At 41.5% G+C, this 288,358-nt stretch overlaps 2 protein-coding genes across 2 annotated transcripts; one reads left to right on the top strand and one right to left on the bottom strand.

The window, feature by feature from the left end:
• The first annotated feature begins 48,356 nt into the window (after window positions 1–48,356).
• Veph1 (ventricular zone expressed PH domain containing 1) lies at window positions 48,357–270,873 on the top strand. The gene is given in 15 exon segments (XM_037206642.1): window positions 48,357–48,641; window positions 61,337–61,622; window positions 72,025–72,240; window positions 82,743–82,917; window positions 105,943–106,109; window positions 114,284–114,493; window positions 147,656–147,876; window positions 163,677–163,892; window positions 164,733–164,902; window positions 164,905–165,132; window positions 201,292–201,431; window positions 206,217–206,351; window positions 238,764–238,881; window positions 265,566–265,702; window positions 270,016–270,873. Coding segments are annotated over 14 exon segments (2,508 nt in total). The 5' UTR covers window positions 48,357–48,641; window positions 61,337–61,484; the 3' UTR covers window positions 270,253–270,873.
• Window positions 95,117–101,238, bottom strand: Ptx3 (pentraxin 3). Its single transcript, XM_028888663.2, has 3 exons — window positions 100,798–101,238; window positions 99,945–100,346; window positions 95,117–96,331 (listed from the first exon to the last, which is right to left on the bottom strand). The coding sequence occupies exons 1-3, from the start codon at window positions 100,925–100,927 to the stop codon at window positions 95,718–95,720; spliced, it is 1,146 nt and encodes a 381-aa protein (XP_028744496.1). The 5' UTR covers window positions 100,928–101,238; the 3' UTR covers window positions 95,117–95,717.
• Window positions 270,874–288,358: the final 17,485 nt, after the last annotated feature.

Genomic DNA, 288,358 nt, shown 5'->3' with positions numbered 1-288,358 from the left:
CATTTATGTAGGGCTCTTATACGCTGGGTATTACCAACTCCAAGTGACATGATGCCTCCCCACAGTGAAGAGCATCTTGTGTTCCTCAGCAACACTCGGTATTTGGATGCTCTTTAGACTTCTGTCTTTGATGGGCTCGAAATTATGACTTTTGCATTTTACTGGTCTCTAGTACAGGTCAACATCATCGACACTTCCTCTTCTACAAACTTCTTATATCCATTTTTCTAAACTGAGTTCACTTTGTTTTCTTTGTGATTCCTTATATAACCCACAGGATAATCTTTTATGTTGAAGATATTCTTGCTCCAGCTGGAGTTGGATTTTTGTGCTACCTTTGGGTTAGCAGAAGTTTAAATTTCTACTATAATTAAGTTTGATTAATGCATTTAAAGTTTAGTTTTTTTGTCTTAAGAAATACTTTTCTATCCCCAATTCAGAAAGAGTCTCTATAGGGGATGAAGAGATGGATCTGAGCTAGGAGCACTGGAGGTTCCAGAGGACCTTGGGTTCAATCCCAGCACCTTAAAACCATCTGTAACTCCAGTCCCAGAGATCTGACGCCCCCTTCTGGCCTCAGTGGCCACCAGTCATGTGGTTGGTGCAGACATCTATGCAAGCAAAACACCCATACACATAAAAGAAACTAATTTAAAAATTTTAAAGTTGACTTTTGACCTTTAAACAGTTAATTTATCTGTACTTACACTTCATTTACTATGTGAGATAAAGTTACAGTTTTGCACCTTTTGGGGATTTGACTAATCATTTATCCCAGCACCAAATGGTGTTTTATTCCCAATGTTCTAAAGTGTCAGTTATTAAACATAGTTTCCAGATGTGAATTGGGCTTTTCTGCTGGCCTGCTCACTGTTTGCTTGTTTTATTCTTTCTCCTGTTTCTGTCCATGCTACGCTGTCCTGGTCACGGCACTTTTGCAGTGGTGAGTCTTGGAATAAGTGCGGCCTGAACCAGGTAATAATCCAGGAATCCAGGAATCCGTGAAGTGAAACAGATGAGCCGCTGCTTCCCTGCCTTCCCGTGTGCCTGATCTTTACATTGTGTACCCCATATATTTTGAATTTTACCATTTATGGGACAGCATTTTTATTCTCCTACACACATTCTTGAGCTTTGTTGGGGCAGGCGGTTCAGTTACCTGTGGTGGTTAGGAGCAGAGTGAATGATGCTCATGCCAGAGATGCTATTTCCTCACTCCCAGGTCAAGCCCCTGCTGTACGTTCTGGCACGTGAATCCTGGGGCTTCTGTAGTCGAACTACACAACCCCATAAAGGGGAAGAACACATCTTCCAACATTTTACCATTCAAGGTATGTTCAAGGGTGTTAAATTACAAAAATACAAATTAATTTAAGAATAACAAATGGCTAGGTTAAAGTGCATGTGTCCTACTATGTTGTCAATATGGCAACTTTGACACAGAGCACGGTCTAGTATAGCTACAATAAGACACAAGTTTTCTCAAGAAATGATTCTGGACATCCCTCCGCTGACACCAAATGTCTATGTTACCAAACTTTGAACCTGAGATGTGCCAGAAGTGATGCTATGAGACTTCAGGGGCTGAAACACAAAAGATGACACAACTTCCATCTGCCTCTGTTGGGTTTCTCACTCTCAGAACCTACCCACTATGCTGAGGGGGGGGGCAGGTAGATGGTCCTACCCTGAGACCCAGACAAGAGATCACTGACTCTCAGCACTGATTTACCAGACATCCGAGCTGACAGCCTTCAGAGGATGGAGCCCCAGCTGCTGGGTCACTCCAAAGGGGATGATGCTTCAGACATCATGAAATAGAAGTCAAGAATGCCCACAGTGCCCTTTCTGCATTTCTGGTCCATAGAATCCATAATATAATGTTGGCCATTGTTAAAAATGTTTCATTGTACAGCAGTAGGCAAGTGGAAGAGAAGCTTTGTTGCTTTATAAAATATCATAACATAATATAACCCGATAACAGCTAACATTTACTGGGTCTTGCGACAGGTAAGTAATTTATAGGACTCTTTCAGTTAATAATGACCTCGAAATGACCCCTAGGTAGATATTGTTCAATACAATTTTATGGAATGAACTGCAGTATAAGGGTTCAGATGCTGCTTCACGGAGTACAAGTATGTTTTATATTTTTATAATTAGTGCCAAATAACATGTGTTTGTGGAGATGCCATGAGGAAACCCACACTTGTGTGCTAATGTAAAAAAGTAATTTAGGAAAAAGACAGAAATAATTAGTGCCACAATCTTTTCTCTTCAAGTATCATAGCTTTTATCTATACACCAACGAAAAGGGGTCATTTGGTGCAGAATTGCTGGTCTTCTTTTGGAAGAATCTAAGTTCTTACCAAAATTTAAATGCTTATTTATTGCATTATGTTGTAAGGGAGGCTACAAGACAATTCAGTGGAGAAAACTTGGCAAGTATTTTGAGGAATCTTGGCAAATATTTTGCTTACAGAAACGGCATTATAATAAACTGACTTACATAAAGAATATTAATCCTCTCACTTTTGCATTTTGCTATAGGGAATTCAAAGAACTCTGCTAAGTGGTTATTATCACCTATAAAGACCTGGCCATAGTTGTGGGTCCTTGTCAAAGACTCAGACTGGGGTAATAAGGTGAACTTGGGCAGATCAAATAGGAGGATAATGAATGGCATTCATCACTTCTAGTTTGTGATCTAGTATGTTTATCTACCTAACTGTAGATTTCTGACACATTAACCATGTATTCATTCAATCAGTCAGTTTTTTCTGAAGCAAGAATTCACTATGTGGTCCCAGCTTGCCTTGAACTCAGTCCTACCTCAGCCTCCTGAGATTACAAGTATGCACCATTAGAGCATGCTCAGTTTCCAAGTTTCTATTGCAAGTATCTTAAGCATTGTGTTATTATGTATTAGTTTTATTATCTCATTTTTCTATATATTTTTCATAGATCTCCCTTTGTAGCCTTGGCTGCCTCAGAGCTTGCTGTAGAGACCAGGCTGACCATAAACACACAAAGATCTGCCAGCCTCTGCCTCCTATACACTGGGATTAAAAGCATACACCACCCCACTGTACCTAGCTTCTCCTACCTCCTTGTGAAGCTCTCTCCCCTGTTCAGCCATCAAGTTCCATGATTCAGAACGTGGTGTGAGAACAGAAAGCAGGGGAGCACTTCATTGTCTTCTGAGTTTCAACTGCTTAGGCCAATAGAAGAACACCTGGCTGACTATAGACCAGATCTCTGGGGAAGCAACTCCCAAAGGTAAGGGGAGCTCCAACCTATGCTCATGCAGGAAAAGGTCCTGACCTAGGCCAGGGAGGCTGAAGAGGTGGCAACAGGAATCCAGATGTTGATGTGTCCTGACCAAGGACCCCAGTTACAGTCAGTGACAGTGGGCTTCACAGGCCAGCCGATCTGGGTGGGGAGCTAGTGGCTGGAAGGAGAATGCCTCTTGGGGCCTTTGTGAGCCACTGACGGAGAACTGAAGGACAGCAAGTGTTTCGGTGAGTTCTGGTGTCCACAGGAGGCATGAGAGCCTTCTGATACTAACCAGGTAAGTGCCGCACATCGGGTGTAGGGAAGTGGATAGAGAACCACCTGGAAATCCATCTTTTTTTTTTATTTTAAAAGAATTGAGATTTGCAAACAAATTCTCTTATTCACTTAGATGTGGTTTTGTTTTTGTTTTGTTGATGTTGTTGTTGTTTTACATCTCTGTTACGGACAGTGAGTTTTACTGAGCTAGGTTTAAGGGTTACATTGTTGGAGAAAAAGATTAGAAGGGGAGAATAAGGTAATAAAAATAGCAGGCTGAGCAAACGTGATGAAGGAGGTCGTTGGGGTGATAGGTTATAGTCACCGCCCCTCTAGCAAGGTGTTTAGAGACAACTTGAAGACACAGCAGGGCATGCTGTATAAAAACTCCGCCCACTGTGCACCCCACTAAGCACCTTACTGTGGCAATGAGTCGGGAGATACTGGCCGGCCAGAAACAAACCAGAATTTATAGGACCTTGTGGGCCTGATTACGGGTTTGCATTTGGATTTTATTCTGTGTGCTGTGAGCTATGGAAGGGTTTTAAGCAGGAGGAATTACAATCAAATCTACATTTTGAGACTGATTTCTGTGTGGGGCTGACTTGTTAGGGGAGGAAACAAACACAGAGATGGGCCCCAGTGACAGACAGGCTGCTGCTGCAGGAGGAGTCAGGCCAGAGGCAAAGAGATTCTGTAGTAAACTGAACCATGGAATGGGAGGAAACAGAAAAATGCAAGCTGTGTTCTTAGATATGGAATCAAGAAGACCAAGTCACTGACGTTTTGGAAGAGCTGAAGCTGCTTGTTGAGATGATTCTCAGGTGCCTGGTCCTAGTAACGAGGTACCCAGAAGGACCACTCTCCCAGGATAAGGCAAGCAGTGGGGAGGGAGGGTACTGGCATTTTCTCAGAGCTGGTGGTGATGTTCAGTTTGCTCCACTGTGAGTTCACATGGTTTGATGTGGCCAAGAGTCACCTCCATGAAGGTTCAGAGATGAGTTTAGAGTTGGGGGCTGTGTGTCAGAGGAGAGGTCTGAGGAGATCATGAGACTCAAAGTCCTTCAAAGTCATGAAAAGAGCATGACCTCTTGACATAGATATAGCCTGGGACTCAGGAGAGGCCCCACCTTCGGAAATCTGGCAAGTGGGAAGACAAGGCCGACTGGTCTTTAAAGCAAGGCTTACGTTTGCATTTTGTGTGTGTGTTTCGTCGCCATTTTATCCTATAGGAAACCAAGCCTAGGCCCTCCTGGCCCTCAGAGGTGACTCACTCTTGAAGGCTCATGTGCTGGTTTCTTCTGCAGCACAAAAAGACCACTGTGGTAGGCGCCACCACCTTCCTTACAAGGTTTGGTGAGAAGTGTCAAGATGGAATTAAGCTCAGGCACAAAGATTTACTTTCAAATGCCAGCCATTTTCCCAGTCTCTGTGAATAACGCAGACGTTGTGTTTTGGGCCTTTAGACACAGTAATAATGCAAACGGAATCAAAATCATCATTCATATTATTAACGAGCGTTTTTCAGTAATGTTTTGAGTAAGTGCCTAATAAAGTCTAAGAAATAAAGATACTCATGTTATTAAAGAGGAATTACTAGGTTTTCCATTCATAAGCTTCAATATCCTGCTTAATGGATTCCATACAGCCTAACAGAAACCCAGTGAATGAATTATGGTAAAGCAGTCCACGAACATTATATGGTTTCCTTTTTTGCTTTTGTTTCCTCTCCGTGAAATAACAATGAGGCATGTAGCTTGAATAAGGTCATTTCTTATAACAGAATGAAAGCATTAGGGTGACGCGGGCTGTATTTTAGCCTGCAGGCAAGAACCTCCACGGCTTTACGGTCAGACAGTGCCCCCTTGTGGAACGGTGAGGCCGTCGAGCGGAAACTGCATTGTGCGCGGGAATCACTGACGTCTGAAGGTGGCCAAGGCCGAAAGAGGCACGAAACAATGAATAAACCCTGTTGACCACACTGTGAAGAACCGCGTGATGGAGGGTGGCACGTCAGGAGCATAGGCAGAAGGGAAGGAGAACTTGGACCAGCCAAGCTGGCAGTCTCGGGTTCCAGAAAACTTGATCAGCTGATGATGACTTAGACATGAGGCCCAGCAGAGCAGAGGGATGCTCCTGAGCTCAGCCTGCCTGGGTGAAGATCTCAGCTCTGATTAACCATGTGAATTCGAGGCACTCCTTTACTCTCTAAGCTTCAGTCATCCTGCCTGCAAAAAAAATCATGGTGTCTTATTAGATGTTCCTCGGTATAGATCAGAAGTATTGTGAGGAGCAAATGACGCATGGAAAATTCTTTTAGTGTAATGTCTCCTAAGATGCCCGTTTCTGTTACCAGAGTGTGTATGCACTTAAAATCAGTGAAGAACGCTCGGCTGTTTTTTTTTTGAAATGGCTTTCACATACAGGCATTCACCAGCCACACAAGAATGCCTGTGAACACGGTGGGTGGGGCTGTCTTTCTGTAGGGCTGTTCCAGAGACCAGGTTGAGTCTGCTCAGGTCATGTGAATGTGAGCGCTCAAGTGTTTCCCAAGGATACATTTGTATACACGGAGAGACTGGTTTGCGGGTAGGTGGCCAATTCACTGTGAGTGACAAGTAAAGGCAGAAATAAAAAAAAAAAAAAAATCAGACAAGGGCCTCATTAAGGGTTCAGGGGCCGTACTCCAGGAGAACAGGAAAGAGTGTTCTCAAGCAGCAAGCATGTCCACTCCAGCAGTGACACCATGCCAGTGGGCAAACAGAAGAGAAACAGGAAGATTGCGGGAAGTTTCTGAAATTTCTGAAAGATGCTTTTAAAACAGTGTTTATCTTTTAACTCCCTTAAATGTGCCGCCGGTTATTCAAGGGTTTAAGAATGTCAAAATGCCCTAAGAGTCTCGAGGTCGGGAGAGAGGCTCTTGTGGGAGGAAGTCAGGTGGCGTGTGCCTGTGGGCTGTGGGCCTCGTCCAGTCCTGCCTGCTCTTCGGACGGACGCCTGCAGGTGGCATGCGGACAGACGACTGTAAAACATCTCGTTCCAAGCCGAACTTCAAGTGCTGCTTTCCTAAAATAGTCATCTATGGGGACTTTCAGTGCAAGGGACTAGTACCTGGAAGTCACCCACACAGGTGGCAGGGGGAAGGTTCCTTAGATTTCCCACATTAATAAAAGGCAGCTCTGTGAAACTATCTGTGAAAATCAGCCCATCCTAGCGAATCTCGTGCTGATTTTTCACCATTGGTCTTGGGCTCCCAAGACTCTGTGTGTCTGTTCTGGTCTCTGGCTTTCCTTGGCTGGCCCCTTGGCCTGAGCCAAGTATACTACAGTCCCTGTCTTCTCTCTGGTTTCTTGCAGCTCTCACCTAGCCAGCTCCCACCTCAAGGTCAGTGACATTTTCTGATTGTTTTCCCGTCTCTGGCTTGATAATCATTTCTGATTGTTTTCCCGTCTCTGGCTTGATAATCATTAGTTGACAGGGTCTCAAATACAGGCTCCTGAGCGTTCATCTGGGGCGTCGAGGCCTCCAGGGGTCTGCTCCTTTATCCCCATTGTGCTGGTGTGTTCGCCCTTTCTGTCTGAGCCATACCTCCGCCCTGTCTCAAGCCACCTCTTTCTACTCTCAGTAAACCATACGCACATTCTGCTTTAAGAGACCTAGGTATTTTTGTCTTCATAGAATGACTTTTGCTCTTCTTTTATACCTCTGCTTCTTCCTTTCTGCAAGGCTGGTCCTACCTTCTACTGAAATCCAAACACTTGGCACCCTTCGTCAGCGTCCTGCTCCAGGAAGGAGCCCCTCTGTAAGCTTCCCGTATGTGATTTTCTTTTCTCTGTGTGATACTTGCTGTTATGACGTGAATGTCAAATGCCCCCCATAGGCTCATGTGTCTGAATGCTTCCTCCTCAGCTGGTGGTCCCATTTGGGAAGGCTGTGGAACCTTTAGGAGGGAAGAGCCTCACTGGACGGAGTAGGTCCTGGAGGCTAGCCTGAAGGCTTTACATCTCAGCCCACTTTCTGCTCCTGAGTGAGAATGCAGTGTGCCAGCCAGCTTTCTGCTCCGGCCACCATGTTACCCCTGCCTACTGTCCTGCCTCTCCCATTGTGATGAACTAACTGGGTCCCTCTGGAACTGTGAACAAAAACAAACCCTTGCCCCCTAAGCTGCTTTCTCAGTGTAGTGGATTTATCCCAGCGGTGAGACAGTACCCAAGAAATCTGAGATCCAATTCCTACTCCTCCTGCAAATTCCATGACATAGATGTCGACATGCATCTCCACTGACCACTGCCCTCAGAGCATTCAATGGACCTGCCTCTCCCAAGCACTTCCTTGGGAACTCGTGTTAGCCTTTCTTCAGTACTGACTTTTTTTAACTCTTCTGGAAAGTTTCACGTGGTCTACTAGTCTCTTTCTTCACACTCATTGCTGGTGTTGTTTCTTTTTACTCTTTTGTCTTTTGGGGACCCACCACTCAGCTCCCAAATAAATCACAGAGACTTATTATTACCTATAAATGCCTGGCCTTAGCTTGGCTTATTTCTAGCCAGCTTTTCTTAAGTTAAATCTTATCCCATCTATCTTTTGCCTCTGGGCTTTTTCCTTTTCTTACTTCTGTAATCTTACTGTCGCTCTTACTCTGTAGCTGGCTATGTAACTGGGTGGCTGGCTCCTGGCATCCTCCTCTCCTTGTTCTTGCTCCTCCTTCCTCCCAGATTTCTCCTTCTATTAATTCCCTCTGCCTGCCAGCCCTGCCTATTCCTTCTCCTGCCTTGCTATTGGCCATTCAGCTCTTTATTAGACCATCAGGTGTTTTAGACAGGCAAAGTAACACAGCTTCACAGAGTTAAACAAATGCAACATTAAAAAATGCAACACATCTTTGCATCATTAAAACAAATGTTCCACAGCATAAACATTAGTAACACACCTTAAAATAATATTCTGCAACACATTGCCCTCTATCCATGTTTTCTTTCTGCTCTTTCTGCTCTCATCACTTCTCATCTACACAATAATCCAGTTACCCACAGCTGTTCTTATGCTTTATCTGACTAAACCTTACCTTCCTCATAATGCCATCCATCCTCCATTGTCCTCTTGGCTGGCTAAGTCCCACTGGCTTTCCATACTTAAGTTTAGCAATTGTTTCTTCCTAAAATTGTCATCTGATCTCCCATGCTGGGCTTGAACCTCTGTGCCTTGGGCTGCTCCTTCTGTCAAAGTTACACATCCTCTATGACACATACATATTTATATTTTTATATATATATATATATATATATATATATATATATATATATGTGTGTGTGTGTGTGTGTGTGGGTGTGTGGGTGTGTGGGTGTGGGTGTGTGTATACACACACACCCACACACACACATACATATATCCCTCCATGTCTGTGGGTTCCACATTCACTGATTTCAACAAACTGGCTCAAACATATTTTAAAAAAAACATTTCAGTGATGCATTTGCACCACTTTAGGTATTATACATCATCCAGAGATCATTTAAGGTTTATAGGAGAATTATATAGCATCAATTATATGCAAATATTGATAATATGATACCACTTCTTGTAAGTGGAGCATCTGAGAAGTTGGGTATTTTTGGTGTATCCCAGCTGTACACCATAATAGGGTCATCTCTTATCTCATCTCTGACCACCACAGTTCTGTATGCTCCTGGCAGAAAAAGGCCCTGATGGATTAGGTCACAAAGAACGTTCTAGAACCTAGTAATGACACATACTGTGGCTTTCCTGAGTGTTGTTCAGATAATCAGGATGCTGAAGTAATAGTATTAAAGTAATCCAAACTTAGATATACTGTCCTGATGTTTGCTGTATCTAAGTCACAGTTCTAAGGATTTGAAAACCACACACTCTCCTTCCTCGTCTCACTCTCCCAGCATGCCCATAAGGTATTTACTATTTTCATCTTGACAGAAAGGTTGACTGAAGGATTATGGGAAGTGCTCTGTACTAAAGATAAACAAATAGCTGTTTCTGGGTCAAATGTAGCAGCTGTCTGACTTTAACAAACTTAGATGGGCATGTAGCAGCCCACACTAATTCACTTTGTGGTAACTTCTCCACTGGAATAGGAAGAGCTCAGGACTTGTGACAGAAAGCATGTGAGCCACATAGACCACAGTTTTACTGTATCACCCTTCCATGGGTTCATAGTGAGCAACAGCCCAAAAACTCTAGCCCTGCCCAAATGTATTGCTTAAACAGGCAACTCCACTACTCTCAAACCCATTTTTAACTTTAATTTTCCATTTTTTATTAGTATTATGCTTTGGTAGCATATAAAACACTGTCTATCATGTAAAGTAATTTTCCTTGGTTGTGATTATTTTTTTATTGAAAAATGGATTTTTTTCATACAATATATTCTGATCAGTTTCTCCTCCCAGATCCTCCCTGCCTCCCCACCCACCCAATCCACAGCATTTCTTCTGCTCTCTCATTAGAAAACAGACATGCATCTATAAAAAAGAGAGAGGAAAAGAGAAAAGTAACAATAAAATAAAAACAAACAACTGAACAGAAAAAGAGCCAAAAGGAAAACACAAGAAACACATGACACGGAGGGATACACATCCACAGACACAAGAATCCCATTACACAAGAAACACATGACACAGAGGCACACACACCCACAGACACAAAAATCCCATTACACAAGAAACACATGACACAGAGGCACACACATCGACAGACACAAGAATCCCACAAAAACACAAAACCAGAAACCATAGCATACAAGCAAAATACCTGTAAGGTAAAAGAAAAAAAATCCAGACAAAGCATTTTGATTCTAAAACCCTCCAAAAATACCATTGAGTTTGTTTAGTGCTGACCATCAACTGCTGGGCGTGGAACATGCCCGTAACTGTAGTATGTATACCCAGTGAGACTCTATGGGAGAAAACTAATGCTTCCTTTGAGAACAGTTATCAACTGGAGACAGTTTCTGGCTTAGGGATAGGGGGCTTGTGTCCACTTCCCCTCTCATTGCTGGGACCTTCTATGGCTTAGACGTGTGTATCCCTGTGTCTGTGGCCACAGTCTCTGTGTTCATACGTGTGTCAGTCTTGCTGTGTTGGGGCCTTGTTTCCTTGGTGTCCTCCATCCCCACTGGCGCCTCCTTCTTCTCTTCTGAAAAGTTCCCTGAGCTCTGAGGTGAAGGGTTTGATGAGGACACCCCATTTAGGACTAAGTGTTCCAAGCTCTCCCACTCTCTGCACATCATCCAGTTGTGGCTCTCTGTATGTGCTTGGTTGGGATTATTTTTTAAACTCATGACCTGGATATTCCTGCTTGAGAGGATTCAAAAGCTGACGGTTCCTATGATCTTGACAGGTTTATGTTTTTTTTGTTTTGTTTTGTTTTGTTTTTTAAACAGATTTAGCAAATGAGGTCTGAAGACTGCTTTATTTGCTAGGAGGCATAAGCAGTCGTCACATGTGGTTTCTAGACAAAAGCTCAACAATCTTGGCCTTCTGAGGAAGGCCTGGAATTTTCTGACTCTTCATTCACAGGGGCTTTGCACACCTCCACCTGTCAGTGTTTTGGGGCCAGAGACAGCAGCTTATATAGAGTTTCTTTTCCAAATGCACAAAGCCAATGCCTAAACCCTCTGCAGCAGTAAGATCTAGAAAAAACAGCTAAGTATTGCAGTTGTCTTTCTGCTCGGCCTTCTCCGGATTCACTCCTTGGCTTCTTTGTCTGTTTCCATCATACATCGTGTGTGTGTGTGTGTGTGTGTGTGTGTGTGTGTGTGTGTGTGTGTGTCCCTATCTCTTCCTAACTTCAAGGAAATGAGAAAGAAAGGCCTAAAGGTTTGACTAGGATGACTGTTACTCAAATAAATATTGGTTTTGATATCATCCGAGCCCTGAGATACGGAATATGAAATTTCCAAATGGTTATTATTCAGATCAATCAGTAAAAAATGTCAACGCCTCCGTGGAGCTGCACAGCTCAATTAGCACACACGGTATCTACTCAGCGATTCCTGGATGCAGCTCACATCAACCAGGACCCTGCACAAGCAACTCTGTAGTTAAGGCTATGTCACAGCGAATCAACAAAATATGCAGTTTGATCAGCACATTCTGAGAGCAGATCATTAAAATATGCAACCAGATCCCCCAAGTGCATGAAAAATTAACTAACAAGTTTTGTATCTTGATCAGTTTAATGAGCGGGAAGTCGCTGAACAAGAGTGTCAAACCGCACAGTCTGGCAAGGGGGCAGACGAGTGTCTTAGAACACGGGCAGGGCCAGAGCTAACATTTATGGGTTTCAAAATAGAAATCCTTAAAATTCAATGTTGGCTCAAGCTGATTGGCATTAAGATGCTGTCCAGCCTGTGTCCAGCAGGATGTGATGCTATGTGGAGCCTTCTGATGCAAATGAAACATTGATTCTCCCTTTCAGGCTTCGCTGGCTCTTAATAGACTCAGCCATGGAAGTGGAAGGGCCTGCCAGTGGCATCATAGACACATGTGGCACTAAAAGGCGGTGGCAGCCTTCTGGAAATAGCCAAGCCATCTGACCTTGAAAAGAATGAAGGAAAGAAAGGATGGGGGGGGGAGGAAAGAGGCTTCTTGAATCAAAGACTTTAAGAAATGCCCCGTGCCATTGAGAAGGAATCAGGACTTAATAAACCAAGAATGCTCAAGCCAGAGAGTTGGCTAAAAATATAAATCAATTAAGCCCGAGTGGCAGATGATCACAGAAGAGATGTGCAAATTGGATTGTCACAGAAGTCTGCTGTCCCCCTGCTATTGACAAGATGCTGATGGGGAGGTTGACAGCCCACTCTGAATACAGCCACATATGCCCCAGTGACTTGGCCCATGTACAAATGGGGACCGAGTACCAGTCGGTAAAGTCTGCTCAGCGGCTTTATCTGAGCTGCCCGGCTGGCATTGCAGCTGCGGGAAGGCTGCGTTCCCAGGGCATAAATTTACCCACCTTTCAGAGGGAGCCCGGCAACAGCACGGTGGCAGTCCCAAACAAAGGGCAGCGAGCAGATCCAAAAGGGAACGCTCTGCAGACAAAGGGGAAGATTGGCAGGCTGGTGAGTGCCTAGGCTGGAGCTGCCTGCCTGCCGGCTGCCTTGGCATTCAGTAGACGCTATTGGAGGACAGGGGAACAGGGGTTTTTTGTTTTTTGTTTTTGTTTTTACTTTTATGTACTTATTTATTTATTTTTGTCATTCTAATTTTGATCAGATTCTCTCAAGTGAAATGAGTATGGCTTTGGGTCGGACACGGCACATGAAGAGATTTGACTTTTACAGATATTCACAGCACAATTCTATTTTCAGGAGTATCTGATGAACCAGGAATAATGCAGCATGCTCACAACTTCATGAGTATTTCTTTAAGGTTAAGACAGTAAAAGTGAATCAAAGGAAAACTGAAGAAAAGGCACTCTATATCTAGCAACACATATAGTGAACACATTTGTTGAAATTTATAAAAGAGCTCTCAAATAGCCACAGTTAAAAAATGGAAATTGGGACTGGAATATTTGGGTCAGAAAAATCTCCTACAGTTCCGTCTATGAACCAATCCTGTGTGTGCACATTGAGATAGAAAATTTTAAGCAGAACATGGAGGAATAAAGTAATGGAGGAAGAATGGCGATAAAAGAAAGGCCTCAAAATATGTCTCACAGTCCACTAGCCATTCATTCGTCCCATGAGCTGAGGAAAGTTGGCCAGCATAAGGTCAGGCAGTGAAGACTTCCAGGGTTAATAGATATTATCGCCATACTGTGTTTGTAATGGCATAGACTGTCACTCAATGCTGCCATCACTACCAGACCTAGATTTCTGTGGCACCCTGCAAGACTCCACCAATCCCCTTCTAACGTCAAGAAGAAAGTGTTCATGTTCAAAGTCACACTATAAAAGCAAAGGGCCTGTCACTGGGGTTATTTCCTCAGCAAACACTAAGATAGGAAATGAGAAACCTGGACTAGCAAATGCCCTGGATGTGAACACACATCAAGGAACCATCATGAAGCCATCAACACGTTTGGATTACCAAAGCTAGTGTTCAATTAGGGAAAACTTGATTATATTTGTAGTAAGATTTCATTACAAAGGATACATATTGAACACATGCAACTATGCATATGTGTATCACACATACACATATATTTACTGTTGTTTTTAAATCTTCTTAGCTGCCACATCTGAAGCTACTGATATTTTAACTACCATCTATGCCCTGTGGCCGGCAGTCAGCACCCAGCCCGCCCAGACAGAGGCATGGCAGGATTTCTGGCCCACTGGCACCAGCATGGCTCGGCTATGGCTGTGTCCACCAAAGGTTGTTCATATCTAAGTTGTTCTATTTATTTTGGGGTGAAAACCTGCTAGATCAGAGAAGTTAAGAAGCAACCAGCTGACCTTCCTTCTCAACCAGAGACCCAGCAAGAGAGAGAGCCTCTCCATGGCATCCCAACCCAAAAGGACCTCAAATCTCAAAGTCCTTCCCCCGCTCCTTTCTGTGTCTATCTATTCAGAGTGCTGGGTCATCTGTACTTGCTATGGCTAATTCTTGTCAACTAGTCGCTGGCTCCACCCCCTAATCCAAGATTAATTTTATTTACACAGTTTAGGAGTTTCATGGTTAGATCAAATATCCTGCCACAATGTATATAAGTCCAATTTTTAAAAGCAAAACAAACGTCCCCTCCAACTAATTAAGAAATGAAAGTGGCTCATGTTTATTGTAGCTTTAGTTTTTCTGCCTTGCCCCCATTCAGGACAAATCTCTGCCACCCGCCAGTCCCACAGCCGCTCAGACCCAACCAAGTAAACACAGAGACTTTATATTGCATATAAACCGTATGGCCGTGGCAGGCTTCTTGTTAACTATTCTTATATCTTAAAGTAACGCATTTCTACAAATCTATACCTCGCCACATGGCTGGTGGCTTATCGGCGTCTTCACATGCTGCTGGTCATTGCGGCGGCTGCAGCGTCTCCTTCTGCCTTCCTGTCCTTTTATTTCTCCTCTCTGCTAGTCCCGCCTATCTTTCCTGCCTAGCCACGGCCGATCAGGTTTTATTTATCAATCAGAACAACTTGACATACAGACCATCCCCCAGCACAGCCAAGTGCAGACCATCTCAAACACCTGCACTCAGGCCCATGGTCCTAATCATCCTTTATGCGGACCTGCTGGGTAAAGCCACGAGGAACCCAAGAAGGGCTCCCACAGGACATACAGAACATCCCACAGCAGTTTATGAAGCTTCAAGTGGTTCCAAAATATTTTCTGTGATCTGATCTATGGTTTGTTCGTGTACAATGACCAGAGGTCAACCGTCAGTGTTCCCATTTAGGAATCAGCTCCTTTGGTGGGGATTTGGGGTGGGAGTGGAGCTTGTTTTTTGTTTTATTTTATTTGCTTTTGTTTTTGAAAACAGGGTCTCTGTATGTAGCCCTGGCTGTCCTGGAACTGGCTAGGTAGCCTAGGCTAGGCTGAAGCCCACAGTGCCTCTGCTTCCAAGTGCTGGGATGAAAGGTGTGCTCCACCTGCCCTGGTCCAGTTTGTTTTTAGAGACCAGATTTCTCATAAACCTGGAACCCACCTGGTAGGCTAGGCAGGCTAGCCAGTGAACGACTGCCTCGGCATCCCCAGCCCTGGATTGCAAGCATATGCCACCGTGCCCAGCTTTGCTGCATGGGTTCTGGGTTTTGAACTCAGGACCTTATGCTTGCCTGGCAAACATTCTACACACTGAGCTATCTCCCCACCCCATCTATGATTTGCAGTTTTCATTGAACATTATGATTTTAATATTAACAAAAGTTAATACATAGAGATTCAGTCATTTTTCACGTGTGCACCATTACAGTGTATATACCCCAATAGTTTGACCGCTGTATTTCCACTGGCGTCATGGAAAGCACTTCCCAGGGGCACAGGCTGGGAATTGCCATTGATGTCCTAGGATTTGCTTCTGCTCCCCAAATGACAGCGCTGCCCTGCTTTCAAAACACTCTGATCAATATTCATTCTCTTGATTGCCGTTAAATGAAGTAACTAGTAAAAGAAAATGCAAGCCATATATGAAAACATAGTGTATCAGAGAGCTTTAAAGGAAACCAAAGTAATTTGGAGATTAGGACATGATCAAGTGCCGCACCTGCATGGCACTTGAGCCCGAAATCTGGCGAGGGAAGTCGGGATGAACACAGCACACACCAGTCAAGTTGCAAGCATCAGGACTACCTTTATTCTTTCTTCCCCATCTTATATACCCTTTCAGGAGGACCAAACAAAATTGTTTATGAAGCACCCAGGGTCAAGGAATGGTCAGCATGCCCCCAGGAAGCCTCAGCTGCCAAACCACGAGATGTACAGATCAGCAAAACATCCGCAGAACAGCCTAACCTCAGCGCACTCAGAACAAGGGAGGTGGGGGCAATCTTAGAGGGGTCAGAGCCATTCTGATCCCAACAATCAAGGATAGAAAGTTCCAACGCTATAGGGATTTATTTCTTCCAAAATTATCTGCTAGTTTTATGCCATCCCAACAAAAAATTAGAGAAGAATTTTACTCTGACTCTGGAGTTTATAAGGAAATGCTCAGGGTTGAGAGTAATTAGAATAGTATTAAAGAAAAGGATCCAGAGGTTGGCCTGTGGAGTATGTAAAGAAGATGGATGGCATGGGCGCAAGAGGAGGTGTGAATCCAAAGGAGCCAGACGCAGACCATTGCCAGGAAGAGACGGGCAGGGACAACAATGACACTACAGGTCACTGCGGAAGAGAGAAGCCCTGAAGCAGATGGTTTTCTGACCAGTGTAGAGAGTCTAAAGAAAAATAAGACAGATCCCTACATCATACCACACATTAATTCCTTATAAATTGAGGACTTAACAGAAAATGCAAAGCTTTAACCATGTTTAGGAGTCAGCAAAAAGAATGCATTTCTGATTTCTGCGTAGGGAAGGATTTCTTGAGAAAAAGAAAACACAACCAATAAAGAAAAAGATTTAGAGTTTTGTCTACATTAAATCAATGCATGAAAATCCATTGAAAAATATCATGAAAAGGGTATGACTCAAGGCACAAAGTTGAATCACATATTTGAATTCAGCGCACTTACACCAGAATGTATTTATTTGGGAAAGAATTCATAAAAATATTTGTATAAAGAACTTTTTGAGGGCTGGGGATGTCTCGCAGTTGGTGAAGTGTGCCAATGCAAAACAGTTCTCCTGAAAGGGGATGGGATACAGATTATTCTGACGTCTGTGAGTGACCATGGCTGGGAATACAGGTTGAGGTTAATCCAGTGTCTTAGGTTTGTTTTGTTTTGTTTTGTTTTCCTGTAGTATGAAATACTCTGACCAAAGCAACTTAAGAGAGAATAGGTTTATTTTGGCTCAGAGTTCAAAGATAAAGTCTATCATGGCAACCAAGTCACAGCAGCAACCACTGAGGAAGCTGGTCTCCTTGCATGAGCAGTCAAGAAACAGAGATGAATGCTAATGCTCAGCTCACTTTCTCCATTCTATACAGTCCCAGGTCCCCACTGAGGGAGCGAGACTACTCCTAGTAGGCAGATCTTCCTACTTCAATAACTCAGTCAAGATGATCCTCTACAGGGTGCCCAGAGGCCCATCTTCCAGGTGATTCTATGTCTCATAAAACTAATGGTTGAGATTAACCGTCACACCCAAGTTCCCTGTTCCAATGTGGCAGTCCTTTCATGGAGCATTTTATGGTGATAGGACAAAGGCACAAATCAACATACTTTTCCAAAGCACAGTTGGCCATGTCTCAGATGCTAGCTGACCACATTCTTAGCTTTGGGGTTGATGGAGACTTGTTCACAGATTCCAAAGGGTTTATCTAACAGTGACTTAACAAGGATGTTAAGTCACATACTGAAGTGGACAGTAAATGGCCATTTAAGGAAACTAGCTCAAGAGAATTTGGAATTAAGCTGTGAACCAGCAACATTCTAACCTCCCGGCAAATCATGGCAGTGGTGATCAGGCAATCTGCCTTTGTAGATGCAGCTGCTTTCTGGGAACTTTGGTTCACCTACCATGTAACTGTATCTCCTCACTCCGTATCAGAAGTCCTTGGGTACACATTGACTTGTCCTTCACATACCAGCCTGGGCTGCATGAGACCCTGGTTCATTGTTGCTATTGTTTTTAAGAACTCTTTTTGATTCAATATGAGAAAGGTAAGCAAGCAAATGAAAAGGTAAGAAAAATGCTGAATTTTCACTTTGCAGAACAAAATTTTAAGTGACAAATAAATACTAAAAGATGCTTATTTTTGTTGTTTTATTATTGTTGTGACAAAATAACTTATGAAAGCAGCTTAAGTGTTTTGTCTCACAGTCTGAAGGTACAGTCCACCATAGCAAGGAAGCCCTGGTGGCTGGCATGTGGAGCAGCTGGTGAGACATTGTTCCTGGTCAGGAAGCAGATGGAGATGGAAGCTGCCGCTTTCTTCTTTTTATTCAGTCTAGAATCTCAGCCTGTAGATGGTGCTGCCCATGTTCAGCATGGGTCTTCCTTGCTCAGTTAAGCCTTCCTGAACATTCTCATGAAGACAGAGTTGTGTTCCTATGGGGGTTCTAAATCCAGTTGTATTGACCATGAAGAGTAAGTATTACAACGATCACTTTTGATGCAATGAATTGACATTTCCAAATAGGGAGAGGAAGTTCAGCGGGAAAAGCACTTACTGTGTGCATGAGGATCTGAGTTTGATCCTCAGCACCTACAGTTAAAAACCAGGCTCAGCAGCACGTGTCTGTAACTCCAACACTGAGAGAAGACAGGTGGGTCCGGGGACCCTAACTGGCCAGCCAGCCCAGTTGAAATAGTGAGTTCCAGGTTCAGTTAAAGACCTTGTCTTGCACTGGGCGGGCGGTGGCGCATGCTTTTAATCCCAGCACACAGCAGGCAGAGGCAGGCTGATCTCTGTGAGTTAGAGGCCAGCCTGGGCTACAGAGTGAGTTTCAGGAAAGGCTCCAAAGCTACACAGAGAAACCCTGTCTCGAAAACAACAACATGACCTTGTCTCAAAAAACAAGATGGAGAACAACAGAGAAAGACACCCAATGTTAATTTCTACCCCTGCCCGCCCCCCCACACACACACACAGGAAGGAGAAACGAGGAGAGGGAAATGGAAAGCGATCAGAGGAGAAAGAGTGAATTTCACACTCAGTTGACTGCCAAAAACTAAAATGTCAAATAATATTGGCTGCTGTTGATGAAGTCAGGTAATTTACGGCTACCCATTGCAAGGGAAAATATAAACCACGCCAATTACTTTGGAAGATAAGTACCTTTTACTAATGTGTGGCACCCACATCTCTCATGAACATAACACTCCCAGTGCCAAGTCAAACTGTGCACATGTGGCCCAGGAGGCAGTGGCTGAGGATGCCCAAAGCAGCCTCTCTGTAACAGAATGATGGCAGCAAGTCGGGTTGTTACTGACGGACGAGTAACTAAAGCAGAGCAGAACAGTAACAGACACTGCACAGCTGCAGCGAGAAAATCAGCTAAGGGTCTCTGAATGAACCCCAAAAATAAAATGCTGAGCAAAGTCAAGGAGTCACAGGATATACCGTCTTATCACATGAATATTAACATTTGAAAACACATGAAGTAATGATGAGTAAATTACAGAGGTTAGAGAAACATGAAAGGAATAAACAGAATAAATATATGCAATTCACATAGTGCACTATTTTCCCACAGGAGAGGCAAATATCCCAACTGTGGCTAATGTCTGTTTCCTGGGCTGAGTGGTAACCAATATGAAGATTATTTTACATGTACCCACATACGAATAAATCTGTGTAATATAGAACTCACAACTAAAAAAAAAAATCTACAAGAAAAAATGGTAAACGTTTTTAAAAGGTCATTTGATTGACCAAAGTAAGGATCATGTGTGTACCAGAACAAAAAAGAAGCTTCGAGTGTAGTGCTGCCAGTCACAATCATTGTTTTGGAACACAGTGCATAGGTGAAGAATTGACATCTGGAACATAATACATATTTAATAAATCTGGTGTGATGTGTAACAGGGTTTTAAATCATCATTTTGTACTTATAATATGCAAGTGTAAACAATTAATGAAAAAACTTGCCACAAAATTGAAAGAGAGAAAGGAGGGGGTTTCTAGGAGGGTTTGAAGGTCAGAAAAGGAGGGGAAAGTGATGTAATTATGTCATAATCTCAAAAAAAAACAGAAGTCTAGTATATTCCTAGAAGCTCCTTCTAAAAATTCCCTTTCATTCCGTGTGTGTGTGTGTGTGTGTGTGTGTGTGTGTGTGTCTGTGCAAGCGTGCATACATGTGCGTGCATGGATGTGTGTGCGTGTGTTCATATATGTGTGTTCATGTGTGTGTAATTGCATATACATGGGGGAGGCCAGAAAATAATTTTGGGTGTTTTTCCTCGGGTACTAGCTCCTCTTTTGGAGACAAAATTTCTCATCTAACTGGAACTCACTAAGTAGTCTGGGCTGTCTGGGTTAGGCAGCCCCAGGGATCCATTTGTCTCCACCTCCCCAGCATTAATATTAAAAATGTGTGCCACGGTGCCTGGCAATTTTTCTTTTCCGGTATGGGTTCTGAAGATTGACCATAGGTCATGCTGCTTGCAAGGCAAGTACTTTACTGACTGAGCTCTGTCCTAAGTCCTCATCTCCACTTTCTGTGTTCAGGGAGGAGCAATTTCATCTATATCATCCTATTGTTCTGGTTTTCTCAGGTCTCTATTTGTATATATTTTTAAACACTAAACACTTGGGAGCACACCGTTAGTTCATATAAATAAAACCATTCTGCCTCATCCCGTTATCACTTGGTTTCCCTTTTTATTCAGCTATCTTTTGAGATAGAACCCCGTTGTGGATAAAGTGGCCTTCCATCGTTCATGTTCATTGAGTAGTTCTTATTACAACATTGAGTTTTGGTGTGTGTGTGTGTGTGTGTGTGTGTGTGTGTGTGTGTGTGTGTGTGTGCTCCTTTCCATGTACAGCCTCCTCCAGGGCTTTAATCAGGCATGGAGTTGTTGGTTTACCTGACAGCTGCAACTGGCCATTCTGAATTATTTGCTGACTCATCCCATTCATTTCCACTCCACCAGCATTGACTGCAAGTCCCCTTACTGCATACCTTCCCCCTTCCCTTTGCCCCTCTAATGGGTTAGCAGGCATCACACCCTTTGATGTGTCTGATGTAAATCATACTTTCAAGTAACTGCAACTATAATTTTGTCCTTCTAAACCCATGTACTTAGAACTAACTACATCCACAATTAGAGGTTAGTGGCCATGTTGAGTTGGGGCACGGTCTTACTTACCAAAGAGCAGGGCTTACAAAGGCAGATGTCTGCTCCCCAATAAGCTGATGATGGATGACTATGAGGGGAAAATCATGATGTTAGTAGTAGAGGTGAAATATTACATTTGGCACTATTGGGAAATCACCCAAGTTTTGTGGGTTTCTGACTTTATAACTACAAGATATTTGGATAAAAGCACACTTACTTAAGGTGATATACGAATTCACAATCCAAGGGGAAAGCCTCATAAAAGTAGCGTAACATTAAATACATCTTACAAGAGAAGCATTTAACTTGGCAAGATTAACAAAATAAAACACATGGGTTAGATTTCCCTTAAAATACACAGCGGAATAAAACGTGCTCAGCCAAATATTCTTCAGCATTTGCCAAACTAGAAACATCTGAAAATAACCTAAGAGCTTTCCTTAAACCACAGTCTGTTTCTGGCTCCGTCTGCCACTTAATAAGTGTTGTTTTAATAATGAAGTGCATCAAGGATGGGCGACATCCAGCCTACAAACCATTCATTTTGAGTTAGTTAGGATAAAGATAATAGTATTGACATGAAAAAAAAAATAAGCTTGATTTCATGGTCTTACCTTCTCAGCATCCATTTCCTATCAGCCTTACTAGCTGTACTTTAATATGCAATTATAAACAATTAATGAAAAAAACTTGCCACAAATTTGAAAGAAAGGAGGGGTTTCTGGGAGGGTTTGAAGGTCAGAAAAGGAGGGGGAAATGATGTAATTATGTCATAACCTCAAAAAAAAAAGAAGTCATAAAAAAAACTAACCTTTTAAAGCTGATACAAAAATATTTACAAATGCTACTTAAGCACATACAGAATAAAATTCAGTATATTTCTAGAATATATGTACTTTTTAAATCATATTAAAATGAACTTTTTGAAATAAAAACTTAAAATTCCATTTCCAATAGATGTGGTCTAGGTAAATCTGATTGTTTTGCCAAGGATTAATAAAATACAGAAAAATAAGTTTTAACTGTTTCAAGACTTTGAAGATTATATGGATAGAAAGTAAGCATAAGAAAAGATATTCACTATGATAAGCCATGAGGCTAAAAACAGAACAACAAACCAAGAAAATAAATCCAAAAAGCAAAACTGAAATTAGCTGCTACTGTGCATACACATTAAAGCATCTAACGTTAATGATACAAGGAGCAAGCAGAGCTGGCCATACCAACTATTGGTGAAAATGTAGAAAGTAGAACTTTTCATTGATAGTAGGGAAGTCTAATAAAACAAGTCCTTTGGACAAACCACTGGCAATTTCTTAAAGAAATATAGACCCGGCCTTCTACATCTATGTTTTTATACAAGAGAAATGAAAATACACATATACACTAATGTATGTGAATACTGTAGCAGCTCTATTTGTAATATTCTAAGTTAGACTCAGATCCAAATGGGTAAATTGCAATTTATCCATATAATGATATACTATTTAGTCAGATAAAGATTCAATCACCTAGACGAATCTCAGAATAATTATACACTGTGAAAGTTCCTGTGAATATCTTTCTGTATGCTGTGAATAAATGTTGTTCCCATTGGTTAATAAATAAGCTGCTTTGGCCTATGGCAAGGCAGCTTAGAGGCAGGCAGGAAATCCAAGGAGAGAAACAGGAAAGAGAAAGACAGAATCTGGAGAGATGCCCGCCTGCTGCCCAAGGAACAACATGCCAGCAGACAGGTAAGCCACAGAACACGTGGCAAAACATAGATTAATAGAAATGGGTTAATTTAAGATATAAGAGCTAGCTCGCAAGAGGCCTGCCATTGACCATACAGTTTGTAAACAACATTAAGCCTCTGAGCAATTACTTTTTATAAGCTGCTGCAAGACCTCAGGGCAGGGCAGGACCAGAGAAACCGTTGGACTACAGAAAGTTGCTACTAAAATAGTTCTACTGCCTGGTTCCATTTAAATAAATCCAAAAAATTCAACCAGCCTTCGGTTACAGAGAGATCTGTGGTGGGTTAGCTCTGACAGGGAGGGTGTCAGACACATGAAGGAATTACAGAACCAGGAGGAAACTGGCAAATGGTAAGCTACTGTCTTCATTGAGATGACTTCCCAAATGTAAACTGCATCAAAACTTATCAAAGAGAACACTTAAAATACACAGAACTGTCTTGGTTATACACCAAGAAACGTGTTTAAAAATTACACTTAGTGCTGTCACAAATGGAGAAAAGACACATGCCTATGCTGTTGACGTACATGTAAGCCCTAGATCCTCCGAAGGACATAGTTAATTTGTCAAATCTTCAGAGGTGTACTCTTGGATCCAGATATTTAACGGATAGGGCTTGGTTGTAAGGATATTAGTTAAAGTGCTGTGAGTCTCACGGTACTGATACAGAAAAAGAGGAAAGCCTGAGCATCCATCTGTGTTTGCCACGACTTGAGGTAGCACGCTGTGAGGGTTTATTCGCCCCACCTCTGGTTCCCATGCTTTCTGCATGAGATTGGAGATGTGACCATTCAGCTTCCTGCTCTAGCTGCCTGCTGCCATGCCCCCACCACCATTATGAACTCTTCCTCTGGAACCATAGCCAAAGTAAACTCACTTTTCCATACATTGCTTTTGGTCATGGTGTTTTATCATAGCAACAACAACAAAAAAATAACTAATAACCTGAGGTGCAGCGTGGAGCTGGGTGAGAAGGGCAGACTCTGTCTGGGCTGTCTGGGTTCATGGCCTAATATATACTAGCCATGTAACTTTGGGCAGTGTTCTTAGTTTTGTTTTTAAGTATTTGATTTTTTTTTAACAGGGTGAAGATTTTAATGGTGCCCACTCCATAAAGTAATTATGAGAATCCTATGGGGTAATATTTATATGATTCTTGGAATTATGACTGGAATGTAGTAAGTGCTACATGAATGTTTGTTAAACACACATCAAAAAGAGTACTTTGTAAGTGTTTCCTTGTGCACAGTAGCAGGAACTTGTGTAATGCCCATACCCAAAAAGATAATTCTAGGTAGTCAGATATGAAAAACTTTAATTTTGCAAAATACTGGGAAATTTCACAAGTTAGTATAATATACAAGAAGAACATTTTCCCTTTTTGTCTCACATCTGACTATATTTTTTAAATGCCTTGATTTCATTTATTGGTAGATTAACGTGGTACCTTCTTAATGAGCCTTTAGTGGTAAGTGATAAGATTAAATGTATTTTAAATTCTGAATGTATTTATAAATTATCTTAAATGTCGACTCAAATTTGCAGTCTTGGGGGCTTAGAGAGATGGCTCAGCAGTTAAGAACACTTGTTGCTCTCACAGAGGACCAGGGTTTGATTCCCAGCACCCACAGGTGGCTCAAAACTATCTTGATTACAGTTCCAGGGGATCTAAGTGTGGTGATATTCTATCTGTGTCCCCAGTAAAGTTTATTTGAAGATCAGAGGAAAAAGTCAGCCAGTATATTAAACATAGACATCAGGCAATGGTAGCACATGCCTCAATCCTATCCCTGGGGAGACAGGGATCTGTCTGGATCTCTGTGAGTTCAAGGCCACACTGAGAACAGAGCCAGGTGTGGTGGCATACTCTTTAAATCCCAGCACTGACCATAAAGGTTTGGAGGTCTGTACAGATAGACAGGAAATGACAGAGCTGGGCTGAAAGAGGAAGTGATGTAGCTGGGCAGAGAGGAAATGAGTTGGCAGAACAGAAAGGCATATAGACATGGGTATACAGAAAGTAGTTTTTTTTTGTTTTTTGTTTTTTGTTTTTGGAAGCTGCAGAGTTGGTGAGGTGAGGTGAGCTGTGTCTTTTCCTAGTCCTCTGATCTCTCAGGTTTTAATCCCAATAGCTGGCTCTGGGTATTTTATTTAATAAGAACTTTTAAGACTCGTGTTACATCTAAGTTCAGACATACATACAGGCAAAGCACTCATACACATAAAATAAAATAGTTTTTTAAAACTTGCAGTGTTTTCACACACACACACACACACACACACACTATTCTTATTTCTTACTGATTTGAGATAGTATTTTTATACATTTTAGATCCTAACGTTCTCTCAGTATAACCTATGCTTTAATAATATTTAGATTATATGGTGGTCTTAGCTAATCAAAAATTACTTTCTATTTTAAAAAACTTGAGGAACATATTCACATAGTTTAAAAAAATTAAATATATATGTTAGGAGGTACAAAAAGTGTTACCTAGTCATGACCATACCCATCTCCATCTACTTTGTTTCTGCTTGGCCCTCAGTCTTAAGAAACATATACCCCTTAAAAAACTTCTTAACTCAGACATAAGCAAATATAAACAAGCATATTTTATTTCTCCTGTTTATACTTACGTACATGTGGAGGAATGTATCTATGTCTCAACGAGCTCTTTCAGCAAGGATATTGAGATGTGGGTAGGGGTGACTTCCTCTTATTGATTCTGCTTAGGATTCTGTAGCAGTTAGGTGTCCATTGCTGTAACAAATACACAAAAGAAAAGATTCGAAAGGAGGAAGGGTCCCTTGTGGCTCATCCTTTCAGGGCTTTCAGCCCATGGTCACTTGTCCCCACCTATGTGAACCAGAACAGCGCGAGATGGACAAAGGAGAGGGTTAGGGGAGCATTGGGCAGGGACACTCCGCCAGGGCCCTGTGTCCAACAGCGACTCGCCTCCTACTTTTCCATCATCCAGCTTCAGGTTCCCTTGGAATCACCTCCCACTACCTGCTTCACTTCCCAGGGCACCTGTGTTCTTCCACGTCTTTACCTCCTGACGCTTCACTCTCTCTGGTGTGTCTTCCAAACCTTTAAAAGCATTTCTGGTGAAATTTATTTATGTTAAGTTTTTATAAATCACGTTTCTGGTACTAATTGTAAGAAAACTTGTCTTCATGTTTCTCCTAAAAAATTTTAGTTTTAGCCTTCACTCTTAGGTCTAGGATAGATTTTTGAACTGGTTCATCATTCAAATTGTTTAATCAATTGTTACATTGAATTGTAAATCAACAGGTCTTTTCAAAGGTTGTTCCAGTGTCGTTTGTGGAAGGAACCATTCTCCCCCAACACGCTGCTACACAAAAACCACCTGTGTGTGTGTGGGATGCGGTGCTGGGCTGAGTGTCAGCTCTTTGTTTTGACCAGGGGTAGCCTTAGAGAGAGAGCACGAAAGGAAGGGATTTCTGACGGAGTCTGCATGAGCAAAGTACTATTTCTCCTCCTGATTACTGTAAAATTTGCGGACGGAGATAGGTGGGCCTCAAGTTTTTTTTGTTTTGTTTTGTTTTGTTTTTATCACAAAATGTTTTAAATGACAATTCACATTTTTAAATAAATAAATATAGGATCATTCTGGTTATTCAGTTTTCTGGAGTTTGGGGGAGAGTTCTTTTTTTCTTTTTTGGAGTGAGGTTTTTTTAAATTAATTAAAACATAATTCTATCATTTCTTATACCTTTCCTCCTGTCCCTCCCATCTCCACTCTTCCTCTCCCCCTCTCAAATTCACGGCCTCCTCTATTGAACCGTGTCACATATACATACAAATGAGTAAATATACAAGCTGCTGCGTCCTCTCTGTGTGGCCTGTGTGTGTGTATGCTTCGGGCTGACCGTGGGTAGTAGATAACCACCCTTCATCCTTGGGGAAGAGTAATTCTCCCCCTCCCAGGAGTTGCTAATCGCTGGTGGCTCTTCCTCTAGGCGTGGGTACACGAGATCTTCCCCATCTATTTAGGATGTCGGTTGTTGTTGGAATTGTTCGGGTTTTGTTAAGGCACCTATTGTTGAGCAGTGTTGAAATCTTTCTGGGCATGGCTTCCCTGTTGTAGCTAGAAGGCACAAATCTCACAGCAGACTTTCTGCTTGCTCCTCTACCTCTTACGATCTTCCCACTCCCTCTTCCACGCGCTTCCCTGAGCCTTGGGTGCACACGTGCTTCTGTCCGAGATGCTCCCGCTGGGGCTGGGCACACCATGGTTAGCCTCTGCCTTCTCACGAGTTGTGTTTTTCTGTAATGGTCTCCTTGTGCTACAAAAAGAAGCTCCTCTGAGGAGAGGTGAGAACCGCACATGTCGATGGGCGTAAGGATAAGTATTTCAGAATGTAGTTAGGGGTCATACTGGCTTAGGAAACCGACAATAGTAGGTTCTCTTCTCGTCCATGACCTCACTAGCCACATGCAGTTCGTGAGGTTTTCAGTAGCAGGCATGGTTTCCTTCCTGCTCCTTAGCCTTGAGTCCAATTAGACAGCTGTTGTTCACTGCTAAAACACTGATGCTGCTCATTGACAATTTTCGTCCTTGTGGGAATTTGTCCGTTTCATCTAAGTTGTCAAATTTATTAATATAAATTTTCTAATATTTTCTGACATTTTGTTTGTAAGCCTAATCTTTAACAGCAGAGCTGTCTCTCCAATCCCTCGGATATTTCTTTATTTCTCTTTTCTCTTCAACTAATACCTATGTCTTGCACATAATAGTGTTAGTGTAGCTTGATCCCCTGGCAGTAGAATCAGGATCCATCCCTGGTGCATGAGCTGGTTTTTTGGAACCCATTACCTATGATGGGACACCTTGCACAGCCTTGACGCAAGAGGAGTTGTTTGGACCTGCCTCAACTGAATAAAGATATCAGGCTTTGCTGACTCCCCATGGGAGGACTTATCTTTTCCAAGGAAATGGGGAGATGGCTTGGGGAGAGGCTTGGGGAGAGGCAGAGGTGGGAAGAGATGGAGATCTGTGGTTGGTATGTAAAATGAATAAAAAATTTCTTTAATAAAGAAAAAATGATACTAAATAAATAAATATACATAAGGCATTGGCTATATAGATTCACCTTTTTGCTACCCTATTACCACCGTTCTCATGGTGGCACTCTTCCTAAATTGCTATTGTTTCAACAACTGAATTTTCAGGGTTTTTTTTTTTTTAATCCATATAAGAGAAAAAAACTTGTATATTTATGTCTGACTTCTTTTACCTATATAATATCCTACAGCTGCACCTACTTTGTAGACTAAAACAGGGTTTTATTTCTCTTTGTGACTGACTAATACTTCACCATATACATAAACCACATTTTCTTTAGCCATTCCTCTGTTTATGGGCACCCAGGATGACTCTATAGCTCAGCTATGGATTTCAGTAGTACAGATGTTTTAACCATATTAACTCTTCCAACCACAGTCATGTGTCCAACCCTTCAAAGGTATGCTAGGGATATGAACTGAGGTCCTCATGCTTGTGTGGCAAACACTTTATAAACTGAACTACCTCTCAGCTGCAGACCTTTTTGTTCATGAAGATAATGAATTTTATCAAATGCTTTATCTGCACCTATTGCAATGATCACACGATTTCTACCTTTCATTGTATTTACTCGACGTGCTATGTTTCTTGTTGTACCAGCTTTGCATCTTGGGATGAAAACAACTTGATCATGGTGTGCTTTTTGGGTTAGTTGTATTTTGTTAAAGAATTTTGCATCTTTTAATTTATGCAGGTAAATGATATTGATCTATAGTTTTGTTGTTGTGGTGGTGGTGGGGGTGGTTGTGTACTTGCCAAGTTCACTAACAGTAATGGTATCCTCATAAATGAGTTTGAAAAAGTCTCCTTCGTTTCAAGTCTGTATAGTAGTTGAGTATTAATATTAGTTCTTTAGGAATTTGGTAAAATTCTTCAGCTAAGGCAACTGGGTCTAGGTTCTTTGTTGGAAGGCTGTTTATGGCTGGTTGAATTGCATTAGTTATTCACATGTTTATGTTTTTAATTTTTTATTAATTTTGGAAGGCCAGATATGGCCAGAATTTTGTCCACTTAATCTAGATTATTTTTAATTTGTTAAGATACATTTTTAAAAATAATCATTGATGGTCTTTTGGAAGATTTTTGTAGTAGTTGTAATGCATCCTTTTTCTTTTTTTCAAATGTCTCCTTTTTCAGGGCTAAGTTTGAGGTTCTCTAACTTACAAATGCTCACCCTCAGTCTCTCCTTCCCTTCTTGCATTTTTCTCCATCCTCCTTTTTATTAGATGATGATTTTATCTCTTCAAAGGACCAACTCTGCTCTATTGATCTATAGCGTTAATCTTTCAGACTATGGCATTCATTTATGTACTGACCTTCATTAGTCAGTTTCTTCTATTAATTTGAGATTGGATTCTTTCTTGCCTTTGAAACTGATTTAAACAGCTCATGAGGGTGTTTAAACTAATTCCGTTTTTATGTAAGCATTCATTGCTTAAAGCTTTCATCTTTATTCTGCTTTTGCTGTGTCCAACAGGATTCAGTGTACTGTAGTAAGATTTTTCTTTATTCTGCCAGTTCCCAAATAATGACACTGAGACTTATTATTAATTATGAAAGCTCAACCTATAGCTTAGGCTTGTTCCTAACTAGCTCTTATAACTTAAATTAACCCATTTATATTAATCTACATTCTATCACGTGGTGTTACCTCTCTTCCATCTTATATTTCCTGTTTCCTCTCCATGTCTCCTGGTGTCTCCCCCTTTCTTTTCCCAGAGTCTTCTATGTATCCAGAAATCCCATCTAATCTTCCTGTCTAGCTATTGGCCATTCAGCTCTTTATTAAACCAATCAGAAGATGCCTTGGCAAAGACACATCTTCACAGTGGAAACAGATATTCTACAGTGAAAGGATTCACACACAAAGAAGGTGAATGGTTTCTGAGTTGCTGAGATGCCATTGTAAAACACAAGGCACTGGGGAACACATTTCCACTGGAGAAGGGAACTGAGGTTGAGGAACAGAGCTAACAGGGCTTATGGGGCTCTGCCCTGCACTGTCAGCTCGTTTTCTACATCTTTTGTACCGTGTCTATGCCTTGGCTTTTAAATTAATGAAATTAATTTAATTAATGGCTCAGTGGTTAAGAGCACTCATTGTTCTTCCAGAGGACTGAGGTTTGGATTCCAGCCCCGATGTGGCAGATCATAACCATCTATAACTCCAGTCCTAGGGGATCTGATACCTTCTCTGTCCTCTTCAGGTACTCGTGTGTTACACGGATGTTCATGCATGCAGAACACTCATACACATAAAATAGAAATAAAACTTTTGAGAGATTTAAATCTAAAAATTTAAACAGTGTAAGTTTCTAATTTTAGAAGAAAAAATGTAGGTGGATTTTTCTGTCCCAGACAGCTCCCAAATCATGACACAGAGACTTATTATAAATTATGAAGTTCAACCCATAGCTTAGGCTGTTTCTAACTAGCTCTTAGAACTTAAATTAACTCATTTTTATTAATTTATGTCCTGCCATGTGGCTCGTGGCTGTTAGCTCTCCTCCTGTATGTCCTGCTTTCTCTGCATCTTGCTTGCAGCCCAGCCTTCTCCTTCCCAGCATTCTCTCTGCCCCAAAAATCTGGCCTAACTATTGACCATTCAGCTTTTTATTAAACCAACCAGAGTGACACATCTTCACAGTATGCAAAAAGGTTATTTTTTCTAAAAAAAAAAGGAAGAGTTTAACTCTAAAACAGTAAAACTATATATAATAAGAACAATTCTTATCAGGTAAAAATTACATTTACAATGTCCAGTCCATTTGTATTTGGCAATTTTGGAAAAAGTACTCTATTATCTATCCTATCTTTGTGAATCCAAAGCTTTATGAATAAACCACTTTTTATCATAACTTGTATCACCAACTTAAAAGTATCTTTTTAGACCTTAAAACATATTCTTAGAGAAACAACTTAAGCCTTTATTTTTCTCAATCTTATAAACTTTACGTCTCTATGTAAGTTTCTTTTCTGAATTTGGTAACCAAAAAAACTGTGAAACTATAATTATCTAATCTTCAATCCCCAGCAGAGACCCAAGAAGGATAAAATATTACCTGAGTAAACAGGAAATACAGAGCAAGCAACTTCCAAAACTATAGACATGACAGAAACAGCTGGCTGCCTGGACAGTCACCCAAGATTCCTCTGTGGCATTGGGGCATCCATCTTTGGCCTACAGGACTATATCATCTGATAGACTTTTCTGTGAAGCAGGAAATTTGAAGGACTGCCCTACCTTTTCTTGGTAAAGTTTGGCAGCCACTTCCTTTTTCTTTCTTTCTTTCTTTCTTTCTTTCTTTCTTTCTTTCTTTCTTTTTTTTTTTTTTGTTTTTTAAAGACAGGGTTTCTCTGTGTAGCTTTGATGCCTTTCCTGGAACTCACTCTGTAGCCCAGGCTGACCTTGAACTCACAGAGATCAGCCTGCCTCTGCCTCCAGAGTGCTAGGATTAAAAGTGTGTGCCACCACCTCCTGACTGGCAGTCACTTGGTTTTGTGACCTGCTTGTCCAATTAGGACAGCATACTATCAGCAGTCAAGGCAAGGGCAGTTTCTTTGCCCAGTGGCTAACTTTGCCACAAATGAAAACAAACTACATATAGAGAGTCTTCGATGCCCATTACCATCATCCCCTTTTGAAGTAGATTGGTGCTGCCAGGAGCAGACATGTCTCACTGTCATAAAAAGCCTTATGTTATTAAAACATTTTAAATGCTGTATTCTGTAGATCTTTGAAGTGTTTGGAGACCATCTCTCTATTTAAAATATATTTCTATTTGACCTTGAAAATATACCTAACATTACTATAAGTTTGATTGTTATACATGACTAGTCACTAATCTATCTTTCTTTATTATCCTAAATAGCTTTCAAGGACTAAAGCTTTACATTACATTTTTAAATGAGCTGCATAGGTATAATACCTTAAACAAGAGTAGAGACATATATACAGTATAAAAAATACTTAAATTTGTATCAATGTACAAAAATCCATACCAATGTAAAATATTTGAGACTAGTGGTCATTCAAAAGTAGACTCAACAATCCACCCTTTTATTTTACCATTTCTGTACTATATCCCCCCCTTTTTCATTCAGAAAGAGATCTCTGAATCTAATCTTTGTTCAGTGTTTTTCTTGACCATGAACAACAACTTGTAACCTCTCTCCCCTAAACTATGACAAACATCCATAACCCATAGAATGAACAAAAACCACCCACCCTACCTCTTGGAAATGTGGGCATCGTGTTCTCTAGAATGCTTTCTGTTACCTTGGAGCAACAGCATCTTTAGGGGCCCTGAGAAAATTGGGATAATGGTCAAATACTGGGAGAGCTAACTGTATGATTTTTGTATTGTTTGGTCTCTGTGTGATGGGAGAATGTAGAGCTTATCTGAAGTCTTGACTGGATAACTGTGAGGCTGGACCATCTCAGCTAGCAGCTTTGAAGTTGTTCTGGACACAATATTTTGAGGAAACTGCAACACAGGCATTTTGAGAGGCTGGATCACCTGGGCTATTTGTCTTGTCTTAATTGGTGTCTGGTCTTTTTTTTTCCCTGAAAACACACAAACTTTTAAAGGTAACATATATATCTGCATTAACACAGGTATGGAATGTGTAGTGTGTACACGTCAGCTAAAGATGATTTTTTGTTTTATGTTTGAGCAGGTAAAATGCATCTGTCAACTTTATCAGTCTATTTGGACTATATTACCAAACCTCTATCCATGTCATATGAAAGAATGGCACGTAATAATAAAGCATGAGGATTCTGTAACCAACACGATTTATCTTATTTCATCCCATCTCAGAGCTGTTCCCATATGGAGGCATCAGCATATGTGTCATTTGTCCTGTAGTCTGTCTTGGCTTTTTCTCTCATGTCTATAGCCAAGATCCTCAGGAGATCTCCCCTGGTCAAATCTGATCTCCATTAATTTTGAAGAGAACCATAACTTTTTGCTTCCTGTGGAAACAAAGGCAAAACCTCTCCTCCAACACAGCACATTGTCTGATTTCCATTTGAAGCCAAGACATTTCCCAAGTATATAGGCTGGTTTAATTCAGCAGTCCCTTTCATAATCCAGTGTCTCTCAGCAGCTATTTTTTTTTTTTTGTACATCAGCATTTAAAAAATTCAAAGTCAACAAAGCACCATACAGGATCCAGTATTTCCCATCTTTACATGGCTTATTTTTTTTTTTTATAAATTACTTTACTCTCTCTTTAAAGGCTTCATTATTTTTAAACTATTTTTTTCTATGACTGTCTATACCCATTTTCTTTCTTTTTTATTTTTTTCTTCAGCAACTAAACACATTTTTTTAAACCTACTATACCTTTTTAGAGGTTTTCTGTGTCTGGAACTGGCTTTCCTACAAGTCTGCAACATTCTTTAACCACGTGAGACAAATCTTAAACATGGCTCTGGCAGCTGGCCCCAACCTCTCTGTTCCCTGAGAGCCTAGCCTTATCCTGGCACTTTTACTGCCCCAGCTCTGGGAAGCTGTTATGTCCACGATCCTGCAGGCATTTTTACCTAGCACACTAGCTGCTCAAGTGCTCTGCTGTACAGCAGGGCCTCTTAAAAAAGCCACACCTCTCTATGCTGAGCCTACCCAAAAGACGACTTCCTCAGGCCCTATGTGGATATTCGAGTCACCACATTGATTGCCGTATGTAATGAGTTTTCTCTGTCCTGCCGGCAGCTCCAGAATAATGACATATAGACTTATTAATTATGAAAGCTGGGTCTATAGCTTAGGTTTGTTCCTAACTAGCTCTTATAACTTAAATTAACCCATTTATATTAATCTATGTTCTATCACGTGGTATTACCTCTCTTCCATCATACACCTCCTGTTTCCTCTCTGTCTCTCTTGATATCTCCCCCTTTCTACTTCCCAGGGTTCTCTTTTGTCTCCAGAAGTCCTGCCTTACTTCTTCCTGCCTAGCTATTGGTCACTCAGCTCTTTATTAAACCAATCAGAAGGCACCTTAGCAAGGACACATCTTAAGAGTATAAACAAATATTCTGCAACAGTGTACTACATCCTGTTTTCATCAGTTCAAGGAATTCCTAACGTTCTGACTTCTTCAGTGATCCACTATCTGTTCAAAACTATGTTGTTCCATCTCTATGTGTCTATATATGTGCAACTTCTGAAGCTTTTCCTGTTGGTTTTTAGTTTCAGTGCATCGTCATCATATAATATACAGGATATGATTTTAGGCTTTTTAATTTGCTTGCTTGATATGTTACTCAATATATGGTTTGTTTTAGAGAAAGCTTCACGTGCTGATGAATGAGTATATGTTCTGTGGGTGTTAAATGGGGTATTATATAAATTTCTAAGTCCATTTGATATGAATGTATATAAAATGTATAAGTATCCATTTACATAATACATAAATAGTTTAACATGTTTCTTTGTTGATGCCTTTTTAAACTAAATGATCTGTCTTTTATGAAAGTGGGAACATTAAAATTCCTCAATATAGCCGCGTGGCGCACCCTTAATCCAGCACTCGGAGCAAGCCAGCGGATCTCTGTGATTCGAGCCAGCCCTACAAGTGAGCTCAGAAAGGCGCAAAGCTACACAGAGAAACCCTGTCTCGAAAAACCAAAAAAAAAAAAATTCCTCAATATTTATTAGAACTCATCTCTCCTTTTAGTAGTGTTTGTTTTATAATATTGAGTGCTCCAAATTGTCTATAGATTAGCAATTGTTATGTCTTCTTGATTAATTAATCCCAAGATTATGATATAGTTATCTTATTTAGTTCTTACTGGTTTTGGCTAAAAGTACAATTTGTTGAATATAAGTATGAATATTCCTGTTTGGGGATTCCATTTGCTTGGAATATCATCTTTCCATCCTTGCACTGACAATGGTGGGATTGTTGTTTGTTGTTGTGGTAGTGGTGGTTTTGTTGTTGTTGTTTGTTTTTTAGTTGTATTGTTTTTGTTTTTGTTTTACCAGTAATATGAATTTCTTATAGACATCATAATGTTGGGTCTTCTTTTTTCTTTAAAACTACTCAACTATTCTCTGTTGTTGCTTTTTCCTCTTTTGGGGGCCCACCACCCAGCTCCCAAATAAACCACACACAAAGGCTTATTAACTATAAATGCATGGCTTTAGCTTGGTTTGTTTCTTGTCAACTTTTTTATTTAAAACTTATCGCATCTATCTTTCACCTCTGGGCCTTTACCTTTCTCTATTTCTGTATACCTTTTCTTTGCTTCTTACTCCACATCTGGCTATGTAGCTGGGTGGCTGGCCCTTGAGTCCTCCTCTCCTTGTTCTCTTGCTCTTTCTCCTTTCCTTCCAGATTTCCCTTTTATTTATTATCTCTGCCTGCCAGCCCTTCCTATCCTTTCTTCTGCCTTGCTATTGGCTGTTTTGCTCTTTATTAGACCATCAAGTGTAACACAGCTTCACAGAGTTAAACAAATGCAACATAAAAGAATGCAACACATCTTTGCATCATTAAACAAATGTTCCACAGCATAAACAAATGTAACATATCTTAAAATAATATTCCACAACAGTTCTCTGCTTTTAATTGAATAGCTAAGTTACTGTTGAAAGTTACAAACTTTTTCTTGTCATTTTGTTGATTTTTTTTTTCTGGTTATTTTGAGTGACTTTTGTCCAGTTCTTCTTTTTTGTTCATCTTTATAGCTTGATAATATTTTATTCATTTCTATTTCTCATCTGTGTATCTACTCTTCTAGTGGAATTTATACTTCTGCATGCTACCATGATGGGAATTGTCTTTCTTCCTCTTCTGGATAGAGGACTCCCTTAATCATCCTTTAAAAGGCTTGTCTAGTGATTATGAATTCCCTTGGTTTTTGTTTGTTTAGGGGGTATTTATTTCTTCTTTCTTTATAAATTAGAACCTTTCTGGTACAGTTATTTTCAAGACTTGAGATTGTATCATTCCAAGTCTTCCTGGTCTAGTAGCTGAGAAATCACTGCTAGTCTAATGTAGTTACCCCAGACTGTGATTTATTGATTTTCTCTTGGGGTTTTTAATTCTTCTTCAGATGTGACTGCTGAGAATTATTTGAGACTTGATTCTCTTGGGTTCTATAAATTTCTTGTCTATTGACCTCATGTCTTTCCCAAAATTATGGACGTTTTCTTCTGTTGTTTCATTTAGTATGTTTTCAATGTCCTTAGCCTTTATTTCACCCTTTTTGGATGTACTAATGATAAAAATTGCTTGTTGATTTAATGGTATCCTGAAGATCTAAAGTCTGTCTGAATGTGATATTTTTGGAAGTTCTGTCTTCAAGCCCATATAGTCTTTTTTTTCCTGCTTGATCAAGTCTATTGTCTTGTGCTTTCAACTTTTATTTCACTTATTACCCTTTTTATTTCCAAGTTTCCTGTTTTGCTCTATTTCAAAGTCTCTTTGCTGGACTTCTACTCATACCTGTTGTCAGACTTTCCTTTGGGCTGTTGGCTCACAAATAATGAGATGGAGACTTATTATCAGTTGTGAAAGCTCAGCCTTAGCTTAGGTTTGTCCCACTAGCTCTTATAACTTAAATAAACCTGCTATTATTAATCTATATTTTACAGTGTGGCTTTTACCTTTCTTTTATTCTGTATGTCTGACTCTCTTCATGTCTTGGTGGCAACTCCACTGCTCCTCAGTTATCTCCTCCTACTTCCCCTTTCTGCCCAGAAGTCCCACCTATACATCCTGCCTAGCTATTGGCCATTCAGCTTATTATTACACCAATCACAGTGATACATTATCACACAGTGAACAAATACCCAACAACACATACACTCTGGTTTCTTAATTAAATTTAGCTATTTATTTGTATTCTCCTAGATTCCATTGAGCTTTTAAAAAGACAATTCTTTTGAATCATTTATCATACATTTCATCTGTTTTAACATCTTTGAAATTAGTTATTAGAAAGTTGTGATCATTAAAAGCAGTCACATTACCCTACTTATTTTTTCTGTACTCCTCCAGTGAGCTTTGTGCATCTGGTAGAATGGCTATATCTAACAGTTTCATGGGATAGATTTCTCAGTGAGCAGCTTCCACTTGAAAATGTACCGTCAGATATCAGTCTATTATACACTAAGTTGGTTTCAGTTGGACTCCATGATGTTTGCTTTTTTATTGTGATTAGTAAGTTTTAGCCCAGTTTATATGGAGATATCCATGTTTTGTTTCTGCAGGTCTCACAGGAGTGGAAACACTCCAGCAGTTGAGGCAGGCATGGTATAGACAGGCATGTTTGAGGTGCACCCTGTGTGGTTACCTCTACAATGGAAATGGTGGCTCCTATTGGGTGATGGACTCCTCAGTCGCCACTGATGTTGATGTTGCTTGGAAGGCTTTCTAGCACTGGCCCTGATGTTGATGTTGCTTGGAAGGCTTTCTAGCACTGGCCCTGCTGACAGCCGTGAAAGACTTGAAGCCCCTGTCTCTGACTAGATCCAGGAAAGATCAAGGTGATTCCCAAGGAAAAGCACATTAACCACAGAAATTGCAGCTCCTTCTCTGTAACTTCTGCTTATTTTGAGAGCATTTTATCCTATTCTTATTCATCTATGCCATCCGATAGTTTACTGTATTGATAAGAGCTTACTGTACTGATATGCTTTCTTCACATCCAGTCTTATCGACAGCCTATGACCAAAAGTGTATGCAGACAACAGGTGGTGTAGACTCTCATGAGAGTGGCGGCTGCAGAAGTTTTGTTGGTCCTCCCTGCTGTTATCGTGAGCATCTCCACACAAGCACAGCACCTCAGGCCTCCTCAGCCATGTGCCTCACTTGATGCACTTAGGACTCGTCTCCTCTCCAATTATTTCAGCCATAGTGTCCACCGCAGCATTGAGCAGGAGTGAGTTGTAACTAGGAGGAATGATCCTTCTCAGTGGGAGTGGTCCTGAGAGTGAGCCAGAGTGGAACGTGTCAGGCACAGGGCAAAGTTTCCCTCCAGATCTTCTTAGATTTTGTGCCCCAGGAACAGGGAAGAACCCAGAGACCTATGTTACATGGCTGACTAAGTACTGGCACTTACATGAAACCACACACGATGTGTTATGCCCCTGGTCTCAAAGGCAGGGTTGTAAGGCTATCTTGAATTTAATTCTGAATATTATGTTGCCTCTTTAAAAGTAATTTTACTACATGTGGGGGTTTCCTCAGGATAATGTTGTCTAATATATTCTAATGACCTTTGCATATATTAAAGGAGTTGATCTAAATGGATTTTCCATGGCTTGCTCTTTTCACTCAATATTACGATTTTACTATTAACATAAGTTAATGTGTATTCTTAGCTAGTTTGTGTCAGAGTCATTGTACCCAGCCACATCTGGTTCCTAAGACATCCAACTGCTAAGTCATGGAATGTGGTGGGCACTCCCAGAGATGGGATTCCAAATTCAGACAGTAGGTTCTTTACTCAAGATGGCTCCTGGCTACAGCACCATGGGTGCTGGCTGAAAAATGTAAATTCCACTTCAAAAACTCAGTTCCATGAATATTTTAGGTTACTTCTATAACAGGCTGCAGTGCTGGAAGAGCTGCAGAACTCTCCATCACCTTGATTGCCAGTATCCACGCTGACACGGTGCCCTCTTCCATCTTACTCGTCCATTGGGTGCAGAGCCAGGGTGGCAGGTGGTAGGATATTTCGTTTCCCTCACTACTGTTGTCTCCATCTCTGGATCTTGCAAGGTTTTCACTTTTCTCCTATTGATTTCCAGAATTCTCCAGGATCACACATCTTAATACTCAGCTGTAGAACTGTTGCTGTGTGTCTTTGTGCAGGAACAGATGAGTGTGGCTGCCTCTATTCCCAATCTTGAAGAGCTCTTTATTACAGTTTTCTTTTCATATTGACACAGTGAAAGAGATGCCCACTCTTTTATCCCTGGTATTGGTGATTTGTGGCTTATCTCTGTTTTTACAATTGTCTGGCTAGCAACTTTTTCCCCACAAAAGTAAATTCTGTCCTTTTGACTCTGCTGCTACCAAGAAAACTAGAAATTTATATTGTTTTACAAATTGAATTGAAAAATCACTACATCTCACTCCAGGGATTTCTTTGCTGTTTGTATATTCCTTTCTGCATAAGAATTGTTTTTAGCATCATTATTATTTTATTGGTGCATTTATGCAGAAATCCCTTATGAGCTTTTTTAATTGAATTCTTCCTTTGTTCTAATAGTAAACCAGAGCTAGAGATACACAAATGAATTAAATCCAGGCCCTTCTCCTTGAGGACTGGTCAGCTACTGGGAGAGAATGAGATTGTTCAGATGAGCAGAGGTCCTGTAGAGACAAAGGAAACATGATCAAATGGTACCTGACATGGATTTTTCTCCAGAAGGGAGAAGGCAGGGTTTCTGGCTATGGAGTGGTGGCACAGAGTGTTTCTTGTTGAGAGGACAGCAAGAAAAAGGCAGAGGCTGAAGACAAGATGATGGCCACATCACCAGCACGTGTCTCTTAGTTACAAGCTACAGAAGCATCTCTTGTCTAACTAAACTGCAATGACTCTTATTAAAAGGACAATAGGAGTTTGCATAATTGTTAGGAGGACTAGACATCAACATTTGATAAGAGCAGGCTCGTGAGGAAGCTGCTGCTCCAGGTTCTGAGGAACACCACCACCACTGCCTTGGCCCGGTGAGTGCCAGTGCAGAGCCTGGGACTTGACTCAGGAACCATGCCTGACCATAAACCTTGGGGTTTCTCTCCCAGTCAGTGACAGCCCAGTGTCTGCACAGTTGCTCATTTTCAGACTGTTTGCTTCTATTCACAGTCTTGCCTGGAGAGCCATCCTGAGCTTAAGTTGACTTCTGCTTCGTCCAAGTTGATTCAACAACTTAGATTCACACTGTGTGTCAGACACCATTCAAAACTCCTCGGAACAACTGAAAGATATAATCTCTGCCTTCTAAAATTTGTGTTTGTGTGTGTGTGTGTGTGTGTGTGTGTGTGTGTGTGTGTGTAGGTCAGAGGTCAATCTCAAGTGTTGTCTAATTTTTGAGACACTGTCTCTTATTTGTCCTGGGACTCACTGTTTATGCCAGGCTGCCTGGCCAGTCAGCCAGGGTGGGGTTCTACCAATCTGGACAACCCTAGGTCTGTGATTACAACTGTGCACCATCTCACTCGGCTCTTTTCCACAGGTTGTAGGAAACAACCTCACAGCAAGCACCAATATTAACCACAGTGTACATTTCAGAAGGAGCTGTGAAGGGGAAGGGAGAAAAACAGAGGTGGAGAGGGAGAGGGGGGAGGCGGAGAAGGGGGAAAGGGAGAGAGAGAGTATGAGAGTGATGTGTATGGTAACTATTCACATGACATAGACCAGGAGGCAGAGAAACCAGGCTGAAAACCTGAGCAGAGTAGGCATAACCTTCAAAGACCCTCCGCTAGAGGCCCACTCACTACCTCCTACAGGCTCCACAGCCTTCCAAACAGTGCCGCAAGCTGGGAGCCAGGCTGTCAAAACATGAGGTTGTGTTCATGGCTCATGTGTCCAGGTTCAAGGCCCAAGCAGGAGTAAACCAATGGACCTCTAGGGAGAGCCTCCTGAGACGGAGGCAGCAGCAAGGGCAGAGGCATCTTGGAAACAGCAAAGACATTTATACAACTTTAGTGTAGCTACCAAAAGCAAAAGGGATAAGGGATGCTGATGGTGTGGAGGAAGAGGAAGCCACAGCAGACATGGGTTTTCACATCACTGAATGGAACCTTGGGCATGTGGGCATTCGTGTGTGGAGGATGGAGGTCAACCTGAGGTGTTGTCCACTTTGTTTTTGAGATGGAAAGACATTCCAAGGCAAAGGGGGTCAGTTATGACTTCTAGTTTAATAGGATCATTCAGAAGCACCCAGACATGTTAACACTTTGATATTGCAACACAACTTTTCACCTAAAATTCATGCTTGAGGGTCACGTACTAGAGTTACAAAAAAATGAAAATTTTTGCGATTGAAGAAATGGCTCAGCAGTTAAGAACACTTGCTGTTCTTGCAGAGGACCCAAGTTTGGTTCCCAGACCCCACAATGGGCAGCTTACAAAGACCTGTAACTCCAGCTCCTAGGAATCCAACACCCTCTTATGGCCTCCTCAGGTATGTACATTTACACATACAGAAATATATACATATTTACAACTTCTTAATTCAAAATAAACCTTTTTTTTAAAAAAAAAAGTCACAAAACAAAATGCTTTGGGTAAGTTTACTATTGTGAATTGGGCTGCATTTATAAATATCCTTGGCACCATGTGGCTGCTAAGGATCTTGCAAGAGAATAATCAAGTGTGTTGGTTGAGCTGAGTTCATACCTAGAAGCATTGCTTGGGAATTCTTTCCAGGTTCCCTGCAGTTTCGGAAGAGTTCTTTTCTTTGTGTCTATAGGAATGAGGGCCCTGATTTCTTGTTAGCTTTTGATGAAACTACCCTTAGCTCCTAGAGGCCACCCCTAGCTCCTAGTACCATGTGTTTTTCCACATGGACAATTAATTCTCTGAACCAGAAAGGAGAACATTTAGGCTCAGTCTGGTAGCATGATGGTGTCTTAGATAAGAAGGGAGCCACAGGAATAACGTTCTAGCCTCCTGATAATGCTCTATGTGTTAGAAGCAAGTCACAGACCCTGCCGTACTCAAGGAGGGAAAAACCACACTACTGCTCTAGAGCACACAGACTAGCCAACATCACTGAGGGTCACTTTAGGAGCTATCAGTCCCAGATCATAAGAAATAGTAAGCATCTAAAATAGAGAGACCTTGTGAAAAACCCTGTCTCAAAATGCCGACGGGGCAAGGACAGAGAGGAATGTAGGATGGTCCTCTACTTTCCCATCTGATTGCCTGGTAAGTAGAACAGGCTTTTCACACAGAGAAAAACTATGTGGAGTGAATAATGAGACTTCTCCAATTGGGTGGTAAACAGTATTACTTTTGCCATCATATATTTATTAATTTTTTCATTTATTTTACATACTGACCACAGTTTCCCCTCCCTCCTCCTGCCTCCTATCTACCCGCCACCATCCACTTCTCTGTCTCCGTTCAGAAAGGGGTAGGCCTCCCATGGGCATCAATAAAGCATTAGCCATCATATATTTATGAAAATACTCATTATAGTGAAACAAACTAAATAATCCTTAGCCACACAGCCTTATTCCCCAATTCTTAAAAAGCTTGGTGGCCACAGTTTGATCCCCATGCAATTTTGCTGAGCTAAAAATGGAGTATTGGGGGGCTGGAGAGGTGGCTCAGTGGTTAAGAGCACTGACTGCTCTTCCAGAGGTCCTGAGTTCAATCCCAGCAACCACATGGTGGCTCACAACCATCTGTAATGCGATCTGGTGCTCTCTTCTGGCCTGCAGATATAAATGCAGACAGAATACTGCATACATAATAATAAATAAATCTTTTTAAAAAAATGGAGTCTTGGAATATTTTTGCACTTCCATGACTACAATGTACTCTACTTGGGCTGGGAGATTGAACACAGAAATGGTGCACTTGGCAAAATGTAAAAACAAACAAAAATCAAGCTTATTTAGCCTAGGCAAGGTGGCACATGCCTGTAATCCTATTTACTTGTCCTACTGAGGTTAGAGGATCTTCACGAGTTCAAGGCCAAGCTGAGCTATATAGAGTTATCGATGCTTATATGTACTTCACCAGTTTAAGGTTGCCTTAGCATTTACCTGGTTTTGTTTATTAGTTTTGTTGGGTTTGGGTTGGTTTTGGTTTTGGGTGTTTTGTTTTGTTCTGTTGGGGCGGGGAACATTGTAAAGGAAGTATCTTCTTCTTGCTTTATGGTTTAGAGATAATGTTTTTGGGTTTTTTGTTTTTGTTTATTTTCAAGTTATACAAGAGTAGAGGAAAAAGTAGAGACAGAGCAAACTCTGTAAAACCAAACAAATTGATAAAAAACTGCATGCATGGAAGACTCACGATTAGATCTATTTGGGTTCACATCAGGCATTGTCATTTTAGTCTGGGAGGTTGAGTGGAACTACCAGAGAAGTGGGATATTCAGAAAAACTAATTTTAAAACCCGATGTAAGGTACACCGAGTAACTGCATTCCTTTCAAAGCCTTTCCTCTCCAACAGATTGTCAGTGAAGGGCCATGGCTGTCTACTAACGCTTAAGGTGTGCTCTCTCAAGAGTCTACCTGCAAACCTAGGTCAGGCTGACTCTGTCGGGCAGAATTTTTCCCCCAATGGAAACAGCAGAAAAGCTAAGCCAAAATCACTATATGACAAGAGCAGTATGACTTGGTATCTTCTTATCATCAAAACCAGGAACAAAGATAATTCCCGCTGAGATCACACGTTTACCTTTGTTTTCTGATTGACTCAGAAGAGTCTATAAGCCTTCCTGAAATCAGTCACTGTAATCAGGGCAATGCAGTCGCCAAGATCAAAGGACCCATCTTGTGTATGTATGGGCATCAACTCTACCCAAAGAATACGGCATCCCACGGGAAGACTGAGTGCAATTCTGATTAGAATGAAGGGATGTTGGGTAGCAAACAGGAGAAAGAGACCCACACTGAGTGTGGCTTTTGTATTCATGGCAGGATAATTGCCAAAGACATACAATATTTTTCGTTGTGTACCTCACACCTCCCTTTCCTCCTCTGCTTTGCTCCCATGCATTCACGGAAAGCTCCAGAAAGACTCAGAAATAGTCTATGTAGGCCCAAACCTTGGATCAATGCAGGAAGGAAGCCCTTTTCATACCTGTTAGGGGAGAGAAGATTCTCCGCATGTATCAGTCCTCTGGGTACCACCAATTAATTTATGCAGTAGAGCTTTTGAAGAGCATTCTCCTTAAAAGAGGGAGATCTATGGAGACATGAGGCAGCTTGTAAGGAATCCCCTACACATGAGGCCTGAGAAAGTTCCATATTTAGAAGGTAAAGAAAATGAGCTAGCACTTTCAATGGACACAAGGAGAAACCCTGTTGCCTTGGAGAAATCCCTGGGACTGCTAGGGATGCTCCAGCCAATTAATCAGTGTTTCACTAGCAATGCTGATAGTTGTGTAGCTGGACGGCTGCACTTTCAGACACATTTTCTTTGCTATATAGTGTTTTTCTCCTATCATATTTGGCTTAAATACCATCTCATTCCATGACCCCGTCTCCCCCCACCCCTTTTCCCTCATGTCCATTATAAAGGCCCCACATCTGATATTAACCTAAAACTTCCTTGATTCTTTAAAGTGAGTTACTCATTGACAGAACCTAAATTACTGGTTGGTAGCAAATCCAATCCTTTCAAACTACCAATTGGCTCGGAGGAGCTGCTGTAAATCTACCAAGGAAATAAGCGGAGCTTTGTGCCAATTGTTAGATCTACACAGAAGTTCGGAAAAACGGAGGAAAGTTACTCATTCGCCTGATCCCGCTCGGTGAGTCCACAGGAGGGACTCTCGTGCAGAGCCAGCTTGACAAACACACAGGGAGGTGCCAACAGCCACGGACAGGGCAGGCAGGCGCTGCGCGGGGCTGCCTCTGAGCACGGCCCTGGGTCCCCGCGGAAGCGCTCTAAGGATCAAGCATTTGCCTTCTGTTGCCTGCACCTGCCAGGGTCCTGTGTTAGGAGGTATGCCTGTCTTCTTTCCTGTCCTTTTGTTCGGCAGAAACAAAAGCCAAGCAGAGTAAAGGCCAGAAACTGCAGGGAGGCGAGAATGGAGGGGGCCCTGGGAAGTAGAGCAGAGAAACTTCCGAGGGCTGGCTGATTATGCAGATGAAATGCAGTTAGGAGCTGTGTGTGTGTGTGTGTGTGTGTGTGTGTGTGTGTGTGAGAGACGGCATATGTGTACAGTTTAGCTTTTAGGGTATGGACGTCCGTTTTTCTGTGGGTTACTAAAACACGTCTCTAAACTACTAGGGCCAGGTAATCGTGCTGGACTCCTAGTGTGTACTTTATTGTTTTTCTCCATAACTGTGGTCTCCTTTTCACACATTCGTTCACCTTAGGAAGCTCTTGCCATGAGCAGAGGAACTGTCTCTGTTATTACCTTCGCAGAAAGCTAAGTAGCATCACTCCGAAGTCAATGGGTTGAACACTCACCGGTGCTGTTCATCATTGCTGCTGGGTGTATCTTATAAATCATGATCTAATCTAACCACTTCTTTGTTCTCTCAAATGCAAATTCAAATCAGCAGAATGATCAACAGTCGGGTTCCACGGAATCCATTTTTTAAAGATTGTAAAGGTAGGAAATCATTTGAATTGTTCGTCAGCAGTAATATTGGGAATTTAAATGAAACAATCATATGCTCAACACTGTGTGCTCCTCACGTTTTGAGAATGTGGGCATGTTTCCTGAAAAAAATTAGCTAAACAGAATTTGAATTCAGACTTTGAAAACCAAGATACATGTTGTTCTAGAGAAAATATGACCTGCCAAGTCAAAAGTGGCAGGTGAAAAAGCTTATGTAGGCAAACTATGAAATCGTCCTGAAAGACCACTGAATTCTCAGCTTATAAAGTTTGTTAGATGTGATATGCTGCCTCTCATTGCCCATAAAGGGAAACACTTCTCCATCTTTGTTCAAAACTTGCAATTTGTGTTTAAAATGACATGTTTTGAGCTTTTGACTAAAGAGATGACCAAACTTACATTTGTATGTTCTTATAAGAAGCTTGCTACAAATTTGGAGTTAGGAGTTCTGACAAAATCCCTGAGGTCTGAGTCTCTTAGAATTGTTTGGGCTAATCTAGCATTGGCAGTTTCTGGTACAAGTGAAATGTAGCAACATGCCAAGCCAAGGGACCCAGAGCTGCCCGGGGAAGAATAGCCATCTGTGGGGAGAGCTGAAATATATTCCGGTGATTCCCATGGGAACGCCTGTAGTCTTTTCACACACTGTGAAAAAGATGTTCCTTCAAAAGAATCTTTAATCCCTCTTTCAAGAGAAAACTCTATCTGGGAAATTTATTCAGTTTCTTAGCATCCAAATGGCCCTAAGTTAGTCAGTAGGCATTTTAAATTCAGGTAAATTAAATGAAAATGTTTTGAGGCAGAGTCATGTTGCTCAAAATGTAAACCTTGCTATTCTAGAATTTTCTGACATAGGAAATCAGGCCTATTCTAATCTGTAAGGTAGAGGCTTGAATTCCTCAGAAGAAATTGGTTTCTTGAGCTAATTATGCTTATCAAAATCATCCCATAAAGAGCTTTCTATGTTCTACAGGCACTCTCTCAACATTAGAGAGACTGAGCCCTGTGGTAACTTTTATACGGCAGAATCTACAGACCCGTGATAGAGTAAATTATTAATGTATTTATAAGTGAACAATGAGTATAGGTCACCTTGAAAAGTTACCAAGAATGTACCTGGTTCTCTGGAACGGCATTCCCTTCTGCCTGGTAAACAGCAGAGTAAATATTATACTAATATGGAAAACACAGGTATTTGGGTTACCCAGCCATGAAAAGTCTAAAATACATTTCATCCTAGTCTGTCTATGATCTGTAAACAAAACCACTGTTATTATTAAGTCATGGTGGAGGTAAGAAAGATCACAGTAAGGCTACTTCTCCAAGAAATAAGAGTTGCCCCCAAATCTACAGGGACCCAGTCAAGTTAGTGAAATTTGTATGATACAAATGAACTATATCCAGACCTACAATTGAGGAAAAATACAACCAAAATGTATAAATGGCACAAATAGAAAACAACAACAAAAACCAGAAGTATCTTATGCTAAGAATTGAACTTAGTTAATAGTACCATAGAGTTTCGACATTTAAACGATATGATGTAATGATGTGTTAACAGGAAATTATCTGTAAGAACAAAAATGCCCAGGATCTGGAGGCATAAAGTTTTAATCCACCTACTCAGGTGCTGAGGCAGGAAGATCGCAAGTTCAAGACCAGCCTGGTTACAGAGTGAATTCAAGGCCAAGGTAGGCAATTTAGGGAGATCTTGTCCCCAAATAAAAAGCAAAAAGAAGACTGGGGATGTAGATCAATGGTAGAGTGCTGGCCTGACCTGCATGAGGCTTTGGGTTTCATGTCCAGTACCAGAGAAGCAGAAGACTACATGAAAGGCCAGGATTGATGCCACTTGTGTTAGATACAGCCTCAAAGAGGCTAATTCACCACCCACGTCCCCACTGCTGAGTGGCGCAGCTGAGACTGAAGACCGGGTGTCTCCAGGTCCCCACACCCTCACTACTGCTCCTCTTGACGGTGTCTATGGAACGTCAAGTTCCAAACCCTACCTGTTTAAGACATTTAAGAGCGCGGAACAAAATTTAAGGATTTCAAAGCCATCAGTCAGAAAAGTAAAGTTGAAAGGACCCTATCTAATCCATCAAAGTGGGAGACCTCAGTAGTTATTTTGTAAGCTGGAAAATTACTAAGAAAGAATACACTTTGGGGGCAATGATGGGTGTCTCCATTTTATCAAGGAACTCTTCACGTGGACAGTTCTGCCCGTGAGGACAGTGAGAAAATCTGATGGAATGCCAAGTGTCCGGGATGATTCATGGCATTATTCTGTCAGAATAATGTTGTTTGTAGCCCTTGGCCTACCTTTGTGAGGAGCACTCCAGGCCAGACAGTGTCTACATCTTTGTCATGCTGAAGATGTCGTGCTAAAGACTTAACCTGCAGGAGAACTGCCTTCATGATCCGACAGCAGGTGGATTAAAAGAAAACAGTGCATTGTTTAAAACATGGTTTTACATGTGCACCCAGCTGTTTAAACAATTCAGAGGATGGGTGTAGTGCTCACACATGTAATCCCAGCACTCAGGAGGCAAAGGCAGACTCCGTGAGTACAAGGCCAAGCTGGTGTACATAAGAAGTCTGTTCTAGGCCAGCCAAGGATACATAGTGAGACCCTGTTTAATAGATAAACAAACAAACAAACAAAAAAACAAATGGGCTCAGATGCCCCCTCCCGCCCCCACACACTCTTTGGGGTATCAATAGATTAAGCAAGATAAACTTTTTTCTGACTCTTGTAGCAATACTTAAAAATACAAGTCAAGCATGTAGATCAATGGTTCTCAACATGTGGGTCTCAACTCCTGGGCAGGTCAAATGACCCTTTCATAGGGATCACATATCAGATATATACATTACGACTCATAACTGTAGAAAAACTACGGTTATGAAATAGCAACGAGAATAACTTTATGGGTGGTGGTGGGGGGTCACCACAGCAGGAGGAACTGTATTAAAGGGTCGCAGCATTAGGAAAGTTGAGAACCCCTGATGTAGACGATCACGAAGGACCTCCCTGCAAACAGTGGAAAATTAAGTGTGTGGTTCCACGGAGTGAGTTTGTGCCATCCTCTAGCAGCTCCCCACATCCTTAAATTTGCAGTGACATTAATCTAGAGGCAGGGAGGAAAGATCATTTCTTCCAGGCGGTGACTCTACCCAGACAAGGCTCCCTGTTTTGAACTTCTGTATCTCACTCTGAGTTTCCTGCTCCCGCTGGGGCGCGGCCATGCCATCACCTGCTCCAACCTGGCCCTACCTACCAGACCGGCTTCCTGCGTGGCTTCCCCACCCCCACCCAATCTCGGAAGGGAAAGTGTAGATTTCCACGAACACAGGGCGCTCTATCTTCTCGGGCTGCAGCGGCTCTCCCTTACTGGAGCTGCCTTTGTGCTTGGAGGTAGCTCGCCCAGCAAGGGCGAGCAGCCGGTCACCTGACCCGCCCCGGGAGCAGCCGGTGGCTTCCGCCGCATTCCTGGAATTCTTCCTCGCGGCAGCGGCGGGTGGACAGCTGCGGGTTCTCTGTCCGCCTCCCGCCCCAGCCGGCTAGCAGCTTTCGGCCAGTGACAGCTAGTGAGCCTTGGAGGAGGAGCTAGCAGGTAAACTGAGTTTGCGGGGACAGCTGCGGACTCCCTGAAATGGGCCGCTCCACGCAGAATCATTCCTCTTTTGTCGAGCCTGGTTTTTTTAGGAAAGTTAACTTGCCAATGGGTACCTCCTTAAAAAGAAACAAACAAACAAATTTAAAACTAAGAAAAGAGAGTAGGTCTCAAGGTAGGTTCTCTTACACATGGGGTGGAGCAAATTATGAGATTAATGAAAAGCGCAGAGTAGTAAGACAATTTATAAAACAGATTTCTTCTTGGTTTTGTGTAACCTCAGTAAAGGCATTTAAAGTAATGAATGACTGCTCTTCTATATCCACCCACTACGTTAGTGGGTTTATTGAAAAGTGACTAACCAAGAGCTTAGTGCCCAGAAAGGATTTGAGTATGCACACATGTATATGCATGTTTTCATGTGTGCACATATGTGCCAACCATGCGTGCACATATATACATATATCTGGTCCACAGTACTACAATACAGATGAGACCAGGGAAAGTATGCACCAGTACTAGAAAGATAAGTAGTGCAGATTAGGCAGATTTGACCAGGCTCGGGCCATGTCTTCAGCTTCAGTTACAAAATAAACAAGCAGGAGAAACCAGACATCTAAGCAAAACATTGACCAGAAAATAAATAACTGCTTTGCCAATCCTAATTCTGAAAGGAAAAAAAAAAAAAAAAAGAGGCAGTTTGGTGCAGCCAGAGCGGAGCATTCCTTCAGTGAGGGCATGGGGAGGCAGCTCTGTCATAATCATGCATGTTAGTGTCTGGCTACAAAAAGTCCTGGGAGGGCTTTGTACCTGGAGACCTACAGCTTTCTGTCCTAACTCTGCAACTGTTCTTTGGGCATTTGGACAGCTGTTTATTCTTTTCTCTTAGCTTCAGGTTTCCATTGCATGTCTTGTCATAATCACATGACTCAAAACTTGGGAAGTACTGAGAATAATGCTCGAAGGTGGCAAACACCAGCTCTTGGTTGGGTTGGGGGAAAGACGGGGGTTATATTTCTTGCCTATCATGTCTGACACCATTTATCAAAAGACAGGCCAAGAAGGGAGTGTTAGATCACAGTTCTATGCGATACAAGAGTTTTCAAACTGAAGACCCATAAACTCAGAGTAAACTGTTCCTTTTTTAAGCTTGGGTTCACTGATACATAAACAACCATATAGAAATCTGACTGCTTAGAAAGAGTCTGATATAATGTTAGTAAAACTGAGTGGGGAGACCCAGCAAGGCCTCTCTCTTCAGATCTTTCTTTGCCTCTCTGTGTAGCATTCCTTCTTGGTTATAGGACACAGAAAGTCTTACTGTCAGAAAAGCTATGATAGAGAATGTCATAGCTAGCGCCAACACATAGGCAAGAGATTAGAGTGCAGATCCTCGCCTTTGTGGTTGTTTGCTTTGCTCTAGCTTCTGTGACCTGCCTTACAGAAGAGATATTCTAGTTGCTGTGGCTTGCTTTCTGCAGGGAGGGGAAGAGAAAGGGAATCAGGAGACAGGAGGACACAAGGTCATATTGAAACTTTACTCCGAGGCAGCTTCTAGCACCTTCACTTTAGGGTATTGTTTTCTTAATTCCAATAGTCTCATTTTACACGTCATCAACTTTGATCTTTAGTATATTGTGGTAGAATAGTCCTGCATTAGACCCGTTTTGCAGATGAGACAAGGAAAATTATGCACCAATGATCCTTCAGGCCTAGAATCCCAACCTCACCTTAAAAAGCATCCCTTGCTCTGAGTTTAGCACATGTGTGATGAGTGAAATCTGTAAATTCCTTGGTATCTGAAAAGATGTTGCTCAAATGCCGTTTCCTCTACTGAGCCTTTAGTATCCTCTTCTTCTAACGGTGGACTGCCTCTGACTCCCTCACCCGCTTTTGTAATACCCAGGAGACTGTTCTCTAGATCATATCCACATGGCAGACTATTTAGTTGAATTGCCATTTTAAGGAAGAAGGACCTCTTTTGGTTTACAGTTCCACGGGATACAGTCGATCATGGTTGAGAAAGTATGGCATACATCCAAAGTCAGGAAGCAGAAAGCAATGAATGTAGATGCCCAGCTCACTTTCTCCATTTTATTCAGTCTGGAACCCCAGCTCAAGGAACAGGGCCACCCAGATTTAAAATGGGTCGTCTCACCTTGATTGACCTAATCTGCATAATTCCTCAAAGACATGCCCAGAGATTAGTTTCCATGGTGAGTTTAAATTCCATCAAGTTGGTAATCAATATGAACATCATGGTGCCTAAAGAAATGTTTTCACATGAAGGGAACAGTAGATCAAGCTGGAAGCATGCCTGAGATGCTTCACAGCAGGCATCATGTAGAGTGGGAAGGAGCCCAGGGACCAACTGCCTGTGGGGTTCCTCTCCATAGGATGCACTTCTGCCTCCTTTCAGATTCCATCTCTGATTTGTCTGGGGCAGCTCAGTTGCTCCATGAAGTGCAGACATTGTCCAATGACCAAAGCAAAAACTCATTTCTATCCCTTATCTATGCTTCTGGCTATTATTTTATGGAGGTTATCCCTTGCAACTGGAGAAAGGACGTGTTAAAAAGAGAACTAACCTAACATCCTTTTAAGATATTGTAGTTCATCATTCCTCATTTTTCCAGGGAGCATACTATTTTGGGATGCACTCGCTCTGCCCCTCCACCCCCCAGGTCTCCCCACCACCCCTCCTTTTAAATTCCAGAACTCCTCTTTCTTCTGCTTGTCCTGCTCTTTGGTTCTTCTAAACCCTAGGGTTTAAATGGGCAAGGGTTCAGGGGAGAAGATGCAGTCATGTTCCCACTTCCTCATTCTCCTTACACCTTCCTTCTTAAATGTTAGTATTACTCTAGAGCAGTGGTTCTCCACCCTCCTAAGCTGCAACCCTTTAATACAGTTCCTCATGCCGTAGCGACCTCCAACTGTTGCTGGAGAGCTTCTCTCCAGGTTTCATTAAGCCCCGCAGTCCCACAATCCACATATAAAATAATCACTCAGACATTTATATTATTTATAAACTGTATGGCCGTGGCAGGCTTCTTGCTAACTGTTCTTATATCTTAAATTAGCCCATTTCTATAAATCTATACCTTGCCACATGGCTGGTGGCTTACTGGTGTCTTTACATGCTGCTTGTCCTGGCGGTGGCTGCAGTGTCTCTTCCTCCTTCTTCCTGTTTCCCCAATTCTCTTCTCTCTCTGTCCCGCCTATACTTCCTGCCTGGTCACTGGCCATCAGTGTTTTATTTATATAGAGTGATGTCCACAGCATCCAACCATAAAGCTATTCTCATTGCTACTTCATAACTGTAATTTTGCTACTGTTATGAATCATAATGTAAATATTTGTGTTTTCTGATGGTCTTAGGCAACCCCTATAACAGGGTCATTCATCCCCAAAGGGGTCACGACCTACAGGTTGATAACCACTGCTTTAAGAGATTTGTTTCTAACAGTGGCCTCACCAGCTCAACTTCTCCATGTAGCTGGAAGGTTTCTCTGGTCCTGCCCAGCCCTGCGGTCCCAAAGACGCTTATAAAATAATCACTCAGATGCTTAATATTATTTGCAAACTGTATGGCCTATGGCAGGCTTCTTGCTAGGTAGCTCTTTCATCTTAAATTAACCCATTTCTATTAATCTATGCTTTGCCACGTAGCCATGGCGTTACCAATCTGCTGGCATCTTGCTTCTCCTTGGGCAGCGGCTGGCATCTCTCCTGCCTCTGCCTTTCTTCTTCCTATCTCTCTCTCTTGGAGTTTCCTGCCTGGCTCTATCCTTCCCTGCCATAGGCCAGTGCAGCTCTATTTATCAACCATTCAGAGAAACACATATTCAGTGTACAGAAAGACATCCCATAGCATCTCCATGTTCAGTTAGTTGTATAAATGTTGCCTTCAGTAACGGGGCCCAGTTGTCAGTCTGTGAAGAGCAACCTATTGTTCCAGCAGCAGCCTGGGTTGTTTGGGGATTCCCATGGGACCTCTTTGGCCAACAACTGGATTATATGTAACCCAGTCTTGGTACTGTGTAGCACGAATTCTAATTGTTGTTGATAAAAATCCAGGGCCAGATATCAGGGTAAACGCTGAAAGATCAGAGAGACAAAGGAACAAGCCACAGCCACCTCTCACTTCACCAACTCCTCAGCCTGAGGAGACTGAGCTCCTGTCTCCTCCCACCTTATATTCCTTTCTCCACGTAGCCATATCACTTCCTGTCTCCACCTCCCAGTGCTAGGATTAAAGGCGTGTGTGCCTCCCAAGTACTGGGAGCAAAGGCATGAGATCCAAGTACTGGGATTAAAGGTATGTGCTACCACTGCCTGGCCTCTATGGCTAACTAGTGGCTGGCTTTATGTGTTAGAGCACACACAAAAATATCACCCCAGGACTAGAAGCCTCTGGTGACAAGACAGAGGTGGGACTCTGTCTCCCTCATTATTTGGTAATGTCATTTATGCAGCCTTCATATTTGTACACATGTTAGAAAGATTCTACTGTATTAGGTTTCCATACTGCCCCTCAATGCCCCTTAACTTTAACTGTCTCTCCCTGTATTCTCTCCTTCAGCCCCCTCTCCTCTCCTCTTCCCCACTGGATCCTCCTATTCAGTCCCCATAATTATCTATTTTATTTCCCATTCCTAACAAGTTCTATCTGTACCCTCTAGTCCCTTACTCTGTACCTAGACTCTACAGTACTATGGACTGTAGCTTTGTTATCATTGATTAAACAGCTCATATCTACATGTATGTAAGCAAATATATACCATATTTGCCTTTCTGATTCTGGGCTACATCACCCAGAATGAATTTTTCTAGCTCCATCATTTGCCATTAAAATTTCACAATGTCATTTTTTAAATGCTATTTTTTAAATACTCCATTGTGTAACAGTGTATTTTCTTTATCCATTCTTCTGTTGAGGGACACCTAGGTTGTTTCCAGTTTCTGGCTATTATGAATAGAGCAACAATGAACATGGTTGAGCAAATGTGTCTGTGGTAGGATGAAGTGTCCTTTAGGTATACTCCCAAGAGTGGAATAGCTGGATCTTCAGGTAGATCAGTTCACATCTTCCTGGGGAACCACCACGCTGCTTTTCATAGTGGCTGTACAAGTTTGCACACCCACCAGCAATGGATGAGTGTTCCCCTTGTTCTATATTCTCCCCAGCATGAGCTGTCACTTATTTTGTTGACTTTAGTCATTATGACAGGTGTAAGATGAAATCTCAAAGTAGTTTTGCTTTGTAATTCCCTGATGCTAAGAATGTTAACTTTATTTAAGCGTTTCTCAGCCATTTGAGTTTCCTATACTGAGAATTTTCTGTTTGGATCTGTACCCCATTTTTAATTTCTTAAGTTCTTTATATATTTTGGGTATTAGCTCTCTGTCTTAGTTAGGGTTTCTATTGCTGTGAAGAGACAACGTGACCGTGGCAACTCTTATAAGGAAAACATTAATTGAGATGATGGCTTACAGTTTCAGAAGTTCAGTCAGTTATCATCATGGCAGGAGCATGGTGGCATGCTGGCAGACATGGTGCTGTCTACATCTTGCTGGCAACAAGAAATGGTCTGTCTCATTGGGGATAGCTTGAGTATAGGAAACCTCAAAACCCACTCCCATAATGACACACTTCCTCTGACAAAACTGCACCTACTCCAACGAAGCCACATTTTCTATTAGTGCCACTCCCTTTGGGGACCATTTTCTTTCAAACTACCATACCCTCTATCATGTGTGCAGTGGTTAAAAACAACAACAACAAAAACCCAAAACAACAACAACAACAACAACAAAAAAACCTTTTCCCATTCTGTAGGCTACTGCTTTGTCTGAATGATGGTGTCTTTTCCCATGTAGAGGCTTCTTGATTTCATGAAGTCCCATTAATTAATTGTTGATTTCAGTGCCTGAACTAATGGTGTTCTGTTCAGAAAATATTCTCCTTTGCCAATGAATGGGCTAGCCTCCACTTACTCTTCTATCAGGTTCTGTGTATTTTTTTATGTTAAGGTATTTGATCCATTTGAAGTTTTGTGCACTGTGAAAAGTATGGTTGTATTTGGATTCTTCTACATGCAGTCATCCAACTTGACCAGCACCATTTATTGAAGATGCTATCTTTTTTCCAGTGTGTTTCTGTCTTCTTTATCAAAACTCAGGTGTTCATAGGTGTGTGGATTTATGTCTAGATCTTCAATTCTATTCCATTGATCAATATGTCAGTTTTATGCCCATACCATGCTGTTTTCATTATTATGGCTTTGTAGCACAACTTAAAATTGATAATAGTGATACCTCTAGCAGTTCTTTTTTTTTTATTAAGAAATTGTTTATTCATTTTTACATACCAACCACAGATCCCCATCTCTTCTCTCCTCCCCTTCTCCCCACAGCCTCCCCCCCCCCAAAAACCATCCCCTTCCCTCCTCTGAAAAGGTAAGGCCTCTCATGGGGAGTAGCAAAGCCTGGTACATTCAGTTAACACAGGACCAACACCCGCCCCCGCAGCACCAAGGCTGTGCATAGTGTCCCACCATAGGTAATGGGCTCCAAAAAACCAGCTCATGCACCGGGGATGGATCCTGATCCTACTGCCAGGGGCCTCTTAAGCAGACAAAGCTGCACATCTGTCTCAACTACCAGCAGTTCTTTTATTATTCAGGATTGTTTTAGCTATTCTGTTTGTTGTTGTTGTTGTTGTTTGTTTGTTTTGTGTGTGTGTGTGTGTGTGTGTGTGTGTGTGTGTGTGTGTGTTTCCATATGAAGCTGAAAATTATCTTTCCAAGATCCGTGAAGAATTGTGTTGGAACTTTGATGGGGATTTCACCGAATGTGTCGATTCCCTTTGGTAGGATGTGTTGTTTTTACTATGTTAATCCTACCGATCCATGAGCCTGGGAGATCTTTCCATCTTCTGATATCTTCTTCAATTTCTTTCATCAAAGACTTGAAGTTTTTATACAGGTCTTTCACTTTCTTGGTTAGACTTACCCAGAAATATTTTATATTATTTGAGGCCATTGTGAAAGATGTTTTCCTTATTTCTTTCTCAGTACATTTGTCATTAGTATATGGGAGGGCTACTGATTTTTATGAGTTTACTTTGTATCCAACTACTGTGCTGAAAGTACTTGTCAGCAGTAGGAGTTGCCTGGTGGAATTTTTAGGGTCACTTATATATACTATCATATAATCCACAAGTAAAGACACTTTGATGTCTTCCTTTCCAACTTGTGGCTCCTTGATCTCCTTCAGTTGTCTTATTGTTATAGCTAAGACTTCAAGGGCTACATTAAATAGATATACAGAGAGTGGAAAAACACATCTTGTTCCTGATTTTAGTGGAATTGCTTTTTCTCTCCATGTAAATCAGTGCTGGCTATGAACTTGCTGTAAACTGCCTTATTATGTTGAGTTATATCCTTTGTATCCCTAATCTCTCCAGGACTTCTTTCATGAAGGGGTATTGGATTTTTGTCAAAGGCGTTTTCTGCTTCTGTTGAGATGATCAAGTGTTGTTTTTGTTTTTTCAGTTTGTTTATATGGAAAATTACATTTATTGATTTACATATATTGAACCATCCCTGCATCTCTTGGATGAAACCTACTTGATCATGGTGGGTGATCTTTTTGATGTGTTCTTGGATTAGGTTTGCAAGTATTTTATTGAGTATTTTTGCATCTATGATTAATAAGGGAAATAGGTCTATAATTTTCTTTCGTTTTTAGGTCTTTATGTGGTTTGGATATCAGGGTAACTGTGGCCTCATAAAATGAACTGGGCAATGTTCCTTCCGTTTTTATTTTGTGAAATGAATTGAGGAGTATTGACATTAACTCTTCTTTGAAACTCTGGTAGAATTCTGCACTAAAACCATCTGGTTGTGGGCTCTTTTGTTTTGTTTTGGTTGGGAGACTTTTAATGATTGCTTTTAATTCACTAGGGGTTGTGGTCTGTTTAAATTTTCTTATCTGATCTTGATTTAGCTTTGGTGAGTGGTATGTATTGAAAAAAAATTATCCATTTCTTTTAGGTTTTCCAGTTTGGTAGAGTATAGCTTTTTTAAAGTATGTCCTTATGATTCCCTGGATTTCCTCAATGTCTGTTGTTATGGGCCCTTTTTGTTTCTGGTTTTGTTAGTTTGGAGAATGTTTCTCTACATTATAGTTAATTTGAATAAGGATTTGTCATTCTTACTGATTTTTCTCAAGAACCACCTCTTTATTTCATTGATTCTTTGTGGTGTTTTGTTGCTGTTTTGTATGTTTTATTAATTTCAGCCCTGAGTTTAATTATTTATTTGCATCTACTCCTCTTAGATATGATTTTTTTCTAGAGTTTTCAGGTGTGCTGTTCAGTTGCTAGAATGAAATCTTTCCATTTTTTTTTAATGTAGGCGTTTAGTGCTGTGATCTTTCCTCTTAGCACAACTTTCATTGTGTCCTGTAAGTTTGAGTATGGTCTGTGTTCATTTTCATTCAATTCTAGAGAGTCTTTGATTTCTTTTTTTAATTTCTGTCCTGACCCATTTTTTGTTCAGTAGAGAGTTGTTCAGTTTCCATGAGTTTGTAAGTTTTCTCTTGTTTCTGCTGTTGATATCCAGCTTTGGTCCTTCATAGTCTAATAGGATGCAGGGAGGTATTCCAGTTTTCTTGTATCTGTTGAGACTTGGTTTGTGTCTGAGTATGTGGTCAGTTTTGGAGAAAGTTCCATGAGGTGCTGAGAAGAAGATATATTCTTTTGTGTTTGGATGAAATGTTCTGTAAATGTCTGTTAGGTCCATTTCATTTATAACATCAGTTAGCTCTAGCATTTTTGTCTTTAGTTCTTGTCTGGATGACCTGTCTGTTGGCAAGAGTGGGGTATTGAAGTCTCCCACTATCAATTTGTGAGGATCAATAAATTATTTAAGCTATACTAGGGTTTCTTTTACAAACTTTGGTGTCCTTGTGTTTGGGGTATAGATGTTTATATTAGTCAGGGTTCCCCACAATAAACAGACCTTACCTTGTAGAATGAATCTATACATACCATACATGCATATACACACATATCTATATCTATGTAGATAGATAGATAGATAGATAGATAGATAGATAGATAGATAGATGGATGGATATAGGATTTGTTAGAATGACTTACAGGCTGTGGTCCAGCTAATACAGTAATGACTTCCTATGAACAGCAAGTCCAAGAATTCAGTAGTTCTTCATCCCACTGGATGTCTTCAGAGTATATAAGCTGGTCTACAGTATCTTGAATCCCAGAGAAGTGGGCTGTAGTGCCAGTGACAGAATGGACTTGCTAGTGAGAGCAAGAGCAAGTGAGTTAAGAGCAAGGCTTCTTTCTTCCATGTCTTTATATTGGCTTCCAGCAGATTAGAGGTGAGTCTTCCCACCTCAAAATATCTGGGTTAAAGATATGTCTTCCCACCTCAAAGATTCAGATTAGAAGTGGATTCAAATGATTTAATTAAGCAAAAAACCCTCACATGTGTGCCCAGTCATTTTGGGGGGTTTAGTTAATTATAGATTTAGTCAAGTTGACAACAAAAAAGTCATCACAATGTTACTTGGTCTTTTTCTCTTGATGTTATTAATATTCTTTCTTATTTTTTTGTATGTTTAGTGTTTGGATTACCTTTCCTGGTCCAGTCTATTTGGTGTTCTGTAAGCTTCTTGTATATTGATAGGCCTCTCCTTCTTTAAGTTAGGAAAATTTTTTCCATGATTTTGCTGAATATATTTTCTGTGCCTTTGCCCTGGGTTTCTTTTCCTTCTTCTAGTCCTGTTATTCTTAGATTTGGTCTTTTCATAGTGTCCCGGATTTCATGGGTGTTTTGTGCCAGGAGCTTTTTTATATTTAACATTTTCTTTGGCCAAGGTATCCATTTATTCTATTATGTCTTCAATGCCTAATATTCTCTCTTCTACATCTCTTGTATTCTGCTGGTAAAGCTTGCCTCTGTGGTTTCTGTTCGAGTTCCTAAATTTTTCCTTTTCAGATGTTCCTCAGTTTGGGTTTTCTTTATTGATTCAGTTTCACTTTCAGGTCTTGAGTTGTTTTATTCATTTTCTTTCAAATGTTTGTGTTTTCATATATTTCTTTAAGGGACCTATTCATTTTCTCTTTAAATATCTCTATAATATTCATAAAGCCTGTTTTAAGGTATTTTTCCTGTGTTTCAGCTATGTTGGATACTCAGAACCTGCTCTGACAGGATTGCTGCGCTCTAGTGGAGACATATTGTCCTGACTATTATTGATTGTGTTTTTACACTGGAGTCTGGACATCATGGATTGGGAAGATTGTAATTTCTAGGTATCGTCTTTGTTGAGTGGGTGTTTTGTTCCTTAGTTTTTGTTACCCTCTTTGATTCTTAGGAGAGTATAGTGGCTGTGTATTGCCTGGTAGGAAATTTATTATTATTATTATTATTATTATTATTATTATTATTATTATTGGTGCAGGAACTGGGGGTTCTAGGTAAAATGTGTTTCTGGGTATTGGGAGCTGACATTGCAGAATAGGGATGGGTTGGGGTGGGTTGAGGGTTCACAGGAGGGAAGAAACCAGAGATCTGTTTAGTTTGTCTCCTGGGAATGGGGCCAGACAGTGAGGAAAGGTCACAGCAGAAGGTCTACTATTGAGCTGGGTGTGAGACCAAGGGATTGGACTTGGAGAAATGGAGGGAAGGAAGAGGATCTGCAGTAAGCATACTTGCTTGCCTAGTCAAAGTGTCCTGTGGCTTCCCAGGGTCCTGCTGGAGTTGGGGGTTGGGACAAAGCAAATAGTTTGGGGAGGGAGGTTAGGAGGGGAAGATCTATGGGATTTACTGGAGATGAGGGTAAAGGGGGAAGGGAGGCTGAAGCAGATGTTCTGTGGCAGGGCTGGAGACAAGGCTGGGGGACTGGATTTGAAGGAACAGACGGAGAGGTGCAGATCTACAGCTAGCCTACCTGCTTCCCTGGCTGGAGTAGTTGGGGGTGGGAAAAAGCCAAGAGTTGGTGGGGGGAGGTTAGGAGGGGCACATCTATGTAGGCTACTGGAGATGAAGGCTTGAGGCAGGGGTGGGGGTGGGGTTGGCAGGTAGGTGGTCTGCTGTAGAGCTAGGAGCTAGGCATGAGACTGACACAAGGGCATTGGATTTGCAGTAGCTGATGGAGAGGTGAAGATCTGATGTGTTAGCCTGCCTGTTTCTCTGGCCAGAGTGAACCTTATTTTTCTAACGCTGGAAGATAGTATAAAAATTGTACATCAACAGATAAGAATGCCCTTGAAATCCCTAAAAAGGGCCAATGAATAATTGAAATACTGTAGATAGATTGGCTTGAATATTCCACGAGAGATTTGGCTTGTGTCTAGATACACAGTAAACAGAGGATAAGCATCTTGAACGCTAAGACTGCATACATCATAGAGGTGCTCCCACAGCAGTAGCTCCCAGGGGAGATCTGAGAGTGCCCAAGGGACCACAGAGTCATCTTTCTTCTCCCTCTCATTCTGGGGAACTCATTCACACTGAAATGATGGTCAGAATCATCTACTGCTCTTAAGTGCCTCACTCTGGACTCTTATTCTCTGAGAAAATGGCTACCCTTATCAATTGCTTTCATGAAGGAAGAGTTTCCACTTCACTGTAAACTGTGGTGGAAAGTCTGCTCACCCCAAAGCAGGAGATTAGTCCCACAACTAAGGGACCTTGAGGAAATCATCAAACATCACTGGCCACCGAATGACTGCTAAAATCTCTACTAATGCAAACAATCTATAATTCCATTAGCTTCGGAAGGGAACTGAAGAGAATAACCAGGTATCCAACTTGTCGCCTTGCTCTATTCTCTGTGAACTCTGTTACATAGTGGAGAAGTGAAGTGAAATTATCTTATTCCAACTGAATAACAGAGGGAGGATACCTGATCCCAAAGGCCTTCCTGTTTTAGCCTGCCCTGCAATACTATCATGTTCTACGTCAGCACTCAAGTTCAATTTCAGGAGAGATCTCCCGAACCCACACACCGAGATGAAGCCCTTTATCTCATGGCTATTTGATTAGAGTGCACAGGGTTGAAGTGAGGAGATAACTCTGTAGACTGAAGGAAGGAGGGATTTCTTTTGCCATATAGCTGGGACGTGCAGCCAAGAGAGTAAGCTAGTCTCTCTGTCAGGTTCTGGTGGGCTGAGCCCCAAACAGTGGCTCTAAAGGATGCTTCCTATGCTCTCTATTTCCCTCAGCCTCCACTGTGCTGAATTCCCGTGGGCTCTGCCTGCAGGGGATCCAGCAAGCACTGGACTTATTCCCTGCTCTTTCTCTTCTTTACCTGCCTCACGGAGAAAAGCAGGGCGGGGGCGTAGAAAAGACAGTTCAGGAAAAATGTGTGTGAGTCTTGTGTTGCTCTTTCAAAGCTTCAAATTTACTTCTGGAGAAATCTGACGTTTTCTGAAAGAAAAAATTTTCTGAGATTAAAAAAAAAAATAAGAAAGGGCTCATTCAGATACCACCAAACAAGAGTTAATTACTCTACGCATGGCTTTCCAGTTCTTCTCCCCGCTTTCTCTCTCCCTCTCCTTTGCCCTCTCCTCCCTGCCCCTGCTATCAAGGTCACATTCTGAGCTCATGCCATCTGCCACACTGCCACTGTCCACACTGTGTCATTTGTTCCTGTTACAGAGACTGCCAGAGGAGACCCCAAAGTCTGGAGAACAATGGCCCTTTGTGGAATATGAAGTGTACCTATGGCTGCATGGTTTTCTCTCTCTGACGGCGGAGAGCTGAGCATGGCCCTGGGTCCTCAGAAAGCCAACTGATCCAACTCACCATGCATCAACTTTTCAGATTGGTTTTGGGACAAAAAGATCTTTCAAGAGCTGGGGACCTCTTCTCTTTAGATGACGCCGAGATTGAGGACAGCCTGACAGAAGCTTTGGAACAGATAAAAGTCATTAGCTCATCTTCGGTAAGTAAACTGGTTTGTAGACTAGATCTCTAAAGTAGCCAGTCTTGGAGCCAAAGATTATATACCTCCCAGCAAAGGGAACGAGGAAAGGCCAGTGATATCGGTAATGTGTGGTTTAATTGGTATCTTAGAAAAATAAAACTGAACAAGCCCTTATCTTAGGCCAGCTTTCGCCCCCTCACGGAAACCTGAATGTTGGAAATCTCACAAATGGATTCTTTGGGGACTATTTTTACATCCTTGAAATGTCATAGAGAAGAGGGGTGTAACAACTTTGAGAAAAGCAGACCTGCCAAGCCGCACAGCTACATCAGCAAACAAGGCAGGCAGGGTGTGTGGCGGCTGAATAATGAAGGGCGGCAGGTGACGCCTCTGGCACACTGGTAATACGAGACACGGACTGCCAGAGCGCGGCTGCCAGAAATGACAGTTGCCCAGGGCTTGATGATGCTGATTCTGTTTACTTATGCATTGCCTCGCTCTCTGTAAAAAAAAAAAAAAACCTTTCCTTTGCTTCATTTTCTACCCGTCAGTCTCCAGTTAATTCAACTCCGTGATTAGTCCCAAATATGAGCACAAACCTTTAAGATCCAAATCAATCCTCCCCTTCCTTTGTTTTGTCTCCGTGTTAAAATTATATAGTCTGGAAATGCATCCCAAAGCAGAGACATGTGCAGCCAGTGTGGTTTGACGTTGACCTTCCTGGCTGGGCTTGGACCTTCCTGCAGATTAGTCCCGCTTCAAAGACCTCAAGCGCTAAGCACCTGTCACATCCACATCCTCACGACTCAATAGTGTTTGCCCACACTTAGCACAGACACCCACTGGGAGGGGGGAGTTGTGGGACTTGAGACACTGACCTGTGTGCAGATTGTAAGACTCATAAAAAGGAGCTCCGGCAAGTGCTGAGGCTTTCTCCACATGCCTGGCGTCATGTTCGCTTGCTCCTCACTCTCTCTCTCTCTTTCTTAAAGATTTAGTTATGTGTTTCATGAGTGCTCTGTCTTCATGCACACCAGAAGAAGGATTAGATCCCATTACAGATGGTTGTGAGCCACCACGTGGTTGCTGGGAATTGAACTCAGAGCCTCAGGAAGAGCAGGCAAGTGCTCTTAACCATTGAGCCATCTCTCCAGCACCCTGCTCTTCACTCTTAATGCACCAACTCTTCCACTGGCCAACAAGGTCATTGCCCTAACATCCTTCTTTGACAGCCGTTTACTTGTTCCTATTTTTTGCCAGACCAGTAATCAGCGTGTTCTGACTCAAAACATGGAGCATTGCTAGTGCATTTTCACGCTCTGGGTAGTGTTCCTGTGCTGTTTCCAGCAGCTCTCTCCCTCCTCCACTCCTCTAGAAGTAAACCGCCTGCCCCAACAGGTCATTGCTATTCATCTTCCTTGGAAAAACAAGCCTACTCAGGCCAAGTTCCCGAAAGCCTGTGCTGTTTCCACCAGAGGTCACTAGTGGCCTGTGCTTTCTTTTGTTTCTTTCAGCCTGCCTCACAGATGTCAGGACTTTAGGACTGGGCCTGTTCCGTGTCCCCCACTGGTTCAGTGAAGGTGCCGTTTACGTCTAGCAGCAAACATATCGTTGGGAGGGCAGCTGGGACTAAGTCCTCTAACCAGCACCTCACCTAGCCAACAGTTCCAGACTCTTCTTCGCTAACTGCGGTCTCACTGCTCTTCCTCCAGCTAGCCCCAGGGAGCAGTGGAAGCCAGCCACTCCTTTTCCTTCTCTGATTGGTCCGCTGTGCTGACCTGCCTATTAGCTGTGTTAATTCTATTCCTTAGGATGTGGCCCAGGTCTCCCTTGTAGTCTGGCTGTTTCCTGATGACCCTGGATCATAGTAATTAATTCTTACTCTCAGTTCTTCTTCACGAACAGAGCTAGCAGTTTCCTTTTCAACTGCCTTTTCCAACCTCTCTCCAGCACCCATCTCTTCCTCGGGACTCCTGACAAATGGCCTCTTCTGCTTGCTGAATCGTGAGGCTGGGAAAGTTGTTGTTTTGTTTTTCTCCCTCTTAAATTTCTCTTTGTTAACTATTGACTCTGTAGTATCACAAGGTACTTTGATGGGGCCTTGAGCAAGGCTCCTACTGTGGATTGCTCCAACTCTGCTACTAACAGAAGGATGGGAAAGAGTGAGATCCTTCCTCTAAGATTAGCAAGTAGAGTTTAGTTTCCTAGCAATTCCAAGAAAGAAATCAGCAGGGAGTGATTTATCACGTTAGTAGCCGGGAGAGATAGTCCTTCGTTTCTATGTTCTCTAAAACTGTGTCGGTGTTGCCCACTCTTTCTGCTGAGATCAGGTACTTCAGCGCTGCCTCAATTCTGTGCACTGTCTATTACCACTGCCAGCACCACCACCACCACCACCACCACCAGCACCGTCATCATCATCATTTTATGCTTGTCTGGACTTCTACTGTTGCTTACGATTCAAGAATCTTCCTGGGTGGTGGTGGCCCACGCCTTTGATCTCAGCACTGGGCAGTGGGTCGGGGGCAGAGGCAGGTGGATCTCTGAGTTCAAGGCCAGCCTGGTCTACAGAGTGAGTTCCAGGATAGCCAGGGCTACACAGAGAAATCCTGTCTTGAAGAAAAAGAAAAAAAAAAGAGAATCTTGACAAAGACACAGCTCTTCCAACAACTGTTGGAAGTTAAAAGTTACTGTGTGTGATGGCTAGTTGGCTAGTGTTGATTATCGTCTTGACAGGATCTTAAATCACCTAGGAGACAACTCTCCAAGCACACATGTGAATCATTTAGATTGGGTTTGTCTTTGAGCGTGTCTGTGAGGAATTGCCCAATGATGGTTGCCGCCACTCCCTGGGCTTGGGTTCTGGACTTCTAAAAAGGAGAAAGCTCGCAGAGCACAAACGTTCATTGTTTTCTACTTCCTAACTTTGGATACAACTAGACCAAGCTGCCTCAAGTTCCTTCCACCAGAACTTCTCAGCCATGATAAATAGTAGCCTGGAATTGTAGACCCATATTGTAAACCCTCTCTCAGCAACAGGAAAAGAAACTAAGACATACCACATTCCTCCTTTTACCCAGAAGAAATCTTGCTACTCAAACATTTTACTCATTTTTTTGTTCTAGTCTCTGTTTTTAGCCATTAAGGTCCAGCCTCAGTTCCTAAGAGAAAAACTTCAAACCTTTGAAAAACAATTGTCAGGTCTCACCTACGGCTTCTCTTTCCAGCTGAATATTTTTAATGTCTGTGGGTTTTCCATGATAAGGAAGGTGTCTATGTCAGGGAAAGATTGTACCTCGTGCCATCCTGCATAAAACCCTTAAATTAGTGGTCAGCAAAATGCAGTTTGTCAGCAGGTGGGTAAAGCTATACAAATTGTGCTATATAAGTACAATTTTGATATAAGTTACAACAATAACTTATTTATAATAAAAATGATAACTCATGTGGATCAGAATTTTTATGTCTCCTGTTGTTCTGACCAAAGTCTGCTCTGACTTTTGGAGAGGGAATATTGTTATTGATTGTATTCCATCTTCCCTATTGCTGTCATAGTCAAGCCTCAGTTCCAACTCACCTGTGCAGTCTCTTACAGACTGTTTCTGTTGAGGCCCCTGAGCTGGCTAATCCCATTCATACAAGTAGACAACATTGATTTCATTCTCTATAGTTAGGGGTTTGTTGTTGTTGTTGTTGTTGTTTCTGTTTTTGTTTTGAACTCTCTGGGGGTCTGACACCCAGCTCCCAAATAAATACATGGAGACTTACTCTTACTTATAAATGCCGGGCCTTAACTTGGCTTGTTTTTAGCCAGCTTTTCAACTTACATTATCTCATTTCTCTTTAACTACATTTTTGCCTCTGGGCTTTTTACCTTTCTTTATTCTATATATCTTCCTTTTTACTCCATGGCTGACTGTATGGCTGGGTGGCTGGGCCCTGGCATCCTCCTCTCCTGCTCCTTTTCTCGATCCTCGATCCTCTTGCTCTTCTTCCTAGATTTCTCCTCCTATTTATCCTCTCTGCCTGGCAGCCCCACCTATCCTCTCTGCTGCTAGCTGTTGGCCATTCAGCTCTTTATTGGACCAATCCAGTGTTTTCAGCAGGCAAAGTAACACAGCTTCACAGAGATAAACAAATGCAAACATAAAAGAATGCAACACATCTTTACATCATTAAACAAATATTCCACAACATAAATGAATGTAACACATCTTAAACTAATATTCTACAATTCTCAAAGAGAAATCTTATATCCAAGTTCTCAGAGAGTACTTCATTGTAGCTCCAAGCACTACCTACATTGTCAACACTCTGGATCCCTGCTTGGGATCATCTTAATTTATTATTGCAATTTATCATTGTTTTTGTACTTGGGCCAGTTGCCCAGAGCCATTGCTGATGTTCATCAGATAAAGTGCTCAGCTTCTAAACTACCATTTTAATGGCAAAAACACACATTTTCCACATTTATCCTGGGACATTCTAAGACTTTTAGGGTGGATCAAATCTTACAGCCATGTCATTTTTTAAATGACTTATATTACATTTAAACCACTGCAAGCACATTCTTGTGTTTAGATCCTTGTGCTGAGAAATCCTGTCCCTTAGACATCATGATTTTGTCAAGTACATTTAGTCATCATTCTAAGCTTTGTAGAATCAGAACATTTGTCAGGCAAGCCTCGAGTCCTTCTCCCAGAGTTACTCGCAAAATAATCCGTCCTTACTGGATTCCAGTCCCCATTTCGTGGCTGCTTTCCCTACCTATCAGCACATTGGTGTTAAACATTTTGCTTCCTGCTTTGCTTTGAACTCCTCATTGGAATTCTCACTAAGTTCCCAAACAAGCGTTTAATTTTGTCTTTTTATTCCAAATCCTTTCTGGACTATCAATAGTTTTCTTTCTTATTAACTTAGCTTTCTTCTGGATAACTTCAAGTTAGATCATCTCTTTATCTAATCATCTACTTTTCAGTACACTCTTACTCTATGCCCAACCCACCTTCCAGTTCTCTTGGATATTTTAAAACAGTGAAACAAATTGGGCAAACAGTGTTACTTCATCTAAAATATTAGACACCTACAAAATGGTACCTCTGTATCATCCCACCCCATACTCTATAGAACTCAGGAAGAGAAGAGGGATGACTGTAAGACCCAAAGGTCAGGAAGATTGAGAGCAAAACAGTGTCTTGTGGACATGACAGGTTCCTAAACTCATGAATTCACAGCTGCTGTGGTTGCTGCCCAAGACCTGTGCAAGATCAAGCCAGTCAACATTCCAGCATGAAGGAGGGTGGAGTTTATAAGCTCCTGCCCCTAGTTGTGGAGCCATTGGCAGTTATTGGCTTCGGGGAGAGGGGAAGTCAGTTTTTCTTTAAGAGTGTGACCCTTGGTAGGTCAACCATGTGTGCTCCAGTGGATGTCCCCATACCTTGGCACAATAGAAGTGCTTGCATATTTCTTTCCAGTACAATTGCCCTCCCTTAGACCCTTAAGTTAACCTGTAGCTGGACTATGGCATTCAGTCATGGGTTGCTTAACTTCTGTATTAGAAATGCATGACTTAAAAATTATTAGTAGAAAATAACTTTTATGTAAGTTATTATATTACACTTTTATATAATGTTTAAAAACTAGAAAAATTTTCAATTTATTTGGTGTGTATTATAATATCTGAAATGCATAGATCTCTGAAACCAGTTGTTTTTCTTCATACTGAGAACCTTAGAAGTATATAAAAAGTATATAAAAACTAGAAAAGCTTTTAAACTTCATATAAATGCTATCATAGCTTTGATGCTATTTTAAATTTATCTAGCTTGGTACATGTAGTTTCATTCATTTAGTGGATGTAACATTCCATTATATGAACATACCACTATTTATTTATCCATTCTCATTTTTGATCGACTTTCACTACTTAAATAGTGCTACAGGAAACATTCTTGTCATTGATTATTTTGGCAAATATGCGCTTCACAGGTTCTCAGTATAAAGTAAAACGACTGGATTTAGAGATCCTCGAACTTCCGGTATTATAATATGCACCCAATCGCTTTCTAATGTGAAGGGTGTGTGAAGGTTCCGGCTGCTCTCTTCATCAGTTCCTGCACCTGTCAGATGTTAAAACTTATGTGATCTAAATAAGTGTAGTGAAGCAGTGTGCAAATGCTAACTAGACCAGTAGCTCATTACTAGTGAGGGCAACTATTGTTCATGTGTTCATGTGGTATTTACCACTCGGGTTTGCTGAAAGTGCTGTTTCTAGTTATCTGCTTTCTCTTTCTCCTTTGTTGTAGGGACGGGTATTGAGACAGGGTCCTACTCTACAGAGTAAGGCTGGCCGAGCACTGTCTGTGGGAGTCCAAGTAGACTGGAACTAGATTCTGTTGTCCCAGCCTCTCAGGTTCTAGGATTACAGCTGTGCAGCACCACAGCTGCTTGTTCTCTTTCAAAGGGCTTTAATGTTCTTTTCGGTTCTTACACTGATTCTTTATCACTTATGCATGCTGTACATCTAGCATTCCAGAATGCAGCTTGTCCCTTACTGTGTAGCCTGGTAAGACAAGCGTACCCCAAATCTGCTCTAGGTTGGTCTTACTCTCTAAGAGTTTTATGTTTAGATACTCATGTTTCGTAAGGATTCTGAGAAAATGCTGATTGGAAATTCTTTGTACCTATAAACTAACCTGAAAAAAAAACAAAAAAACAAAAGAGCACCACAATGACAGTGCTTTCATTTCTGGAGATACGACATTACCATCCACTGACTTCAGGCTTCTTTAATACCTTTTGTACAAAACTGTGTGGTTTTATTCTCCTAATGTTTTCTCTCCTGCATGTATGTCTGTGCAACACCTTCATGCCTGGTGCTCATGGAGGTGAAGGAGGGCACTGGAGTCTCTGGACCTGGAGCTATGAATGGTTGTGGGCTGCCACATAGGTGCTGGGAACAGAGCCTCCTAGAGCACTATTACAATAATGTGCATCTTTCTCTAAATGTGGAGGCATTAGATATTCTTAGGTAGGGCTAAAGATGACATTTTTTTTAAAAAGTCTTTTCTACTTTTTTCAGGTGAATGTAACACAATTACTTTATTTGTTCGCGTTGTATGTATGACAGATGTGGTAGGAGTGAGTATATGTGTGAAAGTCAGAGGACAACTTTTTATAATCCTTCCACTTGCCATGAGTCCAGGGCTGAACTCAGATCATTAGGTCAGTAAGTGCTTTCCCGCTTAGCCGTCTCACTGACCCTTAATACAATTTTTTTTAGTGATTTTTATATACACCAAACTTAATCCACTATCCTATAATCTGACAGTCTATGTACATTTTGTCATTTGTGGGGGATGGAGCCAAGTTGAGAGCACTGGCTGCCTTTTGTGAAGACCCAGGTTCAGTTCCCAGCACCCACGGGGTAGCCCACAACCACGCATGAGTCTAGTTCCGGAGAACCCGTGCAGCGCCCTCCTGTCGCCTCCGTGAGCACCAGGCACAGAAGTGCTGTGCAGACATGCATGCGGGCAAACATTCACACACACGAAATTGAAATTAAAATTTACGTTTGAGATGCAGTGAAAGGATTCACACACAAAGAAGGTGAACGGTTTCTGAGTTGCTGAGATGCCATTGTGAAACACAAGGCACTGGGGAACATGTCTCCACTGGGGAGGGGAACTAGGGTTGAGGAACAGAGCTAACAGAGCTTATGGGGCTCTGCCCTGCACCATCAGCTCGTTTTCTACATCTTTTGTACTGTGTCTATGCCTTGACTTTTAAATGAATGGAAATCAATTTAATTAATGGCTCAGTGGTTAAGAGCACTCATTGTTCTTCCAGAGGACTGAGGTTTGGATTCCAGCCACGATGTGGCAGATCATAACCATCTATAACTCCAGTCCTAGGGGATCTGATACCTTCTCTGTCCTCTTCAGGCACTTATGTGTTGCATGGATGTACACGCATGTGGGACACCCATACACATAAAATAGAAATAAAACTTTTAAAAGATTTAAATCTAAAAGTTTAAATGGTTTAAGCTTCTAATTTTAGAAGGAAAATTGTAGGTGAATTTTTCTGTCCCACTGGCCAGCTCCCAAATCACAACACAAAGACTTATTATAAATTATGAAATTGGCCAATAGCTTAGGCTGTTTCTAACTAGTTCTTATAACTTAAATTAACCCATATTTATTAGTTTACATCCTGCCATGTGGCTGGTGGCTGTTAGCTCTCCTCCTGTACATCTGCTTTCTCTGCATCTGGCTGGCAACTCCACATTCTTCTTCCCATGTTCTCTCTGCCACAAAAATCCTACCTAGTTATTGGCTGTTCAGCTTTTTATTAAACCAACCAGAGTGATACATCTTCACTGTTTGCAAAATGATTATTCCACAACATTTCCCCCTTTTGTCTAAATAAAAAGGAAAGGTTTTAACTCTAACACAGTAAAACTATATACAATAAGAACAATTATCAGATAAGAATTACATTTACAATGTCCAGTCCATTTGTATTTGGCAAATTTGGAGAAAGTACTATATTATTTATCCTATCGTAGTCCAAAGTTTTATACCTAAAACACTTTTTGTCAAAATTTGTATTACCATTCTAAAAATTGGCTGTCCAGCTTTTTATTAAACCAACCAGAGTAACACATCTTCACAGTGTTCAAAAGATTATTCCAGAACAGGAAAAAAAATACAAAACTGTAGCATGAATCTTCAAAGTTCTTATTAATAAAATCAAACCTGAGGCCAGTTATTAGGGTGAATACTGGAAGGTCAGAGAGACAGAACAAGCCACAGCTAACCTCACCTGGCCAACTTCTCAGCTAGTCTTGTTTCCTCAGGCTCGCTTTCTGTGATTAAAGGCGTGTGTCACCATGCCTGGCCGTTTCCAATGTGGCCTTGAACTCACAGAGATCCAGAGGGATTTCTGTCTCTGAAATGCTAGGATTAAAGGTGTGAGTGCCACCATTTTCTAGCCTCTGTATCTAGTGGCTGCCTGTTCTCTGACCCCAGATAAGTTTATTAGGGTACACAATATTTTGGGGAACACAATACCACCACACAAAACTCAAAAGCTTGATTGATTTAACTGTCTAAAACTCTTAGTCTGTTAATAAATAGCAATTTTGAAAAGGAATGATGAAACATGAGCAGATTTATAACTCAAATGTTGCCTTAATATCCTTAGTAGGAGAAAATAGTCTTCCAAAAGAGGAAAACAAAGAAAATGAAGTCAGCTTAGGAAAAATGACTTAACACTCATTGCCCTGTTCCCAATGGAGGAAACGCAAATGGCCAATAAACACATGAAGAGGCATTCTCACTTTTATTTAAGAACGTACCTATGCCAACCAGTAATGAGATACTGTTTTCCACTGATCAAATTAGCAAAGATTAAAGATGCTTTGGTTCCTGCAAAAGCACGATGAAGAGATTATATTTTCACCCAGACAATGGGAGTTTAAATTAGTAAGATCTTTCTGGAAGGTTGTTTAGTGGTATGTAGTAGGAGCCTCAAAATTATTCCTGTCCTTTGCCTCAGAAAATTACTCTTGTGGAGAAAGAAATCTGGGCTACAGGTAATCACAGTGTAGATACAGGTTCGAGCTGTTTATTGCCCCCATTATAACACTAGTAAAACATAATGTTAGGAGTGAGAACTCCTAGTCGGCCAACTGAACGCTTGTCTACTTAGAGTCTCCTGTTCTGTGAGACCCCCGGTGCGGGCATCTGAATGCTTGTTTACTTAGAGTCTCCCGTTCTGTGAGACCCCCGGTGTGGTGTTCAGTCAGACCCACTTTCCAACTCAAAGCAATAAGCATTTTTATTGTATATGTTGGTTTTTTTTTCACATTTAAAAATTGTAAGGAATATTTTTTTTCTTAGTAAAGATGATGACGTATTTGGAAGGTAATTAAGACAGGGAGATGGAAGGAAATTTGGGTGGGAAAAGCTAACCTGGGCTTGTTACTTATTTGAGTTGAAAAGGAAGCAATGAAACACTGTTCTACTGGATTCTGAAAAAGAGCTAATAAGGGAGAATTATAAAGCAATGTGAATTTTTTCCATACACGTGACTAAAACTTCACTGTAAAAGAAAGTAACTTCTAATCTTGTATGGACTTGAAACTGAAATGGCCTGAAGAGTCACCTGCTTGCACACTAATGATCCCGCTCCTCTGGCCAGCTGTCCACCTTCCCTTTTGTTAGTGACAGCAGGTGCTTGGGTGTATGTCCTGCCTCTTCCACAAGAGGAAGGCCAACTGTAAAGGGCTTTACAGCCTGGCTCCTCAGCACACAGTGACCTGACACCCGGCATTTTCAAAATGACTCATTACTGCTTCCTTTGAAGGACAACTTCCTAGGCTGCTTATTAACTCGGAGGTTTTCTTTCCAAATAGGATTACCAAACTAATAATAATGACCAGGCAGTGGTTGAAATCTGTATCACAAGGATCACAACAGCCATCAGAGAGACGGAATCTATTGAAAAGCATGCCAGGGCCCTGGTGGGACTGTGGGATTCCTGCTTGGAACACAACCTGAGACCTGCAGGGAAAGACGAAGATACTCCACATGCAAAAATCGCGTCTGACATCATGAGCTGCATCTTGCAGGTATGTCGCTAGGTGATGGCAGGCGATTTGATACTGCCTTGGCAGCTTGGGTGAACACGATGCCTCTGAACTCAGAGGCAATTTTGTGTGCCTCTTAGATAATGTAAAAAGACACCATACACCACTGATAGATTAAACCAGCGGGTTGCTAAGTAATAAACTGAGGAAATCCTACTCAGTCCCTGCTGTGTGTGAGCTATACGATAAAGAATTTACAGTAATACCTGAGCAGGCATGAAAGCGTGCTTGGGGAGAGGGTGTCGAGCGCCCTTCTCTATCACTTCCCACTTTCTCTTGAGACAGGGTCTCTCCTGAACCTGAAGATCAGCATTGCAGGCACATTCAGCCGTGCTCAGCTTTAAAAGAGGATGCTAGAGGCTTGAACCTGGGCCCTCATGTTTGTACAGTAAACGATTCTGTCTACTGAGCCACCTCCCCAGCCTGACTAACTCATTTTAAGTCTATTTCCCTATGTATTGTGAATACCCATCTGTTCTACACATAAGACATTGGCAAACCCATGTCTTTAAGTCTCCTCTTTGCCCTTTGTTAATCAAAGGTAACAACGCCCACCATTTGGAACTATGAGACATCATGGTGACATGACATGTGAAGTGCTTTACCTATAATAATTTCAATTCAGTCAGTGATCAGTAAACATGGTGATCTCTGTAGCTAGCAAACAAATCCACAGCCTTGTAAGCCACTAGAAAGAAGTTCCTAGCTAACTCCAACTAGGATACAAAAAGGTTAAAATCTTACACTACTGACTGATGATTGTGGATCAACATGAAGAAGGACTTTCATTACAAAGCTTTCTATATGTGGTGTTGACATGATGTGGACCACCTAATTCAAACCACAACTTACCCAAGGCTAGGAGCTTCCTCTGACCAAGACACTGTATGGATTCAGTCATTGCCCATCTCCTAGAGAAAGCCTGAGATGAAAGATACACAAGACATTCTGCTTTCTAAAATAGATACAAACTTGGAGAGGGCAGTGAGGATGAAAATGTAGTACAGGGGTATTATAACTATCGGCATAGTCGATGTACTAAAATGAAACTCAAGAGAACTGACAGAAGTTTCAGAGCCAGTACCTGTGATGGTATTGTGTTCCCCAAAATATTGTGTACCCTAGTAAACTTATCTGGGGTCAGAGAACAGAACAGCCACAATATTAAACATAGAGGTTAAGCAGTAGTAGCACATGCTTTTAATCCTAGCATTCCAGAGGCAGAGATACATCTGGATCTCTATGAGTTCAAAACCACACTGGAAACAGCTAGGCATGGTAACGTAACAAGAGCCTTTAATCCCAGGAAGTGATGGCAGAAAGCAGAAAGGTATACAAGGCATGAAAACGGTGAACTAGAGGCTGGTTAAGGTTTCAGGCTGTGAGTAGCAGTTCAGCTGAGATCCATTTGGATGAGGACTCAGTCTGAGGAAATAGGTTCAGCTGAGGAATTGGTGAGGCGAGGTGGCTGTGGCTTGTTCTGCTTCTCTGGTCTTCTTTGTTTTTATTAATAAAACTGTTTAAGATTCATGCTACAAATACCTGATTTTAACCTCATCATATGAGTCACATTTCTTCAACTACCTTGCTTAGGAGACCCGATGTCATATGTTAATCAGCTTTGTGTTATCTACTGTCTCACCGCAGTTACCGCTGTGGGAGAGCCTATGAAGAGGGAAGTAACCAAGATGGCTGACAAGGATCCAAAAGGGACTTGAAGTAATCCATGAATCAGGAAGCATATGTTTTTCTGCATTGTAAAAGGACCTAATGTCTAGCCTCCTTGATTGCACACACACTGCTTGTGTAGGCTTCCCCAGCCAACACTGTGTGAAAGCTTTGAGTAAAAGGACCTCAGATAGCTCGACGTATTTCCTTCAGAATTCTTATGGGTGAAACTGGTTGTATAATGTTAGAAGTTTACTCAACAAGCGATCCCCTCTCTATTATTTACCTGTAGGGTGATCTTGGACAAATTCACACTTTTGTGTCTTTATTGCTTCATCTATAAAGTACAGATTAGAGGAGTAATTGCCTTGTGGTTTTGTTGTGATGAAAAAATTGACCAGATAGTAAATAAAATTAAAAAAAAAAAATCGAGATATAGGCAATACCATGTGATCATTAACTCCAGCTGATACTATCATCTGCAGGGCATCATTCTTTTTTTTATTGTTATTTTGCCTATGTATGTTTGGTGTGCATGTGAAGGCTAGTGGTTGACTTTGGGTATCTTCCTTCATTGTGGTTGACTTTGGGTATCTTCCTTCATTGTGGTTGACTTTGAGAATCTTCCTTCATTGTGGTTAACTTTGGGTATCTTCCTTCGTTGCGGTTGATTTTGGGTATCTTCCTTCACTGTGGTTGACATTGGTATCTTCCTTCACTGTGGTTGACATTGGGTATCTTCCTTCATTGCACTTCACTTTATTGAGTCAGGATCTCTTGATGAAACCAGGGCTAACCAGCTTGCCCCTGTCTACACCTCCAAGTGCTAGGGTAATAGGCAAGCCACCACTCCTACCCAGCTTTCCTGTGGGTTTGGGGGGCCCTAACTAGGATCCTCATATTTATGTGACAAGCGCTTTATCCACTAGGCCATCACCCAACCCAGCATTCGACTCTTTACAACAAACTGTAATTCAGTAATTACAGTCATTGGTGATTGTTTGCCTGTCTCTACTCTCCCCAAATTATGTTTACTTTTTTTCATGGAGGTAGTCCCGCACCTAAAATAGCACTTGGCAAACAGTAGGTACTCAGTAGCATTTACTGAATGAAGTAATGAAGTATGGGCTCAGGAACAGAAACGATCCTGTGGTCTCCTTAGCAACTAGACTTCTCTCCAGTGGGCTTCTGGACGTGGCCCTTGAACAAGAAGATGCAATGTGAAGCATGGGGACAAATCAACAGACAGACCTGCTCCCTTCTCACCTTTCAAGAACCCACTGGGAAAACCAGATGACTGTGTCAATTAGATTTCTAGATAGCTATACTGGTAAGAATCAAGCATTCTGTCTGTCTGTTTGATGAAGCTGGATGACTATCCAAGGAGCCCTATTTTAATAAGTGAAGCCGAACATCTCTTGAGATTGTTGCTTTTCTATGGCTCCAGTTGAATTCAATCCCTGGGGACAGAAGGGCCTCTCTGTTGCTGTCACCCGAGATCTGTATCTCTTCTCCTTTGCTTTATTCTTTCCAGTTTTAAAACACTCAGAAAGGTTCCCAGAGTGCATTTTCAAAAGGAAAATCTCTACCAAGAGCTCAAATGGTGCTAATCAAGTTGAGAAATGGAATCCTTGGCATCGTGGAACAAGGCCCTCTTGTTTCAAGTCTCCAGTGAGGTGTAGCAGTCCTCAGGGGTAGGTTAATTTCCATACTGCAGTGCCCTCCGTTTGTTCCCTGAGCTCTGAACTTGGAAGATAATATTCACACCAGCCCGCTCACATCTGTGCTGAGGGCCAAACTCCGTCATAGTCTGTGGCATTATCAGCCGCTGTTGTTAAAGTGGTTTATTTGTTGTAGAATGGTGACCACAGGACTTTTCTCTGCCTGCATCCCATTAGCAGCCCTGTGATCCAAATAACTGGAGAGATAAAAATGACTTGCAGGGTCCAGATCTACTGCATTAGAATGCCTTTGAAATGAAGCTCAGCCACTGGGGCGAAGTTGTTTGTTATCTGTTAGGTGCCTGGGATTCTTCTTTGTCCATGTCATCCTGGCCTCCAGCCCCTTACTCACATCCTGTTGTCCTCAGCAGGGCTTGTGGCTTTTGATATGGTAGGGGCTGTCTAGACACTGTTTTGAGATGGAGTGCCTTTGGTGGTGACCGCTCAGAATTTAGATGAACTCTTTGCTCTTTGCTTAATGTTTTACTTTTTGTTTCATTTGAGAGATTTCCAAATGATACATGTAGGGAGAAGAAAGAAAAATCCAGTGTGTCGGAGTTCATTTTGCTTTTGCTTTTTAGTGATGACATTATACACTTGCAGGGAGGATTTTGTGTTGGACCCACATGTCAGAGGCATCCAGAACCGTTCTAAAAAGAATACGATCTGATTGGTTCAGAAGGCTTATTCTTTCAGTGCTGTTGCCAAGGGCTTGCTCACTCCAGAGATGAAAACAGAAAAGAATGATTTCCGTTCATCTGATCCCTCCTTGTGTTTGTCTTGTGCTCACAGTTAGCAAGGGCCCCTCCTGCTGCCACCCCCTTTGGTTTTTTTACATTACACATAAATATGCTTGAGACCACAGTGCACACCTTTAATCCCAGCACTAGGGAGGCAGAGGCAGGCAAATCTATGTGAGTTTGAGGTCAGCCTGGTCTATGTAGTGAATTCAAGGCCAGCCAGAGGTACATAGTGAGACTCCGTCTAAAAATAAATGAATGACAAAAAAATTAAAAGTGCCTGAAGATCTATTTCTCTAATAGCAGACATGCACCTTCCTACTTTCAAGTTATTCTTGGCAAAAGACTCTGTGTGGCAAAAGTTCCTTTGACATGAAGTTCTTTTTTGGGAAGTTCCCAATGTTAGGGCTTTGACCAGTTGCTGTAGAGACAAGTTTAACTGTCAGAAGCCTCCATGTAATAGAGAGATTGGATGGCTATGAACACAGCCCAGGACCAGGCTGGGGGCTAGGGTAGCATCTGGTTCTATGACAGAAGTAATGTGAATGTGAATCCAAAGAAGCAACAATATAGCATCATTGGGAAAAGTGAAAACCTTGCTGAACACCACAGCCTGAAGAGTGTATTAGCAAAAGGAAGATGGATCACTATTTTGACCTGCATACTCAAGTGTTAATCAGAGCAGGTATTAGAGACTGAATATGATGGATGAAATGTTCTGGTCATCACAGATGATTGTAGAATAAGTGTGCTATGTAGCATGAATCTTAAAAGTTCTTATTAATAAAATCAAACCTGAGTCAGGTATTGGGGTGAACACTGAAAGATCAGAGAGACAGAACAAGCCACAGCTAACCTCACCTGGCCAATTTCTGAGCTGATCTTGTCTCCTCACACTGGAAGCTTCTGTGTCCTCATATCTGAATGGCTCTTAGATGAACTGCTGCTAGAAGCCTGAAAGCTTAACCAGCCAAATGCTTCTAGTTTCTGGTCTTTATGCCTTATATATCTTTCTGCTTTCTACCATCACTGGGATTAAAGGCTCACTTTCTGGGATTAAAGGCGTGAGTCACCATGCTTGGCTGTATCCTTGAACAGATGGATTTCTGCCTCTAGAATGCTAGGATTAAAGATGTGTGGTACCACTGCCTATCCTAAGTATCTAATGGCTTTTCTGTTCTCTGACCCCAAATAAGTTTATTAGAGTACACAATATTTTGGGGAACATAATACCACTGCAGTGCTATTTTAACCAGGTTCTACTGTGGTCTTGATGGAATACATTTCAGTATCTCTTTGAGCTCACCTGATCTTGGGAACTCTGGTTTCTGGCCTGGCCTCTTAGTACCTTGATAATATGAGAGGGACATTTTGATCTTACCAAAAAAAGACTCCTGCTGTAGATGAGTCCCTTGGCTTCACTATTATGTGTCAACCTTCTAGAAATCCCTTGGTGTGAGTTGGCCTCAGTAGATCCAAGCAATTCTATGTGGATGAGTGCTGGGCCTGGGAGGAAGGAGGAGCCTGTCTCCCAGAGAGGCTTCATGAATTACTACAACAGCAATGGCCAGTCCAATCAGGCCCATATATACTTGCTAGAAGATGGGGAAGGCAGAGCAAGATAATCAGATAAGCCATCAGAGAATTCTCAAGGCAGGCCATGGTCTTGACTCTGTATCTGGAAAATTGATGGAATACAGGAATGAGTTAAAACATATTTTGTTTGTGTGTTTGTTTGTTTGTTTGTTCCTAGTGACTAGGAAAATAGGAATACTTAAGCAAAATATATTTAATTGGCTTGTTTTGAAAAATTTAGGAATGGAGATGGACTAGGCACATGGAACTCAAATGTTAACAGGACCTGATCTCTCCCAGCTTGCTTCTCTGACCCTGTATTTCCTTAAGTTTCATTCAAGTTCTCTCCTGCCTACTGAGGTCACATGATAGTGATACCTATAAACTATTAGTACCTTGAATCCAGCAGGAAAATCACAATCATAGAGTCTCTGAAGATTCCTTAATTAAATTTGGTCACGGCTTATTCTTGAGCTGTCATTTGAACCAGGGAAACGTGGCTCTCTGCTAGGCTGAGTCACTTAATCACTCTTGAGACCAAGGGTAGAAATGCCATCAGGAGAAGAACTGGAAAGCTCCTCAAGGAGGAGTTAATGTGAAATGTCCAAAAGAAGGAAAGCAGGGTTTGGTGAGGCTGAGGTCTGGAGGTGGAAAGGAAACCATCACAATACCATTTTCTGTCACTTTAGGAAGTACTATGGACTCGGAGTGTTCCAAAGTTATTGCTCCCGCTCCCTGAGTGTCTCAGCTATCCCATACCATTTCCTTTACTTGACTCACATACTCAGTGTGAACAGCTGCCTCATCTGGCACTGGCACTGGCACTGTGTACTGTTGACTGTCTTGGACCCACCACTGCATGTCATGGTCATTCACAAAATCCTGAAACAGGTGGAGTCTGGATATGCATAGAATGTTCAGACCTGTACTTACACCAGGTTTTAATCCACTTGAAAACTAACTGAAAACTGAATGTGAGAGCTTTGCCTCTTTCAGAAAAGAGTTCATATCTTGATGATGCCTTGTAATTTAGCCCCAGACTGAAATGAATTGTAATGGAAGTGAGTCAATTTTCATGTGTTCAGTCAGCTTCTATATTCTTACTGGTGAGGCATCTGTTCAAAGTTTCTTACTGATTCCAAGTTTGTTTGTATGTATATATTCTAGTAATGGTTAGCCCTTTGTTGAATAAATGGATCACAAATACGTGTCCTTTGGATTATCTTTCATTCTCCTAGAATATCACTGAGTTAGAAGTCCTTATCCACTTTGCATTCTCTTTTTTATGGTAATGTTTTAGTTAGATTTGAGGAACTTCTCACTAATCCAAATGTCACTGGGGACATTGAATATGTTCTTTTTCCACCTTTTCTTTATTTTTTACTATTAGATAGGCAATTTATTTTTGTTTTGGTTGGCATAATGGTAATGGTCAAGACACTGTTTTCTCCCATTAAGTGTCCTTTTTGACTTAACCACCCTGTATCTAAGATACTGTGATGTTGCTCAGAGATGCTGTTTATCAGTGGCAATCTTGGCCTCATTGGTCTTTATTATAGGGTTTGTTATATTCCACACCATCTAAGGATATAACATTCCCTTTAAGCTGCTAAGAATGCTTCAAGAATGAAAGTGGCCCAGGCTTAGCACTTTTCTGGTCAGAATGCAAACTCAGCTGCCATAACAAAGGCCCCCACAGAACAGTCAGTTAAACTACACAGGGCATTTTTATCTCTCATGGACAATTCAGAAGTGTCAGGCCAGGGCTGATATGGAGGCTCCTCTTTTCTCTGTACTACACACAGTTTCTAACTCATAGTCCTAGACAACGGCTTCAGTCCTTGTTACCAGGTCCTTGTTCCAACTAGATTTAAAGGGAAAAATGAATTAAAAAGCCAAGTCACATCATGCTAATAGTATCCTAAAGGTTGAACACATTAAGCCTTCCTTGTCTCATTGTCTAAAGCTTTGCATGTGGCCACATCTGATTGCAAAGAAAGTGGAAAATGCTGTCTGCAATCATGTGGCTATCCCCAGCAGAAACCCAGAAACCAACTACTAAAGAAAAAGGAAATACCCATTTACTGTTGGAAAGGTAGAAGTTTCTATCCCATCACCCTTGCCCACTGCTCCAGGCTTCCCTTCAATGACCATAATCTGATCATTGTAGTAACTTAGACATTGTAGTAACCTAGACAGTTACTCAGTATATGCCCTATTCAGGAGTGTGTCGTCATTACTTGACCTTCTCTCCAAGGTCATTGGTCCTTCAGCAGCCTGGAGAGTCTTCTTGTGCCAGTCAGTTGATATTGTGTCTACCCTGAGACCTACTTATCAGAGACTGCTCACTGGGAAAATGTGATGACAGTCACTGTTACAAATGATCTGGAGAGTTGGGTAACATCTCAGCCAGCAGGAGGGTGACAAAGACCCGAGTGGACTCCAGAGTCTGTTTTCTGTCACATGCCCTTCCCAACACACTGGGTTTGCAGTGACAGCCATCACCATGCAGCCACATTATCTTTTTTCTTCCTACCTACTCCTTGCCTGGGTATGTGTGCTAGAAGCATGTGCGCATGTTTGTGTGTGTCTGTGGGTCTGTGTGTGTGTCTGCATGTGGAGGCCAGAGGTTGATGCTGGGTGTCTTCCTCTGTTCCTCTGTTGATGTGCTCCCCCCTTTTTTTGAGACAGGGACTCTCACTGACCACGAAACTCAACCAATTTGACAAGACTTGCAGGTAGCAAGCCCTGGGAATCCTCCTGTGTCTGCCTTCCCAGTGCTGGGATTACAGGCACCTGACACCACGTTCAGCTTTTTACGTGGATGATAGGCAAAGACCATATCTCAGCCTAATTACATTTATCCATTTGTTATTCAGTCTACTATGTTTACTGAGGATCTACCATAAGTGTGGAATTGTTGGAAGTAGTAGAAAGCACCACCCATGGATGGAATAACTAGTACCTTTCACACAGAGAAAAGCAATCCCTTTTATTTATAATATAACGATATAGCACTATGAAGTCAGCTCCCAAACACATTGCATGTAAACAGTTCTGCAATCTATGTGGTAGGTATGGTGGTTGTGAATATATACAATTTATCTATAATTATCTCTAATTAGCTAAGTGCTGATGGTAGCATTTAGGAGACCCTTAAGGTGAGTCACAGAATAAACGAGAATTATTTTAGAATCTAGAATGCCTTCAGGTTTTAGCCTTATATTTATTTTTTCTTTTAAATATCATTAACTAAAATGTTAGCGTTTTTAATTGACACACAGAGTGTATTGTGTTTCAGTCATTACTTGCAATGTGCAATGATGTCAAGGCCACTAGTATTTCCTGCCCCTTGAACTTGTGTCATTTGTCCTGACAAGCTTTAAATATTAGCGCTTGTCCTATACAAATGTTTTTGGCGCTGGTTATCTGATCTCCTTCAATCCTCTTCCAGCCAGAGGGTGTCAAGAAAGACTTCTAGAGGAAGTCCCTTAGCTGGGACTAAAGTGATGAGTTTATCTATCTATGTGAACTCACCTTTTTAACTACACTGTGAGAACATGTAATATTTCTATTTCCACATCTAGCTAACTATACCTTAGAGTGCTCTCCACTTCTATTCATGTTGTTGAAAATGATACGATTTCATTCTTTCTTATGAGTAAATAGTATTCATGTATGTACGTATCACATTTTCTGCACCTGTCCATCCTTGATTGACTCTAAAAGACCAACTGTTGTAGGTTGTTGTTTGGCTCTTTTTGAGGGGCCCAACACCCATCTCTCAAATGAATCACACACGGAGGCTTATTCTTAGTTATGAATGCCCAGCCTTAGCTTGGCTTAGTTTCTAGCCAGCTTTCCTTAAATTAACCTGTCTATCTTGTGCCTCTGGGTTTTTCGGTTCTCTAACTTCTATAAATCTTACTCTTACTCCATGGCTTGCTGTATAGCTAGGTGGCTGGCCCCTGGAGTCCCCCTCCTACTCTGGCTCCTAGATCTTAGATCCCTTTCCTCCCAGATTTCTCCCTCTATATATTCTCTCTGCCTGCCAGCCCCACCTATCCTTTCTCCCATCTTGCTATTGGCCATTCAGTTCTTTTATTAGACCACCAGGTGTTTTAGACAGGCACAGTAACACAGCCTCATAGAGTTAAACAAATGCAACATAAACAAAAGTAACACACCTTAAAATAATATTCTACTCCAACAAACATCAAGCTTGTCGACATTCCTTCGGTTGTTTTTCTCAAATATAAATCTGATGCCCTGTCCCTCCCCTTGACCCCTGTTCGCCCTCGGGTTAGTTCCAAACTCTTCAGCCTCCTTGTGTATACCCAGGTCCATTGGCCTTCCCAGTTCCTGCTGATTTTCCTACGTAGAACACTACAGCCACACTGAGTTACCCACAGCTCCCTAGGAGACCACGTTCTCCCTCACCTCTGCACCTCCACAGTGGCTTTTCCTTCTCCAGTCTTTACCTCACCATCACCCAGCTACCCTAACCCATCCCTTCAGTCCCAGCTAAGGCACTCATTCCTCTAGAAGTCTTTCTTGACACCTCCAGGCTGAATGGGTGCTCCTTAGCAACCTGCACCTCACAGGTCGTACCTCCGGCGAATGCTATCAACTGCCCCTAATCTTCCTATGAGACCAAGGGGGCCGCAGGCTGTGTAAACAGGGCAGGGCCTGTGTTTCCACAGCTGCAGTCGAGGAGCCCAGCAAATAGTTTTGAGATGAATGAATAACGAATGTTTGTTGCCTTCTCATATTTCCTCAGAATTACAACCGGACCCCTGTGATGGTCTTAGCCGTCCCCATCGCAGTGAAATTCCTCCACAGAGGTAACAAGGAGCTGTGTAGGAACATGTCCAACTACCTATCCCTGGCTGCCATCACCAAGGCCGATCTCCTGGCTGATCACATCGAAGGGATAATAAAGAGCATACTCCAAGGTACAGTGCAAGAACTGAGCTGGGGTGTGTTTAAAAGAAACTCAGTGAATTGCTCATGGCCCCTGTGAGTGAGGCCTAGTACACAAAAAAAGGGGTGAGTTAGTTTGTTTTTTTTTTTTGGCCTCTGCTGATAGTTGACTTGCGATCATGCCATGTCTCCTGGGCGAGCTCAGTATGTTTCTTTACCTGGAAAATGAAGTACTTAGAGTCAATAAGAAAGTATGAGCTTCCTGACAGTCCTATGATTCTCAGTCCAGAAAGCTGTGTAGCCTGTGGTTCCTGTCAAGGTGTCCAATTCCTGGCTGTGGAGAGCTCATTCTGCAACAGGTCTCTCAGTGGTTGATGAAAAAGCACTCTTTCCTTTCATTTCTGAAATTAAGATGTATCCTTGATTGCATAAAATACACAGAGCCAGGCTTGGTGGCACATGCCTTTAATCCTAGAACCTGAGAGGCAGAGGCAGGGGCATCTCTGTGAGTTCAAGGACCACCTCCTCTACATAGTGAGTTCCAGGACAGCTGAAGCTACATAGTGAAATCTTGTCTAAAAAAAAAAAAAAAAAAATCAAAACAAAAGATAAAATACACAGGAAGACATATGATGACTTTTCTAAATCAAATATGACTTGAAACTATTTACAAGTGCATTAAGTACTACCAAAATAAATTTAAGGACATCTTTGTTATTACATTATTTGAATCAAAGAGTTCAAACTAATACATGCATAATATGTCCTTTGTTATGGGGGGGTCTTATCTATCTGAAACCTTGTTTTCTTTCTTTCTTTCTTTTTCTATTTTTAAGGTATTTCAGGTCAGAGAACAATATATCAAATGACTTGGTATGCATCCAGATATTCCCAGTCCTCACTGATAAAAATGCATGAGGTCCACAGGCATTGCTGCCCATAGATTTATTCAGACCCCACAGGCTCAACTTCTTGGAAAGTGCTCCTGAGCTCCTAGTCCGAGAGTTTCTTGGCGTCTCCAAGAACATCCTGAATGTGCTCTGTGCCCAGTGTACCCAGGCCAGCCCACAATCTAGGTCCTTTTGACCAGGCTTCTTAGTTTAATACATTGTGGTAGCATTCTCCTCATGACTGTTCCCAACAGGGGCCATATGGAGGCTCCATGCTGTCCTGCCAGAATGCTGGCCTCTGCCCTCATGTGATTCCTCGCCTGAAGCTTCAGGAGCCATGACTCCTCGGACCTGGAGTTCCACGTGGCAGCCTCTGGCGGCAGAATAGCAATCATTCTACCTGGTGTTACACCTTGGTTACACCTTGCTAGACAGTTGCTCATTTCGGGTACTGGGCTGCTTTTACTGTGTTTGCAATAAGATAGGGAGTATACTCTTTCCAGATGTGTGGCTCAGTGGTAGACCTCTCACCCAGATGAACAAGGCAAGAGGTTCAATCCCCATTGCTGGGGGGCGGGGGGGGGCCGCGAACCAAAGTACTCCCTTTCCTTTCCTGAAATCTGAAATTAACTGTCCATCTGTGCATAGCCCCTATCCTACCCTATCTTCTCACACACCCCACTTCACCCCACCCCTTCTAGCATTCTTGGAATGCCTACTGCCTGCCAAGGGGGAAGGTTTTGTCCTCACCTCAAGCTCAAGTAAGGAGGCTCCTCTGTGTCACCACAGACTCCTGACCAGGCTAGCCCACTGTCTGCCAGATGCCCAGATCTGTCTGACCACCAGGGACAGTGAAGTGTGTCACTCAGCCCGTGCTTCTCTGTAAAGATTTGCCATTAGTGATATTAGTCAGTGGTTTTGTTCCTAAGTTTCTTTGGCTTCAGGATCAAATTGCTAGTTTTACTTCACATGTAATTGAACTTGATGCAAGTCCAGAAAAGCAATTATGCTTTTATTTTTACCACCTTGAAAACATTTTTTTGAAAAAAAATTATAAAAACTACAAACACACCAGGCATTTTAAAACTATGGGAAGTAACTTTCGAGTAATAGATTTATATAAAAATGAATTCTCTCTCTTTCAGGCTGCCAGGAGCTTAGCTCATACTTTTGAGGCTTTTTAAATGTTATTTCAATGACAAAGAGATCTTTGAAACACAAAATCAACTATAAGTGCACTGTAAGCATTTGAAATAAACAAATAATTTGGTTTATGTGATCTGGCACTCTGAAAATTGCCGGAGAATCAATAGTAACTTGACCTATGAATGGCTGAGGCTGCGTATTCCAGGGTTTTGATTTTGAGGGCTGACAGGACTATAAAGCTCCATCCACCACTCATGTGAGTTGCAAAGCAAAAGGGATTTTGAGTAGTGAGTTCTTTGCTCTGCAAGTCTCCATTTGATGCTCCCTGTGAGCAGCTTTAGTAAGCTCCTTGGGGGTCTTTCTTCATTCTGTGTAGCCACCGTTCGACTCTTGTCTTTGATCAGTGCCTGTCTTCTTTGAACTGAAGTATCCTAATCTTTAGGCTCTTGTCTTTGATCTGTGACTGTCTTCTTTGATCTCTAGTATCCTAATCTTCATTCTCCTGGACGTCTACTCTTACAAAAAGGTTAGCGGTCATCTGTTCAATGACGATACTTACATCCGTACAAAGACTTTATAATAATAAAGTCAGGCAATTTTCATGTCAAACGTTGTGTTAATTCATTTGAACAAACTAGATCAGCATTATTGTGAGAACTGCAAAACAGAAATCCTATTATCCCATTTTCCTGGGCAGTAACACTTTAAGTAACAAATAAACCTTGGTATAAATGACTTGATGGAGAGGATAAAGAAAAGGAGGAGGAGAAAGAAGAAGAAGAAGAAGAAGAAGAAGAAGAAGAAGAAGAAGAAGAAGAAGAAGAAGAAGAAGAAGAAGAAGAAGAAGAAGAAGAAGGAAATAGAGGAGGAGAAAGGAAAGGAGAAGAGGGGAGGAGAAACAAAGAGGGAGGAAAAAGAGATGGAGGAAGAGGAGGATGAAAAGAGGAGAAGGAGGAAGAAGAGGAGAGAAAGGAAAAGGAGGAAGAGGAAGAAGGGAATGAAAGAGAAAGAGGGAAGGAAAGAAGAGGAGGGTGAAGAAGAGAAGCCACTCTTTGTTGGCACATGAAAGTCCATGGGTGGATCAGACTTTCCCCTTGACTCAGCGTGGGCCTCAGTGGTGGCCCTGAAAGCTGTGGCTAAGCATCTTCTGCTGTATTGCTTTGCTTTTACGTCCCACAGCGTGTCCAGCTCACATCACTGTGAATACCGACTGCATAGAGTCCATATCCAATCTGATTTTCTGTGTTCGATCCAACTCTGGCAACCTGACTGTTTCTGAACTGACACATCATCACTGCAGGTAGATACTGTCTATCAGTTGTCTGCTGAGATCATGGGTGACCTCAGAAAAGGAGCTGGCAATGGACTGCAGTAAACCCACATGAGTGAGGAGTTAGGAAGGAGTGGATCCCAGAAAATGGGGCAGGATGCTGTGTGGATGAACAGGGGCTGTGTGGAAGCCCCAAATGCCCACCATGTCATTTTATACACAGGCAGCTGACTAGAATTAAACCCTGGCCATTTCACCTCAAAGCTACCTCTGCTGTTGAATCCCAGCTCCACTGAATATTGGTTGTGCTTGTATTTTTCTGAGCACTGGTTTCTTCTTGTGTAAATCGAGATGTTCGGACAATGGCATAACACCACAGCTTAGTTTGCTCTCGATGGATATTAGCTAAGATGGTGATGGTAACAATTATGACAGCCTGCCTATATTTGAATATTTTAGTGCCAGGAGACCCACTGTTTCTTGTGTAAACCTACATCTTTCTGGAGTGTTTGGTTCTTACGATGAATTAGATATTCTTTCCCTGTGGCCTTTCATTTTTGGCTAAAGCCTTCCTCTTGGGTCTCTTGGTGTGATAAGCTTTCAAAGACGGAGCATCACTTCTCATGGCTCCTCATGTCTGTACCATTGTTTTCTTCTCCAGTCATAACAAGCAGGTTCCCTGCTAGTTCACTGACTCAGCCAAAAATGACTTCATTCTGAGTCACTTTGCAAGATGCCCTCTGGTCCCTTCCATGTGGCCTGCCCTCTTGAATTCTCTCTGGTTTTCTTGTCAGCACTGGGCAGTGTATAGCTCATGGCTGATCATAATCATAATGGTCTAAGCTGTCTCCATAAGGACTAAATGGGTGTCTCTCTGTTTAGAAGCTTAATGCAACCTTAAAATGAAGTTGTTTCTTTTAGTCGGCCAGCCACATAGTCACATCTTTATTTCTACTGATCCCCTCCACTACATATTCAAAGGTTTTCTTTGTTAAACACACACACACACACACACACACACACACACACACACACACGCACACACACGCACGCACACACGCTAGTTATTTTAGTATATTCAGCAATTTCTTCTGTGTTCTTGGTTTTAAATCAATCTTTTAAGCTTCACATAGTACTTACATTTTAAACTATTTACTGTTTCTCCCCCACCACCCATGGGATTCAGCTCAATGCTTTTCCAGGGCAAGGCTTATAAAATATGCTTCTTGAATTTCAATGTGTTTGCATTTCTTCCAAGGTCTTTGTCAACTATAAATTCCTTAGTCAGTGCCACTCTTTCTTCAAAACACCAATTCAAAGGTTGACCCTGTGAGGTCCAGGGCCTTGGTGTGCCAGTACTGTTTACCTTTAGACTTGGCTCATCATAGTCCACTGATTATAGCTTTCAAAATTGTACCATATATTACAAATCAAATTCCTCATATATGTTTATAATTCAACTAAGAGGAACTATATGAAATGGGATTGTATATTTACCCCTAAAGGAAAATGTTTGAATAATTCTAAGCCAAGTTTTACAATTTTTTCTTATTACTGAGTAGGTATGTACAACTTAATTAAATCTAAGTACAAAATTTATTTTGTTCAGGTTGTTTAGATTGCAGTTACCTATTTTGTATCCTATGGCTTCTTGAAATGAGAGGAAAAATTATAAAAGATTCTCTTTTTGGAAGAATTAAAAGTACAGAGTGTACCAGGCCTTGCTGCCTCCCGTGGGAGGCCTTACCTTTTTGGAGAAGGGGATGGGTGGGTTGCAGGGGGGAAGGCTGAGGGGGAGCAGGAGGAGGGATGAGAGGGGGATCTGTTGTGGTATGTAAAATGAATAAAAAATTTATTAATAAAAAAATAAACACACACACAAACGTACAGAGTGATTGCAAACTTGAATGCTGACAAGTTAGTTATACTAGTGTCTTTAAGTCAGCCATCAGAAAAACCCTGCCCCATTTAGCTTTGTTGGAAAATTTTAACAAATAATGCAATGAATAAATCATTAAAATCTTATCTGAATTTTCCAGAAAATTGAAAAACAAGTATATGTTCCATCTAATTCTACAAGTCTGATATATCCACAAACCAACACCAGACAAAGGAATTATCAGAAGGAAAACACACATTCATCTTAGTCATGGACATAGATGTAGACATCCCGACTCTAGCAATGTGTAAGGGAAACTATATAACATTTATTGAGTGCAGACTTGATCTCGAGTACTTACCTGTTGACTCTCATTGTTCCTCCTTGTGTTTTATGAGGGAGGAACTGTTGCCATCCATTTTATGAAGTGCATAATGACCTGGTTGGATTTATTCCAGGAATACAAAATAGTTTCCTATTTGAATTACCCCATAGTAAAAACTGAGCAGGGAGAGTATCATGCTGTCAGCATAAATGTCTTATAAGATTAAAAGCAATCAAACTAGAAGACTTTGAGAAGTCCCTTAACTTGATTAGGAGGACATTTATGTATTTGATGGTGAATGAGTACAAGCCTGCCTCTAAGCCCAGGAAAGAGACAAAGACACTTCTATGTCATTTCTGTTTACCATGGCACTGGAAAGCACAGCCTAGACCCCAAATAAATTATAATATTCATTATAGTCAGAAGTGAATGAAAAATATTGTATTTAACATGATTCGTACACAACATCTAGGAAATTATATGTATACATTTTGAGAATAAAATTACAAATCACTTTGAAAGTAGTCAAATAAAGCATGGACATGTGGGGCACTATACCATCTTCATGGATGGGAGACATTGGTGTAGCAAAGACATAATCTTCAATAAATTTAGTGAAACTTTAATAAAATACCAGTGGAAAGTTTGATGAAAGATGACATCTGATTTTAAAATGTACAAGTCAGATAAAGTGTGTCAGGAAGCTCCAGCAGTTCTTCAGAAGGAGAACATGACTATGAAGTCATAGTAATTACTGCAGCATATCAGTGCTGCAAAAAGAGAAAAAAAAAAAATGGTCCTGCAGTTGAGTAGAGGGGCATCGTGGGAATCGGGGACCTGGTGGGAAGTCTTTGCAGTGGAGAAGGGTAGACTATTTAGTGCATGTTGCCGAAATAATTGTCCATATCAAAACATACGTAAATTAATTTCAGACAGAATAAAGACCTAAATGTAAAATATGAAACTCTAGTTCTTTCCTTTAGTAAAAGTCTCTCTCTCTGTCTCTCTCTCTTTATCTCTCTCTCTTTATCTCTCTCTGTGTGTCTCTCTCTCTCTGTGTCTCTCTCTCTCTGTGTCTCTCTCGATAGTGTCTAATCAGTAATGCTCTTATTCTAACAAAGAATATCTACAAAAATGAACCTAGACTAAATTACATTAAAGAAAAAATAATTAATACAAGGCCCTTGGATTAAAATCCAAGGCAAGTATGTCATAGGATGATGAATTTATTTTCTGCCTCAGTTACACCATGTGCAATTTTATATTATGCAACGTCAGAATCTAGTCCCAAATAATTCTCCAGACTTTTTCTCTGCCATGTGAAGGCAGACCATGCTGCCTGTCCAGTATCAGAAAGCAGAAGCACATCCATTGCTCAATACGGTGTGAGTTACCATATCTTTCACCCATGCAGCTGACAATGTATTACAGAAGGCCTACAAGAGTGTCTTCAACTTCATGTGGTTATTTGTGGGTCCCTGGGGAACCCTGTGCAAATGTTGACTTGTAACTGTGACGCAGTGACTGTCCCTGCAATTAAGTCTGCGTGTGATGCTGTCCTTTCCTCTCCCTCTCTGAACCAGAGGTAAGGACGGAAATATCCATCCACAGACCTTTCATACAGTCCTCTTGCACAAGTCACAAGATGACCTCAAATGATTTGAAACTTAAGTAGAAAATCTTTGAGAAAGTAAAATGTTGTCTCAGCAAGAGTCCAGATTCCTTTCTGACTTGCTGGCAACGGCCTGGAAAAGACTGTCCAGTTAATTATGATAAATTTACCTCATTTCTTTCTCTATGTGAGACAAAAATCCAAACCACTAAATGGTGAGCTGTCTCAGAAAAACAGAGAGAGAAAGTTGACTCCCCACATGATATGGCACTGGTTTTATGTGCAACACATTGCCAGTGAAGCTTGACCAGATAAAATGCCTATACTCCACGCAGCACTCAGCACACTGGTCGCTGTGATTCTTCTTCCTGTCACCAGTGTGACTCCCATCATCTCTAATTGAGTATCTGTAATAGACCAGGCTCATATTAAAATGCTGGAGGCAGAGCCATATCCATTCGCGGAGGTTCATAATCCCTAGAGAGATGCCCAGCCATTAAAAGTGCATGACAGGAGCCAGAGAGATGGCTCAGTGGGTAAGAGTGCTCGCTGAGAGGGGGCAAGATCATGATGGGAAAAACCAGAGACAGTTGACCCAAGCTAGTGGGAGCCCACAGACTCTGGACTGACAGCCAGGGAGCCTGCATACGACCGCACTAGGCCCCTTGAACGAGGGTGACAGATGTGTGGCTTGATCTGTTTGTGGGTCCCCTGGCAATGGAACCAGGACTCATCCCGAGTACATGAACTGGCTTTTTTAGAACCCATTCCCTATGGTGCCATGCCTTACTCAGCCTTGATGCAGGGGGGAGGGGCTTGGGCCTGCCCCAACTTGATAGACCAGCCTATGTTGACTACCCAAGGGACGCCTTACCCCCTATGAGGAGTGGGTGGGGGTGGCATGGGAGGAGGTGGGGGGAGAGTGGGAGAAGAGGAGGGAGAGAGAACAGTGTATGGTATGTAAAATAAAATAAAATAAACTTTAAATAAACAAGTAAACCTTAAAAAAAAAAAAAAAAAAAGAGTGCTTGCTGTAGCTGGGTGGTGGTGGCGGCGGCGGCGCACGCACGTCTTTAATCCCAACACTTGGGAAGCAGAGGCAGCCAGATCTCTGTGAGTTTGAGGCCAGCCTGGGCTACACAGTGAGTTTCAGGACAGCCAAGGCTACACAAAGAAACCCTGTCTTGGAGAGAAGAGAGAGAGAGAGAGAGAGAGAGAGAGAGAGAGAGAGAGAGAGAGAGAGAGAGGAGGGAGGGGGGGGGGGGGGGGGGGGGGGGGGGAGGGAGGGAGGAGAGAGAGGGAGGGAGGGAGGGAGAAGATTGCTGTATAGGATCCCAGCACCCATATAACAAGCCAACCATGGTCTTTACACTCCTGTGACCTCAGCAGTGTGTGAAGCAGGGGTGGGAGAGAATCTCTGAGGCTTGATGGCTGCCGGCCTAGCAGGATACATTATTAAATGTAAGCTTCAGGATCACAGAGAGACAACCCTTATCAAGGGAGAAAGGCAGAGAATGATAAAAAGAGAATACCCAATGCCTTCTTCTATCTTCTATACACCTGCACACACACACACACACACACACACACACACCACTCACACATACAAAAACCTTGACATAATTATTGCTAAAGAAACAGTTCTAAGTTTATTATCTCACACACTGTTCGGGGAAAATTGCTAGCCCCACTTCTCACAAGTAGTAACATTAACCGTGTAATACATACATATATATATGTACATATACATATATATATGTATGTATATGTTTGTTGCACACACATTTTCACCCTAGTGGCCCAAGTCATCTTGTACAATTATTCTTGTCTTAGTTTTTAATTCAAGGGAGGGTATTCGGTGTTTCTTTATTGTTAATATTTGTAGATTTCCTTTATCTGAATAAGATATTACGAATTTTACATGATCACAAGCAGGCTGGTTTTCACTGTGGAAAGAGTAAAATTTCATCCTTTAAATTGAAGTCCTATTCCAAATATCCAACCCGAACGCTGACAGGAGCAGGAAAAGATTAAATATAACGTGGTAAAAAGTCGATCCCATCATGGTTTGAGAAGCAGAGACACACCCCGGAGAGAAGACTTGTGGGTGGCTGTCTCAGAGCTGGTGCCAGGCAGTTTGCACCTTCACTGCTTCACCAGCAGGTGTCGCTGTGAGGTAATGAAGGAGCCTGGATGTCTGTTCTGATCTTAAAACGCCAACCACAGTGCGGGGAAAGTCCGGAGGCTCATCTCTTTGTTATAGTTTAGTTCTATTGCTTAGTTATGTTTTTGCACATGGGACTACCATGGGGAAATATTTGAGGGCAGATCTTATTTCAAAAGTGATTTGATGAGCCAGAAAACACTTTTAAGTATGATAGCTGCTTAGGGATTTTGTTTTGTTATGTAATTTAAGATGTGTGAAGATTAGTTGAGTGTGTCTGCTAATTAGGAAGCTGGTACTTGGTGGTGCCAGGATTTAAACACTGGGTTTCTGACCTGAAGACCTTGCAAACTTTCTTCTGCACTTCAGGTTGACCAAGTTGCAAGGATCAATAATCTGATACCTTCATATTCATACATAATATGAATGTAAATCATAATGTAAATCAATATGCACAGTTGCTTTAACTAAGGCTTTTACCCTTAGGAATGTTGCTTCTTAACTAGCTAAAAGACAATTCTGGAGATACTTGGTCCTGGTATTTTTTCAAATAAAGAGCTTCCTAATATATGAATAGAGAAGAAATGAAATAAAAATCAATTATAATATCTTATTATTTGTCAGTCTAGTTCCCATTAATGTGAAGTCATTTAAGCACCAAATTCTAAACCCAAGCTCTGACATCCTATGATACATACTTAAAAATCAAATGTTCTAAATATAAAGTAATTAATGCTTAGAGGTCAGTTGTTATCGTCATAGGCAAGGAAAACATGAACTGTGCTTCGTTCATGTACACAAAATGTCGCCCTACTAATCATACATAAATACACACTAGGGTGACCAACTGTCGCAGTTTGCCCCCGGGACATGGCAACTTTGATAAAGCTAGAACAGGCCCAGGAAACGTAGTCACCCTACTTTATATCAGTAATAATACTAACTGTATAGAAGGTATTATATATTAGTGACACATACGTTTTCATCCTAATGACCCGTCATCTTGTACAATTATTATGCTATGCCGTCACTTGACAGCATTCTCAATAACAGCATGGTGAATAAAACCATGTGCCACGGTGCTAAACCAAGCCAGCGAGTGGGTATTTCTTCAGGGATATTTTGTCTCAGTTCCACAAGTTGCTTATTTTTTCTTCTTGGTGATACCCTGGCATTCTAAAACTCCTTAAGTGTGATTAGTTTTTTAGTTAGCTTCCTGAGAATTTGTAAAAAAAAAAAAAAAAAAAATCATCTGCACACTGAGCACTTTGAAGAAAATAAAGTGCATTGTCTTTTTAAGGTTTTTTTTGTTTTTCTAATTACTGGATCTGGATTAGATTGTGATAACTAATAATGGATTTTAAAAGATAGACACATAGATCACATGCAATAGTTCATCACTGACCAGAACATGGGAAAGCAATACTGAGAAACATTGATGTCTTAATTGCTATGCATAATGCTAACATGTGAATTCTGTTATTTCAGAAAAGAGGTAAAATTGAGATAAGGGAACAATCAAAAGTTCTTGGAATCCTATCTATCCAGACCTGCTGGTGTGGCAGATGAAATGTCAACATTTATAACCCAATGTCTTTATTCTCTTCCGTTTGTTCCTTCACTGCCCTTGATCACAGCTAATTTGGTCAGCATTGACATCCCATGATACATCCTTACTAATCAAATGTTCTAGATATAAGATAATTAATACTTAAAGGCCAATTTTTACTATAATAGACAAGGAAAACATCAACTGTGCTTTGAGAATGTACACAAAATGTCACTGTGCTAGTCATATATAAATGCATACTAGAATGATCAATATTGACTAATAACATACAGTTAATATTGCCAGCATATGAGTTGGTACTTATCTTGGCCCATATCTTCTGAGGTGTTTAAACAGATTTAATTTGTGCAGGCACATGAGATGAGAATTCACTCATATAGACAATAGCTAGATAGAAACAGCATGGGGCCAATGTATCAGAAATATTGTTGTATAATTCTCAAGGGTAGAAGACTGGCTTATATATCAGCTCATAACTAAAGTAATTTTATTACAGGCTCATAGGCCCAACTTTACAGATTTCAAGACTGGAATGAAGCATGATTCCATGAGCATCCTCTGAACATATTAGATTCATGGAACTTTATTTCTGAAAGAACTGGGTCCATGTTTCTTTATTTTCCTGAGAAGATCAAGGCAAATGTTTAAGGAAGATCAGCTAGATAGCTACAGATTTGTGCCTGTCCCTTCTTGCCACACCTCATGAGCAGGAATGTTTTTCAACTGTATCTTTAGGATCCATGCTTACTGTGATTCCATAGTATTTCTGTAGCAGCTTTAGAAGGTTCTAGAAGTCCTTGCATAGAATCCTCAGGAGGAGATAACCTGGTGAGGCTCTTACCAGGACTCCTAAATGTGAAGGGTTCACTGGCCTTTCCGTTGCAAGGACAAAAATGAGTAGGCCTTGCTTCTTTTCCAGATTCATGGTTCTCTCCTCTGATAGTCCTATCATGTGTATCCAACAGGTGGCCTGGAGGCCATACACCCCAAAAGATCTATGGATGTACAAAATCAAGAGCTGATACATGCATCTAGCCATTGCTTATATGTGTCATGTCTACCTGGAGAAGTCAGATAATACATGTTTGTATGTTTGTACTACAACAGGGTAGAAAATTGTACAAGCTCATAGATTCAGCAACTCATTTCTCCCTCAGTTCCGTAGCTGAAAAAACTAAAACCAAAGAGATAAATGCACTTAGCATTTCTTACGGTCTGTGGGACACCAAAGCTTATAGCAGCAGGAGAGTTTGCTTCTAACAATATTAACCACTGCCCTTTTCAAAGCAGTCTCTGCAAACAACTTGCCTACTCTAGAGGAAAAATGTAGATTTGCTTCAAAACAACTCTTAAACTTGAATTAGAGGACACAGGCTAGCTTTATAAAACATTTTATTTACAGTAGAGTTTTACAAAAATAAAATTAATACAAACCCATTTCACAATATAAGTTACACAACTATCTCTCCCAAGTGGAACACTGGATTATAACACGTAAGCTACATTTATGTTTGTTAATAAGTCACTCTGTGGTATAAATATGTTTTTCTCGTTATCCCTTTTGTCACAAGGTACACCATGAAGAATGAACAATGGGCAACAGAGCTTGTTTTGTTATTCTTCCAGTATAAAAAATGTCTCTGGCCAAAATAAAATTAACCAAAGAAAAGTAGCACAATTGTCCTTCTGTTCAGAGTCCAGTCCTGCTTAGTTATCTGAGGGTTCATCTGACAGAGGCAGACATTAACCCAAAAGCACCACAGGCAGAAGGCTTAGCAACAATGTCCCAAGCCTTCTCCTTTGCCTTCCCCTCAACTGTTTATTCAGTATTTTGCCAATATAAATAAAGACGATCTCAAGCCTCGCCTTCATTAGTCTCAAGTGGTCTTATTATGCACCGAAGTTTTTAGACTTTCTCAACTGGCATATATTTAAAGCATGAGTCTCCTTTGGCTTCAAGTAGAGTTTCACAACACTTAAGAAACATACTGAGCTCCTCCATGTGGCTGAATTTCTGTAACGCCCCACCCGACGACATTTCCCCTGATGTGGCAAGACTCAACTCCTCCACTCTCCTTTATCTCCTCCTCGCTGAGAACACGATCCCAGATATTGAAGCCTGTGATTCTTCCAGAAAATGCTAAGGTTTCATCAAATCCCCCACCTACACAGCAACCATTCTTTTCTTGACCAATCTGTAGGAGTCCACCCTCAGGAACAGAGTGACTTGTGGACATCTCCAAAGTGGTAGCCACCAACTCCCCATTTACCCATAAGGACATGCTCCCCTGCTCTGAACTCCAGGTACCACAGAGGTGGGTCCACCTTCCCAGGGGAACCACGGTGTCTGCAACCAGCTTATTCTCCTTTCCACCCACCACAAACACTAGGGACTGGGAGCTGAGGTACAGCTGGATCTCATAGGGGTTCCACTTTGTGCCGTAAGAAAACAGGATGGTTTTGTTTAATACATCTGTGGCTTTAACCCAGATGCAAGTAGTGAAAGATTCAAGCTTCATTGGTCTCACAGGATGTACACTTCCAAAAATCTTCTTAGACCGCATCGGGAATAAAATTGCTGTTTCGCAACCTGGAGTAGTAAAAAAGAATAAGAGGAAAAACTTCAGATGCATTCAGTTATTTTGGTAGTCAGCTATGTTAGCATAAGCATATTGACTCTACTAGGTAACTGTGTATGGTAGTGTGCTATGACTCAGGGGCCTCCAGTTTGATCTCTGCAGAGCTAGGAGAATAAAGGTGAGGAGGAGTGAGTTGGCTTTATTCACTGAAGCAACCTAATAAAGTAGTTTGCAAGCAGAAGGAAAGCTCGACTCAAGCCACAGAGACCCAAAACTGTGTTGAATAACCGTCTCCCTTTCAGTCCACTTTTCAGTTTTACCTTTTTTTTTTTATTAATAGGTTGAATCACAATGAGTTAACCAGAGGATTCTATTATCTCCAAGGATTTAAAATCCATCCCTTTCCTCCTTACCTCTGCCATGATCCTAAGACAATAAACCTGTGAAGCTCAATGGACCTAGCTAATTCTAGGAAGTCATTATCAGCATGTCTTTTAGAATAGTGACGTCAGCGGGGAATACATTTTCATGTACCGTGTGATCTCAGCTATTGGTAACTTTGCAGAGTTTATAGAAAATTACTCTGCCCTTTTACTACTATTATTATTGGCTTTTTGAAATAAGCTTTATGTAGCCTAAGCTGACCTCAAGTTGGGCATACAGCTAGCAATACCTTTGATCTTCTGATTCTTCTGTCTCCACCTCCAAGGGACCGAACTTACTGGTGCACACCACCAGGGCCAGCTGGCAAACTGCCCTTTGACCGGAAGCCAAGTATACAGTGATGACTAATGTTTATCAGGTACCCATTATGTCTCAGGTGGTGTTCTAACCAATCTGCTCACCATCTTAACACATCCTCCTACCCGCTCTTAAAGTCTCCCTATTCCCACTTTATAGGTGAGAAAACTGAGGCAAAAATAACTTACCTATGTTTCTATAGTTGATAAAATTTTAAACTCGGGTTTTAGTTTGGGTGATTTTTTGCAGAGGCCAACACATTATATTGTCTGTTAATAGAAGCCCTGGATTCAGAGTAATTTACTGCTGGTGAGCACTATGCAGCTTTTGATGAAGCCTATAATCTCACCAGTCTTTAGTGGTTGTCTATGTATAAAGGGGGAGCAGGGGGCTCTCTTCCTCAAGTCTGTAGGTTACAAGGATACAGCACTCAAATCTGGGCAGGCCAAGGATATGTTTTAAAACTTAGTTACACTGCTATAGAAAACTCTTTATAAGGAGGGATTCCCCCAAAGGATTTTGTTAGAGACTGTGTTTCTGTTGAGAACATTCAGAAGACAGGGACTTTTGAAGTAGGGATGAGGACACATCTACTCCCTCCTCTGCTGATCTCAGGCTGCGTCAGCAGCTAAGATGCGGAAGTGAAGACTTGGGAAATGCTAAAGCCTCGACCACATGGGCTCTACTTCATGTTGTATCTGAAAACACTGAAGAAGTCTGGATTCTCACTTCATAAGAACCCAAGGAGATGCTGTGAGATGGCTAGGCAGTCCCCCAAGCACTGAAAGACTGACTGGTGAGTCAACAGAACTTGTGGACGTCAAATATCCTGTAAAGTGTAGTAAATTCCTGCAAGTGGCTTTGAGCTAGGCTCTGTCCAGAAGGTATCAAACAAATGTAGACCATATCTTTTAGTAATAGTCAGAGAAAATATTGAAATATAGGAAAATTACATACGAGCAGCCATGATAGCAATGCCTCCAAATAACAGCATCACTTGAAAATTCTAATCATCCATGAAAAATTTTTTTAAATGAGGCATTTTCAAGTGGGATTATTTCTCTAGCTACAACAAGTAAATCAAATAATGATTGTGGAAACAAAAGATTGCCGTGTGTGTGTGTGTGTGTGTGTGTGTGTGTGTGTGTGTGTGCGTTTGAAATTTCTTGGTCTCTGTAAGTTTAAATAAAATGCTGTTCTTTTGAGAGGGCATTCACTACAATCTAATTATCTGCCTTCCTGTTTAAATAAGGCCAGGAAGTGAGGATTGCATTCCAAGGCTCTCCATGACTATGTCTGGGACACCCATCGTCCCTGTAGGTTCTGGCAGCTACTTGAGTTCATGCTGTAAAGTAGTATGTAGGCAGATTTTGTGGGATTCTTTTACAGAACAGTGATTGAGTCTTTTGGGACCTCTTTGAAATGTCAGAAACTCTCTTATGAAATGGCTTTTAACTAATAAGTCTTTGTAATTATATTATCAAAGACCAAGCAAAATGAAAACCAGGTTCTTAGGAGGCAGACCACAGGAACCTTCTGGGAGCCAAGTTAGGACAGAAAGAGAGGGCAAGTCAAAGTCTGTGTGTGAAGTGTTGCTGGGTGTGTTAAGCACCAGCAGTTCAGAACTGGGAAGTGTACACATCTCTCTCCTAGCATAGGTGAGGATACAAATTAGAGTAATTCTTTCTGGGGCGGGGGAGGGGGAGTACCTTATGTACATGACTTTACCCAGTTTGCAAAACAAAACATCCATGCGTTTAAAATTGTCAAAGAATTAACAGATTGAGGTTTTGCTTTCGATTTAACTTAATGCTTTTTCTTTGAAGACCTATTTAGGTTTAAGGCCGTGTAGCCTCCATACTGACAACAGACCTCGATTTAGGAAGGACTGATTGTAGCATGGCTTCTGTAAAGGAATGGAGCATGCTCTGTTGTGTCCTTCCTCCTGCCTCACTCAAGAAGCTTCGTTTCATTGGAAATGCAGGGTAGGGTGGCATTGTTTCCGAGACTCATGAGAAGCACAAGGGATATTTTTTGACGGAGGACACTAATTTTCTAGAATAATTTACATCAATATATCACTGCGTCCTCAGAAATTTGACTTAAGAAGCGTATTCCTGGGCTCTGATGTTCTGTTTCTTTAACTTTAAAAGTGTACCGTTGGGGGCCCTCGTCAGTTGGGAATTTTATGGAGTGTGGCCTTTGACAAGTTGCATAGTCTGTACAGTCTGGTTCTTGTGTGGCCCTGGCGTCCAGATGGAGCGGTCATCTGCACCCCCTGACTCCTGTTCCTGACTTTACAGAACTTACTCTAAAGCCCACACCCATTGACCTTCACTGTGCAACTGACTGGGCTGAGGAAACCCTGGCGGAATTCTGCTGACTCTGCAGGAGACCCAATTAGGCTCCAGTCAGCTCAGAAGCAGAGGGGGAGGAGTCGGCGGAGAGGCTGGGAAAGTCGCTGAAGTAAGCCCTGGGCCTTGAAATAGTGTGGGAAACCAGAGCTCGCCTAAAGAGAGCGACCGGATAAAATTAGCAGACGTGGAAATCCCTAACGGAGGGACTCAGGGCAGCAAGGAGGGTCACAGTTAAACACCTGCCAATGGAGCTCCTGTGATATCTGGTCGGATCCGGTATCAGGGACCTCTGACGTCTCCTTCCAGATTGATGGTTAAATCCCCACTTTCTTTTGCTTCCTCGGGCTGGGAAATACTTTTTAAAGGCAGTGTGTCTGCCTTGCGTGGTGGGTCTGAGCTCTGTGAGCGTGCATATGAAAATTTCCGGGCCTCCGAGGGTGAGGGTCCCCACTAAAGCGCCTGGTGTGATTAAATGCGGCGGGCTCTAGGGACAAAGCGTTCGGTGGGCACTGCGCCGGGTGCTTACCTGCTGGCAGCCAGCGGCGGGCGGCCCAGCTCTGCACCACGCTCAGGTCGGCCCGCGTCCGCTGCAGTTCCTCCAGCACCGCGCCCAGGCCAGGCACGGTCGCCTCGGACCGCCGCGTCTCCGCGTCCTCCAGGCGCGCCAGCCTGCGGCTCGCATCGCGGCTCTCCTGCAGCAGCGGCTCCAGGGCCCGCGCCAGCCTGGCGTCCGCGGGGCCCCCGGCAGCACATGGCCTCGCCATGCCGCCTGCCAGCCGGCCCAGCTCGACCCGCAGCCGCTGCAGCTCGCCGCGGAGGACGTCGTCGGTGGCCTGCAGCAGCATGCCCTCCCGCATCTGCGAGTTCTCCAGCATGATGAACAGCTTGTCCCACTCCGAGTGCTCTCCGCGGCAGTCGCACGGCGTGGCTAGAGCGCGGGACACACACAATGTTGTTACCAGCTGGCCCCGGCAGTGGGTTGTACCTTCAGTGACCCCACGTTTCAGCTTGTCCCCAGCAACCCTCCTCCTTCTAAGGATCGCTCTGAAAACAGCGAGTGTGTAAATTTCTCAAAAATGACACAGTAACTATTCTTTACCGGATAAGTTTAAGCTAACTCTGGGGAATTGCCATTTATGTAGCTAAAAACAATTAAAGAGCAGCGGTTTTATTCGGTCTAACTCATTATATACGCTGCAAAAATAATTTAAAATCTCTGGCTTTCCATGTAGTCCTCAGTTTTATAAAACCAAGTACGATTTTAGCTTGCTTTATTGGCTACTAATTATATGTATGTTATTTGCATCCTCACACACACCCCCCCCAAAAAAAGTGGGTTATGTAGTTGGGATGAGCTGAGAAACTTAAAATGAACTTACGGTCCTCGGTGGGATGAAGTCCGTTGTCTATTTCGTTGTCCAAATGCACATACATGAGCTCATAGTCATCCGAGGTCTCAGCCAACGCTGCAGACCAGAAAGCACAAAGCAGAACCGCAGGAAGATGCATTGCTGGAGAGAGTCTCCCAAGTTTGCTCCGCAGCTGCCGTAGGGGAGAAAGCCAGACTCTCCAGTGAACCGAGTTTGAGCCCGGGAGAGATAGAGTGAGGCAGGAGCGAAGCCCTTAATAAAGGCTCCAAAGCCTGAACTGGGATGAATGAGTAATGCCGGTGGCACAGCGCGAGGGAGTTCCCCTGGATTTGGGGGAGGGGGCTGGGTGGGAAGGCAGGGGAGCCGGAGAGGTTGCACAATGTTAAACCACCAAGGTCCACACTGCAGGCAGATTAATTAGAGGAGGGTCAGGGGGGAAAGAGGGGGGGAAGCAGGACTTTGCTGGTCCCCATGAAGATTAGCTGCTGTAACCTGAGTTGGTAGCACTATTGGGGGTGGGGAACACAGAGGTGGGGGGGGGGGGCAATGATCATTTTGGGACTTTGTGTGAGCTTTCATTATTCCACAACCCCTTAAGTTATATAGAAAACTTTTTTCACTTTCCTTTTGGACACTTTCTCAAGTCTAGGCTATAGAAAATAATTCTGTGAGTTCAAGATAACGCGACATGTTAACAACTTCTGACTCCAAAAGTCAAATCCGTCCCGGCTTCCTTGTCTTTACTCCTCTGGAGTTGGAACTAACAAATACAGTATAACTAAGTAAACCTCTAATAAAACGGGGAACTGGGAGAGGGGAGGTGCTGGCTCCAGGAGCTTGGCTATTCTCTGATAAATATAATCTAGCATTGGGTGGGAGTGCCCTGTACAGCTCAGAGGCAAAGATCCTGCTTTAAATTTAAATTAGTGAGTCCTGGTGTGTGTGTGTGTGTGTGTGTGTGTGTGTGTGTGTGTGTGAGAGAGAGAGAGAGAGAGAGAGAGAGAGAGAGACAGAGACAGAGACAGAGACAGAGAGAGACAGAGAGACAGAGAGAGAGCTGAAAATCCCACCTGTGCAAAGTACCTAGACAGGTATTGATGTCATAAGAACAGTGATTAAAAAAACTTAAAATATTCAGATGAACTCTAAATAAAGTAACAATAGACAGGGGCCAAAGATCTGGAAGGAACAAAGCCCAGAGGGTCAGCTGCTAAGCTAATACCAGTCCCGAGTCCCCAGAGGAGATGGAGGGGAATGGTTATCAGTCACAGCCATCGAACCATGAGGGTGAGATGACTCTCAAGTTAGGCCTCTCAGAAGGCTGCCTTTTGGATTTCCATAGGTAAACTCCCCTCCTGCCCCTGCACGAGGAATTATGCATGGCTTTCCCTGACTGAGTACCACAAGACCCCTGAGTTTGAAAGTAGGGGCTTGCCCTCATGCATCTGGAATGCACATGCATACCAACCACCACAGTAAAATTGAATTCACAGTTAAACATATCTAGACATCTGAAGGAACAGTACATCATAAATAAGAATCAACAGAAAGTCAAAAGGCATTAAGGCCCCCGCTCAAGAACTTCACTTATTTAAAATAGCAGTTAAAAACGAGTATATTTGAAACCATTTTTAAAGCCTAAAAAAAGAAAGAAAGAAAGAGAGAGAGAGAGAAAGAAAGAGAGAAAGAAAGAGAGAAAGAAAGAAATGGCAATGTGAGACAATAAGATATGGTTTAAAGGGCAGTGTGGAAAGCTCAGTCAGTAAAGTGCTTCTCTCTTAAGGATGTAGACCCAAGTTTGATTTCCAGATGTAGACCCAAGTTTGATTTCCAGAATCCACACTGAAAAGGTGCAGTGATTCAAGGTCCTAACACCAGTGCTGGGGGGAGGGCCCAGGGGTTCCCTGGCCAGTCAGCTAAGCATACTGGGCAAGTTCAGGCCAGTGAGAGACCCTGTCTCAAAACTCAATGTGGAAGAGCTGGATAACAATGCTTACTGCTCTTTCAAAGCACCAGGACCCACAAGTAGGCAAGTGAGATGCATCATTGGATAAAAGCTCCTGCCATGCAAGCCCTGATGACGTGAGTTCAATCCTTGGAGCACATGGTGGAGGGAGAGAATCAACTCCTGGAAGCTGTCTTCCAATCTCTACACACATGTCACGGCACACACATGCACACACATAATAACTAAAATGTTTTAAAAGGAAGCGAAAGAGGGAGGCAGAAAATGGAATCAGATGAAGAATGATGACAACAGAAAGAAGCAGGACCATAGCGTCACCATGTTTCTAGCTTTGAACGTGATGGAAGGGTCCACAAGCCAGGAAATACACACCAGACTCTAGAACAATGGTTCTCAACCTGTGGGCTACAAATGACCTTTTCACAGGGGTTTCCTAAGACCATCGGAAAACACGGATATTTACCTTATGATTCATAACTGTAGCAAAATTACAGTTATGAAGTAACAATGAAATAGTTTTATGGTTGGGGGTCACCATAACATGAGGAACTATATACAAGGGTCTCTGTGCTAGGAAAGGTTGAGAACCACTGCTCTAGAAGCTAGAAGAGCCAAAGAAATGGCCCTGCCAGGACCATGGCAGCCTTGCCTACACCTTTAGCACCCTGCCATTCTTGTCAGGCTGCTGAAAACAGAAGCTAACAAATCTGAGGGATTTCAGGCCTTTTCCTGTCGATTTCTTCTGGAAACCAAAAAAAATTATGTCTTTCAGCCACAGAGAACGTAAACAAATCAGTTCCCCTGGATAAAAGAGCAGGCAGGAAGAATCCAGATAAGAGACCAATTTGAATGAAAATCAGCATAATGTTGAATGGAACAAAACAGTTTGCCGCGGGGTCTGTCTACAGTGTACCTGTCCATGTAAAATTATAAAGCGGGCAAACAGCTAAAAGATGATTATTGATGCACATATGTAAATAAGGTTTAAACACGTTCACAGCAACGAGACGTGCTAACTTCAGGGCGATGATTGCCTCTGAGGAGAAAAAAAACAAGAAGCACTTGTGGCACAAGGTGAAGATTTGGTAAAGCTGGGTGATGGGTACTCCATTGCTCCTTTCATCACTTATGCTTGCCCGGGGGCTTGAAACACTTCGTATCAAAAAGAACATACACATTTATGAATGGATTTTTTACAGGATTTCTTCATCCAGATTTCCTCATCTGTTTCCAAAAAAAAAAAAAAAGATCAATTGTTTTGCACTTTTTTGTGTGTTTATTTTATTGAAATTGAAATCAGTTGAAAATGAGTAATCTAGGGGTCTCCCCTCCAAAGCACCCAGGGCCTTTCCTGGAGATGGTACTAATAGTCACACAGCAGTTTCTGTCCCAGATTCTCGCTACAGTCCCATTCAATGGGACTTTTCCCATCAGCTGACCAGTGTGCACCCACAGCCAAGTTCTATGACCTAATGTGTTCTGCATCAACTTCATATTGAATTAGAATTTCCTGGATTTAAGGAGAAGCTCTATATAAATATTAGTAAGCAGAACCCAAACAAAATACATTGCTTGGTATTAAATTGATGAAACAGTGATGGGAACAATTTCTTCTTTAAAACATTATTTTATTATTTTATGTATACAGGCGTCTTGTGTGCAAGCACAAGCCAGATGCCTATGGAAGCCAGAAGAGGGCGTGGGTCCTCTGTAACTGGAGTTATGGATGGTTGTGAGCTCTTATATGGATGCTGGGATCAAACCGCAGTCCTCTGGAAGAGCAGCCAGTGCTCTTAAATGCTGATCCATCTCTCTATCCCAGGAAAAACTTTATGTTTTAGTTTTTAGTTTCAGTTTGGGACGAGGTCCTGCTGTGTAGCCCAGGCTTGTCTTGCACTCATTGTATAGGCCAGAACGGGCTCAAACTTGTGGTCATCTTCCTGCCTCAGTATGGCTCTTTCAAATTCTTTAAAAAATTAAAAGTATTTCCAAAATCTTTTATTCTGTAGACGAATTGATAAGACACATTTGAAACTAATTCTATGAAAAAGCAATCCTCAATTTTTTTACCCAGATATGTTGTTTGTCCGTTTTAACTGAATATAAATACTGGTATTCTAGAAATCTAAGCTTTCTTTCCTTAATGTTCATAATTAAATGTCTTTTGTGTGTTAACATTTCCCCACCACATAGTGAAGGTTTACATATGTGTAGTTTCTGCTTGTTTGATTCTTTCTGTATATATTTTTTCTGTGAATAAAGCTAACTTTAAAGTAGAAATAAACCACGAACTGGGTTGGGGTAAATGTGGCCATTTGAAGAGTGCTTCCCCGGCATGTGTAAGGTTCAACCCCAGGACCCCTGCCACAACAAAAAATGTGTAAACAGAATCAAGAAAGTGTTCTTCTAGAAACCAAATCCTCTGAGACACTTAAGTAAGCACTTGACAGCGTTTTGCGGGGGGGAATCCATAGTATAAAGCGATAAGCAGCTCTTCCCCACGTGTTGATGCATTTAAGTCCCTACAGTTTATGGAAGGTTTTTTTCCTCAGGTTTTACCATTTTGAATGCAATTGTCACACACGTCTCTGAGGCAAATCACATGCGACAAACAAGTTGAGTGTAAATCCCTCTTGAAATAGTGCAGAAATCAAGGATTTAAATTTGCATTGCTACCTTTTAAACTATTCATAAAAATAAGGCATAGCTTCCATATGTCCATTGTCTCAAGCACGCCCCCACCCCTCAGGAATGCAAGCGCATTCCTTTGCACATTTTTTTGGTTCAGTTTCGTTTAGGTTCATGCTTGTAACACTGCTCACTTTTCATTTCAATAGCATCCAAGTGTTGCTTCTCATCAGGAATTCTTTATCGGAATTGTCTCCTTAGGGTGTTGTCTGGTTACTGTTAAGTGTGCCTCTAACCCCCATGGAACATTACTCAGGAAAAAATTTCCTTAGATAATAATGCTGGTTATATCATAAAATACCCCCCTTGTGAAATCACTTGGACTCGTGCGTCAGTGACTAATTTTTTTTTTTCAGAATGAGCTAGTCTGTTAATTTTAACAGAACATTTGGCTGTTGACTGTACTGCTGAAGTACAAAGATTATTACATTGACAATGTTGTTATTTCTATTGCTTTGAGGCTGATAAAGTCGCTGTTGCCTCTATTGTTCTCCCACTAGGAAATGCCATGCTGTTGAGGGTGTTACCTGCTGTGTATGAAAAGCAGCCACAACCAATCAACAGACACCTGGCAGAACTCCTGGCCTTGATGTCTCAATTGGAACAGACAGAGCAGTACCATCTACTACGGCTTTTGCATGTAGCAGCAAAGAGGAAAGATGTGGAGGTAAAAAAGTGTACTGCGTCTGCTTGATATCCGCTGTATACGATAGGCACTCACTGTGACAGCCCACACAGCCAGATATAGTTCTGGATCACTTGAGCAGGATTAATGTGCTTAGGATTTCCCTGTGCATACGTATATAAGCAAAAGCATCTACCTGTTTATAATACATTTGTACAAGAGGAGTGTGTGTGAGTGTGTGTGTGTGTGTGTGTGTGTGTGTGTGTGTGTGTGTGTGAGAGAGAGAGAGAGAGAGAGAGAGAGAGAGAGAGAGAGAGAGAGAGAGAGAGAGAGAGAGAGAGAGTTGGTTCATATCACTATGGAGGTTGTCATCTGTCCTAGAGACTCAGAAAAGCCAAGGGCACAGTTCTAAATTATACTTTAAAAATGCCGGAAACTAGAGGGCAGGTGGTCTAGCACAAGACATCACATAGAGTGTGAATTCTCTCTTCCTTCCCTTTTCCCTTTGTTTAAGTCCCCAACAGATTGACTGATGCCTGTCCATAACGAAGGGGAAATCTCTCTACTCAGTCTTCCCATTCAAATGTTATTCTCACCCAAAAATATTTTCACAGACACCCTGACATGTTTAACAAGCATCTGGGCACCCTGTGATCCAATCAAATGGACACAAACTTAACCATCACAGTCACACTGATAAAAAGCAGCGAGCGTGAATCTGCAGCCAGTGCAGGGTAGCTTCAATGCAATTGAATGTGCAAATAGCTCTAAGAATCTGTATTCTCACAAGCAGGGCCAAGAGAAAGAATTACACATGAGTTGATTTGTGAGTAAATGTGCCCAGAGTCGGGGCAAAAGGTCACTTTCTAGATAGCAAGTCAGTTGTCATTCTTTATGTCCAAATAGCATACTGACAATTTGGATGCTTGTAATTAGCAAACCACAGTGGTTCCAATGGTGAAAGGAATTTATAGGTAATGAGATAGTAAACAAATAAACAACAAGAACAAAAAAACTTACATGAGGCTTGATCTAAAAGACCACATAATGAGAATGAAATAATATCTCATTCTCTCTTTCCATTTCTCAATAGAAATTGGATACTGTGAGGAAGAGGTAGCTGATGTAGATTTCGGAGGGCTGTGGATTCAGCCTTGGGGGAAAATGGTACAGTGAAGTCCTCTCGTGGGAGTAGCATCCAGCTAGAGCCTTAAAAATGCACAGTCTGTGCCAGGGAGAGCAAGGGACAATGGGCCTCCAGGAAAAGGAGCAGGGTTAGGAGTTACTAAACACTAAGTATAGCCTTCCCATGATGCCCCAGGACAGAAACCAGGAAGCTGGCCCTTACCTCAGCTGCATCCTCAGAGATCTTTGTTCAGTAGATCAGGCATAAGCCATAGGCTGTTATGACGGGGATCACAAACCAGAAAATAAAGTCAGAGGCTTGGCAGGAGACTGAGAGCTGTCTGTGCAACTTCACTTTTGTCCTTGGGATAATAATAATAACGATAGTATGTTATTATCAATAACTTATTGTTGCTTTTATAACTTATCAATACTATTATTATGGCTTGTCAGCCTCTTCCAGTTTGCTATAAACTCCTTGAAGATCATAGGACATGTCTACATATTCACAACTAGTCCCTAACTTCATGCTGGGCAGATAGTCGGGCTTCAATAGGGACTGAAGAGATAGTTCAGCAGGTAAAGTGCTTGTTGAATATGCATGAGGACCTGAGTTCAATCCCCAGCATCCACATAAAAAGCCAGGTCTTGTAGTAGCATATGCTTGCAATACCAGACTGAGAAGGCAGAGACCAAAAAGCCCTGGGGCTCACTGGCCAGTCATCTTAGCTTAATTGTCAAGCCCCAGGTCCCTGTGAGAGACCCTGTCTCCACAAAGAGGGACTACAGCTCCTGAAGAAGAATACCTGAAGTTGACCTCTGGTCTCCACACAAACACACACACATGGATGTGCACATAAGTAAATAGGAATGCTCATGCACGTATACACACACCAAAGTGGTTAGAGGAAGAGATTATTGAATAAATAAGAAATGAATTGATTATTGAATGAATAAGACACCAAAGGAAGTAGAAGCCTTAATCATCCAGGAAGAGTTGTAGTATAGTCTCTAAAGGGGAAACGTGACTCAAGAGAATCATGATCTAGAGAAGTAACGGAGGCTTGAGATAGGAATTGACCCTGGCCTGGCCATCTGGACTCACCAATGACCCCAAAGGATCAATGTATGTGGAGCTGTGCTGAATGGAGGCAGATTCTCATTGTGGGTTGCAGGTAGAAGAAAAGGTTAGGAAATGGCCATGTGAGTATGGAATGCCAACTCAGGAAATCCAAAGAAAACAGGAAAAATGAATACACAATAAGAATAGAGAGACAGAAGATGTGAGAGGAAGTGCAACGTAAAACAAGACACCAGGGAACCTTCGGCAGTGTGGTTCAGATCACAAGTGTAGGAGTCAGTTTCAGAAAGGCTGAAGGACAGAAAGGCAGGGAACATCCGTTATAGATGGGTGAGAAGCACGGCTGTGGGATCTTTGAGCCACCTTCTAGCAGGCCCATTGAATGGGCACGATGCTGGGTTTCTTCATTGCTGTCACTGCTTTAGAAAGACAACATAAATTCAGTGACTTGAAAGCACACAGATGGGCTTGGGGTTTTTCAGGCCAAAGTCTGAAATAGGTCAGCAGGGCTAATTCCCTCTGTGGGCTTTAGGGATGAGTCTGTTTCCTTGCCTTTTCTGGCTTCCAGGGACTGTTGGCTTTCCAAGCACATGATCCACATCACTCTTGCCTCTCTTTTTCTTTCCACATCTCAGACACTGGTCCACCCCTACTGTCTTCTCCAGACCCTTATAATTCCATTGAGAACACCCATATAATCCAAGGGAATCTCCTCACCTCAAGATCACATCTACACAGTTGATCACATCTGGTTCTTCTTGCCACATAAGGTACCATACTCATAGGCTACCTTAAGAAAGGGCTTATGAGTTCCCTATGGGAAGCCATTGTCATGATTACCAGGGATGGAGCTGGGGAAGAGGTGTTTAGAAGATAGGGAACCCTGAGGGACTAAAAGGCCAAATATGGTACCCATTTCATCTGTGGCCTGGCAACTAAAACAAAACAAATGTGATTTTTCAGACAATGGTTCTAGAAAGACTAATTTGAGCTACATCAGCTCCTCTCCCACAGGGCGAGGACTGAGTGTGAAGACAAACAAAGCCAGTGCAGGCTCAGTTAAAGGATGAGGAAAGAGAAAACGCCCTGAAGTCACTCACACTAATTAATGCAAAGAGGTCCAAGAGTGTGGATGACTCCACATGTGGCATTCACAGAGGTCCTGTCAGAACATTACAGCTGTCAAGAAGCAAGGGAAAGGGCTTATGACTCCAGTTAGGTACTTCTCACCACTTCTTGGCCTCAAAACTTCAAAAAGCTAGTCTGCTGATAGGTATTGTTTCATGGGCAGTGGGTATTCACAAGCATGCTGTGTTTCCTTCTGTAAGGTTCTTAGCTCATAACTCTGGCCCTGTCCTTGAGACAGACACTAAAATGCTAAAACTTTCTCAGAATCAATCCCATTTCCCCAATTCCTGGTCCGTCTCTCCTCTAAAGCACCCTGAGATACGAGAACTATCTTGCTTTGGTAGCACCCTGCTTAATGTTGGTCACAGCCAACAAAGGATCCCATGACTGGCTTAGCACCTGGTATACAGTAGATATATTTCATGGATATTTCTCATATGGAGAAGTTAAAATTAGTGCCTAAATTTTCACTAAGGACAGACCTTTGGGGGTGACATCTGCTTCATGGCCTTCCATGATGTGAGAACCCCCAACAGGGACTGAGCTTCCCAAACCATGCTTTCCACACCATGACACTCTGAAATCCTTGAAATCATGAGCTAAAACGTATCCTTCCTTGTTTAAGTTGCTTCTTTCGGTTTTCTTGTTGAGGAAAAGTAACTAAAACAGAGGTTATTAGTGATATCTCTAATCAGTGCTGTCACTTGCGGTGTTTCCCAGGTTCCTGTTTGATTGGTTGGCTGGGTTTGTCTTGTTTGTTTGTTTGTTTGTTGAATGCTGTGATTCTCACCACCTACCCTTTGTGACCAGTGAGAACATGACTCTCAGAGTTGGTCAGTAGTGGGCCGTTGAGAAACTGTTCTTCAGACCATGATCTAGCTCAGGGATTGTTCCCCTTATTAGCCCTTCCCTCCCTGTAAAAGCAGCCCCTCTGGAGACTCCCATCCAAGGCTCTACAGAGACAGACAGTTTCTCTACACAAAGCTGATAGTCCATGAATTCTCAGCATCCACACATCTGTAAGCTCTGAGAAGCAGATGGGTGGCCAGGCACACCTTTATCCTTCTTCACAGACGCTGGGTATCATTCTTTACAGGACACTATTCTTCCCAGATAGAAAGGCAGTTCCTGGCCAGTGACTCATGGTCAGCATCCCCAGGGGAACCTCAGGATCCATTTATAGGAAAAGTCTGTGTGGTCAGTTTTCCAAGTTGCCTTTGTAAGACTAAAGTCAGTGTTTTCTTGGCTGCCGTGGGACATCCTGCAGTCTAGCTAGCAAACAGAACATAATTTATTAATGTGTATGCATACATGTTATTAGCCCCAGGCACGGGCTTCTGGCCCCAGGCATGCAAAGATGAGTGACAGAGAGTGGCAAGTGGAGCCCTCCCTCCTCAGTGTTCAGACCCAGAGGAACCGCTTTTGCAGTCCGGTCCTGAAAGGAGAGTCATTTCCTGGGTTTCACACAACAGAGTAGAACATTCCTCTTCTCCTGCCAAATCTTCCAACACCTAACACATCATCCACCAGGCCAGTCGCCAGGCCCACAAGGCTCAGGGGTCACTTTGCATAAATGCTCGAAGTCATTTACAAAACATGAGAAGATTGAGCGATGGGATGTGTAGACCACTCAGAGACAGTCTGCAGAGCAGAACCTGTTTCTCAGAACATCAGTGTGGAGGAAATAAGTAGTGGTAAACAGAAAGAATGGCAATCAGCTTTGTAGAGTCATAGAAATTAATGAAGTCTTGACACTAGCTAAGTTAACTAAAATAGAAATTTTTGCCGGAGGATGAATTTAAGTGGTAGTGTACACACACACACACACACACACACACACACACACACACACACACACACACACTTTGCCTTATCTTCCATACACAGGTCTTGAAATACCATTTACTACCAGCTAAACAGGGCATAATTTCCCGATGGCCCTAGTCTTGAGGTGCCCTTGGCTTCGGGGAGAGGTAGCCACAGAATTTCAACTCTGTGATGAGGCCAACATTATGAACTGCTATGAGGGATTCAAGGAGAAGAGCCTGGTGTCCAGGAAGAACCAGAGAATGCAAGACTGAGATTCCGCCCTGGCTGTTTGCTTTGGAGAGTTCTGTTCAAGCCCCTGCCCGCCTGCACTCTAGTTTAAGCCCACAGCCCAGGGCACTAGGGCCTTGGAATTTTTTTAGACACCTTGAGCCTACCTCTGCTGTTTCTGCAGGGCAGGCTCTTGACAGCGCAAGCTACTCCAAGAGTATGATTGACTATGGCCCTTATGAGTCCTTTGCTTGCTTATCTTACCAAAATAACAGGATTCAGGAATTGGTAAAGAGAAATGAGTTTATTTGCAGTTTGGGCCAGAACAAAAGGGGGAAAATTCTTAGTTTTCCCCATCTTTCCTGTTGTAGTCATACAATTTATGGGGGGTGGGGGTGGGGGGGTGGGAGTGGAACAGCCAGAAAGCGCATGTCAGTAGATTTAGCTGTGAGGTAAGCTGTCAGAACTGTGAGAGATTGTCCTGAGGGGGATCCCTTCATGGAAACAGGCTGCAAGCTATTCTTATTCTTAACATACTTTCTGGAGAAATTTTAATTTTCAGGGTCCACCTTACACTGTTAAGTGACCTCATATTCCTGAGAAGTGGCTTAAATAAGCCTGAGATAGCCACAGGCAGAGGAGAGGGGGTGGGGTCGTCTCTTTTACTTCCTCCACCCAGGCCAGGCCAAAGAAGGCAAGTCGAAATGAAGCATCATAGATTGTTACAAGGCTCATTTATCAGGTAGGAGGATTGCAAGTGCTGCTGAATATTTGGATGTGTGATGTGCAGGACTCTCTTGGTACCCTAGCCCTGGGTCCTCTGTCTATGGCGTGGGCAGAAGGGAAAGTCAAATGTAAAAGCAGGGGCTTCCTCTGTCAAGCTGCTGAAGCAGTCAACACCAGGAAGGCCTGCCATGGGGAAGAAGCAGCAGAAACACCCCTAAGTGAAGACCCTGCAAGGCCACAGTTTGGGCTTCTGGCCTTGGGCCATGAGGGAGTCTTTGAAAGTCTCTAAGGGAAGCTTGGCATCATCAGGTTGGAGTTTTAGGGCAAGGTGCTCTGGAGGCAGTGGGCAGACTAAGCGGAAGGGACAAAGGAGGCCATTGGGGGCTTCTTTCAGTGGTAGAGACAGGGGGATGACGTTTATGTCAGCTTCCTCTCTGCCTGCCATCTGTACTGTCTCTGTGACTGCTCTGCTCTCAGCTGGGACAGGTCTTGCTCCTAGACATGAAGTCAACCCAACATGACGGCACTGGAGACGGGGGCCCTGCGTGTGTGTGTGTGTGTGTGTGTGTGTGTGTGTGTGTGTGTGTGTGTAAGATAAAATTTCTCCTGCCAGGGCATCATTCTCAATGTGTGAGACAAACTTCGAATTATCTTTCTTTTCTATCACTGTCATAATAAACTTGGTATAATAGGAATTCACAGTGAAATACTCAGCTTTTGTTTCATGTATAAAGTCGTCATTGCTGTTTACAGTATCCAAGATGGCTCTACTTTCTGGGCCTTCTCTGGAGTCATCTGTCCCTCTCAGGGAGTTGGGAGATTCCTTTGCCTGGTGCCTGCCTGCTTTTCTGTCTTGTTTTTTCTTTTCTCCTTCTTTCTTTTTTGTCCTCCGCCTTTCCCCATTTCCTTCTTCTCCTTTTTCCTTTTATCCATGGAAGAATGGACAGATACAGCACAGCCTTGTGAGACTTTGGCTATGTGGCTGGGGTTTAAATTAAAACTCAGCGTTGGCATGTAAAGAACCATGTGTCACAGAAACTTCTTGTTCCAGGAATAGGATCTGAAGGGCAAGGGCTAGGATATGGAGTTTTCTGGAAGGGGCAGGAAATGTGTGAGCATTTTCCATTTCCAAATGCCTCAGGTCAGGTGTGTTTCCCTGACCCAGGGCAGTTGGCTGACATTTTTACTATCTGTGCCAGGGACCTCTCGTGGTGTAACCTGACATGCAATCCTTCCCCAATGCACAGGCAGCATTTACAGAGCTGCAGATGTGTGACTTGTCAGGAACTAGTCATGCTCTTCCCTCCCAGAGCACTTAAATGACTATGAAGTTTAAGTCTACATGTTAGGATGATTTTAGTTATCTTCAGACTACCCTTGGTTTGTCCCTGCTCAAATTCTATGTATGGCTTCCTTCCCGTATCTGTGCGTATTAGGGATTTTATCTCACAGAAAGTCACTTTTTAAATATTAATTAAATAATAATTAATACAATTAATTCTTGTATTCATACAGCAATGGGAATGTGGTGGAAATCATTTTGCTTTAACAATTATACCTTCTCATGACATTCTCTGGTAGAAGTGGAGATTGAGAACAAGTGAGAAGCCTTCCTGCTTTCTTGTCTCCACTATGAAGCATTTCTAAATGGAATTCTCCCAGACCAGAGGCTTTAGTGCAATCAGCCAGCGCTCTTACTCACTGGCTGTTCTGCTGCAGCTCTGGTGGCCAGTGAAGAATGCAAGCATTCCCGTGGCACATCCAGACTTGGCTTGGGCATCCACGACATGAGAACTTTGTGGACTTCACAAAAGAAGTGCAGACTCGGTTGCAGAAGGTTTTATTGTAAATTTTAGATTCCAAAGTCTGGAGATTTACCACGAGTTTTGTAATCCCAGGAGGTGTTGCCTGCTAGTGTACTATTTAATATGTTGTTGTCCATATGCCTATAATCCCAGCACTCGGGAGGCTGGGGCAGGAGGAGTGTTTCCAAATGAGTCCAGCCTATGCTATGTGTGGGACTGTCACAGCCAAGTTTTCTTTTGAAAGTGATTCTGATTTGACTCATGTTTCTCACTGTCTTTTCTTTCTCCTTTCTTCCTCTCCTCTCTCCTTGCAGGTGGTTCAGAAATGTGTTCCTTTCCTGATCAGGCATTTGAAGGATTCAACCCACAATGACTACATCCTAAACATCCTCATAGAAATAGCAGGCTGTGAGCCACTGGCTTTGAGCAGCTTTCTACCAATGCTGAAGGAGATTGGGGAGAGAGTCCCCTACCTCACTGGACAAATAGCAAGGATCTTTGGTGCTGTTGGACATGTGGATGAAGTAAGTTTGGCCCTTCTCCCTTTCCCTCTCTTTCCTTCCTTCCTTCCTTCCTTCCTTCCTCCCTCCCTTCCTTCCTTCCTCACTCACTCACTCACTCACTCACTCACTCTAACCTCCAAAGTTGTCCAGGACTTCTGAGAGTTTCCATTTCTTTTTTGAAACTTTTGAGTCACCATGGCCTCTGGATCAACGTAGCAAGGGTCCGTAGAAAGTTCCAGAATTGAGAATTTCATTGCTAGTGTGTCCTTTGAGGTAGAAGGAGGGTTAAAATGGAATAGAAAAATTTTGACATAGTCAAGACCACTATGTAGTGCCAACAGCCCTTAGCAGGGGTTCATCACATTATCTGTTGCAGCTGTGCTTAGCATGGGAGATTGTGAGCGAAGTTAGGTCTCGGAGACGCCCATCCCGAATGCCCATAGCTACCACGTCAAAGAGTGCTCTGAGCATTCTTGGTGATGTTATTTGGGAGAGATAAATAAATGTTTGTGGATGTTTAGAAGTTCTAGTGTAAATATTTGCATAAGGGAGTCTTGCAAGAGTGACGGGACAGCATCAGGGGTTGTGAGCATTGCACAAGGAGAGTGCATCTAGCGGTCCAGGTTTTGAAGGCTGTGCATGTGAACGCACAGACACACCGTGTTTGCATAGGTATTCAGAATTCTTAGTTATCTGTTAAAAAATAAAAGTAAATATATAACGGAGGTTTTCACTTAGCTGGCTTACATACCACTATCAATTCAATAATATAAAATTGCCCAATATTTTTAAAGAATCCTATAGTTCATCTAAATTTAGTGCCTTGACTCTGGATAAGACAAAGTTAAGAGTCAGAAAGGGCCTGGAGAGATGGCTTAGTCACTAAGAACACAGGCTGTTTTTCCAGATGACCCAGGTTAGATTCCCAGCACTCACATGGCAGGTCCCAAACCATCCATATAACTCCAGGTCCAGAGGATCTGACATCTTCTGACTGAGTCTGCTAACCTTGTAGCTCATTGCAAGTACCAACAAATGATTAAAAATATTAAAAATCTAACCATTTAAAAGTCCTTCATTAGCTTTAAAGTTGGAATTTTGAGAAACTTTAAAGTTCATGTGTCTTAGGATTAAGCAGCAAGTTAGTGCTGAATATGAGTGAATTTGTTCCCGGCATAAAAAAGCTTGTAGTGCAATGCTGTCGAAGGCTGGAGCCGAGCAGCTGGATTTACTTGCTTGTGCATTTCTATCAGGCTCTTCCAAAAGGAACAAGGAGTTTCACTGAGGCACATGGAGAGTCAGCATGAGGGCCGACATCCAGTACAGCATCTGGGGCACCTATGAGAGTCTAATATAGACAGAGAAGCAAAAACTTTGCTCTAAACAAAACTCTACTGCTGTCTGTGTGGAGGACTCAGGACATGGGAAATTGGTGGAATATAGGAATGAATGAGGCATAGGGTGATTGTGGGTGCTCACTATAGACAGCCACGTGACTGCTGTAAGCCCTGGCCCTTTGAGACTCTCCTTCATCCTGTATCTTATCTTATTTAAAAAATTAACATAATTAGAATTTTTCTCCTTGGCACCCAAGTAAACACTTCGGTTATGTTCAGGAGTTTGGCATATTGGGGATTCAAAAGATTATAGAAACACAGAAATGTCAAACCAAATTCCGGATCTTGTTCCAAATTTTGAGAAGTACAAACTGGAGCTGAGCGGAGGGAGCCTCCTGTTAGATCCTTGTTAACTGTCTGCATTCCGGCAACAGCATCCTAAAAGTACGCAGTCATCAGCCTGAGACGGCCACGGGGTAGAGTCAAGCATTATTAATTGGCTCATGTCTCACCTTCTGTGTCTGCATGAAGCCAGGCATCAGATCTTTAGATGGCTGCTGGGATGTGATTGTCTGTTAAATCAGGGTCCATCTGGGTGGGCAAACTGTTTCAACAGCTTGGTAGCAGCCTCACAGTTTTCCACTCTGTATTGACCAGCATGGGAAAGTTGTATGCATACAACAAAACACAAAATCCTACAAAACCTGTTTCCTCTACCCTGTAAAATTAACTCAGAAATCTTTTCTGTCCAAATTAAAAGGGAACTATGCTAAATTGCTGTGTTATGATTGGGTCATTGTGGGATGCCATGTAATGACTGGTAGACCGTTTCCAAGCATGTGCTTGCATCTGAAACACAATTATTGCATGGAGAGTTCAAATGGAAGAGATCAAAGGGCAAAGAAACATGCTTCTGGGGCCGCCCTATTCCATCCAGTAAAGGTCATATTAGTTCTCCATCACTTGGGGATTTACTCTCCTCCTTTGGGATGCTCAGTTGAATAAATACACACACAAGAGATAGCAATTTAATAGACTCACTATTATAGACTCACTATTATACTATTGCAAAAAGTATAAAGGTCCCTTTTCTCCTTTCTCAGTGAGGAGACTGAAATGCAGTGCCCTTTAACACCAGAAATAACTTCTTAATGGCTTATCAGGGTCCATCCCCAAGCACACAGCAGGGCAGTTCATGTAAATACCTGGCATGTAACAATTGAGTTTCAATGACCACAAAACAGCAGCATAATAGCCCTGCCCATGTGGAGAAGGCCAGTAAGGGGGCTCCTTCCCGCTCTAATGCATCTCTCTTGGGGTTACCTGCTTTATTCCCAAAGATACTGTGGCCCCTCTTCTCTTCTCTGAGCTCATTTACTATTACAGGAAACTATCAAAATATTTGTCTTCACTCAGCCCACCTCAGCCTCCTGCTTTTCCCTTGTCTCCTGACTTTCTGTCTACTTGGAATTTTAATACTCCCCTGAACACACCTTGCTCCAGCATACATTGTGATCTGGATAGTCTTACCCCCCTTCCCTACTTACCTTGCCTACCCTGGATCAAATGCTGTCCCCTATGTGAATTCTTGCAAGCCTTCTCAGGAAAGTGAGTCACCACAGTCTATACTCCCTCAACGCTTGGGCTGCACCTCCCATCTACTAGCTGTGCCAGGTCAGTTTCTCCTCCAGTGGCTGAGATTCCAGAGAATATGAGTCACCTCCTATCTGTCTGTTGTGGTTCCTTCTGTGGCTGTGATAAAGCACTCTGACCAAAAGCAGCTTGGGAAATAAAGAGTTTAAGTAGTACTCTTTCCAAGTCACAAGTCATCATTAAGGAAAGTCAGGGCAGGAACTCCAGGCAGAAACTTATAGGCAGGAATCAAGTAACAGTGCTGTTTGCTAAGTCTCTTTCTGGATGGCTTTCTGGTGTACAGGCTCATGCTCACCTGGTTTCTTATATAGCCAAGTCCAGCTCTCTGTATGGTGCCACCCACAGTGGGCTGGCCACTCCTGCATCAGTTAATAATGAAGACAACCCCAACCTGATAGGGACAATTACTCAATGGAGTACTTTTTGTTAGAAGAGTCTAGGCTGTGTCAAGATGACAGTGAATACCAATTAGGAGAGCATCTGAATTTACTTGTGACCAAAAAAATGAATGAGCACTCAGGAGTGCTATTAATTAATAATTTGAATGCTGGATTCTTATTTGACAATTTTGTTTGATCACATCATTCTCTAATTCGTCTAGGGGACATAGTTATAACAAGAGAGGAAAATAACCAAATCACATTGTATCATACATATATATGCAAACATTATCAATTGAGAAATAAGGTGTGGGTTGGGGCAAATAGCACAATGTTTAGCATGCACATAATGCACATAGTCCTAAGTTCAATATCTTGTACTACAGTGATTAAATAAATAAATGGATCAATTAACAACAGAGGAGGATGAGATATTAATATGGAGAGGCGGAAAACTTTAGAACCTACACAATTTATCCCTGGTATCTAACTAATGAAAAATGACAGAGAGGACCAATATCCAGAAAGCATGCGATAGAAACATGACCATCTATGATACCAAAGGACCCTGCCTCCCTGAATGGTGGCCTAAATGAACGATAATTCTGAATTGACCGTGAAAATGAGTGGCCAAGAGCCCCAGGCTGAAAATTCTCAGAAGTGCAGCTACAAGAGGGTCCATTCATCTCTGCACTGAATGTAGGATGATCACCAGCAAAGATGTCTCATGAATGAGCTTGCTTACAATGGGGCCATCTGCACAGCATCACAAGGTGACATGGGATCTCATGCTACCCGCCTCGGTTTCAATCCTAACTCACTCACTTACCAGCTATGTGGCCTTGGGTAAGTCAATACAACTTTTCTTCACTCACATTCCTCATCTGCAAGTTGGGAATTAGTGATATTATTCACCTCATAAATTTGTTGTGAGTTTAATGAGTTAAACTGTAAGTCAGTGTCATGAAAGTAATGCATAACCAGGAGATGTCAGCACTTTCTGCCTTTCCTGGTTGTAGTCTGATACTTTTTCATTGCATTTGTTGGTATGACAAGCTGAAACTTGGGCCTAAGACTGAAATTAGTAAGACAGCAACCATATAAATGGCGGGTTTTGTCATTGGTTCTGCAATGTTGAATGGATGTGTATATGTGGGACAAGTCAAATTACGGGCAAAGAGAATTAGAACAAATTACCAGAGACACCTACAGGCATCATTAAAGATGGAGTGCAGAGCCAATTACCTTCACCTTTTTGAACAAAATACCACTCTATGCGATGTCTGCTGTATATTGATATTTATACTGATAGACATCTTTCCTGGGGAAAATAAGAGTAACAGATATAAGGGCGTATTTCATGAGTTTCGCCTTTGGTTCTTGGATACTAGAAACACACTGCTTTCTATAAATGGCAGGTGGTCCCAGCACACACACCCCCAAACCACTCAGTATGCTCATAGCAATTTTTATCTTTAAACTCTCATTAGTAAGATGTGAAGGGGGCTAAATTGAGTCCGAAGTAGGGTGTTGTTCTTGTCCATGGAGGATAAAAGCTGAATGTTTTTCCAATTACAGAAGATTTTTTTCCCCATTCATTTCATTTCTTTTCTCTTCGTTTCTTTCTTTCTTTTTTTTTTTTTTTTTTTTTTTTTTTTGTTTAGACAGGGTTTCTCTATGTAGTTTTGGTGCCTGTCCTGGATCTTGCTCTGTAGACCATGCTGGCCTCGAACTCACAGAGATCCACCTGGCTCTGCCTCCCCAGTGCTGGGATTAAAGGCGTGCGCCACTGCCACCTGGCTTCCATTCATTTCTTCATTGGGGTCTTGTCCATGCAAAGGGTCTCAGTACATTTTTAGATTGTCATGACCTCCTTCCTAAGTAGTAACCATGGAAAGGACTCCTTCAGGAACCATTTCTTCTTTCTTCCTTTTTTTTTTTTTTTTTTTTTTTTTTTTTTTTTTTTCTTTTTTCTTTTTTTCTTTTTTTTTTTTTTTGAGAAGCCAACTTGAATCTGTGGTTCTTTCCACCTGTCTAAGTCTCTAAGTCTCAGGTCAATGGAGTAAAGCTGTTTTCTTTACCAGACACATCCTCATTAAAGCCTGGTCTCCTTGGTCAACATGTGGCGTATGCTCTGCCACAGTATTTTGAGTCCATTCCAGACCTAGGAAGCAGCTGACCTGTGTATAAAAACAGGTGAAGTGATCTCATGGCCAGAGGAAGGATGCTGTGGCCACTTGTTTTTCCTTAGCTGCCGACCACCAGGCTGCACCTGTGAAGAGTCAAGCATCATGCCCCAAAGTGCAGTCACTGTCATTATGGGTGTTAGGTCCTGTGCCATCTGTCTTGTTTTTCTAACTGGCTAGAATATCCTGGCCAAGCACCAGGATGTTTATGACATCCTCTCTGGGCTCAGAGTTATGGACACTTTTCAGATAGAGAAATGATACACGTTCTGACCAGGGTGCATTTCTGTGACATCCGGTGGCCCTGCATACAGAGTTCCAGCAGGGAAAGGAAAAGAATGACAGAGGCAGCTGAGAGCCAGATCACTGCCCTCATCCTGGCCGCTGTAAACCATCCTACAGAGCAGAGATGGCCAGGGGATGGACGCGTTCCATATGCAAATCAAGACTGAAGAACCTGAGAGTGTGATTGTTCAACTAGCGGAAGGAGCTGCAGCCGGGGAACCTCAGTTTCCCCAGGGACAATGAACTTGATTAAAAGAAGTAGTCTGTTTTAATTTAAAAGTTAATTGTCGGTTGGCACCAGCTGCCTGCTCTCCAAATCTACAAAACTGCCATCAGTTGAAGAAGATATTTGTTGTTCTGAAATGGGAATAACTTTGCTTCCTTCCTTTTCATTTTTCCTGGGAATTTAACCTAACTCTGTGCATGCTAGGTGTTAAGTGAGGGTTGTCTAGAGAAACAAGACTGATGGAATGTGTGTGTGTGTGTGTGTGTGTGTGTGTGTGTGTGTGTCCTACAAATTATATCTATATGAATGTATTATACATTCAAATAAAAGTGCTGATGTTCATTCCTCCCCATCCCAAGGGGTGCAGTCTGAGCTGCTGACTGTGAGCACCAGCCCTGGTGCAGGTGATGGAAACACAGAAAGAGGAGACACATAGTCCCTGCTCTAGGCAAGTTCATAGGGCGAAAGAGATGTCAACAGAAATCTGGAATTTAATTTTGTACTTTCTGTTCTAAAGTTTGAACTGGATAAGTAACACTCCACAGGGGTTTTGGGACAGTGTTACTAATTTGGCTTGTAAGATGACCGGAAAGACCCTGAATGTTCTGGAACCCTGAAGAGTTTCACTGGCCTGGGGGATGGGATGAATAGTGGGCAGGAGGGGGAGAGCTGGGGCTGGGCAGTGGATGGAAGCCAGCTTGTGGAAACCCCTCATTAATCAGCAGACCATGCCTGTGTTCTCTCTCTACTCTGCCCAGGTGGTTTGGAACAGTATGTCGTCTCTGCCCATAGTATAAGCAAGGAAGGCTACATTCCTCCCAGCTCCCCAGGAACTGAGAGACTGTGTGAAAGGCCAAATAGTCCCCACAAATAGTTACGAATGTGAATAGAAAGTAATGATTTCTGAAGTGACAGAGCCACACTGTTGGTTTTTTGCGGTGCTCTTACCCTGCGAGGAAACGTCACGAAACATGGCAGAATCCACTAACTAGAGTCTTATTAAGACAAGGGAGAGGGACAGATGTGCACAGGCCTGCGGAAAGACACGTGAGTGAAGTGGACCCCGGGAATCATGGCGCCGGCTTATAAAGGCTGGGCTGCGCCTGCCCACACAGGTCCATGTGGCTATTCCACGCGTGCAGGTAGATCACATGGTTGTGCTGCGCGCTTTACACAACCACGCAAAGCCATGGAGTCTTGGTCACGCCAGACGTTTTGACCCGGAAATGACTAGGCGGAAGTGACTAGACCCCGCCCGGCATGGGGGCGTGTTGTGAATCCATATCACACACTCCACAGTTTTGTTTCAGTGTAACTAACCAATACCTTGTAAAAAGTTACCGTCTTGGCCAGCACTAAAATGCACAGGAACCTGGGGTAGGGTGGAAACGTGTTACTTACAAAGGACTTTATGAACACTTGTCACACTCCTGCTCTGAACAAAGCACTGGGCAGTGGGAAGGTAAAGAAGATTCTACCCTGGGCTTTGAGAGGGTGTGGCTTTCCCACTTCACTTAGGAAGTGTCCCTCACGTGGCAAAAATGTGATGAGTTGACCCTTCCCGGATAATGTTTTTACAATTCCTTAGTCTGCCTTCCTGCCTGTATAATGGAAGATGGTGTTCTTAATTAACCACCTCGGGGAACATAAATGAGACTTCCCTACTGCTGGAGTTTTAATTTTGATTTTTAAAATAGCATTTGGTAAATCATATTTCAAACAAGGTCTGGAAGCAGTCGCAAACCTCCAAGCCGCTTTTTTACATGCAGAATGTGCTGTGTGGTTAAAGTGTTGTTAGACTTGTACTCTCAAAATATCTGAGGGCACTTGAAAGCCGGTACAGTCTGCTGAAAACCTATGGCTATACTGTTTTTTAAGCTGACATTTACATTTCATCCTTATTTCTCAGAAAATTTGAGCCTGAATTAATTTTGTTGTGTGTTGAGGAACGGGTACTGGTTCGCCAGTTAGGAAAAAAAGCCCTGTAAGGAAAGACATACCTGGTTGTTGGCTGTCACATGAATGTTCCCATGCTATATAACTCATTATAAGGTCCAGCATGACTGAGTACACATAGATTAGATATAAGAAATCATAGTCCCTGTGGGGAAAGTCTCATAGCTTCACATTAGTTTATTTCTTGTTAAGAAATAGATAAATGGCCAGGCGGGTGGTGGCACATGCCTTTAATCCCAGCACTGGGGAGGCAGAGCCAGGCAGATCTCTGTGAGTTCAAGGCCAGCCTGGTCTACAGAGCGAGATCTCGGACAGGCACCAAAACTACGTTGAGAAACCTTGTCTCAAAAAGGAAGGAAGGGAGGAAGGAAGGAAGGAAGGAAGGAAGGAAGGAAGGAAGGAAGGAAGGAAGGAAGGAAGGAAGGAAGAATGAAATAGTTACCTTTATAATTTTTTAGATGAATGGAAAGTCAGCATTTCCCAGGAACTGAAAGTGGACTGGGGGAATTTTCCCATGTGTGGTGCTATGTGGACCTCACAGGTTAAATAGTTAACAGTTTATTCACACAAGTGAAGGGAGTAATTCTATCTCTCATCACTGCAAAGTTCACTCACTGTGATCAACTTGAAGGCTTTTGAATCATCATGGAAACAAATCCTGGGCGTGTCTGGGAGATATTATCCAGATTAGTGTAGGTAGGAAGAGCCATAAATGTGGTGGGTCTGTTTCCAGAGACTGGGTCCTCAGGCTGAGTAAGGGAGAAAGCAAGATGGGCATAGTCTCTGCTTCCTGACTATGGACACAATGTGACAGCTGCCTCAGGGTCTTGCCTCCATAGCTTTCCTGCCCTGAAGGGACATATATTCCCAGGAACTGCAAGCCCAAAGAAGCTCTTCCTTACATAGCCTTTGCCTGGTATTTTGTAATAGTGAGAAGGCAAGTAACTAAGACACCCCTTAGAGGACTGCCTTGGCAAATCCTTGGATTAGGTGTCTCTCTACTACCTTTGTTTCAGAGGGCAAACTTCCTTCAGTGGAAGACAGCGCTCTGTGCTGCTTTCTCATTCAGCCTCCCTTTCCTCATCCACAACACTTCCCAGCCCTTCTTTTGCTCTGATGACTCCTTGTTCCCGTCAGTTGCCTTAGTGCTATAATAGAATATCGCAGGCTGGTTAATTTATAATTAACAGAAAGCATTGAGTCGTGGTTCTGGAAGCTAGGAAGCCCAACAGCAAAGGAGCTGCATATAGCAAGTAATCCCTTACTACAACATTCTAAAGAGGAACGACAAACAGAGGGTCCAGGGAACAAGTGAATGTCAAATGTATCCTTTAGTAAGGAACCCTTTCCCAAATAACAGCATCACTGTTCCATTAAAAGGAGCAGAACCTAACCTCACAGCCTCATCACCTCGTACAGGTCTCATGCGTTCGAACTTTATAAACTATTAAAATGGCAATTACATTTCAACACACTTTTAGGAGATAAACATTCCAAACACAGGAGCCACCAACTCCTCTCCTTCGTGACTGGGAAATACAGTTAATACTGAAGGGGTGGAGGGGGGATGCGGGGGAAGCAGGAACAGTACAGATGTTTCCTGAAGGCAATAGTACCTCCCTCCATCTTAGGAAGTGAGAATGAACACAGAGATGAGGTGCATGGATTTTAGCATCCCGCACAGTCAACGCAGCGGGAAGGGTGGGTACAGTGAGGTGACGCTGCTCTTCCTTGGAGAAATGATGCCATTGAACACTGCATCCGTTCCAGATCTCCATGCAGTGCAGTGCAGCTGTACTCCACTGCCCACACTTAACACAGGCTGATTCGTGGATGGCAAGGGGAACGTGGTTGTTGGCTTTGGAAAAGACCATTTTAAACATTTTTCTCTTAGGGATGTTTTTCTCTTAGGATCTTCACAGCTCTATCCATCCATCCATCCATCCATCCATCCATTCATCCATCCATCCATCCCCTGCTTAATTCAGTTAAGGCATCTCATAGTGAAAATACACGATGTGAGGGCATGGGGAAACAAGATAAAATTCAGAAACTAAAGCAAACATAGCTGCATGGATGATGGGCAAGATACCAGGGTTATAATTTGAAAAAAAAAAAAAAGTGCCGTTTTTATCTCATTCTTCTCTGTGAGTAATAAAACAGTACTCAGCCAAATCTTTCTAGCTTGTCCCGGGGAATTTACATCCCAACTATCACCAGTAAGATGGTTGGGCTATTTGTTTTGAAATAAGTACAAAGAAAAATAGGTACCTCATATCTAATTACAAAATGTGGAAAGTTTTGTTGTGACTGACACGGTTTAACGAAGTTGAATTTTTATAACGAAGTTGAATTTTTACTACATTGTTGCTTTCCTTGACGAACAAAAAACACATATTTCTTTGACCTAAGGAAACACTGAAGTTCAATCATTCTTTCCCCATCTCTTCCCTTTTTTTCCCCCGTCTTCCTCCTCCTCCTCCTTCTCTTTCTCTCTCTCTCCCTCTCTCTCTCTCTCTCTCTCTCTCTCTCTCTCTCTTTCTCTCTCTCTCTCTCCCTCTCTCCCTCTCTTTCTCTTTCTCTCAAACCTACCTCTGTCCTTCCCTTCCTCCATCTCTCCCTCTCTCTTTCCCTCACTCCTTTCTTTCCTTCCTTCCTCTCTTTGTTCTTTTTTCTTTTTGGACCAACAACAGCATCTTTCCTCCAGATGGTTTCCATGATTACTTAGTTTCTCTCCCTCTTATTTTGCACATCATTTGCCCAGCAGATCCTGGTGTGATTAAGATAGTCTGTGGCTTTGTGTTCACCAGAAGTTTTTCGGTGCTATGTCCTCAATGGTCTTTCAAAAAGTGTTTAATTAAAGCAAAAGAAATAGTGGGCCCATTGTTTGGGATAATCAATGAGAGGTCATTTACATGAGGGGTCCCTGTGCTGTGGGAGAAGAAACGCTGGCCTGATGGAACACATTCTGGGTCTGCACAAAAGATCTACCTTTCAGAGGCTACATTCCCAAGCCCCCAGCTCTTAGAGAGTAAATCTGAACTATAAAACGCTTAAATCTCTTATCAATCAAAACACTGTGCTTGAAGCTCAAATTAGAGGGCCTTCTCTAACGTTTAAGATCTGTAAGCATTTAGAGGGGTTAAAAGCAATGAAAAGATGCTTGAGAATGGACTCCCACCCAGAACAAGTACGAGGAGGGGTTTTTTAACAGAAACATTGCTAAATTGGGTTCTAGTTGAGGACAAGTAATCATAAATTGGAAAAAGTTACTTGGTGGCAGACTATGTCCTTATTCCCCTTTAAAAATCAATCAAAATAAAGACTTCATCTGCACAATTACATTATTCTTTCAAATTCCACAGGCATGTAGCTAAGCTACCTTTCCTTCTCTGGTTACTATTTTAAATCCTAAATCATTTTTGTTCAAACAACTTCTTGAGAAAGACTGAGTAAGTTCCAGGCTTAAATATGTCTAGCCATAATTGCTTCATAAATGAAAAACTTAAACTTGTTGATTTTTTTTTTCTGCATGGGTGAAATTTGGCTTAGTATTCTATGCCAAATGCACAGAGTTGAACACAGTCCAATTTATCCTTCATTTTTGCCATGTGACAAAATTTGAGGTTCATACAAAAAACAAAGGATACATCTGTTTTCATCAGCTATTTCTTCACTTTTGTTACTGAAATGTATTTTTAAAATTGTTTTGTCCAGACAGCATTTTTTTGCTAGGCATGATTTATTACTCTCCATGTGCTCCAGAAATCATGGCCCTACAATCATGCAAACTGATTCACAAATGGTAAATGTAGAAATGTCTTTCTTTTACATTGATTGTGTAATTTTTGAAGCTGTTAAATCATAAAGTAATTTTCTCTATCAATGAGTAGAAAATCATTTTTAACTACCTCAAGAGAATATATAAGGAAATCAAGACATGAGCAAGGGGTAAAAGAGTGAAACATTTTAATTTTAAATAAATATTTATGCTGATGTTTCGGCTCAGAGTCAGGCGACCTGAGTTAGACCCCCAGGCCCCACATGGTGGAAGGAAATAACCAACTCCCGTGAGTTGTCCTCTGACCCCACACATATGACATAGCATGCTCGTTCATTCTTTACGTTATTTTACCAGGAAAAAAAAAAAAAAGGTGTGGTGGGACATTTGTCCTCTCAAATATTCTGCTAAAAATGATTGTCACCTAGTTTTTGAATATGATAACCTCTGATATCTACTTTCTTTACCAACGTTGTACATATATTTTCCTGATTGTATGTGCATATGAATATGTGACATGTCTGATATGGTGTGGCATATATGCATGAGTGTGTGCAGATGTGGACACAGGCCAAAGATGATCTCTTATCAGCTACCAGGTTAGTCCTTATTCCAATAAAACCAACACATAAAATTGACCAGGACAGGTGTATATGAGAAAGGGAAGAATGAAAGATTTCTAGTAGCCAAGGTGTGCCCTATAGGAAAATGTCTTTTTCTAATGGACATTGAGTTGTTAGTGGACCTAGGGAAAGAGGGAAAACTCTTTAAATAAATGGCCACAAGGGCCAGCAAGATGGCTTGCTGGACAAGCATGACAATATGAGGTCAGCCCCCAGAACCCATGGTGGAAAGAGAATGTTGACTCTGAAAATGATCTTCGGACCCCCACATGTACATTGTAGCACACACATACCCCACACATCTCTCTCACATGTAATAACAATAATTCATTTTTTTATATAAAAATGGCCATAAACAGCCAAGGCAAAGCCATCTCCAAAAGTAAAATCTCCAACAGATACTTCACAATTATCTTCTGAAGCAATGTCAAAATCTATTAAAAACAACTGGATAAAAGTTCCCTTTGGCTCACTCATAATTATACTTCTCATCCAGGCATGGGTTCTTTCTTAGTCCCTTTTAGGTTGCTAACAAAATAGCTGAGGCTGCTGAGCTTAGATCATGGTTCTGTGGAACCGCATCCACTGGGGCTCATGATGCATCACAGCATGGAAGATGACATCACAGGCCAGGTCCATGCACCAAGCAAAGATGCTGATGTGGAAATAGTGGGGTCTTTCCGAGCCGTGAAGGCTTTCTCATCTCAGATGAGCATAACTAGGGGGCTAGGGTGCCAGACAATTCAACAGCCACTAGAACAACCCTAGGCCAGTGGCTTCTATAGTTTGTTTTTTGTTTTTGTGTTTGTTTTTGTTTTTGTTTTACTCTTTGTGGGGCCCACCACCCAGCTCCGGAATAACCACACACTGAGACTTATTATTACTTATGAAAGCCTGGCCTTAGCTTGGCTTATTTGTAGCCAGCTTTTCTTTTTTTCTTTTTTAATTTTGCCAGCTTTCTTAACTTAAATCATCCCATCTACCTTTTGCCTCTGTGCTTTTATCTTTCCCTGTGCTGTGTATCTTTCTTTACTTCATGCCTCGTGGCTGGCTGTATAGCTGGGTGGCTGGCCCCTAGCATCCTCTCTCCTTCTTTCTTGCTCCTTCATCCTATCTTGCTTCCTGGTTCCTCTTTTTCTCCTTCTATTTATTCTCTTTGTCTGCCAGTTCTGCTTATCCTTTCTCCTGCCTTGCTATTGGCCGTTCAGCTCTTTACTAGACCAATCGGGTGTTTTAGACAGGCACAGTAACACAGCTTCACAGAGTTAAACAAATGCAACATTGAAAGAATGCAACATATCTTTGCATCATTAAACAAGTGTTTCACAGCATAAACAAATGTAACACATCTTAAAATAATATTCCACAACAGGCTTTTGTGCCCTTTGGGTCAAATTTCTAAAAATTCATGAACAATGGGAGAGTAAGTTTAGAAAGGGTTTTTTATGACAGGAAGGAGGTCTGGTTTCTTGTTCTCTCTCTTCCCCTAAATGAGCATCTCTGCCTGGAGACAATATGTGAGGACATGACCAAACTGAGAGGACTCTGGACACTTTGTGGATGAATCAACTGGACTGTAGCTCATTTCCCCAAGCCCCACCTCTATTTCTGCCATAAGTCTTTTCAATGCCTCTGGGCTAAGAGCTTGGTGGTACCCTACTTCCATGTACCACTAGGAACTCTACCTTCCTTCTTTCTCCTAAGCACCATTTATAATCCAATAATAAGACACACAGGATGACCTTGCCTTCTAATAGCCCATTCTCTGTTTAATTACCAATCCATCCTTTGCCTATGAGACCTAATCATTCTCAAGATGGGTGTTAGTCACTTCTGAGGGAAGTATGCCCATGGCCAACCTTCAAAGGTTCCATTACCTCTAAGTACTATTCCTTTAGGGACTGAGTCTCGGCATGTGAACCTTTGTAGAACAAACCATAGCTAAACTCAAAGTGTTCTCTAACTTGCTGTCCCAATACAAATGAATGCTTTCTTTTTGAAAATAAGTTTATTCAGACCATGCAAGCATAGGCTCTGGACAGCAAGGGTCTCTGTCAAGGGAGCAGGTGCTAGATGCTAAACCCGAGGTCACCAGCCAGGTGAGTGGCGCTCCCCCACCCACAGCTGGAGGGCCATAGGGAGTGAGCCTGCCCTGTCCTTGTGTATCCTCATCCCAGTCAGACCCTTGGCATCTGCCTTGGTTGCCTTTCCCCTTCCTGCTTGAGATGAGTTGCTGTAATTTAAGCTGTTCTGTCCAGAGTGCCGACCAAGAATTGTTCTGCCTTCATTAAGCAACCTTTATTCAAAACTGACAGATTTTCTATGGAAACTGGACATGACTGTGCTCAGACAGCTGCAGGTCTCTTAGGTATCCTTATGGGGCAGTGGTGTTGAAAGCAGCAGTTCATTCTGGCCGAGTCAAGAGCCAATCCTTTGAAGTGACCCACAGTTTCCAAGTTTCTACAGACAGTTCAAGGACATTGCTGTGGTAATTTTTCAGTTTACGTGTGTGGTGGTTTGAGTAGGAATGACCTCATAGACTCATGTGTTTGAATGCTTGGCCCATAGGGAATAGCACTATTAGGAGGTGTGGCCTCGTTGGAGGAAGTGTGTCCCTGGGGGTGGGCTTTGAGATCTCAAATATACTCAAGCCATGCCCAGTGTGACAGTTCACTTCCTATTGCCTGTTGACCAAGATGTAGAACGCTCAGCTCCTTCTCCAGCACCATGTCTGCCTGCATGCTGTCATGTCCCACCACTGATGATAATGGATTGAACCTCTAAAATTGTAAGCCAACCTCAATTAAATGTTTTCTTTTATTAGAGTTGCCATGGTCATAGTGTCTCCTCACAGCAATAGAAACCCTAACTAAGACACTATGTGAAAACCAATTATTTGGTTGGTAAATTGACAACATAATTATAAAATAATGGACACCACTTTCTGGGAAAAAATAACTGCATAAGGATCAAAGGATATTTACTCAATGACGACTGTACTCTCATATTTCCATTTTTTAAAATAACTTTAAAAGTCAGATAAACAGGAATTAGTGAGCAGCGCTCAGCTTTGTCACTGAGCTAACAATGACTGTAGTGAACACTAACCGCTATACATTATGTGTAAAATTGATTTTTAAAAATCAAAAATGAAAAATAACATTATTGAAGCATCTTTTCAGTTATCTTTTATTGGGAGAATCTAGAGAGAAAACTAAAAGTTTTCAGCATATGTCAATGCTGCCTGCTATTGTTCATTCTTCTGGAAACAGCTGAAGAATGACATTTTGAGGCAAACATCTCCATCTCACATAAATTTTAATATCCAGTCATTTGCTAATGAGAAAAAAAGTCCAATTAGTGGGAAGGCAGTAAGAAAGCCTGCTCCTGGTGGAAAGCACTGGGAAAGACAAATTGGAAGATAGGAAGAGACTCGCACAGAAGCTCAGCTGCAGGGATGGCTCACTAGGGTGCCTCTCCAGCACACAGGAGACCCCGGGTTCAGCCTCCAGCACCATAGGAAAGGCCACCTGGCCCCCACCCCCACCCCCCCCCCACCCCCACCCCACAAGGCTGCATTTGTATTCCTCTGGCTATGATTGAGGTGGCTTCCTAGAAAATCATGTCCTAACATTTTGGAACATCTGTTTCTAGGAGAACTTGTTGCTGGAGGGCTTTTCTCCAGGTTCACAAACCTGCAGTCCACAATCACGTATAATAATCACTCAGATGCTTATAATATTTATAACTGTATGGCCATGCAGCTTCTTGCTACTGTTCTTATATCTTAATTAACCATTTTTATAATCTATACTTGCACGTGGCTGGTGGCTTACGCGTCTTTACATGCTGCTTCTCTGCGGTGGCTGCATGTTCTCTCTCCTGTTTCCCCAATTCTCCTCTCTCTTTGTCCCGCCTATACTTCCTGCCTGGTCACTGGCCATCAGTGTTTTATTTATATAGAGCGATATCCACAGCAAGAACCACAAAGATGTATACCCATCAATCAACTTGTCTTCTTATGTACCTATCCTTCTATCTGTCTATTTACCTACCTGCAATCTATATCCACTTCAGTGGTTTCATGTTAGTAAATTCACCCATTCACTAAAATGTCTTTGTAAACTTAAGTAAATGCTCATGCAGTTTCCTGGTTATTTATTCTCAGAGTAGCCGAAATATTTTCTTAGGTAAAGTCAAGAAATATGATACTCTGTCTTCAAATTTCAATTATCCTGCTGTAAAAGATCCATTTTCTTTTATTTTTAAAGATGTATTTGTTATTTTAAATTATGGATATGCATGTGTATTCGTGTGTGGGTATGGGTACATGAGTTCAGGGGCCCATAGAAGCCAAAAGAGGGTATCAGGCCCCCTGGCACTGGAGTTACAGGTGGTTCATGACTGTAACATGGCATGGGTATTGGGAACCTAAATCAGGTGTTCTCCAAGAGTGGTTGGAACTTTTAACCACTGAGGCAGCTCTCCAGCCCTCAAAGACACTGGCCTAGTGCTCTCTCTCTCTCTCTCTCTCTCTCTCTCTCTCTCTCTGTGTGTGTGTGTGTGTGTGTGTGTGTGTGTGTGTGTGTATGTGTGTCCCTAAGTGCAAAATAGTTGTGATAGACCTTATAGAGGAAATCTAAATGTTAGATAAAAATTATTCTGGCATAAGTTACACAGCTGTTGGCAGAGTTCAATTTTAAACATCAACAGTATGTACTAAATGAGATGGTTTTTTACAACAAACATACACCAGTAAAAAGACGTTTTTGACGTTAGACAACACACACACAAAATAAGCTTATGCATTGTTGACAAAAATTCTGCTAATCAGAAGCGTGTACCTAGCCCTCTGTTTCCCTACAAGAAACACTTTAGTGTTCTCCAGTTCATAATTTATGGTGACTTCATAGAACATAGCTACCATGAGTGAGAAAGAATTCTGTGATATATATGTATGTATGCATATATATACATCTGTGATACATATAATATATGCATATATAATTTAAATACATATGTGGAGAGAAAGGGGTATAGAACATGATACATCATCATTGTACCTGCAAGGACTTCTGTTAAGCTCACAACCCCCATCCCAAGTTGAGGGGCTTTTAACAACTGATGGCATTTCCGGAAGAGGACCAGTTTTCTTTAAGGATGAGACCCCTGGTAGGTTGACTCTGCTCCAGTAAATGCCTGCCCCTCCCCCAGGAGTATTTGCACAGCACAAATTATTTTCTGTTGCTTATTTTAAAGAAGAAGACATGAAATTAGAAGGGAGGAATCAAGGGAAGTAGGGTAGGAAGTAGATCTGGGACAAGTTAGAAGTAGAAATGGGACATGGATATGGTCAAAATACTTCACATGAATGTCTGAAATTCTCAATGAATCATTAAAATATATACCTTTTGTTTTTTAATCTACTGGGTGAAGTACTTTGCTATTTCCCCACAGACTCCAGAGTTGGATGATGGGTATGGTTTGTGAAATATCCTCCTTGGGCTTGTTTTCAATGCTTGGTCTAGCTGGTGGCACTATTTTGAAACTGGTGGAGCCTTTAGGAGGTAGGGACTAGGCTGGCCGGAATAGTACAGTAGGGTAGGCCTTTGACCCTTGAGTCTGATCCTGGATCTGGCCTGTGTTCGTTGCTTTCTGTCTCTAACTGTGATCTGAGGGCCCCTAGCTGCATGTTTCTTGAGTGAATCCATCACATATTCCATTCTTGGGTGAACTAAAAGTTCTGAAACTAAAAGTTCCATGCCCACACCTTTAATCCAACACTTGGCAGGAGAGGTACATGGATCTCTGTGAGTTCAATGCCAGCCTGGTCTACATAGTGAGTTCAGGCCAGCCAGAGATACATAGTGAGACCCTGCCCCCCCTCTAAAAAAAGGTAGTTAAATAAATAACAAGCCTTCCCTCCATTAAGTTGCTTCTATTAGATAGTATAAAAGTAACAAAATTATCAAGTGTCCTGATTTGCTCATAACTAAAGCTATCCTTATAACCAGGCCACCACTTTTTTTTTTTCTTATTTAAATTCTATTATCTTGATAAGGGAAAACAGAAAAGATATATGAGATAAGAGTTAATACATACACATTTAAAACTAAATGATAACACTAATTACAAATAAACAGTATGGCCAATGCAATTTTGCCACATAAACGAGTTCAGAGGTCAGCAAATGCTGCCTGCGGCCAAATCCAGTCACACTCAGGCAGGTAGTACTCTCGACAACTGTCTTTCAGAAACAGAATCCATGTGACTCACTAGGTTAAAAAAAAAAATATTTCCTATCGGCTCCTTACAGAAATTGTTGCCAAGTCCGACTCTAGTTCATCAGTTCTCAGTGTGACCCATGACTCCTTAGGTCCTTCCAAGGGACCTGTGATGGTAGACTTGTTTTCACAGTGATGCAGTGCTCATAAGACATTGTTTACTGTGTCTCCTGGGTCGACATCTGCACTGATAGCACAAAGCCGTAGTTTGCAAAACCTCTGGTGATTACCACACATCAGGACAGTGGCACCAGATTGTATTGACAGTTGTGGGACCAGGGGAAGAGCCAGTTTTCACTTAACTAGGAATTTCTCAGCCTGACACCATGGACGCTTTGGGCTAGATGACCCTTTGCTGGGGGCTATCCTGTGTGTTACGTGATGTCTGACAGCATCTCTGGCCTTTTCCCACTGGATTCTGCCATTCCACCCCTCTATCCCCTCAATTATGACAACCAAAAATATCTCCAGACAGTCTCCAAAGGTTCTCTGGTAGCAAACATTACTCTACTGACTTTCTAGACCTCGCCTCCCCACCCTCACAAGGACTCACTTAGCTTGATGAAATAATAGAAATGACTGGCTTTATTATATCTCAACCTTGAATATTTTTTATGTTCAAATTGGTTAGTTGGAAATGTGTCTTGGCTCAGAATTTCTGATGCACATTTAAATACAGGAATATAGAGGTTAATTAGGAAAGCAACTTAGGCCTTTGCCTTACCAGACCATCTGAATAACTTTTTCAAAGAATGCTTTTTACTTAAGACGATTGACAAACAGCCTGTGATTATGCATTTCAATGAGTTGGTAACTGTTATCTGGAGAGAGGAATGAAGTGAGCTTTCCACTTTCGGCAAAACTATGGATATTACTATAGTTCCCCTGGGGACCTGTGAGGGATTGGTTCTAATGCCCCCTTGTGTTGTACTTTGGATGTGAAATGTCCCCCATAGTCTCTTGTGTTTGAACATTTGGTCCTCATAATGGCTATTCTTGGTTGTCAACATAACTACATCTGGAATGAACTAAAACTCAAATGACTGGGCACACTATGAGGGATTTTTTTTTCTTAATTAAATCATGAAATAGATAGACCCACTGCTAATCCAGATCTTTGAGGTGGGAAGATAAACCTTTAATCTGGACCATACCTTCTGCTGGCAGCCTATAGAAAGGACATGGAATACGGAGGTTCATTCTCTCGTTGCCTGCTTGCTCTCACTCTCTCTAGCAAGTCCACTCCTTCGCTGGCATTAGAGTCTACTTTCTTCAGAATTCTGGCATATACTGAAAACTGGCTGAGACATCCACCCTGAATGTCTGAACAACTACTGGATTCTTGGACATTCTGTTTATAGGCAGCCATTGTTGGATTAGCTAGACCACAGTCTATAAGTCACATATATATATTATATATATAATATATATATAATATATGACTTATATATTACATATATAATGACTTACATTATATATATATATATATATATATATATATATATATATATATATACACAGAGAGAGAGAGAGAGAGAGAGAGAGGAATTCATTCTATAAGTTTTGTTCCTCTGAAGAACCCTGACTAACAGAGATTTGATACAAGAAGCAAAAGGTACAAGGATGAATATTTTAAGTATCTGGAATAGACTTTCCATTTGCCAAGAGCTACAGTTGCTGAAGCCTCTCCTGGGAGCTCAGAGTGTACTAAAACCCCATAGTATGAACTATTTTACATTTGATTATCCTAATTCACCAACTGTGAGAGGAAACTGATTTGGTGATTCTGTATATTATACTTTGACAGTTTGTGAAAAAAAATAAGGAAAACAATATTGCTGGACAGTTGCTCCTAGCATCTCTGGATAAACTGACAAAAGAAAAGAATGAGCTCCATGATAAAATTAAGCAACTTCTAGCATCTCAGAATACGGTAAAGGACAATGAACTCAGTGGAAAAAATTGATCAGGTCCAGATGCTCATAAATAGTCTAAAGGTTTCTAAGTGTGTCCTGGAAGAGAATCGCTCTCCAGTAGCCACAGAGCTCAAGTTGTGGAAAATCAAACTGAAACACTCATTATAAAGCTGGGTGAATTACAGTAATAATTCAAGCCCCAGCCTTGGAGGGTGTCAGTAGTTAAAGTAAGAGCATTAATTGGTAAAGAATAGCATCCTGTATCTTGGGATGGGGATATGTGGGAGGAACCTATTAAGGCTGAGAACTTTGAACCCTCAGATTCTCAAGGGTTTGTCTTACCTGAGGAAGTAGTCACTCCACCCCCAGCAAAAGATGTACTCCCACCCCCACACCCTGAAATATTGCCTTTTTCACATTTGACTGAGGAAATTAATCCTTCAGTGTTGCTAAACCAACATTGACTTTTGGTGAAGGAGATTCCAGGCAAGACAATACTGATGTCCCTCGGGCCCCACCAATGCTTGTTTCTAGACCTATAACCAGACTTAAAGCTAAGCAGGCTCCTGGAGGAGAGGTAGAAAGTGTAGTCCATGAGGGGGTGCGCTACACTACTAAAGACCTTAATGAGTTTGCTGGTTCATTCAAGCAGAAGTCTGGGGAATGTGTGTGGGAATGGATTTCAAGGGTGTGGGATCATGGTGGAAGGAATGTAAAACTGGATCAGGCTGGGTTTATTGATATGGGCCCTCTGAGGAGAGACTCTAAGTTTAATATGGAAGCTCGAACAGTTAAAAAAAAAAAAAAAGGTGTCAAAAGTTTGTTTGGATGGTTGCCTGAAGCATTTATCAAAAGATGGCCCACTGAAAAGGAGTCAGAAATGCCTGGTATTCCTTGGCTTAGTGTTCATGAAGGGATTTTAAGGCTCAGGGAAATGGGAATGCTAGAGTGGGAATGCTCTGTAAAACCTAATCCTCCACTATGGGAAGGCCCAGAAGACATGCCCTTCACTAATTCTATAAGACGCAAAATGGCGAGGGGCATGAGCACATCTGAAGAGTTCTGTCACCCTTTTCCTTGTACCAGACCTTGGGGTCGGTGGCACTGCTTCTCAGTTGGATGAATCAAATGCAATGGGTTTAATTGGGTCCCAAAGTAGCAGCGCCAGGTGGCAGCACTGAATCAACAAAGAAAAGGTGATTGTAGTTATCATAATGGGCAGAGTCAACAAAGCAATATTCATAATAGCCTGACCCATAAGGGTCAACACAGAAAAAGTGAATTTTATGGAGGCGTGACCCATATGGACCTTTAATACTGGCTAATTAACAATGGTGTTATCAGACATGAAATACATAAGAAGCCTACTGGGTTTTCGTTTGACCTATATAAGTGGGAAAGTTCTCAAATAAATAAAAGGCTACATTAGATCTTGGCAAAAGGGAATCCTGGCCCACAAAGCAATTTCCAGGCTTGAGTCAGTTTGCAGACCCAGAACCCCTTGAATGAAGGGTCATCCAGGTTCCCTGGAGAAAGGACCTTGATAAAATACCTAAAAGTTTTACTGTTGGCTTTTCCCCAGTCCTTCTCCAGAGGGAATTACAGCCTTTTACAAGGGTAACATACACTGAGGGAAAGGAAAAATTCAGACTTTCTGAGGTCTATTGGATACTGGTTAAAATGACACTAATTCCAGGAGATCCCAAAAACACATTGTGGCCCTCTAATTAAAGTAGGGGCTTATGGAGGTCAGATGATTAATGGAGTTTGGGCTAAAGTCCAACTCACAGTAGGTCCAATAAGTCCCCAAACTCATCCTGTGGCTATTTCCCCCGTTCTAGAATGTTTAATTGGGATAGATATACTTAGAAGTTGGCAGAATTCTCACATTGGTTCCCCAACTGTGATGTGAGGACATAAGTTTGGAAAGGCTAAATAAAGGCCTTGAGAGTTGCCTCTACCAAAGAAAATGATGAGTCAAAAACAGGACCACATCTCTGGAGGAACTGCAGAAATTAGTGCCACCATCAAGGACTCAAAAGATGCAGCGTGGTGGTTCCCACCACATCTCCCTTTAACTCTCCTGTCTGTCCAGTACAGAAGACAGATGGATCATGGAGAGTGACAGTTGACTATTGAAAACTCAGTCAAGTAGTGACTCCAATTGAAGCTCCTGTACTAGATGTGGTGTTCTTACTTGAGCAGATTAGCACATCTCCCAGTACGTGGTCTGTAGCTATTGATTTAGCAAGTGCCTTTTCTCGATATCTGTCCAGGACCACTGGGAGCAATTTGCTTTCAGTTAGCAAGGCCAGCAGTACACCTTTACAGTTTTACCCCAAGGATATATTAATTCTCCTGCCCTGTGTAATAACTTAGTTAGAAGGGATCTTGATCATCTGTATCTTCCATAAAATATCACATCAGTTCTCTATATTGATGACATTATGCTGATTGGACCAAGTGAGCAGGGGGTAGCATCCACTTTGAACACATTGGTAACACATATACACATCAGAGGATGGAAAATAAATCCAACCAAAATTCAAGGGCCTTCTAACTCAATAAAATTTTAGGAGTACAGTGGTGTGGGGCATGCAGAGATATTTCTTCTAAGGTGAAGGGTAAGTTATTGCCCCTGGCCCCTCCTACCACTAAGAAAGAAGCACAACATTTGGTGGGCCTATTTGGATTCTGCAAACAGCACATTCCTTACTTGAGTGGGTTGCTCTGGCACATATACCAAGTGACTCAGAAAGCTGCTAGCTTTGAGTGGGGCCTAGAAGAGAAGAAGGCTCTTCAACAGGTCCAGACTGCTTTTAAGAATGTTCTACCACTTTGACCATGTGATCCAGCAGACCCTTTGAGGTGGCGGTGGTAGATATGGATGCTGTTTGAAGCCTTTGACAGGCCCCTCTAGGTGAATCATAGAAGAAACCTTTGGGACTTTGGAGAAGGCTCAACCATCATCTGCAGACAACTGTTCTCCCTTTGAGAGACAGCTCTTGGCCTGCTATTGGGTCATAGTGGAAACTGAACATTTGACAATGAGCCACCAAATTACCATGTGACCCGAGCTGCCCAACATGAGCTGGGTGTTATCTGACCAACCAAGTCCTAAAGTAGGATGTACACAGCAACAATCTATTATCAAGTGGAAGCAGTATATACATGATTGGGCCCTACAGGTCCTGAAGGCACAAGCAAGTGACATGAAGAATTTGCACAAATGCATATGGTTTTTACTCCTGTTACAATGCCATCTGCTGCCAAGTATGCACCTGTAACCTCATGAAGTGTTCTCTATGATCGGTTGACTGAGGAAGAAAAGACTAGAGCCTAGTTTACTGGTAATTGCACATCATGCAAGCACTACCCAGAAGTGGACAGCTGCAGCATTATAACCCCTTTCTGGGATAACCCTGAAAGACACCAATGAAGGGAAATCCTCACAGTGAGCAGAAATTCGGGCTGTACACATGGTCATACATTTTTTTTTTGAAGGAGAAATGGTCAGATGTGTGATTGCTCACTGATTCGTGGGCTGTAGTCAATGGATTCAATGGATAGTCAGGGAGTTGGAAGAGTATGTTTGGAAAATTGATTAGAAAAATATCTGAGAAAGAAGTATTTAGATAGATCTCTCCAAGTGAGCAAAAGGTGTGAAGTTACTTGTGTCATGTGTAAATGCTCATCCAAAGGTGACTGCAGCTTAGAAAGAGTTCCATAATCAAGTAGATAGGATGACTTGTCCTGTGGATAGTTGTGGTGGTTTGAAAGAAAATGACCACCAAAGGAAGTGGCACTATTAGGAGATGTGGCCTTGTGAAGTAGATGTGGTCTTGTTGGAGGAAGTGTGTCACTATGGAGGCAGGCATTGAGGTCTCATGTATGCTCAAGATTCTGCCCAGTGTTTCAGACCATTTCCTGTTGCCTGTGAGTCAAGATGTAAGAACTCTCAGCTCCCTCTCCCATACCATATCTGCCTGCACACTGCCATGCTTCCCACCATGATGATAATAGACTAAACGTCTGAACTGAAAGCCAGCCAATTAAATGGTTTCCTTTATAAAAGTTGCCATGCTCATGGTGTCTTTTCACAGGCATAGAAATCCTGAGACAACAGTCAACCCCTTTCCCTGGCCATTCCTGTCATTGCCCATGAACAGCCATACCTGTCAGTGGGCCCATGAACAAAGTGGCCCTGGTGACAGATTCTGTATGACCTTGACAACATGGACTTAGACTCACCAAGGCTGACCTGGTGAGTCAGCTACTGCTGAGTGCCCGATCTGCCAACAGCAGAAACCAACACTGAGCCCCAGATCTGGAACCCTTCCCCAGGGTGACCATCCAGCAACCTGGTGGCAGGTTGACTACTTTGGACCATGGAAAGGACAATGCTTTATTTTTACTTGAGTAGATATTTATTATGGTTATGGATTTGCTTTTCTGTATGTAATGCTTCTGCCAAAGCCACCATCAGTAGACTTACAAAATGCCTTATCTACTGTCATAGTATTCCACACAGTATTGTTTCTGACTAAGGAATTCACTTCACTGCCAGAGAAGTGCAACAGTGGAACCATGACCTTGGACTCTACTACTCTTACCATGGTCCCCACCATTTTGAAGCAGTTGTCCTGATAGAAAGATGGAATGGTCAATTATGTGGCAGCAGCCTGAAGGGCTGGATAGTGTTTTTCAGAAAGTGATCTATGCCTTTAATCAGCATCAAATATATGTTGTGGTTTCTCCCATAGCCAGGATCCATGGGTCCAGGAATCAATAGGTGGAAATGGGAATAGTTCCACTCAATATCACTCCTATCGACCCACTAGGAAAATTTTTGCTTCCTGTTTCCCCTACTTTAAGTTTGGCTGTCCTAGAAGTTTTGGTTCCAGAGTTGGGAGCACTCCTGCCAGGAGCCACAGAAAATATTCCATTAAACTGGAAGTTCAGATTTCCCCCTGGCCACTTTGGGTTTCTGATGTCCTTAAGCCAACAGGCCAAGGAAAGAATAACAGAGTTAGGAGCAGTGATTGAATCCAGATTATCAAGGGGACATTGAATTGCTTCTCCACAAAGAAGGTAAGGCGATTATGTTTGGAGTTCAAGAGACCCTTTAGGGCATCTCTTGGTGCTACCATGTCCTGTGATTAAGGTCAATGGGAAATTACAACAGCCTAATCCAGGATGACCAAAGGCACAGACACTTCAGGAATGAAGGTGTGGGTCACTCTCCCAGGAAAAGAGCCAAGGCCTACTGAGGTGCTTGCTGGAGGTAGAGGAGGTACAGAATGGATAGTTGTAAGTGGAAGTTTTTCAGGACCACTGGCTCCCCAATAAATGCACAGAGACTTAATATTAATTATAAATGTTCAGCTGGTAGCTCAGGCTTGGTTACTAGCTAATCCTTACATTTTAAATTAACCCATATTTATTATCTACCCTCTGCCATGAGGCTGTACTTTTTTTAACACAGCACATTCACCTTGCTTCTCTCTGTCTCTCAAGACTCCCCAGACTCCACCCTTCTCTCTCCTAGTGTACTTTGTCTGACTGTCCTGCCTATACATCCTGGCTAGCTACTGGCCAGTCAGCTCATTTATTAAACCAATCAGAAGGCACCTTAGCAAAGACGCATCTTCACAATGTACCAAAAGATTATTCCATAACACTTCCCCCTTTTCATCTAATTAAAAAAGATTTTAACTTTAACATAGTAAAACTATATATAACAAAAACAGCTATCAAATTACAATATCCAGTCCATTTATATTTGGCAAAATTAGAGAAAATATTATCTTTCTTATCTTTTTGAGTCTAAAGTTTTATACCTAATTTACCCTTTAAAATAATTAAGGGAATATTTAAGTCTAATTATTTAATCATTAGCTCCATCAAAGACCCCAGAAGGGTGTAATGTTACCTAATGACAAAGACATCTGGCTGCCTGGACAGTCACCCAAAGTTCTTCTGTAACATTAGGGCATCCAGCTTTGGCCTATAGGCCTAGTATATCCGACAGATATTTCTGAGAAGCAGGAAATTTTGAAAGACTGTCCTACTTTGTCTTGACAAAGTTCAGCAGTTACTTTCTTTGTGTTCCTACTGGTCCAGTTTGGACAATATACTGTCAGCAATTGAGGCAAGGGTAGTTTCTTTGTCCACATTGTTAGCTTTTGCTGTGAAGAAAACAAATTCCATAGGGGATTTCTTCAATGCCCATCATCCTCTTTTGAAGCAAATTGGTGCTGTCAGGAGCAGACACATCTCATCGTCATGAAAAGCCTTAGGTTATTAAACATGTTAAATGCCGTATTCTGTAGGTCTTTGAAATGTTTGAAAACCATTTATCTATCTAAATATTTTTGAGTATGACCTTGAAAACATACCTAAGATGATTATGTTTGACTATTATAGATAACTATTAATCTTAATTATTTATTATATTATTACATAATTATATACTACATTTTTAAATGAGCTGCATAAACACATTACCCTAAACAAGAGTAGAAATATATATATATATATATATATATGGTATAACAAAATTAACCTTAAATTTATATCAATAAAATTCATACCAATGTAAAATACTTTGAGATTAATAGTTGTTTGGGGGGGCTAAAGTAGGTTTAGTAATCTACCCTTTTATCTCATCATTTCTATATCATATCCCGCTTTTTTTCCTTTAGAAAGAGATCTTTGAATTTAACTATTTTGTTTTGTTTTTTTCTGACTATGACCAATAACAACTTTTAACCAACCCCCCTTAAATGATGACAAACAACCATAACCCATCTTTTGGGAATGTGGGCACTGTTTTTTTTTTTTCTAGACTTCTTCCTGTTGTCTGAAGGCACTGGAATCTTTAGGGTATCCTTGAGAAAATCAGAATAATTGTTAAGTCTTGACTGGTGTGTTATGTGAGGCTGGGTCATCTCAGCTAGCAGCCTTGAAGCTGTTCCAGATGTTGGATCACCTGGACCATATATTTTTATTATTATCTGGTCCCTTTGTTCTGAAAATACATAAACTTTTTTTTTTCTTTTTGAGACAGGGTTCCTCTGTGTACCTTTGTGCCTTTCCTGGAACTCACTCTGTAGCCCAGGCTGGCCTAGAACTCACAGAGATCCACCTGGCTCTGCCCCCCAAGTGCTGGGATTAAAGGCATATGCCACCACCACCCAGAAAAAATACATAATCTTTTAGAGGTAACATACATATCTGCATTAATACAAGCATAGACTGTGCATTGTACATAAGTCAGCCAAAGATAATTTTTTTTTTTATGTTTGAAAAGGTAAAATATACATCATGTGTCTTGTAGTTCTTCTAGGTTTATTTCTTTGTGTTGTAGTCAGGATGTTTAGAGATCTTTCCCAATCAAACCTGATACATATCAACCCAGAACGAATTCACAGCCTCTCCTTTCCTGTGGAAATAAAAGCATATGTTACTCTTCCTCAAAGTAACATATCTTTTGAATTTCATTTGGAAGTCAAGACGTTTTTTAAATATATAGATTGGTTTAATTCAGCAGTTTTTATAATCCAATGTGTCATAGCAGCTGTTGTTTCTTCATTAGCAATCAGAAAATCTAAGGGCAACATAATAATATACAGAATCTAGACTCTCTGTGTGTTTCCCATCTTTATGTGGCTTATTATATTTTTTATTCTATTTCTTTTTTAAGGACTTTATTATTTTAAACTATGTTTTAATCTATGACTGTTTCTACCCTTTTTTTTCCCTCCCAAGCCTATGTATGTTTTTAAACATATCATAACCCATTTAGAGGGTTTTTTTTTTTGCCTGAATCTGTCTTTATTGAGCATCTGTATTGTTTTTTGATCACATGAGATAAATCTTAAACTATTACGTCTACCGCTGTTTGTGTAGCTTAGTTTAGTGCATCTCAGTAGTGTGTGCTGGCTGGCAGCTGGCTCCTCCCATAGGCAACTGCTAGGAGATGCTTCCTGGTACTGTGGCTGACATGAAAGACATGAGACTAGGAAGACATATTTGGCTTCATTTTTGTGTGTTTACAACCTTCTTAAAGCTTTTTTAGGTTTTATGTGGATGTAGGTGCCAGATGTTTGGCCTCCATTAGCAGAGGAAGGTGGTTATAAATGCCAGCTAAGGCCATTTGACTAGTTGCAGAAACAAGGATTATAACTGGCATGAGTATTTCTGTCATATTTTGTTTACAATGTGTTTGCACAGTTATTGTGTTGTCTTTCCTCAATTTCTTTATAGTGTAATGTAAAATCAATTAAGAGAATATCAGTGGTTATAATATTTTAGTTTGAGATACTGAAAGAATGTCCCTCAAGGGACATTGCCACCTATTCTAAATTTATAATGCATTTGCAGTTGTATGAGGGGCAGTTATATCATGAAAGGCATAATTATAACTTAGTTATTGTTTTCATTTGGAAATTATCAAAGAGATATGATTGTGTATCAAATTGACAAGGAGCAGACTGTGGTGGATATTCTTGATTGCCAACTTGACTGCATCTGGAATTAACTAAAACCCAAATGACTGAGCATATCTGTGAGGGATGTTTTTCTTAGTTCAATGAAGGCCTATTTCTAATTCTTATCTTTTGGTGTGGGAGGATACACCCTTAATCCAGATTTTTGAGGTGAGAAAATTTAACTTTTAATCTGGACCATAGCTTCTGCTGGCAGCCTATATAAAAAACATTCAAGAAGGAAGCTCTGTCTATCTCTCTGTCTCTGTCTGTCTCTGTTTCTCTCTCTCTCTCTCTCTCTCTGTCTCTCTATCTCTTTCTGTCTCTGTATGTCTCTGTTTCTCTCTGTCTCTGTCTCTGTCTGTCTCTGTTTCTCTCTGTCTCTGTCTCTTTCTCTATCTCTCTCTCTGTCTCTATCTCTGTCTGTCTCTGTCTGTCTGTCTCTGTATGTCTCTGTTTCTCTCTGTCTCTGTCTCTCTCTGTTTGCTCTTGCTCTCACTAGCAAGTCCATTCTTTCTCTGGCATTACAGCCCACTTCTTTGGGATTTCTGAGTATACTGAAGACCAGCAAAGACGTGCAGCCTCGTGGGCTGAACATCCACTGGATTCTTGGACCTTCTGTTCATAGGCAGCTATTATTAGATTAGCTGAACCCCCTTTAAGTATACACATATACATACATACTATATATATACAGACAGACAGACAGATAGACAGATAAATAGATCCATTCTACATGTTTTATTCTTCTGGAGAACCCTGACTGTGACAGTCCTCTACTTGGTGTGTGGAGGGGGGTTAGTTAAGTGGGGTCTAACTGGAGGAGTTAGGTGCCTGGGGACAGGCTTTCACATTCTTAGCCGGCCCCTAATCCTGTCAATGTCCGATTTCCAGAATGATAATGCAACGTATCGGATTATATTCATATATACAGACTGTATTATCTCCTTGAACTATAAGCTCAAATAAACCCTTGTCTTAAGTTGATTCCAGTCTGGCATTTTATTACAACAAAAAGTGTGTGTGGAGAGGATTAGTAGACTGTGGATATCAAGATGCAAGAGTCCTTGATTCCATTACAGAAAACAGCACTTAATGTGCTCATCCTCTCCTGTGTGTCATATTGTTTCTAAATTACTTAGAACAGCTAACCCGCTGTATGTGCTGTGAGGACCATCTTCTTGCCAAGGTGCTTAGGGAGCCATGATGAGAACGGTCTGCACACGTGCAACACAGATGCCAGTTTCCCCCTCGAGTGTTCTAATCTGCAGTAGGTTGAATCCCCAGATATGGAACTCGTGGACACGGACCGACAGCTGTATCAGTTGCCAGTGATAAAAATCTGAAGTTGGAGTGAAAATTAGAATTATGAAAATTGATAACCACCACTCTAAACATAGTGGTTCCCCTAGTGCAAGAGCTTTCCTGATAAAAAGCATGGTCATGTGAACAGTTGAGAGTTGAGGTTGTTTTTTTTGTTGTTGTTGTTGTTGTTTTCTCCTTTTACAATATCTTTATTAATTGTTTGATAATTTTATACATGCCCTTCCACAAATGTTTTTTCATATTTTCCCCTACTCCTCTCTGTGACTCCTCCCAGCTCCAATCCTCACTCTCACACTCTCCCAACATTACGTCCTCTTTTTTCTGTCAATAACCCATTGAGTCATTTTGTGCTGCCGCTATAGACGTGGGTGTTGGGAAATCCACTGGAGTGTGGGCTACACTGAAAGAAAACCACCGACTCTCTCTCCCTTGCTTAAAGCCATCAATTGCCAGTAGCTCCTTCCTTTCCTGGGGGTGGGAACCCGTGAACCCTTTCCCGCTCCGTCAAGTGCAAAGTTTCCTGATCTTATAGAAGAAAATGAATCTACATTTGGAAGATATGCCTAATTCAGTGAACTGAAGTTTTGCTAAATATTCAATGTTTAATGTTACAATATCATGCAGGGGTAAAAAGACCCATTAAAACTACAAGATGGGTTTTAATGTAACAGAGTACAGAAATATTAATATTGCACATTATTACTACCACTTACTGAGTTTTCATGTACTATCCATGAGGAATGTGCATAATTATCAAAGCTATTTTGAAAATAATCTCAAATTTTCCAACTATATAATCTATGTGAGGCCATATATAATGCAGCAGGTAAAGAACAGATATGAGAATACAGTTTTTTGTCCATGTGAACAGTCACTATACTATAGAGATTTGCAAAAGTTCTGTTTCGGAGAATGAGTTTTTTTTTTCATAAACAAATCTAACATGCATATGGTTTATTATTTTTAAATGAATTGGTGATTCTAATTTATCACTTTAGTTTGTAAATGGCAAATATCGATACAGCCCAGACAAACAAAAGCTCTTTGGGAACTTCAAGCATTTAAAAAAGAGGTAAGGTGCCCTACAAACAAAAAGGTTTGAAAATTGCTGGCATATTTTTGTATTTACAGAGTGTTTATGGTGTTTATTATGTAAATCAAATGAACTGCATAACTGTGATGAGAGACCACAAAGGGGATGGACCAACTTGTGGTCTTGGTTCTGTGTAGGAAGGGCTGGTGCCATAGCCAGCCGGGCACACTGGTCAGAGATGGGGAGGGTATGTAGCTGTGAGTATATTAGTCTATCCTGTTTCTTCCCCATATGCCATCTCATTACTTACCTCACAGTGTCATTCAGAGGATCCCATGAGTACTAAGGAGCGTGTGAGATAGTCTTGACACTTGGACTAACTGCCCTGTGTATCTACTATTTTTATTCTAATAATAAACAAAGAGTCTGTGTCTGAGTGGATAAGTGAATGGCCCACATTATGACACACAGGTGCCGCTGACCTTGCCCCACTGCGGGAAGACTGAAAGCACATGATGTGGCCACTAAGCCTCAGAGACGAAATACTTTGGCGCTGAGAAAGAAATCAGAATTCCATAACCCGCTTCTTACCCTAACATCACACTTTCTCATCCAGAATCACATCTGTTACCCCGGTGAGGAACCTGGATGCGCTCCAAGGTTTCAGAACAAACGATGTGAGGTTGGCGTGGATTCATATGCAGGGTCCCAAGCAGTTAGAATTTTTCTTGTTCCTGAAATGTGATTAATTCTCCCTGCAGCTCAGTTTGGATGCCAGAGGATCATTCAGAATGAGGCTGATTTCAGCAAACATCCACACAGTCACCTTCACTGCCAGGAAGACAAATGCTTCTAAGAAAAGAATGTTCTAATTTTTTTATGATGAGAAAGGTTTTGGAGTGGGAGGGTGGAGAGAGAATCCCTGGGTCAATCCAGGGCCTCACATGTGCTACAAAATTGCTGTAGCAACTGATCTACATCTGCGGCCCAGGAAATCCTCTCCAGAGAGCCATAGGGATACTTAAGTATTTGTGGAATGACTTTTTAGGATGCTAAAGTAGAACCTGACTCTGAAGCTAAGGAGCATACATGAAGTTTGAAGTTACACTTGTCAGTGAGACAAACAGTAAATAAAATATCACATCCTATGTGGCCTGGCTCCTGGGTTTACCTTCTACCCTGTGTCAAAGAAAGATGAATTTTACTCTAATTATTACTAAGGTTTCTGAGCATGCTGGATTTCAATGATAAAAAAAACTTCATTGAATTTGAATGTTACTTTCTCTCTGGGATGTGCCTAGTGCACTATTTAATATTAATTTCCCAGGGTCTCCTCTTCCTGCTTCATTTTTGTTTTTTTGCAGCACATTTCCCCATCCAACACACTGTTTTTTACATGGATATTTTGTTCACTGTCTGCTTCGCCATGACAGTAGATTTCCACCCTTTTCCTTTCGTGCTGTGTTCCTAACTTCTAAGATGGGCCTGGCGTGTGATGAAGATACCCCACTTCTATCTTCTGACTCTAAGTTGGGGATGGACAATGTCTCTGTGATACATGGCATATCACGAGTTCACGCAAGTGTGATGTCTTCAAAAGTGCCGACATTATCAATACCGCCCATGCTTCTTTAAAGGAATCGAGTTCATGGAACTTTGATATTATATTATCATACAGACGTCTGTTGTTGCTCCTTGTTGTTGGCAGGAAAGAGCCAGGAGCTGTTTACGATACCTGGTGAGCCAGCTGGCTAACATGGAACACTCGTTTCATCATATTCTCCTGCTGGAAATCAAGAGTATCACTGATGCCTTCTCCTCCATCCTGGGCCCTCACAGCAGAGACATCTTCCGAATGAGCAACAGCTTCACCAACATTGCCAAGCTGCTTTCCCGACGACTGGAAAACAGCGCAGCTGGGAATGGCAGGTATCTATAGAAACCAATATAGCCAAAGTCTGGAGGAAATGCAGACTATGATAAAGAAATAGAATGAAGCACAAGTGGCGATGCCAGGTAGCTCTCCTTTATTGACTCAATAAGCATTTGATACTTGTTTATTCTGAACCAGGAATCTAAGCAGAGAGATGGAGGTCCAGTAGGTTGGAGAATAAAATTAGAGGCTAGAGGAAGAATATACTAATAAAGATGGGTTCAAAGAATTTGAAGGACAATGAGATGGGGGAGTCTACCTGTATATGGAAGAAGGAGGGGTAAAATTGGGATCAAGAAACATCTCCTAGAGTAAGAGACATTTTGGACCAAGTCTTAGGAGATAACCAGATTGCTCCAGACGGTCTTTTTGGTGACATGTCTGTCGTTCTTGAAATGGGCATCATTTTGTATAAGTGAAGTTTGTGCTACAAGAAGAGCAACATTTGGAATGGTGATGAAGTGGAGGCAGGGATGAGACATGGTGGGCTTGGTATACCTTTCTAAGAAGTTTCCATTTTATCCTGTAGGAATCACTGTGAGATTGGTGCATGGTGGGGTGAAGTCAGAACCCATTTCAAGGTCTCTCTAGTCTCAGTACAGAGACTGTCCCGGCAAGAAGATGACAAAGCCAGATCAATCAAGGGAAAGACAGTACACATCAATGAACTGTCATAAGGAAACTATGGGTGATGGTTGTGAATGAGCTGCCACAACTTGGCTGGGTTGGAAAGAGGGCGATTACAACTGAAGAGTGAGAGTGAATTCAGTGCACCCAGCTAGCCCTTTCTATTCTTGTGGGGGCTATCTTATGCACTATAAAGTATTTATCAGAAACCCAAGTGCCTACTTACTAGGTACTAGCATCAGTCTCCTCTCTGGGTTGTGACTGTGAACTTGTCTGTGACATTTCTAAATGTCCTTAGGAGACAAAAAGTGCTCCAATTGAGAACCACTGCTATGTACATATACCATTCAAAAATAGCACACCCTTGACTTATGTAGCATCCAATAACATATATGAAACTCCAAAGCCACTGACAAATAAGTTTATGATATAGTTTCAGAAATGTGCCATGGAATCTCAGCACCTGGTATTGAGGGAAATTTTTATATTCTGTGCACAGCCAACCTGCTTGTTACCTCTTCCAGTCATTATGGTCACACTTGCCAGAAGAAAAGCTTATGCACAGGCCCTGGCCAGGGGACATGTTGCCAACAAACATCATTGAGCTTGTGTGTGTGAAGGCTTCCTATAAAGTGGGGAAAAGTTACAAGGCTGTGGTGCTCAATAATTTAACAGTGTAATTAATCTTTGATAAATAACCCCAGTCCTATTAGCAATAATACTCCCTTTACTGTTTTTCCCCCTGAGGTAAAAAAGAAAAAGAGAAGGAAGTAAAGGAAGTGAGGGGGAGAAAGGGGAAAAGAAGAAGGGAAGAAGGGACAGTAGGGAGGGAGGGAGGCATGGGTATGTACCTCAGTAGAGCTTTGCCTTGCATGTGAAGTCCTGGTTTCACTCTCCAGCACTGAAAAAGATAAATAAAAAGTCAGCATTCATCCCACATATGTCCACCACCTCAACCTCTCTCAGTTCAAAATATTTTTCCCAGTTCAACCCTTGCTGTCAATCTCCTTCTAACAGATTGTAATTATTCAGTGGGAACCTCAGAAGTGTGGTGTGGACAGCTAGCCTTTTGTGTCCAAAACTCATCCTCTCTGGGGCGGTTGCTAAGGATTCTCTCCCAGCATGTGTTCCCTGAATAGTCTTCCTTGGGACCATGTGATTCCACCCATTTGAGTCCATGCCCCCAAAGCAGAAAGGTCTATACTTTTGTATAAGGCAAAGACAAAAACCTGATTCTTACAATTAAAGAGAAAATGAACAAGGGAAGCGATCCTGAAAGAAAATTAAAGATGATAAAAACTCAAAGCAGATGTCAGCTAATTTACAAATGTGACACACAGCTCAGCAGGCCAGATTTTAGACTTCAGGCCAAAACAACAAGACTATCAAAAGAAAAACAATTAGCATCCCAGAGAGAATGAAAAAACCAAAGCAGATGAGCCTTCCTCTTGCCAGAAAGATTCTGAATAAATTGGGTGAGTTTTGTAAAGGGCAGCAGGTGAGCCTGTTTGCATTTTCCCCGTTTCCTCTGTCTCTAAAATGTGTGTGTATTTAAATAAAAGCCAAGGAAGCCTAAATGACAGAACCAAGCAGAGCATTTAAATTTTGAAATCAATTCTGGAGAAACAAAAAAGGAGGCCACTCTCCATTGACAAGATGACTAACGAGTTAGGAAAAGAGACTTATACTTTGGCAAATGGCATGCCCTTTGTGGCCTTCGGGGCAGCCCTTAACCATTGGCGGCTTGCCTGTCAGACCCTGTCAAAACTGGGGAAGGAGAGAGTGTGTTCTTGGTGAATGTGTGACTGGCTGAGCAGTTCCCCAGCAATCATTGTGTTCAGTGACCATTTCAGTAGATCACAGCTTCTCAAGCTTTTTCTACTTGAAACTTCTTTATAGATAAGAAGTTTCTGTGACCCTGTGTGTGTATTTATATATGCATGCATACAAATGAATATACAAATCAAACAATGATAATAAATCACAAAGAAATTTATAAGACAAATCTTTATATATATATATATAATTTTATCATTTATTGGCAATTAAAGCAGATTTGCATACTAATGAGAGAGGTGGCTTTGTTTATTTTTACAGAAAGAATTAAATTTTGGCTGAATATTTAATTCTGCCAGGCATAGAACATCTCTAATGTTCTCTGAGTTGATCATTATTTTCAATTTATAATTATCAATACTGAAACGCCACTTCACATGAACACATAGTACAGAAAGACAGAAGTTCATATAGGTCCATTTCAGATATGGAAATTCTGTCCAAATACCAAATCAGGATGTACTGTTTTTTATGAAACTCATTGAGTTTTCAAATAGGAATTTCTAAAACTAAACATGCCAACACGATGCAATCCAAAGATAGTAATTTGATAGTCGTGTGCTGAGAGATGATGGTAGGAAGATACTGAACGTCTCTGTTTTCATAATTAAGCCATCATGTTTATATAAGAAGAGAAAACTTTTGCACACAGAATAAAAACATACCGGAGTCTTGACCCTGAGCTGAGACATTTCAAGCAGCATTTGCTGGTGGCAAGTGGTGTGACGAATGCACAGTGCAAGTACATGTGTTGTATGTTCAAAACCAAGGCTCCCGTGAAGTTGTGCATGCAGCCCTGATAAGCATTGCCAGAAGCACCTCAGAGTTGTTACATGCCTGATTTTTTAAAAAGATTTATTTAGTTATTAAGTATATAGTGTTCTGCCTGCATATATGTCTGCAGGCCAGAAGAGGGCACCAGATCTCACTACGGATGGTTGTGAGCCACCATGTGGTTGCTGGGAATTGAACTCAGGACCTCTGGAAGAGCAGCCAGCACTCTTAACCACTGAGTCATCTCTCCAGCCCCACATGTCTGATCTTGAATTGATATTTTTGCCATTGCACCTTCACAAAACTTTGGCTGTTGCCAGTTGCTTCTCCCGACCCTCCCATTCAGTTTAAGAAATCAGGCACAAGCAGATGCCTTTACCAAGCACGTTCGGCACAAGAGAGGCGGCTCTGATCCAGCATCAGGAGAAGGGGACAATTCGTCACACGTGTTCTTAGCAGGAGGTCAGACTCAGGCCCCACTTGGACATGGAAACTTGGAGGAATGAAAACTGTGGAAAGAGGGGTAGGGAAGTAAAGAGGAGAAAGGATGAGAGCGGGTGAGGGTGGTGATAGTGAGGAGCAGAAGCGGAGAGGACAGGAACACCGTCTCCAGTCCAGGACTGGTGGTGGCGGACTAACTCTTCCCTTAGATGTGACCTTTGGTGCCTAGAGTCAAGCCAACACCATTGGAGTCGTAGAGGAAAGAAAGTTGTTTGTAAAAAAAAGTCCATGACAAAATGATTCCCACCTTTGCTTAGTTAAATAGGAACTTGCTCTCCTGTTGTCTTAGTGGTAATGATGTCAGCTGTGTCTCTCTTTTGTCTTAAAGAAGCACGCCTTAAAGCTAAAAATGAGAAGAAGAAGAAAAAAACTATAGCCAAAACAAATTAGGAAGGCATAAAACTAGTGTAGGATAGATAGCATGATGGTTAATCTTTTGGGTCAGCTTGACTGGATTTTAAATCACCATGCAAACATACTTCTGGGTAAGTCTATGAGGTTGTTGGAAAAAATAAAAGTTTAACTGAGAGAAGACACTCCCTGAATGATGGATGCACCATCCTAAGAGCTGGAGCTCTGGACTGAAAAGGAGAAGTTGATCTGAGAACCAGCTTTCAACTCATCCATCTTTGTTAAGCACCAACGCAGCGTGACTGCCTGCCTCGTGCTCCTCTGCCATGCCATTCTCACCACAAAGGTCTGTTTCTGAGCCTAAACAAACCCTTCCTGCCTTAAATTGTGTTTGTTACTTATTTTTGTCACATCAACAAGATGAGTGACTCATACCAAAAATTGGTACCCTGAAGTGAGGCTATTGCTGTGATAAACCTTACCGCAGTCCATAAGCTTTTGGAATTGGTTTGTAGGAGGAATGTGGAAGAGTTTGAAGCTATAGACCAGAGAAGCCAAGAATTCTGTAAGCAGAGCTAAGTGGGACCTTCTGGTGGGAATTTGGAAGATTAGAATGCCATGAGGAGTGCAGACATGGAGGCCAGAATCATGGCATTTCAGAGCCCTATAACAGGGCTCTGCTGGGAAGTGAGCTAGAGGCCATTCAGGTCACATCTTAGCCAATGATCTGCCTTTATTCTGTGCACATCATGACAATGTAACTGGAGCTAAATGCAAAAGTAATGGATGATTCTTTTTTGGTGGAGAAAATTCCAAGACAGGAGAGCATTCAGACTTTTTTTTAAATTATTATTATGGCTACTGCTCACTACTCCTGTCTACAGTGAAAGAAAACAGCAAGTAAAGGAGAGAATTCTGGAAGAATATACAGTTTGACAAGGAAAGAAGCATGAAAGAATTTTAATGTTGCAAATAAGGAGGGTTGTACAAAGAAGGCAGCTAGAACTGCTGAAGAGTTTAGCATGGTGAGAGAACTCCTGAACTTTGTGCTGGAAAACAGGAAAGATGCCAAGAGCAAACCCTCACTCACTGAAGGTTCTTAAGTGTGCAGGGCAAATATATATGAAAGGGCAGAGCCTGACCTTGGATCTCTTAATGATCACCTAAGGAAATGTTTTCCTAGGGACAGCTTTTATAGACCAGGCTGGCCTCGAACTGAGTGATTTGCCTGCCTCTGCCTCTCAAGTGCTGGGATTAAAGGCCTGCGCCGCCACCACCCAGCTGAGGGTCAGCTTTGAAGGTTCCTGAAGCGGTGGTCTAAGAGAGCCAGGCTAGATCTTAAACTGGCAACGTCACCTGGCAGCATTGTCCATATGGTATTGGCTTTGCAGGCATGAAGATTGCAAGAGAGAAGTGGGTCATGAGGTCATCTTTCAGAATTTCAGAAAGTGGCTGCTGCCAGGCAGCAGGTGGCAGGGCTCTGTTCTCTGTAAGGCAGCCCTGAGAATGAAGCTGGGAAGATGAGATCTAAGCCACAATGGAAACCACGGGATGCTGAGATGCCATAACGGTGAAGTGTCTATTAAGGAGAGCTGCAAATGTGAAAGAGAGCTACCCCAAGAGAGAGGCCATAATACATTTCCCTCCCAAGGCATGGGACATGGACACACTCTCAAGGTGACAACTTGAGAATGATGATCCTTCACTGGCTCGAGGACAGAAACCACAGAGAACAGAGGACCACTCATCTACATCTTTGCCAGGAATGTTGCTTATAGGTCTAATCAAGCTTAAAACAACTAACAATATTATTTTATTTAATCTCTTTTCCTTTATTTTTATTTTGTGTGTGTGAGAGTTTTGCCTGAATGTATTCTGTGTGTCATGTGCACTCAATGCCCACAGAGGCCAAAAGAAGGCATTGGATCTCCTGGAACTGGAGTTACAGATGGTGATGAACCAGTATGTGGGCAAGGTCCTCTGGATACCTAGTGCTCTGGGAGCTGGAGCCAGTGCTTTTAACTGCTAAGGCTCTCTCTCTCTCTCTCTCTCTCTCTCTCTCTCTCTCTCTCTCTCTCTCTCTCTCTCTCTCCAGTCCCATTTAATCTTCATAAGAACATATCTTAGCCGGGCGGTGGTGGCGCACGCCTTTAATCCCAGCACTCGGAGGCAGAGACAGGCGGATCTCTGTGAGTTTGAGGCCAGCCTGGGCTACCAAGTGAGTTCCAGGAAAGGCGCAAAGCTACACAGAGAAACCCTGTCTCGAAAAACCAAAAAAAAAAAAAAAAAAAAAAAAAAAAAAAAAAGAACATATCTTAATGTACATCAGAATTGTAGAGGCTTCATATTAAAGCATAATGGAGTAAGTTCCCCTAGAAGAAAGAGGAATTGGAGAGATGTGGTTAAGAGTACTTATTGCTCTTTCAGAGGACCTGGGTTCAGTTCCCAGCACCCACATAGCAGCGCATAACCTTCTGTATCTCCAGTTCCAGGGGATCCAATCCCTTCTTCTGGTCTCCATGGGCTCCTCTATGCACATGGTACACACAAACTCCACATGGGCTCACACACATACACATAAACAAAAAATAAAAATAAATAAACTAGCACAAAATTCAAGCCTCTACTCAACCTCCACTCCCCCTGTAGTCCTGCAGTAATTTCTGCATAAATATGAGGCAATAATTCACGAAGCTTCTTTTTGTTTCTTCCTTTAGTCTTTTCTCAGATTTTAGTGTGGATGAGATTTACAATAAGCACAGCATTTATGTAATTCAAAGGAATTGTCTCAGGTGACTTCTGCATATTCCTACCAAAATTCAGACTAGTTCTGCTTCCTCTTTTCCATCACATTCTAGAATACCCTCTTCATTCCTCTCTCCCCATGAAAGGCTGTAGTTCCCTACAACTGCAGTTTGGTACCACTTCTCTATGAGGTCTTTCCACCCATTCTTCCCCATGATCCCACTTTCCTCTGATCCCACTCTGATTCCCATGATCCTGCTTTCCTCTGATCCCACTCTGATTCCCATGATCCTGCTTTCCTCTGATTCCGTTGATCCAACTTTCTTCTGATTTCCATGATTCCACTTTCCTCCATCTCTCCAGCTCCCAGAGCACTAGGTATCTCTTTGTGTCCTACTTGCCTCCAAACTAGAGAGCTGGTATTCAGAAGAAATATAGTGATGATGATGATTATGATGATGATGATAAAACTCCATTTTTTTTTATAAAAAGGCAAGGTATGTTTACACAAAGGAAAAAAACTGACTTTTTGAGACCAACTGTAGGCTTAAGGAATTGCCACAAGTAGTTCCAGGACATAATTAAAACCATGTGACATTCTGGACTGGATTGCCCCTGCTAGGAAAAGTTGAAGGTACTTCCACCCTGCTAAGATAACATCTGACGATGAAACTGGGGTTTCCATAAGAAAAGAGTGCATCTTTTCCATCTAGAGATGTCCTGTATCAGAAGAAAATCCTGACAGCCTTTTGTGATGGTTGTGTGGTTGCTGTGACCTCTCCATACATATGAAGTAATCACCTCAGGTTTTGCCCTGCTTCATCCCAAAGAGGTTGCAGATAACATGTGGTACCATTTATGTCCCATGTGTTGTTCATTTACTTCATTGGTCTTCCTTCCTTAACCAGTACTTAGGACTACGGGAAGGTCTTTAAAGGTATTCCAGGAATTCATTTATTAGCAAGAGACATGGATGGGAGCCGCCATTATCAGCTTTGGAGATGATGGAGCAAGGCCAGTGGGTGTGAGACTCCACCAGGGCAGGCTCTGCAGGGTGTAGACAAGGGGGATGGGAATGGTGGTGGTCCTGCCTGGAGTGTGAGTAACACAGCTACAGCCTTGCCAGGAGACCCAGGACCACAGTGTTCAAATCACAGGCTTTTGTGGAGCACCCATGGCCTGGTGTTCCATTTCAAACAAGGCAGAGAAGACCCAGGTTCTAGCCTGGAGGAAGGAAAGGGTACTTTTGGGAGATGTCATGGAGGCTTGACTTCTCCTACCCATCTGAGGTGCTGGACGTTCTTCACGGACTCAGTAGACCCTGGTTACCTAGCTGCTTGATATTTTGCTTCAGGAAATGGCCCTTGTTGCTTTGGTCCATCCATCATGTCTGAATCCTAAAATTACCATTTGTGTGGTGTTTTCTGAGTTTTGAACGTCTTTTCAGTTGGGGCTAAAGGAAGGCAAATACTTATCTTCCCAATCAGTGTGAATTTATCTATATACATCTATCTCTATAATAAAATTTATTTTAGTAATTAGCCACAGTAAGTGATTAATAACAATTAATGACATAATAAAATAGAACAATCATGACAATATAGTATTAGAGGGTTTCTCTCACCCTCTCACATCTTATTGTACTTTCTTTGCCTTTTCACTAAAGGAAGCACATCATGGTGAGCACAAATCTCTAACACATCTTTAGTTTATTCAATTGAGGAAATAACTATTCTTGTTCTTTAGAACTCTTGTTAAGTAAAAGGAGAGTTACTTAAATACAAGCATTTTAACAGTACAAGAATTGATATGATAACTAATGGGGTAGTATAGTATATACTACATAGTCATGGATATTCTGGGCAAAAGGATGATTACTTGTCCTGGATGAAACAGAACAAGATGGTATAAAAATTCATCCTACCACTCAGAATGATGCTCAGTTTAACATTCATTGATTTGTTTGTTTCTGGGATTTTCCATTTGATGTAACAGGTAACTGAACCCTGGTCAAGCAAAACTGAAGATAAAAGATCACAGATAGACTGGATTTAGAATATCTATTGCCTATGGATAAAAAGGCCCACAGTAAATGTTAACTGGTAGTATTCACATTTCATTCTGTGCCAGGTGAGCGTTAGGGTAGTGACTTTCGAATACTCGGAGCTGCCTGGAGCATGGCCCACAGAGAAGTGCTCATTTGCAAACTCTTTCTTAGCAGACCACCCCAAAGTTATTACAGAAGCCGAACAGAACTTGGAGAATTCACAGCAATTATGGCATTACTAAAGCAGCCAAGCACATGGACAGTAGACCCTGCAAGCTTTGTTTAGCCATTGCATTTCTCTGGTACTGTACTGTACTGACTTACAGAAACATGGGTCCTTGGTTTATGAAAATAAAAACAGTAAACAGTTGTTTGCCACAAGTAGCTTGGAAAGTGCTGAGATCCATCCTCAGGGAAGCTGCCTACACCAATCTGAGGGTGCTCCTTAGCATCCAACATTTTACTCCCTAGTCTTTCCTCTGGGACTCCAAGAAAAAAAGACTTGCTGGTACAAGGTCTCACATGCGTGTGCGCGCGCGCGCGCACACACACACACACATTTATAGCCATTGGAAACAGGTTACAGCTGTGACAAAAACCAGTCTTAATAGCATATATATATATATATATATATATATATATATATATGGTGAAAGTATACCTTTTTTCTTTTATGCTGGCAGCATAAGTCTCTTAGCTAGACTTTTCCATAGGTAAGTGCTGAATTCTAAATGAGCTAGAAATTGTCCTGAAGAGTGTGTGGAGTTCTCACCTAAGCCCAGTCAGTGACATGTTTTCAACTATTGACATTCCGCCAATGCTGGGTAAACACAGAGTGCTTTGGGTCCCTAAGGCTCATGTGTTTAACCCCTAGTCCAGCTGGAGGTGCTGTGTGGGAAGTCTATGGAACCTCTAGGAGCCTCACTGGGGGAAGTGTGTCCCCGGGGGCAGGCCCCAAGGCTCTCTAGCCAGACCCCAATTGCTGGTCACTCTCTGCTTCCTGAATATACAAGTGCCCAGCTGCTCTCAGCGCTTGCCGCCATCCCTTTCACAGCCATGGTGGACAGGCTCCCCATGAACTTCAAGCTGAAATACACTTCCTACATTAGTTGTCTCTTGTCTGTATTGGGCCACAGCCACAGCAAGTCAAACAGTGGGCTTCTGCCTATGCAAAGTGGGCCACGTGTGATGATTGAGGAATATCAAGAAGGAGGCATTAAACGTTTTTTCTTGCTCTTCCAGTGTCACATCCTGTGATGTCTTCACAGCTGACAGCTCACTGCCAGCCCATTGCCTGCTCCTATTCCCAGGCACGACAGTCTAGAAAAAGATGGGTACCCTTCCTCCATAGTTCATCCTGACTCAGAGCATCGAGGTGGCATCGCTGCTCTGCATTCCTTTCAAATTTCAAAACTTGTGTCACATCCAGACTGCCACGTGACAGACGGGGGCCACCTCCTGTTCTGGGGACCATGGCTCCCCATATGCCCACTCTCAACTCCGGAATCTTGACTGCAGATTTAGGGTGCATCAGCACCAGTATCTGTTGATAGCGAAAGCTAAAATAATAATAATAATAATAATGATAATAATAATAATAATAATAATAATAACTTCACCCTGGAATTTACAGAGACCCCAAATGGGTTGGACAGTAAAGTCTGTCGACTCCAAATGATGCACAGATTGTCTTACATCAGGCCTTCTGCCCCGAGTCACCTCCAATCTGTTCTTCCTGTGATCGATCTGTGCTGCTCCAATCTGTATGCATGGCAGATAACACAGGGTTGGCTGCGGGGAATGTGGCGGGATTGTTCAATGATCATTCTGATTTGTGGGTCTGGGGAGGACGCTCTGACTCTCATAAGCTCCAAGGACTTGGAGTTGTTGGTCTGCAGCCCCCACTTGAGGAACATGAGCAAGGGTTTTGCGTTTTTTCCAGATCACCTTACTTCCCTACGTCTCTCTGATTGACCAAAGGGCTGAGAATGTACAAACGACTGAGCGTCTGTGTTAAGGAGACCATTTCTTTGTATTGGAGCTTAGTATTTTCCTTCTGATTGCAGGGAATTCTCAATGTCTACAATTGTTCAGAATTAATACTCTCCCCCCCTCCCCACCCCCAATCTCTAGTCCAGGTTGACAGGGAACTTGTGTCACCGAGACTGACTTCTAACTCCGACCTCGGCCTCCTTAGTGCTGGGATTCCAAGCGTGTGCTGCCAGCCCGGCCTTCAGAACTCGTTCTTGAAGCTCGGAAGTTTTACACATCCACTCTATCTTTACGCCAGTTCCTACATGCTCACACTCCATGAGCCTTGCTCTCCTTCAGCGTACATGCTTTAGGATGCCACCGCGGAGGAGGGCTTTCACAGTCTTCCCTGGCTTTGAGCAGGCACTTATCTTCAAAGTTTAGCACCACCAGCTCAGGCCACCTCTCAGTGTCAAAGTTCACAATGGACAGCAACACCTAGGGATTAACCGCTAGAATTTTCCAAGCCAATACTATATGGGCTACACTGTCCAATCCACCATGTTACATGACACTTTGAGCTACCTAGAGGCACAAAGCCATGAATCCCATTTCTGTTTAATAAAATGTGCCTTCAGTCAGAAAGAGACTTAGCACATCATTAATTAGTAAGTGGGAAATTGGAGCCATGCCCTGAGGCCTTTCCCTCATGAGGCCCTGATCACTCCATGTTTCTACAGCATCCTCTCCTGACATCCCTTTTAAAGTTCTAACGTAAAGGAGATCAACTGTGGCGGCATTTGTTTTCAGTGAAACAGTACTGTGGACCTGACCACATTCTAATCCCCACATAACTGGGCCTTTGCATGGCTCCACTTCTGCCCACAGAATAGCTCCAGAACAGATGTTCGCAGGACCCAGCGGCATGTCTGTTCTTTTAGACTCTAGCGGCATTAAGCACTGAAGCCCCTAAACAGGCAATGGGACTATCAGCCAGGGGATCATCTCTGTCATCCTTTTGATGACTGATGATGACCCAAGAAATTGCTGAGGAGTTAAAAAAATATATAACATCCCCAGAATTTAGGACTCTGGTATGGATTTAGCCCATTGAGGTCTCCTTCCCCCATCACCAGCTTAACTCGGCAGGAGAGTATATCCTGGACACGGGATCGAAAGCCAAGATCATCAACCATGAACTAGTATTATTTTCCTTTGATTTAAGGGGTCAGGAACAGAGCTCACCAATCTCTCCACCCCTACCAGCGTCTAGTCTCATCACCCAGCGTAAAGGGAACACAGCAAACTGCCCAAGGGCCAATTTGTTTCTTAGGAGAGTCCCAGTACACACAAGAGGGAGGCAATCAGGCCTCCCCTGGGCATCCCTAGACGCACTTCTAAAGACTTTACTTTGGCAGCAGAGACCAGAAACTGCTCAGACCGAATCAGCTGAGCCTCTTGTAATGTGGCTTGTTGAGTTAAGGCCAAGTTAATATTTAAGGGACTACAGAATGTTGGCAGAGCATTCTGTAAATTACCTCTGGAGTTAAAAGTGACAAATGGTAAAGGAATAGGGGCCTCCTGCAAGAGACCCAGCCCATTTGCCCCCATCCCAGAAACCCCCCCACAGGAGGAGTGGCCTGCCAGCCCACTCATGGTCACGTTTGTGTGGTTCCTGCTTTTGAAGGAAGCAGCGGGGGGGAGTAGGGGGTAGGGGTGGGACAGTGGAGGGAGGGTCTGCTTATCTGGAAATGGGCTTTGTTTTTTTAAAAAGAGTTTTCTCTCCCTCTTTTTATATTATATTTTATATGAAAGAGAAAGTTAAGGAGTAAGAATGATTTTTGTTGTTGTTTTGTTTTTCGAGACAGGATTTCTCTGTGTAGCTTTGGAGCCTGTCCTGGAACTTATCTGTAGACCAGGCTGGCCTCGAACTCCCAGAGATCCTCCTGCTTCTGCTCCCTGGGATTAAAGGCATGAGGCACCACCACCCAGCTAAGGAATGATATTTTAAGCTCCATCCTTCTAGCTACTCTTTCCTGGCCTTCTAACCTACTAGAATCAAAACCCACTTAGCTCCCTGGTGAAAATGGGCATGTCCAGGTGGAGTGGTGACCAGTGACAAAAAGTTCCCTGTAACCCATCTTAAGGCTTTGGTAGAGTCATGGCCATCCATTACTCCCCACCCTCTACCCCCATTCCTTAACTCCTGTGCATTCCAAGTCTGGAAATCCCAAAACAAGGGAAACTGCGCAGTGAAAAGCCTGGGTGGCCACAGCTCAGCCCATGGGCCACAGTCATCAGCCTCATGTCTGGAGACCATTTCTTCAGTCAGAGATTTGTATTACTGATTCCTGACTCTCACTTGGTCCCTTCCAAAGTCCCCGCTGTGCTCCCTCTGGGTTGAGTGACAAGATATAAAATGGCAGAAGTGGGGGGCTTTTGCTCCCCCTGTTACATTCTGCCTCTCTTTGCCCCTCACATTTGACAGATAATGCATTGCTTCTCCCCGCTTGCATGAGTCAGTAGAAGCTGCCCGTGTCTCCTGGGCATCTGGTAGACCTGAGGTGATGTGGCCAGCCTGACTTCAGACCCCAGGCATTCCTGGTTCTCTGACTCCGCAAACCTTGCAGGCTGCTGTGAGTGCCCTGCATATGAAATCATGAGGGAGCAAAGCAATGTTGCCAGATGGCCTGGATATCTAAATGGATTAAATGTACAGGATGTCTAGTTGAATTTCAGATAAAAAATTTTAGGGTTTTTAATATAATAGTCTTGATATAATGAAATACATTTTAGTAATAATATACTAAAATATAGATGAGTACTACTAATAATAAAATGCATGCATACATAAATAAATGTCATAAACATTAAAAATACATAATAATTTCATTTTATAGGATATATGAATATTTAATGTAATCAGTATTTTAATAATAAATTCATCTTTAAAATATTTGGTGTTTATCTGGAATTCTTATTTGGCCTAATGTTTGTATTTTATTGGCAACCCTGCCCAGAGGTATATGATGTGTGTGTGCTTCTTGGGGTTAGTGGGCATCTAAGGATAACTTGTAGCCAAGAGTCTGAGCTTTTTAGACTCTCTTGAGCCTAAAGTCTCCTTTGGTGAGAAACCTTCTGACTTTGTTCTCAAGTTATTCAGTGTTATTGGCCTGGAAGTGAATGCTTGAGTCTGGTAACAAAACGTGGAGATCTGTGCAGACTGATGCTAACTAACTCCAGGCAGTTAGTACTGGAAGTGCATAGAACTGTAGGACACCCAGTTGGAGATGGAGAATTAGTTTGTATGAGTAAAAGATACATATTTTATGTCAGAAGTGTGGAAACTAAAAACAGCTTGTTTTACCATGATTAGTATAAAAAGTAATAAAAATGGGTTTTAATCAGGGATGACTATAAAGTAACTCAAGTTAAAGTAACTCATGCTGGATAGAAGGTTCAGTGGGTAAGAGAACTTACTGTTCTTACAGAGGGCCGAGATTCAGTCCCCAGCACCTACAGAGTGGCTCACAATTGCCTACAACTCCAGTCCCAGAGGCTCCAGCGCCCTCTTCTGACTGCTCTAGGTCCTGCACATATGTGGTGCAAATACCTACGCTGCGGCACAAACACATAAAATAAGTAAACTGTTTTAAAAGATTACAGTCACCCTAGGTCATCTGAGTGCAGAGAAGAGATGGAAATACATTCTGCCTTGTGGCTGTCATCATCATCCAGCTCAGTGAGTGTCACAGAGCAGGTTTTTTCTATGGCTTGTCTGCAGTTCTTAATCCTGTCTAAGGAACTCTTGGCTCTCAGAGGGCCTCAAATCATACCACATTTTGACTTAAGCCTTAAAAGATGAAGTTTAATGTGCACAAAGTGCTTCATAAACTCTCATAAACTATGTCTAGAGGGATGGCTCAGCAGTGAACAGCCCTTGCTGCTTTCAGAGGATCTGGGTTTGGTTCCCAGCACTCATGTCGGGCAGCCCACAGCCACCTGTACTTCCAATTCTGAGGAGTCTCACTCCCTCTTCTGGCCTGCACAGGCACCCATACACATGGCATACACACACATACATACACATATCCACATAGATAAAAAGTACAAATACATCTTGTATATTTGTAAATATATAGCTTATATATGTGTATATATACATATATCTTATATGTGTATATATATGCATGTATATGTGTATATATGTATATATATAGAAAAAGCTACTAATATTTATTTTTAGAAAAAGAAATAAAAAACAATATAACCTTATTTTTCTAATATCTTAAAATTGAGAAGATAGGGCTGGAGAGATGGCTCAGTGGTTAAGAGCACTGGTTGCTCTTCCAGAGGTCCTGAGTTTGATTCCCAGAAACCACACAGTGGCTCACAGCCATGTATAATGGGATCCGATGCCCTCTTCTGGTGTGCAGATGGACATGAAGACAGAGCACTCATATACATAAAACACATAAATAAAATTGAGAAGACATACTTTACTCTGAACAGGAGAAACTTAAAGTGACTCCTCTAAAATTAGCAAAGCCATGAGTTTGCAGAAGCCATCCACAACTTCATCAGTGAATACATCAACACATGGAAATGCTCTGCCAAATGTATGGCGCGAGTCTTTGCCACACTTCTAAAGTTTTGAAGAAGGAATGTGATAAATATGAGCACAAACTGCTTTCATTCTCCAAGCTCCCAGAAAGCATTTCTAATACAGAGTTGGCATGATCTCCAATGTTTCTAACCTTCTGGCAAAATGAGCTGTATAGAAGGAATATCAAAAGCCCATGTCTAAATAGTCAACAAAAGTTTGCTACACAACTAGCCAGAAAGTTATCCAGCAGAGTTTTCATTTCCAGACAAAGGTTAGTGGAATGAAGTCTGTTCCAAAGGGTGTGGATGACAAGCAGCTCATGATCTCTGTTCTTTTAGGAGAAAAAACAGCGCTGAAGTTGGCTTTCCTGAGAAACTGGGAGAAGCCAAGACCATGACAGAGGAGCCTGAAAGTGAAGACCATGAAAAACTCCAAGTTAAAATCCAAGCCTTTGAAGACAAAATAAACGCTGAGAGCAACACCCCTGCTTCTGTCCGCAGATACAGCTTAGACCACATCTCTAAGGAAGAACAAAGAAACATTCGATTTAGCAGGTATAACTTTTATTCGGTCATCATTTTGAAGTATGAACTTGTATTTGCTATTACTTTTATTGTCGTGATGCTTTGGGGTGTTTCATTTTTTTTTTCTTAACCTATAGCTTCCCAAGGTTCTGTCTTTTAATGAATTAAAACAACATTACCCATAGTGCTCTTATTATTCAAGTACCCTTACAATGTAATAGGGCAGCGGTTCTCAACCTTCCTAATGCTGCCACCCTTTATACAGTTCCTCATGTTATGGTGACCCCCCAACCATAAGATTATTTTCATTGCTACTTCAGAAGTGTGATTTTGCTACTGTGTGAATTGTAATATCAATATCTGATATGTGACCCAAGGGGGCTGAGAACCACTGACTTAGGGACTATAAATAGAAGGCAAACATCTGATTTTATCTCTTAAACACTTTTTTAAATTAAGCATGCTAATTTTGAAAATGGCTGACAGTTGCATCTCTTATTCTAGTGAATAATGAGAGGCAAAAGCAAGAAAGAATAAAAACTCTCTGTCTACCACTTTATAACCAACTTTGCTAGGAAGTTGAATTAAATCTTCTTTTGGAGGTACCTAAACATTCTCTTCTTTCCTATTGGTGGGGTTGAGAATAAAACCCAGGGCCTTATGCATATCAAGCATGCAGTAGGCTGCTGAACTGCAACCCTAGCCCTATGTTTTCAGAGTGTTATTCATCACACAGCTTGGTGGTCCTCATGTTATCTGGTCTATTAATAGTGTCTCCCTCTGGAGAAAGTAAAGTTCTGTCCTGGTATAACTGATTTTCCTTTGCCAGGGAACAAGAACTTCCTTAACTCCTCTATCCTTTCATCACAGGTCCAGGAGTTTGGCTTTGAATACTGTACTCACAAATGGAGTGAGAGCAGGAGATGGGGAAGCTGAAGAAAGGGCAGGAATACATGCCAGCATCTCTCTTTCAGAAATAGACCCACTTAGTCACGGAACTGGCAAGTTGCCTCTTAAGATAGATGCCCATGGATCACAGTTGAGAAATTCTCAGCTTCACACCCAAGTATTGTCCATATAGAATCAGAGAATATGCCTGAAACTGTTGAAGAAAACATCCAGGAAGCCATTCCAGAAACAGCCACCACGAGTCCCATTGAATACCAAGATAAGCTGTACTTGCATTTAAAAGAAAACCTCAGTAAAGTGAAGGCTTATGCCATGGAAATCGCAAAAAAGGTCCCAGTCCCGGACCAGTGCACCATTGAAGGTAAGTGCTTTGAGCTTTCCACACTCGAGAAACTTCAGGTGTCAGTGACAAAGACAAAACTCTCCAAACACCTAAGTACTCGTACCTATTTATGGACCTCTTGCTTTAAAATAGAGTGTTTCTTCCAGTGCCTTTGTTTCTTCTCTTTGAGGGAAGCTGTCCCATCTGTTGACTTTTGTCGTTTTGGTTCTCCACAGATGCTTCTGAGTCTCCTGAGTTGTGCTAACCTTTGTGTTGCTTTGCTTCCCCTCCCAGTGTACAGAAAGGGGCCTCGAAGCAGGTTCTGCCGTCAGGACATCTAGAGAATGCTTCCGTCCGTGTAATCAAACAGGGAAGCCATGCATCTCACTGACTGTGACAGATTGTCCTCTTAGCCCATTGCTGTGTGCCCTGCTCTGGTCCTCAGAGACTCGAGATCTGAGTGACAAAAAGTCCCTGGTTTCCTAGAGATTAGATACAAGAGGAATACAGCAAAGTTGTGCCAGGCGGTGGGATAGATAATAAGCCTGTGGGGACACCGGGACAACAAAGGACAAAGTAGAGAAAGACTGTCAGGGGCTAGACCTCCCACAGGAACACAGTTTAAAGGGTCACAAAAGACACAGTCAAACTGAAGTCATGACAGATCAGTCACAGTCTCTTGCCACACTGTATAGGATCCTTGGTCCAAAGAAAGAATCACTGCATATTGAATCTTTCTCTAATTACAATTTGAACATTTTGGTCACCACAGTTTTTGCGTTAGGTTAGTCTCTTAAATGCTCTGCATAGTAACCAATAAATCTCCTGACATTCTCTTACATTTTATGTCTTTACTCTGACTCTGGGGAAAGATAGAATGTTTGAGACACAAGAACACCAATACCAGAGCACCAGGGCACCAGGGCACCAGGGCACCAGGGCACCAGGGCAGATTGTCACCTGAACTGGCTTGGATGGCACTGTGGGGCTCTTAGAGCTTTTCTCCAGCAGTCCTCAGACAACAGACAGACACCTTCTCTTAGGAGTGTCAACATGTCATCTTCCCACAGGAAAAAAAGCCAGACAGTCTAACCCCCCTAAAGCTAAAGGTGGGGGTCCCTGGAGGGTCCACTTCCCCATACTCTACTTCCTACCCTGTTTCCCATTTCCAATCAGAGGAGAGATTGTGTTCTGCTAAGCCAAAGGAGCTTCCTGTACCAAATATAATTAGTTGCTATGTCTATGCAGAGGCTGACACCTTCCAATGTCTGTGGTAATCTGACCAGCCTTCCTCCATTTATTCTGTAGTGGTAAAAATGAAAGTGGTGTTGCTTACATTCAAATGTATTCTCTATGGTGAAGTACACCAGTTTGTGGGAATACCTATGGTTACTGAAGTTCAATTGAGTGACCTCTTCATAATTTCTGTTTTGCCAGTATTCTACATACACAGGTTGAAGAGGTTAATGTAAGGGAGGAGAAGTGAATTTCAAGGTGCCATAAAGGGTATCTGTATCCAAGAGAAAGCTAAACACATTTCACTTCATAGACTAGTGTGTGTGGGGGGGGGTTCAAATTTGGCCTCAAATATAAAAAGTTTACTCTGTAATGAGTTTCAACTATGTTACAATGTGGAAGAAAACCGACAGAATTACTTTAAACACCCAGTTACAAAGAATTATTTCAGGAGTTAAAATTAGCTTTAGATTCAACTAAATGATTTGAGTTTGTTTGGATTTTCCCCAAATGTTGAATGAGCCCATTATCTAAAAAAAGAAAAAGAAAAAAAAAAAGCATAATTACTTTTGATGGTAACATTTCCAACCAGGGATAACCTAGAACTGAGTGTGTATTTTTTAAGTTGACATTTTGGAATTCATTCATATTTTAGTAATTTCCTAGGAAATTCCTGTACAGGGCAGGGGCATGTGTAAGGAATGGAATATTTATATGGCTCCTTGGTAATACATCTGCCAATGAAGTACTTAGACTGATTGCAGGAGACACTGTTGATTTTCCAAAGATGGTGAGCTAGGCAGTAGACACCAGCTGTCCTCTGGCTGACAAGACTTCACTTGCTTCATGTCCTCACCCAGCACAACAGTATCACATCTCTTTCCTAAAACCTTTAGCGAACATTCAGGCTGAGAAATTATGTTAATGTCAAGTGTGTTGTTGGCCTAAAAGAAGCATCTGGCCTTTCTGAGTAAATTATGCAAAATAATCAAGAGACAAAGAAGAAAAGAAACAAAAACAAACAAAAACGTTGTGCAACATTCAATTAAAGAGACAAGCAGTAGGCAACAACAAAACTAGGTAGCATTTTGGAGTGCTACACAAAGACCACACTGCAAAAATGACGAAACATCTTCTTAAGGAAACTCTCTGGACATTAGGTTGGTTCATATGAGAAAGACAGAAAAGACAAAATGGACAACTGTTTTGATGTCCAAAAACATTAGTTTCCTATGCTTCAACCTAATACTTCAATAATAAATAGTGATAGAAGAATAGGAGTCTCATGGAAACCACAGAAGTCAGTATGAGATGACTCAAGGCCACAAGTCACATTTTTAACCCTGACCTTGGTCACACTGGGGACCAAGAGTTGTGGGAAAGCGAATCTGTATTTATCTAACATCATCTCTGGAAACAAAGGTTTCAAACCCCAGGTCTTACTGAGGTTGGGTCATTTTTGAGTCACAACATTCTTGTTATTGGGTGAGCCAGTTCTCTGATGAGTCTGGATGGTTTTGTTTCTGCTTACCAGTCACTGAAAATTGTGTATCTGTAAGCAAATATGGCCTAATGTCACTAGTTGATTATATTTGCATACCAGACCAGAAAAATTAGATTCATCTGGCTAAGGATGTTTTAAAAGTTTGAATCATTAGTATTCATTAATGTGAGCAAAATAATCAGAGGCCAAAAGCATATACACAGATAATATTAAATACATCTTTGAAAATCTGGTCCATCTCTGGAGTTCTGAAAAGAACTTGTGAGCTTGTAAGAACCCATCAATGTTACTTCGATTTACTTTGAAGTGTTTAACTGGATAAAAATAATTCTGACTTACAGAAAGCTTATTTTTAACCTTAGAAGATGGTCCTTGCTCCAATCAGGCCACATGAGAAGATTTTTTTTTTAAAGAAAAATAAAACTCTCTGTAAAAATGAAGAAACGTTTGTATGCTTAAGTACAAATAAAGCCTCATAACTTAACATTGGCAGGTAGCCCAGTTCACACTCAGTATTATGGTCACTAAGAGGGAACTGTCAACACAGGTCCCTACATCCTTCTAGCACAATTGTGCAATGGTTTACATCTCTGTGAATGCAAAGCCAAAGCGAGCATCCCTGAGGAAGAAAAGGGTGGAGAAATGTATTAACTGAATCACGAGCTGGGAACATGGGAAGAAGCATGAAGCTTTTATTAGGGATCGGGCACTGTCTCTATTGGTATACAAAAGCACTTTAGGCTGGGGTACATACCTGAGCACGCTCAGTTTAAGGTCATTGTTAAAAGATAGATGATAGGCACATTTTTTGAGCATGCTGAGCTCAAAGTCATGAAGCATAATGAGTCTAAGGGCTAAAATTCTGGTCAAGAGCACTATGGGCATGCTCAGCTCTCACTATAAGGATGGCGGGCAGCAAATGCCTCCAGTCATGCTGGGCTTTCATCACAAGCCTCAGGTGGAAGATTCAGGTTCCCATTGGAGGACAATTAGAAGCCTCATTGATAGTCTTTTCTCCTTCAAAATACTGGGCTTGCCGAGCCAAAAACAGTCCGGCAGTGATAATAATGTGTATCTATTGGATGACATTTCTTGGCTATTTTTTTAATACATGAGATGAATTTCAGGATTAAGATAACTTCTCCAAAAAAGTTGTAAAATTTGGAGCTTGAAAACTTTTCACACAATTCGAGAGTGAAAGACAGCTTCCTTTCATTATGATGCTTCATTGGCCCTTTTCCCAAGACACTGATTAGGGAACACTAATTCCAGCTTCTAGAAATTGTTTTCTTGGTGCCCTGGGACTTCTCTCAGATTATGTTACTCTCGAGCTCATGTCTCCAAGGAGTGGGTTTTAGCTAAAGGAGGCAGACATCATCATGGCAAAGTCTTCCTCTATGACTTTCTTTCTTGCTAACACATGTATGGATTCTAGTCACCTGTGATAGTCTAGAGATTTCCAAATGCCACGGCTAGAGAAAGATCAGTGGATCTTTTGAAAAGGGTCCTCTACACATTGCTTTCACTAGCTCACACCAGATTATTGTCCTATGTATCGTGTCCCAAAGCAAGAGCAGGCATATGTTTTAGATAATCAATGGTTAGGATGTTACACACTTCCATCCACACTTAGCACACCCCAAATTCCAGTAGAGGACACTAAGTACTGTCATTACCTGTTAGCTGTGTTTTCAAAAGAAAATTGGGTTTTAAGTCATTGGCAGTGAGCCATTTTTAATCTTCCTTGCAAAGCCTGTCCTACCTTGGGACATGAAGTTCATCTACAGATGAGATGAGCATTTGCCCAACTAGGGAATAACATGTAACCAACTTTGTAAGCACTAGTACTCTCTAGGTCACTTGTGTGGAAATCTAGAAGGGTTTATCTGCCTGTCAATGAAATCAGGCACCCAAAACCTGGAAATGACCAGTCCTTTTGATAATGCTCACTGTAGCATAAATCTTAAAAGTTCTTATTAATAAAATCAAACCTGAGCCAGGTATTGGGGTGAACTGGAAGATCAGAGAACCAGAACAAGCCACAGCTACCTCACCTTGCCTGATCCTCAGCTGGTCTTGTTTCCTCAGACTGGAGGCCTCTGAGTCCTCATCCAGAATGGGTCTCAGCTGAACTGCTGCTAGAAGCCTGAAAGCTTAACCAGCCAAATAGTTAACCAGGCCAAATGCTTCTAGTTTCTGGTCCTCACACCTTATATATTTTTCTGCTTTCTGCCTCATTCCCTGGGATTAAAGGCGTGAGTCACCATGCTTGGCTGTATCCTTGAACAGATGAATCTCTGCCTCTGGAAAGCTAGGATTAAAGACGTGTGCTATCACTGCCAAACTTCTATGTTTAATATTGTGGCTCTTCTGTCTCTGACCCCAGATAAGTTTATTAGGGTACACAATATTTTTGGGGAACACAATACCACCTCAGTTCACCTTGGGCATGCCTCGGGCTAGATTTAAATGTACCTTGCTAACAAATAGTTAGAGGCACAAGCAAGCTTATAAATGAGATAAAAATGTACAGAAACGTATTTCACACCTCTTACCCTGGAGATAACCCACATTAAAGAGAAGGTGAGCAGAAAGAGTTTGCTCTAGTGTGTCTCTGTGTCTTAGATACAGTCTTCTAAAGGCAGCATCTTTAAACTAAGCAGTTATGTGGTGAAATACTCATTGGCAGCCAGTCTTTGCATTTTTTTTTTTTTTTCAGAAGAGCTTACACTCAGATTCTTATTGGTCACCCACTATCATTGTTTGGGGACTGCTTGCTCTAAGAGATAAAAAGTGGTGCTGAGACACTGAGAGTCCCCTGCAAAGGGGGGGCATTCCAGTCCAATGCCACAGGTTAAATCTCAGTAAAGTGTACCCTGTTTTCCACTAACTTCCCCAGTGAAACTGCTCTGTAGAGAAGCAAATGGCGGCCTCTGCTCACCATCAAATCTCATTTCAAAACAGAACAAGAAGAGAAAAACTATATCTTGATCTCTGCTGCAATTGAAGTGCTGGTACCCAGGAAACTGAGGATGGTGATATGGCTGGGTGAAATGATGGAGCAGAGAAAAAGATGGATAGCGGAGGGACATGGGTAATTTACCTCCAGTTGCACCAAATTTCAGAGGATGGAGGATGTCTAAGTGTTTGCCCAAAATGTAGGCAGACAGGAGTCCAGGTGTTCGAGAATGTGTGTTAGGGTTCACCTTCAGAAAGTTGCATGTTCCCAGAAGCAGATGGGTCTTACAAGGACCTGAGCACCTGTTGGCACAGACCTGAAATGAGCACACAGATGCTTAGCCCATCCCTGGGTTACTTTTTTGCAGTTTAGGAACTGGTAAGAAGAAAAATAACAAGCCTTTTTTTTTTCCATCTTATACAAAGATTCAACAAACTTTTAAAAACTATTTTATGGAAATAATCATTTCTTTCAGATGAATATTTTACACAAAGCATTTCATGTTGACATTAAAATAAGCCATGAGTTCTCAGGAACTCTGAGAGAATGGATCTCTCCCCTTAGAAAAACAAATTCTAAGGCAGACTCTCTGGCATCCTCTAGGTATGAGTCTCCACATGGCAAGCCTGGGGTCTTTCCTCATCTGGTTTTTCTCACAGGGAGGGCTCCCATTTTAGACCTTGTCTATGTTAGGGTTTTTATGGCTGTGATAAAACACCATGACCAAGAACAACTTGGGGAGGAGAGGGTTTGTTTCAGCTTACAACTCTCAGGTCACATTTTATGACTGAGGGAAGGCAGGGCAGGAACTTCCAACAGGAAACTGGAGGCAGGAGCTGAAGCAGAAACTGTGGAGGACTGCTGCTTGCTGGCTTCCTCCTTGTAGCTTGCTCAGCCTGCCTTCTTATACACCCAGGACCAACTGCCCAGGGGTGGCACCTCCCACAGCGAGCTGGGCCCTCCCACATCAATCATTAATCAAGGCAATAACCCCCATAGATGTACCTACAGGCTGACCTTACGGAAGCATTCTCTCAATTAAGATATGTCTATTTTTGTGTTAAGCAGATAAAAATCAACCAGTGCAGAAGTCATGGGCTCTGGCCCAGCCCACTTTAAACCACAACCCTTCCTCTGAGAGTGTGAGTCTGTTTCTCATCTACCAAATTTAAGTTAAAACTATGTTTCACATATGATCACATATATTTAGATACTTGAAGGAATGCTACCCTGGGAAATAACATCTTACCTCCATGGCTAGCAACAAAAGCAGGTGACTATGTTCCCCAAGAAGATGCTCAAGGCCCGAAGGCCCAAGAACCTTGTCATCTATCTCTTTAGCATGGTAGGTGCTATAAAACAGAACACAGCCAGGGATGGAGATGGACGTGGGATGGTACTGCTGTTAGACCGAATGGCTGAGAAAGGATCTCCACCCATGTGACCTGCAGTGGTGGTCTAAAGAGATGAGGTGGGAGTGGAAAGCAAATTCAGAACTCTGAGAGAGAAGAATGTTTCATTGAGGAAATGTGGACCAGGGTGGCTGACATGCAGGTGTCAGGAAGCGTCCACACCTTGGATGTTGCAAGCAAAGCTGTCAGCAGTCTGGGTGGGACAGGGGTCAGGAGATGGAGGACAAGGAGATGGAAGACAAAGAGGCTGGGCCTGGCCACCCAAAGGATAAAAGCATCCTTTACCAAGACAACTTAGACTAGAGAAAGAGAGAACATGAAGAGATAGGCATTAAAGTTTGGTTTTAGGCTTGTGAGTTTTGACTATTCTTTTTTAAAAGTAATAAATGGTATTTAAAAAAAAAAGTACCTTTAGAGTCATAGCAAAGTTAAGTAAAAAGGTGTGGAGTTTCAGTGGCCATGGTGGCACGTGCATTTAATCCCAGCACTTGGATGGCAGAGACAAGAGGGTCTCTGTGGGTTCAAGGTCAACCTCGTCTACACAGCAAGTTCCAGGGCAGCCAGGACTAGGTAGAGAGGCCCTGCTTTAAAAATTAGAGTAAATTTTTAATAAAGGGAAGAATTATGCAGGGTGTCTATGGGTGCCCCCACCCCACACAGAGGCAACACCTGCACAGTGCCCATCTACCGTGGTAGTAAAACAGGTGGGCAACTGATGAAACTATCTTGTCACATCATCACTCGGCATGTAGCTTATATGAGGATTCATTCTTGGCTTGGATCTTTAAAAATAATCGGCTAAGTCCAGTCTGCTGTGCACACATTCACATCATCCACTGGGGTATGTGCAACCTACCAACGCCCTTCCTCAAACTAAAGTGACTCTCTGGCCCTCAGCAGCCATCAGCGGCCGTTAGCTCCCCCGCCAGGGTGGGCCACCAGGAACTCTCTCACCTCCTTGCTGCAGTCATTAATGATCTTGAATTTGATGGGGTCTTGGGTGAGAAACCACCGCTGCGGTGAGTTTATGTGTTCGAGAACGGTGTCAATCCCAGAGAACTGCCGTTTGCAGCCCTTCTGCTCCCTCTTCCTCCATGTCCCCTGAGCCTGGGACTGGGGAGAGGCGGAGGTTGACAAAGAGGTCCCATCTGTAGCTGAACTCACAGCCACTTATATTCAGTACTTTGGATAGTTAGGAGTCCTTGTAGGAACCACTACCCGACTGTAATAAGGAGTTTCTCCGACCAAGCTTGGGAGCAGCACAAATCTATGGCTATAATTTAAAAGGCAGTTTGACAGCATGACCATTTAGCAAAACAACATCAGTGGGTTTACTTCTAGATCCTGCGGCTTCCCTAGCCAAAAGTTTTGTGCCAGGCGTTCATTCAGTCCTGTGGAGCAGACCTCAAAGAGAGCCGTTGGTTACCCCCTAAACAGTCTTGACACTATTGCGCCGGTGAGCACATCTGGCATGGCAGATCACTGTTGTAGCGTGTGTGATTCAGTGCTAGGTAAGAGCACTGGTGTCTTTTCTCCCCAAGCAGCTTACATAGCACCTTCTGGAACTATGACAGCTGGCCATCAGGGAGAGTTTCCGGGTCAGTTGAGGATTAGCTTCTCTATGTCTGCAACTGAAGTATGTGATATCTCCTGTGACAGTCTCTTACCATCTACTTACAGCATACAGTCATGAGCAACGGCAGTAGTGTGAGTTGTTTTGATGCTTCTGGGGCTCCTTGACCAGTAATTCATAGGAAAGCAACCTGTGCCTGGCCCTCAGATTTTCATTTAATAGTCAATGTCTCCTGAAAGCAGCACTGTTTACCAACGAGAGATGCCTCTGTTCAAGCTCCTTTTTATTTTTAACCATACTTTAGTTAGTTTACAAACTAATGGGGTTCCATAAGTCTTCTTCATACATCTTTAGTTTGGGTTAAGCAATCCCCTACTCCACAATTCCCCATCCCCACTTAAACCTAAAGATTTATTATATATACAGTGTCCTGCCTGCATGTATGCCTTCACACCAGAAGAGGGCACCAGATGTCATTATAGATGGTTGTGAGCCACCATGTGGTTGCTGGGAATTGAACTCAGGACCTCTGGAAGAACAATTACTGCTCTTAACTTCTGAGTCATCTCTCCAGTCCCTCGGTGTGATAATCTTAACTTCATTAAGACTATTCTACTTGGAAAAGGCATGAGATAAACAATAAAAATGAGAAAGACGCTGTCCTGGCTGGTCTATGTCAACTTGACACAAGCTAGAGTTAATGAAAGGAGGGAATCTCAATTGAGAAAATGCCTCCATAAGATGTGGCTATAAAGCATTTTTTTTAAATTAGTGATTGATGGGGGTGCAGCCCACTGTGGGTGGTGCCATCCCTGGGCTGGTCCTGGGTTCTATAAGAAAGCAGACTGAGCAAGCCATGGGGCGCAAGCCAGTAAGCAGCATCCCTCCATGGTTTCTGCATCACTTCCTGCCTCCAGGTTCCTTCCCAGTTTGAGTTCTTGCCCTGACTTCCTTTAGTGACGGACTACAATATGACCAAATAAACCCTTTCTTCCCCAAATTGCTTTTGGTCATGGTGTTTCATCACAGCGATAGAAACCCTAACTAAGGCATAAACACAGTAGGGAAGACGTTAGAACATGGTAAGTGCTTTGATAAAAGAAAAAAGAAAGAGAAGAACCTAAACAAAGGAAAGGAAGGGGTCCTCCTATGTGTAGAGTTGCAGGGAGAGATGGGAAGACTGCAGGGAGAGATGGGAGAGCTGCAGGGAGAGATGGGAGGGTTGCAGGGAGAGATGGGAGAGCTGCAGGGGGAGATGGGAGGGTTGCAGGGAGAGATGGGCAGGTTGCAGGGGAAGATGGGAGGGTTGCAGGGAGAGATGGGAAGGTTGCAGGGGGGAGATGGAAAGGGGTTGGGAGACTTGATGACTGTTATTCTTTAGAGGTTATAGGTCTATTTAAATTACTTATCTGAACTTGATTTAATTTTGGTGTGTGGTACCTATCAAGAAACTTGTCCATTTCTTTTAGAATTTCCATTTTTGTGGAGTACAGGTTTTTGAAGTATGACCTGATGATTCTCTCGATTTCCTCGTTGTCTGTTGTTATGTCCTCCTTTTTGTTTCTGATTTTATTAATGTGGATATTCTCTCTCCGTTTAGTTAATTTGGATAAGGGCTTCTCTAGCTTGTTGATTGTCTCAAAGAACCAACTTCTTGTTTCACTGATTCTTTAAATTGTTCTCTTTGTTTCTATTGATTTCAGCCCTCGGTTTGATTGTTTACTGCCACCTCCTCCTCTTGGGTGTGTTTGCTTATTTTTGTTCTAGAGCTTTCAGATTTGCTGTTAAGTGGCGACTGTGAGATTCTCCAAATTCTTTATGCAGGCTCTTCGTGCTATGAACTTTGCTCTTAGCACAGATTTCTTTGTGTCCCATATGTTTAGGTATGCTGTGTATTCATTTTCATTGAATTCTAGGAAGTCTTTAATTTCCATCTTTATTTCTGCCTTACCCAGTTGTCATTCATTGCAGAGTTGTTTAATTTCCATGAGTCTGTAGGCTTTCTGTAGTTTCTGTTGTTGAACTCCAGCTTTAATCCATGGTGATCTGGTAGGATACAGGGGTTTATTTCAGTTTTTATTATCTGTTGAGACTTGCTTTGAGACCAAGTATTTGGTCAGTCTTGGAGAAGGTTCCATGTGGTGCTGAGAAGAAGGTATATTCTTTTGTATTGGGGTGAAATGTTCTGTAGATATCTGTTAGGTCCATTTGAGTCATAATGTCTGTTAGTTCCATTATTTCTCTGTTTAGTTTCTATCTGGATGACTTGCCCATTGGTGAGAGTAGGGTAGTGAAGTCCCCCACTATTAATGTGTGGGGTTCAATGTGTGACTTAAGTTTTAGTAATGTTTGTTTTACAGATGTGGGTGTTCTTGTATTTGGGGCCTAGATGTTTAGAATTAGACATTATCTTGATGGATTATCTTTTTATGAGTATGAAATGTCTTTCTTCATTTCTTTTGAATAATTTTGGTTTGAATTCTATTTTCTTAAATATTAGGATAGCTATACCAGCTTGCTTCTTAGGTCTGTTTGATTGGAAAGTCTTTTCCTGACACTTTACTCTGAGGTAATTTCTGTCTTTGATGTTGAGGTGTGTTTCTTGTATGCAGCAAAAGGATGGATCCTGTTTTCATATCAATTCTGTTAGCCTATGTTTTTTATTGGCAAATTTAGTTCATTAATATTAAGAGATATTAATGACCAGTGATTGCTAATTACTGTTATTTTTTGGTGGTTGTGGCTGTGTGTGTGTGTGTGTGTGTGTGTGTGTGTGTGTGTGTGTGTTTCCCTTCTTTGGATTTTGCTGGTGTAAGATTATCTATTGCCTGTGTTTTCATAAGTGTAGGTAACTTCCTTGGGTTGGAGTTTTCCTTCTAGCACCTTCTACAGGGCTGGATTTGTGGGAAAATATTTGACTTTGTCATGAAATATCATGTTTTCTCCATCTATGGTGATTGAAAGTTTTGCTTGGTATAGTAGTCTGGGCTGGCATTTTTGGTCTCTTAGAGTCTACAAGACATCTGTCCAGGCCTTTCTGGCTTTTAGAGTCTCCATTGAGAGGCTGGGTGTAATTCTGATAAGTCTGTCATTATTTGTTACTCAGCCGTTTTCCTTTGCAGCTCTCAATATTCTTTCTTTATTCTGTATGTTTAGTGTTTTGATTATTATGTGGCACGGAACTTTTTTTTTTGATCTAGTCTATTTGGTGTTCTGTAAACTTCTTATACCTTTATAGATATGTCCTTCTTTATGTTGGGAAATTTTTCTTCTATGATTTTTTTTTAATTTATTTCTGTGCCTTTGAGCTGGAATTCCTCTTCTTTTATTCCCATTATTCTTAGATTTGGTCTTTTCATAGTGTTCCAGATTGCTTGGATGCTTTGTATTAGGAATTTTTAGATTTAACATTTTCTTTGACTGATGAATCTATTTCTTCTATCATATCTTCAATGCCTGAGATTCTCTCTTCCATCTCTTGTATTCTGTTGGTGATGCTTGAATCTGTAGTTCCTGTTTTGCTTACCCAGATTTTCCATTTCCAGCATTCCCTTGGTTTGTATGTTCTTTATTGCTTCTATTTCCATTTTCAGGTCTTGAACCATTTCCTTCACCTGCGTGTTTGTTTTTTCCTAACTTTCTTGGCATTCTTTAAAGAATTTATTGATTTCTTCCATTTTTTTGTTTGTATTTTCCTCAATTTCTTTAAGAGGTTTTTTCATTTCCTCTTTAAGGACCTTTATCATCTTCATAAAGTTATTTTTATAGTCATTTTCTTGTGCTTCAGCTGCATTAGAATGTCCAGGTCTTGATGTCACAAGGTAACTGGGTCCTGGTGGTGCCATATTGCCCTTTCTGTTATTGATTGCGTTCTTACACTGGCCTTTAGGCATCTAGTTTGAGGATGATGATAAGTCTAGGTGTTGATTCCTTGGTTTATCCTTTTTGGATAGGTGTTTTGTTCCTTGGTTTCTGTTTCCTCTCTGGTCTTCTGGCCTAAGTGACCAAGGATTCTGAAGACTAGTGAGTCTCCAGTTTCAGTAGGGTGTATTCACTGTGTTTTTGGGGGCCTCGGGTTCCTAGATCCAGCCTGGCCTCTGGTAAAACTGAAGTCTTCTTCCAAAGTTGTAGGCTGGAATATGGAGCCCAGGGGTGGGGGATGAGGGGATTGCAGTTTGGGGTTGGGGGTAGCCTTTAAGGATTGCTAGCAGGCAGTGGGCAGTGTCTTACCTGGAGTTCCTAGGACCAGCTTGACCTTTGGTAAAGCTGTCAGGGCTGTGGGCTAAAGTATGGAGCCCAGGAGAAGGGGTACAGTCTGGGGTTGTTGGGCAGGCTTTAAGAAGTGTTAGCAGGTGGTAGGTAGTGTCTTACCCTGGGGTCACTAATCCAGCCTGGCCTTCAGTAAAGCCTAAGTCTTCTTCGGAAGTTCAGTTTGGAATTTTTAATGAGAATACTTTGCTTCAGGACTAGTGATGCTGGCAATTTGAACCCTAATAGTGACTCCAGGCTCTGAAGCATCCTGTCCTAACTGCATTCTAATCACAGCTCTGCTTTAAGTCAATTCCCATGCCTTGACTAGGTGGCTTCTTTTCTTTTGTTCTCACATCATTGTGCTTCTCCCAAAAATAAGCTAAGAATTTGTAAGTTTTTAAGCTGTGTTGCCTAAAAAGCCTTGGGGCCATTCACAGTATTCCATGGCAATAAAGCAGTGGTTTAAATCAGAGACAAGTTTACAAGATGATTTAGTCATGTTTGAGGACATTTTTGTTTGCCACAGTTTGGGCCTGGTTGCTATGGGTGTCTATTGACTTTAGCCTATGGGAGCTGATAAGCATCTAATGCATAATTTCTGTCTTCCATTTCTTTCCTCTTGCCCTCAAGCTGGGCAGCTCTGATATAAGCGTTTTGCACACTGGCCTTCCTCATAGATGCTTAAACCAAGAGTCCCACAGCTTAATGTACTGTGTCACACTCTGGACTGGGTTGCTTCCACTGCTTTTATGTTCTGCAATGAAGTCCAAGTGTCTCATTCCAGAGGTGGCAAAAGGATGAAACTATTGATACTTGACTTTTTTTTTTGTTTTGTTTTTCGAGACAGAGTTTCTCTTTGTAACTTTGGTGCCTGTCCTAGAACTCACTATGTAGCCCAGGCTGGCCTCAAACTCACAGAGATCTGCCTGCCTCTGCCTCCCAAGTGCTGGGATTAAAGGCGTGTGCCACCACCGCCCCGCTGATACTTTTTTTCATTAGCTTCAACTTTATACCTAATTTTATATCTCTAATAAGCACACACAAAAGAAAGTTTTTTCATATTAGTTCCCTGTCCTTTTCCTCCAGTGGTTTTGCTTCTGTTAGGAAGAAACAAGCTGTATTATTCAGGATTTTTTGAGGCTTTTCTTACTATTTGCTTAAATTCTTTCATTAATATGCATTAAATGGCAAATAACCAACTCCAATTAGCAAATTGGCGCATTGTGTTTGTATTTACTATTCCTATTCCAATAGATTTGTTTACCTTCCTCAGTTGTACCAAATTTACAAACAAAAATAATTTTTTAATAAAAGAGAGAGCTGATTCATTCAATGTGAAAAAAATAAACACAGAAAATGAAACAAATCCATTAGTTGAGTTATTCTTCAGACATTTTTATATCTGAAGACTTTAACAATGCTGAATATGGTTACAAACTGATCTCTGAGTACTCAAATGGTGATAGAAAGGAGAGAAGTAATATCAGTCACAAAATCTACAGTGTCCATAAATTAAAGGACTCTGATAGCTTGGGGAAGGGAGGGAAGAACTTTACCTTGCCCTGCCCTGAAGCCAGGAATGAAAGGGTCTATCAGATCCTAGTAGTACAGAAAAGAACTTTTGTGTTAAAGAAACGTGTGATTTAACTCAGTCCATCCTTTTTCTCTGTGGTACCAGGGTTAGCTGTATACCCTCTTCACAGCACTGATTTTGTGGCTCTAGGCATCCTTGGATGTGTGTTTTAAGAAAGATGATTGGGCTTAGAAGGCAGGAAACTCACACCTGGGAATATGTTTAAATTTGTATTCTGTGTCCTGATTCTCCATAAACATGGTATGCATTTCTTTATGGATGATAGTTTTATAAGTCTCAAAATACCCTTGCATCCAATGTGTCTTAATGGTGCCTCACTAAATGTCTAAATAAATAAGGTAAAAGATGTGGATTACATTTCACTTAAAATATGCAGAGAATTAAAATTAAGCAAAAATATGTTGGAGGCAATATATTCTCCTAGCCTCAAAACATTGAAAAGAGAGTGAAACAAATACAAATCCACCTTCATTGTTATTTAGTGATTAATCCAATTGGCCCTCATTCCTCTTTATGGGAACTGTCATTGTACTATAAAGCACCATTTCTTCTATTGAATGTATGATATACTCTTTTCTGAGTTCTTTCATAAAGAACCCTGGACATACTTAATACGAGCTATCTTTTCTAGTAAAGGTTGACAATTAAACCCTAGTTCCATTCTGTTCCTGTGATGCAACACTCCAACCAAAAACACTTGGGAAAGAATAAAGTTTTATTTCATCTTGTAATTCTAGGTCACAGTCCATTGTAACATGAATCTTAAAGGGTCTTATTAATAAAAAATAAATAAATAAATAAAACAAAACTCAGTGCCAGCTATTGGGGTAAATTCTGAAAGGTCAGAGAGACAGAACCAAGCATAACTAACCTCACCTCGCCAACTTCTCAGCCAATCCTGTTTCCTCAAACTGGAAGCCTCTGAGGCCTCATCTGAATGGATCTCAGCTGAACTGCTGCTAAAAGTCTAAAAGCTTAAAAGCCTCTCGTTCCTGTTCCTCACGCTTTATATGCCTTTCTGCTTCCTGCCATCACTTCCTTGGATTAAAGGCATGTGTCTTTTCCAAGCAATACATGAGATCTTAACTGCTGGGATTAAAGGTGTGAGTCACCATGCCTGGCTGTTTCCAGTGTGGCCTTGAACTCACAGAGAACCAGATGGACCTCTGCCTCCCAAGTGATAATATTAAAGGTGTGTGTGCCACCATTTTCTGGCCTCTATGTCTATCTAGTTGCTATTCTGTTCTCTGACCCCAGATAAGTTTATTAGGGTGCACAATATATTGAGGGACACAATATCACCACATCATCATTGAGAGATGTCAGGACAGGAACTCAAAGCAGAAACCTGAAGGGAGAACAGCTTGTTACACTGACTAAATAGTCAAATGAATACAGCGGAAACCATGGAGAATGGTGCTTACTACTTGGCTCTCTGGCTCACAAATGAGCTGTGTTTAGCTAGCTGTATTAGCCTTGGACCACCCACCTGAAGCATGGTGCCCCCTTCCCAGTGGGCTGAGCCTTTACATCAATTGTTAATACAACACAAACATGCCCCCACAGCAATCGGATCTAGGCAATGACTCAGTTAAGGCTTTTCTTCTCAGATGACTCTAGGCCATGCCAAGTTGACAATTAGGCCTAACCAGGACAGTCATTGTCAAATCTTCCTGATGAAATTTTATTTTACAATTATGCCAATTCATAAATACAATCCTACCATGGGAATTTTTATTTGTTCTCTTTTTCAGCAAAGTCTTCAAACTTGTATAAATAATTGAGTCTACTGCATAAGACTCAAGACCAGCACTCTTCACATTCATGCAGTATTGATATTGTCCTTATAGTCTCAATAGTTCAAGTATGAAATACGTATTAACTATTTAAGATATGTGTTATTATTTTTAAAATTGTGTCATGCTTGACTTTTAGTTCCCTGGTTAACTATGCATTTTGAACTTATGTGTGACAGAAGAATTTTTCTATTTCCTTGAAGTAATTCATCAATTACATGTTTGAGAATTTAAATACTAAAATATGAGGAAATTACCAAATGCAAAAAGAAATAGAATAGCATGCTTGCACCCATGGTTAGGTAAATTATTATCTGTAGAGATATGTTTAGTGTAAATGATGATGCCCTAACAGTTAAAGAACCATCTAATTCCAAGTCAGAAAGTGAGTTTTCAAACATTTGAGGCTTAAGAAATGCCCAGTTTTTACATTTGTTAACTTTTGAATTCAATCCCATTTTTGAAGCATGTAATCCTTGTGTTTCCAATTCATTTTCACTTTCTCCATCAGGACAGGGCTTGGGAAACTCCTCTCATCCCCGTGGGATGTTTCCCTAGAGCAGAAATCTTAGCAAGAAATGATTTTGCCGATGTTAAGAAGCACCAGGCACACAGCATTATAATGTAACCATACTGAAGCAAAGGGAATTCTTCTTACTTTTGATCATGGTCCTATCTTTCCACTCAAGACACAGTAAAATAATAGGAACTTGACATGGAGTCAGCTGGTCATGAGCAAGGTTTGCATAGGGAGATGTGAACACTCATTCATTATAGGTGAGTTTGCCTTGGAATGCCTGCAATAACATAGGAAAGGCACTAAATATAATAACCATGTTTAAATGTTGTAGAAAACTTCACTCCCATTTTTAATGTACCCCGCTATTTCCACTTCTGCAGAGGCCTAAGTCACTTCTACTAACAATGCAACCTTTGTCTCCTCCAGACAGAGTGGCTGGGGCTTTCCAGACAGGTGATGGTGATTCTTGGCTCCTGTTGAATAACTGAACTCCATTAGTTATTCATAAAAGTGGATCAGAAACACAGGGTGAGGCAGCTGGGTGGGTGGGAATGCAGGCCCCATAAACCATGCTAGATCCCTCTTCTAAGAAAGACAGAGATGGAGGTACAAACTCAGAAGATCATCTCCCCAGGACACTCATACATCCTTTATCAGCTAATTCTTCAAAATGGGGTGCGGGCTGCCACATTTTGCTCACCCACAAAGCTCCAGGTATATAATTGAATTGAGGTGGGAGGGGGGGTGTTCTGACACTAACTAAATGTTTTGGTATTCATAACATATGTGGAAAGAAGAGAACAATGCCAACAATAACCACCAGTTAAGTTTACAATATTCATATTCCCTTTAGGCTGTGCCAAAGCACCTCTGCTCTCCTTCCCCCCCCATTAATGCCCCACAGAAATATTTGTTAATATTTGCATTGACTCAGTGTCACTGATGAGAGCCTTTCAAGTGAGGAAGGGGTAGAAATCCGGAAGACGAGAAGTGACAGGAAGCAGGTTTCTAGGGCAGTGACTTGCATGGCTGGCTGTCAGTCCACAGAGGGAATGATAAGATAGAGGGAGGCTGGCAGCTACGGTGCAGGGAGGGAGGGGGGGGCGGGACACGGACAGGGACGGGGACACTATGAACAGTACAGACAGAGCACTGTGGTAAGGAGTGGTGTGTGCTTGGTAGTGGCGGATGCAAACTTCAAGGGTCGCTGTGGTCTTCGCCAACTGAACTTCACTAACAGGCTTCACTCACCCGTCCTGGAACTCACGTCTCCTTTTCCCAGCAGCACATTTACAGAACTGATGAGAGATGGGAAGTGTGCAAAGTTGAGTGACTATTTTGTCGAGCCCTCTACCTTTTGTCCTGTTTCCCTCTTTCATCTCAAAGCAGACGTTGGTTATATTCCAGCCCAGCGCCCACTACTTAGAGGAAAGCATCCCAGCTTCCAGGTTATCTCGAGCACCGAGGCATGCTTGTCTTCTCTTTGACCTGACTTCTTTCCCCTCAGTGAATCTTGAGTATTCTCCCTGTCTTTCATGTTCTCCTCACTTCATTGTATTTGGGCTTCTTTGTCACACGCATCCCATTCCCGTCGGTCTTCGCATAGTGGCTTTACTCCTTTGGGAACGTCAAGGAGAAAACACATCCCAATACTTCCCTGCCCGTAGACGCTGGCTTTTCCACAGCAAACTTTCAAAGACCAGCCCACCGACCTTGAGGGTGACAGTCCTACTGGAAGGTTAGAGCAAATGCCCAGGTTCCCAACAGGCCAGATCCAGCCACTGTCCCACGGGTGATAGAGAGAAGTGAAGGAAGGCGACTGGAGCAGTGTGACTCTGTTGGGAGGTGCAGATAGAGGTGGCTCAGTGGCTCCCCATCCACATCTGGGGCACTGACATGGCTTCAAACAGAGAGGCAGCGGATAAGGACGCTGCATAAATAAGCAGCCTTTGGCGTTGTCTGATTGAGCTTCTGGTTCCCACGGTGGCTGGAAACGGCCCTCATTGCTTGAATGGAGCAGTCTGGCTCCCACAAGATGATGCTGCCACTCCAGGATGCAGCCTTGATATCATAGACAATTGTCCTTATTTGGAAGGTGACTGATCTGCTGCTGCTCACCATTGTTTGGGGTACCCTACATAGTGTTTAGGGTATGTAGGGTAACCAGTTTCTTGCAGTAAAGATGTCTACAAATCTGACCTGTTATCTATGGTATATCCAAGGAAGCTGCAAGTTTGGATACCATTTGGGGGGCGGGGTCTAAAAACAAAACAAAACAAAAAGACACTGTGAACAGTAGCATTTGAGATACTGAAGATTATAAGTACAAAATGAAGGTGAAGAGATGTCAGACTTTTTTATGCTGCCTTTAGTTGCTTTGTGGACTGCAGTGCCTATTATAATAACATTAATAAAGGTGATTGGGTGAGGTAGCTGCTTGTTGGTTTTATAGGGTGTGTGTGTGTGTGTGTGTGTGTGTGTGTGTGTGTGTGTGTGTGTACATAAATGCAGGTATCCATGAAGCCAGAGCATCAGATCCCCTAGGTGTGTGTGTGTGTGTGTGTGTGTGTGTGTGTGTGTGTGTGTGTACATAAATGCAGGTATCCATGGAAGCCAGAGGCATCAGATCCCCCTGGAGCTGGAGTTACAGACCGCTGGTGCTGGGAACCAAATGTGGACCCACTGGACGAGTGGCCCATGCCCTTACAACTGCTGAACCATCTCCCCAGCCCTCTGATTTCAGTTTTGACAGAACATCAAATCAAATCAAACTCAGCAGCCCTTGTTTCTGCAATGGACTAGGGAAGGCAGGAAATAAAAGAAACTGTAGCTATCCTGAATGGAAAGTTTGTGCCAACACTCATCCACAGATGTTCCTGTTCGTCATGGCACCTCAGGCTCCAGCCAGTGGGATTTTCTGTCAGTGCAGATCATGAAATCATAGCACACCCTGGACCCTCTTTAAGGCCGCCCACAGCCAGTCTTGGATGTTCATCTTTGGATTTATACTACGTGATACTTAAATTGGGGAAAAGCCAACTCATCAAGTCAGAGGGGGATGAAACAGTGGGCATTTGCCATGTGAGGCCTGCAGGAAGAACCTGACAGCCACACTCAAAATAAGGGCCCCTGGTTCATGCAGACAAATGCAATCTTGAAACAGAAATCAAATTAGTTTACATTGCTGGCTTCTCAAAACCTTAAAAATAGAACTACCATGTGGTCCCATTGTGTCACTCCTGGGTTTCTACTCAGAGGACTTTACGTCAAACCACAGAGATACCTACACATCCATATTCATTGCTGCCCTATCCACAGCAGTGAGGGGGTGAAACCAGCCCAGATGTCCATCAACAGAGGAATGGATAATAAAAATCTGGCACATCTGTGTCAATCAATGAATTTTATTTAGACACAAAGAAAAAAATAAAATCATGAACTATGCAGGAAAACCGGTAGAACTGGGAAGAATTGTATTGTGAGGTAACTCAGACTCAAAAGTAAAAAAAAAAAATCACACATCCTCTCTTCTATGTGGACCCTAGGTTATGTTTTTATGTGTGTATACAAGTGAAGGTCAGTGCAGTCTACGCTGTGACACCTGAAAGGAGACCTCCAGGAGGGTGACAGGACATGAAAGTGAGGAAAAGGGAGAGTTATGGGTGTGGAAAGGTGCAGGGGACCCAGTGAGCATGAGGGGGATAATCAGGAAAGAGAATCAGCAAAATCTAATTTAATCTTAAAATCCTACAGTGAAACCTAATACTGTGTGTGCTAACTAAAAGTAAGATGTATTTTAGCCGGGTAGTGGTGGTGCACACCTTTAATCCCAGCAATCGGGAGGCAGAGGCTGGTGGATCTCTGCGATTGAGGCCAGCCTGGTCCACAGAGCCAGTGATGGGACAGCCGAGGCTACACAAAGAAGCCTTGTCTTGAAAAACAAAAATGAACAAACAAAAAGATTTACTTTTAAAAAGAAATAAAACTAAGTCTATCAGCCTTTGTTCTCCTCTTTACTGCTGGTTCTTGCATACAGCATAGACCCGCGGTTACCCAGATCTGTCTGGTTTCAGCTGATTTTGCAGCTGTGATATCTGAAAGCTGGGGAGTATTTGCATGGAGGCTAGGACACCACCTACCCTGTCACCAGAGATAGGTTCCAGTGTTCTATTCTGCAAGATGCCAAAAGACCTTAGCAGTCATGTGGCCTAATTTGACTTGGAGTCATCCAGCAGGGACATGGGTTATATGAATTTAAAAAGAAAAGATGGGGGAACAAAGGAAGAGGAGAAAGAACAAGAGAGAGATGAAGGCCAGTCAATCTGAAGTAGTGATTAAGGGCTGCGTGACTGGGATCCAGCCCCTTTCTCCTTCACATGATCCATTATAAGCCAATTTCCAGGGTCCATCTCAGGTCCAGATCCAGATCACCTTGTGCTTATGCATTGTAAGCTTATTAGTAGCAAAAAAAAAAAATTAATTTCAGTTTATGGTACATGGTGAATAGTAATTGAATAAAATAATAAATGAAATAACTTTTTTGTTTTCTTTTTGGGTGTTAGAGACAGTGTTTCTTTGTGTAGTTCCGGCTGCCCTGGAAATAGACCAGGCTGACCTTGAACTCACAGAGATACCCCTGCCTTGCCTTGAGAGTGCTGGGATTAAAGAATCTTGTATAATATTCAAAGGACCAGCCTTAATATTATACTTCCCAGAGGCTCAGAAGAGAAAACTACGAACAGTGAGAATTATTTTTGAGAAATGAATCTAAGTACACCAAGCTCTTTGCCCATCTACTTTTTCCTCTGGGATAAAATCCTGTCTACACAGCTTCAGTTCTGTTCTCGTGCCTAGCTCCTCTCTTGTCTGATTTCTCTCTACTTTTATTTACTGTTCCTGTTAAGTTCTATCTTAATTATCTCGTCTTAATTCTGTTCATCTAGGTCCTTCTCATCTGGTTCTTACCCAGCTAGTACTTCCCCATCTGGTTTTTCCTCATCTTCCATCCCATCCACATGTTCTCTCTGGTCAAAATCCTCCTTATCCCTCTGAGTTCTCCATCCTCCAGTTCTCTACCCTCTTTTCCTCTCTGTCTCCTTATACCTCTAGGTTCTATCCTTCTTCTCTGAAAATAAAACTGCCTTTTAATCTCCTTGGCCCTTATCTCTCCAAGTCATCTCTGCTCCTGCCATTTCTGGCAAGTGTGCTCTGTCCCTAGGCAACTTGGCTAGGCAGCTTCCTACACAGCTAGATGTACCTGTAAGTTGGAACCCTTTAGTTCTGAGTTAATTGTTAAGGGTGGATCTAAAACTAGAGATAAGACTTGGAATGGAGAAAGTTAAGCTTAATTGGCACATCCGCCAGGCCTTCTCAAATGGGTAGTCTGGATGCTTAAGTCTGTTCTTAGAGAGTACAGAGGTATCTCTGATAAGGTACTTTCCTCTATCTGGGCATGGGTGTGGCCGGATGCTGCCAATGATGATAATTACAGGGAGGTTTGAACTGGGGTTCTGGCTGAACATAGTTGTCAGTGCAGAAGGTTATCTAAATATTCCTACAAGTAATGAGTTAGAGGTCTATAAAGTTAGTAAGGCTGTAAGAAAAGGAGAGTCCAAGCTAAATTGTGCAAAGCTATTACTTAATGTCCACCTGACCTAGGCGGTGTCTCCATATGGAATTTACCTTAATTTCAGGAGATTATTATGTGGTGGTTTGGACTGTTATTTCTGTTAGTCCTTGAATGTGGCTAAGGGAGATATCTGATTCCAGCGCTAAAAGGAGAAGAAACGGATGGGCCTGAGAAAAGGAAGTCTTTTCCCGAGGTTGTTCTCCAAATACCTCGAATGTATATGTCCAAATAGTGATCAGTCCACACTGTTAGCAATTCTTAGGGAAAAGTCAATTGGGGAAGCTATGAAGGCACACATGATTGTCATAACAGAAGACAGCTGATATATAACAAGCCAAGTAACACCAAAACCTCCTTGGAATTTGGCTTCCTCTGGAGGAATTCCTTGATCCCTTCAGGTAGTGGCTTTGCCATAACCAGCTGAGTTCTTATAATATATTCCTGCAGCCCGCAGGAAAAGACATGCGCCACAGCCTAGCTGGAATAACTTTGTTTAATCCTGACAGCAAGTTCTTAATATAGCTGCTGCTGTCCCAGTTTTACTTGACAAAACAGACTCAGAAAGTCAATCTACCCACCCCAACATCATGTAGCCAGTCGGTGGCACAGTTAGGACTTGATCCTGACTCATAGCTATGCCCCTGCCTCTTGCTCCCACACTTTTTCTTAGACATATATTCTCATCCCTGCCCCAAGGCCCTTGTCCAGGCTGTTGATCTTCGAGATCCGTTAGTTCTAACCCCTCTGCCCTCAGTAATGTCCACATGTGTGTTCTCATCCCTGCCCCAAGGCCGGTGTCCAGGATGTGGCTCCTTTAGGGTCCTCAGCTTCATCGTCAAGGCTAACTCCTCTGCTGTCAGTGATTCCCAGAGCTCTTTTTTGTTTCATACTAAACCTCACACTGTTGTTTTTTATATCCATATACTTCAGATACACACATTTTACAGTATGACCTTTGTTTTGAGAAGGGTTCTAAATTTGGTATCCATATTCATAGCGTGTCTCCAGAATTGGCTGCACAGGGTTAGTTCCTTTCTATCCAGTGAACCTTAGTTAGCAGCATTTACTTGAACAAGATGCCTCCTGACTTTCTCATGACAGCCACATAATTATTCAGTCAACACAGAAGTAGTGAATGTCTTAGGAAAGCCAGGCTCATTAGGACTGAAAGGGTAAGCTCTAACAAGAGCTTCAGAGTCTGATATGCACTTTTCAGAGATGGGACAGATTTACCAATATTGTCAGTCCCTTGGCCAAGACACCACTGTGCAGCAGCTGAGACACAAGATCTTAATTCAGAATGTCCAGCTGGAGACGGAGGAGGCAAATGAATCAAATCCAGACAACCTTACCCTTGTCCTGTCCTCTTCAGGAAGGAGAAAAAAATGTCAAGAGGCTCATTTTAGTGGAATTTAATCATAAAATTTTCTAAAATGTTCTCTTCCTCAAATCTGGTTGCTGTTATGTATTATGCAGAATTGTAAAGTAATTGGTAGCACGTGGGATGGTGCCTGCAGGAGTCACAATGGGGGCCATTGCCTGCAGGGGATCCCAACTTGCCAGCCTCATTTGCCTCTGCACAACTTTTGATAAGTCTCTGCTTGGTAGAGCCAAATGTTTATTTATAACATATGGCCTCCCACTGACTCAGTGTAACCACAGAGTGACTCTGTATCATTGCCAGAAATCAACTATATTAGCATTATGTGGGGGGGAAAGGCTTGCATTTGATTTAAAGTTCATATAAATTCCAGAAGTGCTTTCATGTCTACAAACTCTGAGGGCTCCTATGAAAATATCCTAAATGTATCTCTGATTTTGTTTGATGTTGACTTCTCTCTTACATCTTTATGTTTGGAGATCTAGCTTGTATTTGGCAAGCATCAGGAGGGTATGGTGGGGCACTATTGCATTCTTTCAAATGCTCTGCCCTGAGGGGTCTTATGATTGGGCTAGGACTACACCAGGCTCCCACAGTGGTAGGTGGGACTGAGGTTAGAAGATGCACGTGTGCTTTTCTCTAGTGGATATCAAAAGTAAGTGTGGTGCAGTCATTCAGTATCAAGTTCAATTGGAAACAATTTTATAATTTATAGTTTGACTAATTATATTTAGGAGATTATTAGCAATGTTCCTGAAACTAGTCTAAAAATGTAAATAGTGTTGCCACAATAACCCTTTTCAGAGAGAACCAATGGTTAAGTCGCCTCATCAGAAAGGTTCTGGTTGAGAGATATTTGCCTAAGACTGTTCTCCGTCTGTATAATCTAGAAACCAGGAAAGGTACAGCAAGTTTCACTGTTCAAACACACCTGCTTTGCACTAGGACAGCCTCATTTCCAAAATGGGACATTATAAGAATAAGAAAACCACTATTTGAAAATATATGAGTACTCCTCAGCATAAAAATAACATATGGTCCAGAAATTCCATAACTGCATATGTGTGTATATACATATAAGTGTATATACACATATATACACTCTAGAATAACTCATGTGGTCTAGCTAACCCTTCTACACTAAGAGTGGCTGTGGATGCCATGTGCTAGACAGAATTTCTTTTTTAAAGATGTTATCCAAAGTAAGATAAATATTTTATTATTGGCATATATGTGTGTATGAATATATATATATATGTATATGTATATATATATATACACACACACATATATATATATCCAAAGAACTGAAAACAAACAATCAAACAAAAAGTGTTCATAGAAGTACCACTGTTTATGACAACCAACAGGTAGAAACAACCAGATTCCCATCAATAGACAAATGGATATCAAAATATATATATCTACACAATGTATCACATCCACACAATGGGGTGTTATTTACCCTTATAAAAGAAAGAAAATGTTAATCTGTGTTACCATATGGATGACTCTGAAGACATGTTAAATGAAGAAGCAATACTTAAAAGGCCAGTTGATTCTGTTTATATGAAATATCCAGAATTGGCAAATCTATAAAGAAAAAAATTCAGATTTGTGGTTGCCAAGAACCAGGCAGAGGTTTGAGAGTGAGTAATAATTATTTAATAAATATAAGGTTTCCATTTGGAATAATGAAAACCTTCTGGAACTAGACATCAGTCGTAGTTATGCTTTTAAATAGTTAAAATAGCAGTTTTGTTATTATATTTTTACCGTAATAAAAATACCTAAATATATGACCATGCATTCTACAACAAACTCTATATTTAGTAAGCAGTAGATATTGCACAAATAAACACTCTAGAATAACTTATTGAGTGGTCTAGCTTAACCTCCTACACTAAGAACAGCAGTAGGTGTTATGTGCTAGAAGGGACAATTCCTTTTTCAAGGTGTTACCCAAAGCAAGAGGGATATTCTATTATTAGAATATATTAACTGTACAAAATGATGGATTTCATTACGACAAACTTTGTGATTGAAAATAGATTTAAAAAAAAAAAACTTATTGTGAAACCAGAAACTTCAAGATAAACACACATGGTGGCTCAATAGATAGACAGTAGTTAAGAGCACTGGCTGCTCTTCTAGAGGACCCAGGTTTGCTTCTCAGGACCTACATGGTGGCTCACAACCACCCACAACTCCAGTTCCAGGGAGAACCAAAACCCTTTTTTGACACCTGTAGGCATGCAGTCAAAATACTCATAGATATAAAAATTTTAAATTAACCTAAAAAAATTTTTAAAGATATATAGGCATAGACAAAAGCTTTCTGAAAAAGATCCAAGTAGCCCAGGAAATAAGAGCAACCACTGACAAATGCTGTTGCATGAATTAAAAGGCTTCTATACATGCACAGGAAATAATTAACAGAGGAAAAAACACAGCTTGCAGAAAGGAAGAGTCTTTGCCAGCCTTACATCTGTCAAGAGATTCATTATGGTTTGGATGTGAAATGCTTCCCATAGACCCAGGCTATGGGAACTTCGGGAGATGGGCTTTAGTGGGTGGAGCTGAGTCACTGCGGGGAGACTCATTGGTTAGTTTTCTCGTTGTGGTGACAAAATACTTCACAACAGGAGGGGTCTACCTGGGGTCCTACTTGGCCGGTACAAGTCCCTCGTGGAACAGGGATGCAGCAGCAGGAGTTCAGAGCATCCACAGTCAGGAAGCAGAGAGGTGCACGTTGGAGCTCACCTCACTCCCTCTTGGTAGTCAGTCTAGGACCTGCCCCTGGAATGATGCTGTCCACAGTTAGGGTGGGTCTTCCCACCCCAGTTATCCTAATCCAGAGACACCCTCACGTAAATGACAGAGGGTTGTTTTCATCGTGATTCAAATCCCCTCGAGTTGACCATCAACAGCAGGCATCACAAAGATCTTTAAAAACTCTACTCACTCCCTGCTTCCCAGCTTGATGTTATGCCCATGACTGTTGCTGGAGGGCTTCTCTCCAGGTTCCCCAAGCCCCGCAGTCCCATAATCCACATATAAAATAATCACTCAGACGCTTATGTTTTTTATAAACTGTATGGCCGTGGCAGGCTTCTTGCTATCTGTCCTTTTCTCTCTCTCTCTCTCTCTCTCTCTCTCTCTCTCTCTCTCTCTCTCTCTCTCTCTCTCTCTTTTGGTTTTTTGAGACAGGGTTTCTCTGTGTAGCTTTGCGTCTTTCCTGGAACTCACTTGGTAACCCAGGCTGGCCTCGAACTCACAAAGATCCTCCTGGCTCTGCCTCCCGAGTGCTGGGATTAAAGGTGTTGGCCACCACCGACCGGCTTGTTCTTTTATTTTAAATTAACCCATTTCTATAAATCTATACCTTGCCACGTGGCTGGTGGCTTACCGGAGTCTTTACATGCTGCTTGTCCTGGCGGTGGCTGCAGTGTCTCTCCTCCTTCTTCCTGTTTCCCCAATTCTCCTCTCTCTTTGTCCTGCCTATACTTCCTGCCTGGTCACTGGCCATCAGTGTTTTATTTATATAGAGTGATATCCACAGCACTTCCCCTTTTCTTCTTTTTTTTTTAAAAAAAGGAAGGTTTAACTTTAACATGGTAAAATTACATATAACAAAACAATTATCAAGCAAGAATTGCAGTTACAATATTAAAGAAGATGTCCTATCTTATATTTGTGAGTTTAAGGTTTTATATCTAACTTATCTTTTATCATAATTGAGGAAATTACAACTATCTAGTCTTCAACCATATCAAATACCTGAGAAGGAACATAATGGTACCTGAGAAATGGTAGATGGATGTAAGCAACTTTCAGGAACGTTGCAAGAGTAGACCAAGACAGCTGGCAGCCTGGACAGTCACCTAATGTTTCTCAGCATTGTTGGTGCATTCAAAGTGGCTACAGGCCTAGAGTATCTGACAGACCATTTTTAGAAGCAGGAATTCTGAGAGATCATCTTACCCTGTCTTTGCAGAGTACAGTGGTCACTTTCCTTGTGTTCGTTCCGCTTGTCCAGAAAGGACAGCATTGTATTTGTACTGTCAGCCATCAAGGCAAGGGCAGTTCTTTGCCCAGTAGGCCATTTTGTGCCAAGAAGACAAACTTCCAAATGGAAATGTCTTAGAAGCCCAACATTCTCTCGGGATCAAATTGGCGCAGCCAAGAGCAATTGTGTCTCACGTCAACAGAATGCTAAGTTATTTAAATGCCATATTCTCTAGGTCTATGAAGTGTTTGAAGATTACCCATCTATCTGAAATATATCTATGTATATCTAGAAGACTTAACTAACATGGCTACAAATATGATTATCATAGATGACTAATTATTAATCTATTTTTTAATTATCCATTACAATTTTAAATGAGTTACATAAACATAATACCTCAAACAAGAATAGAAGTATATATATACAGTATAACAAAATTAACACCAAGTTTGTATCAATAAACTAAAATTTATACCAATGTAAAACATTTTAAACATAAACTAAAATCTATACCAATGTAAAACCTTTTAAACAAGTTGTTCTTTAAAAGTAAGATTCATTAATCTACCCTTTTATCTTATCATCTCTATATCCTCTTATATATCTATATCATATCCCCTTTTCTTTTTTAGAAAGAGATCACATTTATAATCAATCTGTTTTAAATAAAAATATTGGTTTTTCTCTATCCCACACCAGAGGGCTTTTCTGATTAAAGAATGGTTAAGAATCTCTTAACCATTTTTTTAAGCAATATGTCTGGGTTTAGAGGGGGAGTGAGCCAATTCCATCTCTAAAGCCAGCTTGGTATATTTGGGAATTTGGGCATAGCATCTCTTACTACTTCCTGCTGGAGGGGGGCGCTGTATCTTATGGGGATGCAAAGAAAATTTTAGGCCTATGGGGTAGTCCTTGAGGCTGTATTGTGTGAACCAGTTGCCTTGAAACTGCTCTGGATGTTGGATCATCTGGGCCATGGTGTCATCGGAGACCTTTCAGGGTGTCTTGGCTGGTGAAACCTGATGTATCTTAATCTGGAACAAATCCACAGCCTCTGGCTTTCTGTGGAAACAAAAGCAGAACCTTTTTTCCAAAGCAACATATCCTTAAATCCAAATTTTGAAGTCAAGGTACCTTTAAAATATACATTTTGGCATAACTCAACAGCTTTTGTAATCAAATGTTTTTCTTCATTTACGAATATCAAAGAGAACATAATCCAGATTCTCTGTGTGGTAGCCATCTTTACGTGGCTTTTTATATTACCTTGAGCCTATTGCTTTAAACTGTACCATTTTAAGACTGAAACAGCGCTGTGGCTGCTGGCTCTGCCCACTTCAGCTTCCCAACATGGCAGTGGTACATTTTCCGCCAGCTCTGGAAGTCATCAAGTCACAGAAATAGTGGGTCTAAGCTTTTATCAAAGCAGGGTGTAGCCCAGAAGCCTTTTTTTTTTTTTTTAAATAATAGTAAAGATTAAATCTACCACAGAGCTTAATGTGTCGCTGGCAGACGCCTCATTACCGCCATACTGCCGGTCAAACGCACACGCCAGGAACCCGCCAGTGTTCAAACCTGCGTTTTGCGGCGTCTAGTTGCCCATATGAGACAAGAAGCAGGAACCTGGTTTTGGCTCTGTTTAGAATTGGTTATTAAATATTCTCAGGTTTAAGGTGGAAACTCAAGCCGTTGGGCGCCATTTGTTGCTGGAGGGCTTCTCTCCAGGTTCCTCAAGCCCCGCAGTCCCACAATCCACGTATAAAATAATTACTCAGATGCTTATATTACTTATAAACTGTATGGCCGTGGCAGGCTTCTTGCTAACTGTTCTTTTATCTTAAATTAACCCATTTTTATAAATCTATATCTTGCCACATGGCTGGTGGCTTACCGGCGTCTTTACATGCTGCTTGTCCTGGCGGTGGCTGCAGCGTCTCTCCTCCTTCTTCCTGTTTCCCCAATTCTCCTCTCTCTTTGTCCCGCCTATACTTCCTGCCTGGTCACTGGCCATTAGTGTTTTATTTATATAGAGCAATATCCACAGCACATGACGAAGTCCTGTGCTTCTGCTGAGGACTGAACGACCTTACTACACTTCCTCCACCATGGCAACTGAATGCCTTTGACCCTGTGGGAGGAAATAAATCTTTCTCCCCTTAAGTTGTTTCTGTCAAGTGCTGTGGATACAACACAAAAGTAACAAATACAGAAAGCAAATTGCAAAAGTGGAGTCATTATGGTGCCTAAACCTAACCCTGTAGTTCTTAGGTCTTTGAAATGGGTTTATAAACTGGAAAAGGCTGGAGATGCAGGCTAGATAAGTTCTAGAATGCCTTTCAAGCAGAACTTAATTGGGTCACTCTGGTGCAAGTATAGAAGAACAGAATGTCAAAAGAGATGTGGACAGTAAATACCATCTTCGTGATGCCTCAGATTGGAGCAAGACTCTATTGGGAATTAGGTCAAAGGTCATTCTTGTTAATTTTGAGAAACACTAAATTCAAAAGTAATTTTGACTAATTAACTTGGTGGAGGACCTTTCAAGACACGGCGTTCCAGTTCGTACATGGTTTATTGATGGTTGCTGTTAGACTGATTTATAGAGGAAATCAGGAAGAAAAATATATTTAAAATGCATCTGTCCAGAAAAGGAACATAAGTAAACTTACAGCTATGGGCAGAGCAGCTGTAAGTCAAGAAATCAATGTGACTGGACAGATGTCAAGCAACTGGCAACTGTACAGTTAAAAATGTATCTTTGGGGAAGTTCCAGGAATTGGTAAGACACCTACCCACTGCAGGCACCAGAGTATAAAACCTGAAAGTCTTTTAACAATAGAGTGCTCAGGGTGCACTGTTCTCATATGGCCGCCTATGTAAGTGTTCACCCAGGTTCAACCCCGGCCACCTCAGAACTCAGAAGCCACTAGGGCCTTGATCTAAGGGTGTCTACCTCCTGCTGGTGCTGGTAGCAGAACTTGGCATGCATCATCCCATGAAGAAGGTGGGAGGTCATGGATGCTTACAAGCTAGGGTTAGGGTTAGCATCCTAACCTGTAACATGGATGCATCTCAAAAATCCAAGCTTTTTGAGAAAAGCCTGAAAGGCCAGATAATACATAGTAGTGTTGGATTTCCCACAAGAGATGTGTGAGAACAGTGAGGGTAGAGCATAAATTGAAACAAGATCATTTATTCAAATTCAAAATATAAGCACTTTTATTTTGTTATTTGCTAATTATCAATAACATACACATGCTATGAAATCACAATTGTTCCCTCTTAGAATAGATTCACAGTGCTACGTAAGGCCATTCTCCATGGCCAGAGGGATTCTGTGCCAGTCCACAGCTGTCTTCCGTTGGAACAAGGATGGCACCCCGTTTCTCCAATATACCATACTGTCCATGTCTTCTGGTTCTGATACAAGCTGTAGTAGGCTATATGAGATTTGCTTAAGTCCTGAAGTAGGGTCTTGGCTTCCTGATATGCAAGGAGTATAAAAATTTTTTAAAATGTGGTCAAGAGACAATGAATGGAAGGGACCTATAGAATAGAGCAGCAGACTCATCCAAGAATTGCCATATTATCCCACCATTTTTAGGAGTGTGGCTCACTTATATTAGAATTTTTGATGCCACTGTGTTGTCCAACTACAGAAACACCAGTGAAGCACACGGTGGCCTGTAAGAATGTAACACACACGCACACACACATTTACTGAAAGCCTGAATAATATAAGAAGTGGCCCTGAGGAATACTCCTCCACTGCTTATGGGAGTGCAAATTTGTACAGCCACTTTGGAAATCAGTATGGCAGTTTCTAAGAAAATTGGGAATTAATATACCTCAAGACCTCACTATACTGATCTTGGGCATATGCTCAATCATACCACAAGGACACTTGCTCAACTATATTCATAGCAGCATTATTCACAACAGCCAGTAACAGATGGAAGTAGATGCAGAGATCCACAGCCAAGCACTGGGCCAAGCTCCAGGAGTCTAGTTGAAGAGAGTGAGGAGGGATTGTATGAGCCAGGCGGGTCAAGGTCATGATGGGGAACCCACAGAGACAGCTGACCTGAGCTCCCAGGAACTCACGGATTCTGGACCAACAGCTAGGGAGCCTGCATGGGACCATCCTAGGCCCTCTGCATGTGGGTGACAGTTTGTGTAGCTTGGTCTGCTTGTGGGGTTCCTAGCAGTGGGGTCAGGACCTGTCCCTGGTGCTTGAGCTGGATTTTGGGAACCTATTCCCCATGCTGGGTAGCCTCGCCTAATTTGATGCAGGGGGAGGAGCTTGGTCCTGCTTCAACTTGATGTGCCATGCTTTGTTGATACTCAAGGGAGGCCTGCCCCTTTCTGAATGGAGAAAGGGGAGGAGTGGGTGTTGGTGGGGTGGGGGGGTAGTGGGGAGGCATAAGGAGTAAACAGGAGGAGAGGGGTGAGGGGAAACTATGATCGGCATGTAAAATAAAAGAAAAATTTTAATTAATTAAATAAAAAAATTTGAAAAATGAAGTGGCCCTGAACAAGAGGCCCAGACTTAGACATAAAAAGGTGAAGTTGGCTCATCAGCAGAGGTCTTTGGACACTAGTTCTTGGTCACAAAGAACAAGTTGTTTCTGTCTAGGCCCTTCAAGGTAGATGCAGGAAAGTCCATACATAGGCTAGACCAGTCTCCAAATGGGGAGGCACTGGCAACATCAATGCAAGATTCAGAGCCACCTCCTGGTCCCCTGGAGAGGTGAGTGGGTACCACCAAAAGAGGAGAGTGAGGACTAATAGCTTATTGTGCTTTGAATGTTCTTTTTGTCCCAGCCCAACTATTCCCAATCCACTAGCACTAGTGACCTCAGTGATCCTGCCTATCGACCATCTGTCTCCTTCTGGATGGTGCTAAGGTCAAACTTCCCATATGAGATTGCTGCCCTTGATAGGTGGCCAAGCTCCTCACAGGCATGAGTAGGTTCCAGGCCTCCTAAAGTGGGGGCATGTGAGCATTGGGGATCCTCATCAGTGCTCATGGAAATTTAGCAGTTCAACCAAGAGCTTGCCTTTTAGCATCCAACTCCTAGAAAAGTGTATTGTGTGATTATCCCCTTACTGCCCCTGTCAATCAAGGGGTTCATCCCAGGACTCAGTAAAGTAGATCCATAAATGGTTTTCACACATACAGTATGAGATACTGTATTGTTGCTTCAACAGCTGTATGTTCATGAATGGAGAAGGCCCTCTCCTCTGAGGTTTTCTTCTAAGAGGTTATGTTTGAACAAGAAACCGTAATATTGCACCAATGGCCTTTAAACTATGTGGAGAGGGTTCATGTGCCTATGCAGGTGGACACACAGACCAAAAGACGGTCTCAGATGTCATCCCACAGGCACAATTCACGTTTTTGTTTTTTTTTTTTCAGAATCAGAATTGTTCTTTAATCAGAAAAATTTAAGGGCAAGTCTTTGCACATTTCTACTTAAAATGCTTTTTCTAAGTACAAAGTCTTGGGTTTTTTTCCAAGGTGTAGCTCAAGCATTTCCCTCATCCCTTGATCTCCCGTTGGAATGCCTTACTCATTTCTCTCAGCAACAATAGCTCTATGTCTGTTGTTTCATGAGCTTAAAGCAAGCTGTGACCATTGTTTACAAATGTGTCTCATTTGGATATAATAGTCATGGTAGCATCATGGCCTCTAATTCTTCTCAGGCTAGTGACCTATATTAATTAATCATTCATTCATCCAGCAACTCTTTCATGTCTGCCATTTAATGCTCTGTGGTGCATCAGAGGGGAAAATCACAGAGAAAAATAACAACTAAAATTTAATGATATAGAAGATTTCCAAGCTTGGAAAGCTCTGAAGAAAATATGAGAATATCAAAAGAGACTGAGTTTGCTAGAGGTTTAACAGAAACCTCACTCTCCAGAGCCGACTTATTTCCACGGCCAGTGTGCATGCTCCTGGGTGAAGGTGTTCCTCTTCCAGTACTTTGACCATTTTATGTGATCTGAGACCCCGTGGTTCATATACGAAACAGAGTCCCAGTGCGAGTAAAGTAAATCTAATTGGTGTTTATTTATAACAAAGCATAAATACACAGCATCCACATGATGGCTCACCACTATCTGGAACCCCAGTCCTAGGGAAGCTGGTGCCCTCTTTCAGCCTCAGTGGGTACCAAGCACATAAATGGGGCACAGAAATACAAGCGGACAAAGCACTCATACATATAAAATACATACCTTCTATAAAAAGAAAAAGAAACTCCAATCCATTTCTACTCTTATGAGAAGACATAATGCATCTGACAATTTTAAAAACATTTCATTTTAAAAGTCAGATTAATTCTGAAACAATAAATTCCTGGTGATTTACCAATATGACTCCACAAGTTTAAATATCCCTCTAGTATGTAGATTTTAATGTATCTCAACATGGTTTCAACCCTGCTTGGTTCAAATCCTGGCTCAAACTGATATAGGGTTAAAAAAAATGAACATTTTTTTCTGGGTCCCTGAACATCATTCATCTGTCTAAACACAATGTACCTATTTATTTACTAATTCATAGTATGCAGGGTTAGAAGGTAAGCAAGGTGGTCTCAGCGGTTCACTAGACTAACTTTCTAATGACCTGAGTCCTCACTTTTAAAGGAGAAATGGTAACATCTGCATTAGTTAGCTTTTCATTGCTGTGACGAATGCCAGTAGGAACTAATTAAAGAAGGAAAACGTTTTCTGGCTCAAGGTTTCCAAGATTCAGTCCATGGTGACCTGGCTTCTGTGGCTTATACCTGAGGTAATATAGAATACCACGATGGTGAAATGCATGAAAGAGGAAGATGCTCTCCTGGAGGCAGCTGGGTGAGGAAGGGGACGAGGGATGGGTTATGATATATACTTCCAGGGCATGCCCTTAGTGTGACCTACTACTTCCAAATAGGTTTCACCTCTTGGTTCCTACTGCCTCCCAATAATGCTATCAAATTATGAGCCTATTAATGGATTAATCCACTGATGGAGCTAGAATCTTCATGACTAGTCACCCTCATCCTCAAAGTCCACTAGTTGGTGACCAAGCTTCTAACATAGGAGACTTTGGGTGACATTTAAGATGCACACAATAACATCATTCATCTTACAGGGTTGGAAAAATTCAAGGAATCCAGCATGTAAACATGTGGAAGTCAATTGAGGATAATTGTTACTATCTAGACTTCACACAGTGTTTAGCACATACAGTCTCAACCTGTACTTACAACATTCACTCATCCATTTATTCTTGACTGCCTAATTGTATGGTCCTTCACTGCTTCAGCCCCATTGTAGCTAGAATTTTCCTGCCTTGCCCACAGTCAGGACAAATCTTTGTCATCCGCCAGTCCCACAGTTGCTCAGATCCAACCAAGTAAACACAGAGACTTATATTGCTTACAAACTGTATGGCCGTGGCAGGCTTCTTGCTAACTGTTCTTATAGCTTAAATTAACCCATTTTTATAAATCTATACCTTGCCACATGGCTGGTGGCTTACCGGCGTCTTCACATGCTGCTGGTCATGTCAGTGGCTGGCAGTGTCTCTCTGCCTCCGCCTTCCGCTTCCCAGAATTCTCCTCTCTCCTTGTCCCACCTACTTCCTGCCTAGCCACTGGCCAATCAGTGTTTTATTTATTGACCAATCAGAGCAACAGATTTGACATACAGAACATCCCACAGCACCCATATTGCCCTCCTACCACTTTCTTGTCCTTAAGGAACGATTCCATTGAATCTACAGGTTATTGATTTTCAGATTGAGATTGCCTCTCTAACCAAGTGAGGTCAGGGCACAGGAGCCTACGTTTCTGCGAGGGATTTATTGGAAGCTATCTTTATGGTTCACACACAGCCAAAAGAACAGCATTAACAGTTGGCAGCACACTACCCACCACCAGTAGATTCTGCATTTCCTCTATTCATTCATTAGTTTATCCTCCAATGTCCCCACTTCAATGTGTCCAATCAAATGACTACAGCATGGTGACATGCAGACCTTTATAGTAACTCAATGGCTTTCATTTCTCTGGGAGTTTCCTGATCTTTTCCTCATTGCATGGTATTTAAAAGAAGATCAAAGTTGTCAGAGTACAATCTGTCTCAGCCATATTCATTTGAACATATTTACATTTACATACATTAAAATATGTACCTTCTATGAAATGGATCCACTCCCAAATCCAGAGTTGCTTGGAGTCATTAGCTCACTGCAGGAAAACTCAAGAATGGTTCCTAAAGGTGCTTACGTGTTGGATCATAAAGCATAACTAATGTTTGATACTATATTATTTCCAGATACCATGAAAAGTTGTGTGGCAAAGCTGTTCTTTACCTGTTCCTTAAAGGGTCATTACTGCCTGTACAGCAAGTCCAGTTTCATCCTCATCAGCCAAGCACCCCAGCCATGGATCCAGATCATGTTCCTCTTCCAGCAGGTGTGTACAAGTCAAGCTCATTGGGCTCCTGGATGAGCTGCTAGCACATATGGTTATAATCACGTTTATTGAAAAATTTTCAACTTAACGATGAAGATTTTATGCCAAAATGGAAACATGAAAAGAGATTCTTATTTAAAACTGCTCCCTAGAAGCATTAAATTTGCACTTAAAATATAAAGTGGAATGTGAGATGTCAGTACTAGAAGAGATCTTAGACATCACTTTTATTAATTAAGGAAATTGAAGAGCACAACTCAGATCACTGGATCTCGAATTCAGTGATCTTTTCATTGTTGCCTGTGTGTTGTAGAAGATTAAAGATGTGTTACATTTGTTTATGCTGTGGAATATTTGTTTAATGATGCAAAGATGTATTCAGTCTTTTATGTTGCATTTGTTTAACTCTGGGAAGCTGTGTTACTTTACCTGTCTAAAACACCTGATGGTCTAATAAAGCACTAAATGGTCAATAGCAAGACAGGAGAAAGGATAGGCAGGGCTGGCAGGCAGAGAGAATAAATAGGAGGAAAAGTTTGGGAGGAGAAATCTAGGAGTGAGAGAAGGAGGAGGATTCCAGGGGCCAGCCACCCAGCTACACAGCAAGCCACGGAGTAAGAAGTAAAGAAAGGTATATAGAATAGAGAAAGATAAAAGCCCAGAAACAAAAAGAGATGGGATGTTTTAAGTAAAGAAAGGCTGTCTAGAAATAAGCCAAGCTAAGGCCAAGCATTTATAAGTAAGAATAAGCTTCCTTGTATTTATTTGGGAGCTGAGTAGTAGGCCCCCAAAAGATTCAAAGATTAAAAGGCAACCAACAACATCTGTATTTTGAAAACAAAATGGGAAATATTTGCAGGTAATAGAAGGGTGGGCAGAATTGAAAATGAAGGATCTGAGTGTTGTAATATGGTTGAAAATCAAGCCAAGTGATTCAACCATATAATTACTTCAATTAATAAAATATTTCTATAATACCTACAAAAATCACCTGAGGTAGCAAGGTGGCTCTGATGACCTGAGTTTAATTCACCTGATCCACACGGAAGAAGACCAACTTGTACAAATTGTCTTTTGACATGCACACCTGTATAACATAGCATACACATGCCCATAAACACACACACAATTAGTTAATTAATTAATTAATAACATTTTTCAAATTAATGGAATATTTAAAAATTACAGGTGGACAATGCCTTTCCTAGACATCAGAGGTTATCAAATATAAAGCCTAAGTAATATAGGCTGCCTCTTTTCAAAGTGTTCGCCTGTTAGGTCTCAAAGATAACTAACCATGACAAGCTTTTGCTGTTACTTGTGTTCCCCTCTAAAACAATGGTTTTCAATCTTCCTCATGCTGTGACCCTTTCATACAGTTCCTCAAGTTGTGGCCACCCCCAATCATAAAATCATTTTGTTGCTACTTCATAACTGAAATTTTGCTACTGTTATGAATCATAATGTAAATATTTTGGGAGACAGAGGTTTGTCAAAGGGGCTGCAACCCCACATGTTGAGAATAACATGCTCTAGAACATCATGAGAAGACTGCACTGCTGAAGACATCACACACTTGAATCAAGGAATATAAAGAAACCAAGCTGGTACCAACTTGGAAGCCTTGTCCCCACTGGCTAGTTTTTACAGTGCTGAAAGACAGCGCACATGCTACCAGGGGATAAAAGTAATTATCAGCCTTACCCAACTGTAAGTTCTGCGAGCTACAGTCAGTGGCCTGAAAAGACTACACACTGGCACAATAGTGGCACAAAAATCGGGGTAACCAAACAGCTTCCGGTTGGACTTGAGGTCCACTCCACAAGGTGGAACTCATGCCTGGCATCAGTAACAGGGTCAAGAACTCATGGTTAGGTAGAGCACAGACCCTCAGGGAGAAAAGTTAATGCTAAATGGGCATAATATTAAACTGTTTCCTAATGACTTATTGGTATACCAATAGAATAGTGCGTCACCCAACCATTATCAAAGAAGCTTCTTTTTACAGTAGATGGCAACTAACAACTAACACAGAGACCCACAATTGGCCAACATGTAAAGCATAAAAGCATGCTCAGCCCTAAATGGGACATTATACACACTTCCTCCCAAGGCAGGAATCATCATGGATGAGAGGGTATAATGATTTTAAGAGCCAAAGGTAGTGGATGACCACAGCAAAACAGACACAACGTAACAGCTGCACATCAATGTATGGTGGTTGCAACAGCTTACACAAGATCACAGCACAGAGTTCGGAGATGGTCATGAAGCTCCACTCCTAGCTGAGAAGCTATTGGCAATTGATGGATGCTTTGAGAGAATTAGTTAGCATTTCCAGGATGCAGCCCCTGAGAGGCTACCAATGCTCCAGGGGGTGATCAAATACCCATAAATATAGTGGGCTTTACTAGGTTTGAAAAGAAAAGACAGGACATGTGAAACTGGGAAGGAATCATAGTAAGAGAATAGAGGAGGAACTGGAGAGGAGGGAATAGAGGAGTGGACTTGATCAAACACCTTATATGCATACATGAAATTTTCAAACAAAAAATTCTAAGACAAGGAAAAATCAAAATTAAATAAAATTTAAAGCCACAAGTCAAAATAGTCTAACATTTCTTTATGAAGTCAGGCTTATTAAGAAAACAATGAAATGTAGTCCTGACTGCTTCATAGTCATAAAATATAACTACAGTAAGGAAAGGTGTAGAGTCTGCCAGTTTTTATTGTAGTATGTCTTCTTAAGAACAATAACATCTTGCAAAGAACAGCTCAGACTTTGGTGTGAGCCAAATTGCACATAAACATAAAAAGTAACATTCTTTTTTCTTATAATAATAATATTAATTTTCCTCTACTCATATTTTTTCAAATAGTTTTCATCAGTGATTTTTGTATTTGGCTCCATGTTGGTCTTTGTTCTTAACTTTCTGAAAACACACCAAGAAAACTTTTTTTTTTTTCATTCTTTCCATTTTGTTTTATTGATAATCTGATTCTTTCTCTTCCTCTTTAAGGAAATCCCCAGAAAGTATATCTTTGTAATGTTTTCTTTGAGTTTATCTTATTGTAGTGCTTTCTTTTTGTTCGTATCTATGATTTATGCAATCTGGGTAAATCCTGGCTTGGGGCAAAGCCACAACAAACTTTCACTTATTTAGTGAGTACAAAGCCATCACTGGTCTTGTCTACTTGGCCGACTCTCCTTGTCATGTCAACTTCCCACATTCCTGGAGTTCTCAGACTTAGATCCTGTTCCTCTTTGGATTAATGATTCATTAAATAGAGCCCTGCTCTTCTTGAAACAAAACGTCATGTACTATAATGACTCCGAAAATAATCAGAAAATCCAGGGTGTGTGCACCAAGTAAATTTCAGTCAGTTGCTGGCTCATAAACTTTTAAAATCTGTCATTTGGGCTAGAGAGATGGCTCAGCAGTTAAGAGCACTGGCTGCTCCCCCAGAGGACCCAGGTTCAATTCCCAGCACCCACACAGCAGCTCACAACTGTCTGTAACTCCAGTTCTAGGGGATCCAACACCCCCATACAGACATACATTCAAGCAAAACACCAATGCACATAAAATAAAAATAAATCATTCCCAAAAAAGTTAATATACATTTTTTTAAAGTTAATTAAAAAAAAATCTGTCAGTCACTAACTTGGGGTCCACAATTCTCCACTTTTCACAGTCAGCACAAGAGGACAGTCACTCATTATGATGATAATCATGAGATTTTCCTAGAGAAATATTTAGTATTTCTCACTCACTAAGTAGAAGGTTGTATACACAGACTATCTAGAAGGTCTCAGTCATTGTCATGAAAATATAACTTATAAGCCAGTCTCATTACTTTATCTACCTCACAATAACAAATAACATTTTGTATTTTTTTTTTTTTTTTTTTTTTTTTTTTTTTTTTTTTTTTTTTTTTTTTTTTTTTAACTTTCTCTTTACTTGTTTTATTCTTACCACTCTCAATACAAATTCTTTGATGTATTGTTAATGTGAATAAATGTTATTTATGTCACTTATTGGTGTTCTATATATTTTTACAAAATTCTTCTCTTAAATTGACTTGGCTTCTCACATCTGTAAATGGAACCTTCCAATATATCAAGTATTACCAGTCACATCATAGATTAGTAAATATGTAAGCATACATTTAACATGCCCATTGAAAAGCTCATTCTCATTGGCTGTACTGAATTCTACTTAAATGTTGATTTTTTTTTATGTAATGTCTCATTGATAACACAACGTTAAAGCTTTAAGAATAGTCACCCATTTCACATTTTAGGATGAAGAATGTTTTATTTGTCCCACACTCACTCAGAATGGTCATATTGCACAATTATATAATGAACTCTTTAATTATTATTTGATCTCTATTCTTCATAATTTACTTTGTACTTGAATAGACTCTTTTAAATTCCGGTTTTAATTTTATGCCTTCATTCTCAGATCTTTGATAAATTCAATATGAATATTTATATTTATCACTTTCCAACTAGATAATGTTATTGGGAAATCATTAAGATAGTATTATATTACAAGCTTTAGGTACATATATATGCAAGAATATAAATATTAATTTAAATTTTTTATTAGAAACTCAGAAGTGTGAACTAAATCATATGTTTGCTCTTCAGTATAGATTTCTGGTGTATCACTAAAAGTTATATCATATTAACATCCAAAGCATAGTACCTTGGAACCTGTCAGATTGTATCATTGGGCCAAGAGGTAATGTGATGTCTCCATCCTTATGCCCATACAGAGTCTGTTTCCTGAGCCCCTGTCCATTCAGAGTGGGTCTGTGCAATTCCTCAAAGCCTTGTGGGAGAAGACGCAGGCCAGTGGGACCCACAGCTTTGAAGATGCCATGACAGAGTCCACATTTCCACAGCAGAAGGTAAATGCTTTTCTCCTCACATGTGGTATTTTAAACCAAGAGTCAATATTGTGTTCAAATGGTTTGCATTTGTTCTTAACAGTTCCATTTTCCCTTCTTTGTTTCCCTTCTGTTATTATCAGAAAATAGTTATTAAACAATTACCTTTGGAATTTGATCTTATTGTACCTACCTGTAATCCTAGCACTCAGGAAGCCAAAGCAGAAGGATTACAAGTTCAAGGTCAAGCTGGGCTATATAGTCAGGCCCTGAGTCAATAATAGCAATCACCCTCGTGATAGCAATAGTATCACCTTCATGGTAGACTGAAACCTCCTTAGCAGGCAGCTGTACCAGAAAATATATCACAGGGCAGAATAGACCTGGCTTTTGGATAAAGGGCAGGTGTGGTACAGGGACTCTGGTGAGCTCAGAGTTTCCTGTGAGAAAAGTCATGGGGCTGTGTGGAGCAGGGAATGCTTACTGTAAGCCTGACCAAAGACAGGAACCATACTTGGAAGGCTGGACTACTTTGGGGTTGATGAAGGTGCCATGATTTGACATAATATGGACACTTTCGAATCCCCCAATGTCATTAACCCTATTTAATGTGCTGTGTGATAGAATAAAGAGGTGTGTGTTGAGGAATTAAATCATGGGGCAAAACCCTTGTAAATGCATTGGGAGCAGACCAAGCTCTTCCCCCACCAGGAGCAGACAAGCTCTTACCACACATCACACTTTCCAGGACCTTGGTCTTAGATAGCCTGACTTCTGGGACTGTAAGAAATAAATTCTATGCTGGGCGGTGGTGGCACACGCCTTTAATCCCAGCACTCGGGAGGCAGAGGCAGGCGGATCTCTGTGAGTTCGAGGCCAGCCTGGACTACAGAAGGAGTTCCAGGAAAGGCACAAAACTACACTGAGAAACACTGTCTCAAAAAATAAAAATTAAAATTAAAATAAAAAATAAAATAAAAGAAATAAATTCTACAAGTGTCTCAGCCCAGCATATTTTGTTAACACCAGCAGATGAAGATAGGAAGGTGCCATGTTTGTGCATTTTGGTGGTTGAAATGGTTGTCACAGAGGAAGGTATGACAGGAGGTATGGATTTGGGAGTCACAAGGTAGCACTTGGTATCATTTCTGTAGACTGGGTCACTCAAGAGATGATGATGTGGGAAATATAGATGGCTACTGAAAACTTCTCTGACCATTGCTGCCTTCCCACAATAAGCCATGTCTAGACCAAGGACTCTGATTATTGGTTTTACTCTTAAGAATTCCCAGTGATGAGTGTTGGATGCCAAGTGGGAAATCCAGAGTTTTTGATATATTTGACCATTGTCTCTAACCTCATTTTACTGATTTTTTTTAAATTGTACATTTTCATGGAGTATTTTGGAATACTTAAATACATGTATAATATTCAAATTAGGATAAATATCTCAATGTCAAACATTTAGTATTTTGTGAAAAAAAATCAAAATCTGTTATTATAGCTCTTTGAAATGTATATACACTGTCAACTATCTATAGTCACTCTACTGCACAATGTCTGTCTCTTGTCTAGCTATAACTTGGTACCATCTGGCCAACCTTCCCCTTCTCTCCCTCCACTGGTTCTGCTTTTGAGAAAGGAAATAAGCATGTCAATTTAAAGTAAAGTCAAACAAGAACTTGGGAGATGTCTCCTTGGGTAAGGACTTTTGCTCTACAAGCAAGAAGGCCTGAGTTCAAAGCCCCAGCATCACATTTTCTAAAAGGCATGGCTTCATGTGCATGGACCCCAGGGACCTGGGGGCAGAGACAGGAAGCAGATTCTCAGAGGCTGCAGGTAGCCAGCCTCACACAAACAGTGAGCTTCTGCTTTAGTGAGGAACCCTGTCTTAGGAATGAGACAGAAAGCAAGAGAGAAAGACATCAATGCCCTCTGTACCCTGCATGTCCATGCACTAGCATGTGCACACACACACACAATGCATGTGCACGCACAGGTGTACACAGTAAGGAAGTACAAACAAGCGGCAAATCAATCCAAACCTGTTACATTGTGAAAATATCTCTTACATGAGGGATAGCCAACAGGATGCCTGAAGAAAACAGAGGAACAGTCAACTTCTGTTCCCCTGTCTTTTGGCGTTGGTTTAAGAATATGACGCTTGGTGTTGAGAGAAAAAGGAAATCCCACAACCACGTCAGCAGAAAGTAAATGAAATTCTTTGCATATTTCACTCAAATTTTCAACTGTTATATTATGCTTAAGGACAATGCATCCAATTCTTACAAATTTTTTAAGCATTAGCTATTTTAACTGGAGACGACAAGAAAATTAAAACTTGGCACCTACTTCAAGTTCTAAGAGATTAAAAAATTACTTGGCAATCAGTTTTGTACTTGCTGTTACTGTTATTCATATTCTTGCTTCATGCCAATAAATATCCCTCCAGGGAAAAGTTAACTGTAAAGCCAATTTTTGGAAATGTTCTAAGTTTCATAATTTGGTTTATTCATGAGAGAAGAAAAACGCTGGTGTCTGGGATGTACATGGTGTGGCAAAGTTGTCTGTCCCAAAATTTCTCAATCATACCTCCTTGCTACCATTCTCCATATTAAGTTCAAAATAGCTGAGACTTGTGCAGGAACTTCTTTATTTCCATAGTATGTTCCAGAATATACACAAACACCACATGTGCGCACACACACACAAACACACACACACACACACACACACACACACACATACACGTGTGTATGCACAGTGGTATGGAAGTGATGGCATTTGTCTCTCTGCTTCTGAACTTTCACTCCAGTCTAGAGAATTCAGGCTCTCAAGAGAAACAGGTGCTCAAAAGAAGACACATCTGAGAGAATGCTTGAGGATCTAGAATATGACTCTGTAGTATTTTTAAATAGAAACTTGGAATTTTAGAACTGAGGTCTGTCACCAAGATTCATGAAATTAAGACCATGTATGATGGCTTACACATGTTATCCTCCCACTTACCTGAAGCTGAGACAATAGCAAATATCTGAGGGCAGAGATTTCCTCAAATTTACCATTTTATTTCCGTGGTCATACGGTACTTGACCCAAACAATAAGTGTCCGTTGAGCAAACAGATACTGTCTTGTCCAAATGTTACAATTGGAAACAAGGGGACCTGTTGAAAGTCAGTAGCAGAACTGGAGCTAGACTGCATACCAAGGTGACAACAGGGCTGTCACCAATGCATCTGGTTCTTCTCTCGTCTGGACACAGGCGAGCATCACATTCTTGAAGCATGGCTTGGCCTGGAGGCTTATCCCAGCCCATGAAACATAAGAAGAGTTCTGTGTCACCCCAGTCCTAGACTTTTAAATGTGAGTGTCTGTGTTTTCTCCCTTCTCCTACCCTGGTGACTAGAAGCAATTACTGATACTAGGTTGACAGAAGGTGGAAACAGCCTGGGATTCTGAGCTCTGAACAGAAGACAGCTGATCCCATCACTTGTGTTGCATGAGAAGGACCAACATTTTGTTCTGTCGAGCACTGAAATTTCATACTGGTTAGAGCAGCATTCCTTACCTTTCTTCCTCTATACACAGGACTGAATAGCATGACCTGGGGTTAAAACCTGCCTTTGCCACTCACTGGGGCCTTTGTCTCTGTACCCCAGTTTCCTTTTGTGTCCCCCACAGCCCCCACTGCTGCCTCTCTCTCCCTCCTCTTTCCCTCCTCCCTTCCTCTTTCCTCTTGCATCCCTCCTCCCTCTTATTCTACCCCTATTCCTGTTCCTGTCACTCTCCCCCTATACAACACAATTCAAATCTGCCTTAGATGCACTGAGAAAAATTCAGAGTAGAGATAGAAAGATTAATTTCAAGGATAATCTCTTATAATTTTATAATTTAATCAGACCAACATTATCAGAGAGCATTCTCCAGATTTCCAAGAATTTTCAGCATAAAATTCAATGCATTTATCATTTACAAATTCTTACCAATCTCACAGAAGAATTGAAGTGTGACATCTTTATATAATGCTATACTTCAAAGTTACAAAACTATGAGAAAAAAGTTAGTATTATTTGTATGATGCATATTTTCACTGGTTCAAGTGAAAAAAATATCATCACTAGATATTCATGGCACAAAAAATTTGAATGAGATCCAAACTTTTATTAACCACATATTTTGTATCAAATGTTATTGTCTGTGTCTTAGTTATGCTAGACCATGACCAAGGCAACTTATGAAAGAGAGAGTTTATGAGGGCTTACAGTTCTAGAAGGTAAGAGTCCCTGACCATCATGGCAGAGAGCACAGCATCAGGCAGGCAGACAGGCATGGTGCTGGAGCAGTAGCTGAGCACTTCCACTCTTATCTTCAAGTAGGAAGCAGAGATAGAGCACTGGGAATGGTGTAGGCTTTTGAAACCTCAAAGCCCACCCCAGTGACACACCTTCTCCAACAAGATCATACCTCCTAATCCTTCCTAAACAGTTCCACCAACTGGGGTCCAAGCATTCAAACATGTGTGCCCTTGAGACCCCTTTTATTCAAACCACCACAGTCTGTCTCCCTAATGAGATATGTCTTACACAAGAAGTACACTTTGCCCCCAAAGAATCATAAACATATAATGTCATTCAATGATATGTGTTGACTGAACAAAATGAATGAGCAACATTACTAACTAGAAATAGAACTATTTTAGAATTATACATATTTGTCTAACAAAAGAAATTAATCATTAGTGATGAAATATTAGAAATGTTTTTATTTCATTTTCAATTAAAACCAGAATATACACTGTCATTTAATATTTAGTCTTGTTTGAAAGCATCAATATAAAAGCATGGATTTTGTCTGTCAGTTCATATGACCCAGGTATCTAAAGAGCCTGCCTGGCTCACTGTAGCCATGAAAAGTAACATGACCTACTGAACAAGTAGAACACCAGATAGAAATAACAAGTAGAGTCTTACAAATAAGGAGTTAAAATCAACAGTACACTAATATAGTGTAGAGATAAAGAATCCTTTTACAGTCAGTTGGTGGCAGATGCTCATGCTCCCAGTACTTGGGAAGGTAAGAGACCCTACATTGCAAGTTCAACACCAGTCTGTGCTCCTTTGTTTTTTCTTACAAAACAAAAGAAAAAAAATGTGAAAAGGTAAAAAGGAAAGTAGGGGGAAAAGAACCCTATTGAAGTAAATAGTACTAATAACAATAATATTAATCTTATACTGAGTATTTAGGATGTGTCAATCACTGTCCAGTGTTGTTTTTAACTAGGTGTTGGACCAGAGAATTTCATGCAGATAGGTAAGTAAGTAGCACTGAGTTGGATTCTCAGCCCCCAATTCCAGCATCATGACATAAATGCATTAGCATTCCTATTTTACAGTAATTAATTATGTAGGGAAAAATGAATTTCCTCAGAGACACAGAACCAGGACTTGAAACAGGGCTTGAATGAATGTGTGATGGGTCAGTTCCTGGATGGGAGTCATAAGTAGTAAAAGGATGTCAATGATTCCTGAGTTAATTCATGTGTTAACTGATTTCCAATTTAAATTCTAGTGGGGTGATTTCTGAGATTTTGAAGTAAGGATAAAATATTGTCAAAAGGGACCAACAAGCAATGGGTAAAAGCGCTGACTGTAAATCTCATGCCCTGAGTCTGATACTAGGAACTCATGGTAGAAGAAGAGAACTGACTCTCAGAAGTTGTCCTCTGACCTCCACATATGTGCCAGCGCACACATATATCTGTGTGCGTGTGCGTGCACACACACACACGTAGTTTTTAAAATACTAGTTTAAGTTTCTAAGGTTAAAAAAAGTGAAATAGCTGCAACCTAAATATCAAAATATAACAAAAAAGTGTAATGATTAAATCACCCTACTTCTTCAAAAAAAGAAATAACACACAGTCAAATAGAACAAAGTGTTTAGTCCAAAAACTATGAGGAATATGTACACACAGTATATTAAGGGGAAAATATGTAAAGGAAGTTAAATATTTTCTTTAAAACTTGCAAGAAAGAGAAATAAATATCAACTCCTTAGCACTAACTTAAACATACAGAAAAATGTGAGAGCACGTGCTGTAATGAAAACTCAGTGGTATATTGTTTGCTGCTCTAGCTGGTGGTGTGAACCAGGGAGAGTGGGGCCTAAAAATGAGGCAGACTAAAGTCTCATGCAATAGCCAGCTTTACTCAGAACAGCAGTTTACATTCTGAGCCTTAAGAAGTCACCTGAGTAAAGTGTACAATCACAGGGACAAGCCCCACATGGCGAAAGCATGTTTTTTTTTCACAGAGGCATGTGAATAAATAACAACAGCCAGCTGTAACAAACAATCTGAAGTAAGCTCACTCCTGTCTGTGATACCTGGGAGGGGCACAGAACTGCATTCCAAGAACAACCGGTTTACAGGCAAACAGGGATCGCAAGACTCTGTCTTTATTTGGAGTTTTCTCATTAGGTCTCAGAAATCTCCTCACACCGCTGTATTCATGCACTATGTTCCGGCAGTATATCCACGATCGCGCTCAGCATTTATGCTTCTACCAGAGCTCCTATCTAATAGGAAGACGTGAGAACTCAGAGCGCTAGGAGCTGACACAGAGGAAACCATAGAAAGAGGGGGTGGTGACACACAGAGAGAAATTATGGACCAAGAGGTCACGTGTGCAGAAAATACAAAACCATTTAATTTTTAGAACTTATAATGAGGAACAAGAAGTTACCTGATGTAAGATCAAGAATCACCTAGACATGAAAATGCTATAAAAATATCATTTATGACAAAAATAAATCTATAAGGAACGTAAAGATAATCATTTAATAAAAAAAGGTACCATGTTTGTTACTTCTCTTATCTCTGGGCTAAAATACCTGACAAGAAGCAGTTGAAAGGAGGAAGGGTCTCTCTGGCTTGCAGTTTCAAGGGCTACACTCCATCAGCTCAGGGAAGACCTCATGGTATGAGCAGGCCACCAGCTGGCACACTGCAGATTCAATCAGGATACAGACAGCCCACAGAAAGTGGGGCTGGGATTGGGATTTAAAACCTCAAAGCCCACAAGCAGTGATCCACTTCTTCCACCAAGGCTCCACCTCCTAAGAGTTTAACAACCCTCCCAGACAGCACTTTCAGCCAAAGGCCAAGTATTCAAACCCATGAGTCCATGGAGTACACTTAACATTCAAACCACAATAGAAAAGAATTCTTTAATGAACAATTTTTTTTTTACATTAACAAACGCCTTACTGGAAGACCTGAATTGCTGAAATGTTGGGGTTTTTTGTTTGTTTGTTTGTTTGTTTTTGTTTTTTTTCTCTCTCTCTCTTTTCTCTTTTGACTCTTTGGGGGACCTGCTACCCAGCTCCCAAATAATCACACACTGAGACGTATTCTTATTTATAAATGCCTGGCCTTAGCTTGGCTTATTTCTAGCCAGCTTTTCTTCACTTAAAATTTCCTTTTGCTGCATGGCAGTGGCGGTGGTGCACACCTTTAATCCCAGCACTCAGGAGGCAGTGACAGGGGTCTGTGAGTGTAAGGCCAGCCTGGGCTACAGAGTGAGTTCCAGACAGGCTCCGAAACCACAGAGAAACCCTGTCTCAAGAAAAATTTTTTTAAAAATATCCTTTTGCCTCTGGGTTTTTGTCTTTCTCTATTCTATATACCTTCTTTACTTCTTACTCCATGGCTTGCTGTGTAGCTGGGCGACTCGCCCCTAATGTCCTCCTCTCCTTTTCTCCCTGATCTCTCTTCCCAAATTTCTCCTCCTATTTATTCTCTCTGCCTGCCAGCCCCACCTATCCTTTCTCTTTCCTCACCATTGGCCATCCAGTTCTTTATTAGACCATCAGGTGTTTTAGACAGGCAAAGTAACACAACTTCACAGAGTTAAACAACTGCGACAACGTAAAAGAATGCAACACATCTTTGCATCATTAAACAAATGTTCCACAGCATAAACAAACGTAACACATCTTCAACTAATATTCCACAACACTGAAAAGATACATCATTCATATGAATAGGAAGTCATTATCACAACGAACATTTTTCCATATGAAAATATGAATACAGTGCTATTCCTGATCATATCAGCAATAGAATTTCTCCACTCTGATTCTGTTATTGCTGCTAGTTTGTTTTTGTTTGGGTTCATCTGGAACAGAGGACTGAGCAAAGGCCTGGTGCATGCTAGGTAAATCCTCTAACACTGAACTACGTGCGGTCAGCCTTCTTTCCACTTTCTATTTTGAGATAGTGTCTCACTAAATTGGTCCAGGATGACCTTGAACTCACAAGATCTCTTTACTTGAGCATCCTGAGTATCTAGGGTAGCAGGCCTATGCCACCAGGCCCAGCCTCTTCATGCTGATCCTAAATTGTAAATGAACAGAAGAATTGTAAGAAATAAAAGTAAGGAGGAAATTTTTCTATTCTGAAAAGAAAGCTTATTCTAACCTATGCTAGTTCTTTGTTGTTGTTGTTGTTGTTGTTTTCTGGAGCTGAGGACTGAACCCAGGGCCTTGCGCTTGCTAGGCCAGCGCTCTACCACTGAGCTAAATTCCTAACCCCTCCATGCTTGCTCTTATTGCTTCAGAAGTAAATCAACAATAAAAAGTAGAATCAGAAACCTAGCAAAGTGGTGCATGCCTTTAATCCCAACACTCAGGAAGCAGAGGCAACCGGATCTCTGAGTTCAAGTCCAGCCCCTTCTACAGAGATAGTTCCAGGACAGCCAGGGCTACACAGAGAAACCCTGTCTCAACCTCACCACCACCACCACCACCTCCACCACCACTACCACCACCACCACCACCACCACCATCACCACCACCACCAAAAACAAGATTAGAGTCTGAGCCAGACATGGTGGTACACCATTGTAATCCTAGCACTTGACTTGAGAGGCTGAGGCAGGAGAATCATCAGAGTGTTTTAAATCACACAGGACTACATTCCAAAACTCTATCTCAAAGCAAAAAGAAATAAAGAACAGAGTCCATAGCCAGTCTTGAATTCCACAGGTAACAGAAGAAAGAGTTCAGGTCATCTAGAACAAAGTTAAATATTTATAAAATAGCATGATGATTTGTGTCTTTACTAGGTTCAAAAGGTAGAATTAGGTCCATCTCAAACACTGTGGAGAGAAATTGAAGACCTAAATATAATTAGTAAAATTTTACACTAATTAGAAGAAAATACCAAAAGTCATCTGAAAACTTCAGGACAAGAAAAAATTTAGGGCACAAATGAGCAAAACTCATAGAGAAAATATGAATAAATTTAACTACCTAAAAAGTTTAATTTCTGTCTAGTTAAATACACTGTAACAAAGTTAAAGACTTTGTTACACAAGCTGGAGAAAGTATTTGAAATACTTATAATGAATTTCAAGTGACCAAATCATGGAGGACAAGATGTTCAGACACAATGTCACTGAAGTGACTGATTTAAATGTTTTTAATGTTGTGCAATTTTATAATAGCCAGATTGACAAAAATAAAATCTTGTGATAATACCAAGATGCCCAAATTGACAATAATAGGAAAAAATGGAGATTTCATATACTATTAATATCAAAGCAGGTAGACTTAATTAAAAGTACTTAAGAAAAATCTATGTAATCATTAGTTTGACAGTCAGAGTGAATGAGGAATAGTCTTTCCAAAAGTCTTAATCACAGTTAAGTTTATCAGGAAAAAAAAATACTTAAGCATAAGGAAGTTTTGTATTATAATACAAAAATATTCTGTCCTAAACAAGGCGTAAGGCTATTTTCTCAGTTACAGCCTTCTTTAAAAGGCAACTTGAGCCAGATCTGGTATCACAGGACTATCACAGTTTCTTGGGAGGCCAAACCAGGAAGATCACCAGTTCAAGGCCAGCATGCACCACAGAGTGAGTTCTAGGCCTACCTTGTCAAATGAGCAATATCTTGACTCAAAATTAAAAAGCAACCCTAGGAGATACATCTCAGTGGCAGAACACTTGCCTAGCACACACAAGGCCCGGGGTCTAGGCCAGAACAGCTCCCCGCACCACCCCTCCAAAGTGATCTGGCAGTAGCTGGTGACTTATTATTCATGTGTGCTAATACCATGTGCTTCCACGTCTAGGCAAAGCATTCACACACCTGCAACAGGAAACACATGCAGAGATGTGAACTCCAGTGTTGTTTGTATCAACACCTTCAGGAGCAGCACAAACCTCCAACAAAAGACTGAAGAAAAGCATGGTCGCAGAACTGGGCTTAACAACAAAAGGAGCATATGAAATAACAAGATCAATTTTTGGAATATAAGATTTCAATGAGGAAATTGCAAAACTTACATAAGCCCTGTGATAGCTTGCATAAATTTTTAAAATGCATCAAGCAGTCTTAGCTTGCTATAAAAATACACTTCAGAATCAGGGTACAGCTTTGATGGATGGGGTTGCTTTTGGGTAAACAAGACTGAGAAAAGCAGGAGAGTCTTGCTGGTGAGAGGAGTTAAGGAGATCTCAAATTCACCTGAGATTTTATCTTATTTTACTTATATATTGTGATTTTTGAGGTGGAGTCTCTCTAAAGTCACTAAGCAGTCTACCCTGGCCCCGAACTCCTTATCTCTTTGCCTCTGCTGGAATCACAGGCATGGACCACAACAAACAGCGCTGTAAGTTTTTATTTAAATAATCTAGAAAAAAATACCATTTTTCCCATTTAGCTGAGAAGCTCGTAGTCATTCATTACATTATTCTTTGCACATGTTTTTCTGTTCTTAATTTTATTAAACTAATAAATTTAATCTGTCAAGGAGTAGAGGAACACAAAATAAAGATAAAAAAAATAAAAAAGCGATCATAATAATAAATAAAAATATTATGTACAAACATAGGAACAGTTAATATCTTAAATAAAACTCTATCTAAAAAAAAATAAATTAATAGAACATAAGAATACAAAAAAAAATGGAAAACTTGAACTCGTTAAATGTGAAGACAATACTAAAATATTACCACATAAAGTATGTTAAGAAAGTAAACGGTGAGAGATGACTGGGCATTAAAGCTAGCTCACAACAGAAACATAAGAAGTACAGCTATTATAAACATAATGTATGAAACAGTATCGTTAAGTGTATTTAAGTTCAAGATTACTTACAGAGCTTACTGTTAAAAAACAGGAATCAAGTACTCTAAAGCATTGCTTCACAAGTGAGGACCTGAGTTGATTCAAGAACACATAAAAGCGACAAAGCAGCACATGTGTACTCCAGGATGAAAACTGGAGCAAGACAACGGTCCTGAGGCTGCTGCCAGCTAGCTGGCTTCTTGTATGTTCCAGCAATGAGAGAGCTGGCTCAAGGGAAAGGTGGAGTTCTTTCCAGTTTGCTTCCTCTTACTGTGATAAAGAACAGGCGGAAGCACTTGGTCGGAAAGGTTAGTTCGGCTTACGTGTCCAATACAGTGCACCACGAGGGAAGCGAGGCAGGTACTCAGGCAGAAACCTGACAGCGGAACGAAGCAGAGGCCATAGAAGAGTGCTGCTGCTTGCTGTTACTGGCTTGCTCTCTAAGGCTTGCTTAGCTTGTTTCTTCCTTCTTCCTTCCTTCCTTCCTTCCTTCCTTCCTTCCTTCCTTCCTTCCTTCTTCCTTCCTTCCTTCCTTCCTTCCTTCCTTCCTTCCTTCGCTTGTTTAGTTTTCTTTTAAAAATATTTTTATTGTTTGAAAATTTCATACACTATGTTGTGATCATATTCTTTTCCTTCCCCCAGCACCTCTCAGATCCCCTCCACCCACACGCCAAACTTCAAATCTTTCTTCAAATAAATAAATAGCAAAAACAGCGCAGACCGCCTGCCAGGGAAGGCACTACCTCAGTGGGCTCAGCCTCCCACATTAAATGCCACAAGAAAATGCCCCGCAAACTTGCAGACAGGCCAATTTGATGGAGCTTTTTCTCAGTTGAGATCTCTTCTTCCAGATGACTCTAGCTTGTATCAAATTGATAAAATCTAAACAGCATCTCTATATATGCATGTATATACATACACCTGTGCACACTCACACACACATACAAGGAAATGTATACATGTTAACTCTGCTTAATGGAGAAACCTTCCCCATGACTACTCAACATGTGCTCATAAAAAAATTGCATTATTTTTTAACTTTTATTTAAAGACACACACACAATACCTTCACACACTCACACACTCATTGGTATACAGCAGAACAGAACAAAAAGCAGTTTTAACTGACCCTGTGAACTTAAAGGCATTTTTACTACTACAGCGTTCTTCCCCTTTTCTTATTAAACTCTGACTTTATTTGTTTAGAATGTATTTTTAGCATGTGTCTGTATGTATGCATGCTCTATGTGAGAGGGTTCCTGTGGAAGCCAGAAGAGGGCACTGGATCCCCTGCAGCTGGAGTTATTACAGGGCTTACAAAGGTACTGAAAATCAAATACTGGACCTCTGGAAATGCAGAGTTCTCTTAACCACTGAGTCTCCCAACTCTGCATTTTAGCCCATTGTCCTTCCAAATAGCTCCCTCCCTGACCAAAGCATGTCAAATATTTGCACCTGAATAAACTTTTGAACCCTGTTCTCTCCAGCCCTTTGTCCCAATTCCTAGTCACACCCAACACCCCCCTCCCCGTGTGGTTCACCCCTTAGTCACTTAGTCACTAACGGAACACCTTTTCATGGCTTCTTCCAATAGACTCTTAGTTACACCTTTTTAGAAAATCTCTTTAACTTTGCCTCTGCTGTTAATGACACCCTCCCGTTTAGCCTGGTTCCTCACTCATGGACTCAAGCCCCTGCTCTGCGTCTAGGCTTCCCACCTAGTTGATCTGAAAGGGAGATTCAGCACCTTAGCCTGCCTGCTTCTGACACTGGCTCACACTGCCTTCCCTGGAGGCCTACTTTCCACAACCCTCTTTAGTTTGCCTTACCAACACACACTGCAGTTTCACAGAAGGCTCTGAATGTTGCATCCTGTGCATAAGCTCACTATTTACCTACCTGTGCATGAGCTCACCATATACCTACCTGTGCATAAGCTCACTATTTACTTACTTGTGCATTTATCTGTTCAAGCACATTAACACCATAATTTGAAACACTACGTCTAAGCCTTTGGGAGCATCCGAAGGTCTCATTTTGTTCCACCCAGAATTGAAGCTTCACTTTTATTTATGCTTCAACTCTCTGACCAGTTGCCCTGGGAACTGTCAGGTGTGTTTAAAACGATTGTGGACTGAAAACAAATCTCTAAATGGTAATCAGCTAGGACACATTTTTTAGAAATTTTATCTCAGCAGCAAATGTCATTTAACTATTTTTGTTTCCATGACAGGCACAGTCTTGGAGACCTCATTTCCATGGCATATGGGATTTCCCCATGCTTTGGGAACTGGGTCATGTGCATCAATAAAGATGCCGTCTCTCTCAAATTCTGGCCTGTCAGCAATCCCCCAGCTGTCTGGTCCTCTGATAATCAGAGCTCTGCTCCCCTCAAAGGGATGGACAGCAGATGCATGGATGGAATTATTAACAGCATTTTTTAAATGCTCCATGGAGGCCATCATTTCTTCAATAAATCAATTGATCTTCCTTCCTCTTTATAAAATTATTTTATAATAGACTTCACCTATGTTAGCAGATTTTTTAAAGTAAATTTTAATGTTGACCTATATAAAGCAATAGAACTTAAGGTTTTATATACTTCTTTGTTGTTTGTTTTCTTTGAGATAGGATTCCATGTAGCTCAGGCTAATTTTGAACTTATTTAGCTGAAGCTGTCCTTGAATTTCTAAGGCTCCTGCTTCCATATCCCTTGGGCTGAGATTATAGGTGTGTGCCAACATGCCTTAATACTTTTCTTTGGCCACAAGAGAAACTCACCTTTAGACAAAATGTACAAACTACTGTCTACTGAGCAGATTTCGGGTAAGCTTCCCTGACTAAGAGAATGATTTGCAAAGGCCTTGAAAGGAAAAACCCAAACAATGAGGAAGTGGGGAGGAGGGAAACCTTGGTATATTAGAGTGTTCTCCTCCAAATTTGTCAAATGTCCCATTTGAAACAAACAAACCACAACAAAAACAGAATTGTGAGCACACCTTCACACACATGTGTGTGCATGCATGTTTGTATTTTCACATAGTGTTCTTTTATTATAAAACATACTTGAAGTATTTTTTCATTTGTATCACATTCTTTTGGAGGGGAGAGCATATGTCAGGAGGCATATGAGGAGGTCGTGTTGTTTTTCTCTTCTACCATGTGGATCCCAAGGATTGAACTCAGGTTATAAGGCTTGGTGGGAAGTTCCTCTACCCATTGAGCTGTCCTACCAGCCCAGAAAAGAAAAATGTAGAGATAAGAAAAAATTTAAAAAGTGAAAATGTTCAACGTCTTTTAAATTCCATCAGAGAAATGTAAATAAAAACTACAAGGAGATATCTCCTTACCTGGGTTCAAAGATGAAAATTAACAAACTCTGGATAGAATATGGAGAAAATGGGACTCCTACACACTGTTGGTGGGAATGCAGATTGGTGCAGCTGCATGCGGGAAAGCAATATGAAAGCTCCTTTAGAAACTAAAGCTAGATTTTTCAGAGGATTCTACTATCCTGTGTCTGGGTATGTAACCAAAGGAAATGGTGTCAGCCTACATAGAGATGTCTACCACGTGTGTGCTGCCGCATTATTCACAATATCCAGTTCTTGGGATCACAAAGAGGGGTGTGAATAAGTCAGTGAAGAAGCTGCCAAGGAGCTCATCCAGTGATTAAGGAATAAGCAAAGTGAGGGCTGCAGCCAGGAACTGTTGATCCCAAAGATGGGAGGAGAAAGACCACTGACCCAAATCATCACAGCCAAGTTAATTAAAGCAAGCAACTAATTAGAGCAAGCTTTTTCTATTCATGTACATGGGCTGCGTCCACCTAAGTTGGGGTTCAAGAGATCAGCAATGGGGTGTGAAGAAGACAACATTTTTATAGCTCAGGGGTAGGGGGCTTTCAAATGGAGAATTTGACAGGCAAAGCAGAGTTACAGGAGCAGAACATAAGCATAACAAGTTAGTCATGATGACCTTCTGAAACAAAGACTGGATTGCAAGGTGGTCATAACAAGGTAGTCATAACAGCAGGTATTCATAAAACCCTTTTAAAAAAAATGGTGGGGTTACAAGATGGTTATTTGAAACAAAGGCATGGTTGTTGTTTCCTGGAATAGACAATACAGAATCATTTGTTGTTAAGGTAACAGGTAGAGGATACCCCATCCTTGAGAAAGAGATTTAATCATAAACAGGAATGAGCCTAGCTTGTCTTTACTCTAAGATGGCTTTTAAGCCATGAGGCAGACTGGTTCATCAGAACTAGAAGAGAGAATGAAAAAATGAGTGTGTGGGCACATGTGTGCATATGTGTGTGATAAACTATCACTCAGCCACAGTAGAAAATCCCAGAAGAATGCAGTGGGGCTGCTGGGCACTGAAGAGCAACTATTTGGATCTGAGGTAACAGTTTGTCCAGCTGTGATCAGACAGTTGGGTGCTGAGGTGCAGTTCATCTCAAGCTAAGAGAGATGTATTTTTGAGATGATCAAGGGTAAAGACACAGCCAAAAACTGAAAGTTCAAATTACTGAAACTTAAGTTTCAAAACACTGAAAGGTATTTTCTTACCTGTAAACCAGTTTTGGAAATGCATATGCAGTCTTCAGATCCAGGGTGGGGATACATTATTTTCTGAGAAGATAGCTGATTTGTGTTACGTCTCTCTTCACAAGAGTCCTTTGCTTCTCCTCCCAGACTCAGCAAATACTCTGCAATTGACTTTGGAAGCAACCACAGAAGCATTTTCACAACTGGTCAAGGTTAGCAAAGATAAGTTTTGGGGAGTCAGGGTAGATGAAGCTAACTTACCATATGTGTTCTCACCACACTCTGAGAATAGGCTCACACTGCAAAGTTATAATAAAAGAACTGTAACTTAACACAGGATAGGGTTTACCGTGGTGCATATAGCATCAATAAATTTTCACAACCATAGCCAAATACTCATTCCTCTGCAATTGGCATGATTGACATAGGAAGAGAGGTTTGAAGGTGAGGGGTCCTTGAAAGGAAAGATGCAGCCCTTAGGCATTTCTACACGCATGCCTGTTATGGATGCCTTGGGACCACTGAGTTTGGAAGTCCAACCAGATTCTAAATCTTGCCTCCCTAAACACTATCCCTACCTTCAGAAGAATTCATTCTTTTACCTTAACAGCTATCCTTCAGGGCCCCTATTTCAACAATTCTGGCCCCATGACCTGTTATGCTAAGTGATTACATATGATTTTGTAGCCACAATGGACCTAACTAAACGACAGTTTATTCACCATCCAAAACCAGATTTCTTTAATTGTTAAACACTGATCTGTTGTTTTGCCATCCTTGTTTTTGAATACTCGATTCCCTTAGAAAATCATTATCCTTACTTACACTAGTCTAAGAAAATAACTATCATCTCTCTCTATCCACTGTCCACATGTACCTTACTTATCCTGTGCATTTGCTTTAAATTATTTTTAAGTTAGCATAGAAGTGTTTTCTCAGTTAGCTGATAGTCAGGTCTATCATCATATCATATTTCCTCCGTGTTTCTCAAGCCAGACTGATAATGAAGCATGTTGATTTTACTACTGTAGTGAACATTCCTTCACAAGCAGCCAGATGTTCTGCATCATTCAAGGGATTTTTTTTTTTTAACTTTCACAAATACTTAGCAAAATAACTCTATTCCTAGGGGAACTGAGGAATGCAGTCCCTCTGAAATGTCTCTTCTAATCCAATGGAGGTTTACGCTGCTTTCGAAGTGATCAGTGCGAGCATAAGGTTTCTCTACTTTATGAGAGCAGAGGGGATCCCCCCACTGCTCTCATGGGGAGCACATAAGTTCTTGCAAACACTGGCACTAACCTGTTTTTAAGCAATATCATAGTGTGGTGACTAAAAATATAGCACCAGAGCTTGACTCCTGTCCCGACCATTTACTTACCTGCTCTTTGATTGTCCTGTGCCTTGGCTTCTTTACTGGCATGTATAACCTTATCAACATACTGCAGAATCACTTCATTTTAATGTCTCTATGCCTCTCATAACCTGTGGGATCGAGGTCCTCCAATTCATGTCTGCATTCCCCACACCCACTACGGCTCTATATTCTTAATCATAACAAAAGTTTCACTATTTGGGAATGAGTTTTATTTTCCCAGATAACCCAAATTTTATCTGTGCCAGGATGCATTATAAAAGGAAACGGCTCAATTTGAATATGTCTCAGTAAAAACTAAACTGCAGTCATGGGAAGATAGTTTAATTGGAAAAGTGCTTGAACCTGAGTTCAATTCTCAGCACCCATATTTTTAAAAACTAGGCATGGTTGCATAGACTCATGATCTCAGCATTGGGAAGGCAGAGGCAAATGGATCCTCCTGACTCCCTGGCCAACCGTCTCATATACTTGGCAAATTCTGGGCTGGTTAGAGATCTTGTCTCCAGTAAAGGTAGATGGCACCTGAGAAACAATACCCCAGATTGTCCTCTGAACTTCACCTGCTCCCATGGAATATGCGAGCGCGCATGCACGCACACACACAAAATGCACACACACACACACACACACACACACACACACACACACAAAATGCATATACACTCATATACCCACACTTGTGCACATACAAAAAAATAAAACAAGGTCTCATGAAAGCAATGAAACTTGTTTTTTATAGTCTCTTATTCTATGATAAAAAAATACTCTGAAAACAATTCTAAGATACTCATGAGAAGTTTTTGAGGAAAGGCCCAAAGGATTTGATTTTTTTTTTTTTTTTTTGAGACCTTGTGCCTCTAAATGTGAATAGTCATTCAGGTTTAACATTCACTTCAAACTATAAATTCTAGTTTGTCCCTGAAAGTTGAGAATAATCTATATCTCTTCATGACAGACACGTGAGGAAAGAGAACAGCCAGTCAGTGATATTTGTTTTTAATGTTAGACTCCTGAGTTGCCTGTGAATTGGCAAACGTGTGGTTCTAAGAATATATCATCCTTCCCCTGAGCAATTATATGAACATGGAGTGATCTCTGTTTTATTTGAATTCAGGAAATAAATACTTTTCAGAATCTAATTATTTTCTGTACATTTTGATTTTTATATTCAATGTAAAAATGCTGTTTCTATTGAGTATCAATCTAAAAGGAAGAGGACCTGTTTTCAAGAAAGAAAAACATGCATGCTGAATGACAATCCATGGAATCACCTGATGCCTCATATAGATTGTGGAGGTCCTGCCCCCATCTTTTTTGCCCAGAGTACTCGAGGAGTGAGGGATAAGAGATTTAGATAGAAATATAGAGGGGAGTGAGACAGATTGAAACACAGGATAGCCTCGGGAGGGCCTGGATCCTTATCCACCAGCCCCTTCTGTCTCTTTTAAAGGGCTTTTTAAAGGAATTCCAAGGGGCAGGGCAAAAGACCTCCCCTTGCTAGATCAAAGCATGCCATACATCCAAGTGCAGACCTTTCCAAATACCTGGTAGCCACGCATGTGGTCAAGCAATACTCTAATGCAGCTCTGTTGGGTAAAGCAAGTTCAGATCTCACTAGGAAACCTTTGTGGGCCTCCACAATAGAATCTGTTGACTCCTGTGAAAACAGTGCTCACTGTAGTGAACTCAAGTGTCTCATGCTCACATAGCTATCCCTTCCCTGGAACCGAGGACAGCATTAGGTCAGCACACCCACCAGTGCTGATTTCCCTGAGTACTTCCCATGCTTAGGGAGCTACTTCAAATGCCAGGTTGAGGCTAGAGCTGAAGCTCCATTGGTAGAGTGCCTGCCTAGCATGCAAGAGACCCTGCTTCAATCCCCGGTACCACATAAAGCAGCAGGCACAATGATGTTCTCCTGTAACCCCAGCACTCTGGAGATGGCAACAGGGGGATCAGAAGTTCAAGGTCATCCTTGAACATTAGAAGTTCAAGACCAGCCTGAGATACAGGAGATTCTGTCTCTAAAAAACAGAAGGAAAAAACAAACCAACAAAACACCAGCTATTACTAGTTCCTGGAGCTTCTGCAAATTTTGCAACTGGCGCTCTTGCTGGGGTGGACTTGTATCACCACAGCTCTGCCAGTGAGGTGGTTTGAATGAGATGGCCCCATAGGTTTCTATGTCCCCAGTTGGTGGAAATGCTTGAGAAGGATTGTGGGTGTGGCTTTGTTGAAGGAGGTGTGTCACTGGGGGGGTGGGCTTTGAGGTTTCAAAAGCCCAAGCTATTTCCAATTAGCTCTCTGCCTCCTACTTTCAGCTAAGGATGTGAGTTCTCAGCTACCATCCCAGTGCCCTGCCTGCCTATGGCCATGCTTGCCTGCCATGATGGTCATGGACTCTCCCCCTCTGCAACCGTGAGCACCCAATGAAATGTTTTCTTTTTATAAGTCGCCTAGGTCGTGATGTCTTACCACAGTGATAGAAAAGCAGCCAAGATACCAGGTGATCCTAATAATTATAGGCCATGAGTTCTCCCAAAACACCAACATGGAGGCAAAGGCTATAGTAACCCCTCTGATGGGACTTCCATATCCACCACCCATCTGTTAATGTGCTGGGCAGATTTGGTTTCCCCAAACTGCAGCTCCTTTTTTTTTTTTTTTCCAATCTAGAAATGAACCCTTCCCTCACGGGCTTCTTAGGACGTAGGAGGCCACAGAGTCTCTTAAACATAACGTAGCAGAGTGCCTGGCGCAGAGCGGGGCCCTGAACACAGCAGTGGTAAGCCCAACTCGTCACAGACCTTGAAGGCTGTCTTTAAACCTCCTGCTTTGTTGTCTCTTTCTGATTTCAATACCTTTGTGGCCTCTTCTGGATTTTTTTCCCTTCAGTTTTCACTGCCTTAGATCTGTGTCCCATCAGAGCCCGAGTCCTTCACTGCCATCCTATGCGGGTGTCTAATTATCCCCTAAATGGACACACCCCACTGCACCCTTTCATGTCGGTACCTCATTAGAGTGCTAATTGGCTCATCTTGTTATCTCCATCCGTCAGCGGCGTCCCTTTCCTCTGCACCCCCTCCCAGTCCCCGCGCCTCTCTGTGCCCACTCCTTTCTTCTTGGTATTAAACTCTTCCTTTCATGCTTGTTGTCATCCCTCCCTTTCCGCACAGCTCATTACACCCCTCCATCTGTGAACTTCATTATCCCTTCCCATTTTTATCTCATTACCTCCTCCTCGTCGTGCGCATGTGATTAGCTCCTCCATTCACACACAGCACCGCCCCTCCGTTCTCTCCCTCCGCTTCTCATCATGCGCTGCCACCCCCACCCTCCCCATTTAAAGCTCCCGTTTACAAACCACATCATGCCCCCGTGCCTTTATCATTACACTCATCCATTTATGCATCTCATGACATCATTACCGATGTGTCTCTCGGTGTGCGTTTCTGTTTTGTCTGCCTCATTACGGCCCCATCAAGCATGGGCATGTCATTGCGGCCCCCTGAAACATTCATGTTGCCTCACATCCTTCTACGTTGGCATCCCATTAATTACATCCACTGTTCCCAGATTTGACAACCAACTAACAAAAACAGGCAGATAAGCATGTCTTGCTTTTAGAAAATTCAGTATGTTTCTCGGGCGCATAACATCAGTGTTTCTGATACGAGTCATTTATTTTGGAAAAATTTACATATACTTAGTTAGCTCAAAGATCCAAAGCATTATATTTTATGTATGTGAAAAGAGGCTTAGCTTCATTTTTAGATATCATTTTCACTACTTTTGTTATTTCTCTACAGTTTTCGAAGTAGTGTAATTACCCATGACGGCTGTAACAGCTCCTCCCTGAAGTTCGGGGGTCGCAGTATTTTGCAATTTCCAGTGGCATACTGGAAGCCTAGAGGAAGTGAGGATGTTTCCCCCAGAATGCTAGTGAATGGCAGGAGCATGAACTCTGATCCTCGTGCTCCAAGTCTGCCCTCTATACTGTAGCACATTGTGTGCACCCCCAAAAGCCCTATGTGATGTAACCCCTGTGTCATTCGATAAATATGCACATGCATCATGCGCACATAATAGTAATAGTAATAATAATAATAATAAAGTTTCAAGTATGTTTATGAATATAGATCACCTCATTTTAGCATCCATATGCACTCCCATTGTGCAAATAGACCACAGTTCGCTGTATCCATTTCTCACACACAGAGTAGCTACCCCGCTGATGATATCCACCTCAATCACTGTTACTTCACCTGTGCTTAACGCTGAGCTTCGTCTGTTGAATGACTGAATGAAGACATTTAAAATTCCAGCAGCATGGATGCAATGCCTTCTGTCTAAGGAAAACATGGCCCTTTCTCTTCTTTTTGCCTCCCCATTCAGAATGCTCCTGCCTCAGGATAGCCAGTGTCTCTCCGACCTGCACTTGAGCTCGACACACACAGGCCTCTGCACACGCCTCTCTGTGGTTTTCCTCTTCTCGTGGGAATAGACTCAGCTTGCCCACCGCAGCCACTCTGCTCCGTCATGACAGGGCTTTCCTTGGACATGCAGAGAATCCTTGCCCTTCATGTACTGTGCCACTTGTGGGGTTGTGTTTGACACGTATCTTGCAGAAAGCCTGGGAGGTTTTAGGAGTGTTCCCCACGTTTGTAGGGGTGCTATCAGCACTGAAATCAAGTGGGGTTTTGTTTTGTTTTTAAGTTCTCTCTCTCTCTCTCTCTCTCTCTCTCTCTCTCTCTCTGTGTGTGTGTGTGTGTGTGTGTGTGTGTGTGTGTGTGTGTGTGTGTGTGTGTGTGAAAGCATGCCACATGTGTGCGGGTCTCCGTGGAGGCCGGAAGAGAATGACAAACGCCAGTAGCCCAGGAGGCCAGACCTGGTCCTCTGGAAGAGCAGCAGCAAGTGCTCTTTACTGCTCGCCCATCTCTCCCGCACACTAGAATCAGTTTCATCTCCTTTTTTTACCACTTCAAGCAGTCACTACAGTGACAAAATAATTCTTAAATCTAGATGTTGCTCAAACGTTGACATGCATTGGCATATTAAAATGATTGGCACCTAAAAACGGATGCTCTGGTTCCCAGAACCGGGAACACTTCTCACCATCAAGAGGCAGTCACGGAGGAGAACAAACTGTTCTCTAGAGAAGTAAGTGTGACTGCTTTTTAAGAAGCAACCACTTAAGAAGTCATCGCAGACTGTTGCAAGCACCTCACACAGTCAAACCCCATGCATTGACGGTCCACAAAAGCCTATTCAGACACAAGAAGAAACTTACGTTCTAATTCCCAGAGAACTCTGAGCCTAGAAAGGTTTCCCCATGTGAAGTGGAAAAGAACCCCTGGTGTTCAGCTGGTGGAAATGTGAACATGAAGGTCATTCTGGAAAGCACTTTGGCAGAACCCAGTGACATTAAAGATATGCATGATGCAAAGTGTTTAATATCTCATGAAACCAAGTTTCTGGGGTTGAGCAGATTATTATTTTCTGAAAGCAAATAGCCTTGCCAGTTCCCTTTGACTTCTGTTGTTAGCACTGAGGCAACACAATGAGAACCAGATGTCATCTAACACATTATTGGGTCTGCACTACAGGCAAAGAACCCTGAACAGACGAATCTGGTCACTCATGTAGGGAGGGACAGCAGCCTCCTTCTCACCTTCTGAAAGGAGGGAAGAAAGAATTTATGCTCCTTGGAAAGAGGCCTGCATTTCTACTTTTGCCCGTTGGAATACTCTCCTGGGGAAAGATGAGACCAAATTCTCTACTGGACACCCAAATAGACGTGGATTTCTCCATGATCTTTGGTCTCATCCCCACACTGAATCATAAACACTTCTAAGAAAATAAATCTCCCTAGATGGTATCTCACTTTCTAGTCAGCCGTAAAGTTAGGTCCTACCATTGACTAAAAATTTCTCAGAAAGCCCTAATTCTGTAGAAACATACACACAAAACATAAACACACACGAATCTTCTCTACATGAACACCTTATGACCCAGGAATTCGATTCTGGAGAGACTGTCCCCTAACCATCCCTTTTCATACCACAAAAAGACAGGGGAGGATATTATGTTTCATGTGAGTACAAAGGTTATATACCCCTTGGTACCCATTACCAAGGGAATGGTTAGAAATATGGCTGGTGGGCACAGCACTATGAGGAGAGCTATGTGCACACACACACACACACACACACACACACACGTATGTGTACATACATGTTTGTGCATGTAGAGGGTACATTCACCCATGCTTACACATAAGGGCAAGCCACTATCAAGTGTCTTCTTCCATAACCCTCCATATTATTATTGTTGTTGTTGTTGTTTGGATACAGGGTGTCTCACTGATCCTGGATCTTACTGTTTCAGCTAGAAAGGTTTGCCAGAGACCATCATAGATCTCTTTGTCTCTGTCCCAACCCTTCAACACCGGGCTAACAGACATACAGCATTTGGTTGGCTTTTATCTGAGTTCTGAGGATCTGAACTCAGGTCCTCATTCCTGTGTAGCAGCACTTTACCCCCAAGCCCTATCCCCAGCCCTCATGGAGAGATCGTGAGTGAAACACACCCAGTGGAGTCCGCAGTATAATACCAGTTGTAAAACTGAAAATACCACTAAATGTTGACACACGTTTTTCAAGAACAGGTATTGGTCCCAAGATACAAATCAAAGGGTAAATATTTATATAAATGAACCTCGTTTCACAATGGCTTGACTTAAAATCTCCCAAACTTTTGGTGACATGAAAGTTTAACCAAATGCAGAGTTCACGCATATTCTTTGGAAAGCACATTGGGGTGTGCACATTTCTGAACATGCTCAATTTAAAGGCACAGTTAAAGGATGGGTGGCAAACACATTTTTGAGCATACTTGGCTTGAGGTTATGCACACATGTTCAAAGCTTAAAAAGCTGGTCAGGAACACTTTGAGCATGCTCAACTGTGTCAGAAAGATGGAGGACAGGAATGCCTCTGAGCATGCTGAGTTTTCTTCCAAATGTGTAGCAGAAAAAAAAAGAAAGGAATATCTTAAAGGCATGTTCATTAAGAGCTCATGCCTGCCTTGCTTAGCATCATAAAAGCCATATGCCTTGAAGAGAAATTATAATTCCAATTTTGAATTTTGGGTTATCTATGGCAAGACACTCTCTTGAGCTGCTCAGCAGCCAACAGCTAGCCAGGAGACCATCAGGATAAACAGCAGCCATCTGTGCACTGTGGTGGTCACGTGACTTCCCTGAGGAGAGGCAAACATCTACACACCCCAAGTATGACACCAACAGACTAAAGAAAAACTCATCCAAGTACAACAAGTGGAACCATTGAGTATATTGGGTTTATATACAAGAATGTGGACCTAAGCTTATTTATAGGAGCATGTGTGAGCACAAATCAGCTGCATGACCAAAAAATCCTACCCATCGCATAGGTGGTGACCTCCATAAAGTCCTACCCATTGCACAGACAGTGACCTCCATAAAGTCCTACCCATCTCATAGACAGTGACCTCCATAAAGTCCTACCCATCACACAGGCTGTGACCTCCATAAAGTCCTACCCATCACACAGGCTGTGACCTCCATAAAGTCCTACCCATCACACAGGCTGTGACCTCCATAAAGTCCTACCCATCACACCGGCTGTGACCTCCATAAAGTCCTACCCATCACACAGGCTGTGACCTCCATAAAACTTTACAGAGTCCCCCTTCAGTTACTCTTCCATCTCTCTATATTTTATTACCTCCTGAGATTCATAGCTGGGGCAGGATCATATGCAGTTGGGGACTGAAGAAGGCCACCAGAGTGAGTGACTGGGTGGCTAGAATCTCAGACGAAGGCTTTGTGCAGGTAATCACACCTGCTCTGATGTCAAGTTGGTAATGGCTGTGCCATGTCTAGAGGATGAAAGATTCCACAGCACTAAACTATGATGTTCATCAGGAGTCCTGTTTGTTTGTTTGTTTGTTTGTTTGTTTCTCAACTTGATGCAAACAAGGGTCACCTGGGAAGAGGGAGTCTCAGTTGAGGGATTGCCCAGGCTGTATTACCCTGTGACATTTGTCGTGAGAAATTGTCTTGATTGTTGACTGATGTGGGAAAGCCTTAGTCTACCATGTGTGGTGCCACCCCTGAGGAGGGGGTCTAAGGCTCTGTAAGAAATCTGGCTTAGCATGAGCCACAGGGAACAAGCCAGTGTTCCTCCATGGTTTCTACTTCAGTTCTTGCCTTCAGGTTCCTGCCCTGACTTCCCTTGTGATGGACTGTTGTCTAAAAGCATAAGCTAAATAAACCCTTCCCTCCTTGAGACCCCATTGTTCAAAATGTTTATCACAGCAACAGAAACCTAACTGGGATGGTAGAGTAGATATATTAAATGCATTTGAACTTCAGCATTTTAATTGTGGTGAGTTTATTTATACCTGTATCATAATGTGAGAAGTATCTGTATCAGTAGAAAGTAGGGACCAGTCTGAGGGGAAGGGTGGTGTCAGGGACAAAAGGGAATAAGAGAAGAACCTTGCCTCCAGCAGAGTAACACCCATGACTGAGTAATGTGGTTCCTTCATCTTCTTACCAAAGGAGGGGAAAGCAGGTCCCTGCAAAGAGACCAGTCTTATGCCACACTGTAGATACTCAGAGCATACCTGCTAAAGACTGGTGATAGTCATCAACTAGAAGAAAAGAATGGAAATTCTTTGTTTTTCAACACAAAAAGAGAACACAAAATGCTGGTTATCATTTCTAAAAATCTAATATTTTATTGCTGACACCACAATAACAATGTCAAAGCTTTCTTGGTGTTTCGCACAATAGTAACCTATTGCCCTTGATTTCACACTGATAAAATATATTGCTGATTTTAATGATATAAAATTTAAAATAATTTTGGTTTATAAAGAAGTGGTGCGTGGGGCTGGGGATGTGTCTACGTTGGCAGAGTACTTGCCTAGCATGCACAAAGTTCTGGGTTCCACTTGCAGCACAGTACAAAACCTGGACATAGTGATATACATCTGTGATCCTAAGACCTAGAAGATATAGGCAAGAAAATCAGAGGTTCCAGATGCTCATTAGTTACATAACAAGTTCAAGGCCAGCTTGGTACATATGAGGGAAAAAAATATGTGTTTATCAAATATTGATGAAGTTTGTGTTGCGTGACCCAAATGGCTACCATCATTTCCTACTTGGCCCATACTCTTCTATGACCTTTTCTATAAACCTTTTGGCTTAAACTCTTACGTCATTAGCCTCCATCCTCTAGGCGTGTTCTTTTTTGCCTTATTTGTAGGTAAATGTGAAGATTTGTCTTTTGAACTAAGTCATGTTACCACCTCTGTTAGTTCTTACATAAAGGTGTTCTCCAGAACTCTGTCTACTGTGAACCAAATGTGGGAGTTCTCATCCAGTCACTTGGTGCCATAACCAGAGTTACAACTGCCCTGAACTGCCAGACTCAGAATCCTGAAGGACACAAAGGACTTGAGTCTAGTCTGGGATCTCTACTGATAGTGGGAAGTCTGCCATGAGGACCTCATTGGTTATGTAATCCTAGATTTCCCTTAGTTTAGGCTACAAAAAATGAGAGGCAGTGGAACCTATCTCACATGTGGCATCCATGTTGAAGATTAAGACGCTGAATTCTACATGTCCAGACTAGCTCCATGCTGCCACTGCTAAGTGGCTATCTCCTACCTGGTGCTCACCTTCCTCCCCAAGCACTAAAACATTTTACCAAAGTCTAAACTAGGCCTGGTGATTTGCACAGCTCATCTCTTCCTCCCATATTGAACAATTTGAAATGATGACGTGTTCAGATTTTTAAATATGAAAATTGTGCTTTTGGGAATAGACTACATACTTTGTCACATGAAACCAAATACTGTGGGAAAGTATGAGCAGATGTATCAGGAAATTGGCAAATTCCTCAAATACCAATTAATAGACACAGGTCAGCCATCTCCACATCTGTTCCCAAAGGTGTAGAATTTTCCAGGCAGTGAACATCAGAATAACTTGGAAAGCTGTTGAAAAGCACGTGTTCTCAGACCTGACCACAGACTTATGTCAAGCTCTCACAGATGAGAGCTACATATAATGCTTATAGCAGCTCTCCCAAGATTCCTAATGTTGAATCCAGCTGAGAACTAATGATTTGGGGAAGCTATCTTAGAAATAACCAGCATGCCACACTGGCAAATTCAGACTCCTACAAAGTTTCACTTAGTGATTTTATTCTAAATACTTGTTAAATAAAACAAATTCCTATAATATTCATAGAGACGTGGGTATATTGTGTTGTGTTGTATTGTATTGTGTTGTGTTGCATTGTGTTGTATTGTATTGTTTGTATTGTATTTGCATAGTTGGGAATAAGTTCAAGGCATTGCACCTGGTAGGCAAGTACTCTACCATTGAGCTACATCCTCACCTCCCAGATTAGAGATTCAGAAAGATGTTCTCTAGATGAACATGGTAGCTTGCACCTGTTGTCCCAGCCAAGGAGGCAGAATTTCTAGAACATGAGTTTGAGGCCAGCCTGAGCAACATAGCAAGACCCATTTCTTGAAAAACAGGAAAAGAATTATTCTGCACATCTTCAATGAGCATACTTGAATAAACATGAAAATAGAAAACCCAAATGTTACCCTTGGTATAAATTAGAAATAAGATATATGTACCTCAATTAGTGAAATAACAATTCATTGAACTATACTATGGGCAAAATAGTTTGTCATATTTCCAAAAGTGACAAAAGAGCACCAAAGTCCGTCTGCCTGTGAAGGAGCTTTTGTCCAGTGCAAGGTCAAAGGTCACATAGTAAGCTGCTCATATAGTAAGCTGCTCACCGCACACAAGCGGAAGGCATCTTCCAGTGTCCCGTCCTGCTTCCTGGGACAGCAGAACTATAGTACCTTCATCCCTTTATCCATAGTCCCTGCCACACCAGCTGCTCTGACACTGTGCTTTATTAACTGAATTCAACAGCAGTATTTTTCAGTAGCTGAAAGAATAAAAAGATTAAGTTAGAGGGTGGACATTCTTTAAAGTCTCATGCTAATTCATGCATTCAACATAGTGTTTCTTACATCATACCTGTTCAATGACAGATGAATTATTGATTATACTCCCTCAATAAATTCATTTCATACCTAGGACTGCTTATAGTTAGGGTGTGCACTCTAGAAATTACTATTAAAGCATGGAGTCTAATGTGCAAGAACCTTAGAGACTTCTTGAATTTTTTCATTTCTATTTCTTATAAGAACTTGAGCTTTCAAGCTAGAAGTCCTGTTAACTAGAAGCACACACAGTACACGAGGCAAGCCCATGTTTCCTTTCTGTGCATGGAGAACTTTAGAACAGAATTTAAATGTGCCAGAAGACAAAGCTCTTCCAGATGTATGTTCTGACTGATTTCTAGAAAACTCTTCCCAGACCTTCTCAGTACATCAGCCATGGCATGAGCTCCAGAGCCCACTTCACACTTTAAAAACAAGTTTCACATTTATTTATGTGCTTAGAGGAGGGCATGGCATGGATGCCATGTGCACATGCAGGAGCCAGGGGACAACTTGAGGGATTGGTTATCTCTTCCCACCACGGATTCCAGGAATTGAACTCAGGTCATCAAGCCTGGTGGAAAGCCCCTCTACCCAAGTGTCTTTGCCTGCTAAGCTACCTGTGCACCCCCCCTCTCTCTCTCTCTCTCTCACACACACACACACACAGAGAGAGAGAGAGAGAGAGAGAGAGAGAGAGAGAGAGAGTTTTATAGAATATAATAAAATAATGTTGTAAATGTCTGCTCATCTCTCGCTGCTACCTTGTTTATTTTTCCCTAAGTAGATTTACAAGAGACTTCTTTATGGTTTTCCAGATTCTTAATTTCATTAATTACTTTTTGCTAAAGTTGGAGACAAACTTATTTAAACAACTGTGTTTATAAGACCATTTTCCCTCGGGTGACTTTTTAACTTTTTTAATTAAGTAACACTTGCTAGAGAAATCCTTCTCAGAATATGTTTACTGGTATTATTATGTAATTCTTCCCTAAGTCCTCATAAACAATGTGAGCTCACTGTAGCTCAAGTTTACTGAGACCTGATTTGAAGGGCACCTAGGAGACTGACTCTTCTGAGTAGGACCCTCCTTCTTTTTGAGAATAGCCAAAAGACCAGGGTGTTGGCAAAAAACATTTATTTGTTGTTGGATAAGCACAGTTCTTGATCTCTTGCTAGCTACTGGAAGCTACTCATAGTTTCCTCGAGTTTCTTGTTTCTCCAAGGCCAGTAGGAGAGCCTTCCTTTGTAGGTGAATGCTAGCAAGATGGATCTTACGTGTGCAAGGTGTGTGTGTGTGTGGTGCGTGTGGTGTGTGTGTGTGTTATAAAATTGATATTCTGTCATCTTTGCCATTTTCTAAAAAGACACAGGAGCCTCCAATACTCAAGGGTAAAGGATTATCCAAGCAGCTGAACATTGACAAATGAACATTGTTGGTAGGTCATCTGAAGGCCCATCTACCACAATCCCATCCGAACTGAAATACCAAGAGAGAGATGGAGAATCAGATATGAACTTTTTATCATTCTTCTATAGTCCAAATATCTAAAAGGAAGTTTGTAATTTTCTAAACTAATTTTTGAAACAAGTTGTCTTGTTTTGAAGAGGAGGTAAATAGGAAAGGAAGGAGATGTGGCCGTATATCAGTTCTGGGGCAAAATTGAGGACTCAGAAGGGTAAAGATAAATTAAAAAAAAAAATGGCCCCAAGCACATTTAAGATGTGCAAATTCCGAAACATGTCACTGGCAGTCTGCCCTTGCTTATTTTGTGACTTACTTTGACTTTCCACAGATATTTGAAATCTATTTAAAGTTGGCTGTCACTGACAAGTGCAATCATTCCTGTAACTATCGTCCATCTTCCTTGCTCGGATCCCTTTGCATAACACCTCAGTCCTCCGAAGGACTAAACCTGCTCTTGGCTTCAGGACTTGAGCTCTGGGATATGGCCCACCATCTGTCTTAAACTTCTTGAATAACTTTTTGCCAAGGCAAGTGTGGATTATAGGCAACAACCTGGGACATTCCCGGTCTCAGAACAGGAAAAATAAAGGAAGCTCTACGTATTATTTAAGTACTTTGTTTGCTAGTAGTGTTTTCGGGGAATGAAGAATTGATCTCTAATTGTGTGAGAAACAAAGACTGATCTGCATGCCGATGGCCAAGGGCAGACTTCAGAGACCTTGCAGTTTTGAAACAGATATTTATGAACATCTGCTTTCTTCCCATAAATTTTAATATGGATTTTATCCTTTGAAACATACCAAGCTCCCAGGTGCTTCTTTGGTCTTTATCTTGGGGAACATTCTTTTTTTTTTTTAAAAAAAAAAAGTCTCTTTTTTCCAATAAACACATTCTAAATCATTTTGTTAAGACAACATTCATTCATGAGTATGGGTGCATGTGCATGTACATGTGCGCTTGCACACACACACACACACACACACACACACACACACACACACACACACAGGGTCTGTTGAAATGTGTCTAATGTTAGGAATCCAAAATACTGTATTCAGCATATTAAACCTCCAAAATGTCTAATCCCGGATTGTAACACACAGTTTTGTTAATAAAGACGCTGAAAGGCCTGGTCTGTAGTTTTCATTAGAAAGGTTTGTTTAATGCTTGTTTGTGTGACAAGCACTTTCAGAGGCTGAGGTTTCAAACATCCAGTTCAACAAACAAGATCCCTGTCCTCATTGTGTTTATCTTCTGGTGAACATGAATGTTCTCTAAAAAGAATTCTTAAATTGCCATTATGCCTATATCGTTCTTTGGCAAATGGGATTTGTACTGGGCCTATAAACCAGTGATGCCTCTCCATTTCCAGGGCTACACTAGATAGATACTCAGGATGCAGCTGTTACCAAAGCAGATTTGAGTTCCGGTCTCAAATGGCTCAGAGTCTAGTACGCTTCCCATCTGCGTCTACAAATGAAGAAGCAGGAGCTCTGGGGTGGGATCTGTGTTACCCGTTGCCCCTTCTCCACTCAGGTCCATCGGAAGCCACGCAAACACCACAAGCAACACTTGGCCTTTCTGAATGCTGAGAGTTATTACGACAAGTAGAAAAGGTGAAAGTACAGGACCAAAGGCAAGACAGTGAAGTCATAGTGCTAGTACACCAGCACCAACAAAGTACATTGAAGGTGTGCATGTAAGCTAGGCAAGCAAGAACACAAGTCCTTCTTAGGAGGATCAAGCTCTCCAGAGTGCAGTCCTGGTGCCTCATAACACAGGATACAGGTTATTTACATAACCGGAAAGCTCCTGAAGGACAGTAGAGAAATGTCATTTCATTGGGCTAGTGGCTTTCCATCTACTTATGGTCTAAGGGACCGTCTTTCTGCTCTGCCTCCTGAAGAAGAATATGAGGTCAGGGTACCACAGGCCATCTGAAAACTAGTGTCAAATTCTACTCATCTACTAAAAAATATGATTAATTTACTGAGAAACAATTTCAAAGATGATTTCCCACTAAAACGAACAGCACTATATTGTGGAATAGGAGAGAATATCTATGTACAGATCTAAGATAAATCTTAAGGGTAAATAGTACTGGAGATGAGGACAAATGAGCTCATCTCTGTATTTTCCGTCTTTCTCTAAAAAGCCAGCGTTATGAAAATGATATTTGGGGTATGAATATTTAGTTCTCAATTTTGTATGCAACTTAAATATAAAGGTATTCAGCCGGGTGTTGGTAGCACACACCTTTAATCCAGCCCTTCAGAGGCAGAGGCAGGTGGATCTCTGTGAGCTGAGTGAGTCCAGCCTGGTCTACAGAGGGAGTTCCAGGACTGCTGGGTCTGTTACACAGAGTAACACTGTCTCAAAAAACAAAACAAATAATAGACAGACAGACAGACAGACAGACAGACAGACAGATAGAGCCATTTCTCCAGCAGCATTTCCTTCAACCACAGTGCCACTCAGATGTCCTTTCTTTATAGAAATTTTAGAGGTGCTTCAAATGCAGGAAAATTCTGAGCCACTTCAGATTCTGGTGTCTCCCCTGCACCCCAAACCTTGGGCCTGAGGCTGTGTTCCCTCACTCCACAATGAAGAGCCATCCCATGGAAGAATCTGAGCTAAGTGCCGCTTTCCAAGACTGGTCAAGAGAGGCCCCTCTCTGTGCTCTCTTGGTCCCAGCACTGCTGCTGAGCACCGGCCCTTCCAGCTCCACATCCCCTTCTTCTGGTGTCAGGCGCTCCGCAGCGCATCCGGCAGGCGTGCTCATTCCTTTGTGCTTTGTGTTCCCGAAACAGGATCTGGAGCAGGTTCAGCTCCATCTGGAAGAAGTGAGGTTCTTTGACGTGTTTGGCTTCAGTGAAACAGCAGGGGCATGGCAATGCTTCATGTGCAACAACCCTGAAAAGGCAACCGGTGAGTGCCCCCCTCCCTTGTTACAAAGACCCAGTTGTGCACCTTCGGATGGGCAGGGGTCTCTGAGCCCAGGGGCTCTAGCTGGCCTTCTGCTTGGTAAATGTCCGTCCGTCCCCCTCCCCCTCCTCCCCCGCTGTACTAATTTACAGAGTAGTGTCTGATCGCTGCCTCGTGCTGAGAAAGGCTTCTCACTGGAGTGGCTGTGCAAAAAAGACAAGATGCCAGAAGGAAGGGATACAGAATCAGAAAGGAGAGAGAGGAGTCTGTGACCTGTTTGTGGTTATCAAGAGAGCAAGGTTGGGATGGCTTTGTGGTAGAACACTTGCAAAGCGAGTACGAAATCCCGGGTCCAGTCTCCATTATTTATTTCAAGGAGGGAGAGATGGAGGGAGGGAGAGAGAAGAGGAGGGAGGGGAAGGGAGGAATGAACGAATGAAGGACGAGAGAGATGTTTTACTCTGAAAGTATCTTTATTTCACCCAAATGACCCTGAAGGTAGGGGAAAACATTCTGCCCAGCTGTGCCTCAAAGAGCTGAGGCCACACTCCATGAGGGACCGAGCACCCAGGCCGCATTGTCTTGTGATTATTCCTTGTGGTGATGTTTGGTGAGTGATCCATGTGCACTGCTCATTGGCAGCAACCAGTTGCTACCCACTCACCATTCCTCACCTTTTCTGCCGCCCAAGGGGTCTAGTCCACCAACCTCACTAAAGTCATTGTCAGTGGATACGAGCAAGGCTCCATGCTAAGCATGCCAGATGCCTGCATTCATTCAGTCGACACAGCACTATTGAGGTAAATGTTTTGTTTCCTGCACCTTCTCTTCCAATTTGGGGATTTTGTCATCTCAAAGACGGCCTATAGGGGCAAGCCTATCCTCCTGTTAACTGCCAAGATGTTAGGCTGGATCTTAAAAAAAAAAAAAAAAAAAAAAAAAAAAAAGGAAGTGTCTATTTGACCAGACAGAGATGTAAGGGGCTCACAGAGAGGTACCAATTAAAATGCATTACCCCACGGGAAGGGCATGGAAGGAAGAAGCAGGCAGTGGAGGATGCCAGCCTTTGTGAGGCACAGATTGTAGGCTGATTACAGAGTCTGGTTTAAGCCCATGCCAGAGTGAACACCTCAGCTTGTAAAAAGTTAATTCAAGCAAATAAGAAGTTGGGGAATTGCATGCCTCCATTATAAAACTTTCTAATTAGAGCTTTACCACATGTATGCAAAAAGACAGCGCATAAAAGCATCCTCATTTGAGAGCATGGTGAAATAAGGTCCTTGTCTTAGGTGGCGCCAAGAGGGCCCTTCAGAAGTGCTCACTCCAAGTGAGCTAAGTCCTTAATACAATAAATATTGAATCAGACTTTCTGAGGGAGGCCTCAGGAAAGGCACTAAACATTACAAGACGTTCCTTTAATATGAATTTTCTCAAATTCGCTGCCACGCACTTGAAAAGAACATTTTGCACATCACCGTCTTATTTGTTTTTCTCACCATGAAGCACAGACTGGGAACATGGAGCGATAAAAGCTCTAACAAGGCCAAATACTTTATAGCAGAACATATTGAATCAAAATGTTCGGCCCTAAAAACTTCTGTGTGTTTGGATTTCTTTCCTCATTTCCTTGGGCTGCGTGAAGGAGGATCTAAGACAGAGAGGAGCCCTCTTTTAAACTGTTATTTTCACACTCAGAAACTCATGAGTCCCTGAAGAGTTTATATTTGTTGTTGATTCCATCTTCTTTTTATATGGGCATATAAATTACACATTTAAACTAAGCAAAAGGTCTAACATCATCCTGCAGCCAAATGTATTCTTCAGGGAGAAGGCATTTGCATTCTTATTGTGCTTAAATTCCAGCTAGAAAGATGACTAAGACATACAAATGAATATCTGGGTCATGAGCGTGATGGTCTGGTTGTGTGCCTTTTGCATGGGCTGAGTTTCTTCTACAGGATGCCCGGAGACAGAAAGATGAGGAAGGTACAGTGCTTCTGCTTTGGAAGGGATCCACAGTCCAGCTAGGGCCAGAAGACTTCTGTGAGAAAATCTTACTCTGCTTGTCATACATTCTTTAGCATACAATAAATACTCATTGAATGAATGAATTTGTATATGATATTTAAAAAACGGCCAAGTTGCCAGGCTCATGCCTTTAATCCCAGCATTCAGGAGGCAGAGACAGGTGGATCTCTGAGTTCAAGGCCAGCCTGATCTACAAAGAAAGTTCCAGGACAGCCAGGGCTACACAGAGAAACCCTGTCTCAAAACACAAAACAACAACAACAACAAAAAAAAAAACCTAGCCAAATCAAATACTCCTTAATATTAACATGTGATCCTTCAAGCCCGTGATGATGTGTTAACCATACCAAATACACATCACTATACCATACTTAGGGTATTGCGAACCTAGTAAGAGAAGTTTGGTCCTGTTTCCTCCAAAAGAGGACTCGCCGCATAGAAACCAGATGATCAACCTCACATCTGGCTGTATTTTGCCCAGCTCTATGCTGTGCACAACCCTGGACTCCACTTGTGCCTGCCTTGGGTCAGATAGCCTGCCACCTGGGAGAGGACGACTTGAAAGAAGTAGGATTGCTCTCCAACAGAAAAGACTGAATGGACTGATCCACCACCACTACCACAGGGACTAACCAGTGATACAGTAATTGTTCCCATCTAGTCTGTGTTCCGGCATTTTTTAACTACTACCCACCTCTATAAGTGGGTAACAAATCATAAGGCAATTACACATCAGGAAAGAAATCCAGAGCTACAGAAGATTTCTTCAAATGTTCAGACTAAGGCTCTAGGAGTCCTTCAGACGTCAACAGTCATCACCTGGCCTGTGTCACCACCTCACGTACGTCCCAACCCTGGTGAAATTCTCATCATCACTGCCTTCCCATCTTTTCCATCATCACACAGAAGCACGCTGAAGTTTAATGTCTAGTCCTCAATACCGTTAAATTGAAATGAATCAAAGAAGAAACTAAATGCTAGAGCAGCAGAGAGGCCCTGAGATCATGACAATTTATCATTCTAACTAATGTGTTGTTGCGTGTTGCGTGTGTTTTTCTTCTTTTATTGTCATTATTGTACAAAGAGAGAGAGAGAGAGAGAAAGAAAGAAAGAAAGAAAGAAAGAAAGAAAGAAAGAAAGAAAGAAAGAAAAGAGAAAGAGAGAGAGAGAAAGGAAAGAAAAACAAAACACAGATTCAGCAATTTCCCCCAAGGTTGCACAGTTATTCACTGGTAGAACTAGCATTTTCTTCAAGATAAACTAATTCCAGAAATTGAAATTTCAACTTCTAGAGCCAGTCCAAATTAAAAACATAGAATTTTAGAAACTTCAATAAAAATTATTCTGCAATGTTACAGTGTGTTGTAAAGACCAAAGGGAAGTTTAATTGTTTAGATGTGATCTGCCTCTTTGATTTATTTTACAAGAGCTGGAACTTTGATATGGTAATAAGTGGGTGATCATTACATGTAGTCAGTGATTAAAATAGAAACTATTTCCAGTCCAATTGCTGATTCAGTTCCAATAGTCATTTTACAAAGTAGAAAGCAGATGATTTCAAAATCCCAGAAATAACTCAGAAACCCTCCGAGACCTGACCGGTGACGTTTACTGCGCATCCCCTTACTCCACGTGAATGAGAGAACAAAGGTTGAGCAAGACGATTTAGCCGAACACAACTGACTTCTGGAAAACCATGCAGACTCCCTTATCAGCTGCCTGTGACAGTAAAGGAAGTCAGAGGGCTGCTCTGTCAGGACTTCTCGTCTGCCACACTTTTTTAAGGAGGAGAGAGAAGTAGGTCATGACTTTCACTCTTGCTGCCTGAAGCACGTGGGGTGACTTAGTTCTCGTAACCTGCAAAAGAGAGAAAGAAAGAAAGAAAGAAAGAAAGAAAGAAAGAAAAAAAAAAAAAAAAAAAAAAAAAAAAAAAAAAAAAGAAAGAAAAAAGAAAGAAAGAAAGAAAAAAAAAAAAAAAAAAAAAAAAAAAAAAAAAAAAAAAAAAAAAAAAAAAAAAAAAAAAAAAAAAAAAAAAAAAAGAAAGAAAAAAGAAAGAAAGAAAGAAAAGAAAAAGAAAGAAAGAAAGAAAGAAAAAAAAAGAAAGAAAGAAAGAAAGAAAGAAAGAAAGAAAGAAAGAAAGAAAGAAAGAAAGAAAGAAAGAAAGAAAGAAAGAAAAAGAAGAAGGGAAAGCTCAGAATTTTGGCACACATGTCCTCTATAAACCCAAGTAATCCCCAGCATAGTCACTGTCTGAGTCATTTGATATTTAGAATCTGAATGTGGTTGTCAGTAGGAGGTCTCCACGGATTCTAAAAGAAAATAGAAGAATCCTTGTTGAACAATGTTCTATCACGAGTCCTCTGTAGAACTGGTTGTAAATATTTGCTGGATGAGACAGCATGCTGCCCTTTCAATCACACAAACAAATGGAAGGGGTTCTAAATAAACTCAGGGTGGAAATGGCCTCCTCAGTGAGGAGATTATCTTCAGACACTACAGACAATGGGAATTAAGGTGTGGCAATCCTTCAGTACATACCATTCTTGTGGGCTAGATGCCTTTCTGCACCAAATGCCAACATGAATATGGGCTAAATGACCCTAGAGAACCCAACTCGTAGCCCATACATAGCTTGTGAGTCCACTAATAGGAAACTTTTTCATTTAATTTCAATGTCACTTTCATAGAACTTCAACCATAAAGAAAGAATCCACGTTAGACTTAGGCAATGGCTGGGGTTTTCATATCTTTCCATGAATATTCAAGCACAGGCTTATCGGATAAATATTACTAGCCTCCCCAAAACAGCACAATACTGTTGTACACAACTCCACAGCTCATATTTTTACACTGTCAGTGACTATTGCCTTGTATTGATTACATAAAATTGAACCCAACTTATTGTTCAGATACTCTGAATTATCAATAATGATATAAACGTGTACTCATCAACCCAGATTGTAGACGAATTTCTAAATGGTCTTATTAAATAAAAAACACAGAGCCAGATGTGAAAGCCTGGGAGAGATCAGGGAAATAGGGAAAGACACAGCTAACCTTACCTCACCAACTCCACAGCTTCCAAATACAAGTTATTTCCTGTCTACCCACGTCTATATGCCTTGCTATAGAATTAAGGTGTGTGCTACCACACCTGGCTCTGTTTCCAGTGTAGCATTGAACACACAGAGATCCTGCCTGCTAAGTGATAAGATTAAGGGAATGTGCTACCATTGCCTGACTTCTTTGTTTACTTAAAATGGCTTGCTATTTCCTCTCATCTCTAGGAAAGCTTTATTTATTAAAGCACAAATAAAATATCACCACACTAGATGATTTATCATCTTGAAATTCTTTTTCTTTCTTCTTCCTCATCTTTCAACTTCAAGTTCTATCTAGGCTGCAGCAGCAGCATCACCCCCCAAAAATATATATATACACCCCTCTCTAAGACAGAATGAACTCTCCTTCCCTTTGCTCTTTCTGTCTTCTGCCTGCATGTCTGCATTGCACATGGCATATCGACATCAAACAGTAACGTGAACGATGCATTATGTATGATTCCAGGCCTAGTACACAGCCAATGTTCAATAATCACTGACAAAGAGATGGGTGATTAAGCAATTTGTGAATCATGTCAGTGGTAGCATAGGCATGATAGAAAATTGCTGTGGGATGTTCTGTATGGCAAATGTGTTGCTCTGATTGGTTAATAAATAAAACACTGATTGGCCAGTAGCCAGGCAGGAAGTATAGGCAGGACTAACAGAGTGGAGAATTGAGGGAACAGGAAGGCAGAGAGAGAGACCTGCCAGCCGCTGCCATAACAAGCGAGATATAAGGTGCCAATAAGCCACAAGCCACGTGGCTACTTATAGATTAATAGAAATGGGTTAATTTAAGATATAAGAACAGTTAGCAAGAAGCCTGAGCCATTAGGCCAAACAGTTTAAATAATATAAGCGTCTGTGTGTTTATTTTATAAGTGGGCTGTCGGACTGCCGGGGCTTGGTGGGACCTGGAGAAAAGCTCTCCAGCTACAGAAAATTGGGTTTGTTTTTGAAACAAGGGTTTAAAAGACCCCAGCACTTGCAAGAGTGAATCAGGAAGATCATGAGTTGGAGGCTAGCTGGGGCTATATAGCGAGACTGTATCACAATCAAAATCTAATGTTGACTTATTGACTTTTAAATTTACTAGTTTTAGTTGGTATACAAAATAATGGATCCCATCATGTCATTTTCAAACATACACATCATTGTAACTTGCTCGTGCTAACTCATCTTACCTCCCATCACCTCCTCTGGCTTTGTTGATCTTCCTCTGCCCTTAATAGTCCTCCTTCTGTGTGTGTGTGTGTGTGTGTGTGTGTGTGTGTGTGTGTGTGTGTGTGTTTGCACACAAGCTTATTAAAGCTAGATTCTGTATGTGACAGAAGATAAACAATATTTATTTGTTTTCCCCATTGTCCTCTCTTCATCTCTGCTCTCCTTCACTTTCCAGCTCTTCTTCTCCTTCTACTTGTATGGCAAATACATAATGCATATTCATTAATTCATAATAATGTATATCAGAGAGAAAACATTAAATGTTTGTCTTTCTGTCTTATTTCTCTTAACATGACTCTCTTCAGTTCTACCCACTTTTCTGAAAATGAAATAACTTCCTTCTCCTTTATGTCTGAACAAAACTCCACCATATATAGCTACCACATTTCTTCATCCATTTATCAAGGCCATCTGGGCTGGTTCCACAGCTTGTTTGTTGGGAACAGTACAATAGTGAGCATAGCTGTGCAATAGCTCTGAAGTATGCTGACTTAGCTTCCCTTGACGGGAGGAACTGGATCTTCCTAATAGTCAGCCTTCCTTTGGGGACTCAGTCCTTGGTACCTCTTAGAGAAGCTAGAACAAGCCACAGTAACATCACCACCTCTCTGAGAAAGGCAGAGGAATTTACTTAACACCAATATAAGCCCGCTCATGACCACAACACAGAAAATAGCAAAAATCATGTCCAGTGTGCTGTAAATACAAAAGTCATATAGAGGAAATGTAGAAATAGCAAATCAATGAGATAAAAGAAAGAAGGCAGTGACAGGGGCAGAATTTAGCAAGGGTAAAATAAATGAAGGGGAAGTAGAAGAACAGAGAAGAATGCTATCAAGGAAATGAAGAGCAGAAGAAATAAAAGGGAAGGTTTACCCATTGTGGAAAAAAATTAATAAATATGATGATGCTATGATGAAATCCATTATTTGCATACTAACCTAAAATATTAATGTAAAACAATTAGAAAATTAGATAAATATAGGTAGAGGAACAAAAGCTAGAAACATAAAACTTAAAAAATAAGATAAAATAAAAACTCTACTGAATGTGAAGTAAAGCAAAAGATGGAGGACACAAAGGATAAGGGAAAATTTACCCAATAGTTATGGAAAAAACATAATTAAACAAGTAAAAGGAGGACAAAAAATTAGAGCGTAAAACCTTAAAAAAAAAAAAAAAGGTAAAGTATGGCTGGGATGTATCTCAGTTGGCCGAGCGTTTGCCTAGCACAATGACCCTGGATTTGATCACAGCACTATATCAAAACAAAGGCGTAGTGGCATATTCCTGTAATCTCACCATGTGGGAAGTGGAGACAGAAAGATCAGAAGTTCAAGTTATCTTCTGTTACCTAGTGAGTTCAGAGCCAGAAAAACTATTATTGAAAGTGTAGTAAAATGGGAAGTGTGGGTGGGGGACACAAATGCAAGGCAGGAAAAGAGGAAGGGGTTGGGCAGCTTGTGGTTTTCTTTACTCCAACATTGAAATCTTCCAGACACAATGGGGTCCATGGAGCTTGCAGATCCATGTATTTCCTCTGGTTTGCCAGACTTCTGTAGAGCTGAGTTCCCACTGAGTACCTACGCCTTCTGCTGGCCATAATTATCTTTGCAGTCTGTGGATGCCAGTCCTCAAACCCTCCAGAGACTCCCCAGTTCACACACCCTGGGGTGGCTAGTGCTTAATGAAAAGCCAGCTTGGGAGAAGCATGCACAGCACTGAGAAATACACAGGGAGATTTGTCTCTGTACTTTCATCATGTGTGTGCACATATGTGTGCATACATACACGCTACACACACACTAAACACACGCAATGCACACACACACAAGGCACACACACACACACACACACACGTGTGTGTGTGTGTGTGTGTGTGTGTGTGTGTGCTTCCACTGCCCTATCTGTTGTAGAATATTATTTTAAGGTGGGTTATTTTTGTTTATGTTGCATTTGTTTAACTCTGTGAAGCTGTGTTCCTGTGCCCGTCTAAAATACCTAATGGTCTAATAAAGAACTTATGGCCAATAGCAAGGCAGGAGAAAGGATAGGTGGGGCTGGCAGGCAGAGAGAATTAATAGAAGGAGAGATCTGGGAAGAAGAAGGAAGTAGCCAGAGAAGGAGGAAGACATCAGGGACCAGCCACAAAGCTACACAGCAAGCCACAGAGTAAGAGTAAGATTTACAGAAGTGAAGCCGGCGTGTGCGCACGCTTAATCCACACTCGGAGCAGAGCCAGGCGATCTCTGTGAGTCGAGGCCAGCCTGGCTACCAAGTGAGTCCCAGAAACGCAAAGCTACACAGAGAAACCCTGTCTTGAAAAATCAAAAAAAAAAAAAAAAAGATTTACAGAAGTGAGAGAACAGAAAAAGTCCAGAGGCATAAGGGTGATGGGATAATTAAAGTTAAAGAAAGCTGGCTAGAAACAAGCCAAGCTAAGACTGAACATTTAGAATTAAGAATAAGCCTCCATGTGTGATTTATTTGGGAGCTGGGTGACGGGTCCCCCAAAAGAATAAACAACCCCAACAATACCTATCTACTTCTTTGTGAATTTTGAATTTGAGGATTTTTTTTATCCTGATTCTTCTTCAATTTGTTACTGAGAGGCGATTTCTCATCTGCCATCCATACTCTAAAGTTCATCTGTCATTTTTTTTAAAAATAAAAATAGCCTGGCTCTCTGCTACTGTAGTCACAAGCACTCAAGAGACTGAGACAGAGGGAGCACTTGAGGTGCTCAAGGTGAGCTGGACAACATAGCGAGGATTGTCACAAAAACACTGATCAATGGGCAATAACCAGGGACCCAGCTGTAAGTCCGCACACCTACAGCCTCCTGATTTTTGACAAGGACATCAAAAATACACATTGGAGAAAAGCCAGCATGATGCTGGGGAAGCTGAATATCTACGTAGGGGAAATCTGATCCTCCCTTTCTCACCCTGCACACAAATCAGCTTTAAAAATTTCAGTGTTATACCTGAAACTCTGAAACTTCTAGAAGAAAGAATAGGGAATACACTTCAGGATGTAGGCTCAGACAAGGACCTTCTGATTAGGACCCAGGACGCCCAGGAACCAGCACCCACAACCAACAAGCAGGATGTGTCGGGATGTCAAAAGAGTCTCTACTGTAAAGAAAACTGCTGATCTACTGAAGCGGCAGCCTACAGAATGGGGGAAATGTCTTTGCCAGCTACACATCTGATAGAGGATTTGTACGTAAAATATATGGAGAACTCAAAAAACAAAACACTAAGAAAACAAACAACCCAATTAAAAAGGAGCCTATGGGACTGTTTGGGCCTCTGGAACTAAACAGAGTTCTCAAAATAAGAAACATAAGTGGCCAAGACTGTTTTTTAATTTTTACAAACTGACAGGTACATAGGCAAAATGTCACTTACAACATGGAGTGTGGATAACACAAAGGCAGCTGCATTAATGAGAGCCCACCCAGCCTGAGCGGGTGAAGGCGGCATCTCAGAGCTCTCTGGTTGATTTGCAGGCAGCTGTGGTATTGTATTCCCCCAAATATTGTGCATGCTAATAAACTTATCTGGGGTCAGAACAGAGCAGCCACAATATTAAACATAAAGGTTAGGCAGTGGTAGCACACGCCTTTAATCCTAGCATTCCAGAGGCAGAAATCCATGTGTTCAAGGATACAGACAGGCATGGTGACTCATTACACCTTTAATCCCAGAAAGCGAGCCTTTAATCCCAGGTAGTGGTGGTAGAAAGCAGAAAGGTATATAAGGCGTGAGGACTAGAAACTAGGGGCATTTGGCCTGGTTAAGCATTTGGCTGGTTAAGCTTTCAGGCTTCTAGCAGCACAGTTCAGCTGAGAGCCATTCGGATATGAGGACACAGAGACTTCCAGTCTGAGGAAACAAGACCAGCTGAGGAACTGGCCAGGTGAGGAAGCTGTGACTTGTTCTGGCTCTCTGATCTTCCAGTATTCACCCCAATAACTGGCCTCAGGTTTGATTTTATTAATAAGAACTTTTAAGATTCATGCTACAGCTGAACAATTCAGAGTCTCCTCCAGGCAATTCAAGTGGTTGGGAATTCTCCATCCCAGGCACATGTTTAGTGTTAGCATAACCCTGGGGAAGGAGTCTTGTGGATCTTGTGAGTTTTAGGAACTTCTTGAGATTTGTGAGTTGTTTACTTCCTGAATCTCCAAACCACCACCATCCTTCCTGGAGGTAATGTTTCCATTTGAAGATAAGTGTCACACAAGCACTAAAGAAATTATCTTAGAATTATTTCAGTAGTGAAAGTTTTCCTTAGTCAATAGTAACAAAGCACAAATACTCATTTTAGGAGGAAAAACAGAAATTCACCTGAGGACACTTGCAGTGTCACATACACTCTTTATACAAACCATTTTTTCATAGACAATTTCTTTTCAGCACTATTATAAACAGACCATTTTATTTATTAGGATGTGTGAGGGTTTTACGTGTGTGTGTTCAAAACATGTGTTTATATATACTTAAATATGTATACACATATGCTTGTGTATACATATAGTAGATAATGCTTCTAACATAGACATATTAAATTTTGGTTTGTTGTCCAAAAGTTTGATGCCAAATGCTGAGCTATAGAAGATGGAAATTGTTGGGATCTTTTCAAATCACATGAAAGCATTATGGATAATGCCTGAAAATCCAGAATACCATATATGTCCAGATAGGACAGTGATTAGAACACACTCCACAGGATGACTCTTTCTATCACAAACTTTACACAAGTATCTCATGTCCAAATATCCCAACCCTAGACAAGCTCTACCGTATCCTGACAGTATGAGAAAGTATTCAACATTTAAAACTATCTAACAGCCTATGGCCCATTTGTTTCTGAATATTCAGGCCTACAACCTACCAGCTATTCCAAAAGAAATTAAGAAACAGGAAGTGAGACAGGAAAATGAACTGATTTGATATTTAGCAGAACTGGGGACACAGCCTAAGTTCTCCCCACCATGCTGGACTTAAAATTTATAGAAACATATGAGACAAAAGCCGGAATCTACACGGACTTTGTTGTGAGACTACTTGTCTCCCCCCAGGTTGCCTCCATTCTCCCCAGGTTGCTTGTCCTTAGCTAGCTGCCTGGTGCTACCTAGCTCTAAGCATGAAGGGTCGGTTGTATCTTTCTAAGTTCTTCTGTCACAGCCTTCTTTCCTTCTTTGACATTCTCCAGTCTTGGGGGCTTGGGGATGCTATACCAGTACTGTAAAGCTGAAATTTTCTGAAATATGTCCACTGAAAGAAATACTAGAAGCAATATATGTAGGAGTCAGGCCAGAATCAAGAAGCATTGCCTGAGACCCTCCTTAGCCCCTTGGTTTTAGTCCTGGCACGGTGACTCATCTTTGTTGATGCCTCTGTAGGTCAGACTGGCTTTGCCTCGGACTTTACATCATATCAATTCTATGTCTTTCCTTTTCTCTGTGTCTTTTTAAGACATTGCTGCTTACCTGTCTGTCACTGCCAGGATAAAATTCTTTCCCTAGTTATCTGATCTGGTCCCACACCAGGAAGGAGGAGACGGGCAGAGGCCAGAGTCAAAGGTCAAATTAAAGCCACGGACATCTAGAAATAAGGGCTCTTGGGCTGAGTTCACCTCAGATCTATTCTTAAATTTTTCAGTATTTTGCATCTCAGTTGGAAAAATCCCCTATTATTACCACACTTTTGAGTTCTTTGTCTCCAGGTCCATTTATGTTCTGCCTTTCTCTTCCTCAGCTATTGAGAGGAGCTGCCCCTTGCCCTTCTATCTGAGGTCAGCTTTAACCTCAGCCCCCTGAAATGCCTGTTAAAAACACCAACTTTGCCATTGAAATATGTGAGTGTTTCGTTCTTTCTTTTGTAAAAGAAAATATGAGCTATAAAGCTTGAAAAGAAAGTTATAAAAACAAAACCCCAAAGGGCCTGGAGATGTCTAAAGTATCTCATTGTCCCACTGTGTACAGAATTACATCAGGAAACTCGGCAGGACCAATATTTATGCCTGTCAGCTATTAAACTGGGTCTGCTTAGAACAGGAAGTGCTCAAGTGTATTTAATTGTTTGTGCCTCAAAATAATGGTCATAGTATAATTAGGAACATAATTTGGGGGTTGGTTTGTTTGTTTGTTTGTTTTTATTGGTTTGTCAAGACAGGGTTTTGCTGTGTGGCCATGGCTGTTCTAGAATTCAATCTGTAGACCAGGCTGACCTCAAACTCAGAGATCCGCCTGCCTCTGCCTCCAGAGTGCTGGGATTAAAGGCGTGTGCCACCACTGACTGGCATTAATTTTCATTCTGATGATACCACCTTGGTAAGCATGTATAGACTTTACATTCTAAAAGAGTTGCATCCCAAGGGATCATAGACACAGATAAAGAAAACAGCTTCATAGTTATACAAGCACTTTGAAGATTTTTCACACATATCTGAAAACAGTATCAGAGTCATCTGGTACACAAGTGCAATAACATACATGTTTATATTATATATATATATATTTATATATAAATATTTTTATATATAAAATATATAAAACGTGGCCATTGAGATAATTTTAGCTCAAAGAGAAATTTAAGTGAGCCTGGCTCTGCTAAAAACTTAATAAATTAAGTATTAAATTTTGATTTTTGTGTTTTTAAAGTTAGCCCCTTTACAAACTATACTAAAATTGACTCATTATTCTAAGGAAGTCTGGTTGCTTTGAACACAAAGAACTAGAAAACTGTTTAAAGAACTCTTTAGTTATAGTCAACCCTAGTTGCATGAAATTTTGCCTTGAGATAAGAAAAAGAAATATCACATAAGAATAGATGAGTCTAAGAATTCTAATATTATGTCCTAAATAGCAATTAATTATAAAAGTCCTTAGAATTTTAGTTCATTTCCAAACTTATTCCAGAGCATCATTGGTAGCTTTCTAAATATTTATCAGCTAATTAATACTTACATAAACTCATATGTATACTCCAGACAAATTACCAGAAAAGGACTAGTCAGCCAGAATGGTTCCTGAAGCCACCAGGATAGCATAGACTTACCATTTCCCATGTTTATACCAATTACAACAGAGATTTTTTTTAAAAAAAAAAATTCAAATGCAGACAACTTTCCTGTGAATTTTAGTCCTCTGATCTTCATTTCATAAGAGCAGAGCTCAAAAAACAAAACAAAATCCACAAAATAGTCAAGCTTCAGGCACTTGAACTGACTTCACATCACGTGGCACTACAGAGTTTTGACAAGGGGAGTCCAAATGGCAGTCACAGCTCAGGTGTCGAGGAGACAAAGATTCAACCAACACCAGAGCACACAGTGCCAAACCCAGCTCTACAAATGGGTACAGCCAGACAGCGGGTGCCTTGCCAAATAAAGGCCTGCCTAAGTCGGGCCTGTGCTTCACTAACGCCAATTCTGGCTACAAAAATGGAGGCCAAAACCAAACAAACTCAGAATTTTCCTCTCAAACAACTGAGCAGCTCATCAGTAAACGGCTCGGATGAATCTTCAGCATGACAAGCGTGTCAGATGTGCCTGGTTTCTCTCCAGATTTTCCTTACAAAGCTGCCCAAGAGCACAAAACGAAGTCCCGACCACAGGAGTTTATCCAAAACTTTCCAAATCAGAAAACCAAACGACCCCAGAAAAATCTTCAGAAATAAGAGCAGGCAAAAAGCACAAGCCTTTTCCGTTACCAATTCACCAATAGGTGTTTACAGGCAACTGGCACCTTCGGTGGGTGGAGGAGTTTGGCAGAAAGCTCCGGGCAGCTGAGCTTTCTGTGCCCTGTGGCTTAAATTTGGGGATTGGATGGGCCACAAGTTTTCTTCCTAGATGGCTGGGCCAAAACTGTTAACAAATACACAGGTCCATGGCCTGACATCTTTGTTTCCCTGTATTCCCAAACTAATTTGGAAACAGAAATTGGTAAAGGAAAATGGATTTATTTGCGGTTTGGCCAACCTAGGGAGAGAAAAAAAAATCAAATCTCTTTCCACGAGGCCTGTGGCAGCCTCACAGTTTGTAAATAAATAAATAAATAAATAGGTCAAGATAAAAGCCAGAAAATATGTAGATTTTGCTGTCACCCAGTTTGATCAGTTCTTTCCTGGGAGAATGTAAATCAGCCCCGGGTCGGCCTGCTTCTCTGCAGGTTGCCTCCACGCTCAGTTCTCAGCATGCACAGTCTGCTATGTAGTTCACAAATTATGGTTACAAGATGTTGCCAATAATATCCTATCATAAGATCTCATTAATGAGACCACGTGGGACCTCCATGGGATATGTGCATGAAACTCTTTCTTGTTAAAACTTTAATCCTAAGATTGAACAATTACCGCCATTTCTTCCTACTTCCTGATCTTTTCCCCATTGGTCCCTTTCGGTCACGATTCACCAAGTCCAAGCCGATCTCTGTTAGGAGGCTCCCAGAAGAGTACACAGGTGGCCCCACGGACCACTCAGAATTGCTGAATCAGATCCCCAAAATGCACATGAAAGCTAGACCCATCAATGGCATGCCTTGATCATCCCAACAATGCCAGATGAAAGGTGAAGGTAGAGACAGGCAGACAGGAGGCTCATTGGCCAGCTGGTCTACCTACTACAAAAGGTTCTAGGCCAATGAGCCAGAGAGACCCTGTGACATGAAACCCAAGGTTGTCCTCTGACCTACATATACACATGCACGCATGTGCACCCACACACATACATGTTATGCATACACACAAACACAAAAAATAATTTTGTTTCATTAGTAACGTAATAATAATTCAAACTCCACAAACATTGATTCTAAGCACTTTCTCTGTAAATTTAGTGAATAAAGCCAACAACGTGTATATGATCATACTGTTATCCTATTCTTTTATTCTGTAGAAAAGTTATAACCATTTCCCTCTGGATGTTTTTTGGCTTTACTTTTTTTGTGTGTCATTTGACCAATTACTCTCATCCACCATGACAAAACTCAAAACTTCCCTGGAGTTCTTGAGCGACACAGTAGACTACTGCTCTCCATAATATGGAGACCTCGTTAAAACTCCTAAATCTCTCACCCCAAAAGTCAGTGCATTTGGAACAGTGCTTTGAAAAGTGTGTTTTCACAAACTAGCAGCTGATTCTGAAGAAGAACAATCTGGGAAATATAATCTAAAGGCTTTCTTTATAAAGTGTAACTCTGACAACCCGGCAGGCTGATTCTCAGTGGTTTGTCAGATATTTAACTATCTAAATTATCTAAAAAGAAATGAGCTATATCTTGGTGAATATGAAACTATGGAGCACTAAGGCCACTCGGGCATGTGGTAGTATCCTCACAAGGCTACTATCTCACTTTCCTGTTTTGGTTCCCACAACATCTTGGAGGGACAGCTGATTATTTTGTGTTTGTATTTATTTATCTACTCACCCCAATAAGGAAATATAGACTGTACAGCACATAAGGAACACCACATTTGTTAGGATCCTCAGTGATTTCAAAAACCACACTCAGTCTATGTGGCTCCTCAGACCCCACAGCTAATGCTTCCCTTTCTCCATAATTACTTCTGGCTTTATTAGAACTGACACACACTACCAAAAGAAGCAAATTTGAGACTCTAAATACATACAAAGAAATTCCCCATAGACAGCAGAGAAGCCACAGCTCCCATCAGTGGTCATCTCAGGAGTGACTGTATACTTTTTCTCAGCTCTTAATTTAAAACTTTTATTTCGAAACTCAGCATTTGGGAATTACATATTTTCTCCCAGAATATGCCTTCTTTTAAAGCCATTTAACTATAACAAATCAGAAAAATATATATAAAAATTCAAATATCACAAACAAAATTCATGATGGCTTCAAATATAGGTTGTTTGTATGTAGTGAAATATGGTTCTCTATATCCAGTGAGGTGTGGTTGTGTATATGCCTATATCCAGTGAGTGTGTATATGCTGGTTGTATATATGCATGCAGTGATTGTATATATGCTTGTGTATATGCTGTATGCAGTGAGGTGTTGTATATATGCAGTGAGGGTTGTGTATATGTGGTTGTGTATATGCATGCATATGGTTGTGTATATGCAGTGATATAGTTGTGATATATGCAGTGAATAGTTGTGTATATGCAGTGAGTATATGCAGTGAGGTTGTATGCAGTGAGTGGTATAGTTGTGTATATGCAGTGAGGTGGTTGTGTATATGCAGTTATATATGCTGTATATGCAGTGAGATATGGTTGTGTATATGCAGTGAGGTGTGGTTGTGTATATGCAGTGAGGTGTGGTTGTGTATATGCAGTGAGGTGTGGTTGTGTATATGCAGTGAGGTTGTTGTGTATATGATTGTTGTTATATGCAGTGAGGTTGTTGTTATATGCAGTGAGGTATAGTTGTGTATATGCAGTGAGGTATGGTTGTGTATATGCAGTGAGGTATAGTTGTGTATATGCAGTGAGGTGTGGTTGTGTATATGCAGTGAGGTGTGGTTGTGTATATGCAGTGAGTTGTTGTGTATATGCAGTGAGGTTGTTGTTATATGCAGGAGTATGTTGTTATATGCAGTGAGATATGGTTGTGTATATGCAGTGAGATATGGTTGTGTATATGCAGTGAGATATGGTTGTGTATATGCAGTGAGGTGTGGTTGTGTATATGCAGTGAGATATGGTTGTGTATATGCAGTGAGGTGTGGTTGTGTATATGCAGTGAGGTGTGGTTGTGTACATGCAGTGAGGTGTGGTTGTGTATATGCAGTGAGGTATAGTTGTGTATATGCAGTGAGGTATGGTTGTGTATATGCAGTGAGGTGTGGTTGTGTATATGCAGTGAGGTATGGTTGTGTATATGCAGTGAGGTATAGTTGTGTATATGCAGTGAGGTGTGGTTGTGTATATGCAGTGAGGTATGGTTGTGTATATGCAGTGAGATATGGTTCTTTGTCTATAGTGAGATATTTCAAGATGAGAAAGGCATACAAAACAAATATCTCCTAAGTCTGAATGGAAGTCTACTTATTGTCTACTCATTTTTTCCAATATTGCAAAGGCAAGATTGCAGTCTAGAAAGAAAAGAGAACAACCACAGATGTCACTGTCGATGCTTCCAGTGCAACCCAAGCCACTGGTGACAGTCTTTGTGAAGAAGTCAATCAGTCATTTAAAAAGTACAGAGAACTCCTGTCTCCCCGTCTTGAAAACAAACAAAAAAGTACACTCCTTCCTTTTCAGACTGAATGACTTCTCAAGCCTATCATGTCGACCTTAAAAGGATTTCCTGTCTCACTTTGAATTCTCACTATTCTTAGCATTTATACATAAGTTACTGTTTAAAAACAAAACTAAAGGCCAGAGAGATGGCTCAGCAGGAGATGACACCAAGCCTGACTATCTGAGTTCCATCCCTGAATCCTACATGGTGGAAAGAGAACTGACCGCAAGCTGTCCTTGATTTCCACTTGTGTGCTGTGTCATCTGTACATGAGATACAGTCCCCTAACACGCATACACATACGGGGCGCAGGGAGATAAATGTCTTTAAAGCCTTTTATGTTTCATTACTTTGTTAATAAATGGAGGGAGACGCTCCTCTCCTGAAGCCATTGAGATAATGACATTTCTAAAACGCATCTATTCATTATAGTGAAATGATGGTGACAGTTGTGTCGTGTTCAGGATTATGACGGTCCTGATGACAGTTACTGATGGTCAGGTCTTTGTCAGCAAGGCCACTGTTAGCCTTCATGGCACATTTATATTTGTGGTGGATGTAATTAATGTATTCAGGATGTTTGGCCCAAATAGTAAAATTCAGGCCGGATTTCAGCCCCAACTGGCCACCTTGGCCAAGTGCTCTCGTCCTGAGAACCATCTGCTGTCTTTTGTGTTGACCCTGTTGTGAACTACAACTGACGCTCACTGTGGTTAAACAGCTTGCTGAAGACCAGTCAGCTAGAAAGGGACATGTTCTGAAATTCAGCTCAGGCCTGGCTCCAAAGACAGTGCCCTTGTCTCATAAACTATAAGCCTACGTCAGAGACTGGTTTTAACATAACCCTGTATGATCTACTATGTTAAGGAGTAAGATGACGTACTATGTTTAAGTACATTTGAATTGGCTTAAAACACTTTTAGAATTAAGCGGACAGAGGCTCAGTGGATAAAGCACTAGCCTTGAAAGCATGAGGACCTGAATTCAATCCTGACCAGGTGCAGTAGCAGACATTTGTAATCCCAGCCTTCCAATAGCAAGATGGCAGACAGGCAGCAGAATCTGGAAAAGTTCCCTGGCCAGGACCAAGGTTGAAGTCAAGGGCCAATACCTGAGGTTATCATACCCACAAAGATATAAATAAATAAAATCATTCAAAATTATAACATGTATTAAAATAGGGGGTAGATTGAGTTGTTCAATTCTTGTCCTCTTGAGAGAAAAGGGATTGTATTAGCCGGGCATGGTGGTGCACACTTTAAAGTCAGCACTTGACTTTAGGATAGGGGAAGGTGGATCCCTGAGTTTGAACCCAGCTTGGTCTACATAGAAAAGTTCAGACCAGCCAGTTCTACATAGGGAGACCCTCAAAAAAATGGAGGACATGGCAGTTGTGTGATTTAAAAAACTGTTCTTCTGTGCATTACCAAGTATTAAGGTTCCACCTTGCGTGATAACTCAGTCTGTCTGTAAATCGAATACTTTCTCTCTTACCTCTTTCTCCCACCCACACCCCAGTCACAGAGAATGAGTGACAGTTTCCAGAAAGCATTTCCCACCCCCTCTGGCCTTCAGTCCTTTGCTGTGATTTGTGGTTGTTGTTTTGGTAGAACAACTTCCTTCTGACTATCCTTCATCCCTGAGGCTCCAGCTCAGCATCTACCCGGGAAGCTTTCCTGCTCCTCCTATGCCTTGCTTATAATGACTGTCTCTCCCACACATTTCAGTAACACCCCCGCAGGCTCTTCCCTGGGCCCTGCCACTGCGCTGCACCTGGCTCTGTACTTGTTAGCCTGCTGCCTCTCTCGGTGTCTCAAAGACTTAGGCTGTCCTATTTGCCTTTGAAGATCCTCCTATCTCCCCGTGTCTACTAGGGTAGGTATTCTAGAAGGCATTTTGAATAAAAGAAAGGAAGAATTAACGAATGCCAAATGGTACTAATAAAAAGAACTTAGTGGTCAATGACAAGAACTGGGGAAGCATTAAGTCCTCCTATTGACTGATAGGAAACAGTGGTAGGCACCTCATTCGCCTCTAATCCATGTCATTCCTAATGGTTAAAAGGGACACATTGTTGGAATTCCTGGCCACTCCACCAGCTACATGTTCTGTTCAGGTGTTTAGTCATTGCAGGGTTTTACAGTAATTTGCGCACAGGGTGGTCCTGCAATCTATGCGCGTGCCTGGCGTAGTTCCACAAGCCCATATGCGCATGTGCAGGGGAATGCATAAAAAGCAAATCACAGACTCCTCCCCTTCCCCCCCACCACATGTCTTCCACAGGTCTGATCACATTCTGTCCTGTTCCTCCCTCCTCCTAATAAAACTCTGATAGTGGGTTTTGTCGCGCCTCGTGGCTTTTCTCGCATGGTAACAGCGACACTTACTGAATAACATTGTGCCACCGCATAAAAACCAACACACATCTCCTGCGGATCCACAGACCTCCCCTTTTGCTCCTGTCTATCCTTCCTCTAAATAAGGCCCTGAGCACATAACTTACCGTGGTTGGGGGGAAAGGTTATAAACTAGATATAACGAGGCAAGTTGAAGGTACGAAATATATTCCAACTCTGGCCCAACGTGATATACAGTATTCTTTCCCTTTCTCCCACCAAACTCCATGTCCCACAGGCTACCAGCTAGAGACTGCACTCATGGTCTCCTTTACCTCTGACTCTCAGTTAAGCTCATCCTGTGTTCATCGACACAGACTCCCTCCTGCTGCAAGAGACTAGCAGAAGGGGAGAGAATGAGGTGGGATTGTTGATCCACAAATCCTCTCCCTGCTTGGTCAATGGGAGTTGACTGTATCCTCTTTTCCAGGTCACAGCTCCTGCCAGGCACCCACCAGACAGGACTCCCCCAAGGCCCTAACTGCTCTCTCCCCTTCCCTTTTTGGGCAGGGGGCTTTATGCCTGCATGGCCACTGGCCTCAGAGTGCTATAATGTCTTCCTTGCCCACACCTGTGTCAACAGGACTTTATGAACTCCCTTCCATTATCCAACTTCCTGGATATGCAATCTGCTTCCTGCTGGGGCCCTGCAGGATATCCAGCAGATGCCAACTGGGGCCTGTGAGGCTTCCTGCCATGCTGGCTGACACCTCAGAGCCCTGGGCCCCTTGCCAGTTTTTTAACGGAGCCTTGCAGAGTACTCCCAAAAAGTCCAGTGTGACCTCCCATGACTGATAACCAATCTCTTCCCTGCATTTTACACCCTTAAAGTCTTGAACTGGTTTACCTCCTCAGCCCTCAGCCCAGGACTTTCTCCCAAGCAAATGCTTTGGAACTTGCTTCTGAGTCTTCCAGCTTCTTTAGGTTCTTTTGTGTGGTTTTCCACACACACCTTTCTGCACTTTCTGGAGAGTTCTTTTTCCCCTTCTTCATCAAGGCTCAACTCAACCTGTCTTCTCTTCTCAGCTAGAAGCAGGATTTTCTCTTGGGTGCTGGAACACTTGGCTACCTTTCTCTGACGTCACTCACCAGCCTCTGTGTTGAGCAGTGTGGGGTTTTTAAGTGTTTATCCTATAGCATAGTGTCAGCTCCCTGGAAGACAGGTTCTACAGCCTCTCAAATCAAACATGGTGCCTCACACTGTCTCTGTGCTCAGAAGCACCTGTGACATGGACAGACAGATGATGGACAGATGAACATTCTTTGTTGCTTCGTTTATTCCTCCTGCTGGCAAGCTTCTCAGCCTAAGAGATTCGATATTGTTTCTTCCATCCTTAGTCACTGACCTCATTAGAATAAAATAGCACCTTCAGTATTGGTTTCTTATCAAATATTTTCAACTCTTGGAGCACAAAAAGGGGCTAGTGATAACATATAAATATTTGAATTAACATTCCAAAAAAATGTTTTAGTTGATAAACGTGGTAATATTTGGGATTGTAAGTATATCAACAATTTCAATGTATTACTCTATCTTTTCAGTCTGCTGATATTTAAAAGAAAAGAACAGATCCAGGTAGAGAATGCCCTAGACAAATTATGCTACTTTGGGTAAGGTGAAGTGTTAATTAGAAGTGGGAAAGTCTTTGAATATTCTCTGTGTATTGCAAACACTATTTGTCCATGCTATTATTCAGTATTGTAGTTTTCAATAAAATGTGATAATGTTTAGGAAAAATTTGTTCATAATTTTGGCTGTAAAGACACAGTACTATCACATTCTACTTGTTTATAAGAAAATACTGCGGGTGAAAAACTTATTAAAAGGGCATATGTCACATAATATATAAGCTATACACAATTGTAAACAAAAATGTCTACAAGAGTTAGCAACTGGAAAAAAATTAAATCCCCTCCTCCCCCCTCCCCTCCTCCCTCGCTTTCTCTTCTTCCTTCTTTCTCTTGATTACTAAGCTCTTACTGAATTCTCTGACACTGACTGTGATGCCTAAATTTGGTTTCTAAATTTCAACTATTGTAAGCTTCTGCTAACATTTCCTTCCTGAAATTCTTCCCATGGACTTTCTCTCTAGGATAATTTTCACTAGGCTCCAGTGAGACCTTGGGGTAGCAGCAGATTTCTGAAGCCCTTCACTCTTGGCTCCGGATAGACCCATGGTTTTACGTCGCCCCTCTCTCGGTTTTGTCGATATCATGCTTTGTCTGTTGTGTCTCTAGTGGCTCCTGTCTTTCAGCAGTGTTACCAAGGTAATAAACTTCATCTAATAGGCCCTTCAAGTAAACCATTTGGTTCTACCTTGAGGAGAAATACAGTGGCAAATCCTGTTGATCCATAGGTTTAAATATTACTTGAAAGACACGGAGAAGAAAAACACATTGTTATTAGAAGGCTTTGCATTAAATCATTTCATTTGCGAGGGGTTTTGTTGGTTTTGTTTCATTGGCGTTTTCCCTTCTTGGATCTTCTGTTCCCAACCTGGAACTACATGACCCAGTGTGTAGGTGTTTTTGCTGCTGGGTATGGAGCGGCACAAAAGAAGCAACCACAATGTTTATGAAGAATTCAAATTTATGAACAGCATTATTATAGTAATCCTCCAATCCAGATGGTTTCTAGTAAAAAATACAGCAGAATACTCAAATGCCTTCCTTAATATTGATTGTCAATTAATGTGCTGTGCTGCAGGCCACAGGAATATCATAAGAACTCAGCTGGTTATGGTCACTACCTGGAGGAATCAGGGAATTCCTCCAGAGGAAGCCAAATCCCAAGGAGTTTTTGGTGTTACTTGGCTTGTTATATATCAGCTGTCTTCTGTTATGAAAATCATGTGTGCCTTCATAGCTTCCCCAATTGACTTTTCCCTAAGAAGGGCTAACAGTGTGGACTGATCACTCTCTGGACATACACATTCCAGGTATTTGGAGAACTGCCTTAGGAAAGGCTTTCTCTGGAATCAGGTATCTCCCTTGGCTACTTTCAAGGACAAGCAATAATAACAGTCTACATGCAAGTCTCCTGATTTAAGGTAAAATTCCACAAGGAGATACCACCTAGGTCAGATGGACGTTAAGTAATAGCTTTACACAATTCAGCTCGGACCCTCCTTTTCTTACAGCCTTACTAACTTTATAGACCTCTAACTCCTTACCTAGCCACTCCTAGGAATATTTAGATAACCTTCTGTGCTGACAGCTATGCTCAGCCAGAACCCCAGTTCAAGCCTCCCTGTAATTATCATCATTGGCAGCATCCGGCCAGGTCCATCCCCAGATGGAGGAAAGTACCTTATCAGAGATACCTCCATACTTTCTAAGAATAGACTTAAGCATCCAGCCTACCTGTTTGAGAAGGTCTGGCAGATGTGCCAATTAAGCCTTACTTCCTCCTTTCCCAAACCTTAGCTCCAGTTCCAGATCTCCCTTTAACTATCACCAGAGGCATCTAGCTGTACATAGGTTGCCTAGCGACTGAGCACACTTTCCCCCACCCTGCAGAAAAACAACAGATAGCTTGGACAGATAGGAGCCACAGGAAAAAAGAAGACAGTTTTATTTTCTCCCATTGACCTAGCAACTTATAGATTATTAACACTTTCTACCAATCACATTTAAGATTATAGTTGAGCACATAAGAGCCCTCTTCTTAGATATTACCTGAATTTAGCCTTTAGTTAATTCATTTCCCCATTGGTCACTTCCCTTTGGGGTTACAAATGATAATTAACGGTTATTGCCTCCCTATGTGATTCTTATCACCCCTCCATTTGACCCTGGAAACCTGGTTTTGCACTGCTAAGGGAATACTGCTTGTAAGTGTATATATACCAGGACTCCCAGGGCATGAGAGGACAGAAAAGAGAAAAGAGAATGGAAGAACTAGATGGGTAAGAACTTGAGAGGAACAAACTGAGATGGGGAAGAACTAGATTAAAGGGCTAAAAGAGAGGACTAGAGGAATGAGATGGAAGATGAGGAAGAGCCAGATGGGGAAGAACAAGATGAGGAAGAGCCAGATGAGAGAGAAGGAGACAGGAGAGGAGCTGATAGGGGAAAGAACTAGATAGATGAGAACCTAGAAGGGACAGAACTAGATGAAGAAATTAAGATAGAACCTAGAGGGGACAGTAGACAAATATAGAGAAATCAGGCAAGGAAGGAGCTAGACATGAGAACAGAACTGAAGCTGTGTATAAAGGATGTTATGCCAGAGGAATTAAAGCAAATGGACTATAGAGCTCGGTGTGCTGAGAGTCTATTTCCTGATAATAGTCCTCGCCGTTAGTAGTTCTCTCTCCCGAGCCCCTGGGATGCATACTATTGAGGCTGGTTCCTCTAATATTATACAAGAGTGCCGAGCTCCTGCTTCTCCTGTCTCCTGTCATTAGTACTGGGCTGCATGGAGCTGCTGAGGAGACGGGCCAGCCTCTTAGCACCGAGGTCTCAGGTCAACCATCCTTCAAATGGCTAAGCCTTTTCCTGACTACTTAGTATACGGACACGAACCCCAAGTCATGCTTTATTCTAAATTCATCACCGTCCTTACCTTTACCTAATATACATGATGTATAATCTTTATTTTTAGCCTTGATTTTAAGTTGATAGAAGAGTCAACTGAATAGCCATTAGACCAAAGGGGAAATGGATGTCAAACTAGCCTTAATAGAACTTTGCTAATGAAAGCCACACATTTGTTATCTTATGTTGGACATAGTTTGTTAAGCTAGCAAAAGACAGATTGTGTTCATATAGCCAAGTGTGCACTGTCCATTTTTTAAATTCTAAAGCAGTGGAGAAAACAAATTTTCTTGTTTATAAAGTGCTATGAAAGTTGAGTGCAATGGAATGCCAGTAACTATTGTCCTGTTCTCAGTGGTGTTTGCCATTGTACCTCCCTGTTTAAAGCAAATGCTTTTGTAGAAATCTGAAAACGAATCTTACAAAGTTGGTAAGAGAAAGGAAATTCTTCAATACAACTTCTCAACCTCTAACACTCTAGTGGACCTTACAATTCCATGACAATGTGTAATCATTATCTACTCTACTTTAGTGTATAATTAATCTACTCATTTAATACATTTATAGATTCCTCTACTACTTGCTACGCACTGTGTGAGCTATCAGGTATTTTAGTGGTAAACACAGCAAAGACCCTCCCTCATAAAGCTTTCAGATGAATGGGGAATAAAGGGATTAGATAGGTAAGCACCAAGAACCATGCATGAGTGAAGATGCCAGGCATGAAGGAACCACTATGAGCTCTGAGGGCAGACAGATGGAGGCTACTCTGTCTTGGGTTTGAGGAAAGATTCTCAGGAGAAGTATTTTGAGCTGAAGTTAAAAATGGCCAAGTGCTGACTAGAGGTAATGGCTACCTCTGTTATCATCTTGACACACATGAGAAGAGGGGACTCTACTGAGAAATGTCTCCCATTAGACATATCTGTGGGATATTTTCTTGCTTGTTAATTGATTTGGGAGGGCCCAGCCCACAATGGACTGTGTAATCCCTAGGTGAGTGAACCTGGGCTATAGAAGAAAGGTAGCTGAAGCTGAGAAAGCCAGTAATCAGAGGTTCTCTGCAGTTTCTGCTTCAAGCTCTGGCTTGAGTTCTTGCCATGGCTTCCTTTGATGGATGATAGACTGTAACCCATAAGATAAAATAAACCCTTTCTTCCCCAGATTGCTTTCAGTCAGAGTGTTTATCACAACAGGAAAGCAAACTAAAACACTGGAGGATGGCGGAGAGGAGAAAGGGAAGATGTGTGCCAAAAAACAAAAGATCAGCTTAATACAGCTTAAATACTGGTTTATGGTTAGTTGTAAGTAATTTGTGTGACATGAAGCATGAGAATTGCTTTATTGCCTAGATATGGGCAGAATCAACAATGGAAAATAAGCTTATGGCATTATTAAATACTTTAGGCTAAAATTTCAAGTTTGGTCATTCCAATCTAATCTAAGGAACAGAATACTATGAATAAAGCAGTCCAGAAACACAGGAGCTGGGTGTCAGAACATAAATACCGCTAACTAGACTCTCTTATTATGACCTCATTCCTTTAAAACATCTCACTGAAGAGAGCTGAAGAAATGGATGGTTCAGTAGTTAAGAGTACCACTCATTGCTCTTCCAGAGGACATATTACCTGTATTAGGCAGCTTTGGTGCTCTCCTCCAGCCTCTACGGACACTGCATCATCTGCACAAACATATACACATATATAATTAAAAATGAAAATAAAACCTTTAAAAAACTAATTGGGGCTTTCACACTTTCTCATTATTGTGTCTGAAATGATCTTTTTGGCACAAAGCAGGAAAGTGTAATGAAACTGACAAGTTATTGGCACTTTTTTGAATTTTTTATTTATTCATTTATTAATGCATTTGTGTGTGCCTGGGTGAGTTTATGTGTACTATGCGCTGTCGGATGCCAGAAGAAGGCATTGATCCCCTGGAACTGGAGTTACAGGTGGTTGTGAGCCATGGTACGGATGCCGGAAGCCAAACCCAGGCCGTCTGCAAGAGCAGCAAGCACTCTTAACCACTGAGTGATGTCTCCGGCCACATTGGCCGCTTTTCAAATGTGCTCACCAGGATCTGGTTCATTTTGCAACTCTGACTTTTGATCATTTGCCAAATCAATAATGGAAAATAAATGCTCAATCGTCCTGTTCCCCTCCACAGTTGTGAATCAAGATGGCCAGCCTCTCATTGAAGGAAAACTTAAAGAGAAACAAGTCAGGTGGAAGTTCATCAAGAGGTGGAAAACGCGTTATTTTACGTTGGCTGGAAACCAACTTCTGTTTCAAAAAGGAAAATCTGTGAGTTTTTTGACATGTCTTAAATTTGATTTGTTTTTCTTTCTTTCAAAACCCACCAAAATCCTATAGATGATGTCTTAGTAGGGTTTCTATTGCTGTGAAGAGACACCATGACCACAGCAACTCTTATAAAGAAAACATTTAATTGGGGCTGGCTTACATTCAGAGGTTAGTCCACTGTCATTATGTCAGGGAACACACTGGCATGCAGGCAGACATGGTGTTGGAGAAGTAGCTGAGAGTTCTACATCTGGATCAGCAGACATTAGGAAGAGCCCAATTCCTCCAACAAGATCACACCTCCTAGTACCGCCAGTCTCCGAGCCTGTGAGGGCCATTTTCATTCTAACCGCCACAGATGACGATTGTAAAAAACACAGTTGTGAGTCTCAGAAGCCCATACCTGGGCTTTTGAGTATCTTACCTTCTGAGTGCCTCACACTTAAGCACGTCTTTATCCCACACAGCTCTGCATCAGACTGTCTAGTCCTGAAATTCTTTGCCCTATAGAACCCATGAGTCCCAGTTTGACCTGACTCAGGTTCTCTAAGAGATCAGGAAAATTCCTCAGGCTGCTGAGGGTGACAATAAAGCTGTGCTCCTGCCTCTGCTCCCTGAGACACGGACACTATAAGGGGAGGTGTTGGGACAGGGTCTTATGACAGAGCATTGGCTGACCTTGAACTTATGGTGATCATAGTGCCTCTGCCTCCACAGTGCTAGGAGTAGGTTGTGCCACCACAATAGGCACCAGTGTGTAGTCATGGTGGTGGTAGCAGTGGTGGTAATGGTAGTGGTGGCAATGGTGGTAATGGTAATGGTGTGGTGGTGGTGGTGGTGGCTATGGTGGTGGAGGTGGTGGAGGTGGAGGTGGAGGTGGAGGTAGAGGTGGTGGTGTAATGGTGGTGGTATTCTTAAGGAACAATCTCACTATGGAGCCCAGGCTGGCCTCAGATTCAGAGTTCTGCTTGTTTACATTGAACATGCCATTATATTTTCATTCTGAAAAGATCTTTAGGATAACACAGATTGCTCCTCCTCTGTCTTTTTCTTCTATGGTGCATAACTGGAATGACGCCATCCACAGCGGTGGGGGCAAATCTTTTTCACCTCTGATTCACATGTTAGTCTCTTCTGGAAACATACAGGCATACTCAGAAATCATGGTGTGACAGCTATTTGGAGACCCATTAGCTCAGTCAGGTTGACCCACATCTTTAACCATCATATAAACTAAGCTATTGTCTTATTAACAAATTAAAGGCGTTAAAGTACTGAGTCAAGTACAGCACATCTGACTTATGATGAAGCCTGAGCAAGTATCTCTTTAATAAGACCTCCCTCAAAATGTTTTTGAATTAAAAAAAAAGCATTTTTGTGATACTTTGCAATTATGTAAGTTTCTCAGTCTGTGTCATACAGAGGTGGCTTTTCTCTGGATAAAAAGCTTTTCAGAATGTAAGTATGTAAGCATGTTCAATTTAAACAGTTAAATTGGACTTTTTAAAAAATGGGGTTTTTTGGCATAAGCTCACATTGAAGCATTTTTAAGTGTTTAAAATGGTCATCTGAATTTCCTATATTTACTCAAGAACTCGGGAATAGACAGGAAGATACAGTGTTTCTCAGACCCCTTAAGACAAAAACAGAATTAGTCTAGGAGACTATTTCCAAGTATGCAAATAATGATCTATACACATCTTAACTCAACTTTAAACTTCTAAGTTCTAAAGAATAAACTATTTTATAATTAGCTAACTTGTTTGATACCTTTATCAGGGAATTAGCATTGTAGAAATCTGACAGAACATATGTCTCCAATAGTGGGAAATAATATACAACAAAATACCTCTGGTCACAAGGATATGATAACCCACCAGGGCTAGCAATCCTGCTGAAATTCAGTCATATCCTTACTAACTTTGTTTTATAGAGACGTATGAAAACTCAGGCTGAAGGACACAAAGTGTAGTGTATTTTTAACATTCTTTTTTTGTTTGTTTGTTTTGTTTTTTAAGACAGGGTTTCTCTGTGTAGCTTTGTGCTTTTTCCTGGAACTCACTCTGTAGACCAGGCTGGCCTAAAACTCACAGAGATCCGCCTGGCTCTGCTTCCCAAGTGCTGGAATTAAAGGCGTGCGCCACCACCGCCCGGCCTATTTTTAACATTCTTATGGTCTTGATCTCCACAAGTCAGCTGGGCAGCAGTGTTCTTTCTGTGTTCCTATCTTAACTGACCCACTGCTCTCCTTACTTTGCTACAGGAACTCTCTATTCCCCATTGGTTATGGTGCATCAGTTTCTGTGCTATAGACGGACCTCGACACAGTTTATTATCATCAGACACTGAGTGTGAACCAAATTAGGCTCATAAACTACATAGTGTAGATGGCTTAAGATTTTGTCCTATGTAGTCCCTAAGAGAATTTTTTTTGGGGAAAAAAAATCTATGTAATACCTTGTAAATTTTAAATGTCATCAACACATTTATCGTAAGTTTAATCAGTTGTAATTTCTGTTGAGCTATATATACTGACACATAATAAAAAGAATGCATTTCCTCTTTAAATGTCATTACTAGAATAAAATAAAATACCATCACGCATTAATTCAATATCATCCATCTTTTTAAAAATGCATATGTTAATATCGTTAGTGGAGATATTTGCATGGCTTCTCTTTCCCTTGAACTCATATTTCTAGTCCACCTCTCCCTAGCTGTATATCTCAATCACCCTATCACTTGTAAGAATTCTTTCATTTTTAATTGTAGGTGTCTGGGTAGGGGTTTGTGCACATAAGTATAGGTGCCCATGGAGGCCAGAAGACGGCAGCAGATCACCTGGAACTGTAGTTACCGGGGGTTGTAAGCATCCTAACGTGGGTGCTGCAAGCTGAGCTCAGGTCCTCAGCAGGATAGGACATGCTCTTAATCACTGAGAAAGTTCTATAGTCCCCCTCACCCATCAGTTTCCAATATAAAGAAAATCATGTTCATAAATTATTTTACTTCTGTGATCAACTTCTGAGTATTCATTTTTCTGATTGGCTTCTCTTTTTAAGTTATATCATTTATGAACACATTTAAGTATAATGCCATATTTAATAAATAAATATTAAACATTAAAAAGGGAAATGCTAGACCAGGGAGGGCAAAGTGCTTGCTACATAAGCGTAAAGACTTGAATTTGAATCCCTGGCACTCCTGTGAAAGCAGACTCAATGACTCTTGTCTCCGACCCCAGAGACTGGAAAGGTGGATCCCGGGCACTTGCTGGTCAGTCATTTTAACCAAGATGATGAACTTTAGGTTCAGTGAGAGAGCCTGTCTCAAAAGAATAAGGTGGAGAGTGTAGAGGAGGCCTCTGATGTTGGCCTCTGACTTCCACACATGCACACATAGATACACAGAATAAAGGGGGTGCTGTCTACTAATGGAATTGATATAAAAAAAATTATGTGGTCTTGATTGGTTAATACTTCCCTAACATCAATATGTTGAATTGTGGGCTTCTTTTGTTCAGTGTTCTGGAGACTTTCCAAGCTAGACATACACAACAGAAAGTTTGTGATAAGTAAGAAGAGTGCTTTTTCATTGAAAAGCAGGGGGAGATGACTGTCAGAGAGGGAGTGGGAAAGAACAGTTGGCAAGTTATCCAACCACAGGCACATTTCCCAGTAGACAAAATTTCTTCCTTGCTTTTAGACATTTCTAATTATCCTAAAACCATTCATGCTTGCCCACTGTGATGACTCTGGTATCACAGAGATCCCTAAACCTCTGCTTTCCTAAAACACAAATGTAATAATGTTTATGGACAGTGCCTGCTTCTAGTGCAGATTCCAAAAGCTACTCAGAAAGTAGAATCCTGTTTTTCAATTCAGAATGATCACAACTTTTCCCAGAGGTAGCAGAAGGAAAACTAACTCAACATTATGCCTCCTCCACTAGCTGAAATTTTGAGATAAAAGTATTCCATATTTCACTGCTGCTGTCTTTTGCTCTACTAATAGTGTTAATATAAATAGAAAGTGACAGAAAATCAAAGAACCATGAATTAAACATTTTCCTAATTTTACTTATAATGACTTCCGGTAAACTGGCTATCTTATGTTGACTTATAGTACTATACTAAAGGCCACGTGTTTGGCTTTTGTTTTCCTAAGGACTCCTAGGTGCCTCTTGCACCAGCAACAGAAAGGTCTTAAGCCATAGGATGTGAAGGACCTAGCCCTCTTGGAAAATTCTAAGAGCCAGTGAACCTAGGCGGCAGCAGGAACCATGCCGTGACCTTTCCTTTCCGTTCATTTCAGAAAGATGATCCTGATGACTCCCCAATAGAACTCAGCAAAGTACAGAGTGTGAAAGCTGTGACTAAGAAACGCCGGGATCGCTCTCTCCCTCGGGCTTTTGAGATCTTCACAGACAATAAGACCTATGTTTTCAAAGCCAAGGACGAGAAGAATGCCGAAGAGTGGCTGCAGTGCATCAATGTGGCGCTTGCCCAGGCAAAAGAGAGGGAAAGCAGAGAAGTGACCACGTATCTGTAGAGACATGGACACCACCGTGATCGGCAACGCCAATGTCAACAGAAAGAGAAATCCACCACGGCATACTGGGTTTCACTAAATACCAGTGAAACCATTATCCCTAAGGAGGGTCTAAAATGACAGGGTTCTCATTCCCACGCCCTCACAACTCTCGTATTAACTCCAAGATGTCTTCCTAAAGTGCGTGAGAAAGAGAAACCATAGAGTTCATATCGGAGTGTGTAGGGGGCTAGGAAGGGAAAGTTATGAATGAAGGAACTTCTGTAGCTATGTAATTTGTGACTGTAAGAAAACAGTAAATGGGGTCAGTGAGAAGGCTCAGCAGGGAAAAGGCACTTTGCTGCCAAGCCTGATGGCCTGAGTTCTAGCCCCGTCTGCTCCACATACCATGGCACATTCATGCCCCCAGTAAGTAAGTAAGTAAGTAAGTAAAAAAATAAATGGAATTTTAGAAACAGATGCCTGAAAGATCTACCTTGAAAGAAAACTATCACATTAAAAACATATTTTTTAAAACTACTAGGAAAAGTTGAACTAACGTACACTGAAGAAAACCAATAATTTAAACTGGGAGGAGGTAGCACACACCTTCAATCCCAGCACTTGGGAGGGCAGAGGCAGGTGGATCTCTGTGAGTTTGAAGCCAGCCTGGTCTACAGAGTGAGTGCCAGGACAGCCAGGGCTACACAAAGAAACCCTGTTCCAAAAAACAAAAACAAGCAAACAAAAATTGACTTGAATATATTAGTTACCTTTCTGTTGTGATAAAACACTCTGACATAAGCAATTTACGGGAGAAAGGATTTATTTTGGTTATGGTCCCAGAGGCAGAGTCTATGCTTACAGGGAACACGTGGTAACCGGCAGAGAAAGCATGGCAGCAGGGACAGGCATTTCCTGATTTTCATTCTCAGAGGGGAAGCAGAGAGAGCCGGAAAGCCGGTAAGGCTATAAAGCCACAAAACCCACCTCCACTAATGCACTTCCTCTACCAAGGCTCCACCTCCGAAGGGTTCCATAACCTCCTGAAACAGCACTCCCAGCTTGGGACCCAGCATTCAAATACCTGAGCCTATGGGGGTCATTTGCTATTTAAACTGCCACATTGTATTTCTCTTCTCAATACAAAAGATGCTAACACATAATAGGATGGTTCTTCATCCAGTTACATAATTAAATTTAGGCTTTCATTGGAGGGTAGTTGGGTTTTCCTGTTTAGAGACACAGTTACATCTACTATCTAAGGCAGTAAGTATAGACAGAATAAGCGTGGAAAGATGCCTTTCTAATGTGCATCACCTCCCTTAAATGAAGCTTTTTATAATTTAAAAATCTGTTTTTCTTTTCGTAGTAGGCCTTGTATTGTCCAAATTATAAGCATGTATTGTTTTTTCCCATTATCCATATATACTTTTGAATTAAGCCATTATAGGCAGCTTAGGTGACTTCCAGTGACCCATGCCCTGGAAAAAGGTTCTACCCCTTGAGTGGTGGAGTGTGGGACCTGAAGCTTGTTTCCAGCTTACCTAATAGGACAAGGTGATAGGATAGTCTCTCCTATAACTGTGTTACATCTCAGCAGGCCTCTGACCCCGAGAGCCTCTCGGATCTAGCCCAGCCACCACTGAGGTAGCAGCCGTGAGTAACATATGTACTCTCTAGCCCAACCACCACCTTGATGGCAGTCATGACATACTCTGATCAGAGGTACCAGGGAAGATGAATGCTTGCCCCACAGAAATTGTGCAATAATAACCATATTCTGCTTTAAATGCAAACCATGTGGTGATTTGTTATGCACTGATTAATTCATATAAAACCCTCCTGGTAATATATCAAAGATAACTTTTTTCTGTAAAGATGATTTATTATGTATTTTAGTATAGTAAGTTGTCACTATACTGACACGACTGTTAACTCACTGGCATAAGAAATATAAAAGGGGTCATACTTGAGCAAAGAAACTTAATTCAATTTTAACACGTAAAGTTTGAGGAGATTATGAGCCTCAGGAGTTATTACACATTGTAAATAGAGTTCAAGAGGTCAAAATTTGGGTCCACTGCATATGTAAGTAATTGTGAAAGATATGGAATTGGCTGAAATTACAGAAGGAAAATAAGAAATGGGGGAATTGATGAAGACCCCTTGGGATACCAATATCTAGGCAATGGCAGGTTATAGCTGATCAGTATTCAGAGAAGATGTAGCCCAGGAGACATGATATTACAAAAGCTAAATTAAGAAGGATTTTCAGGATGTCAACAATTTGAAGTCCTGAAGATAAAGCTTGACTTTCGTAATTAGGAAGCAATTGATGTCACTGATAAGAACAATTTCATGGGAATGGTGGAGTAAAAGTTAACTTTCAATGTGTTGTAGAAATTGACTGTCGTATTTCATTTTTTTTTAAAGGTGGGGTTAAGGCAAAAGAGCAAGGATAGATAAATGATTTCTTATTTAGTCATCTTAAGAGGAAAAACAGTTTAACAAATATAGACAAGGGAAGACAAGGGCAAAGTTGCTAGATGTGAGAGAGAATAATTTTTCAAGTTCTGTATTGAGGAGCCAGGGAAATGTCTTAGTATAAGGGAGCTTGCCATGAGGTCAAATCCCCAGCACATACATGAGAAGCCCAGCATGGTTTTGGAGACAAGTGAATCCCAAGGGCTCCTTGGCCTGCCAGTTCAGCTGAAATGCTGCGTGTCTGGCTCAGTGAGAAACCCTGCATGGTGGTTTGGATGAGAATGGCCCCAATAGGCTTATATATTTGACTACTTAGTTCCCAGTTGGTGGAACTATTTGGGAAGGATTAGGAGGTGTGGCCTTGTTGAAGGAGGTGTGCCACTGGGAATGGGCTTTGAGGTTTCAAAAGCCCAAGCCATTTCAAGTTAGCTCTCCCTCCACACTCTGTCACATGGCTGTTGTCACAGATGTGAGTACTCAACTACTGCTCCAGCACCGTGCCTGACAACTGCCATGCTCCCTGCCATTTTGGAAATATATTCACCCTCTGAAACTGTAAGTCCCCAATAAACTATTTTAAAGTTGCCTTGGTCTTGGGTGTTCGGTCACAGCAATAGAGAAATAACTAAGAACTTGTCTCAAGGTGAAAAGGCAGAGAGCTGTAGAGGGAAGATACCTGACATCCTGCTCTAACCTCCACACTCATGCGCACTCAGATATTCACATGCATGTACCACACACACACACACACACACACACACACACACACACACACACTACATACATGCACAGTCTGTATTAAGCAGCAATTTACTGAGTACCTGCTAAGCAACAGAGACCATACCTGGCCTGAAGATTCCAAAATAAGAAGATAACCTCTATCCCACCCCACCCCACCCACCCCAGGCCTCAACTAGAGACTGACTCCCCCACTGGAGGAATTCATAGGTGGGTTTTTTTTCCTGGTGTATTTAAAATCAATTACACTGGGGTGGGGAGTATTTCTTTCTCCAAGAAGTTTAATGTATAGTGAAAGAGAGAGACACATACAACAAAAATTTGCATGCTTTATGTCTACTGCCTTGGTGAAGTTATGCACATAGTCCTATGGAAGCAGAGGAGATGACAGCATTCTAATGCACTCCCTCACTGTTTCCCTGAGCTTATTAAACTAATATTAACAATATGAACAAACAAAGAGCAAAATAGCAAGACGGGGAACTGCCCTGCAAATGTAAAGGAGCACCCAGTTGATTCCAGAAAGGGAGATGTTTAAGATAGTATAGCACTATTACAAGGTGTTAAGCAGATCACATTTAGAAAGATAACCTTCATAGTAGTATAGTTAATGGAACACATATCAGAAATTGGAGCAAAATCTGTAGGACATGGTAGCCTAGTAGCAGAGTGCATTCCTACTATGCATGAAGTCCTAGGTTCAATCCCCCAAACTGCATAAAAACAAGCAAACAAACAAACCTTACTATAACAGCTGGAAGGCTCTTCTAAGGTGATGAGGGCCAGAACTGATGCAGGAGTAGACACAACAGAGAGAAATGATACAACTGTGTGGCTATGGTTTCGGAGTTTCCTCAAGGGTTCATATAGGAATCTTGCTCCTAGATGGAGATGCTGGGAGTTGGTGAGGCCTAGTGAGGAGAAATTAGGTCATGGAGGGAGCTGTGCCTGGAAGGGATTGATTTAGAGGAACTCTGGTTAGTTTTTGAGAAAGAACTGTTTAAAAAAAAAAAAAAAAAAAGCACACCTGGCCCTTCCCCACCCACACTGGCTTCCGGTTTTGCCAGATGATCTCTCCTTCTTGCACACGATGTCATCATTCAGATTTCATCTGCCATGATGTCTCTTTAGAGTCCAGTCCAGGCCAGTGTCATGTCCTTGACCCTAAAGGACTATGATTTAAAGACACCTCTCCTCTTTGCAAAGTTAGCAAGACTCAGATATTTTGTTGCACTAATGGGAAACAGACTAAGGCAAGTGGTCAGGCAGGAGAATTAGTAAAGTTCGGAATTACTAAGATGAATGAGGACTGGTGGCTGGCCGGAGCTGGAGGACAGGGATGGAAAAGAATGAATATGTCCATTCCTAGGGACTTGCCTAGGAGACTGTGTGGGTGATGATGATATTCTCTGAGATAAAAAGGAAACATAGAAACAGTTTGAGAAGTAAGGTAAATGCTGGATTTGATTTTTTGCCACCTACAAAAGACTATTAAAAAGTTTATTTTAACTAATGCATAGATGTATTAAAATAATACATATAAATCATGCATATTAACAGAGGGCAATGTGATGTCTTGGTGCATACCACACTCTGGTACCCACAGAGGTCAGAAGAGGGTGTCAGATCTCCTGGAACTGAAATTACAGATGAGCCACAATGTGGGTGTTGAGATTCAAGGTCCTCTGGAGAGCACCAAGTGTTTTTAAACCTCTGAGCCATCTCCCCATCCCCTACCAGCCCCTTCTTAAGATCCAGAGAGAAACTCTAGCTGCTTTAATCGAATAGCCACAAAGCGCTAGGTAGCATGGTGAGTTATTAAGATGAATGCCAACAATGCACTCACACCTTTCACCGGGAGAGATTCTAATAAAACAATGGTCGAAGGCTGAAAAAAATGCATTAGGGGTCAGGAGACTTCCTGGGATTTTCGAAGAACTGAAGTTTGGTTCTCAGTACCTATATAGATGATCACTTGTAACTCTATCTCATGGGGATCTAACACCCTCTCTTGGCCTCCATGGGCACCTCACAAATGTGCACATACACACACACACACACACACACATAAAATAACGTACACACACAAATAAATAATAAAATAAATATTCTTTTGAAATGGCCGAGTAATGTTTCTTTTTTTCCACTGAATATTCAGCCTAAAAAGAGCATGGAGTTATTACAGTCTTTGTGATTGACTTGACTAGATGCCTCTAACTTGGACCTTGGCTCTTGGGGCCTACGAACCAGATCCCTCTGGTTTCATTCCATGATGCTCAGTCTCAAAGACCAGTGAACTCCCCTGGTTTCTGAGTCATTGTGCATCAGAATCATTTCCCAACCAAGGAAATCCCTGTCACTTCCACAGCTGCCACCTCAGGCATACCACAGACAGGCCTTCCCAAGACTGGAGAAGAAACCACTTTTCCAAATATGCCAAAACCTTAAAAAATGCTGTCAAATTTGTAATTGTGAATAGAAATTCAATTTGTTTTCATTTTTACTTCATTTTTATTCTTTTTTCTTACAGAAAGCCTAAGATAATAAATATTTATGAAACATAAATGTGTGAGAGCTTTGTGTGGTTATTCTTGAGAACTTTTAATTTAGCAAAAAAATAAATGCTTAAATAATTTTCTAACACTAATCTTTGATTGGCCATGTGAAAACACACTGATAGCTGGTTCCTCTTCTAGCTACCTATTTCCCCTGAGAGCCAATGGCATATTTGTGATGCTGAGATAAATAAAGGAGAGATAAGAGGAGATGAGAGAGGGAGAGATGTGGGCAAAATCTAAGGGGCATTGCAAAGAAATAAATATCATGACATAAGAACCATACAAGGGATGTCCAGTTCTCTAAGTTTTTATATGAAAAAAAGAAACAGAAATAACTTAAGATTTGTTGTTCCATTCACCCCAAGAGATATTTCTGAAAGACAAAGGAGCTGAAAACTGTCTTCTGTGGCATAGTCTAGGAAAATGCCATAATCCTCTGAGCACAGACTCATGAGAACTCAAATTATCGCCTTATTGACGGAAGTTATTGACTAGAGCAGCTTGCTTCTCTTCCATCTCTAGATTGGATGAACATCGAGGAAAGAGCAGATCTGCTGCAAGTAATGTTTCACATGAAAGTATTCTGCAGGATCTTTACCTTAATAGAAACTAGAGAAAGTCACTCCATTTAATTTACCAGTAAGAGAAAAAAAAATCTTACCAATGAAATTGCAATACATTGTATTGATGATAGTTCTGAGCAATGGTTTTACTGAAAGACATTTTAAACTTATTTGGAGAGATTTAGCAATTATTTTATTCTGAGTACGTGGCTTGGTATGTAATTCTTCCCTGTCTACTTCAATAAGAAAATAAAACATAACTGTATTTATGGGTCGATGTCTCCCTTCCTTAGCAAACAAACATTTGGTGATTGCTTTGCAAGAACATATGAAACTATGGTCACTCCTCCTGCAACGGCTCATTGGTTCTCATTATGGTTTAAATCTGACATGTGTCATTACAAGCTCACAATCTTGGCCACCAACCTGTGGGGTAATCTTGGGAGACTGTGTAGCCTTTAGCAAGTGGAACATGGCTGGAGGAAGTATGTCTCAGGGGAGAGGGAAGGAAGCCTTTGAAGGTTTTATTACCACTGATTTCAGCTTTCTTTCTCTGATTCCTGGTCTACCATGATGTAGAAAGATTATTTCCAGAAGATACTTTCAAAATAAACATACTAAAGATGAAACAGAAAGGCAAAGTTGGCAACCATGATGGAAGCTAGAGAACCAGAGGCATAGAATAGCAAGGATGCACAGCTGGGTGGTTGACTGTAGGACCCTCAAAGATGCTACACAGTTCCTGGGGTAGTTTTTATATGCACTTGCTGAGCTATGACTTTTCACTGAATGAACTCTGATAACAGATTTCTACTGCCATATGCGCATCCTTCTATTGCCAGGTTTTGCAAGCCCCTACAGCCATGTTTTTGTACAGCAATGACCAGATCTGGCAGAAAACTTAGCTCCTGGGTCCTAACATGAGAACCCCATCATTGGAAAAACACATTCCAGATCAACGATCTTTTATTCCCTCCCCAACCCCATTCACAGCACATGCTGAATTTGTTTACTTCAGAGAAAATTTCTCTGGGGGCCTACATGGGTGAGAAATCCTGTATTGCTTGTGTAGTTGCATATAAAATGATCACCAAGTGCATTGTGCTTACATAGTTCCCTTATGTCTCTTTATAGAAACCTTCAAGCTTCCCTAAAAAAGAAAGAAACAAGTTCTATTGTTTTTCAATAGATAAACGACTAAATTTCATTTTGGTACTGAGAATCTAGAAGAGTCACAAAGTGGTCAAATAATGTCAAATACAAAGCACTGAAAAGGCAGCCTCACTAACTCAGTGATGATAGAGTCCTATGAGGTCCCATTAGAAACCAAAAGTGACAGCTCCTAACAATCGGAAGTCTGAATTTTTCTTAGTTTGAATTGTTTTAGAATTTTTTTCTTTCCTTGTTTTACTTTCAATCACCAGTCTATCATGTTAGTAGACTATCCACAGTGTAAATCTGTACACAGTACTTTCACATGTGTGAGGACACAATCGCTGCTTTCTGCTTTGCAGAAATTGATTTTATTTCATATTATATTAAATTTATAGCTCTGACCTCCCCACCATCACCACCATGACCACCAGACTGGGATTTCGTGTAGTCAGAAGGAAGCTCACATTTGTTCCACTGCGCTTACCAGTCACTTCTGCACACAGATTTCCTATGGGAGTGTTCTGTTCCCTCTTAATTTAAATCTACTATAATATGGAAGAAATGACCTAAGCGTCTTTTCTCTTACAAAAGAAAAACAATGATTGGGTTTTCTAAACTAACTCTTGTACTCCAAAATCAGGATAAGGCATATTTTTTTAAGGCTGACCCAAACCACCATTTGGACATGTCTATCTTGGAAATTTAACCATAATACTGAGGGTATATATGCATGAAGTGCTAAGTTGAGGACATTTTAACCACTTGTCACTCAGATATCTCACAGGGGCATATCCTGTGCTTTTCTGTAAGAACACCTCTCGCATATCTACATGTGTTTGGGGCATCACTACAATGTCACCGTCTCTTGAACCCACTTCAGTGGGATAAATTAAATCCCATTGCACTGCTAATGCCAATGTCAAGAACCACCAGCAGAATGTGAACAGCCAAGTAAGCGAGGCCACGTTCTTTCAAAGAAGGAACTTGGCATTTACCATTCAGTGAACAGCATCTAAGGCTACTGAAGTTGAGAAAATTAGGGCTTGCTGGTCTACCACCCTCCTCCCCTAGAGAAGGAAGACTCTTACTCGTCATCGTTGGCAGGTGTCATCTCTAGCTGCTCAGTGTCAGAGACAGACCATGACTTTCTCATCTTTCTCAGTCTGCATCTCATTAAAATAATTTGCTCTGATTATGAAATAACATGTCTTGTAGAGCACTCAAAAATGCAAAAAGTCTATTGAACTGTAATAAAAATCTCTCATAATTAGTCAATCATTCAGAACCCAAAATAGTCAATGACATTTTCAAATATCGGCTCCCATTAGGTTACTCATTGCTAAAGATTGTTCTTTAGGAAATGCTACCTTTGCTGACTTCTAATTATTAGACCTGCTTCTCTCTCTCTTGCAGCCACGTATCATTTCTGCTCCCATTCCCCAGGATGTTCTTTAAAATAATGTGAGTCAGGTATTAATTTAACTGATACTTAGTGAATCTCAGCATATGCCTGCCATGAATCTGTGACACTAGAACTCAAAGTTGACTAATATGTCATCATTTGTGCCTTTAAGGAGCTTAGTACGTCCCACTGTTTTCCCAGTCCCCCTGTTCACAGCATCTGTATCCTTCCAGCCCTTCTCTAGAGCTCTTTCTCACACCCACATGTCTCTGTTGTGGTCCCTTTCTAATATCCTAGCTTTGGAAGTTACTTCAGGTTATATGCTCAAATCTAAAGATTTGGAACTAGGATTTAAAAATAAGAACAAATGTGTGATATTTGTCTCTCTGGCTTGAGTTACCTCACTCAGTATAAAATATTCTAGTTCTATCTCTTTACCTGCTGAGTTCATGATTTCATTTTTCTTCACAGCTGGATAGAATTCTTGTGTCTATGCACCACATTTTCATTATCCACTTATCAGTTAAAAGACATTTCGGTTGCTCCATTTCCTAGATATTATGAATAGAGTGACAATGGACATTGCTGAGCAAGTATCTGTGGAGTAGGGTTTCAAGTCCTTTGGGCATATACCAGGGAATAGTATATCCAGGTTATATGGTAGATCTACTTTTAGGTTTCTGAGAATTCTCCACACTGACTTACATAGTGGCTCCATCAGTTTGCAATCCCACCAGTGGTGAATGAACTTTCCTGTGCACCCACATCCTCACCAGCATTCTTTTATTTTTAGGTAAGATGAAGTCTCAGGATGTTTTCATTTGAGTTTTTCTAATCGCTAAAGATATCAAACACTTTAAAGCTATTTGTCACTTATATTTCTGCGTTTTGAGAACACCCTGTTCAAATCAGTAGTCTGTTGTTAATTGGGCTGTGTTTGTTTTCCTGATTATCTGTTTGTAAATTCTGGATAGTAATCCTCCATCAGATGTAGAGCTGGGGAAGATTCTCGCCCACTCTGTGGGCCTCCTCATCGCTGTCCTGATTGATTCCTTTGCTATACAGAGCTGTTTAGTTCTACGAGGTCCCATTTGTCAGCTGTTGACCTTAATTCCTGAGCGAATGGGGTCCTGTTTAGAAAGCCCCTTCCTGATCTACATCATGCAGAACACAGCCTGTGCTGTCCTCTAGCAGTTTCAGCATTTCAGGTTTCACACTGGTGGGAGGAGGGAATGGCAGGTGGGGAGGGGGAGAGGGGGCGCCGCGGGGTCGGTAGCAAAATACAGAATAAGAAGGAGGAAATAGAAATAACTCTAAGAATATTTGAGAAAGTCATAAGTAAACATTTTATCAGCTTAATTAAACACATCACAACACATATATGTATATATAATTTAATGTTTATTTATATATAATATAAATATTTATATATAATAATATAAATATGTGTGATATATTTATTTTAAATATGGGTATTATATTATAGATAACACATATATTCATATGTATATTAAATCCAAGCAGTGGGATACCTTAATGGGTAAAGGTCCCCGCTGCCAAGCCTAACAACCTGAGTTCAATACCTGGGACCCACATGATAGAAGAGTTGTTCTCTGACCTCCACCCACACACCGTGGTGCACATACAAAAATAAAATGTAATAAAGTTGTTTCTAATTTAAACGTATCTTGAGGGCAGAGGATGGAGTTCATCTGGTGGAGTGCTTGTCGAACATGTACCGAGCCCTGGGTTCCAAGCCCAGCACTAAGTGATCTGACTGTGGGGACTCACTTGTGATCTCAGCACTCGGGAGGTGGTGGCAGGAAAAAAACATTTGGGATATGAAAATAAGAACGTGTGACCTAAGGTATATCCAGGAATGGAGCTGACAGGCTTCCTTTACCTTCTATTTCCAAATTACTCTTCTCCATAATGAGTGTTGCAGTCTCAACCCTCACTTGCAGTGTGTGGCAATATCTCTCATTCTCAAATCCTGTCAGCCTTTTATAACTGTTTTGGACTTAATTTCTGCTTATGTGTGATAGGTGCCAACACTGTGGTGTTTGAATTTGCATGTCTCTATTTACTAGTGAAGTTGCACTTTTTCCCATGTGTTTACTGGCTTACCAATTTTCCTTTCCTTGAATTCCTTTTTATATTTTATATGTTTCCCTAATGAATTATTTATTGTCTCTTTAGTTTAATTTTTTTGTTTTTTTTTTGTTTGTTTGTTTTTTTTTTTTCTAATATTTATATGTCTAGTTGCTCTCTATGTAATTATGTCATCTTTAGTTTAATTTTTAAGGAATATATGTTTCATGTATGTACCTTTTGCTTCTCTCTAATATTTTAATTTTTACCTATTGTTGAAGTATAATTTACCTGCAATAAAATGGATATAGCACACATGTTCAGCTATGAGCTTTGACAGTTTCATAAACCCATATTATTAACAGACAAAGCAACATATAGGCTATTACTATCATTCCATAAAGTTCCTCATGCCTTTCCTAGAGGCCTCCGCCCTAAATTAAATTGGGTCCAATACATAGGATTGTAATGCATGTATTCCTTTATGTATTACTTTTTTACATCTCCACTTTGTGACTGAGGGTAATTAACACTTTTTGTATGACTAGAGCAGAATGTATTTACCTGCTCGTTAGCAGTAGTCATTAGTGATGTTTCTAGTTTGGGCTATTGTACGACCTGTCGTGAACATTCTCCAGTGAAATGCTTTGTTCTTGCTCCTGTTGGGTGAAATGCCTACAGATGGAATGAAGTACCTTCTAAATGTATGTTTGGTCTCCACAGCTTGTCTTCTCTATTGTATCTTGTCATCTCTTTGTGCCATGGTCTGTATAATTGTTTCAGATCTCTCTCTTTTCTCCAGTTGTACCCTAACTTCCACACACCAAGTTTTCATTCCAATTGTCATATTTCCGTTCCTGGGATCCCTATTCTTTGAATCTTCTAACTTCCTTAATAGTATTTTATTCCTTTGTCTCTGTTTAGTGCATATTTAACTACTTTAAGTGTTTGAAATAAACAAACTATTTTTTAACAGTGTCTTCATTGTCTGCCAGCTGAGGAGCCCAATCACGCTGCTTCTTGCTCGTTTGTAGTAATTTATTTCCTCAAGCGTTTTTCATTTAATTTACAACTTCATGCTGGTGAAGTTTTATGCTGTGAGGATTACTTAAGATAATACAACACATGATTATATATTATACTTTTTTTTCAGACAGGCTTTCTCTCTGTAATGTTCCTGAATGTCCTAGAACTCTGTAGACCAGGCTGGCCTCAGATTCACAGAGATCTGCCTGCCTCTGCCTCCAGAGTGCTGGGATTAAAGGCATGAAACAACAACACCCAGCAATTTTTTTTTTAATTAACTTCCTAACTAGGCGTGGTATTGCATGCCTTTAATCCTAGGACTAGGGAGACATCGGCAGAGGCGGGCTGATCTCTGTGAGTTTGAACCAGCCTGATCTACATAATGAGTTCCAGAACAGCCAGGGATACATAGTGAGACTCTCTCCCAAAGAACACAAACGATTGACTTCCATATACCCCACTCAGGATCTGGGAGGGAAGAGTGAGATATAAGGACTTGTAGCAGGAAGGACTTAATTTGAACAAAAGTCATTAACTGTAGAAATGCACTGAAATGATAATCCAAGAAGAAGCCCAGGCTAGACCTTTCAACAAGTCTGATCTCCACTGAGAAAACTTCATGATACTTTCTTTGTGGCAGTCTTCCTCCTGAACATGCTGCCTTCTTTGAACATGCTATTTTGTGCCTGCTTCACTCACTGTGTCCTGTTCTCACCACGCACTGTATACCCTGCCTTCCACACAGTAACACTGTGTCAATGCTCCTATCAGACAGAGAGCCTGGATGATATGGGCAACACTGGGAAGAGCCAACAGCTATAATAAGAGGCAAGTAGAAAACTGCATCAGGAAGTTCCCAGGGGAGACAGGAGGCAAAAGCTTGAAATGTAGACAGCTCAATACTCAAATGGTATGTGGTGATATTTGTATTTCTAAGAAATAAAGCTTGCCCGAAGATGAGAGGACAGAACCAGCCACACAGTTAGACATAGAGGTCAGGCAATGGTGGCACACACCTTAATCCTAGCACTCAGGAGGCAGAGGCAGAGATCTGTCTGGATCTCTGTGAGTTCAAGGCCACCCTAGACTATAGTGGATAAATGCAGTCTAAAAGACACAGAGCCAGGCAACAGTGGTACACACTTTTACTATCTCTTTTATCACACTTTTAATAAGGCACTTGAGATCTCAGGCCTTTGCTACCGTATTTGGGAAGCACACACATCTTTAATCCCAGCACTAGTAAGGTTAAGATAGGAAGTGAAATGGCTGGGCGGAGAAAGGCATAGAAGGTGTGAGGAGACAGGAACTCAAGGCCTTTCGACTGAGGACTCAGAGGCATTCAGTCTGAGGATTTGTGGAGACAGGATCGGCTGAGAAGTTGTCGAGGTGAGACAAGTTGTGGATTGTCTCTTCTGATCTTTCAGCATTTACCCCAATATCTGGCTCTGGGTTTTTATTATGAGACCAGTTAGGATTCACGCAACAATGGTGGCCTAGCTAATGAAGCTAAGTTCTGAGACTTTGCTCCTTGGAAAGTTTAGATGTGAGAGAAGCCAAGCAAACCCTTGCTCAGAAAAAAAGTCGGTGTGGAGAAAAGGGGACTCCTTACATACTATTGGTGGGAACGTAAATCAGCATAACCATTATGGAAAACTGTATAGAAATTCCTCAAAAAGTGAAAAGAAGAATTATCTTACAAGCCAGCAATCCCACTTCTGGGTATTTATCCAAAAGATTTATAGTTGGCATGCTGAAGGGCTGTCTGCATTCCCATGTTTATTGAAGTACTGTTCACTGTTCATAGTCAAGCTATGGAATCCACCTAAATGTCATTCAGTAGATGAATGAGTAAAGAAAATGTGGTGAATACATACACAACATACCATTCAGCTTTTTAAAAACAAGGAAATTCTATCATTAAAACAACATGTGTGAACTGGAAAGCATTATAGTCACTGAAATATGCCAGGCTCAGAAAGACAAACGCTGTATGTTCTCACTTACTTATGGAATCTAAAACCACTGAGCTCAGTTGAAACAGAAAAGCATTGATTGGTTAGCAGAGGTTAAGGAATGCAGGAATGGGGAGTTGATATTCAAAGTATACAAAACCCAAATTAGACAGAGGAAGTAAGTTAGAGAGGTTTCCTTTTTCCAGATCTACTGCATAGCATGGTTTAAGTGTAGTTAATAGTACACTCTACTTTCAAAAGCACTAGGGAAGTAAATCTCAAATGCTCTCACCACAAAAATGATAGGTATGCGAATGATGGATATGTTAATCGGTTTGATTGAATTATTCTATATTGTACCCGTAAATCACAATCATTTCCTACTCTATAACTATATAAAACTATAATTTGCCAGTTTACAATTATAAATGTTTTAGACAGTAGGGAAAAAGCAAAAGAGAAAAACTGAGAGCATCAGAGAGTTGCTAGCCAACTGGGACATCAAGACCAAGGAACTGAGCACAAGGTGGAGCCAGGAAACATTGCAGATCATTTTTGAGATATTGGAAAAGCCTCCTCTCAGGCATCCCTGACCCAAGGCTTCTCTGTGCCCAGGACGCTTCTGATGCAGCAAGGACAAAGAATTACATCCCAGCCATGAGTTCCAGAATAGATTCTTAACCATCATAACCTGTTAAAGACTAAAATAACTATTTATAAATAAGGGGTTTGAGAGATGAATGGTAGTTTGGGCTCTAGAAGTTCAGCTGTAAATACCAAGATCTAAAGGTTTGAACTGAATGTTTATACCCCAGGCGTAGTTTGTACTGTACATAGTGGGCTGAAGATCACCCGAGGTTGGGGAGGGTTTCTTTCTGTCTCCCAACCTAGACACTGCTACCTGCCCAAGACCAAAGGAAAATCTCACTTGAAGGGGCAGAAAATTAGAGAAAAAAAAAGAGTGATTTGCATAAATTAAGGTATCACATTGTAGGTTATACATATGTAGTTATGTAGTTGTTAGCTGTTCCAGCTTTGACCTGGAAATACTACCCCCTTGAGGCTTCAGGTAACTGTCACACCTACAAGGCAAGGCCTAGATGGGAGCCCTTAAGACCCAAGATCTGGATGTGCCAGCTCTTCTGGTTCCTGGTGATCCTGGATGCTGGATGTAGTCCAAGCAGAGTTCTCCAGAGAACACCACTGGACTGCATTTCACCTCTCCCGGACCCTGTAACCTATCCCTTTACTTGTTGTAAGTAAAACCTCAAATAAACCTCCCTTTTAACTATGTGGAGTTGCCTTAATACTTCCACCTATACAGTTATACTCTCTGTTGACAAAAGTGAACTAAAATGAATAATTGACATGGATTACAGAGAAAGGAGCCTTCTAACTCCGTATCAGGGTCCAAATCCATGGAGTGAGGACTTCAAAAAAACAGAGGGCTAATATCCAAAATATATAAAGAACTCAAGGAAACAAATAGCCCAATTAAAAAAAAATGGAGTACAGACCTAAGCAGAGAATTCTCAATAGAGAAAACTCAAATGGCTGAGATACACAAATGTTCAACATCCTTGGCCATCAGAAAAACGCAAATCAAAACTGCTTTGAGATTTCATCTTACACTTTTCAGAATGTCTAAAATCAAAAAAAAAAACAAGTGACAGCTCATGCTGGCAAGGAGGTGGAGTAAAGGGAACACTCATCCATTGCTGGTGGAAATGCAAACTTGTACAGCCACTATGGAAATCAGTGTGGCAGTTCCTCAGGAAGATGGAATCGATCTACCTCAGGATCCAGCTGTACCACTCTTGGGCATATACCAAAGGATGCTACCACAGAGACACATGCTCAAGCATATTCATTACTGTTCTATCCATAATAGCCAGAAATTAGAAACAACCTAAATGTCCCTCAACAGAAGAATGAATAAAGAAAATGTGGTACATTTAAACAATGGAGTACTACTCAGCCATAAAAAATGACATCATGAAATTCACAGGCAAATGGCTGGAACTAGAAAAAAAATTAACCCGAGGTATCCCAGACTCAGAAAGACAAGTATGGTATGTATTTGCTTATATTTGGATATTAGCTGTGAAGTCAATGATAACCAAGCCACAATCTATAGAACCACAGAAAGTAGGTCTAGAACAAGGGAATATAGATCAATCTCACTAGAAGAGGGAAATAGAATAGATAGTTATAGATGGATTGGGTTGGGGCACTGGAATGGGAAGATCAAGTGGGAATGGGGAGAGGAGAGGTGATTGTGGGAGGGAATGCAGGGAAAGATGGCTAAAACTATGGGGCATTGGAGGGGTAGTGTGGAAACTCAATACAGTAGAACTTCCTAAAATATGTAGATATATGAAGGCAATTTAAATGATACCGCCAAATAGTGGGAGAAACAGAGCCCTAACTGACCATCTCTCGTCACCAAGCAAAACAGCACTGGAATTGGGTTGCATCTAATTGAGTTGTTGGCCAAAGTGGATTCATGAGGAATCCCCAAACAACCCAGGCTGTTGCCAAGACGATGGGTTGCTCTCCACACCTTGACAGCAAGGCCCCATTGCTGAAGACACCACCAACACACCTCATTGAAGATGAAGATGTCGAGCCAGTCCCTTCATAGAGTCTTTACCTGTCTGTTTGTTCCAGCGTCTTTGATACAGGAACACACTCTGCACACTCTCAAAAAAGAAATGTAAACACCAAGCCAGCCACAAACCCTTTATCTGCAATGGCATACTGCCTGCAGGATATGCTAGGGCAACGGTGGCAGAAAGCTTGTGGGAGTAAGCAACCAATAACTGACTTGACTTGGGGCCCGCTGCAAAGGTTGCTGCTTGGGTGACCAAGAACCTGCTATTTGATAGCCCAGAAACTTAGGAGAAAACCAAGTAATACTAGTCAAAAAAAAGAAGAAAAAAATGTAGTGATGAAATGATTCTTAATAATACTCTGCTATATACCTTGTTCAGCAGAGACACTTCCTCTTATACTAGATAGAAACAAATATAGAGACCCATAACCAGACATTACAGAGAGAGTGAAAGACCTTGGAATGCTCGGGCTTAAATGGAGGTCTCCATCAAACTCCTCCCCTCAGAGCTCAGGGAAAGAGTGTAAGAGCCAGAGGGGATGGAAGACACCAAGAAAACAAGACCCTCTAAACCAACATGAGCAAAGATCATGTGAACTCAGAGAGACTGAAACAGTATGCACAGGGCCTGCACAGGTCTGTACCAGGTCCTCTGTGTATATTCCATAGATTCAGTTCAGTGTTTTTATAGTATTCCTGAGTGTGCAAACAAGTGGGTCTCTGATTCTTGTGCCTTTTCTTTGGCTCTTTTCCTTCTCTTGGTTTGTCTGGTCCAACTTCAATGTGATGGTTTTTGTTTTATCTTATTATATTTTATTTTGTTGAATTTTGAATGAATGAATGAATGAATGAATGAATGAATGAAAACCTAGCCACTAGGATAAAGGTTAACAACTGAATTAATCACTTATACCTGCTGAGAAAGGAAAATCCGTTTTCTCCAATAGAGTGACAATGGGTGTATCAACCACTCCACAACAGGCCTTGTGTTCAGGAGTAGTTGACTAATAAATAATGGACTCTACAGTTTGTGTGTGTGCTTTTATTCAATTACAGTTTGGAGGGGTGTTTTGTTTTTGTTTTTTCTTTCTTTTTGGGTGGGATTTTATTTTGTTTTCTTAGTTTTGGGGGTTTGTTCTTTTGAATTTTCATTTGTTTATTGAGAAAGAAGCTGAAGTTGGGTGGGTAGGGAGAGAGAGAAGATCTGGAAAGAATTGGAGGATAAAGAATATGAGCAAAATAGATTTAAATTTAAAAATTGTTTTAAATAATGAAAAATATTTTTAAAAAAAAAATAACCTCGAGAAACTCCCAGCTAAGAGAGAGGCAGGGATGTAGCACAGAGACACCATCAAGTCTTATAGAAATGCCCACATCAGCATTAGGTCTGCACTGTGACAAAATCCCAAAGCACATATGAAAAGAAGCTCACCACACCTTTCAATAATGAAGGAAATGGGATGTTTGGGGTAGACAATGGACAAAAGTTTGATGATACTCACTTTTGAGAAGTACAGGAAACCTGAGCATCTTCAAAA

This window comes from Peromyscus leucopus, chromosome 6, assembly GCF_004664715.2.
Source record: "Peromyscus leucopus breed LL Stock chromosome 6, UCI_PerLeu_2.1, whole genome shotgun sequence".
Lineage (NCBI taxonomy): Eukaryota > Metazoa > Chordata > Mammalia > Rodentia > Cricetidae > Peromyscus > Peromyscus leucopus.
Note: the sequence above shows the minus strand (reverse complement) of the source record. Positions and strands in the feature narration are given on the sequence as shown.

Bases quoted from the DNA above. Each gene is read 5' to 3' on its own strand.
- Ptx3 (XM_028888663.2), bottom strand. From the start codon at position 100,927: ATGCATCTTCCTGCGGTTCTGCTTTGTGCTTTCTGGTCTGCAGCGTTG. The intron at 100,347-100,797 runs GTAAGTTCATTT...CCCGCGCTCTAG, and splicing joins ACTTCATCCCACCGAGGACC to CCACGCCGTGCGACTGCCGC. The intron at 96,332-99,944 runs GTAAGCACCCGG...TTACTACTCCAG, and splicing joins CCGCCGCTGGCTGCCAGCAG to GTTGCGAAACAGCAATTTTA.